Here is a 238,071-nt window from a genome sequence, read left to right on the forward strand (position 1 = left end):
GGGGTCTCAGTGTGATAAGGGTGCCAATTTTTAACCAAATTGAGAAGTTTATTTAAATAAAAGAGTGAAAAAAACATCTGAGTGAGGGCGATGGATTTTTTTCTTTTTTTTAGGGGGGTATATGCCTGTTTCACTTAGTCTACGCTAACGCCTGGAAAATGAGTGAATTAGGTTGCTTGAGCAGTAAAAGAGAAAAAAAACAAAACTGTAATTCATTAAGAGAATGCCAATAAAAATGTATCTCAGTGAAGATGATTCTTCTAGTAATTGTTCAACAGCAAGGAAAAACAGCTAAGATCGCACAAACATCAAACTAGATTGGTTATTTCGTTTTTCTTTTAAATACGTTTAATCACTGAAATTCGAACTTGGAGTTCTATTTAATGTTTTTTTTCTTATTTACACTAAGTTTCTATCCATGTTTTTGTAAGATTTAATTTGGCACTTGTTATCATTTAGTTTTTTCATGTTTTTGCATAGATGTACTCCTTGAAATGATTTTAATTTCCTACTTCCTGGTTCGAATTGGATATGTTTAAGGGGATCAAGAGGATGACTATTAATTTGTTCCCAGATTTTGAAGTTTTAAACCGGAATTGATAAAGTCAGAGGCAAAAGACTGTATATAGTTGCAATTCTTCATCATGTAAGGTTGTAGGAGTAGATGTAATCAAACATTCCGTGGTAACGAACTGTAGTAAGGAGCGACCCAGCTCAATGGTAAACGAAACTCTAAAAATCGGAATTTTGATGCTAAAAGCACATAAAAAAATTGGATTTTCATGCTGATTTTAAATATACAAGTTTCATCAAATTTAGTCTTTGTCATCAAAAGGTACGAGCCTGAGAAAATTTACCTTATTTCGGAAAATAGGGGGAAACACCCCCTGAAAGTCATGGAATCCTAACGAAAATCACACCGTTGCATTCAGCGTATCAGGAAACCTTATAGCAAAAATTTCAAGGTCCCATCTACAAATACGTGGAATTTCGTATTTTTAGCCAGATGACAGATCACGGGTGCGTGTTTATTTGTTTTGTTTGTTTTTTTTCCAGGGGTGATCGTATTGACCAAGTGGTCCTAGAGTGTCGCAAGAGGGCTCGTTCTAAAGGAAATGAAAAGTTCTAGTGCCCTTTTGAAGTGACCAAAAAAATTGGAGGGCACCTAGGCCCCCTCACACACTAGTCAACGGATAAAATTTTGAGATAGTCATTTTGTTCCGCATAGTCGAAAACCATAATAACTATTTCTTTGAGGATAACTTACTCCCCCAGAGCCCTGGGTGAGGGGATGCAAGTTACAAACAGTGACTAGTGTTTACATATAGTAATGGTTATTGGGAAGTGTAAAGACGTTTTCAGGTGGATTTTTTTGGTTTGGGGGTTGGGGTTGAGGAGAGGGGCTATGTGGGAGGATCTTTACTTGGAGGAATATGTCATGGGAGAAGAGAAATTCAATGAAAAGGGTGCAGGATTTTCTCGCATTACTATAAAAAATAAACATGAAAAAGTTTTTTCTATTGAAAGTAAGGAGTAGCATTAAAACTTACGAATAGAGATTATTAAGCATATGAGGGGTTCTAAAAGTACTTTAGCATAAAGAGCGAGGTATTTAGGAGGAGATAAATACCTCGCTCTTTATGCTAAAGTATTTTTAGTAATTTCAACTATTTATTCAACGACCTTTCTGATTCAGGGGTCATTCTTAAATAATTCGGACAAAACTTAAAATTTGGTGTAAAAAGCAAGGTATTAACGAGGAGACAAACCCCTCATATACATAATAAAAGTTAAAATATAAATATATAATGTACATAATATAAAAGTTTGTTACGTAAGTCAATTCTTAAGTTACGTATATTTTTTACTAATAAACGTTCCTTAAAAATTAAAAGTTCTAGTTACCTTTTTAAGTAACCGAAAAATTGGAGGGCAACTACCCCTCCTTTCCCACACCTTATTTCTCAAAATCGTCTGATCAAAACTAAGAGAAAGCCTTTTAGCCAAAAAAAGAATTAATATACAAATTTCATTTTAATAATTTATGTGCGGAGAGCCAAAATCAAACATGCATTAATTCAAAAACGTTCAGAAATTAAATAAAAAAATTAGTTTTTCTTAACTGAAAGTAAGAAGCGACATTAAAGCTTAAAACGAACAGAAATTACTCAATGAAATGGGTTGTCCCCTCCGCAATCCCTCGCTCTTTGCGCTAAAGTTTGACTCTTTGCCACAATTCTACTTTTTAAAACAATTAAAAACTTTAGCGTAAAGAGCGAGGGATTCCGGAGGAGACAACCCATTTCATATACGGAGTAATTTCTGTTCGTGTTAAGTTTTAATGTCCGTCCTTACATTCAGTTAAAAAAAACTATTTTTTTTTTTATATTTAATCTAATAAAGAGCGATCCCCGACCTCTAGTAATCGAAAATTGAACAACTTTTTTCAAGAAAACGTTAGGAATATTAGCTGCTATTCAGATTCAAGAGCATAATGATTTGAAAGGATGGAAACAAATTATTGAGAATTAAAAAAAAGATTGTGAAACCGGTCAAACATGACTTCATTTCCCCTTTTTTACTCTTTTTTTCGCCACCACTGGTAGGATATCGGAAATTTATTGATATATGGCCAATGGCTGATTCGAAACCTAATGTGTACTTCATTTTTGTAAACTTGTCTTGGTAACGCTAGAGTAAAGCGTCATATGGCACCAGGAATTGCACTTCCTGGTGCCCTTCTCAAAGAAAAGAAGGCTCGGAAATTTAAAAAATACACTAGTTGAAAACCCTTGAATGGAAATGTTGGTTACAGTCAATACAGTTTTTGTATTGGAAGCAGAGAGCGAAATTGAAAATTTAAACGAACACAAATTGTTATTTTTCAGTCTACGAAACATGTATGTATAAAGCTAGTGCAAATGAACCGACTGATGCTGGTTCCCAATGTTTGTTACATAGGGCAAAATCAACAGTTTACTGAAAAATAAAATAAAAATCAGGATTGTTGTTTATAAAGCAGCTTGAAGTACTAGAAATATTTTTTTATTATGGTAAAAAAATTCTATGATGTTTGTATATGTTTTGAATTTGCTTAATTTGATACAACTTTGGCAAATTGAGCCCACTTAAATTAAAGACTCTTTTGGATTTTAAATGAAGATTACACGACTTCTTTGTCGGCAACTCGAAAGTGAAGTTGTATTGGTAATGTAATAAGTCGGACCTTTTTGTAAGTTTTCATCCCCCCCCCTTCTCTCTAAAAGAAAAAAAAAGACCGATTTGATTTTTTTCTGCTCATCAACCATTTTTTGCTCGTTTTCTTCAAAGATTCTTGCATTTTTTTTTACATGGTTCTTTCCATATAGCATTTAGCATGCCCTGACACTTTTTGCACCTATGCTCTTATTTTAAGCTTTTTATCGTAGATAATATGTTAAAACGATTAAGCTTTTGCATTCTTAATCCAACATAATTGCAAGTCTTTATCATGCATGGTTGTAGAAGTAGGTGTAACCTAAAAAAAGCGAGCCCCAACCCCATAGTAATCGTTTATGTTCGTAAAGTGACCCCCTCCCCGCAAAACTTCTAGAACCTTACCTCCTGATCTCCCTTAATACGTAGGAATTTATGTAGACAAACCAAGCAATCAGCGGTGTCAATTCACGGCAATTTAGGAGAGGGAGGGTTTTTCAAGATCTTGGGGGGCAGATTTGTAGTTTATCAATAAAAATACTGAAAAAAGGCGTTTTCAATAAGAATACCCCAAAAAAGATATCTTTCAAAATTTAGGGGGGGGGGAGGATGTGAAAAATCCCGGGTGAACATACCCCCCCCCAATTGATGTCGCTGCTCGTAACATAAACCCTGACGATGGTAGAATCCTCTCTGTTGTCGCGGAAAACCTTCTTAATGAGAAACATTGATTTTTGATATCGAAGCTGTATGAAATAAAGCTGATACAAGTAAATGAATTCTTTTTCTTGAAGCCTTGATATAAAGGAGTTAAGCTTTTTTTCTGATCGTTTTTCAAATAATCCCTGGAAATTATGCTCCCCTCCATGGAAAATTTCCTCTCACTCTAAAATTCCTCAAAGTAAAGTTCCTCCCACCTAAATCCTCCTCAGGAAAATTTCCCCTGACAATTCCATCCTGACTTAAGATTCCCCAGGAAAATGTCTTCTGAACGATTCCACCTCAAAAATTCTCCATTGCATGCTTTCGTTGGGAAAAGACTTTAATTTCTGACTATTTCTCAAACCATACCGAAAATCCATCCTCATTGGAAAATTTTCCTGGAAATTCCCACCCCCAGTGGAAAATTGTTCCCATGGAAATTCCTCTCAAGGAGAATTTTTCCCATGGAACACTCCCCCTCCCATCCATGAAAAAATCCTCCGGACAATTCTAACCCTGCTGACTATTTTCCTCGGAACATCCCTACATGTCAAATTTTGTCGGCTGGAACAAAGTAAGACAAAAAAAATCGCATAGGAATTCTGGCAAATTCCCCCAGCATAAAATTTCATCTGGAAAGCTCATCCCCGGAAATTTCCTTCCCCATCGAAAACTCTGATCGTGTAAAATCTCCCCCCCCCCAACAAAAATGTCTGTGTGTTTCCCAATAACAAATATTATAAATAAACAACGGGTAAATTTCGTAACTTACAGCCCTTTTCTCATGGGCTTTGGGGGGTCTTTTATCCCCAGAAACTTAGTTATTGGATCTTTCAACTATGCTTAACAAAATGGCTATGTCAGTATTTTGATCGGACAACTTTGGGGGAAAGGGGTGTGGAAGGGGGTTAGCTTTCCTACAATATCACTTAAAAAGGACACTAGAACTTTTGATTTTGAAACAAATAAGCTGTCTCTCGATCTTCTGCACTAGAAACTGTAGCTGCACTAGAACTGTAGAATAAAGAATCAAAAGATGTTAACTAATAAAGACACTATAAAAAAACATAGTTATGAAATAGTTATTTTTAATAAAACATTTAAAAAATTTTGGTAACTAAAAAAACGTACATTTGGTTTATTCCAGCATACGGTTAAGTTCAAAGACATTAAAGTCCGTTAATGTTTTACTTTCTTTTGATTTCTGTTATTAATTTTTTTTTAACTTTTCTTTTCATGTATTTACTGTGCAAAAGTAGAATACCAAACAAGCAATTATGCAGTCCCACATTAACTCTTTAATAGCTCTGTTTTAATTCCTCTGACTAGGAAATAAAAAAAAAAAAAACTGAGGTCACTTTTCTTGTCTGCAGTATTTCCGCTCCGTAAATTAGTTTTATGATTTTAGGTTTTAAAATGTGTTTTTGAATTTTGAAAATCTCTGCGCAAATGCAACAAATTGGTCTTCAAGCATGAAGCAAAAGACTCCGCATGGACATTATTTACTATCTCAGTATGCTCTGAGGAGTCTCCGAGGTTACCGGAAATGTGGCTGGGATTTTAGTTCTGGGATTCTAGTAACTAGTTAAATTCTTTCTGGATTTTCTTTTTTGTTCCTATTTACTTTGGTTTAAGAGGTAATATTCAAGTGAAGAGATTGTCCATCGTGAGAGAAAGATGTGGCAAGTTAATGTTCTTTGAAAATTTTCCCCCTGTATAAATCCAAAAGAAGAGACAGTATTATTTTGCTATCAGAGACCAAAGAAAAAAAAATACAATATACAGATAGAGCTAAGTTTCACCGAGAGATTTTGAGTTCCAGGTTTGAGCCTCCATAGTTATGTAGTAAATAAGAAAATACTTTAAAATTACCTTTACTATGATTGACCCCCTCCCCCAAGCAAAATGCTATGTATGGTATTAAGAAGAGCTATGCAAATAATTTTTCTCTTTCTGTAGTTGAGAAATTGTAACATAGATAAACTGATGCGATTTGAATTAATTGAGAAACCTTCATAGTTTATGTAGGAGATAGATCCTAAAATTTGTATTCTTCCATTGTACTTAAGTTTGTTGAAATGACGGCTATAAATGAATTCTAATGCAAAGATAAGGTGTTTTGCGACTAAACTATGCTAATTGCAGTGATGCAGTTGAAACGGGGTATTTAAAATATTGGTTGTAAATCATACCGTTTTTTAGAACAGGTATGGAATATCCAAATACTGTATTGTCTGTGGAACAGTGGAATATTCTAGTCTGACGTTTGCAATATTTAGTCCTATTTTACTGTGGCAAATTTATTTTAAATCAAAGAATAGAGTGTTTACCATAATTCTAATACTGAAGGATGCAGAAAGTCAAAAACAGGTTAAAAATAGTAGATTGCGGTCTCAGGTTCATCAAGTGCGTATGATCAAAGAAACCTATATGGACATCGTCATGCTCTGTGACTTACCTTATGACTACCTCACCTTCGGTTGTGACTTGAAATGCGTTAATTAAATCTTGCTGCTCAGTCCTTAAAAAAGACGGATACAAGCTGTATTTCAGAATTAGGTTTTGAGGCACGATTCGAATGTTAGGCATTGGAGGTTTCAAGCTTCCCAATGGTAACCATTCATGGATCTTAATCCTTAAGATGTTCAGCTTTTAGATTTAGTGTTAATTTAGTCTTCTTGTTTTACTGATTAACTTTCGGTTACCTCAATCTTTAGCAGTATTAAATAAAAAAAAACAAGTTTTCTTAACTGAAAGTAAGGAGCGACAGTAAAACTTAAACGAACAGGAATTACTCTGTGTATGAAAGGGGCTTTTCCTCCTCAAAACCACGCTCTTTACGCTGAGGTTTGACTCTTTCTCTTAACTCAACTTTTTAAAACAGTAAAAAAAACTTTAGCGTAAAGAGCTAAACAAGAGTTCTTAACAAGAGTTAAGAAAACTTGTTTTTTATTTAATTTCTGAACGTTTTTGAATTAATGCATGTTTTGATTTTGGCTCTCTACACATAAATAATTAAAATGAAATTTGCATACTAATGTTTTTTTGGCTAAATGGATTTCTCATAGTTTTAATCGGAAGATTTTGAGAAAATAAAGGAGCGGGGGAGAAGGCCTAGTTGCCCTCCAATTTGTTGATTACTTAAAAAGGCAACTAGAACTTTTAATTTTTTACGGACGTTTTCATTAGTAAAAAATATACGTAACTTACGAATTAACTTACGTAACGAACTTCTATATTCGTATGTTTTTATTACATATATGAGGGGGGTTCACCCTCTTGTCAATACCTCGCTCTTTACACTAAAGCTTGAATTTTGTCCCAATTACCGAAAAATGACCCCTGAATCACAAAGGCCCTACGATAAATGGTTGAAATTACTAAGAATACTTTTGCGCGAACACCGAGGTATTACGAGGAGGTGAACCCCTCATATGCGTAATAATATCTGTTCGTTTTAAGTTTTAATGCTGCTCCTTACTTTCAGTTGAAAAAAAAACTTTTCATATTTTTTTTTCATTGTTTTTTAAATAATGCTAGAAAATCCTGCGCCCCCTTCATTGAAATTTTCTTCCCCCATGACAAATTCCTCCATGAAAAGATTTTCCCACGTACCCCCCTCAAATTCTTCCCGCCCCTCAAACCAAAAAATCCTCCTGAAAACGTCTATACACTTCTCAATAACCATTACTATATGTAAACACTGGTCAAAGTTTGTAACTTTCAGCCCCTCCCACGGAGACTGTGGGGGAGAAAGTCGTCCTCAAAGACATAGTTATTAGGTTTTTCGACTTGGGTGAATAAAATGACTATCTCAGAATTTTGATTTGGTGACTTTGGGGAAAAATGAGCGTGGGAGGGTGCCTAGGTGCTCTCCAATTTTTTTGGTCACTTAAAAAGGGCACTAGAACTTTTAATTCCCGTTAGAATGAGTCCTCTTGCAACATTCAACATTCTAGGTCGATAAGATCACCCCTGGGAAAAAGAAAAAATAAAAAACAAATAAATACGCAACAGTGATCGGTCTTCTGGGAAATTACATAAAAAAAACTAGTTTTTTTAACTGAAAGTAAGGAGCGACATTAAAACTTAAAACGAACAGAAATTACTCCGTATATGAAATGGGTTGTCCCCTCCGCAATCCCTCGCTCTTTACGCTAAAGCTTTTAATTGTATTAAAAAGCAGAATTGTGGCGAAGAGTCAAACTTTAGCGTAAAGAGCGAGGGATTGCGGAGGGGACAACCCATTTCATATACGGAGTAATTTCTGTTCGTTTTAAGTTTTAATGTCGCTCCTTACTTTCAGTTAAAAAAACTAGTTTTTTTTATGTAATTTCTGAACGTTTTTGAATTAATGCATGTTTGATTTTGGCTCTCCACAAATAAATTATTAAAATGAAATTTGCATATTAATTCCTTTTTTGGCTAAATGGCTTTCTCTTAGTTTTGATCAGACGATTTTGAGAAATAAGGGATGGGAAAGGAGGCCTAGTTGCCATGCAATTTTTCGGTTACATAAAAAGGCAACTATAAATTTTTATTTTTAACGAATTTTTCTATTAGTAAAAAATATACGTAACTTAAGAATTATCTTACGTACCAAACTTTTATATTCTTTAATTTTTATTATGTATATGAGAGGGTTTGTACCCTCGTTAATACCTCGTTCTTTACACTAAATCGCAAGTTTTGTCCCAATTCTTTAAGAATGACCCCTGAATCAGAAAGGCCGTAGAATGAATAGTTGAAATTACTAAAAATACTATAGCATAAAGAGCGAGGTATTTATCTCCTCCTAAATACCTCGCTCTTTATGCTAAAGTATTTTTAGAACCCCTCACATGCGTAATAATCTCTGTTCGTTTTAAGTTTCAATGCTACTCTTTACTTTCAATTGAAAAAAAATTTTCCATGTTTATTTTTTCATTGTTTTTTTTATAGTAATTTTAGAAAATCCTGCGCCCTTTTCATTGAATTTCTGTTCCCCCATGACACATTTCTCCATGGAAAGATCCTCCCACATAGCCCCCTTCCCTCAACCCCACCCCCAAAACCAAAAAAAAATCCCCTGAAACCGACTGTACACTTCCCAATAACCATTATTATATGTAAACACTGGTCGAAGTTTGTAAGTTGCAGCCCCGCCCCCAGGGACTTTGGGGGAGTAAGTCATTCCCAAAGACATAGTTATTATGGTTTTTGACTATGCGGGACAAAATGGCTATCTCAAAATTTTGATCTGTTGACTTTGGAGAAAAAATGAGCGTGGGAGGGGGCCTAGGTGCCCTCCAATTTTTTTGGTCACTTAAAAAGGGCACTAGAACTTTTCATTTCCGTTAGAATGAGACCTCTTGCGACATTCTAGGACTACTTGGTCGATACGATGACCCCTGGGAAAAAAAAAAAAAAAAAAAAAAAAAAAACAAACAAATAAACACGCACCCGTGATTGTTCTTCTGGCAAAAAATACAAAATTCCACATTTTTGTAGATAGGAGCTTGAAACTTCTACAGTAGGGTTCTCTGATACGCTGAATCTGATGGTGTCATTTTCGTTAAGATCCTACGACTTTTAGGGGGTGTTTCACCCTATTTTCCTAAATAAGGCAAATTTTCTCAGGCTCGTAACTTTTGATGGGTAAGACTAAACTTGATGAAACTTATATATTTAAAATCAGCATTAAAATGCGATTCTTTTGATGTAGCTATTGATATCAAAATTCAATTTTTTAGAGTTTTGGTTACTATTGAGCCGGATCGCTCCTTACTACAGTTCGTTACCACGAACTGTTTGAAAATACGAAATTCCACATTTTTGTAGATAGGAGCTTAAAACTTCTACAGTGGGGTTCTCTGATACGCTGAATGCAACGGTGTGATTTCCTAATTCCCCCTATTTTATAAAATAAGGCAATTTTTTCAGGCTCGTAACTTTTGATGGGTAAGACTAAACTTGATGAAACTTATATATTGAAAATCGGCGTTAAAATGCGATTCTTTTGATGTAACTATTGGTATCAAAATTCCATTTTTTAGAGTTTCGGTTACTATTGAGCCGGGTCGCTCCTTACTATAGTTCGTAACCACGAACTGTTTGATAAGCTATGCTGTGGCCTGATGTTTACCGACATTGACCAACCTCAATCTTTACTAGTCAACATTCAACTTTCTATTGGACCATAAGTTCTTGGAGGCGGTTTATGTAGAAAAGAATAATCAATGTTGAAACATGATTTTGGCAAATATGTGATTAAACAAGCAATTATTTGGGTACTTTATTTTAAGTTTTATTTGTAAGCAATAAACAACAATCTGATCTGACCATAAATATCGAAGGGCTGAGGGTGGTTCCCCCCTTATATTTATTATATCTCTAAATATGATGTAAAAATGGAGAGAAATAAAATACTAAAAATAATTATTTTCAAATGAAAGTAAAGAAGGACTTTAAAACTTAAAATGGAAAGAAACTGTCCTAGGGGTAAGCTACCTGTTCATCATACCCCTTTCCTCTTTGCGTTGATTTTTTACTTTGTATCTCAATGCTTCTAGAATGAATGCCTTAAAAAACAAAATAAATTGTAATCGGTAGTTTAACTCTTTTTGTTTTATCTGGGTGTTTCAAGAATAGTAGGGCTCTTTTAGTAGCATTTGCTTTAAATAGTTACCTTATTCCTATCAATCGTTTTAAGGCAAAAGGTAAATAAAGTAAAAGGAATTACCACCTGGCTATGTTCTTTACAATCTAAAACACTCTCAAGAAATCAGTTGTCAAACTTTAGCATAGAGATTGGCAGGGCGGTTAAGGGTGACAGTCAAAATCCTTGTGGGTAGAATTGTTTTTGAAACTTTTAAATTTTAATCCTGACGTTTATTTTCATTTGAAGAAACTTGTTCTTTTAAATATTTACTTTACTTTAAAAGGAGTGTTTCAAATTCAGGTTGGGTTCATATTCTTTGCATACTGTTAAAGAAGGGAACAAAGTAAAGACAGACAGGAGCAGTTTTGTATTTAACTATTATCACTTCCTATTCTCATTGGTGTGTTAGAGGGCTTGTGAACTAGTAACGGTAGCTAAAAAATCTCTGTCAGTCTTCTATTTTAACTATCTTAGCCCTTCTCCAACCATTAGCTGTCATGTGGAATTGCCTCCCAGAACAGACTTTTCTCATTTAGTCGTCGTGACGCTAGGCTGTTGCATTATAAATTGATGTCTACTGTAACATCTCTGCCCCTCCCCCCGAAATAAATGAAAGCTTCATAAGCGAAAATAAATGAATGTTGAGACTTTAAACTTGGAATGGAGACTTCTTGGTAGGATGGGTAGGGGAGGAAGGGTGAGCAGGGAAGATAAGGGTTGGCTGGGAAGGTAAGGGTGGGTAGGGAGTAAACCCTCATAGGTTTTCTCCGGAGCGAAAGTGTTGTTTAGTTTATCTATGTTTTTGTGACTGTGAAAATGAAAAACTTAGTCTTCCCTTTTCAGTGTTTGTATTTAACTTGATCTATTTAGAGGATCAAATTTGCAAAGATCTTACTCTTCAAGGAACCGATCTTCAGAAATCACCATGTTCATTTACAGCTATATCTTTCATCTAAAAAAGCATTGCTATAACCACGGATTGTTTGAAAGAGACGGAGGCAAAATATTGGTATTAATTTTTTTTTAGAAAAACTTAATGATTTTAAGAAAAATGATTTTGTTTTTATTATCAAAATGAGATGATTTTTTGGAAACACAGGGAAAGATTTTTTTGTATAGATATTGGTTTTAATGTAAAATTGTGTCATGTAGGGATGAAAAGTTTTACTTTTCTGTCCTAAAAGATTTAGTAGAAACTAAAAAGAAAGAAAATAAACACTGTAAGAAAGCTTAAAAAATAGTTGTCTCTCCAAATGCAATAAAAAGTAAAAAACAAATGATTTCTTTCATGCGAAGTCTTTCATTTCTAGTCCTAAGAAATTTAACTTCTCTAGGTGGCAATAAAAAATTTCCTTTACTTTTTTTGTAAATTTTGAGATGCAAGCATATTCCAATGAGGAAGTTCTCTCTCATATAAGTGAAGAGCGTGTAGATTCGAAATTGTTTGTCACTGAATTTTGGAAGCTAATGTGAAAAATAAAGCTCATAGATGCCTCGTCCTGATAGCAATTTCAAGTCAAATTTTAGATGAGAATTTTTATCAATTTGATCAATGTTGCATCCTAACAAAAGCGAATGAAAAAATATACCTTCATCTTAGTTTTTCTCAATGAGACTATGCTAATAACAATCTACTGCAAACAAACAAACCGAGTTTTCTCAGATCATGCAGATCAAGAACGTGAGTGGGGTCGGGTATTTAACAAGTACCCGAAGTTGGTTTGCCTCAGTGCAACCGTTTTTGAAACTTTTAAAGGGAATGTCAAACCTTTTATTCTGAAAATTGATCATTCCCTAGCTTAATGACATCATTAACCAATTGGTCTGGGTTTCTTTCAGGGCTGTGGGTAGTTCTGCGGATGTTTTCGCCACTCTGGCCGATCGGAGAATGCCAGCCAGAAAAGTTTCAAAATTTGTTTCTGTACTAGGGCCCGATCGATATTATCGGGCCAATATGAGGGTCAGTGTCACTATCGGATATCGGGAAAAAATATTGATTTCCGGCTAATATTTTTTTTTGCATAACTAGTCCAGAAGAAGGCACCAGATTTCCTCAGGTAATTTTTGCTCACCCTTTCCTTGGCGGCGGAGCCCCCAGCTACGTCTGGCCTTGGTGGAGAGAGCAGCACAGGTGCTTCAAATGAGTTGAAAGTATATTTGCTATCAATACTTTTCAATACACACCCGGTGCAGCAATGTTATAAATGTATGGTGGCTTTAAGAACGTACATCCTCTACTAAAATAACTAAAAAAAATACAATAAACCATACATTTTCGTTTAATGAATGTTCACTTGCGTGGGTGAAACGTCAAAAATTCAGTTGGTTAAAACCATGATATCCAGTCAGTGGCGCAGCTAAGGAGAAGAGGGGATGTTTTAAGGTGGGGGTATTCCAGGGTGTCGCTGTCACATGTCAACACCTTGGCTTTTGGAATAATCTTGGAAATTTAGCTTGTGTGTCCGTATTTGTCAGCATACTGGACGATTTCGTCCATCATTCCTTAAACCCCACCTCCAAATTTAAAACTCTAGTTGCACCCCTTTATCCATTATGGCTACCATGGATTCGTTGATAAGAGATCATATCAAATGAATTTAAAGTTTTCGCATTAATATGTGAATGGTCCAAATTCAATGTCCCACTATTGAAATTGGGATTTTGAATAATCAATTTCAATAAATATCTTACGCTTCTTCAAGTCATGTTTCCGCGTATTTGTGTTTATGTAACTAAACCGGCTTATTTAATTAAATTTTTACGGTACTTGTTATTTACCAAGTGACATATAGCGATCGCAATTTCTGTCGGTCTGTCCGTCTGTCTGTCCCGGTTTGCTAGTTTGGGCACTTCCAGATCAGCTAGAACGATGAGATTCGGCAGGCGTATCAGGGACCAGACCATATTAAGTTGAAAATAGTCGTTTCCCCGATTCGACCATCTGGGGGGAGTGGGGGGCACGGTTAATTCGAAAAAAAATAGAAAAAATGATATATTTTTTACTTACAAATGGGAGACCGGATCTCAATGAAATTTGATATTAAAAAGGATATCGCGGCTCAGAGCTCTTATTTTAAATACCCGCCGGATCCGGTGACATTGGGGGAGCTGGAGGGGGCAATCCTTGAAAACGCTTAGAGTGGAGAGATCGAGATGAAACTTGGTGGAAAAAAATAAGCACAAGTCATAGATACTTGATTGACTTTGCCAGAACGGATCTGCTCTCTTTGGGAAAGTTGGGGGGGGGGTAAATTCGGAAAAGTTAGAAACATTAGGTGTTTTTAACTTACGAACGATTGACCAGATCTTGATGAAATTTGATATTAGAAGGACCTCTTGTCTCGGAGCTCTTATTTTAAATCCCTACTGGATCCGGTGACATTGGGGGAGCTGGAGGGGAAAGCGGAAACCTTGGAAAACCCTTAGGGTGCAGAGATCGGGATGAAACTTGGTGGGAAGAATAAGCTCATGTCCTAGATTCGTCATTGACTTAACCGGACCTGATCCGCTCTCTTGGGGGTGTTGGAGAGGATTTGCTAGTTTGGGCACTTCCAGATAAGCTAGGAAGATGAAATTTAGCAGGTATATCAGGGACCAGAGTAGATTAAATTAGAAATAGTCTCTTCCCCGATTCGACCTTCTAGGGGAGAGTGAGCGTACAAGATAGTTGAGAAGAATGTTATTTGCCGATAAAGCAAATGATTGTTTTTTTTAATTATGGGCTGTGGTCTAGGGGTATGATTTTCGCTTAGGGTGTGAGAGGTCTCGGGTTCGAATCCCAGACTACCCCAATTTTTACATGAACAAGATCTGCAACCAGATACTTGATCAATATAGCGATCACTGAAAGTTGGCAGGTGTATCAGAGACCCGACCAGATTAAATTAGGAATAGTTGCTTCGCTGATTTGACCATCTGGGGGGGGGGTGAGTGGAAGGATGGTTGATTCGGAAAAATTAGATAAAATGAGTTATTTTTAACTTACGAATGGGTTATCAGATCTTTGTGAAATATGATATTTAGAAGGATCTCGTGTCTCAGAGCTTTTATTTTAAATCCCAACTGGATCCGGTGACATTGGGGGGAGTTGGAGGTGAAACCAGAAATCTTTGAATACGCTTAGATTGGAGAGATCGTAATGAAACTTGGTGGGAAGAAGCTCTTTGCTCTTGGCTCATCCGACCTCGTCACAAATGCCATTTGAGCTCTTGGCTTTTGTTTTCTTATTTGTAACTTCCGCAATTATCCGCCATTTTGTTTGTGTGCTCAGAAGCTGCTGATCAGAAAAGGTAAAGAAAATCAAACAATTCTTGTAAATGGCCTAATTTTTGGAATTCACAGTGAAGTATTGAGGCTGTTCCTTGTTATGTAATAGACCAGGAAGAAACATGCGAGTATGAATATAGGCAGATAATAGGGGTTTAAACTTTGGGTAAGGTTTTTTTTCCTACAGGGGAATTTGTCGGCAAATTATATCGGTATTGTATCGATACGCTATCGATATTTCGGTATTGGGCCCCAAAAATCTGTATCGGTCGGACCCTAATCTATATAAACATTCTTTATTTGGCTTAAGCAAATTTGGTATATTTTTAACATCTCTTTGTTAAATTTAAGAACCAGCAAAACAACTTTAATTTCGTAATGTTGTAATACGGAAGTTTGTAGAGGCTACTTTAGATTTTGTGTAAGTCACGCAATGGTTTTCTACATGTGTATACAATGATTTGCACAGGCTCGTTGTTTGTCTACTTTTTGTAAGACGAAAAAACAGCAGCCCTCTTTCAAGATGAGGTTTCTGTGAAAATATCATATTTCATTATTGTGAATGATGGCCTGTGATCCTGTGAATGTTCTCAGTGGGGAATTGAGGCTGTATAAAGACACATCATAATTTCTAGTTATTAATATTGGTTTGTAAAAGCACAAGTGTTATGTTAGGCTTGTACATAGAGGCTATTCTGCAAACTAACTTGAGTTTCAGGATTTAAAATATACTGTTTTTTGTGGATCGCCTATAATTGAGGAGGTACTAAGGTGCGTAATATCTACGCTGTTTTCCCTCAAATGTCTAGCAAATTAATGGTATTCAACCTGCAGGTGCTAATTCAGATGCATAGCTTTTTCTTTTTTTTTATACCAAAAATGATTTAATTTTGACAGAAACACTCTCCAGACATAACATCATACGTTTAAGTATATTTAAAAATTGCATATTTTAAACAATTAACGATGTTTTGAAAATTGTTTTCATTTGAACCTTTCATTTGTTTGAACTGTCATTTCTGCACCTCGGACGTTCAAAATCATCTTTCCTTTTTAAAGAGTTTATCCTATTTTCTCGAATTCCCCCCACCTCCCAGGATAAGAATTTCTACGTATGTGTCGAGAGTATAGTTATTCGTATTTTACAGTAGGTTTACTGCCTTTCGAAAGATCCTCATAGAAAATCAGGAGAGAAAAATCAGGGATTTTTGAAGATGTTGGTGTCACAGAGACCTTAACCCCAATAAAACTACTTCTTTAATAAATGTCTTTTGCGTTCCACGGAAGGGAATTTCCAATCGTATCGTCAGAAAAAAAAATCAGTATTCGAAAATATGTTCATTCTTTAAGGAAAATCTCAAAGGAATCCCTCCGTACCTAACAGATTTCGTCTTTTTCCTCATTGTCTGAGTGAACCTTAAGCTAGTTAAAGAAAGAAATTTACTAGTTAGCAAGCTTATTTTCTCATCATGTATCGTTAGTGTTTAAGCTAGGCACAGCAAGCCTGAATAGTGCAAACCCATTAATTTCTTTACCCGCAGGATTATTTTGGGGACCCCTTGTAAAATATTAAGTTAAAAATCTTTGATTTTTAAAAATCGAGTCGGGCGAGAGATAATAGGCGTTTTATTAAAGATCTTGCCAAATCCTTGCCCCTCCCAAGCAGGTTTGTTTCGATTCGAGGCTAAAAATACACTTTTTCTGGTCTTTTGGCCAACTCTCTTGCAAAAATAAGAATTATATTGTTCTCCCCTCCCCCCTATTCTCGCTTTGCCTACTTATGATTTTCAGTTTCTTCTCACTGTCCATCGTTTCTTATAATCAAAATATCTTTGTATGAACTCCCGATTATTTTTTCAAAATATCTTTGTATGAACTGAAGGTCCATTTTTGTGCAGAGGGGGATATAAGGTTTTCTATGAGGGAGTTAAACGGGCCTTTGGGCATTTTGTCTCTTTGAGCCTAAAAATGTTCTTTTCGGGTTTTAAACATGATATCCCTTAGAAAAACGAATCTGATATGTTTATCTTCCAATTCGTGGTTGTGGCTATATGAACTTGTCTGCTTCATCTCGCTGTATGAGGTCTTTTGTGTTCGTTTTACTTTTCTGCATATCTGGTTCTGCGCGTAAAAGAGCAATCCGTTCGCGAGACTTTCTTATTATTATTTTTTGTAAGAAATGGAAGGAGTGGCGCACAGCTACCGTCTTCAGTGCAGTCCGTTTTATGATGTTTGTGATATCAATTTTTTTTTCATACTAGAAAACAGAAAAAAAATACTGATAGCTGTAATTGGTAGTGAGATTTACCGTTGAGAAATTCTATCCATTGAGTTTAAATCGTGTCTACTACGACGCTGTTTAATTCTTTTAATGCTAAAGAAGGCATCAAAAACTTAATGACATTTAACAGGTGCTTTGTATGTTTGCAAATCGTCCATCCTGCTTTTATGTGAATAATTCTCTGTTGTCATATATGATAGGAAATTTGTCTGGTTAGTTTTATTTGCAGGGCTTAACGATATAATCTTTCAAGCTAGTTTTGTGTTCTTAGACGCCAACCATTGATCGGAATAATTAAGGGATTTCGGTGGTAAGAAAGAGCTATTCTAGTATTCCTATCAGTTTGTTCTTTTTTCTAATTGCGTCTGAAACCTGTCAGTTTTTTTTTTACATTAACTAGACTTAAAAGATTTTTTTCTGCCAAGTTTTGTGGCTTGAGGGTACTGGCTATGGAAGTATAAAATTACTTGCTTTTCTCCAGGCTGCTTTCTAAAATATTGAATCAAAGAAGCATGGTCCTGCTGAAAAAAAAAAAAAAAAAAAAAAAACCTGTAGACGGTACCAGTTTCTACCTCCGACTATGTCACTGCAAGAGCGTCAATTGACGAACAGGTGGGAGGGAGAGCAAAATGTATTTTCAGAATGTGAAGGCAATTTTCCATGAAGGGGGCGCCGGATATCCCAGAATCTTAAAAAACGATCAGAAATCAAATAAAAAAAATATTTTCTCAACTGAAAATAAGGAGTAACGTTAAAACTTAAAACGAACAGAAGTTATTACGTATATGAGTGGGTTCGCCCTCTCGTCAAAACCTTGCTCTTTGCGCTAAAGTGTTTTTAGTACTTTCAAAAGAGCTATTTATTTTAATTAAACGGCCTCCGGGATTCAGGTGTCATTCTTGAAAAATTGGAACAAAGTTCGAACTTTAGAGTAAAGAGCGAGGTATTGACGAGGGGGCGAACACCCTCATATACACAATAATTTCTGTTTCATTTTAAGTTTCAATGCTGTTCCCTACTTTTAGTTGAAAAAAACGTTTTTTTATTTAATTCGAAAAAACACGGGGAAGTTGCAGTCCTGCTCCCTGGGGAAGCGGTTCCCAGAAGACCTTCTTTAAGATTCGATAAAATGATTTCTGGTGAGCGTTTTGTATGGCAAAAAAAGAGAAAATAATTATGAAGACTAGATGCACAAGGGTCGGCCCCTGCTGGTACCGCAATTCTTGCAAGAAAAAGAAAGAAAGAAAGGGAATTGCTACTTTGTTTTTTCTGTGTCTAGAGTTTCTGGTGTCAACGAAGACTCCACATTTTGCAGCGTTGATGAAGCCTTGTAACGAAGGCCGTACCCGTCTGTAAATGTTTCTGAAAGATGGAGCCATTTCTAAAGAATTTAGGTTTCACTAAGTTTTTAGAAGGTATAAGAAATTATATGATGAGGGTCGGAACCATATTTGGGCATGCCTTAAAAGTGGAGTTGGAGGGTCTTTCGGCACTTAGAGTCCAAGTTGGGTTTCTGAACATTAGCCGAGTCCATAAAAAAAAAACATAAAAAAACTCCATGGCTTTAACCATACAAGTAGCAAAGTATTTGTGGTCAAACCATCCTTCGGGAAAAGAATATCATTGTATTTCATTCTCATTTAACTTTTCATATATACTTGAGTCCATATTGAAGTGCGTATCGTATACTTTTTCAAAAACAGTTCTATAAAGGAGAAAAATATTTCAAGTGGATATTTTCCATCGGTCGCATTCACAGAGACATATTTGCCCAATAATAGGCTGGGGTGCTGGATATAATCGAACCAGAAATAGTTTAGTATATGTAACAAACATACTTTATTTAACTCATACCAAAAACAAGGAATACTAGATCTAAGTTGCATGGGGCAACCTGAGGTGTTACGACAACCTTTGTTCGGCTTCGCCGAGTAAAGTTTTTGGTTTTGTTTCCTCCCTTCGATTAAATGCTGAAGTTGTTAATCTGTAAGGATCTTAAAATAAATACAAGGTACACCAACTCGCAAAATTTGCAAACCCGTCATCTCAACTAACAAAGTTGCAAATTCTTCATCGCTGAAGGTGTTTGTAGCCTAACAGCCGATTATTACTTACAAGTCCCCTACATGTTGTACCACTGGAACCAAATTGTTCTTACCATCAATTACACCGGAAACAAATAATAGGAACACCGACTAACAAAAGTTGCGAACCCCTCATTACCGAAGATGATTATGAGCTAACACCGACTATTGCTTAAAACTCCGCTATATGTCTCACAATTGGTATTGGCCCATTTTTGGTGTCAGTGTGTACCTCACTACTTAAGTTGTCAACCCCTTTAAACTTTCAAACTGGTACATCTCATGAAGGAATTTTTCTACCAAAAAATTGATGACATATACTTTGATCAGCTCATCAAGAGCTATCGACTATCGTCGAAAAAAAAATCTATCCGTCTTAGTTCAAAAGCGACTTTTTTGCCGTAGGCCAAGTTCCTAATGTCATCACTTAGAAAGGAGCAAAGGATAAACTATAATTTATTTAGCAATGAAAGAATTCTTAAAGTTTAAGAGACACGTCTGACACCATTTCTCTACCGCAATACCAAGTGCGAAAAACCGAATGGTAAACTCAGCTGAAATCACGAACAGAAAAGGGTAGAAACAATACATGACAGCACTTTCGGACACATGGGAAAATGCCACTTTTTTGTTTCTGTAAATTTTTCTATTTATCTCTCAAAGAAGATATATTGACCGTGAGCTGGGTAACTGCCGCATATGTTTAACACTTATATTATCTTTATTTAAGAATTAACGACGCTTCTTGACTACTATGGTCCCTGCGTCGGCCCTGCAGTGCATTCCTGCAGCGTGATTCGATCTCTGGGTCCCGTATTACCAATTTGTTTCAAACACTTATAGATTTTAGTCGATTTTCAGTTTGAAAATGGCGCCTGCCTGTTTTGTCTGCTAGAATGGAGCTTTCCACTCGAAAGTAGAAACATGGTTAGATGAAACGAAAGCTTGACTGCATAACTTTATATAGTTCTCTCCCACATAGACTCTAAAACTTCACTTCACTCCACACACTATAGGCTCTGACTCAAGGACAAGCAAAAACCATCCTTTTTGGCCCCAGGCAAGAGTTCTTCGAAGCTTTCCAAAATGCAAAGTCATATTCACCAATCCGGCCTAAGGTCCATATTTTCCGTAAAAACCGCAGATGTTAGACCCTTAACACTTTCTAGGAATAAGCTGAAATCGGGGTGCTAGGAACAAAAAAGACAAAAAAAGACAAAACCAAAGTGTTGCTCTCACAACACAATTATTGAATTTTAGAGCACGCTTGTGAACTATTTTTATCATTTAAAACTTTGACCAAATAGATCGTACGTGTACTTATTTTTCTATAGAATAGAGAGTAATCTTCATTTCATATAGTACGAGTATTTTCATTGTCGTGTATTGCTTAAATGTGATTATTCCAATGGCCTCTCCAACCGCATGCTAGCCCTATTTTGTCAATGGATGTGTATAACGTTTTTGTTATCCCAGGAGAATTCTCCATGTTAGATTACTTTTTACTCTATGTAATACAAAGTAGCCTTCACTTTTCACATAGTAAAAGTTTTCTTTTTGTATTCACTACTACTTAACTGTGATTATTCCAATGACCTACCCAACCATATGCAAGCCCTATTGAGTATATGGATGTCTGTAACGTTTCTTGTTATCCCAGGAGAATTCTTCATATTGGATGGAAAGAACACTTTTTATTCTGTGAAATTGAAAGTAGCCTTCACTCCATGTAGTACAAGTTTTCTTTTTTCCCTGTATTGCCTATTGGATAAAAAAAGTTTTCTTCAGCTGAAAGTAAGAAGCAACATTAAAACGAGACAATACCCAGTTATCATCTCGTGATCCCCCACAGAAATATGCTGCTGGAGCAGCAATAATCACCTCAGTATCGGTTCGTCTCAACATGACGTCAAAGTGATTCCATTGGCTTACTACGTTAACAAGCTTTGCATGTTCTATTCCTCTGAGAGCCCCAATGACAGAGCCAGTTCAAGTCCTCACAGTCAAAAACGAATAGAAATTATTACGTATATGAGGGAGTTTGCCACCTCTTCAACACCTCGCACTTCACGCTAAAAATTGTTGTACTTCTATAAAAACTTCTTCTGTTATAATTAAACAAACCTTGTGTTTCAGGAGTCGTTCTTAAAGAATTGGGAAAACATTCAAACTTTAGCGTAAAGAGCAAGTTGTTCAGGAGGGGAAACCCCCCTTTTATACCTAATAATTTTGGTTCGTTTTTAAGTTTTAATGTTACTTCTTACTTTCAGTTCAAAAAACTTTAATTTCTGATTGTTTTTTTAAATAATGTTATTAAATCTAACTCCACATCCACCGAGAAATTCTTCGTCCCCAAGGATATTTCCTCTAGACAATTCAATCCTGGCAAAAATTCACCCCGGACAGTTACCCTTAACATCTCCACGGGTAAAATTGAGTCGTCAAAGAGATAGCAAGACAAAAGAAGAATTTCGTATAGGAACTCTAGCAAATTATCCCAGTGTGAAATTTCTTCTGAAAAATTCACCCTCTAGGAACTTCACTCCCTATGGAAATTTCTTTCCGTAGAAAATCCCCCCATCAGAAAATTCTCCCCCACCCGAAAGATGTAAGCGTATTTCCCAATAACAAATACTATACGTAAACAATGGGGAAATATTATAACTTGCCATTCCCCAGGGGCTGTGGGATGTCATTTTATCTCCAAAAGCGTTGTTATTCGGCCTTTCAACTGCGCTGAATAAAACGGCTATCTCAAAATTTTGATCAGACAATTTTGAGAAATAAAAGGGCGGAGAGGGGCCTAGTTGCCCTCCTGTCTTTTTGGTCACTTAAAAAGGCACTAGAACTTTTGATCTTCATTCGAGTAATTTCTCTCCCGATATTATAGGACCACTGGGTCAGCAAGATCACTCTGAAAGAAAAACAAATAAACATACATCCGTTATTTTTCTTCTAGCAAAAACTATAAATTCCATATTTTTACTGATAGGAGTTAGAAACCTCTACAGAAGGGTTTTCCGATACACAGATATTGATGTTGCGATTTTCATTAAGAATCTTTGGCTTTTAGGGGATGTTTCCTCTTTTTTTCGAAAATGAGGCAAATTCTTTCAGGCTTGTAGCCTTTGATGGGTAAGACTATATTTAATAAAACTTACATATTTGGAATCAACTTCATAAGCCAATTTTTTTTTATAATCTATTGGTATAAAAATTCTGTTTTTCAGAGTTTTGGTCAATATTGAGCCGGGTTGCTTCTTGCTTACAGTTTGTCATGACCCACAGCTTTGATACTAATATACAGTAATGAAAACTCGTACCTTGCCCATGAGAAGCTTTTGGTTGAGCTCTGAACTCGGCGTCTCCTCTAAGCCCGGGTTCCGACGCGTAGATCGTACTGCAACACCATAGGTGGGAACGCAATTTTGCTTCGTTGCATACGCAGCTTAGATACCAATATTGGTATCTAAGCTGTGCTGCCAGTTTCTTGTCTCCGGCCGCTAGCATCGCTACCGCGCACTTTGTCCCAAAAATAAGTCGAATTTTCATTACTGTATTGATATCTAAGCTGTGGTTATAACGGACTGTTTAAAATGTGATTACTCCAATGTCCTGCCCGACCTCATGCAAGCCTTGTTGTGTCTGCGGATGTGCAGTGCGTTTCTCGTTATCTCAGGAAATGTTTCCGTTTAGATTAAATGAACGCTTCATATTCCATTTAATAGAAAGTAGTCTTCACTTCATATAGCTGAAGTTTTCTTTTTACCCACTACCACTTAACTGTGATTATACACTAATACCCCACCTAATCATATTCTGTTATAGCAGGAGAATTCTCTTTTTAGATCATAGGAATGCTTCTTTTTCTGTGTAATAGAAAGTAGCCTTTACTCCCAATATTGCAAGTTTTTTTTCTAAATCTAACAAGACTCGGGAATTGCGAGAACAGCGGTCATGCAAACTCTTTTAGATTGCTTAAAGGGATTTTTAGGGCTTTTCAAGAGACGATTTCCACCAAAATGAAGGTATCTACTGGGATTTATCCATATAAGAATGACTTCGGAGATTCCAGATTGGAATGAATACTATCTGAGCCCAAGCTTGGGATCGCCAAATGTGAAGAATATCATTGATTCCTTTGACTGACTTCCAGGATCTGTAGTTTAAACTTTTTCGTTGTCTGAGTGACGAATTCCCTCTTTCTCAGTTGATGTTAAATTTATAAATTTAGCACATTTTTTACAAAATTATGCGAGAGAGAGAATTATGGTTTTTCTTTGTACGGGGAGAAAGGTCAAAACACGGAAAAAATTTATTTAATGCCTCTGTGCATTTTAGAACTGAGTAGTTCTCACTATAAGTTCTATCATTATCTTAGCTCTATGACTGTATACCTTGTTTCTACTGCCCTAGGAATGACGCATGGACGGATAATAATAAATAGACAAAGACATGACTATTAACAAATGAACTAACGTCATTTTATACAATCCTAGTAAAGGGGGGGGGGATTAATGCCAGAATTGCCTCTCACTCAATTGGACTATCTGTCTTGGCTTTTTCTACAATTAGCCATGACTTGATGCCCACAACTATTCCATTTTAATTCGAAAATCAACAAACTCGGTCTATTTCGGTGAGAGGCTTCTTATCTCTTTCGATGCCTGAGCCTTGACTAAGTTCGATGAGTCTACCCATAATATAAGTCTCTTCGGATTAATTTCCTAGGAAGGGAATTCTCCATACCCTCTATTACAGGTATGATGCTTAAGTACCCGAAACTAGTGATGCCCATGCAATGGCGGTGTGTATGTTATGAAGCTTCAGGGGCATTGTAACTGGGGATGAGATGAGAGGCTTTAAATTCTAGATAAACCCGTCCAGATTAGTAGGACCCTTCTGAAAATAATATAAAAAAAACTTCGTTTTCTTAAAGAGTTAAAGAGGCTGCGTCCCAAAGTCGGACCTTAAAACGTACAGGAATTAGAAGAGGCAGTTGGGGGGCTGCCGCCCCCAAACCCCCAGCTTTTAAAGACTCTTTTGTACAGGTTTTTTGTTTTTTTTGCTAACCCCCCGCTCTTGGCTTCGGAAAGGCCCTCTTTTAATTAAAAAATAATTGAAATGAATGAATAATGGAATAACTTCGAAAAATGTTAAACACACGAGGACAGGAGAACCATTGCGCCGAAACTAGTAATTAGTAACAATGAAGTCCCCCCACAAAAAAAACCTGTACAAAAGAGTCTTTAAAAGCTGGGGGTTTGGGGGCGGCAGCCTCCCAACTGCCTCTTCTAATTCCTGTACGTTTTAAGGTTCGACTTTGGGACGCAGCCTCTTTAACTCTTTAAGAAAACGAAGTTTTTTTTATATTATTTCTGTACGTTTTTCTACAATCCATGGTGGATGTAATTTAATAATTCCTGTACTCCTCGTAGAGGAATTAGGAGAGGAAGTTGGGTGGCTGCCGCCCCCCAACCCTCCCGCTTTTAAATCATTGTATAAAATAGAAAAAAAAATAGATAGAATGACCGATATGTTTCTTTTGCTCATAAGAAGCTAATATTCTGTTATCTCTCAAATGATAAGCTGTCCAGGTGTTATCAAAATTTTTTTGATGTTGTGAAAAAAAACCTCCCGTAAGGGACTTGAACCCTTGACCCGAGGATTAAAAGTCTCACGCTCTACCAACTGAGCTAATAACTTGCATGTGTGTGAATATAACTTCTCAATAGCTTTTAAAAATTTCAAATTAACATGGGCTCTTATGGAGAGAAATCTGTTAATTAAATAGCTAATGGGTGGTTTCTGGAAAACAGGGAAGGAGTTATCGGATCGAGCTGAAATTTCGCGGATAAGCTCCTGGGCCGTAGGGGACCTTAACTTGTGAATTTCAGCCCAATCGGACAACGTTAAAAGGGGTGGGGGGGGGGGTTGGAGGGTCGAAACTTTCGGGGGGTTAAGATTTTCCTACGAAACTTTCATGGGCACTTACTCGGAGAATTCCGCATCGAATGAGTCTTCGTACACCCAGATCCGATGTCGGATGTGACCTGTAGGCGTCTAGAAAAAAAAAGTAAATGAATTTTAAGTGGCTATGCGTGGTTTCTGGAAAACAGGGAAGGAGTTATCGGATCAAGCTGAAATTTCGCGGATAAGCTCCTGGGCCCTAGGGGACCTTAACTTGTGAATTTCAGCCCGATCGGACAACGTTAAAGGGGGGCTTGGGTTGACAGGTCGAAACTTTCGGCCAGATTTTCCCCATGAAGAAAAAGTTGGAGGGGGATGAAATTTTGCAGGTTTCTTAGTTGGAGCTCGGGCTACGAAATGCATCCCTCCCCATCCGTCTGCGACCACTGGAACCGAAGATCGCTTAACATTGTTGTGTGTCGCCTCTTTATAGAGGCACGAGTGTGCCTCCTTGAAATCCGTTAATTTAAATAGCTAATGGGTGGTTTCTGGAAAACAGGGAAGGAGTTATCGGATCAAGCTGAAATTTCGCGGATAAGCTCCTGGGCCGTAGGGGACCTTAACTTGTGAATTTCAGCCCGATCGGACAACGTTAAAAGGGGTGGGGGGGGGGGGGTTGGAGGGTCGAAACTTTCGGGGGGTTAAGATTTTCCTACGAAACTTTCATGGGCAGTTACTCGGAGAATTCCGCATCGAATGAGTCTTCGTTCACCCAGATCCGATGTCGGATGTGACCTGTAGGCGTCTAGAAAAAAAAAGTAAATGAATTTTAAGTGGCTATGCGTGGTTTCTGGAAAACAGGGAAGGAGTTATCGGATCAAGCTTAAATTTCGCGGATAAGCTCCTGGACCCTAGGGGACCTTAACTTGTGAATTTCAGCCCGATCGGACAACGTTAAAGGGGGGCTTGGGTTGACAGGTCGAAACTTTCGGCCAGATTTTCCCCATGAAGAAAAAGTTAGAGGGGGATGAAATTTTGCAGGTTTCTTAGTTGGAGCTCGGGCTACGAAATGCATCCCTCCCCATCCGTCTGCGACCACTGGAACCGAAGATCGCTTAACATTGTCGTGTGTCGCCTCTTTATAGAGGCACGAGTGTGCCTCCTTGATGTGATCCTCGCAAATTCAATGAAAGGTTTCTTGTCACAAGGGTAGATTGCATTAATCCTGGATAATATCGGTCCATCGTCTGGAGCAATGGCTCCCTACGATGTTTTTTTTTTAAACCTTATGAAGTTGCTACACTTTTTTCCTAAAAAGTGTTGCTTTTACTTTTATTGCTGAATGTAAACCAAAATTAAACGAAAAAGGAAAAAACAGAAGAAAGAATATTTCTTATCTCATTTTCCTTACGTTCTCCTAAAAATTCGTGAGAAGTTAAAAAAAAAATTGGTTGACTTTATATGCCAGAAGTGTAGTAACGTGTTTGAATTGATCGTTCTAAGTTGGGTGCAAATCACTCTTATCAAAACTCAAGTTTAATTGTTTAAGTCTCGTAGCAACTAGTAAAATCCATTTTTATGATTTTTTTTTACATTTCTTGAGGGGGTGGGGGTCAAACTTTTTAAGCATGGCCATTTCATTGTTTAAGAATAGAGGTGCACAAATTCTAGGCCATTAGGATGACTAGGAAGTTCTTCTGAGGAGTAATGTGTTGCTTAAATACGCGTGATGTAGGTTCAAATGTATATTGCAGTCAATTACCCGCTGGCCAAATATTTCTAGAGAGAGAGGGAATCCCTCAACTGCTCTAAAAGTGAATTTTTCTTGTCGCTTTTTTGTGGGTATTATTTAAGAGCTGAATAATCATGGCAACCATTTAAATTATTTGAAATCCCCTTTGTTCTTCCTCCTGAATTATATGGTTAAAAGTACATTTTTTTTTTCAAAGGATTATGGTACTGACTAAGCCCTGTGTGTTCACTGTTGTTCATACATTAAAAAAAGTCCATTTTAACAAGTTAGGAAACTCCGTAAGTGTCCGTATTTTGACGTATAAGACCGCTTTTTGGGCTGAAAAGCCCTGCATTTGAGAAATTGACCGCGACTGGTCTTTTAGGAAGGTTTGCTTGTGCAGTTTTAACTTGAGATGGATTAATGGCTGCAATGCACCTTTTTGTTCATTTTTTTTCCATCTATGCTTACTTTTATTTACTTAGATTTCAACCCATCCTAGCTCAGGTATTGATTTTAATGGCAAACCAATCTACTGTATTACTGCAAATAGCCTAATTCAAAATTGGTTGGATTAGATTAGTTTAGTAAAATTACAAATTTTATGATAAGTGAATATATGTAAAGAAATAAGATTTACTTGCACTTGGCGGCCTCAATTATAACACTTGCATAACCTTTAAATCAATAATACTGAGGGGAAAAAGTAAATAAAAATCAGGAAAATAGATAAACTATATTCTGGTTGAATAATATATAAACAAATAAATAACGCAAAAGAAATTACTTCCCTTCTCTAAATTTTGATTGATCGTTCGTTGATTTTTATGTCTTATTGTCTTGCGTCGCATGAAAGTTGTCCCACTATTGCGTGAAGATTGTTGCTGGATACTTTTTTTCGTTTTTTTTCTTTTGGTGCTGATTTTCACTCAAATGACCCTTTAAATTTTAGTTAAGAAAAATATTTCTCTCAGAACGATCTTTAGTTGTGAAGAGAACATATCTTTACGTTTGATAGAGCCTATTGAAAAAGCAGCACAATTAATGTGCTCTGTTCAACACGATCTAGGCAGCGAAATTAAGTTTTTGAAAAAAAAAATCTTGTATCTTTAAAACTAACTAAATAATCGTTAAAACTATAGAATCTGTAGAATCTATAGATTTTATAGAATCTATAGGATCTTTAAAACTAACTCCAGGTTGTCATTCTATTCAAGGCATTTCCCTGATTTATTTTTCTGTTATTTTTTTGTTTTCTGTCTTCTTCTTGTCTTTTCCTCTTTCTCTTTTTTCCTTTCTTCCTTCATCAGTTGAGTTTCTTCTGTATTGAGTAGCGTAATATGAATGTGGTTTTAATTAGCCGATGGCGATAACCTCGCTTGTCCTTCCAAGCTTATTGCCTTTCTTGGCAGGCAAATGGCGAATAGTGTTTGTTTTCTTTTTTAATAACTGTATATCTCATATCTCATTTAAAACTAACAAAAAAGAACGATTTTTAGCTTATCGTGATAGATAAATACATCGGGAATTTTCCGTCTGTAAAAGGATTGCCGTCGGGATTTCCGTTAGAGGGATTTCAGTCGGGATTGCAGGATATTGAGCTTTAAAGCTCAGTAAGAATACAAAAACTGATAGCAATAATTGAATGTGCCCTTTTGAACGCGGGCCCCCTATCATTGTGGAAAACTCTGACCCGTGAGTTGCAAACATGCCTTCGGCAATTGCACTTATTATTTCTCTAAATTAAATATGTTATTACCAATGAAAGGTGAGAAGGTGGGGTCCAAGGTTAATTTCATATGAAAAAAAAATAGTTTAATTTCTTATGTATTGATTTAATTTTGTCTAAAGGCAATACAGACAGTAGACAAGTGTACCCATTCTGGCGTGTAACCTTATATTAATTACATAAAAAAACTAGTTTTTTTAACTGAAAGTAAGGAGCGACATTAAAACTTAAAACGAACAGAAATTACTCCGTATATGAAATGGATTGTCCCCTCCGCAATCCCTCGCTCTTTACGCTAAAGCTTTTAATTGTTTTAAAAAGCCGAATTGTGGCAAAGAGTCAAACTTTAGCGTAAAGAGCAAAGGATTGCGGAGGGGACAATCCATTTCATATACGGAGTAATTTCTGTTCGTTTTAAGTTTTAATGTCGCTCCTTACTTTCAGTTGAAAAAACTAGTTTTTTTTATGTAATTTCTGAACGTTTTTGAATTAATGCATGTTTCATTTTGACTCTCCACACGTAAATTATTAAAATGAAATTTGCATATTAATTCCTATTTTGGCTAAATGGCTTTCTCTTAGTTTTGATCAGACGATTTTGAGAAATAAGGGATGGGGAAGGAGGCCTAGTTGCCATGCAATTTTTCGGTTACATAAAAAGGCAACTATTAATTTTAATTTTTAACGAATTTTTTTATTAGCAAAATATATACGTAACTTTAGAATTAACTTACGTAACAGACTTTTATATTCTTTAATTTTTATTATGTATATGAGGGGGTCTGTACCCTGGTTAATACCTCGTTCTTTACACTAAATCGTAAGTTTTGTCCCAATTCTTTAAGAATGACCCCTGAATCAGAAAGGCCGTAGAATAAATAGTTGAAATTACTAAAAATATTATAGCATAAAGAGCGAGGTATTTATCTCCTCCTAAATACCTCACTCTTTATGCTAAAGTATTTTTAAAGCCCCTCATATGCGTAATAATCTCTGTTCGTTTTAAGTTTCAATGCTACTCTTTTCTTTCAATTGAAAAAAACTTTTCCATGATTATTTTTTCATTGTTTTTTTTTTATAGTAATTTTAGAAAATCCTGCGCCCTTTTCATTGAATTTCTGTTCAACCATGATATATTTCTCCAAGGAACGATCCTCCCACATAGTCCCCTCCCCTCAACCCCACCCCCAAAACCAAAAAAAATCCCCTGAAAAAGACTGTACACTTCCCAATAACCATTATTATATGTAAACACTGGTCGAAGTTTGTAACTTGCAGCCCCTCCCCCAGGGACTGTGGCGGAGTAAGTCATTCCCAAAGACATAGTTATTAAGGTTTTTGACTATGCGGAACAAAATGGCTATCTCAAAATTTTGATCTGTCGACTTTGGAGAAAAATGAGCGTGGGAGGGGGCCTAGGTGCCCTCCAATTTTTTCGGTCACTTAAAAAGGGCACTAGAACTTTTCATTTCCGTTAGAATGAGCCCTCTTGCGACATTCTAGGACCACTTGGTCGATGTGATAACCCCTGGAAAAAAAACAAAAACAAATTAACACGCACCCGTGATTTGTCTTCTGGCAAAAAATACGAAAATCCACATTTTTGTAGATAGTGGTAATAGAGCTTGAAAATTTTGCTATAGGGTTCTCTGATACGCCGAATGCGATGGTGTGATTTTCGTTAAGATTCTGTGACTTTTAGGGGGTGTTTTTCCCTATTTTCTAAAATAAGGTAAATTTTTCAGGCTCGTAACTTTTGATGACAAAGACTAAATTTGATGAAACTTATATATTTAAAATCAGCATAAAAATCTGATTCTTTTGATGTATATTTTAGCATCAAAATTCCGTTTTTTAGAGTTTCGTTTACTATTGAGCCGGGTCGCTCCTTACTACAGTTCGTTACCACGAACTGTTTGATATGTTTATTAATATTATATTAATATTAATATTAATTTATTACTATAATATTAATATTATAATAAATTAATATATATTAATATTAATATTAATTATATTAATATTAATAATATTAATATGATATAATTAATATTATATTAATATTACCTTAATATGATATGTACTGCTAAAGGATGATTTGCATCCTTTTATTTATTCGTTATTATCAACATCGGTAAGCCTTGTGGCTTGTCAAGAAAAATGTTTTGTTTATTGTTATTAAAAAGTATGTGTAGAAAATTATTGCTATACTAAAAGTTTGTCGCAATGGTTGCCTTTACATTTCTTTCTTTTTTTCAAAATGCATTTAACATATTCAACATTTTTAGCTGTTACAATCACCTTGTGTGCCAAAAGGAACATTTGTTATAAAAAAAATATCGCTAAAAGCCATTTCTTATGCTTTTATTTTGAATCTGGGAAATATTTGGACATGACCCATCGAATTTATAATGAAAATTTGCTTTTTATGGACGTTAATAAGGATAAATTCATTAACCCTTTTTTTTCTTACATCCAGTGATATAGGACTTTTTCAGGATATGAAGTGTGCATGCGACAGATAAGCTATTTCGTTGTATGAATGTCATTAATTGTCAATACTGAAGCTGCTTTTTGATAGTGTTTATTATTTAGGACTTTTGTATCCTATCTGCATTTGGCTATAGTGCTTATGGTAAAGTGACGTGAGTGATATTGTAATTACGATTCAAAATGCAGCAGCAGCCCTTGTTGACATGGTTGCCACTGGCATCACTTGGCGCTCAGTACATTCCAGTGCAAGCGAGTGCTCCAATGCCTGATTTATCACGTGTTCAATATTTTTTACCTGAAAATAGTGCTTTATATGCAAACAATATGTTGTTACGTCTCCAGCTTGCAAACCAACTGGCAAGCTCCCCAGCTAATCGTTGTCTGCCCTTGCCGTTGAATTGTAAGGTAATACCCTGTTTCAGTTGCCTAGCTTTGTGTTTAAGACCTGAACTTGTGTTTTCCTTTGTGTCGACTGTCAGTAGTATTAGGCTGATGTTAAAGGCCGTTTCAGGGTAGGGATTAGGGCGGACCCCCCCCCCCCCGAAATCCGACTATTAAAAAGGTAATAAAAATGTGCAAAAACACATTTTTGATGCGTTAAAAAATTATAACACCCTTTCCCTCTTCCAAACGAAAACCCTGGATATGGCCCTGTTCAGGTTATACATACTTAATAGTTTCAGTGAAACATAGGGTGGCCTTAGCCGTAAGACTAAAATTATTTTCCTGCAGAGTTGACAGCCAATCTCTCCAGAGTTAACCGTTTCTAAAGCAATCATTTCCTTCAGCTATGCTCAAATTTTAGGCCCCCAGCCGACTAGTGAAAAGGGGTTGCTTTTCAAGCTCAAAATTCCACTCAGCTAGGAAATATCTGGGCCTACGAAAGAGAATAAAAAAACTACAACGTTGAAGCTCATGAGAACTATTGAATTTCAAAAATCCTTAGCTCGTCCTAGCTGACTGGTTAACGAGCTAGACTTCAGACCCTTTGTCCGTGAGGACAGGGGCTCGAGTCCTGGTGTCGCTGGTTATTTGGTTTGAACGCGGTCAGTGGTATAACTGTGCAAGCTCAGCCAGAGTTGAACCAGCTCTAAATGGATACCTGAAGAAATCTAGGGAAGGTAAACAAGAAGAGCTTGCGAAAGTACGGGATGGCTGCCCCCACCCCCTATCGCACTTCCTGGCTGAAGGGCCATGAAGCCGAGAGTATCGCCGGTAGGGATTGTAAAATCTAGTGCCGTGTTTTTCTATCGTTTTTTTTTTTGCATAATGGCAGTACCGGCAGACGTGTTTGTAGGCGGTTATACGCGGCCAATATCGAGAGGCATTATGATTTCAACTCTGTTGGGAGGCTTTCGATTTAGTTTATGGATCAATGTTGATTATTCTATTTCTTTTTTCTTTTTTCTTAATGCTTGGAATGCAAAATTAGAATAATTTTTTTTTTTTTTTAATGTTGTGTCGTTTTTGCCACGAGAGCCAAAAAAAGGGTTGAAAACTGAAGCTGTTCTTATGCTTTATTTAGAATTATTATGCTATTGAATTTGATTTGACGCATCATAGAACTGATGATTGACTCTCGGAGCCAGGTGCTCCCCTGCAGATGAACAGTGGTATAGTGTTCTAATAAAGGAAAAAAAATTGATTAAATTACACAAATAATAATTTGTGTGCGACGTCTGGTTTTTATGGCAGTTGGTATCTACCAAGTGACATATAGCGATCGCAAATTCTGTCGGTCGGTCTACTTGTCTTCTGTCCCGGTTTTGCTACTTTAGGCACTTCCAGGTAAACTAGGACGATGAAATTTGGCAGGCGTATCAGGAACCAAACTGTATTAAATTAGAAATTGTCATTTTTCCGATTCGACCATGTGGGGGGGGGGGGAGTGGGGGACGGTTAAATCGAAAAAATTAGAAAAATGAGGTATTTTTAACTTACGAACGGGTGATCGGATCTTAATGAAATTTGATGTTTGGAAGGATATCGTGTCTCACAGCTCTTATTTTAAATTTCGACTGGTTCTGGTGACATTGGTGGGATTTGGGGGGGGGGGTGGAGGAAACCTAAAATCTTGGAGAACGCTTAGAGTGGAGGGATCAGGATGAAACTTAGTGGGAAAATAAGCACAAGTTCTAGATACGTGATTAACATAACTGGAACGGATCCGCTCTCTTTGGGGGAGTTGGGGGGAGGGTTAATTCTGAAAAATTAGAAAAAAGGAGGTATTTTTAACTTACGAAGGAGTGATCGGATCTTAATGAAATTTGATATTTGGAAGGACATCGTGTCTCGGAGCTCTTATTTTAAATCCTGACCGGATCTGATGACAGGGGGGGGGCCTAAAATTTTGGAAAACGCTTAGAATGGTGGGATCGGGATGAAACGTGGCGGGAAAAATAAGCACAGATCCTAGATACGTGATTGACATAACTGGAACGGATCCGCTCTCTTTGGTGGAATTGGGGTGGGGGAGGGGTAATTCTGAAAAATTAGAAAGAATGAGGTATTTGTAACTTACGAAAGGGTGGTCAGATCTTAATAAAATTTACATTTAAAAGGATCTTGTGCTTTAGAGCTCTTACTCTAAATCCCGACCAGATCCGGTGACACTGGGGGGACTTGGAGGGGGGAACCGGAAATCTTGGAAAACGTGAAAATTCAGGTATCTTTGTCTTACGAATGGGTGATCGGATCTTAATGAAACTTAATATATAGAAATATTTCATGTCTCAGATGCTACATTTTCAACTCGAATCGGATCTGGGGGGGGGGTAGGGGTGGAAGGGGGAAAAGAGAAATTTTGGAAACTGGAAATCTTGGAAAACGCTTAGGCCTAGAGTGGAGAGATTGGGATGAAACCTGATGGGAAGAATAATCACAAGTTCTAGATACGTGATTGACGTAATTGGAATGAATCCGCCCTCTTTGAGGGAGTTCGGGGGGGGGATGCTAATTCGGAAAAATTAGAAAAATTGAGATATTTTTAACTTCAGCACGGTTGACCGGATCTTAACGAAATTTGACATTTAGAAGGAACTCATGTCGCAGAGCTCTTATTTTAAATCCCGACTAGATCTGGTGTCATTAGGGGGAGTTGGAAGGGGAAACCGGAAATCTTGGAAAAGGCTTAGAGTGGAGAGACCGGGATGAAACTTGGTGGGTAGAATATGCAAATGTCGTAGATAAATGATTGACGTAACCGGAATCGATCCGCTCTCTTTGGGGCACTTAGGGGGTCCAGTGCTTTGACGAGTTTGGTGTTTCTGGACGTGCTAGGACAATGAAAATTGGTAGGCGTGTCAGGGACTAGCACAAATTGACTTGATAAAGTCGTTTTCCCAGATTCAACCATCTGGGGGGCTGAAGGGAGAGGAAAAATTAGAAAAAATGAGGTTTTTTTTACTTACGAGTGGGTGATCGGATCTTAATGAATCCAGATATTTAAAAGGACCTCGTGCCTCAGAGCTCTTATCTTAAATCCCGACCGGCATTAAGCCTCTGATTTTCTTTTAAATCAATCTATTGATTCCTAGAATTTTGCTAGAGCTCCTTCCATATAAACTCTTGGCTCTTCCAGCCTCGTCACAAGTGCCGTATGAGCTCTTAGCTCTCGTTTCTTTATAGATTTCGTAGATTTAAGTTTTTCTATTGCATCTTAGCTCAGTTTAAGGTTTTATTGTGTCTGAACTTTCGACAAAATTTTTGAGCAGCTAGTCAACCTGTCACGCATATTGCTAATTGGTTTAAAGTTTAAAGAACTTTTAGGCTAAGGAAGTGTATTCTTTTGCCTCTCTTTCTCCGCGTGCAAAAATTCTGAGTACGGTCCTGTATCAATTGACCACGTTTAAACTGCAGGTTATTTTCTAACTTTGGGTCTTTCAAATGGGATATTTTTGTTTCTTTTCTTACTCAGAAATACATGGATTGAATCTTTGACGTTTCTAAGATGCGTCTTGAAGCCTTAGTAGAGTAAGACCCCTTTTCTACAAGATCGAATGATGTCTAGGCCACCAATTGCGTCATCTGACAAAGAACGGATACGCTCCTATTGCTTCAAATGCAATGATAACTTCTATCGTACCGACCAAACAACATATGACAGTGTAAAAGGAAATGTAGCTTTTATATGGCTCATAGTTTGCTCAGTAAAGAATTCAAACGTCAGTTAAGAGGAGGGGCGTTCTAGTGCATGTAACATCTCACGCAATGTTCCCACTTAATCTTCTTTAAACAAATTTTCATTAAAGATAAGAATACTGGGGGAATATCATGCCTCGCCCAAAGCAAACAGAGCAACTTCGTGCTTTGTTTCTGACAACGCAGTTAATTGGCTAAATATAAAGTCGAAATTATTGGATAACTGAAAATGAGTGAATGACTTATCATCGTCAACGTCACAATGTTACCTTAGTAAACTAATTTATGTCTCCCATGTATTGTATTACTGTATTGTTTTCATGTATTTTTTTTTTTTTGCTAAAAGTTAGGTACTATAAACTTGTAGGAGGGCTCACTCGATCGCAAGTTAAAATTTTTATTGACGGAACTAGTGAACGGGGGGAAACCTCCCACTCTTGCAATGCATCATTTGCCCCTTATGCCCCAACTTCCTGTTGTCCCTAAACCCAGCATGGCATCAAATCAGTATTTTAAGACATTTATTTTAATCAAAATTAGTGTAAGATCCGAGTATATGTCTATGGGGCTGACATAATGAGTCCAGTCCCAGGATTAAATGCGCTGAAGTGTGCAAACAGCCGAGATAAGAATATAAAAAATCTGTTATTTCATGAATTTTCACGAGGCCCGTTTGGTTTTCATTCGGTGAATTTGGTTGGTATTAAGTTTTGTTTCTTCATTTGTAGTACTTTTTGCTCATTCTAGGTGTAAGGTTTTATTTAAGCTTCTGCTCATTTATTATTTAATTATTATTATTTCTGCTCATTATCATTTATTATTTTATCATTTATTATCATTTATTATTTATCATTTTATCATTTATCATTATTATTTATTATCATTTATCATTACTTTATCATACATAATAATATATACATATCATAATAATATAATTTATAATAATATAGAATTATAATAATATAAATTTATCATAATAATATATACATATTATTTTATCATTTATCATTTATTTATTTATTTAAGCTTCTGCTCATTTATCTGCTTTATTTAAGTTTCTGCTCATTTAAAATTTCCTCTATATTTATCATGGAAAAACTTTTGTAGTCAATAAATTGAAATAGGAATAACATTTGCAGCGCTGCTGCTTGTGTTTTTTCTTCGTGGTCGTTGGTCTGTAGTTCAATAAGAGATAGAGAGGGAAGTATGGAGCTTCTACCGGCATGGGAATCGTGAAGCGAAAAAGAGAAGCTCTTCTGGAGTTTTAAAATTTACAGAATTTTTTAAGAAAAAATGAAAACAATTCTACGCCATCATCTAGTACAAACTGGAGGTAAAACCTGGATATGAAAGTATATTATTTGATGTCATGTAATGTCTGATTTCTCAAGACCTAAGATCAAATATTTTGCATCTCTTATACATTTCTGGAAGTAAACTTGAAACGTTCGATCTGTATATCCTTAACTCTGATTTTTTTAATGTACTTTTTTTTGGTCAAATTGTAATGAATGTGGAGGAGCTAGTTTTTTAAATTCTTTTCATCAGGCCATCTACCAGAAGGGGTGGTTAAATCCTAGCTAAACTTAGTAGAATATAAGGGTTTTTACCTGAGCTGATCTTCAAAGAGGGGAAGTCGTCTCCATTTTATCATCATGGAATCCTCCAGAGAACATTGGCTGAAATAAACATGTTGTGGTTTTGCTTCTTTGGGCCAGTAGCTAATCTTATTTTTTTGGGAAGCGGCGTGGGGGGTGGAATGGATTATTTTAATCCGGTTTGTTTGCAAATTTAGTTGTCCGATTTGAACACAATCGGGTACAAAGTGAAAGTTATATGCATGATATGTCTTTTCAGGGTCCAAACGAGATTCAGCCTTTGCAAAAATGGGGATAGGGCTTTCAATTCTTTTCGCCATGGCATCTCCCTGATTAGATTGTTAAATACCAGTCAAAGTTCATAAGAGGTTACTTTAATGTCTTAGTTTTGCTTTTAGGATAAGATATTAATTTAATATCTAAGAGGGGATATTACGGGGGGAGGACTTAAATTATAATTCTCAGGGTAAATGTCAAAATGAGGTACTGTATCTTGACCATTCGTTCTCAGAATTAATAGCTAATGTCCGAGATACCCCTTGCCAAAGATTAGGATCGATTTGACCTGTTGGAGAGGATTCTCATTTCTTGTCACAATCACGTTTACTAGAAGGGAAAGTCGTATCCCAGCCCAGCTTTGTGGGAACTAAGGGCTACGCTCGTAGTTTGTTCATCTTCTGAGTATATACTTGTTTTGTTTTATGTGAGAAGGGGTAAGGAGGAAAGTTGTCGAATTTATTTACTAGGTGGGCGGGCAGAATTCATTCAACAACACCTTGTTAACTACCACAGCTATGGTTTCGAGCGTCCCTGCTCGATTCAATCTATGTGATTTAAGGGCTATAGAAGGGCTATAGAAGGTTAAAAATTTTACTTAGGGATTTGAGCATCCCCTATTTCTATCTAATTCCGCCTTTGATAACTTATGCTTTTGAGTTTTGATTTTGCAACATTTAGGCTTTTAAAAAGGCTATTACAAGGGAAAGTAAATCCTTCAGTAATTTTGTAAATTTTTTAACCATGAATCAATCAAAAAAGAAAGGAAAGAATATGTGGAAAGTTTGCACCCCTATAGCATTTTAACGTTTCACTTAAAATGCTAAAGGCAACCGTGACTTAGCCAACTTGTCTTAACAGTAGAATTTATTAAGTATCATGGAAGTTTTGTTTTCTACCATAGCAACTAAAAGCAACTAACTGAAAATGTTATTTCATGCAACATTTTATATTCTTTAAAGTACTATCAGCTGACATTCATCTCATCAAATTTCAAAAAGCTTTTATTTTTTCAAAGACATCTTGATGGAACAGAAGTAATTGATTGAGTGTTATTGATATACCTTACATCTTTAATGAAGATGGAAAGACGTTTTTGAAGTTTTGAGACTTGTTGAGACAGGGTAAAGGAGAAAAAAAGTTTCGAAATATATCAGAACTTACATGGACTAGAATCCAGGCCATTCTAGTTCTGATACATTTCGAGACTACATTTTCTATAGGTCTAAGGGTTTCTATTTGTGACAGTCCTTGATAGTTAAAAAAATGTAAAATATATTTTAATTGACGCATTTAAGAAACTAATATAAATAGTTTTTTTTCATTTCTTTCTTTGCTTTTGTTTTGCATTCACATTGATGAACAGACAAGAAAGTACCATCGTTGTTGTTTTTTTTACTTCCCAGGAGTTTACAATTTGAATCTTAAATTTTTACTTCTGCATTAAAGCTATTATTTAGTGTTATTCACAGTATGTATTCCAGGTTGACTTGCCATGCTTTGGTGGTGAAAAAAGAAAACCATTGGATGACACTGACATCAGTCGAGAGACTAAGAAGGTAAGGACTGTGGTTTAAATGCTGCAAGCACCATATTTGAATAACTGTTTAAGTACAAAATCAAAGTACTGTGTTTTTTTTATTAACAGTTTTTGTGGGGTAGTTAGATGCCCGTGTATTTTGATAATATCCATAACTCTCAGCCAATCATTTATCTTTGCCTCTGAACATTATTTTGTGACGTTACGCAACGGGCGCCTTATGCCTGAAGCTCAGAATGTGTTTTGTATCATTATACACTCAGTAGATCAGACTCAACACAATAGCTTTGATTAAGCAAAGAGTAAGGTAAAGGCTGGATAAACTAAAACAGTGACGAATTTTGTATTTAGTTTCTGTAGGTCTACCCTCTTTGTCAGTAGTATGCCAAAGATGGTTTAACTGTAGCCCTATCCCTAGATTCCGTGGGAGCCCTATCCCGTTATCCGGACAACATTCAGCAACTGTTTGATACGTCTTGGAGAATATTTTCTAAGATATGCAGGTGTTAATTACGTAATTTTAGTCGAGGGCGACGCAATCTTGCGTAGCATACTAGACTCCAGGGGGCCAGTGGGGAACTCCGCTTGTAACTGAGCATGACATACACGTTGGTGCTACGTAATGGCGAGGGGGTACATGTGGGATGTGACGCAATATTGCACGTGGGTGTTACTTAATAGCGGTTCACATATCGGTGTTACATAATACTTTAAGAGATTTTTCTTCGGGATTTCTTTTTCTCAAGGCGTTTTCCTCTTTAAAGGTGTTCTTTTTCTTCAGGATTTCTTTTTCTTTCAAGGCATTTTCTTCTTTTTAAAGTTTCATTTTTCTTTCAGTATGCTTTTCCCAGGGAAGCTTTATATTCCAATAATTTTTGTCACCATTAGGATTCGAAAGGACATTTCCATGCAGTGGAACTATGCCTTGGACATCTGGACCAACAAGTCTTTCTAATATTTTGATTAGACTAAACATTCTAAATGATAACATATTGCAAGCAAGGAGAATCCCATGCTCGCACATATTAGAATGATTAAATTGATCGCGTGTTTCCAATCCTTTCCACATGAGAGCGAAACCGTCCCAATCCTATTGGCCTTTACTTCATTAGATACACCTGCCTATTACAATGCCGTTAATTTTCTAACGTGATCTAGATAGCTTGAGCTAATTAGGAGATGTTACATAGTATTGGTTTCAGATATTTCAGTACGTTTTGATTACATATCGAAGATTCATCCTGGAAAAAGTAATCTAAAAAATTAAGGCTATTATTGTACGTACAACATCTATTAATGAGAAAAAATCAAAAGCATTAATAAAACACAGGAAGAGCAGATAAAACTCAACACACGAAAAAGTAAAATGCGAAAAAGCTTATATAGAATAAAATATAGGCAAAAAGAACCATGAAATCACATAAAAAGCAGTTAAAACTCAGCAAATTGAAAAACAAAAAGTGAAAAAACATGATATAGGATAAAATATAAGCCAAAACAAGCGCAAATTAAAGAAAGGTGGGGGTCTTTGTAACCAATTCGAAAGGGGAAGGGCTGTTATTAGAGGTATATTCAAGCCATATTAAGGATTATTTCTGACAGGTCTTAATGAAAATGCCACGTTTCTTTGTGCCAAGACTATGCATATTCACGCCACTGTACCAATTTATGGCTAGGTTACCCAAGCAAGCATTCCACAGGGGGGGGGGGTCTGCTATTAGAGATAAATTTAAACCATATTAAGAGTTATTTATGAGAGGTCTTAATGAAAGTGCCACGTTTCTTTGAGACAAGACTATGCATATTCACGCCACCGTGACAATATATGGCTGAACCAACCCCATGTGAGCATTTCTAACGGAATCTCCTAACATCCAATTGCACCGAGGCCTAGAAACTATTTCCAATGGGACCCTTGCGAGTCATTTCAGCGGGGCCCCCGTAGCATTCAATTACAACAGGTGCCCCCTAACAACCAATTCCAGAGGGGGAGGTTTGTTATTAGAGATAAGTTTAAACCAAATTAAGAGTTATTTCCTAAAGGTTTTAATGGAAATGCTACGTTTCTTTGAACCATGGCTATGCATATTCATGCCACCGTGAAAATATGTGGTTAGCTCACCCTAGGAAGTAATTTCAGAGGGGATGGGTTGTTATTAGAGATAAATCTAAACCTTATTAAGAGTTATTTCTGAGAGATCATAATGAAAATGCCTCATTTCTTAGACTGGATCTTAGATTTCAGTCCCCCACTGCTGAAAAATTCTTTTAACACCCCCATCTTAACTTTAAGCTGTAGAACCTGTTAGTCCAAGCAATTTATGTCACCGTGTTACACTTTGGATGGTACACGGTCCCCCCACCACCCCTAAACGTGATGGTCTCCATGGTACCTCACGACGCTGTGACAATATGTGGCTCCCCCTGACAACCCTATGATACGTATTATCATTCACTAGACATCTTCCAGATATTTTCTTAATAAGAATATTCTTAAAGTCCATTGATCCGTGTTTTTGCAAGCCACCCTCCCCCCAAAATGATAGCCTCCATGGCAATTCATGCCACCTTGCCACACTATTACTGACCCTTTGGTACCCCTTTTTCACTTTTTAGACACTTTGCACATATTTTCATGTTAAAAACACGAACCAATACATTGGTTCGTGTTTTTTTGCAAGCCAATTCTCCGTGATACACCATGACATTTTACGGCACTGTTCCAGACCGTGACTGGCCCTTTGGCACGCTTTGGTACCCCTTCATCGTTCCTAAGGCTTTTTCAAATATTTTCAATATTTTTTCAACCCTCTCTGGAATTCCTTGCTTGGGTGGGCTAACCACATACTGTCATGGTGGCGTGAATATACACAACCATGTTTCAAGGAAACTGTAGCATTTCGATTAAACCCTCTCAGAAATAACTCTTAATTGGTTAAAATTTATCTCTAATAACAAACCTCCCCCTCTTGAGTTGGTTGCTAGGGGCTCCCTTTGGAATTGGATGTTAGGAGGCCCCACTGGAATTGCTCGCTATGGTCCTACTGGATTTGGTTTCTAGCCCCTCGGTAGAATTGGATGTTAGGGGATCCCGCTAGAAATGCTCGCTAAGGGGTGGGTCAGCCTCGTATTGTCACGGTGGGGCGAATGTGCATTGTCTTGGCTCAAAGAAACGTGGAATTTTCATTAAGACTTCTCAGAAGTAACTCTTAATTTGGTTTAAATTTGTTTTTAAAACAAACCTCCACTCTCTTTTGGAATTGGTTGCTAGGACCCCCGTTGGAATTGGATGTTACTGGCTCCGCTGGAATCGCTTGCTGGGATCCCATTTGGAATGGCTTTTAGGCCCGGGCGCGGGAATCACTCGCTAGAGGGTGGGTCAGCCACATTGTTGGCGTGAATATGCATAGTTTTGGCTCAAAGAAACGGGTATTTTCGTTAAGACCTCTCAGAATCAACTTTTAATATGGTTCAATTTTATCTCTAATAACAACCCTCCCCCTCTGGAATTGTTTGCTAGGCTGGGCTTGGCACATATTTTCACGGTGGGTTGAATATGCATAGTCTTGGCTCAAAGAAACAAGGCGTTTTTATTAAGGCCTCTGAGAAATAACTCTTAATATGCCTTAAATTTACTTGTAATAATAACCCTCCCCCTCTGGAATTGGTTGATTTGACCCATGCCTTTCTTTATTTTGTGCTAGTTTTTGCATAAATTTTATCCTATATCAAGGTTTTTCACGTTTTGTTTTTCCATTTGATGAGTATTAACTGTTTTCTGTGATTTCATGTTTTTGATTATGTTTTATCCTTTATAAGCTTGTTCTCTGTTTTTGTCCGTTTGTTGAGTTTTAACTGCTCTTTCTGTGTTTAATTAATGTTTTTGAATTTGTTTTTATTCACAGAAGCTATGTGTACAATAATTGTCTCAATTCTTAAGATTACTTTTTCCAGAATGAATCTTCAATTTATAATCATTTACGTAATGAAATATCTAAAACCAATGCTATGCAACATCAACTACTTAACTCAAACTGTCTAGATCATTTTAGAAAATTAATAGTATTGTAATAGGCAGGAGTATATAATGAAATGAAAATCAGTAGGATTGGGATTCTTGTGCTCTCATGTGGAAAGAACTGGAATCATGCGATCAATTTAACCATTCTGGTATGCTTGAACAGGGGATTATCCCTGCGTGCAATAGATTATCATGTTCAATGTACTAGGCCGAATCAAATATTAGAAAGACTTGTTGGTCCAGATGTCCAAGGCACAGTTGCGCTGGATGGAAATACCTTTCGAATCCTAATGGGGACAAAAATCATTAGAATATAAAGGTTCCCTGAGAATAACGTATTGAAAGGAAAATAAAATCTCAAAAAGAAAAAGAAACGCCTTGAAAGAAAAATAAAATCCCAAAGAAACAAAGTGCCGTGAAAGAAAAAAACGCCTTGAAAGAAGAAAAAACCTCTTGACAGAAAAAGAAATCCCTGAGAAAAAAATCTCTTCAAGCATGATGTAACACCGATGTGCTTACCATCATTACATAACATCCGACGTTTGTGCTGTAGTAACACCCCACATGTGTGCTGTCATTACGTAACACCCCCGGGTGTACCACCATTACGTAACACCATTACGTAACATTTCGTCACATCCCACATGTGCCCCCCGTCATTACGTAATACACGTGTGCTTCGTGCTTAGTTACAGGCGGGGCTCCCCAGGGGCCCCTTGAAGTCTAGCATGTCTCGCAAGATTGCGTCACCCTCAACTCCAATTCCGTAATTAACTCCTGCATCTCTTAGAAAACATTCCCTATGACGTAACAAACACATACTGGCTGTCGTCGGAATGACGGGGTAGGGCTCTCGTGGAATCCAAGGATAGGGCTTTCGTAGAATCCAGGATAGGCCTCCCATTAAAACCATTTTGTCCAACGGGAATCTGATTGAAACTTGATGGGGAAGTCTTTTTTGGAAGGGGGATAAGGGGTCTTCCAAATTTGTGTTGGAGCCAAGGGAGCAAAATATTTTTTCTGGTCTTTATAACTTTTTTTCTTTTCATGCGTGTGGCTCTACAGGCTCTACAGGCTCTCTATCTGGTTAGCTGCTTTTTTTCAAACAAGAACTTCGACCAAAAGCAGAAATTCCGAAATCCAAAACTTGCGTTGGTTAGCTAATACAGAAAATGTAAAAAGATGGAATCAAACCTATTGTTTTAGGCATTAAATGACCCCAAAGCCCCATTTTTGTTTCTTATTATGTAATCCACGCTAATCAGTAATAATTTTTTTCTCCAGGATACTATTCAAGATCTTCATTCGGACCGGGTATCTTTCGGGAGTGAGTTCCATTATTGGAAACAGTCATCAAGTGTGCATTTAACATAGTTTTTAGGGCAAACTCGAATCCCTTTTCCTCCAGGGCAAGCCCTTGTTCCTGATAACTTGAGCGTAAAGATTCGAGTATTGGCATTTGCATACTATATCTTTGCTTTTTCAAGCTTTTGCTAATCTTTGCTTTTCATTTTTTTGTGAGTGCTGACCTTACGACGTTTTGAAGGCATGAACTGTCTCAGAATCTCGAAATTCCCCGAAACTAAGTGCTTACCCTTAGAATAAAGTTATCCTTGCTAAGTATGCTAGATACGAAATAATTCTTTTCTTATCAGAAATAAAGGACTATTCCTGACATTCCAGGTAATTCATCGTGAGGTCTTATGCTTTGAAAGGCTAGGTGAAATGGATTATAAGACAGTATTTTTACTTGGGACAAAAAATAAAAAGCTTTTTTCAAGGCTTTTCAATTCGAAGCACTAGAGACAGAATTGATTGCATCTAGAGCTGCCTTAGATCAAAATCCAGCATAGAATAAGTGGAAGAAAATGGGAGGAATAAACAAAAGTCAACAGTCAAGTAAAACTTTTGGAAACTTCTTCGTTTGATTACTCTTAAAAATATGGAAGTTTTTGGATAATTTTAGGTTGGGTTCAACTGAATTCTAGACATCAGAACTTGTGTGCTGAATTGAGAAACTTTTTCTTAACAATTCTGAAAATAGTTCTAGGAAGCTTAGAATATTCTAGGCATTCCTAGTCGTCCTTAAGTCGTCTATCACAAAAGCTTTTCAACTCCGTATTATATATCTCCTAATTTATTTTTTATTGCACTGTTTCGTAAAATTTAAATAAGTCAACACTTCGCTTTATTTTCTTTCGTTTCGCAAAATATCTTCTACGTTTCATCCTAGATACTCGTATTTTAACATTGCTGGTTTCGCTGATCCCACAGAAAGTTTAACGTCGCTCGTCCTGATATTTCTTTAGAAAACTTTCATATGGCCTCAATATTTGGCTATTAAGGCTAAGCATTTCTTGGGCTCACGCACTAAGTCAGCTCTGTTTTTATGGCACTTGGTATTTACCAAGTGACATATAGCGATCGCAACTTCTGTCGGTCTGTCGGTCCCGGTTTTGCTAGTTTGGGCACTTCCAGATAAGCTAGGACGATGAAATTAGGCAGGCCTATCAGGGACCAGACTACATTAAATTAGAAATAATCGTTTCCTTTATTAGACCATCTGGGAGGGAGTTGGGTGGGTTAATTCGGAAAAATTAAAAAAAAGAGGTATTTTCAACTTACGAACGGCTGACAGGCTCTTAATCAAATTTGATATTTAGAAGAATATCATGGTCCAGAGCTCTTATTTTAGATCCTGACCGGATCAGGTGACATTGGGGGGAGTTGGAGGGGGAAACCAGAAATCTTGGAAAACGCTTAGAGTGGAGAGATCGGGATGAAACTGGGTCAGAAAAATAAGCACAAGTCCTAGGTACGTGATTGACATAACTGGAACAGATTCTCTCTGGAACAGGGAGTTGGGGGGGGGGGGTAATTCGGAAAAATTAGAAAAAATGAGGGATTTTTTTACTTACGAGCGAGTGATCGGATCTCGTACCTCAGAGCTCTTATTTTAAATTCCGACCGAATCCAGTGACATTATGGGGAGTTAGGGAGGGGGAAGCGGAAATATTTGAAAATGTTTAAAGTGGAGAGATCGTAATGAAACTTGGTGGGAAGAATAAGCACAAGTCCTAGGTACCTGATTGATATAACCGGACCGGATCTTCTCTCTTTGGGGGAGTTGGGTGGGACCTAATTCGGTAATTCGCAAAAATTAGAAAAATAGAAAAAATTAGGTATTTTTAATTTACGAACGGGTGATTGGATCCTAATGAAATTTGATATTTAGAAGGATCTTGTGTCTCAGAGCTCTTGTTTTAATTCCTAGAGGAGAGGTCGTGATGATACTTGGTGGGAAGAATAGGCACAACTTCTAGATACGTGATTGACATAACCAGACCGGATTGGCTCTCTTTTGACGAGTTGGGAGGGGGGTTTAATTAAAAAAAATTAAGAAATTTGGTATTTTAACTTACGAACGGGTGGTCAGATCGTAATGAAATTTGATATTTAGAAGGACCTCGTGCCTCAGAGCTCTTGTTTTAAATCCTGTCTGGATTTGGTAACATGAGGGGAGTTGGAGGGGGAAACTGGAAATCTTGGAAAACGCTTAGAGTGTCGAGATCGGGATGAAACTTGGTGGGAAGAATAGGCACAAGTCCTAGATACCTGATTGACATAACCAGACCGGATTGGCTCTCTTTGGGAGAGTTGGGGGGGGGGTAACTCAGAAAAGTTGAAAAATGAGGTATTTTTAACTCACGAACGGGTGATCAGATCTTAATGACATTTGATATTTAGAAGGACCTCGTCTCACAGAGCTCTTATTTTAGATCCCGACCATATCCGGTAACATTGGGAGAGTTAGAGGGGAAACCAGAAATCTTGGAAAACGTGAAAATTGAGGTAAGACAAAGTGCATCAAAATTATCCATATAAAAGGGATGGAACACAACCCTGCTTATCTCCTGATTTAATAAGAAACCAGCTGCTAACCTCATTCCCTACCTTAACCACAGCTGTTATATTCTCGTACATAGCACAAATCACTTTCAGTCTTACCCGTCAAAAGTTAAAAGCCTGTGAAATTTGCCTGATTTTTGAAAAAGGAGGAAACACCCCTAAAAGTCGTAGAATTTTTATGAAAATCACACCATAAAAGTTGAAAAATTTGAAAAAAAGTTGAGTTGAAAAATTCAACTCAACCACGTAAGGATCCTTGCCTCACAGAGGTCGGGGGAGCATGACGGTCCCAAGTCCGCAAATGAGGAGGGTTGGGCTGTGGGCTTGCAACCCACACCCGGGACCTTGAGGGGCAACCCTCAGGGGAAAAACAACTGCAACTGAAACGTCTACAACAGCCTCGGATCCATCACCTCCCCAGATAACGACCCCTGCATGCCCCCGGAACCGATTTTTGACTGCGAAACAGAATCTAAAGTTGGGTTTTTGGAACGTGAGAACGATGAACCAGTTATCCAAGACAGAGCAAGTTCTTAAAGAGATGAGACAATACCTCATCGATATACTCGTTCTCAGTGAAATAAGGTGGACTGGAAATGGATTAGAGAAGTTCAGTGATGGATATGTCATGGCATTTAGTGGTCACCCTTCCGTCCACCGCACTGGTGTAGGACTTCTGATGTCGCCACTTGCACAAAAAGCAATGACAAACTGGAACCCAGATAACGAACATATAATGACAGCTCGCTTCGTATCAAATCACACAAAAATGACCATCATCGCATGCTACGCTCCAACAAACGAAGCTGATGAAGAGTTGAGTTGTGAGAAAGAGTCAAAGTTTAGCGTAAAGAGCGAGGCGTTGTGGAGGGGACAACCCCGTTCATGTTCGGAATAATTTCTGTTCGTTCTAAGTTTTAATATCGCTCCTTACTTTCAGTTGAAAAAACTTGTTTTGTTTTTTTATTTAATACCATACAAGGATGATATTTTCGCTAAAGCTCTTTTATCAAAAGGGTCGAACGCTTGCTCATAATCCATAAAAATGAGGACTAAAGGCCCTCAGTTGAAGACCAAAGGTTAGTGAGGACCAAAGGTTGATAACTCAAGCTTTTCTCAATTCTTAACCTAAGAGTGAAAATCTGGTCAACATATCCTCAACCCTTTCTAAAACCGCACTGTTCTTCACTTATCACTTTGTCTACAGCATCAGTCAGTTTAAAAAGTATCATGTTTCTACTGAGTTTGCTACCTACGGAGACCAGGCTAATGCCTCGATAATTACCACACTCGCTCTTATCACCTTTCTAATTCAGTGGTTCAATTAAGGTTTTCCTAAAATGGCTAGGTAATTCCCCTTTTTCCTCATATTCATAATCTTTTTTCAACATTTAATCATTTTTCAATTAAAATCAAGTTGCCATCAAGCCATGGATCAATATGGGACAAAGCCAAGACAGAGAGTCGGAGTGATAGGTAAAGCTGGCATAAGCCTTTTTCTGGATTGTGGAAAAATGATGTCATTTTCGCTTGCTGATAGATCCATCCATCCTAGGGCGGAACTAAGCTAGAGAGCCATAGCACTAAGGGATGATCGAGATTTTTGGTTTGACTCGTGAAGAAGAATGTCGATTGGATTTGTATGTAAAGGGGGGGGGGGGGACTGAATTTGTATGGAAAAAGTTTTGCCAAAGTGCTCTAAAAAATAGTCGTTGGAAAAAAGGCCAGAAAATCCCATAGAATAAAAAAAAAACGTCCACCGATGTAGTTGTTTTGCAAACCTTCTCAAATCAAGTTTTATGGATGGGGAAAAAACCTGACATAATGTATCAATGCCAGAGACTAACTAACAATTCGGCGATGGTTAAAGAGACATTTGCTGTAAAGGTAAAAAAAAAAGGATGCAGCACTAGACCCTTAAAGTCCAAACTGGCGGTATTGATCTCCATTTCAGGGCGTTTCAGCCAGGAAGTGCAATGGGGGCTGGGGTCCAGTCATCCTGTGCTTTCGGACACCCTTCCTGCTTACCTTCTAAGGTTTCTCTAGGTTCCCATCTAGAGCTGGGTCGACTCCAGCTGAGCTTACAGAGTCACACCATTTACCCCGTGTCAAACCAAATAACTGGCCACACCAGGAATCGAACCCTCGCCCTTCGGAGAAAGGATTTCAAAGCCAGGGTGCCAGCCACTCTTCTGGGACAACATTAGACACTTGCTGTACACCTACAGCAAATACCGCACCTGACTGTGCTCAACTTATACGAAATTATTAAACCTAATTAATGGTAAAGCTTTTGATTTAAAGAGCAAAGGTGTAGGAATTCCTAATTGGTCACTTTGAAACCATGAAACAACGGAGTCTTGTTCAATAGTTCAGTAGTCCTGCATTTGTCGTATATGGAAATATGCTAGTTTTGAAAAAGGTTAGCAAGTTGTCAGTTTGAATATATTTTTAGTAGTTTTTGTACTGCTGTAGTCGACTTTGGTTGTTATACAGGGGTTTTCTGATCCCTCAAATATCTCAGAAACATAAAGAAAAAAAAATCGGGTTTTATCAATATGCAATAAAGTCTTTGACTGTCTCCCACGAACAGATTGTATTTCCGTATTCAATCTCGGTCTTCTACTTTTTATGGCACTTGGTATTAACCAAGTGACATATAGCAATCGCAAATTCTGTCGGTCTGTCTGTCTGTCGGGCTATTTTAGGCTATTAACTCTGAAAAATTTAAAAAATGAGGTATTTTAACTTACGAACGGGTGATCAGATCTCAATGAAATTTGATATTTAGAAGGATATCGCGTCTCAAAGCTCTTCTTTTAAATCCCAACCGGATCTGGTGACATTGGGGGAGTTTGGGAGGGCCTAAAATCATGGAAAACACTTAGATTTGAGGGGTCGAGATGAAACTTGGTGGGAAAAATAAACAGAAGTCTTAGATACGTGATTTACATAATTGGAACGGATCCACACCTTCGGATGGGGGGGGGGTATTCTGAAAAATCAGAATAAATGACGTATTTTTAACTTACGAAGGAGTGATGGAATCTTCATGGAACTTCATATTTAGAAGGACCTCGTAACTCAGATCTCTTATTTTAAATCTCAACCAGATCCAGCGATATTTGGGGAGGGGGGCAGTTGGGGGGACCGGAAATCTTAGAAAATACTTAAAGCGGAGAGATCAGGATGAAACAGGGTGGGAAAAATAAAAACCTGTCTAAGATACGTGAGTGACATAAACCGGACCGGATCTGCTCTCTTTTATAGAGTTGGGGGGGGGAGTAATTCGGAAAAATGAGGTATTTGTAACTTACGAAAGGGTGACCAGATCTTAATGAAATTTGATATTTAGAAGGATTTTGTGCTTTAAAGCTCTAATTTTAAATTCCGACCAGATCCTGTGACATTGGGGGGAGTTGGAGGGGAAACCAGAATTCTTGGAAAACGTAAAAATTGGGGTATCTTTATCCTATGAATAGGTGATCGGATCTTAATGAAATTTGATATTTGGAAGGAATTCATGTCTCAAAGGTCTTATTTAAAATCCCGACCAGATGTTTTGACATTGGGGGGGGGGGAGATGGAGGTGGAAATCTTAGAAAACACTTGCAATAGAGGAATTGGGATGAAGCTTGGTGGATAGAATAAGCAAATGTCCTTGATACGTGATTAACGTAATCGTACTGGATTCGCTCTCTTTGGGGGAGTTGGGGGGAGGCGTTCAGTGATTTGGCGAGTTTGGTGCTTCTGGACGTGCTAGGACGATGAAAATTGGTAGGCGTGTCAGGGAGCTGCACAAATTGACTTGATAATGTCTTTTTCCCAGATTCGACCATCTGCGGGGCTAAAGAGAGAGGACCAATTAGAAAAAAAATGAGGTATTTATAACTTACGATTCGGTGATCCGATCTTAATGAATTTTGATATTTAGAAGAACATTGTGACTCAGAGCTCTTATTTTAAATCCTGACCGGCATTAAGCCTCTGATTTTCTTTTAAATCAACCTATTAATTCTTAGAACCTTGTTAGAGCTCATACTATATGAGCTCTTGGCGCTTAGCTCTTCTTGCCTTGTCACAAGTGCCATATGAGCTCTTAGCTCTTGTTTAATTGGGGATCCGCCTTCATGTTTAAATCTTTTGAGTGTTTGTATCATATTCATTTGCGTCTGCTTCTTGGTACTCCTTAGCCAAATTTTGTAATCAATCTTGTAGTTATCTGAACCGCGCTTTCTCTCTCGTTTTTAGTATGTGCTTTTGCCTTGTTCTAATGTTTTAATTGAATCTCTGTTTTTCTTATTTATCCTTTGAAAAAACGTGAAAAAAGTTTTGAATCTCGACTAACTGCTTATACGAAAGAATCAAGCTTTTCCTTGACTTCGTTTATCTGGAAACTTCGCTCATTCAAGCTTTTTTTGTGAAGTTTCAAGCATTTGTCCTCTCTTATAAGTCAAGCCTTATTTCTTTCGTACTTAATTTGGTTTGACTTGGATTCTTTTAAAGTATTTCTAATGCAGCCAGTGGAGATAGTTTGTACTTCTCTAAAACCATACAACATCTTGATTTTTGAAAAGAGACACCATTTGACTTTGGTCACATTTCCTATCAGCTAGCTTAATCACAGCAAATGATGAACCCTCCACATGATGAGCCCTAGTCAAATGTTCCTGTTATATGTATTTATTCAATTTTTTTTTCATTTAAATCCTGTCAATCAAAAAACAAGGTAATTAAAAAAGGAAAAACACATAAAAGATAAAAAATTAACACTTCAAAATATGCTACAACTTCAACAGGTTACTGTGTCAGTGCCGATGACCAAAGATGGTTAACTGTCGATATACGGGAATTATGCAAAGAAACTTGCTTGTCCATGGCAATAATGTGGTCAACATTTTAAAATTTATTACAAGATAAGAATTGTAGTCCATATGGGAAATTTAGAGGATATTTTTGAAACGACAGAAAACTGAGCGAAGTTTTGACTTGTTTCACTTGTTCTAAATTGTATATAGTTTCCAAAAATTTGTAATATACTAATAAGCTAAGGCAATTAATAATAAGCTAATTAATAGTAAAAATAATAATTAATAATAAGCTAAGGCAAGGGAGCTGAAAAATTTCGAAAGAAGACGAGTATCTTAGAAGAAAAAGAAGAAATATAGAAAGAAGAGGTGAAAAGAGAGAGAAAGAAAGAGACTAAGAAGAGGCTCCTTCTTAGAAAGAAGAAGTGTATCTTATTCGTGAAGAAAGATACCTACGCTAGGCAGTTACCTGACCAAGAAGCAAGTTCCTGGCCCGACGTCCTTATGACTCTTTTTTCTAAGATGATTTTAGGGGAGCAGGTCAGATGAGTAGTAAAATATGCATTCCTTTCAGTATGTACTCTGTATCTCTAGCATATATGCTATACCTACCCACCTTAGTTCTGCCCTAGGATGGATGGTAGACTTTCATGAAGAAGTAAAAAGAGTCATTTTTTTTTTTTTACAAAAAAAATACAGAAAAAGTTATGCCAGCTTCGTCTCTCACAGGGACTATCTGTCTTGACTTTACTCTAATTAGCCGTTAGGAGATGTCGTGTAAGCTGTATCGATGAGCCAATTGTAAGACATATGATTGTAAGACCAATTGTAAGATCTATGAGCCGTTAGGAGATGTCGTGTAAGCTGTATCGATGAGCCAATTGTGAGACCAAGGTTAGTATTGTGATCAGCTGTTTTAATCTTGCTGTTCTCGAAAGAGATAACCACTGGTGGCACTTGCTTGCAGTTGAAGAAAACAATTTTAGTCTCTTAGGCATTTAATTTGAGGCCAAACTTCGCCTACTCAGATTGTAGTGATGTACAAATCTTGCTAATGTGCTGTATAGCACGAATCAAATTAAAATAACTGTCCCCTGTAGCCGATGAATGACAAATTAAGACGTAATGGATGAAAGACGTAGGAGCTCCATTTTTGAAGAATGAAGGAGAAACAACGGCAACCGTCAGCAAAAATATCAGGAGTGGGTGCGTTGTGAGAATTAGCGTAGAACACTTGATTTATGTCAGCTTTGGACAACGAGTGAACCATCAAACGAAATTAAAAGCGAGAATGCACATCTCGAAGGGATTTGGTTTAGAAACGGTTTGCCCTAAGTGTCGCGGCATTAACCTACATAGCAGTGGTAATCATACAGTCAAATGCCATAAAAGTTATGACCTGCTAGCATGAGACTTTCACCTGATGAGGATAGAAGAATCATCAGACGAGGTTGAAATCCGAATTGAAAGGGTGGAATACTTTTCGATTAAACGAAAATCGAACCTCATCAGGTTCGTTGAATTTGTTATTGCCTAATTAAGCCTGAAGCTTGCAAAATGCATTTGCTTTTCATTTAATTACAAATTATACTTACCACGCTAATTTCCAATTTGGTGTACATTCTGCAGGAGGATCATATATGCAGGTTGTTCGAACAGACAGATCTTTATAACAGTTTAACTACCCCAATTTTTCTTGCATTTTTACTCCAGCACTTATCACCTCCGTTACTCTTATTAATCAACTTTTGTTCCCTTATTTTTCAGGCCAAACTTGAAACCCGTGCATTAAAGGCCAAAAGACCTGGATTTTCCGATGAAAGATATAACGAAACAGATTATTACTTCGAAAACGGTAAGTCGTGAACCTTCACTTTGCAAATAGCTAGTGTCTACTCTTTTCGAATAGGATTTTTTAAATAGCAAGATTCTATGTTCTTTCAATTACTTAATGATTTGCCACTATTAGACAATTGTTAATTAGGCAATTATCAGCTGTGTGTGCAGTTAACGCATACACCAAACCTAGTCTGAATAAGCATTATAGTTACGTATGCTCTTAAGTTGAAGGGCAACCGTCACAGTACAAAACAAAAAAAAAGATTTTCAAAAACCAAAAGCAAAGTCACAACTGATTAAGAAAGTAGTAAAAAAGCAAAAAAAAGGTAAATTAATGGAACACAAGGCCCACTTAAAGAAATAGCTCCATAGTTGCCACTTGACCACTTTGGAGCTCTAAGCATGCTGATTGAAAATCTTCAAGTCATCCCAGTTGAAACGAGCAGCAACATTTCTGATGAGTAGTTAGTCAGTCCCTGACTTGGAACCAGCTCTTTCTGCACTGAATTCAAACCCAAAATTGGCTCGTAACTGCAGATTTTTTTGATATCGCATCTCTGATTACATTTAAGATTCTTGATAAAAAAAAAGAACCGGCAACCATGTGCATTTCTGCCGCTCGTTTGGGACATGTAAGTGTCATCAGGAAAGTCGTGACCAATTTTATCTATTGTTTAAAAAGTTTGTTTAATTTAAATATAAATAAGGAGATTGTTTCGACAAAACTGACTGAACAATTTATTTACAAACTGCTGTATAACAAACAACACGTACAACAACCGCCCAGGGAAGACAACAAAGCGTTCCCGATATAAAAAATTTGATAAAATGAAAAAAAAAATGTTGAAGTTTATTCATGAGGATCCTATTACTGTGAATTTTCTTCTAATTCTAGACAAATATGATGTCGGGTTCTTTTTTTTTAAGCTAGATTTTAAAGGCGAGCTAGGCACCTGAAATGAGAATAACTGGAGTAAACATAAATTTTGGTTTGAATCAACAAAACACTATGTGGGGACATTTTAACTTTGGCTTCTCCCCTTTGAAAGTCTGGAGCTAATCTTGATTTCTAAGCCATTGTGATAATCCTGCTTTGAGAGGGGCTTAATTGTGAGCCTTTGATGGCTCACAATGGCTCAGTTCAAAATGACTCAATTCTGAGCCATGAAATGTTTACATTCTTCGTCGTTCTTGCTGTTTTCCAAGTAAATTAGCCTTAAAAACATAGACACAAAAACAAAAAAGAAAACAAACTGCCTTCCGGGCTTCCACGCATTTCTCTATAAAACCTCATAACGCAATAATTAGGTGTCTTGAAGTAGACCTCAGAAAACCCAGTAACAGCGGCATTATCCCCTCGAAAAGAAGCATCCCATGCCCATCGTATGATCATGCCAATCATATGATATGGTACGAAAAAAAAAAATGAGAGGTACCGAAAGCGATTTGCAGGTAAAACCACCTTCGAAACTATTGTCTATTGATTACACACACACACACACACACACACACACACACACATATATATATATATATATATATATATATATATATATATATATATATATATATATATATATATATATATATATATATATATATATATATATATATATATTTATATATATAAAAATAAGTTGTCTGTCTGTGGATGGATGGATGGATGGATCAGGTGACGTCACCTGAAAAAACTGGATTAGGTGACGTCAAAACTGAAAAAACTAAAAAAAGGCAAAAACTACAAAAAAAACTAAAAACTAATAAAAAAAATAAAAAAGCTAAAAAACTAAAAAAAACTATAAAGGTAAAAACCAATAAAAAACTAAAAAAAAAACTGAAAAAACTAAAAAAAGGCAAAAACTACAAAAAAAAACTAAAAACTAATAAAAAAAGTAAAAAAGCTAAAAAACTAAAAAAACTAAAAAAAACTAAAAAAAGGTAAAAAACTAAAAAAAATAAAAAATAAAAAAAAACTAAAAAAAAGGAAAAAACTGAAAAATAAGCTAAAATAAAGGTAAAAACCAATAAAAAACTAAAAAAAAAAAAGGAAAAAACTAATAAATGACGACACTCAAAGAGAAAGCGACCAGGATAAAAGGAATGTTCGATTAGCAATCAACAAAGCACCGGGACACAGGGAGTATAAATGACGACCAGGACATAAGTAAAAAAAAAAAAAAACTATCTATATATATTAAAATAAGTTGTCTGTGGATCTGTGGATCGTGGATCAGGTGACGTCACCTGAAAAAACTGGATCAGGTGACGTCAAAACTGAAAAAACTAAAAAAAGGCAAAAACTACAAAAAAAACTAAAAACTAATAAAAAAAAATAAAAAAGCTAAAAAACTAAAAAAACTAAAAAAAGGCAAAAACTACAAAAAAAACTAAAAACTAATAAAAAAGCTAAAAAACTAAAAAAACTAAAAAAAGGCAAAAACTACAAAAAAACTAAAAACTAATAAAAAAAATAAAAAAGCTAAAAAACTAAAAAAACTAAAAAAACTAAAAAAAGGTAAAAAACTAAAAAAACTAAAAAAAAACTAAAAAAGGTAAAAACTAAAAGAACTAAAAAAGAAAAAAATAAATGACGACACTCAAAGAGAAAGCGACCAGGACAAAAGGAATGTTCGATTAGCAATCAACAAAGCACCGGGACACAGGGAGTATAAATGACGACCAGGACACAAGTAAAAAAAAAAATTAACAAAACTAAAAAGAAGGTAAAAACTACAAAAAAACTAAAAAGAAAAAAAAAACTAAAAACTAATAAAAAAACTAAAAAATCTAAAAATCTAAATAAACTAAAAAAGAAAAAAAAAGGAAAAAAATAAAGGAGAAAAACAAAACTAAAAAACGAATGTATATACAGACCGGTACACCGGGATACAAATGACGACCGGGACACAGGGAATATAAATAACAACCGGGACACAGGGACACAACTACAACGGGGACACCGGGGGAAACAGGGGGATATAAATGACGACCGGGACAAAAAAACTAAAAAGAAAAAAAAACTAAAAACTAATAAAAAAAACTAAAAAATCTAAAAATCTAAATAAGCTAAAAAAGAAAAAAAAGGAAAAAAATAAAGGAGAAAAACAAAACTAAAAAACGAATGTATATACAGACCGGGACACCGGGGACACAGGGAATATAAATGACGACCGGGACACAGGGACACAACTACAACGGGGACACCGGGGGAAACAGGGGGATGTAAATGACGACCGGGACACCGGGACAGGGAATGGTCGATTAGCAATCACCATCAACAAAGCTCAAGGGCAATCATTAGAATCATGAGGTATAGATCTGAATACAGATTGTTTTCCCATGGACCATTATATGTTGCATGTTCAAGAGTCGGTAAACCTGACAATCTATTTATATGCAAAGACAATGGGACAGCAAAGAATGTTGTATATTCGCAAGTTTTACGTAGTTAAAACCATATATATATATCTATCTATATTCACAGGTGGGACATAGGGACACAACTACAATGGCGCGTAACTATTATGGCGCGTAACGACTTACGCGCGCGGGGGGGCTTGGGGGGGGGGGCGCGAAGCGCCCCCACCAACTAGGTGTTGGGGTGGCGCGAAGCGCCACCCCAACAGCTAGTATATATATATATATATATATATATATATATATATATATATATATATATATATATATATATATATATATATATTAATACACACATAAATAGTTGGCCATATTATTGAAAAATTCATAGTTCTAAGGTTTTAGTACGAGACAGTTTGATTTCCTTTTTTTTTTTTTTTAATTATTAGTTTCGAATCCTAATGTTCAGCCAAAATCTGGCATTCCATCGTATGATGCCCGTAGGAAGCAATTACGTGGAAGGGATATCAATTGAGAACCCATACGTCAATTATTTTCTCATTTGTCAGTTATACTTCGCCCCTCAGTAGTTAATCTAAGGCCTTGGCAACTAATGTACTTAACTTCTTGATGTTGTCGACACCACTAAGGCTTGTTCTCTATCCCGCAAATTGCTTTCAACAAAACGATAAATGGATTAGGAATATTAACACTGTCTGTTTTTGAAAGACTTTCTATCTGCTAATTCCCATCGGAGTTCTTTGAATAAGAAAAATGGATTGATAGAATTGGAAATGGGAAAACAAAAGAGGAAAATAGGAACTTGACCCAAGGGAAATAAAAAGCAAATGAAAGGAAATCAGTCAAATTTGACTGAATCGTTTTCCCTTGATTGTTCGCCGGTTGTCATTGTGATGCAACAATGTTTAACTTTTCTATTTTTGAAACAGGTGAATCAGTGAAAATAATTGGTCATAATAATTTGTACTAGGAGAAAAAACGGATTGGTAGAATTGGAAAAAGGAAAACAAAAGTGGAAAATATTACCTTGACCCAAGGGAAATAAAAAGTAAATGGAAAGCAATCAATCAAATCTGACTGAATTGTTTTCCCTTGATTGTTTGCCATTTGTCAATTTGATACACCAATTTTTAACTTTTCTCTCACTGAAAATAATTGGTCATAATTATTTGTTCTATGAAAAAGATGGATTGGTAGAATCGTGACGAGAAAGAATAAAGAAAAGTAAAGAATCAGCCCAATCTCTAGGGAGCTTTATGACTGTATGACTTAAAAAGGGGTCAACCTCAAACAAATTGCTATACAAATGATTCTTTCACTACCCGAATCAAAACTATGTGCTGATTCCGAATCCGAAAAGTTTACTGCTCTAGCCCTTTCACAATTTCGAATTTTTGAGGTTGAATTTGGGGTTGAGGCAAAAATGTTGATTGAGTAAATACCAGCAAATGTAATTACGTGTGTCATTTCTAAGTTTTTTTTAGCTGATGGACTAAATGGTAAAAGTAAAAAGAATTGTTTTAGGCTTAAGTGAGGCTGGGGGGAAAGATTCTAGGAAAAGTGTGAAAAAAGAGGGTTCAACCTTAAACAAATTGCTATACAAATGATTCTTTCACTACCCGACCAAAAATAGGTGCTGATTCCGAATCCGAAAAGTTTAGTGCTCTAGCTCTTTCACAAATTTAATCTTTTGAGGTTGAATTTGGGGTTGAGACAGCATTATTTTTGAGGTTGAATTTGGAGTTGAGGCAAAAATGTTGATTAAATAAATACCAGCAAATGTGATTTTTTTGCTTTTTTTGCTGATGGACATGAAACTAAATGGTTAAGATGGTTGAAACAAAGGATTCTTTCACTACCCGACCAAAAATAGGTGCTGATTGCGAATCCGAAAAGTTTACTGCTCTAACTCTTTCACAAATTTTAATTTTTTAGGTTGAATTTGGGGTAGAGGCAAAAATGTTGATTAAATAAATAACAGCAAATGTGATTAGGTATGTCATTTCTACGGATTTTTTTTGCTGATGGACATGAAACTAAATGGTTAAAGTAAAAAGAATTGTTTTGGGCTTAAGTGAGGTTGGGGGCTATCTAACGATAGCTCTTTCACAAATTTGAATTTTTGAGGCTGAATATGGTGTTGAGGCAAACATGTTGATTAAATAAATACCAGCAAATGTGATTAGGTATGTCATTTCTACGCTTTTTTTTGCTGATGGACATGAAACTAAATGATAAAAGTAAAAAGAATTGTTTTTGGCTTAAGTGAGGTTTGGGGAAGGATTTTAGGAAAAGTGTGAAAAAAGGGAAATCAACCTTAAACAAATGGCTGTACAAATGATTCTTTCACTACCCGACCAAAAATAGGTGTTGATTCCGAGTCCGAAAAGTTTACTGTTCTAGCTCTTACACAAATTTGAATTTTTGAGGTTGAATTTGGGGTTTTGGCAAAAATGTTGATGAAATAAATACCAGCAAATGTGATTAGGTTTGTCATTTCTACGCTTGTTTTTTGCTGATGGACACGAAACTAAATGGTTAAAGTAAAAAGAATCGTTTTGGGCTTAAGTGAGGTTGGGGGAAAGATTCTAGGAAAGGGGTCAACCTTAAACAAGTTGCTGTACAAAGGATTCTTTCACTACCCGACCAAAAATAGGTGCCGATTCCGAGTCTGAAAAGTTTACTGCTCTAGCTCTTACACAAATTTGAATTTTTGAGGTTGAATTTGGGGTTGAGGCAAAAATGTTGATTAAATAAATACCAGCAAATGTGATTAGGTTTGTCATTTCTACGCTTTTTTTTTGCTGATGGACTCAAAACTAAATGGTTAAAGTAAAAAGAATCGTTTTGTGCTTCAGTGATGTTGGGAGAAAGATTCTAGGAAAGGGGTCAACCTTAAACAAATTGCTGTACAAAGGATTCTTTCACTACCCGACCAAAAATAGGTGCTGATTCCGAATCCGAAAAGTTTACTGCTCTAACTCTTTCACGAATTTGAATTTTTTGAGGCAAAAATGTTGATTAAATAAATACCAGCAAATGCGATTAGGTATGTCATTTCTACGCTTTTTTTTTGCTGATGGACATGAAATTAAATGGTTAAAGTAAAAAGAATTGTTTTGGACAAATGAGGTTGGGGGAAAGATTCTAGGAAAAGTATGAAAAAAGGGGGGTCAACCGGAAACAAATTGCTGTACAAATGATTCTTTCACTACCTGACCAAAAATAGGTGCTGATTTGGAATCCAAAAAGTTTGCCGCTCCAACTCTTCCACAAATTTGAATTTTTTTTTTTGTGGCTGAGACAAAACATCTAGACTGAGTAAATACCAGCAAATTGTCATTAGATATATCATTTCTATTGTCTTTTTTGCTGATGAAAATAAAACTAAATGCTCAAAATCATAAGAGTTTTTTGGGGCTTAAAGCTTTGAGAGAGAGGGAGGTTGGGGGAGAGATTCTAGAAAAACTGTGAAAAAGGGGTCAACTCCAAACAAATTGCTATTGAAATGGTTTTTTCACTACCCGAATAAAAAAATATATGCTGATTCCGAATCCGAAAAGTTTGCCCTCTAGCTCTTTCACAAATTTGAATTTTCTGAGGTTAAATATGAGGTTGAGGCAAAAAATTTTGATTGAGTAAAACCAGCAAATGTGATTATATATGTCATTTCTTCGCTTTTTTGCTGATGAAAGTCAAAATTATTGTTTAGGGCTTAAAGCTTTGACAGAGAGTAGTAGGAACTTCATAGGACTTTTAAGGAGGCCTATAGGGGATAAACCTGAAGTTTTCAACCCCTCAAAACGCTATTTAGCTCACCTGGGTTTAGACAATTGCGTACCTGTAACGGTATAGTACACCTACGTTATAGGGAATGTTTTCTAAGACAGCCATAAGAAGGTTTTTAAAGGCACACATAGGAAGTTTTTAAAGGCAACCGTAGGAAGGTTTTTAAAGGCAGCCATAGGAAGTTTTTAAAGGCAGCCATAGAAATTTTTAAAGGCAGTCATAGAATAGCCATAGTTTTTAAGGACAAACATAGGAAGGTTTTTAAAGAGCCCCTGCCAAATCAGGATTTCTTTGGCTGGTATACAATAGGAATTGTTTTCGCCGAGACATTTCAAGACGTTTCTTTAAGACATTTCAAGACGTTTCAAGACATTTTTGAAGTCGTTTCAAGACATTTTTCTTCAAGACATTTTTGAAGACGTTACTAGACATTTTAAGACGGTTTTTAGGACATTTTCCTACAAGACGTTTTTTAGGGTTACTTTGGTTGTTATGTAATAGGGAATGTTTAACTGTATTAAGGATGATGTGTTCTCATGTGATATGCTAGATGTCAGGGGCCCGTGGAGGAACTCCCGCTTGTAACTGTGGAGGACAAACACGTGGGGTGCTACATAATACTTTAAGAGGTTTCACTTTTCTTCTTTTTTTCCAGGGAACCTTTATATTTTCAAGATTTTTGTCCACATTAGGATTCGAAAGAGGTTTCCCCAAATGCTAGTGTTTGCTAGATACCTGGATTATGAAAGCCTTTCTAATATTTTCATTTGGGAAATAGATTCTACGAAATAACCTATTCCACGCACGGTGAATTCCCTGTCCCGCTTACTACAATCGATTAAATTGATCGTATCGTTTCCAAGCCTTTCCACATAAGGGCGCAAAAGCATCCCAAGGCAATTCATTTTTGCTCCATTAGATGCACCTGCCTATTGCAATGTTATTAATTTTTTAATGTAACCTGGACAGGTTAAGTTAGCTATTGAATCAGTGAGATGTTACATATTATTGGCTTTAGATATGTCATTGCGTAAATGATTACGTATTGAAGATTCATCCGGGAATAAGAAACGTAAGGAAACATGCTTTTGTACGTATAAAGTTTATGAAATCACAGAATCACATGAAATCACAGATAAAGCACTTTAAACTCAACAAGTGGAAAAAACAAAACGTGAAAAAGCTTATAAATGATAAAATATAATTAGAAACAACAGTGAATTAAAGAAATTTGAGGGGGATGGGTGACATATCGACTAATTCCAGGAGGTGGGGGTGGTGGGTTGTTATTAGAGGTAAATTTAAGCCATATTGAGCTATTTCATAGAAGTCTCAATGAAAATGCATCCTTTCTATTGCTTGATTAGCCACACCTGCAAGAAAAAGAGACAAATTTTTTGTTCGGATATTTCTGACAGGTTTTAATAAAAATGCCATGTTTCTTTGAGCCAATACTCTGCATTTTTCACGCTACTATGACAATATGCGGCTCACTCACCCCTGGCCACCAATCTCAAGGGGGGTTGTTATTAGAGATAAATTTAATCGATATTAAGAATTATTTCTAAGAAGTTTTAAAGGAAATGCCCCTTTTCTTTGAGCCAAGGCTATACATAGTTCACCTCAGCGTGGCAATATGTGTCTCGCCCACCCCCTAGCGAACAATTCTAGAGAGGAGGCTTGTTATAAGAGACAATTTCATCCATATTAAAAGTTGTTTCTGAGAGGTTTCAATGAAAAAACCTCATTTCTTTGAGCCAAGTAAAATGATCCTATTGAGCAATTTGAGTATAGGCATTCCTGGTTGACAAGCACACATTGGAATAATATTTTTCACCATATTTGACATAATCTCATTAGAGGTAAATTTGACCCACGTTAAGAGTTTCTTCTGAGAGATTTTAATGGCAATGCCTCATTTCTTTGACAGGGAGTTCCCTCTTCTGCAAAACTCTTAACACCTCCCACCTTAACTTTAAGCTGTAGAGGGTGTTAGTCCAAGGCAATTCACGTGACCATGGCAAACTGGATTATAAAAGACACCTTCTGGCACCCTCATTATTCCTAAAACATTTTCCAGATATTTTACTGTAAAAAATTATACTTCAAATCCATTAGATTGTTTTATGACAAGCCATGCCCAACGTGATACGCCATTTAAATTCACACAACCGTGCCACACTATGACTGGCCATCTGGCACTCTCTGGGACCTTTCATCATTCCTAAGATATTTTCCAGATATTTTCTCGGTAAATATCATACATCAAATCCATTGGTTTGTGTTTATGAAAGCCAACCGTCCATGATAGTCCATGTCATTTTACACTACCATGCCACACTATGACTGCCCATATGGCACCCCTGATCATTCTCAAGACATTTTTATATATTCTGTTTTTAATAAAGTGATATCCGATTCCGCTTCCGCTTCCCCCGCTTTTGACTCCCGCTCATGTTAAATGGCGCACCATCTAACCTAACCTACCGTGTGTAGGCTAGGTGGGTTAGGTTAGATTAACCTAGCCTAGTATATATATATATTATATATATATATATAAAAGTTGTCTGTCTGTGGATCAGGTGACGTCATGTTTCTGTGTTGACTGACGTCATGAAATTAGTTGTCGTCATTTTTGCTTTGACGGTGACATCATTCAAGATATTTAAGACATATGTTCACGTAGAAATCTATTAATGTTTAAGTTTACAATGACTGATGAACTTACCATGGCAAAAGCCGATGAAGATGCTCAAAAAGTCTATGCCAAAAAACTTGCTGCTGATAGAGAAAGTCAGAAAAGAAAGCGTGCCGAGGAACTACCAGAGCAACGCGAAAGCAGACTTGCTGCTAAAAGAGAAAGTGAAAAAAGAAGGCGTGCCGAGGAATCAAAAGAACAGCAAAGAAACAGGCTTGAGGCTGATAGAGAAAGAAAGAACAGAAAGCGTGCCGAGGAATCAAAAGAACAGCAAGGAAACAGGCTTGAGGCTGATAGAGAAAGAAAGAACAGAAAGCCTGCCGAGGAACTACCAGAGCAACGCGGAAGCAGACTTGCTGCTAAAAGAGAAAGTGAAAAAAGAAGGCGTGCCGAGGAATTACAAGAACAGCAAGAAATCAGGCTTGCTGCTGATAGAGAAAGTAAGAAAAGAAAGCGTGCCGAGGAATCACAAGAACAGCAAGGAATCAGGCTTGCTGCTGATAGAGAAAGTAAGAAAAGAAAGCGTGCCGAGGAATCAGAGCAACCTGAAAGTTATCGCCTGGCATTCAGGTACAACCCAGTCGATGATTATAGCTTGAGTAGATGTGTTCAAATCGGGACAATGTCTAAAATTTGTCCCTATTGCAAGGCCTTGAAATTCAATGGTGAAACAATGGGAATGTGTTGCGCCTCAGGAAAAGTTAAACTTCCTCTATTGGCTGCACCACCAGAGCCATTGAAGACTTTCCTTACTGGAACTACGTCAGAATCTAAGCGGTTTTTGTCAAAAATCAGAAAATACAACTCATGTTTCCAAATGACGTCGTTTGGAGCCCAAATCGAAAATCCAGATCAATTTATGTCTACTTTCAAAGTAAAAGGGCAAATTTATCATAGAGCAGGGTCCCTTCTGCCATTCTCAGGCGAGAATCATAAATTTTTACAATTGTACTTCATCAGTGATAGAAATTCTGAATTGAATGCACGTTGCGAAATTTCTCCCAACGTTGAAAGGACAATCGTTTCCCAATTGCAACATCTTTTCCACGAAAATAATAATTTAGTGCGTCTGTTCAAAACAGCCATCGATTTGATGCCTTCTGATACGCATAAAATTGTTATTTCCGCTGACAAAACGCCTCCTGGCCAACATGTGCGTAGATACAATGCTCCAACTATCGACGAAGTGGCAATCGTTCTCGAGATATTATTCTTCATAAGCGAAACGCTCAGTTGTTAAGAATTGCTGAAACTCATCGATGCTACGATGCCCTACAATATCCTATCATTTTTTGGGATGGAGCCGACGGCTATCACTTTAATATTAAATTGATGAATCCAGCCACTAACAAAGAAATGAATAATAAATGCAGTGCAATGCATTATTATTCCTATAGACTAATGATTCGGCAGGATGAAGAAAATTATATTTTAAAATGCCGTGAATTGTTTCACCAATTCGTCGGTGATATGTATGCTAACATTGAATCAGAACGTTTGCTATATATCCGCCTGAATCAGACCAAGCTCCGCTCTGAACAATACATTCATTTGCGAGATGCAGTTATAAATGACGGTAATACCACAAACGTTGGAAGATTAACAATTTTACCTTCGTCATATGCTGGCAGTCCCCGTCATATGCATGAATATGCTCAAGATGCTATTGCGTATGTTCGTCTCTATGGTCGTCCAGATTTATTTATTACATTTACATGTAATCAATCTTGGGACGAGATACTGCAGCTTTTACTTCAAGGACAATCGGCGGTTCATAGGCATGACATTACGGCCCGTGTCTTCCGGCAAAAGTTGAAATCACTGATAAACTAAATTGTAAAACTTGAAGTGTTTGGGTCAGTGCGATGCTGGATGTACTCAGTGGAATGGCAAAAACGAGGTTTGCCACACGCACATATACTAATCTGGCTACATAAAAAAATTACTTCGGCCACTAACAAAGAAATGAATAATAAATGCAGTGCAATGCATTATTATTCCTATAGACTAATGATTCGGCAGGATGAAGAAAATTATATTTTAAAATGCCGTGAATTGTTTCACCAATTCGTCGTTGATATGTATGCTAAAATTGAATCAGAACGTTTGCTATATATCCGCCTGAATCAGACCAAGCTCCGCTCTGAACAATACATTCATTTGCGAGATGCAGTTATAAATGACGGTAATACCACAAACGTTGGAAGATTAACAATTTTACCTTCGTCATATGCTGGCAGTCCCCGTCATATGCATGAATATGCTCAAGATGCTATTGCGTATGTTCGTCTCTATGGTCGTCCAGATTTATTTATTACATTTACATGTAATCAATCTTGGGACGAGATACTGCAGCTTTTACTTCAAGGACAATCGGCGGTTCATAGGCATGATATTACGGCCCGTGTCTTCCGGCAAAAGTTGAAATCACTGATAAACTACATTGTAAAACTTGAAGTGTTTGGGTCAGTGCGATGCTAGATGTACTCAGTGGAATGGCAAAAACGAGGTTTGCCACACGCACATATACTAATCTGGCTACATAAAAAAATTACTTCGAACGAAATTGATGATGTGATTTCCGCTGAAATACCTGATAAAAATGTCGATAAGGGGTTACATGATATTATTGTAAAAAATATGATACATGGACCTTGCGGTGCACTGAACGAAAATTCACCATGCATGGCCAAAGGAAGGTGCACAAAGCAATATCCTCGACTTTTAGTATCAAACACAATTACTGGCAATGATGGTTACCCACAATATAGAAGAAGATCTACTGAAGATGGCGGTAAAACAGCAATAATAAAGAAGCGTAACGGTACCACCATCGAAGTAGATAACCAGTGGGTTGTTCCATATTCCCCATTATTATCAAAAACATTTAATGCACACATAAACGTTGAATACTGTAACTCCGTAAAGGCAATCAAATACATATGTAAATACGTCAACAAAGGCAGTGACATGGCAGTTTTTGGCTTGCAGCCCGAAATCAAAGATTTCGATGAAATCGTACAATATCAGGCTGGAAGATACATAAGCAGTAATGAAGCTGTTTGGCTTGCCTGAAAAATTCTAATTTATGGGCACACGTAAAAACATTAAAATTAACTACAAATATGCGTGTCCGATTGCAAAACGATGACTCTGGTCAAACATTTTCAGATCAATTGCTGGCAATGGGAAACGGAAAGCTCCCAGTAGACTCAATATCAGGACGTATACAACTACCTGCTGATTTCTGTAATTTAGTGACGTCCAAAAATGAATTGATTGAAAAAGTATTTCCGAATATTCTAAAAAATTATAAAAATAATAAATGGCTAAGTGAAAGAGCGATTCTCGCACCCAAAAATATAGACGTCCACGAAATCAACAATATTGTTTTGACCAAGATTCGAGACCAGGCAGTCCTTTACAAGTCAGTCGACACAGTTTTGGAACCAAATGAAGCGGTTAATTATCCATCTGAATTTTTAAATTCCATAGATCTTTCAGGGTTTCCACCACACGTGCTACAACTAAAAATAGGCGTACCAATAATACTTTTAAGAAATATAAACCCACCAAAGCTTTGCAATGGCATTCGACTTGCCGTAAAAAAAACAATGGAAAACCTAATAGAGGCCACAATCTTGACAGGGCCTTTTGAGGGTGAGGCTGTTCTTATTCCTCGCATTCCCATGATTCCAACGGATCTGCCTTTTCAATTTAAAAGATTGCAATTCCCAATTCGATTAGCATTTGCAATCACCATTAACAAAGCTCAAGGTCAATCATTAGAAAAATGTGGTATAGATCTTAATACTGATTGTTTTTCCCATGGACAATTGTACGTTGCATGTTCGAGGGTACGTATATACGTACCCATACGTACCTTGTACGAGCTAGTATATATAAAAAAATAAGTTGTTTGTCTGTGTGTCTGTCTACTGACGTCATGTTTGTGTGTCGACTGACGTCATGTTTGTCGACTGACGAAATTACAGACCGGGACATCGAGACAAAAATGACGACTGGTACACCGGGACATAGGGAATATAAATGACGACCGGGACACTCAAAGAGAAAGCGACCGGGACACAAGGAATGTTCGATTAGCAATCACCATCAACAAAGCACCGGGACACAAATGACCGCGACACTCAAAGAGAAATTACAGACTGGGACACTGGGACACAAATGACGACCGGGACACAGGGAAACAACAACAACGGGGACACTGGGGGGCACGGGGGGATATATAAATGACGAAGTGTCATGAAGAAGAAACTAAAATATAACAAGTTACTCAGCGACATAAATCAATATACATTAAGTTTTTTGAAGAAATAATCTATATGCAATAAATTTCACGAACAAAAATCATCGTGCATTTTTTCACGATGAAAGCATACATGCAACTCACGAAAGAATAAATCAACTTAGAACAAGTTTCACGGAGAAGCTTATAAAAATTATTTAAGTTTCCCGAACAAAAAACAACACGGAAAAAGTTTCATGAACAAAACCCGAGGAGGAAACACGTGGAGGAAATCAATGTACAAGTTTCTTGAAGAGAAAATCAACATGCAACAAGTATCACGAAGAAGAAATAAAATATAACAAATTTCTAGAAAACATAAATCAAGATACATTAAGTCTCTTGAAGAAATAATCCACATGTAACAAAAAATAAATCAAAAATGAATCACGAACAAAAATGAGCATGTATCAAATTTCACGAAGGAAAAACAGCATACAATCAGTTTCACTAAGAAAAATATGAAGATAAATTGAGTTTCACTAGCAATAATTAACAAACAACTAGTTCCATGAAGATAACCGGTTTCACGACGAGAAAAATAAATATACATGTTTCACGAAGGGAGAAATCAATGTGCAAAAAGCTTCATGAAGAAGAAATACAAATATAACAACTTTCTCTAAGACATAAGTTATGATACATTAAGATTCTTTAAGAAATAATCTACATGCAACAAGTTTCATGAAAAAAAATCAGCATGCATCTTGTTCCTTGAGGAGGAAATTATTTACATGCAATAAGTTTCACGAAGAAAAAATATTATGACAAAGTATGTTCCGCGAAAGAGTAAATCAACATACAACAAGCTTCAAGAAAAAATATCAAGATAAGTTTCATGAACAAAACAGCAGCACACAACTAGTTCCACGAACAAAATTAGTTTTATGAGTAGAAAAATCAACGCAGAAGTTTCACAAAGAGAGAAAAACCGACTTGCAACTAGTTTCGCGAAGAAGAAATGAATATATAACGAATATATAAGTTTTTCGAAGACACATACAAATATATTAAGTTCTTTGAGGAAATAATCTGAAGAAAAATCAATGCACAATATTCACGAAGAGAAAATAAACGTGCAACTAGTTTCATGAAGAATAAATAAAAATATATCAAGTTTCTCGAAGACATAGATCAAGATGCATTAAGTTTCTTGAAGAAATGTTTCACCTGCAGCAAGTTTCACGAACGAAAATCTGCATGCATCATATTTCACGAAGAAAAAACCACATGCAATAAGCTTCTGTTACGGGGGGGGGGGGGTTAAATAGGAATTTTAGTTTAGTCTTAATATAATTTATGAGGGTGTTTACTTTGAGGGGATTGTTGCTATGAGGTACTTGGGACTTTTCTAGGTCTTGGTAGCTTAATGTTGATATGAGATATGGGAGCTAAATTGCTAACAGGATAAGAAAGTTCTGTAGATAATCCCCAGTAACCTGGGGGACAGAATCATCTCAGTGATGTTCAAGTCTCCTAAATAGTATAGATTCCTTTGGGACCGTGCCTGGAGACTAGAGGAACTGTACCTGATGCCCTAGTACATGGACAGAGATGATTAAAAATGGTACATATGAACGCCAGTACTCAACTGAATCCCTGGCTACGTGCATTGCATTAATATAACACTCAAACTGGATTTCTAAAACAAGGACTTGGCATAATACATGGGCAGGTGACCTCTACTACAAATGTCGCAATACGACTGGTATTTCCCAATCGTGAAGCATTAACCAGTTCTCCATTCCCAAGAGACATAAAAGAAGTATTTTCTTTTTTTTTAGTTCAAAGGTTCATATGAATCATTAATAGAGACTTGACTTTGGCTGGTTATTTCAAGAAAGAAGCTTTTCAGCTTTTGCTTGCCACAGCAAATATTCAACTTGTGATAAGGGTGTTGAATTTAACTTTAAAACTTATAGATGCTTTGAAGAGTCTTAATTTGAAATTTACTAAAGGGGTAAGAACGAGAAATTTGGTCCTGAATGTAAGAGTCTCTAAAGGGGTATGAATGAGAAATTTGGTCCTGTATTTAAGAATTTGTAAGGGGGTATGAATGAGAGATTTGGTCCTGAATTTTATAGAGGGGGGTGCTGGTCTATATGTTACACTTCACGAAGAATAATATCAGGGTAAATTAAGTTTCTCTAAGAAAAATATCAAGATAAATTAAGTTTCACGAACAAAAATCAGCAAGCAACAAGTTCCACGAGCCAAACGAGATTCACTTGGAGGAAAATCATTGTACAAGTTTTACGAAGAGAAAAATTACATGCAACAAGTTTCATTAAGAAGAAATAAACATATAACAAGTTTATCCAGGATATAAATTAAGATACAATAAGTTTCTCGAAGAAATAATCCACACGTAACAAGTTTCACGAACAAAAATCAGCATTGTTCATGTTTCGTATCCAACAAGTTTTGCGAACGAAAATATCATGATAAATTAAGTTTCACGAAAGAATAAAATAACATACAACAATTTTCACGAAGAAAATTATCAAGATAAATTCAGTTTCACGAACAAAAATCAGCACGCAACAAGTTCCACTAACAAAGCCGGTTTTATGAGGAGAAAATTCAATGTACACGTTTCACGAACAAAAAAATCAACATTTAACAAGTTTCATGAAGAAGAAACAAAAATATAACAAGTTTCTTGAAGACATAAATCAAGATGTATTAAGTTTTTTAAGAAATAATCCACATGGAACAAATTTCTTGAACAAAATTCAGCCTGCATCTTGTTTCACGAAGAAAAAAGGAACATGCAACAAGTTTCACGAAGAAAAATATTATGATAAATCAAGTTTTATGAAAGAATAAATCAACATACAACAAGTTTCAAGAAAAAATATCGAAAAGAATTAAGTTTCACGAATAAAAATCAGCACGTAACAAGTTACACAAATTAAACCAGTTTCACGAAGAGAAAAACCAATGTAAATGTTTCACGAAGAGAAAAATCAACATGCAACAAGTTTCATGAAGAATAAAAAAAAAGATATAACAAGTTTCTCCAAGGCATAAATCAAGATAGATTAAATCTCTTGAAGAAATTAGTCACCTGCAACAAGCTTCAGGAACAAAAAATCAGCATGCTTCATGTTTCAGGAAGAAAAAACCAACCTGCAACAAGTTTCACGAAGAAAAAACCAACATGCAACAAGTTTCACGAGCAAAAATCTGCAGGCAACAAGTTCCACGAACAAAACCGGCTTTACGAGGAAAAAAGAGAGAGAAAAATTAGCATGCAACACGTTTCATGAAGAAGAAATAATAATATAACAAGTTTTTCGAAGACACAAATCAAGATACATTAAGTTTTGACATTACGTGATGAACATGGTATAACCTCCAATATATTGACTTTAGTTGGGTATTCTGGAGTGACATAATGGGAAATTTTACATTATAATTCAAATTTTCAATTATAATGGAAGAACCGAGCGTGCTGAGCCGGGGAGACCCTCCAACAGATTGATTCTAGTTTGGCATTGTGGAGTGTTATGAGAGGTGTAGAATAAGTGGAAGATGGTTGCGTCGGTAATGAATTTGAGGAATTAGTGCTTGATTTTTTTCTTCTCACTCAATTGGACTATATGTCTTGGCTTTTTCTACAATTAGCCATGACTTGATGCCCACAAATATTCCATTTTAATTCAAAAATCTTCAAAATTTTAATTTTGACGTCAGTAATGACATTTTCTTTAAGACTTCTCAGAAATAATTCTTAATACGGATTGAGTTTATCTGTAATCACAGGCCTCCCCTCTGAAATTGATTGCTGGATGGGCGAGCCACATATTGTCATGATGGCGTGAAATGTGTATAATGTTGGCTCAAAGAAATGTGGCATTTTCATTAAAACCTCTCAGAAATAACCTAATGCAAAAATGTCTCTCTTTTTTTGCAGGTTTTTCTAATTGAGGAATAGAAACCATGCATTTTCATTTAGACCTCTCTGTAATAGCTCTTAATCTGGCTTAAATTTACCTCTAATAACAAGCCATCACTCCCATCCTCCTGGAATTGACTGATATACCCCAACCCCCCTCGCCTCTCTTTAATTAACGGGTTGTTTTTGCTTATGTTCTATCCTTTATAAGCCTTTTTCACGTTTTGTCATTTTCACTTGTTGAGTTTTGACGGTGTTTTCTGTGATTTCATTGTTTTTTTTTTTTCTTATATTTTATCTTTGTAAGTTTTTTCACGTTTTATTTTTCCATTTGTTGAGTTTTAACTGCTTTTTCTGTGATTTTTTGATTCTATAGCGCTTGGTTTATTAATAAAATGTGTATGTACAGAAACCTGTATCCCTTAGATTTCTTTTTCTAGGATGAATCTTCATTTGCGCAATGAAATATCTAAAGAAAATGCTATGTAGCATCTCGCTGATTCAATAGGTAACATAGCTTGTCTAGGTCACGTTAGAAAATTAATAACAGTAGGCAGGTGAATCTAATGGAGCAAAAATCAATAGCATTGGGATGCTTTTGCATTCTCATTTGGAAACATGCGATCAATTTAATTGTTCTCGTAAGCGAAACAGGGAATTCACCCTGCGAGGAATAGGTTATTTCGTAGAATAGATTTCCTGAATCAAAATTTTAGAAAGGCTTTCATAGTCCAGGTTTCTAGCGATTTCTAATATGGACAAAATTCTTAGAATATAAAGGTTCCCTGGAAAAAGGTATGAAAGCGAAATCTCTTAAATTATTATGTAACACCCCACATGTGTCTCCTCGACAGTTACAAGCGGGGTACTTGGCACGGGCCCCTGACATCTAGCATGTCACTTGAGAATGTGTCATCCTTAACACAGTTAAACATTCTCTATTACATTACAACCAAAGAAATCCTGAAAAATGTCTTATAGAAAAATGTCCTAAAACGTCTTGAAGAAACGTCTTGAAATGTCTTGAAGAAAACAGTCCTTATTTAATAACAATCAAAGAAATCCTGATTTAGCGGGGGCTCTTTAAAAAGCTTTCTACGTGTGTCCTTAAAAACTTTCGAATGGCCGCCTTTAAAAACTTCCAATGACTGCCTTTAAAAACTTCCTATGTGTGCCTTTAAAAACCTTCCTGTGGCTGCTTTAGAAAACATTCGCTATGACGTAGTTGTTCTATACCGTTATAGGTGTCTATTGCGTAAGACCCAGGTGTAGGTAATAGCGTCTTAAGGGGGTCGAAACTTCAGGTTTATCCCCTATGGGCGTCCTTAAAAGCATTATGGGGATACTACTAAGAATGAGTTTGGGGAAAGGTTCAGCGTACTGGTGTATATTAATTTTGGCATATGGAAAAGTATTTGCAGCCTCGCGCATTCGTAACAACCACCACTGGGTCCTGATAAAGTCCATTATGCCCGGGACCTCAATTTTGTGAAAGTGAGTAAGATTGAGGAGGAGGAGGGGAAGTTGAAACACCTTTTTAGCAGCAACAAAAAACCATTCTAACAAAGAGCTTCCCTCGGCAGATACTAAACTCTTTCTCCAAAACACAGATCAATATACTCAAATATAATGGAACCCAGAGATCAATTACATAAGGCAGATAAAAATCAAAGTAACACAGAGATTCATTGCATAGTGGCAAAGCTATTAAAAAATTGCGTCCTCTTCTTCGTTACCATCGTAAGATTTCCTGTACCAGCTGTTTCGCAGTTAGAACAGCTTGTTCCTTTACAATCGCCACAAGCCTAGGTACGTTTTAAGCAGTGCTTTTTGCAAGAATATCGCGGTGTCGAACAATCGCTCTTGCTCTTGCAATTACAGTGAAACACTGAGAGAAGGAAGGCGGTGCCGGCTATCTATCTGAATGCACAGGTCATACTCCTACGGATTCAGTCAACATTCAGCATTTTTCCACGCTTGTACTTGGAAGTATGCTCGAAGCAAATGATACTCACAAACATCGCTTGTTGCTGGGAGTGTTTTTCTCTCTACATACTTCCCAGAACTTCCAACTTTTTCGAGGAATTTCCTGCAGCGATCCTGCTCAAGACTTCTTTCATTTTCTGCAGCCTTAAATAAGATAAGCATGGCCTTCTCTCCAATTTTTCTAATGTCATCTTTTGTAGACGCTGAATCTAGGAATTGTTCGGTGATATCTTGGTTTTTCTTCTTTTTTGTGTGGTTCAGTGGTGTAGATTTTCCTATGCCATATATGCGCGAAATCGAATCGAATCCGAGAAAGGCACGGAGGAAAATAATTGGGTTACAAAGGGTGTCACCAAGTTTCAGTTTAGCTGCCAATATATCCCACAGACGGCCTCCAATTTTCTGTTACTTTGACTCGGAACTGAAAAATATCAGTTTACAGTCTCGCTTTGTGTGGTACAGTAAAAGGACTAGTAAAAGTCCGTGTCTTATCCTATTGAGACAGTAAGATGGCGCCCTGCTGACTCGACCGTAGTTATCATGATCAGCAGGTCAGCATCGGCTGGCTACTTGTACAATTTACATCCCGCATCATTAAGGTAGCCGGAGAGCATGCTGGTGATTACCTGCTGGTTTTCTGCGTTGCTAAAGAAATCATCTTTTTTTTTTACTAAACAAGGTATCTCCGGCTGAATGCTGATCTTAGGACAGAGTTTAGACCGGCTCCTCCTCCCATGCGTCACATCTTTAATTGAGGGTCCAGATAAATATCCTTCAATTGCTATGAAAGCGCAGCCATATCTTTGCTTCACACAGTCGAGGTATTTGGTGCAGATATCTGCATACGTGCTGCATTTCTCCCAAGGCAAACGATGTAGAAGGGCCCCATCATCTAGTACATGCTGAGGTTCATCCAAACTTTTAAGCAAGCCATCTGTCTTTGGTTGCAGACCTTCAACTTTGATTCATGTTTACTTTCCTGCCTCTCTTTTTTTGAGTCTGTCAGTCGGATTTCCTGCATGTTTTTAAAGGGAGGTTCTTGCCAGATGCAAAGCTGCACTAACATATTTTGTGGTATACAACAGTTGCTGCATGTAGATCCAAATTCGCTGTTAGATTTCGGCGGTGAACTTTCTCAGACCAGTGATCATTTCGCTTTTGACAAAGTCTCACCAGTTTCTCACCAAACTCTGTTATGCGTACGCGAAAGTTGTTTTCCTTCTTGTTAGTTTTCTAAAAAAAAACCACTCTGCTCGAACAAAATAAACATTCGGTTTTGAAATCGTATTATTCTATCAGGCGAATTGAACTCCTCTTCTGGGACTCATTTTGCTTGATTAAGAATTGTAAGTGCTAGTCAAAGGCCCTTGCATTTGTGTAAGAACCTCAGCATGACTTGTGACTCTGCATCTATCGTAAACCTTTACCAGCATCAGCTCGAGAGTAGAATTTTCTAACATTTCGTGGTAACGAACTGTAGCAAGGAGCGACCCGGCTCAATAGTAACCGAACTCTAAAAAACGGAATTTTGATACCAATAGCTATATCAAAAGAATCGTATTTTTATGCTAATTTTAAACAACGGAATTTGGATACCAATAGCTATATCAAAAGAATCGTATTTTTATGCTAATTTTAAACATATAAAGTTTAGTCTAGTCTTGCCCAAGTTTCATTAAGTTTAGTCTTACCCTTCAAAAGATGTGAACATGAGAAAATTTGCCTTATTTTAGAGAAATAGGGTAGATACCCCCTAAAAGCCATAGGATTTTAACGAAAATTCACATCTTCAGATTCAGCGTATCAGAGAACCCTACTGAAGAAGTTTTAAGCTCATATCTACAGAATATGGATTTTTTTTTTTGCCAGAAGACAGATCACGGATGCGTGTTTATTTGCTTTTTTTTTTGTTTTTTTGCAGTTTTTTTTTTTCAGGGGTGATCGTATCGATCCAGTGGTCCTAGAGTGTCTCGAGGGGGCCCATTTTTTCCCACGCTTTCCCAAGCTCGTATTTTCCCCAAAGTCACCGGATCAAAATTTTGAGATAGCCATTTTGTTCATCATAGTCAGAAAACCCAATAACTATGTCTTTGGGGACGATTTAATCTCCCAAAATCACCGAGTGAGGGGCTGCAAGTTACAAAACTTTGACCGTTGTTTACATGTAGTAGTGGTTATTGGGAAGTGTACAGACATTTTCAGAGGATTTTTTCGCTTTGGGGGGATTGGGTGGGTTGGGGGACGGGGTCATGCTGGAGGATCTTTCCTTGGAGGAATTTATCAGTAGGGAAGAGAATTTCTATGACGGGGGCGCATGATTTTCTAGCATTATTAAAAAAAAAACAATGAGAAAATAAATAAAAAGGTTTTTTTAACTGGAAGTAAGGAGCAGCATTAAAACTTAAAAGGAACAGAAATTTTTACGTATATAAGAGGGTTCGTCTCGATCGAAACTATGAGAAAGCCATTTGGCCAAAAGAAAAAACTAATATGCCAAATTTGTTTTAATTATTTAGTTGCTGTGAGCTAAAATCAAAACATGCATTAATTCAATAACGTTCAGAAATTAAATTTAAAAAAAAAACAGTTTTTTTTAACTGCAAGTAAGGAGCGACATTATAGCTTAAAATGAACAGAAATTATTCCATATGTTAAAGGGATTGTCCCCTCCTCAACACGTCGCTTTTTACGCTAATTTTTTTTTATTGTTTTAAAAAGTAGAGTTGTAAAAAAGAGTCCAACTTAAGCCTAAGGAGCATGGCATTGAGGAGGGGACAACCCCTTTGATATATGGAGTAATTTCTGTTCGTTTTAATTTTTATGTCGTTTCTTAATTGCAGTTAATTGCCTTCGAAACTCGTGTACGATGGCGATTTTCGAAAAATTCAGACTTCTATGTATCTCAGATTTGTCTCAGAGACTACCTCACCCTCTCCATCCTCAATCCAAGTTGCTGTAATGTTCTGATTTATTAGGGATTTTAAATCAAACCCCTGAACCACTTCCTAAATTCCGAATTGTCTTCTCAGGACTGCTTTCTTTACATTAAAAATTTCACCCTCACCCAAAAAAAAACTCAAATTTGCGGAAGAGCTAGAGCGTCAAACTTTTCGAATTTGGAATCAGCACATATTTTTTAGTCGGATTGCGAAAGAATCATTTGTATTGTAATTTAATTGAGGTCGACCCCTTTCATTTAAAATTTTCCTGGAACCTCTCCCCCAACCTCACTCTCTCTCAAAGCTTTAAGTCCAGAACAATTCTTTTGACTTTGAACATTTATTTTCATATTCATCGGCAAAAAAAGAAATGACATATCTAATCATATTTGCTGGCATTTACTCAATCAACATTTTTTGTCTCAACCTCAAATTCAACCTAAAAAAAACAACTCAAATTTGTGAAAAAGCTAGAGTGGTAAACTTATGGGTTCGGAATAAGCACATAGTTTTAAGTCGGATAGTGAAAGAACCATTTGTATAGTAATTTGTAGGTCAAACCACATTTTATTCAGATCTATACCTCATTATTCTAATGATTGCCCTTGAGCTTTGTTGATGATTATTGCTAATCGAACATTCCCTGTGTCCCCGTCGTCATTTATATATCCCCCTGTGCCCCCGGCATCCCCGTTGTAGTTGTGTCCCTGTGTCCCGGTCGTCATTTATATTCCCAGTATCCCGGTCGTCATTTGTGTCTCATTTTCCCAGTCTGTGATTTCTCTTTGAGCGTCCCGGTCGTCATTTATATTCCCTGTGTCCCGGTCGTCATTTGTGTCCCGGTGTCCCGGTCTGCAATTTATCTTTGAGTGTCCCGGTCTTCATTTATATCTCCCGGTCGTTATTTGTGTCCCAGTGTCCCAGTCTGTAATTTCTCTTTGATTGTCCCGGTCTTCATTTATATTCCCTGTGTCCCGGTTTTTAGTTTTCTTTTTCTCCTTTATTTTTCAGTTTTTTTCCTTTTTTTCTTTTTTTTTCTTTTTCAGTTTTTAGTTTTTTTATTAGTTTTTAGTTTTTTTCTTTTTAGTTTTTTTTTGTAGTTTTTAACTTTTTTTAGTTTTTTTCTTTTTTAGTTTTTTACATTTTTTTAGTTTTTTAGCTTTTTTAGTTTTTTTTTAGTATTTTCTTTTTAGTTTGTTTGTAGTTTTTACCTTTTTTAGTTTTTTTTTCTTCTTTTGTATTAATGCTAAAGCCAAGGTTCGAACCTGGAACCTCTCGGACCTAGAACCTGGAACATAACGCTTTACCAGCTCAGCTACTTCGGCTTGAATACATTCGTTTTTGAATTGGTATATGATGAAATAATTCAGACGTCATATGCGGACAGACAGACAGACACACAAACAAACAACTTATTTTTATATATGAATATAGGAACCATAGTGAACACGTATTCACAGTAACTTTGTGCTATATGTTTCATTTATTTATATTAACACATTCCTTTAACATCCGGCCAATTATGCACCTTTTTCTCCACTATTTTAATATCGCTTTATGGTTTATTTAAAAAATGTTTTTTCTGCCTTTTTAATTCAATGGAGTAACATAGTATAACTTTTGTTTTGCTTCAGCTCTTTGTCCCGAGTGTGTATTTTCCTAGGATTTCCCCTGTCTTTTTTTAGTTATGTCATTAACACACTTGACCGGGTGACCATTGTCTCTTAAGTAAAAAGTTTTGTATCATTATAATCTTGAGGACAAATCCTAAGAAGCCTATTCAACGAAACAAATTTACAACCTTCTTTATAGATGCTTGATTATGTAAGTTTAATGTCTATTTTGGGGTTTTTCTATTTTTATGGGCTTTTCTATAAATTGCAGAAATTAAGGAATTTTTCCTCTGATTATTTGAAGTTCAATAAATAATGAGGTTTTTACTCTTGAGTTGGGAAAAGAAAAAATGGGCTAAAACAATTTGGGAATTCCATGCTCTTTTCGTATTTTTTTTGTCCAGTAGATCCCCCTTGTCCCATGGACTTGCAGATGCAGATTTCAAACCGATTAGAATTTTCGTTTAGAAGTCTGTGCCACCAAATTTTTTGTGTATATTAAAATCCCCTTGGTCTAGTGACCTTCGGCTGTAAACTCAATCTGATCGGAGACGATCAGTTTTTTGGACCATTTTCAGAACCCCTAACATCTCGCTTTCAACAAAAATGTGTGGTTCCTTGGCCGAGGAAACGATTCATAAAAACTATTATTCGAAATTCCAGGAATAACCTATTGAATACCGAACTTCCATTAACTAAGCTCTTTAATTCCTTAAATGTCCCAAAATTTTCGATTATGCTTCGGCTGGATCATTTCAATAACCCCAACTATATTGTTCACTTTGAAGAGGTGATAGTTTTTCTGAGTATTAAGGATTTTAAACAATGGACAATATGGGCAATGGGAATAAAAATTGTATATATTCTCAGGTTTGATAATAAGCGGAGATACAGAAAACATTGTATTAATTCAATTTATGATAACAAGTTGAAAATTGGACCAATTATTGAGAAAAGCTGTAATAAATTTGATTTTGGTTACTTCCTAGACTGGACAGGGGTAACTGTTGTAGGTATGGTTTGTTGATTCTAGATTTTTCTTTTGATTTTTTTTCCCTTATTAATTTTTGGGAATTTTCGTCTATTTTTTCTTGCTGTTTCGTTAAGAACCCTCTGTTGATTGTACAGACGAAAAAGCCTTGTGTGTTTTTTCGTCTGGGAATTCACTTGCCATACCTTTTTTTATTTATCTATCCAGTATTCCAATATTATTGCCTTAGTGAGTTTTGGGGTATTCTTGTGGCACAAATTGCAGTGAAAACTTAAATATAAATCGGGATCATCTGGCCAAACTTAAAGTGTGTAGCCAGGACGTGGCTCCCAGAGAAATTATACCTGAGTCGGATATAATCTCTCTACAACTTGGCCAAGACATTCCTTCCCAATATAACCTTCTCATTTATAGATATAGCTATTGCGTATATGTCTTAGCGTTTTCCAAGATTATTAACCATTAGAACTGATTAGAACAGAAACTATCCACTTAAGGCCAACCCTGACAGCGAGTCCGAAAAATATTCTGCTTTGTTTTACGTGTCTGAGCATCACCGACACGGATAGCTTAAATCTGGCAAAGAAGTCCACTTGGAAGAACTCTTAGATTTTGTAACGAATAGTTTCTCTGGTAGATTAAGCCACTTGATACTTAAGGAAATGGTCTCTAAGAGATTGAAGGCTAAAAAGAAGTCGCACATTTTGTCTTGTGTCTTTTGCGTAATGACATAGTCCGCACAGATTGATGACCGCTTATCTACTATACTAAATCTTTCAAATGGGGAACTCTCTCTGGTCTATTTTTCCAGTAAAAGGTTCAAGCCGATTTATTTCCAATCGATTCTATTCAGTAACAATGGAAGGCTCATTTAGGAAGACACATTTAAAAAAGGGCCTTAGAGCGAAGATAATTCAAAGTCGTTACAGTGTATGATGGAGCAAGGAAACTGTTTGAAGTAATCTAAGGCAAATGGTTTTGTACCGTTTTATTCTGACGGGAAACTTTTCCTGAGGTACATGATAAGAATTTGGGTGATAAACATGAGATGAATGCAATAAAGCTGGTGCAGAGATTAGACGCGTTCTTTTTAGGGTAAATATTCCAATTTGATGAAGTTGTGTTTAATTGTACTCTATATGACTTTTGAATTTGAAAGGGGCTATAAGCCTGTCTATTGAGTGATTCTAAGCTTCCTAAATTGTGAACGAAATCAAGGTTATACAAATACGATAAATGGTTTTGGCAAATGGTTTTGAGCCGTTTTATTCTGACGGGAAACTGTTCCTGAGGTACATGATAAGAATTTGGGTGATAAACATGAGATGAATGCCGGCAATAAAGTTGGTACAGAGATTAGAAGCTTGCTTTTTTAGGGTAAATATTCCAAGCAGATGAAGTTGTGTTTAATTGTACTCTATATGGCTGTTGGATTTGAAAGCGGCTATAAGCACGTATATTGAGTGATTCTAAGCTTCCTAAATTGGGAAGGAAATCAAGGTCATACAAATATTTAGCAAAACCCTTCAACTCTGCCAAACAGAACTTGAACCACCCTTCTCACGCTGATGGATCTTGGCCTATATGTCTGATGGGACGTTTGGCAAGTTAAAACAGGCCTATGGAGAACCTTCTTTATTCCGAGCTCAAGTTTTTCGCTGGCATAAAGCACTTTTGGAGAGCAGATAAAATGTTGAAGATGAACAACGTTCAGGGAGGCCTTCAACTTCGTGAATCGACGAAAACATCGAATGTGTGAAAATTCTTCTGCGATCAAATCGTCGTTTAATTTTTTTATTTTTTTATTTATTTTTTTTACAAAACCATCATGGAAAACCTCAGAAAAGGGGTAATTCGTGCGAAACCAGACATTGCAGAGAAATGGTTCCTCCTGCATGACAACGCCCCATATCATACTGCCATCCCCGTACCAGAACTTTTTTACCTCAAGAGAAATTCCTGTGGTTCCTTATCCTCATTATTCGCCTGACCTTAGTCCCTGGAACTTCTTTCTTTTTCCTAAACTGAAAAATGTCGTCAAACACCGTCATTTTGGGAAATATGAAATCATCCAAAAGACTGCAACGGATAAGCTGAAGACCATAATGGTTTAAGACTTCCAGCGCTGCTACGAACAGTGGGAACAATCTCTTCATCGGTGTGTAACTGTCCAAGGGAACTACTTTGAAGGAGATAACATTGATGATTGGAAGAAATTAAACATTTTAAGTAAAAAATCAGTCTCATAACTTCTCCACCGCACCTCGTTTTGTCTACCTTCTTCAAAGTGAAAATTGAGTTGATTTTAATTTCCACGTAACTAGCCAAGTTCAGAGAAAGCGTGAAGCCAGTATTGTCAGTTCTTCGAGTCCAACTTACTTAGATGTTTCACTAGATTTTTTTTTCTATATAATTAAAACTATTAAACGAGGTCACTGTGACAGAAATTTATTTGTTTAAAATCAATATTTAATAAAACTAATGCATATAATATTTGTAAGTAATGTATGCAAGGATTTTGCTCAAACTGGTGAAGAGAATTGTTCTCATTTAAGTTTAATTTCTTAAGAGTATCGCTGCTCTGGTGTTTATAATTTCTTAATTTTTCAGGTTTACGTAAAGTATACCCGTACTATTTCACATTCACTACCTTTACCAAAGGACGGTGGGTGAATGAAAAGATACTTGATGTTTTTGCAAAGGAATTTCGTGCCCATCCACCTGAAGTTTACGTAAGTAAAATAATTCCTATCTATAATGTTTTATTCCTTGTCTTTTACTGGTTCGTGTAAGCTTCTATGTCTATAAGGAGGGGAGAGGTAGGGTTTTACCCGGTGTAGGGTTGTGACTTCTCCTTCTTCTAAAATTCAATATTTCAACGAAATTTCAATGAATATTTCAATATTTCAATATTCAATATTCAATTTGAATATTCAATATTTCAATGAATTTTCTTGTTATCACCATTGGCACATATACGTTATTTCTGTCAAATGACCAATGTTAAATTTCCAATTTTAGCCTAAGTAAAATTTCTCACTCCCTTAAATGCTAATATTTATTGTTAAGTTAAAAAAAATTATGCTCCCTGTTAAAAATTTTTCTACGGCTTGCAGCAAATTCAAGCATTCTTTCAATCGGTAATTTTGGGGGCAGTTGGTCTGTTGCTATTGATTCGTTGTTTAAAAACCAAATATGTCAAGTTATTTTTCTAAGTAAATCTAACAAAATCCCTGATTGAAGTAGTGACGCTATAGGCACTTTAAAGAAACCCATACCTACTACCCCTTTATTTCTTTAATGAATTAAGTTGAACGGTGACCCCCTCAAGACGCAGGTGCATGTTACCTCACAGGGAATGTTTTCCAAGAGATGCAGGTGTCAGTTAGGTCAGGGAATTTTTCCTAGGAGATGCAGGTGTCTGTTACGTAATAGGGAGGGTTTACTTTGGTTATTATGTAATAAGGTTTGTTTACTTTTGGTTGTTGCATAACAGGGCTTTGACTGCTACGTAACAAGGTTTGTTAGAGTCCACTAGTCAAGTAGGGAAGTTATTTTTCTAACACGTTTTTATTCAGGACATTTTTTCAAGATGTTTCAAGAAATCTCAAGACGTTTTTTAAAGACATTTCTCTTCAAGGCGTTTTTCTTCATGAATTCTTTAGTGCTTACGTAATAGGGGAATATTCACTTATGATAAGGATGACACATTCACACTTGATAGGTTTCTTCAGGCCACCGTGGGTGGTCTCCGCTTGTGACTGAGGAGGACACACACTTGGGTGTTACGGAATGACGGTGCACACGTGAGATGTTACATAATACTCTGAGTGATTTCATTTTCTCTCAATTTGATTTTCTCAGGGAATCTTTATATTCTAAAGATTTTTGCCCCCACTAGGATTCGAAAGGGCATTTCCTTCCAATGGAACTGCGCCCTAGACAGCTGGACAGTCAATCTGTTCCTATTATTTTGATTCAGTAAATAGATTCTACGAAATATCCAATTCCACACGCGGAGAAATCTCTTGTTTCCTTAGAATGATTTAGCTATTGATGAAGCGAGACTACCATTACGGCTAGAATATGCTGCACCTTCATAAATGATTAAAAGTTTTTCCTTTCCTCTTTACTGCATAGAATTATGCACTTATATTAAGGGGATTCTTGAATGAACATACATATGTGCATAGGCCATAAGATGCTTTAAATTGATTTTCCTCAGGAAAAGAAAAATCAACAAGCAACAAGTTTCACGGACAAAAAATCAACAAGCATTAAGTTCCGTGAACAAAACCGGTTTCAGGATGAAAAAACAATGTACAAGTTTCACGAAGAGAAAAATCAACATATAAGAAGTTTCACGAACAAAAATCAGCATGCAACAAGTTCCACGAAGAAAAAACAGCACGCAACAAGTTCCACAAAGAAAATCAGTTTCATGAGGAGAAGAACCAAAGTACAAGTTACACGAAGAGAAAAATAAACAACCAACAATTTTCACGAACAAAATTCAGCATGCAACATGTTCCATGAACAAAACCAGTTTCACGATGAGAAAAATCAATGTACAAGTTTCACGAAGAGAAAAATCAGAACATAACAAGTTTATGAACAAAACTACTTCCACGAACAAAAATCAGGAGGGAACCAGTTCCATGAAGGAAATCAGTTTCACGAGGACAAAAATCAATGTAAAAGTTTTAGGAAGAGAAAAATCAAGATGCAACAAGTTTCATGAACAAAACTCATCTTGCAACAAGTTCCATGCACAATAATCAGCACGTAACAAGTTCTATGGACAAAACAAGTTTCACGTGGGGAAAAATCAATGCACAAGTTTGACGAAGAGAAAAATGAGCACGCAACAAATTCAGTATGAGTGTTTATCCTTTTAATTTAATAATTATATTGATCGAAAACGTATAATAAACTAGCTGTTGTCAATGACCAGCCATAGATTACCACGGAAGCAGCTGCATAAAAAATCTTGGAACTGACGGAACTTGGAGCAGAATTGGCGGAATCGGAACAGTGGAATCGAACAGTGGAATCGAACAGTGGAATCGGGAACAAAAGGACCAGCAATGAAAAGAAGTCTTGTTCAAGAGATGTTTTATATTCTAATTGACGTGAATACCCTGGGACTATCACATTCTAACAATGGAATTCCAAGTTCTATTGTTCCAGCAAAACAATGTTCAAATTTAGATTTACAAGCTTATTTTTGTAGGAAGAAGGTTGAAAATGCCTTGAAGATGATGATGGATGCCACGAGGATATCAAGGGGGCCAGGCACATAATGTCAAGGTGGTGTGAAGTATTTTGAGGGTACCACGAAAGGTTTTGCCTACGAAAACATAAACCAATGAGGTTAAAGCATAAATTTTTGATCAAGAAATGCCTTAAAATGGTTTAAAAATGATGAGGGGTGCCAGAAGTCCCGTGTGACACAGTGGTGTGAAATGACATGGCGAATCACGGGAGGTTGGCTTGCAAAAAACGTACACCAATGGATTTAATGCATGATTTTTAACAAGGAAATATCCGGAAAAGGTTAATGAGGGGTGCCTGAGGGTTAGTAATATTATGGCATGGTTGCATGAATTGCCATAGAGGGCATCACCTTGGGGGATGGCTTGCAAACACACGAAACAAAACACTTTAAGAATAGTTTTATCGTGAAAATATCTGAAAAAGTCTTAGAAATGGTAATATGTATCATCGGGTGCCATGGGGTAGGAACATATTGCCACGGTGGCGTGAATCGCTTGGGCTAACTTGTTCTGCAGCTTAAAGTTTAGGTGGGAAGTGTTAAATGAATTTTTCGGCGGTGGTGTGACTGAAATCTAACACTCAGTCAAAAGAAATGAGAAGTTTTCATTAAGAACCTTCAGAAATAACTCCTAATAAGGTTTAAATCTATCTCTAATAACAACCCTCCCCCCTGGAATTGCTTGCTAGGGTCGGCTAACCGCATTTTGTCACAAATGGCGTGAATTGCATAGCCACAGCTCAAAGAAATTTAGTATTTCCATGAAAAGCCCTCAAAATATCTTAATGTGACTTAAATTTACCTCTAATGAGATTATATTAAATTTCAAGAGAAAATATTATCCAGATGTGCGCATGTCTGCCGTGGGTGAATAATCTTGGCTCAAAGAAACGTTGCATTTTCATTAAAAGCTCTCAGAAATAGCTCTTGATAGGACTTAAATTTACCTATAACGAGATTGTGACAAATTCGAAGAGAAAATATTATTCAAGTTTGCGCTTTTCAACCGGGGGTGCATAGTCTTGGCTCAAGGAAACGAGGCATTTTCATTAAAAGCTGTCAAAAATATCTTCATGTGGCTTAGATTTACCTGTAACGAGATTATTTGAACCTCGAAGAGAAAATATTACTGAAATAAGCGCTTGTCAACCGGTGGTGCATACTCTTGGCTCAAAGAAACGCAGCATTTTCATTAAAAGCTCTCAAAAATATCTTAATATGACTTAAATTTACCTCTAGCGACATTATGTAAGATTTGAGAAAATATTATTTGAATGTGCGCTTTTCAAACGGGGGTGCATAGTCCTGGGTCAAAGAAACGCGGCATTTTCATTAAAAGCTCTCAAAAATATCTTAATGTGGCTTAAATTTACCTTTAGCGAGATTATGTAAAATTTGAAGTGAAAATGTTATTCAAATGTGCGCTGGTCGACTGGGGGCTCATAGTCTTGCTCAAAGAAACAGCTTTATTAACAGCTCTCAAAATATTTTAAAGTGGCATAAAGTTACCCCTAACGAGATTATGTAAGATTAAAAAATTTTATTCATATTTGCGCATGTCAGCCAGGGGTAAATAGTCTTGGCTCAGAGAAACGCGGCATTATAATTAAAATCTCTCAGAAATAGCTCTTAATAGGACTTAAATTTACCTCTAATCAGATTATGTTAAATTTGAACAGAAAATATTATTCAAGTGGGCGCTTTTCAACTAGGGGTAAATAGTCTTGGCTCAAAGAAACGAGGCTTTTTCATTAAAAGCCCTCAAAAATATCTTAATGTTGCTACCTCTAATAACTAGCCCCCCTGGAATTGGTTGCTAGGACCCCCGTCTTTCTTTAATTTACGCTTGTTTTGCTTATATTTTATCCTATATGAGGTTTTTTCACGTTTTATTTTTTTTCGTTTGTGGAGTTTTAACTGCCTTTTCTGTGTTTTAATAATGCTTTGTAAACTTGTTTTTATTAATAAAATTTGTACGTACAAAAGTTTGTATCATTTAGATTTATCGATCCAGGATAAAACTTCAATATATTTCACCAATGCAATTTAAGCATCTTGTTGCCTATGCACATAGTTCTGCTCATTCAAGAATGCCCTTAAAATAAGGGTAAAATTCTGTGTAGTAAAGAGGAAAAGGAAAAACTTTTGATCATGTATGAAGGTGTAGCATATTCTAGCCATTATGGTACTCTCGCGTTTATTTGATCTCTAATAGTAATATTATCTGATAACACTTTCTAAAGCTTTACTTAACATGCAGGTGCATACCAAGTGTAAGCAATTTCTAGCAATTGATTTTCCCTCTGCATCTCAATTATTGCAGTAATAGGAAACATGTAATCAATAGCTGAATCATTCTAGTAAGCGGGACATGGGATTTCTCCGCGTGTGGAATTGGTTATTCTTAGAATCTATTTCCCTAATTAAAATAATAGGTAGAGATTTTTTATTCCAGCTGTCTAGGGCGCAGTTTCATTGGATGGAAATGCCCTTTCGAATCCTCATTGGGGAAAAAATCTTTAGAATGTAAAGGTTCCCTTACATAAACGCATTGAAAGAAAATGATATCTCTTAAAGCATTATGTGACCTCCCATGTGTACACCGTCATTACGTAACACCCACCTGTGTGTCCTCCTCAGTTACAAGTGGGTATCCCCCAAGGGGGCCAGAAGAAACAGTTCATGTGTGAACGCATCATCTTTAACATAAGAACGTAAGAACTAAAGAAATCATTAAGAAAAACGCCGTAAAGAAAAAATATCACACAAAACGTCTTGGAATGTCTTGAAACGTTTTGAAAAAATTTCTTGTAGCAAAATGTCTTAGAAAACGTCTTGGAATGTCTTGAAACGTCTTTAAGAACAATATCTTTAAAAAAAACTTCCCTGCTTGACTAGTGGACTCTAACAAACCCTATTATGTAACAGTCAAAGCCCTATCATGTAACAACCAAAAGTAAACAAACCCCATCACATAACAACCAAAAGTAAACAAACCCCATCACATAACAACCAAAAGTAAACAAACCCCATCACATAACAACCAAAGTAAATCCTCTCTATTATGTAACAAAAACCTGCATATCCTAGGAAACATTCCCTATGGCATGACAGACACTTGCATCTCTTAGAAAATATTCTCTATGACGTAACGTGCACCTGCGTCTTGAAGGGATCACCGTTCAACTTAAATGATTGAAGTAAGAAAGGAGTACTGGGTAAGGGTGCCTTTAGGTGCTTATGGTGTCACTACTGATAAAATGCACTTTATAACGCTTACATTGCCAAAATAGATACAATTTTTCCAATGGATAATTGGTATTTTTTGATCAAATACTATTAATTCATTTTCTTTTAAAAATGTATTCTGTTACTTGTTTAACAAGTGAATAGAGTAACCTAACTCCTTTTATCGTCTTCCTGCATGGTACTTCAGAAAAGTGGAGACTAACGCTAATTTATCTGCATAATTATCATTAATCTCCCTGATTTCGATTGGATTCATTTGGAATGGAATGACAGTTCTCTGAATTTAAGACTTTAAAGCTGTTGAGTGCGAGAAGAGCTTCCCAAAAGTTTAATTAATTCAAATTAAACTTTTTACGACTCAAGACCCCCCGCCCTCTGATGATTCATTTATTTTACGTGGCTTTTGTGGATTAGGCAGCTTGAAAAATTGACAAGGGAAAACTGTGACTTTATATTGGAAGATTAGAGTTTCCCCACATCGAAAAATCGTTGACAGAAAACGGCAGAAATTTATTACCACAGTATTTCTTAGAGGACGCTTCAGACTAAATCAGAAGGGAATTCCTATGTATACTTCATATATGCACATATATGGTTATGAAAAAAGTTCATCAAGAATTCCTGGTATCAAGGCAGTTTCTAAAAAGACGTTCATGAGGGTAGACAGAGTGCAGTAGAGAGAAGGTTAAATTGTAACAATAAGATAATTATTAAATATAAAGATAGTCATATTTATAAATTATAAAGATAAAATAAGATGATTTATAGGGATAATTATAAATTGCTATGTTATACATTATAAAGATATATTAGTCATTATAATTATAAATATATATTACATTTAATATCTATTTTAATATAATTGTATATCTATTATATTTGTATCTATAAATATCTTATATGATACAAAGATAATTATTTAATCTGTAGGCTATTTCAACTGATAATTAAGTATTATAGAAGACGTTTTATTCCTTCACAACCTTTTTTTATTAGGCCGTAACATCCCTTATTTTAAATTCTTCATTTTTTTTTATATCCATCTTCAGACCTAGTTTTGTCCTGGTTGGATTGTTTGAAGTGTTATCTGTTCTTTATCTTCTCACAGCCAATGGCAAAAATTTATGGTATTTTATAAAGATCTGTTGACAGATCCTGGCTCACTCCGATTTTTGTTTTGTGAAGCTTTTCAATTAGAAACAGGTGGTTAGATTGTAGGAGTTCAATAAACAATGTAAAGTAGGCTTGATCGTGCTAGGCTTCTTTTTCGATTTAGTTTTAGGGAGATACTGTATTGGAAATAAAACAGTGAAAGTGTCACTGATACTGCCTTGGAAGTAAATAGGGGTACTTTGTTAGGTAATAAATATAAGAACCAGATGAAAGTCGTTACAACCACTATTTGCTAAAATGTTTCTCTTAGAAGGAAGGAAGCGGGAGAGAGAGAGAAAAAAAAAAATCAATTTTCATACATTTTTGACCGAAGAGCTGGTTAATATAGCTTATGGCGGGTCTGTGCTGGTTACTGGGAGGGAAGAATGGGATTCCTCTGCTATGATATCCTCTGGACTGGAATATTCTCAGTCATGTTGACTGAGAATATTGATGACTGACAACACATGAATGAGTCATGTGTCCATGACTGAGCAATCCACATGGCCGGGGTTTGTATGTTAATCCCATCCGGTAACATACAGCTCCTTCGGCTGCGAATACTCTCAACCGCGTTGAAGACAGCATCGATAACTGCAGGATCTACATAGCTGGGGGGGGGGCTGTAGTGCATCTCCATTTTCCCTCATAATCAAACAGTTCGTGTTAACGAACTGTAGTAAGGAGCAACCTGAATCAATAGTAGCCGAAACTCTAAAAAACGGAGTTTCGATACCAATAGTTACATCAGAAGAATCGCATTTTAATGCTGATTTTAAATATATAAGTTTCATCAAGTTTAGTCTTACCTGTCAAAAGTTACGAGCCTGAGAAAATGTTTCTTATTTTAGAAAATAGGGGGGAACCTCCCCTAAAAGTCATAGAATATTAACGAAAATCACACCATCAGATTCAGCGTATCAGAGAACTCTACTTTAGAAGTTTCAAGCTTCTGTCAACAAAAATGTGGAATTTTACCAGAAGACAAATCACGGATGAGTGTTTATTTGTTTTTTCCCCAGGGGTGATCGTATCGACCCAGTTGTTCTAGATTTTCGCAAGAGGGCTCAATCCGATGGAAATTGAAAGTTATAGTGCCCTTTTTAAGTGACCAAAAAAATTGGAGGACGCCTAGTCTTCCTCCCACGCACATTTTTCCCGAAAGTCACCGGATCAAAATTTTGAGATAGCAATTCTGTTCAGCTTAGTCGGAAACCTAATAAATATGTCTTTGGGGATGACTTATCCCCCCAGTCCCCGGGGGAGGGGCTACAAGTTAAAACTTTGACCATTGTTTACATATAGCAATTGTTAGTTATGAGGTGTACAGACGTTTTCAGGGGGACTTTTTCGCGTTTGGATGGGGGTGGGTGGCGGGGAGGAGGTTACGTGGGAGGATTTTTTTCATGAGGGAAGAGAATTTCCATGAAGAGGGTGCAGGATTTTCTAGCATTATTAAAAAAAAAAAAACAATGAAAAAACGCCTCCTCAACGCCTCGCTCTTTACGCTAAAGTTTGACTCTTTCTCTCAACTCTATTCTATATATTCTATTCTTTCTCTTTTTTTATTGTTTTAAAAAGTAGACTTAAGAGTAAGAGTCAAACTTTAGCGTAAAGAGCCAGGCATTGATGAGGGAACAGCCCCTTTCATTTACGGTATAATTTCTGTTCGTTTTAAGTTTTAATATCGCTCCTTACTTGCAGGTTAAAAAGATTGTTTTTATTTAATGTCAAAAGGATCTAAAGTTTGCTGTATTTTTAGTTCCACTATTCTGATTTTCTTTGGCTCTCTTTTTGCTTTAGTCTATAATAAACTATAAGAGAATTGAATTATTTTTTACAAATATACACATTGCTTATGAATTTCTTAGCACTTTTTTTTATTCAAATCATCAATTTTTTCTTATTGACTCTACTAAGAAATTCCTACGTAAGAGTCTGCCGTAGCCCCTCAACTTTTATTCTTTTTTATAACTGGCCTCTGCCTATTTAGTGCATCATAAACATTTGCAACAGATATATATATATATATATATATATATATATATATATATATATATATATATATATATATATATATATATATATATATATATATATATATATATATATCATGAAAAGAGATATCACCAATGCAACAGCACAAACACAAAAAAAAAAGAGAGACAGAAGGAGAAAAGGAAGACTGTTTTCCTAAATTAGTGATTAATATAGACCAGCACTTGAATGAGGCCTTAACCCTACTCATCCATACAATCACATAGGCCAAACAGCATAGCCATACACAATCAACCATAAAGAAGAATCCATGGACAGGCAGTCATGTCGTCAATAAGTATAAGTCGTCATTTACCAAACAATAGAAAAAATAATAAAGACAAATAATTCAGAGGCAACAACCCAACACAAGGGCTCATCAGGAGAATACACTGGCCTATATAGGGTTTCGCCTCTTTAAATTCTCTACCCAGCCAAGTGTTGTGGCTACCACAGAATATCCATGGCATCCCCGTGTCAGGTATCACCCTCAAAATACATGCTTATGAAAGAAAAAAAAAACAAAAAAAACAGCAAATGTAAAACAACCAAGTAACACCAAAACAAGCTTATCCTGTTAATATATCCCTCTTTTTAGCAACAATAGGTAAACTAAATATAATAAATTTTACCAAATCACAAATATTAACACATTGCAAAAAACCTGAATGAACTAAAAAATTATAGAATTCATCTTTACCATGTGGCTAATTTTTAAAAAAATCCGCTCAATTAGAAACACAATTCAAAATAAATGGCGCTGCAACAACATTTCTCGAACCTCCGAAATTAGTTTAAAATTTCTCGAAGTATTTCTAGATAATTCTTTTGATATTTATTTAAAAGTTCGTTATAATGAAAACTAAATTTTTTAAATTGCCAAGTTAATTTATTTGCAGAAAAACCTCTTGATATCAATTTTTGGCTTAAGATTTTACATCTATTTTTAAAATCAATATAATTAATACAAATCCTTGCATAACGAAGTAACTGTGAGAAAAACGCTGAATATGTGATATTTGAGTGTGTATTACTTTCAGGGAATGGGGAAACTAATCACTTCAAAATCACTGGTTATGTAAGGTCTTGCGAAGCTTTAAATGATTTTTTTATTCTTTCCATAATTAGTTGGTCAAAAATATTGGGCCTACTTATGATATCAAGCTTTAAAGCCGTTCAGAAAGGATAATTCAGTTTTCATGAATGATTTTGAAACCTATTTTCTTCCCTAGGAAGATGTTTTTAGCTGCTATCTTTATCCCATCTCTATTCCTAAGACTTAAAATATTACATACGCTGATCTCAAACTTTTTTAACTTAGTAAACAGTCTGTAGTCTTAGCCCTAATTTTAAAAGAATCAAAGAAATTTTGTTAACAATGCAATTAGGCATAACTCCTTAATGAATAGCCACTGTGGTATGTAATCTGTTAATATTTGTACTATTAAATTCAATTGGTTTGTTCAGTCGACACAATCGAATATCATTCTGTACAGGCTCATATGCCGAGGAAGGAAGTTTCACTATCCAGTCCATACTTGTATGCAAGGGGAGGGGTGCCCATGCTCCCCTGGATATTTAAATTATTCCTGAATAGTAATTAATCCCATAAAGAAATTCCTGCTTTGCCCCTTCTCCCCTCCCCCCCTCTCCTTTTAAAAAAATATGATTTGCTAATTTTTTTGCGTCAGTAAAACACGAGATATTTTAACGTATGAAAACAAAGAAAGGGAATAAAAAATGAAAAGAGAAAAAACAAATAGGTGAAAAAACGAGGATTTTATCAGCCAGTAGCTAAATATGAAAAACAAGCAAATATTTCGACAAGGACCTCCGCCAAGTCGTCCTCAGTGCTCAAAGAAAACAAAGAAGAAAAAACCAGCAAAATCTAACCTTTATAAGTGAACTACACGAGAGGAAGACAGATACTGACTCAACCAACAAAAAACCAAGTTTAAATCAATGAAAGAGAAGTTACCAATTAGATTGAATAAGTATCCTTTGCCTTGCAACAGATTTCGCCTGTTTACAATTTAGGTTTTCATTAGATATGCGGACAGGTTGTCTTAAATTAGACTGAGCGGAAATATTCATAGAGTCTTTTAATATTAAATTATTATAAATTGGGCTTAAGGAAATATCTCCCGTGTCTCTATTTATAGCCAAATTTCTATTCATATGTTTTTTTTATCTCAATAGCCTCTTTAAAAGATTGCGGTAGATCATTTACAGTAGATATTAAAGTTGCCTCTTCAAAAAGAACCAAATGGGCAGGATTTTCGTATATATGCTGGGCCAGAGCTGAATCAAAGTTGTCATTTTTATTTTCAAATCTCAGGGACTTAAGTCCCTGAGATTGGAAAATAAAAAATGTTTTTTTTTTCTTTGTTTTCTTTGAGCACTGAGGACGACTTGGCGGAGGTCCTTGTCGAAATATTTGCTTGTTTTTCATATTTAACTACTGGCTGATAAAATCCTCGTTTTTTCACCTATTTGTTTTTTCTCTTTTCATTTTTTATTCCCTTTCTTTGTTTTCATACGTCATGCATAGCCAGTATGGTCTCAGAACGTATTTACGAGATATTTTATTCAGTTCGCTTTATTTTCAAGTTTAGTTTCTTGATTTTTTTCAGTTTTCTAAATGAGTTTTCATCACTCCAGATTAAAAACAAGTCATGTTTTTAAGTCATTGTGTTTTTAACTGAACGGTGATTTAAAATAAATCAAAAGGCATTGTGTTTATGGTTGCGAATAAGACACCTCAGCAATATATCGAGAACGACTGGGTGTATTAAGTTGAAACTTTTGGGCATACTGCTATTACTACTTCTGCTCTTACAATTTAAATAAATAAAAAGAGTGTAAATGTACCCAGGTTGTCAAAGAGTATAGATAGAATCTTTTGGGAATTATATGAAGTTTTAATTTTCAGGTCAGCTTCAGAAGCAAAAAAAATAAATTAAAAAATACTGTTTGTGTCAGGATTGTTGAGAAGTTTCTCCAAGACACAAATAACAACCCATACTGTGGATTCTTATAAGAAAATTGAAAAGATGTACAACAATATTTTTTCCATGGAAAAGACTATGTCAATAAAAAGTGAAAAGATGTTAATTTAAAAAAAATTAACACAAGACAAGTTTTTCAAAGCAAAGTAAAGAGCTCCATTAAGCTAAGAATGAGCAGAAATAAAGTCAAATAATCTTCTAAGCGTAAAACCACCACAAATCACTATCAATAAATAAATGAAACTCAAAACGAACTGAAATTATAATAAATAGCCGAGTCAAAGTCCAAATGAGCAAAAATTGACATGAGTAGAGCTGATAACCCCTATGCCTTCTCAAGACCAGAACACAATTTGCGCTTTACTGAAAACAAATACGTTCGAAATGTTTTTACCTTTCTGACATTCATAAATGAAAAATTATCATAACTTTTAGGAATGAATGTCAGTTTATGTTAGTTAAACTGACAATCCACGGTCATTTGTTTGTTTGTTTTTAAACTTTAGTTTTTATTTTTACTTAGAATTTTTTCAACTTTTTTCATGTCTTAAAATAACATAAAATACACTTATAACAAAAAGAAATCACTCATGATATTTTATAAATACCAAATGTAGATGATATAGATATCATGATAGATGATAGTCGTGATTTTTCCTGTTAGAAAAATATTGTTTGTAGTGATATTTTTCTTACCTAGAATTTTTGGAACTTAAGTTTTTTGGACTTCGATTTTTTTGGAATTCGAATTTTTAAGACTCTGAAATTTTGGACTCGGAATTCTTAGGCTATTAGCAGCTGGTCATGTCAAGTGCTGTTTTTTTTTCGAAAGGTTCCATATGATAATAGCTTTGTGATATTTATAAGAATTTTAGCCAAGTATTTCCAAATCTTGTGTAATATTACCAAGATCTTGTCCGATATTATCAAACATCTTGCATTACATTATCAAGCTCTCGCCGGGTATAACGATAATCCTCTATTGCAGTATCGAAACATTTCGTGGTATTATCAAAATAAACACATAAACACAGAAAGACAGACACAGGGACAAGCAAACAGTCTCTCAGACACACAGGCACAGAGAGAGATAGAGAGAGAGAGAGAGAGAGAGAGAGAGAGAGAGAGAGACATAAAAACACACAGAGTCAAACACACAGGCACACAAAGATAGATTCAGACTTACAAATAGACAAGCACAAACACTGGGACAAGCAAACACCCGCCCAGACACTCAGGCACAGAGATTGAGAGAGACAAAAGACATAATCACACAGAACACACAGATTCAGGCATACAAACAGACAAAGACAGACACTTGGACAAGTAAACACACGCCCAGACACACAGGCACAGAGTGGGAGAGACAAAAACACAGATTTAGACATACAAACAAACAAAGACAGACATTGGGGTAAGGAAATGACCGACCAGACACAGGCACAGAGAGTGAGAGAGACAAATACACATACAAACACACAGAATCATAAATACAAACAGACAAAGACAGACACTGTGACAAGCAAACATCCGCCTAGACACACAGGCACAGAGAGTGAGAGAGACAAAAATACATACAAAAATACAGATTCAGACATACAAACAGACAAAGACAGACACTTCGACAAGCAAACACCCGCCAAGACAAACAGGCATAGAGATTGAGAGAGACAAAAAAAAACACATACAAACACACCGATTCAGACACACAAACAGACAAAGATAGACACTGGGACAAACAATTACGCGCCCAGACACACAGGAACAGAGAGCGAGAGAGACAAAAAAATGTACAAACGCATAGATTTAGACATACAAACAGACAAAGACAGACACTGGGACAAGCAAACACCCGCCCGGGCGAACTGACACAAAGAGTGAGAGAGACAAAAACACTTACAAATACACAGATTCAAACATACCAACTGACAGCAGGGTTGCCACTCCAACAAAATAAATGGTACTAATCAGAACCACCAAAAAGTACTACTTTAGAAAAAAAGTACTACTTTCCAAAAAATTTTGCGCGTGTTGCGCGAAGCGCAACACGCGCATATTCGACCCGATATTTATCTCTTTGGTTTACCTCATAGCAAGATGATTTTTTTTGTGTCTGTGTTCGAGACCGGTTTATCTTGTCCACCTACAAACAGTCTTGGAAAGTATTTGCTTGGAAATGATAAGCTATTCAGCTAATAAGATTAAGATTTATTAATTGCTAAGCAGCCCGAGGGCCATGGCAACAAAAAATAAAAAGAAATGCATCACACGAAAATGCACATAAAAAAAAACAAAAAAAAAAAATTGCGCCAGTCGCATACTTGAATAAGGCGAGCCTAACATAAGGAGGGTTTTCGCGAGTTGGAAAGCAAAGTCGGAATCACTTTCCAGTGGTTTTCGCGCTGCTTCGAAAAGTTGCCGAGCTTTCCAAATCGGTTTTCGCGCGTTGGAAACCGAAGCAGCTTTCCGGGAAAGTGATTCCACGAGGTTAGTGGAAAGCTCCGCGGAAAGTTGAATTTTCGGCGGGAATTTCAAATTTGTTGAAAGAAAACAGTGCAAGTATCATTAATAAATAAATAAAAATGGCAAGCGGTATTGGGGTGACTTCGGTGGTATGTATGAGAATCAAAGAACCGTTAAGTAAACCATATTTATTCGAATTAGTTTGTAATTCAATATTTTCTCGGGGATATCAGCTTTCCATGTGTTTTCGCGATCAGTCCAGCGGGAAAGTGGAAAGTGATTCCAGGAATCGCTTTCCCACAGTTTTCGCGATGCGCTTCGCTCGCCGGAAAGTGATTCCGAGATCTCGCGAAAACCCTCCTATAGATAAGGATACACACGTTTTGGGCACTATCAGATTTACATATATCGAATTCTTCAGAACAGTGCCAAACAGTGGCACTTGCTGATAGTGCCAGTTGCAGAAAGGTTCGTTTCTTGTTCAGAGGGCTAGGACAATTGTGTAGCTGATAGTGCCCTAAAATTTAGATTGCAACATTTTTATTTCAGGTATGAAATTAACAAAATACAGAGATCTTTCAGTTATTTAAGTAACTAGTATAGAGATTGCATCATCGCTACACCATCATCACAGGAGCATAACATAAATATTTAACATTAGGAGGTATAGGACTTTCGACTTCGAGACTAAAATTATCGGCCTTTGTTAACCATTTTGAGCCAGTGAATTGCTGGAGCGTTAATCTGGCTTCTTTTTGTTGGTATAACAAAACTTTTGCAATAGATTTTTCTTTATAATGAGAGTTTGAAGGCTTCAAAGTTGTTAAGCGAAGACGGAGTTTCGTGTCCTATTGGTCAGAGAACCGTTGTTTGAAAACCTACCATAAGGAAGCACAAAATGTACGGAAAGTTTGAAGGCTTCAAGCTCCCCTTTCTGATGAAACTTTTCTACGAAGCTGTAATTCTACAATTAAAAAAGAGCAAGCAAACTGTTTCCAATCACTTACAGGCTCAGAATGGTTATCAAACACGGATAAATCAGTCACAAATTCGGAAGTCCTATACACAACAATATTAAATTACTTCATTTCTGCCTTTTTCGTTTTCTTCAGGTATTCTACAATCTCTCTACAATCACAGACAAATTAAGGTGCCACGAAACAAGACGTCCTACTTGGCTGATCAGGGCTTCCATTTCTTTGCGCTCCTGATCAGTTCTGCAGGAACATCCCATGTTTCTGGATTCGGAACTTCTCGTTTCACGTGCATCATATCAGAAATCGTTTCTGGCAGTAATCTATTTCGGAGTGGTGTCCGAATCAGCTTTAATGCCGAAAACTGACGTTCGGCCGAAGCGCTGCTGTGAGACAGAGACATAATACCCTTCATGAATATGGGTAGATCGGTAAAAGCGGGATCTCCAACTCCATCCTTGAGGGTGGATACCAAGTTCCAGAACTGCAGAACTGGCATTTTCCCTTCTTTCAAGTCTTTCTTCAGTAGTGGTAGCCTTCTCCACTCTCTGTTTAGGACTTCAACATTCACCAAACCACTGAAACAGTCCCTGAACATGCGGTAAAGAGGGATTATAGAAGGAATCGAACCAGACAACGCAGTTTCCGGTGACAGCCAGTCAAGCATTCGAAGCAAGGGGTCTTCACTGTTCACTCGTCGCTTTATTTCAGAACACAACTTGATGTAAAATGCAAGGCAATGCTTCTTTGCCGTAGTTAGCTGCCTCTCTTGAAGTTTACGACTGTCTATCTGATCAATTGCGAAGAGCTCGAACTCAGCTCCAAAATGCATTTCTGTCTCCATAGTTCTGAAGTTTCTGGGGTCTGAGAAATCTATTTCAATGACAGAACGAATGGCCAAAAGCTCATCTTTGATATAATTCCATGCCAGTTCGGTAAGAGTGTCCCCCACACTTCTTAAAAGCTTGTGAACTTTCACTTCTGTGCTCTGGAATTCGACATTCAACCGGTTCACAATAGGCAGAACATAGTTGAGAAACAGGTAGTAGAGTTTGACTTCAGGATCAGTCAGAGCTGCATAAAGTTTCACAGCCGTTTGATCACGACCTACAATCGCAGGTTCAGTGAAAAATAGTGTCAGGGCAGTCCACTGTTCCACCAGTCTCTGTGAGACGGCCTCGAATGCAAGCCAGCGAGTAGTGGACGGGTATAGCAGTGCATGCTCGGCTATTTCACAAAACTTTTGAAATTCTTTGAACTCGCGTAGACGTTTCGCGCTATTCGAAACGTAGGTGTATATGTCATTGCTGAATCTGACGATCTCTGTAGGCAATTTCTCACAAGCGGAAGCAGAGCACAGAGCAAAGCTGTGACAGATACACCCAAAAACAGCAAGCCATGGAATATCTCTCTTTATGAGGGCTGCAAGACCGTTGTTCCTCCCAAGCATCACACTTGCATTATCAGATGCAAAACCAATACACTTTTCAAGTGATATTTTCTTTTCGCTTAAAGTCTTGTAGATCAGGTTTTTCAGGCCTAGTGCTGTTGTATCCTCGACTTCTGGGATAGCCAGGAAATCTTCCTTGACTTCACCACACCTGTCAGTACTTTCGTCAGCCATTAGGGAATATACTGACTCTTGCAATCTTGAGCTAAGCTGGCTGATAGCATACGGGGCAATCACGTTTTTAATTAGCCCCGTTGTTTTTGTCCTTCCGCATGCAAGACGTTTCACTACTGACGAATCAGGTATGAACTTCTGCAGTAGTGCTGGTAAGCTATCCATCATGCTCATCTCTTTCGAGTTCGAGGCTACCCAGGCTGACATAGCCAACTCTAAAGCTGTCACCTCTCGGCTTATTATCTCTCTTTCTTTCGCTGCTCCGGACAAAACAAGGTCTTTGCCTTGTCCGTCAACGATAATCACTTGATTCTTCATCGAATCAACTTTAGACATGTGACTTGCAGTCACTGCATGTCTACGTAAATGAGATAGCCCCCCAGTAATTGTCCTTTCACAGAACCTGCACCAAGGTTTTGTTTTGTCTCTTGCATACCTTTGGAGCCAGCCCTGCAGGTCTTTTTCTTCCATCCATTTTGCACTGAATTTCTGTATTTTCCCAGACTTAGATGGTTTCTTTGTAGAGATTCTCCGTTTGGTTATGGTTACCAGTTCACAATTATCATCTTCACTTTCGTCTGTCATTTCTTCATGATCACTGGCTTCATCCCCAGTGTCATTACTTTCAGTATCTGATTCAGCAGAGTCACAATCTTCACTAACTGATTCACTGGTTCTATTCTGAGAGCTTTTAACCTCTCTAACTGGTTCACCTTCATTTCCTTGTATTGTACTGTCATTTTCTTGTGACTGGTCTGTTTTCTGACTAGAATTTCCTGGCACAACTATTCATATACTTTCTAATGTCCATTGTTCTGTAATGTATAAATTTCACTAAACACACTGGGAAAAGTGAATTTCTTTTGTAAAGTACATAGTATTTAGCAAAATCACAGACAGCAATAGGCTACGGCTTTGCTGGACAACCTGGACCCATTTAGGTCTAACGTCAATAACTGTCTTCACTTGTATTATTCTTAACTATAACTTGTGAATCCTAAATAATCCTAAATTAAGAATGTTTTTGCTTCTTTGTGCATTCCCTTAAAATTGCAAACTTGTTGAGCAGTATAATCAAGTGGTGGTATTATGACATGCTGAAACACACTTATTTTCCTTTTGACACACAATTGGCTTACTTTGCTTCTCTTGTAGTCTTTTAGTTATGTAAGCCACAAAATGAAATGTAACACATGAGAAACAACCAAGGTATACCTGGGGACTATATAATTACCCAGATTTCAGCTAGTTTGTTGTAATACTTGTAAACACTGGTGGGCGATAATAGGTTCCAGTGCACAATAACTGCCAAATATAACAGGATGTAAGATTTTATCGCTCCTGAATCTGCACAAAAGAGAATGTACATATGAACTAATGAACCAGAATGTACATATGAACTAAGAGTCCCCCATCAGGGGACAACAAGTATTCATAATAAAATAAAATTCATTGCTACTTTAACAATAAAAGTAGAACTGCCGGACTAGTCGGACTAGTTATTTGTCACCAGAACGGACTAGTTATTTGGACTAGTTATTTGTCATCAGAATGTACATATGAACTAAGAGTCCCCCATCAGGGGACAACAAGTATTCATAATAAAACAAAATTCATTGCTACTTAAACAAGAAAACTAGAACTGCCGGACTAGTCATGTATATTAACTATTTTTTTGGTTAGGACTAACCCCTTGGGTTCATTAAAAAATAATTTGGAACTAGCCCCATTGGGTGAGTCTACTCTCCCTACTGGATGGCACTAATTCACAGGTGGATTAGTTTACAGACTTTCTCCTTTCAAAACTAAAAGCTACTCTTCTTGAACTGATTTTCCTTCAGTGAAGTGAAGGCTTCACTTCACAGATTATAGAACTGGCTCTTGTCTTGCCTTTCTTTTAAAATGATATTTGTTGAGTTCAAGATCAGTTTTCAGCATTTTAACCCATGGCAAGATGTTGTATCCAGTGGGGCAAATTGAGTCTTCTGTCAGTTGAAATCTGGAATTCCTGGGGCAAATTTCTGACAGAGCTTCAATATCTATCTGACTTAGTTTGAGCCGTGTTACCAGTTCTGGCATCTTGTTGGTGATAACATCAATGTTTGCTGTCATAATGTTTACAAGTTTTTGGGTGTGTCTGGCCAACTTTTGGTTATAAACACTATTATTCTCACTTACAGTTGAAGTGGCTGGATTACAGCTGAGGTACGCAGAGCAGCTATTGAGGGATAATGTAGGGGCATGGGGACATAACTGTTAATTCACTATTTTTTACTTTCACAGAAGTTTGCTGTTACATTGTTATTATTACTCACATATGAACTATTTACAGGGGGGGGGGCTGAAATGGTAGGAGGTAGTGGCTATTTTTCCATGCTCAAGCAGCTTGCTATCAGAATTGCTTGTGTTTGCCCATTTTTGTGATTTTTCTTTTTTAATCACTAGGTCTGTTTCTCTGCATGCCAGTCTCTTCTTCATCTTTTCCAGCAGGGTTTTTCTGGTGTTGCAACCTTCGTTGAAACTGTTGCTCTAGAGTCGATTTGTGCTGGTAGGATGCATCCAGGATAAGCTGCTTTTCAGTAGAGCCGGCTACTACGAATAAGACTGGTGGGTGTTGCAGTGGTTGCCCAGCCGTGAGGGCTTAGGCTGGTAATCTCTTCACAGTGAAAATTTTGGTTGCTATTTTGTAGGTATCCTGGAAATATTTGGCAAGGAAGTCTTTGTCACTTGCTTGGATTGGAATTCTGTATCTTCTGATGTTGAGTTTTTATTGCTGCCTGTCTTGCTTGCTTCTGACTGTGTGGTGTAGGTGTTCATCTAGTCCATCTGGTACAAGCTCTGTCACTTGTGAAGTCATTGCCAAGTCAACAATCGCTTTTACCTTGCTAACATTGCATTTTGTGGCAAGTTCCTTGTGAATCTCTTGGAGGCCCTTGTTGTCAGTTGACATTATGCTAGCAGTATGTCAATATTTGGCAAGGAAGTCTTTGTCACTTGCTTGGATTGAAATCCTGTATCTGCTGATGTTGAGTTTTTATTGCTGCCTGTCTTGCTTGCTTCTGACTGTGTGGTGTAGGTGTTCATCTAGTCCATCTGGTACAAGCTCTGTCACTTGTGCAGTCATTGCCAAGTCAACAAGTGCTTCTACCTTGCTAACATTGCATTTTGTGGCAAGTTCCTTGTGAATCTCTTTGAGGCCCTTGTTGTCAGTTGACATTATGCTAGCAATGTCGTCATGTACTTCTTTTTTGAAAGATTCATGAAAGAATATAATTTGAGTTTATGCTATCAAGTATTTCTAGTATACCCTAGTGTTACCAACAGAACTTGAACAAAATTAATGGTTTTACTGCTACTGCTACTAACAACTCACCACAACACCAAGGCACCTGAGGCCAGCACAGCTGCACACTCTCCTCAATCCCAATCTATTCAAAGCCTTCCTCTTTTCCTCTTTATACCCTCCATTGAACTTCCAATCTCCCTTAAATCTTCTTTATAACATCCTCATATCCCACCTACAGACAACCTGCTTTCCATTTAGCCCTGGATGGTTGGCCAACAAGAACTATCTATGGCAATCTTTCATTACCAGAATGTGTCCTGGACAAGTCAACTTTTATCTCATTACAGCTCTTGCAAGTGGGATTGAACTGTATTTTTTAATGTTGATTGTTTGAAACATGGTTAGTCAGCTGGCTACCCAGAACAATCCATTGGCAATATCTGTGGAAAACATATTGCAAATTTTCATCTAGTTTTTGGAGTGCTTGTGCTTCAGAACCATATTTGATTACTGTCATCTCTTTAGCTTCCAAAATTCTAATGTTGGTTAACAAATTTATCTTCCTAACTTTTCAAACTTTTTTCAACTTAAAAAAAACACCCTGAGCCATGGGTAGTTTACTTTTAACGTAGTTAGTGCTCCCACTGTTTTTTCTAATAATACTGGCAAGGGAAGTGAAGCTGTTCACCTAATTAATCTTTTTACTACCCATTTTCACCTTTTTATCTTGTCATATTTCTAGCCTTAGTGACCTTGTCTTATTAACATTAATTTTTAAACCTATTCTAGCACACCAAACTTGCAAAACCTATTAAAGCTCATTCATTTTGCTCAAACATTCATTTAGGACGAATGTTTTTCCTTCCCAGTTGATTCCATGTTCTGAAATTGCCTTTCTTGTGCTCCTTAAGGCAAAGTCTATAAAATTGATCCATATTAAGGGGGATAAAACACAACCTTGCTTAACTCCCAATTTGATATTAAACAAGCTGCTAACCTCATTTCCTACCTTAACCACAGAAGTATTATTCTTGTACATAGCACTAATCACTTTAATATGTTTGTCTGGTATACTATACAAAGATAATACCTTCACTAAAGCTCTTCCATCAACAGAGTTGAATGCATGATCATAATCTATAAAACTGAAGACCAAAAAAGATAACTTCGAAGACCACAACTGAGGACCAAATGTGTTTGATAACTCAGGCTCTCCTCAATTATTAACCCAAGGTTGGAAGTTTGGTTGGTACATCCTCTACATTTTCTAAAACTGCACTGTTCTTCTCTTATCACTTGGTATATAAAAAATCTTAGTCTAAAAAGTATCATATTACTAAGTATTTGTTACCTACAGAGACCAGACTAATGTCTTGATAATTACCAAACTTACTCTTATCACTTTTCTTATGCAGTAGTTTATTTAGGATTTCTTAAAATTGCTAGGTACTTCCCCTTTTTCAAAAATCATTATTTAGTAAAAGTATTTTGTATAAACTTTGTATTTTGTATAAAAGAATTGATTGTACAAATTTTGTAGGGGGTTTATTGGATTCCTAGTTGGAAGTTGTAGTGCCAGCTTAACCTCATATTATCCTGCAATGCATTGGATAGAAATTTGGAGATGGCCATTTGTTGTTGTAGAAACTTTGAAAACAAATCATTTGATTGGAAATCAAAAGGGTTAGCACCCTTTTTAATACTCAAAAGTGATTAGAGGGAAATTAACCACCCTCTCTTGTCCACCATTTCTCTAAACACATCCAAATTTTGAGATAGTCATTTTGTTGAATGCAACTGAAAGGACTGGAATTTAAGTCTTTGAGGATGACCCCCCACAGTCCCCAGGACAAGGTAAGTTATGTTCTGGGGGCATAAAGGCTGATTGCATAAACTTTGGAGAGGGAAGGGGGGGTTGATTAGTAATCAAAAGTTGCACTGCCATTTTTAAGATTAAAACATAAAATCACAAAAAAAGGATAAAACAAGGACAATAAACAGCTATTTTTTTTAAATGTTTTTCATTGGGTTTATTCTGTCCTTGTTTCATCCTTTCTTCAAAATTTTATTTTTATCATGATTAGCCAGGGTGATATCCCCACCCCTGAAACTTTGTATTTTCCCGTAATGCATTTTGAGATGGCCAGATGTTGTTGTAGAAAATTTCAAGAATACTCATTCAATTGGAAAAGGAAAGGGCTACTGCCCTATTTATTAGGCAAAAGTGATTGGAGGATAACAAGTCTCCTTTCCCTGCATGCCATTCAATTCCAAAAACACATAAAATCGAAATTTTGAGATAACTATTTTGTTCTGTGTTGTTGAAAACTCTGTAAATTATGTCTTTGATAACTCCCATGCCTTCTCAAGATTAAATAAAAAAAAAACAAGTTTTTTGAAATGAAAATGATATTTTAACCCATCTAAGGGCTAGAACTATCTCATATGTGGAGTAGTAATACAGAATCCACATATATGGGTTAGTACAGTACCCAGTTTTGAACCAACTCAATAATAGGGGTTAGTTATAAACAAACAGTTAGCAACTTAGCTAATGTACATAACTGCGTTGGGCTGGGACGTTGCATAGCAGTTGGCCCTCACATTACAAATTTGTTTGGAAAATTTTACCTTAGTTGGTCACATTTGAAAATACATTCGAAATTCTTGCCTGTCAATCTGATAACTTGCAGTCGCGGATTTTAAAAATCCCTAGAAGGCTAGAAACAACGAAGTCGGCACGACTTTGAAAATCCCTTGCAGCGAAACGAAACGATTTCGACTTGACTTGAAAAATTACCGAAAAAGCGCCATTTTATGGACAAAAAAGTACTACTTTCACAAAAAAGTATTAAAAAAGTACTACTTTCACGTAAAGTATCCAAAAAGTACTACTTTGATCAAAAAGTACTAAAAGTAGTACTTTCGTACTACCCGTGGCAACCCTGACTGACAGAGACAGAGTTTTCAAGCTTTTATCTGCAAAAATGCGGGATCCTGTCTTTATGCCTGGAGAAAAATCACGGATGTGTTTCTTTTTTTTTTTTTTTTTCCCCAGGGGTGATAATATGGACCCAGTGCTCCTTGAATGTCGCGAAAAGGCTCATTTTAACGGAAATTAAAATTTATAGTGCCCTTTTTAAGTGACAAAAAATGGGAGTGCAACAACCCCCTCCCAAGCTTCACTTGTGACTTTCCCAAAGTCACAACATCAAGATTTTGAGATAGCCATTTTGTTCAGCATAGTCGAAAAATCTAATAACTATGTATTTGAGAACTTCTTAAACCCCCACAGTCCCCGGGGGAAGGGCTGCAAGTTTTGAACTTTGCCCATTGTTACATATAGTATTGGTTATTGGGAAGTACACTGACGTTCTGAGGGGGATTTTTTCTGGTGGTAGAGGGGTCGGGGGAAGAGGGTTGCGTGAGAGGATCTTTTAATGGAGGAATTTATCATGGGGGAAGAGAATTTCCATGAAGGGGCGCTGGATTTTGCAGCGTTATTTAAAAAAATAAGAAATTAAATAAACAAAAACACATTTTTTCAACTGAAAGTAAAAGCAACACTAAAACTTAAAATGAACAGACATTGTTACATATATGATGGGGTTCGTCCCTTCCTCAACACCTCACTCTTTACGCTAAAGTATTTTTGGTAATTTCAAAATAACTATTTATTCTGATTAAATGGCCTTTGTGATTCAGGGGTCATTCTTAAAGAATTGGAACAAAATTGAACTTTGATGTAAAGAGCGAGGTATTGAAAAAAGAAAACAAGTTTTTTTAACTGAAAGTAAGGAGCGGCATTAAAACTTAAAACCTACAGAAATTATTCCGTGTATGAAAGGGGCTATCTCCTCCTCGACTTCCCGCTCTTTCTCACAAAGTTTGACTCTTTCTCACAATTCTACTTTTTAAAACAATAAAAACTTTAGCGTAAAGAGCGGGGTGTTGAGGAGGGGACAGCCCCTTTCTTATACGGAATAATTTCTGTTCGTTTTAAGTTTTAATGTCGCTCCTTTCTTTAAGTTAAAAAAAATGTTTTTTTTTATTTGATCATCTCCTAAAATGAATATGTAGGTCATTCATCCAAATTGTTACATGGATAGTTACTGTTTACGCGGATGATATATTCCTCATATGTATTCCTAAAAAATTTAACCATATAATCGTCATGACCTGAATATATAGGTCAAAGGTTTATGATATAGTAACCGGTTTTGCTAATGAACTTATTTCAGTAATCGCTATGGCCCCACTACTATCAATATTCTTGTTTTTATACTTGACTTTTTTATTTTCAGTAAAGCGCTAGTTTTCTGTAATCCTTCAAAAATTAAGAAATACCACCAGTTGATTTATTTGCAACAGTTTTAGACATATGTTAGACAGGCTGGGAAGTAATAATTTTTGTTTTTTTAAGTTTCAACTTCGCTCTTTACTTCCCTCGGAAAAACTTTGTTTTTGCAAATTAATTCAAGTCCAACCGACGTACTGATCACTGTTAAAGCGGTCCCTTAGCCTGTAAAATTCAAAGGTTGCCCGAAATAAAAGGTCGTTACTGTTCCTTTCTTTCTACTCTTTTTTCCTTTAGAAGACAAAGACTATTTCGCTGTTTTTTGGTCCTGTTTATTCATGTTAATGATTTCTTTTCTGAAGAAAATGTATTATATTAAAAAAAAGATATTTGTTGGTGTGTCTTGTAATCCACCCAAAAGGGATGGAGATTATTTATTGAGTACGAATACTTGTGTCGTTCTTAGAATCTCGTTTTCGTTTTACTAAAATAAAGAACTGTGAATAGTTAGACATCAATATAGGTAGATGACTGAAAAGGCGCACCACGTTTAAATTACGTTTAAAATATGTATATCAAAAGTATTTTTTAGAAGCGAGAAATTTATTTTCCCCTTTTAGTCCATTTGTAAAATGTAGTTTTTCTTGTAAATTATTTATTTAACATCACTCTTACCGAATTTTTTTTTGCTTTTATGTGTCAGCAAGGTAACAAAGTACTGATCAGCTTTAGTTTATTAAATGTCATTAAACTCTGTCTAACTGTCAGTTTTATCGTGATGGATCCGTCCTATTCATCACGATGAAACTAACAATGTCAAATGGTCTGTTACAAACAATTGGAGATATGTGCTACTTTTAAGGGCTCACTGATGAATTTTTCGGTCGTGTCACGATAAAATGCTCTTTGATGCCGCATTTGTTAATGTGCCTCTTAACTTTTGGCCCATCAAAAAATAACAAGGTTATTAAGCATTTGGGCAACAATTTTCTCTTTATGGGCATGGATATTTTAAAAGTAATCATATTCACTGTTATAACATAGTAACAATTATAGAGTGTCAAATATATGTTTCGAATATATATTTATTAGATTTTATAAATTTTCTTAAGGATATATTTTCAAGATATTATCAAATCAACCAAATATGCATGATTTTAAGTTCTAAACAGTTTATAATAAAATATAATTCTAAAAACTTATAAACAGACAAGTAATAATTGTAAGTTCTTAATATGATTTTGCACACCAATAAGTCTAATGTGAACAATATAGTTGTATATGTAAATATGTTAATATTTACACTTTCACTGTTTTTCACTGGTTTAAAAAGTAGATTTGAGAGAAAGAATCAAACTTTAGCGCAAAGAGCGGGGCGTTGAGAAGGGAACAGCCCCTTTCATATACGGAGCAATTTCTGTTCGTTTTAATTTTTAATGTCGCTCCTTACTTTCAGTTAAAAAAAAACTTTTTTTGTTTAATATATTCAAAGAAGAAAAATCGTTAATAGATAGCACATAAAACACCGAAAACATCCAAAGGACAAACAAAAAGAAGAAACGTTGCTGATGTTGAAATCAGTTGATCAATCATCTGATGGAAAACATGTCCATGATCAACCATTCACTTGCTAAATCGATTAAATATTTAAGAAAGTTATGAATAAACAAAATAAACTACTGCTTGAATCATATCCTACATATTATCATTTATTTTTTTTTGAAGGAGTTTTATAAATATATTATTATGATAGTGTTTGAGCACGGCAAATATTTTGATTTATTGAGTCTGGAGGCTGTTAGATTAGCTAGAAAATATTGTTGATTGCTCAAATATTGGTTTTCGGCATTTTGGAGCATTAATCCCTATTACTTGAAAATTTAAGTATAATTTTCTGAGATCGAAACTCGATCAAGCCCTTTAATACACACTCACAAAGAAAAAAAGAAAAAAAACTACAAAAGCGACCCAATCACAAAGTTATGTCTGTTGGGAAGCTTTGACGTTATTTAATATTTTGACGTTATACGACGTAATAATATAAATGACGTTATACGATACGTTATATGACGTTACATAATTTGACGTTGTATAATACTTGGGTTTTCTCTTTTTGTTGTGTCGATACTTCTCCTTGCTTCTTCCATCGTATAAAAAAGTGCGTTATTATGATGCTCGTGCTGAAGAGCTATTCAAAATAGTTGCTTTGTCCATTTAATAGTAAATATATCAGTTTAAAGAGCATGATATCCTCATAATGAAGCAGAATAACAATTAACTCCTCATAGCGTAAGTTTTCCATTTATATTTCGTGCTAACATGTCATTTGTGAGCGGGAATTTTTCTTGCCATAATGACTATGTTGGTCCACAAATATAATACTAAGGGCTCTCATCGGTGAAGGTGTTTATTGTGACTACATGCTTCTGAGGCTGTTGATTACTGAACTTGTACTACGCTCTGCTTTGTATAAAGGATATTATTTACACTCTTTTATACACACTACAAATCTGAAACAAAAAGCAAATGCTATTGCATGAAAGGCCTAAATTTGAATAGTTAAGCCTACTAAATATTCTGCATGTATAGTTCACGATGAAATTATGTTCACTATTAAGTTTATTTTAATTAAAATGTATGTAACTGAATACAAATATTTTTTTAACCTTTTTGTATCTTTCCCTATCAATCATAATTTTAATGAAGGTACCTCATGTATATTCATAGCAATAAAAGTTATTAAATGCTTTATTTTAGTTGTAATTCTGCAAGAACAATAGTCAATCGTTGGACTAATTTTAAATTAGAAATAGTAAAGCTGAAAATAACGAGCTCCAATACAAGGCTTGTGAAATAGTCTCACTGTTGCCCTTAAATAAAATTATTTATATTATTAGCGTACTGTTGCATAAACAATGGTTTCATTAATACAAACATATCTGGTTTCAAGTATGGGTGGGCATTGGTATTTTTAAAATGTCTTAAATACACTTAACCTACTTTGATGCTGAATTCTTATAATACTTGGTCCTGTAGTACATTAAATTAAATCAGGGAAACAATGCTGAGTTGTAATCTTTAGAATAAAGCTTCATATTGATTTTAAAAGTAATAAATATATCCATAATTGCTTATAAAAGGTTGCTTCTCACCCCAAACAGTTTATTTATGAATATTTTATTAACTTAAAATCTACTGCTGAATAACTAAAAGCGACTTAGCGTAAAAGATGAGCCCAGAAGCGGACCTCCTGTGGGGTAATATGCATGCGTGATTATGGAAAATAAATACAAGAAGAAGAAAATAGAAAAAATAGAAAGGGGATTTCCCTTGTAAAACCAGTTATAATTCATTACTACCTAGTTTGTTTCTCCCTTTTTCAAAGCTAAGAACAGGCATCTTGTGGTAATAATGAATCCTGTACTCAGATAAGTTTTTTTTTTACCAAGCTGTGCAGAAAATAAGAAAGAAAAAAGAAGTTTTGTCTCCAGCTCTTCCTCCCTAATGAAGTTAATGAATGTCGTTCAAGCGTCAAAGAAGAGAAAATGAGATTTTATCTGCTGGGGTGGTAAGGACCATCAATTGTCACGTACCAGCTAAAAGATGAAATTTTCTGTGGGAAGTGTTGCAGCTGAAATCTTAAAAACGTGAGTTTTGGCAAACGAGGCCATTCTCACCAAAATGTTGGCATGATTCTATGTGTAATATGAATTTAATACTAAACTAAATACCAGACATGCTGCGGTTTGAGCTTAGTAACTGCAATGAATGTTCAGTTTGTGCCACTGCTATTGGATTTGGTTGGAATTATGCGTACAACATATACTTCCGTGAATAAAACAGACATATTTCATACACTAATCAGCAATCATAGAGTACAGTGATATATTACGGAAAGACCAAATTATATATATATGGATACGTCTGTTTTTTTTTGTCTTTTTTTACTCGAGCGCTTTATTAGTATTTGTATAGATGGTCATAAATGACAATACTTATTGCTATTAGGTGAGTTTTCCATTGAAGCCAACATGCTTTACCGCGATGAATATTCTTATGCTCGCTGATGAATGTAATCCCAAATTAGATTTTTTTTCAAATTTTTATAAATATGTGTTTTTTAAATCGTTTAGGTGTTTTTTCATGTTTACGTATGTTTTATTATCCAATTAAACTATTTCTAGTGCTAAAACATCTTTGATACTGTGTTAATGGATTTACTAGTCAAAAAAGTAGGGATTATTTTTTGACGGAAAAGTTCCTGTGCTGGTAAATTACTAGTTTGACTTCCCTGCCATATAGTGCGTCAGTAGATTTCTATATTGCCGGGGCTATAGGCCACATATATTTTGTAAATCCCCTGTTGATAGCAATATTTATATTTTAGGAGCGCTGTATCAAATCTGGGTCTCTGACAGTCAACTATAATAAAGTAGATACAGATTATCGACTAAGGCATAATGATTTACTGGCAAATCTTGTACACAGGTAAGGCTTGTTTCATTGAAAGGTTCAGATGTCCGTTTCTTTTTCATAATCTGTACTATTTGACTACGGATTATCAAAGTCTCATAAAAAAAAGAAGTCTTAGCTTCTGGCTTTTGTGAGATATCTCTGTTGAATTGTAGCAATAAATGGTACAAATTGGTAACGTCTAATGGGAGCAGGGAGTGTCTCAAAGCACTTAAGATTCCATACGGCCGTGTATGATCCTGCTGAGTTGATGGAATTCATACATAGTCTACTAAGTTGGCTGTATCGTGCATGCTAGACAAGCTGAGGGAATTAATTTAGAAAAGAAACTCTCGTCAGCAATTGTAGTTATTGTATCGGTTGTCCATGTACAATCGGAGCTTTGTAAGAGAAGAATATGTTATAGTCAGCCGCATCCATAAGAATAATCTATGGAATCCCTGTTCAGTTGTATGTGAATAAGCATCTGGTTGCACTTTTAGAGGTTTCCCATTGTAGCCGATTAGTTAGCGCTCCGGACTTGAAACCCTGAGGTCAGGGGTGTGATTCCTGGTGTCGCTGGCTATTTGGTTTAGGATGGGTGTCAATGGTGTGACTCTGTAAGCTCAGTCGGAGTCGACCCATAAGTTAAGTTTAGAGGTTTCGATTCCTATAGACATTGTCTCTTGCCCTGCTACATAATTCTTATACATGGATCATAGTTGTTGAAATACCTCACGTTTCCTTGGCACCAAATGAAAATGTTTTTTCACGTAGCAAAATTATTCCGTAACCTATGTAGACTTGAGCTCTTGTTAAAATTAAATTAAAAAACACAAGTTTTTTTTTAATGAAAGTAAGGAGCAACATTAAAACTTAAAACGAACAGAAATTACTCCGTATATGAAAGGGGCTTTTCCTCCTCAACGCCTCGCTCTTTACGCTAAAGTTTGACTCTTTCTCTTAACTCTATTTTTAAAACAGTAAGAAACTTTAGCGTAAAGAGTGGGGCGTTAAAGAGGAAAAGCCCCTTTCAGATACAGAGTAATTTCTGTTCGTTTTAAGTTTTAACGTTGCTCCTTACTTTCATTTTAAAAAAACTTGTTTTTCTTTATTTAATTTCTGGACATTTTTGAATTAACACATGTTTTGATCTTGGCTCTTCGCATATAAATAATTAAAACGAAATTTGCATATTAATTAATTGCAATTAATCGGAAGATTTTGAGAAATAAGGAGCGAGGGAGGAGGCCTAGTTATCCTCCAAGTTTTTGATTACTTAAAAAAGCAACTAGAATTTTTTATTTTTTACAAACGTTTTCATTGGTAAAAAATATACGTAACTTACGAATTAACTTACGTAACGAACTTCTATATTCGTCTGTTGTTATTGCGTATATGAGGGGGTTCAACCCTCGTCGATACCTCGCTCTTTACACTAAAGCTTAGATTTTGTCCCAATTCCCTAAGAATGACCTCTGAATCACAAAGGTCGTAGAATAAATAGTTGAAATTAGTAAAAATACTTTAGCGCGAAGAGTAAGGTATAACGAGGCTTTAAACCCCTCATATGCGTAAATAATTTTTGTTCGTTTTAAGTTGTAACGCTGCACCTTACTTTCAGTAGAAAAAGAACTTTTCATTTTTATTTTTTCATTGTTTTTTCAAATAATGCTAGAAAATCCTGCGCCCCCTTCATTGAAATTCTCTTCCCCCATGAGAGGTTTCTCCATGGAAATATCCTCCCACGTAAACCCCCCCCCACCCTCAACTCTCCCCTCTAAACCAAAAAAAAAATCTCCCTAAAAACGTCTGTACACTTCCCAGTAACCATTACTATATGTAAACACAGGTCAAAGTTCGTAACTTGCAGCCCCTCCCACGGGGACTGCGGGGGAGTAAGCTGTCCCTAAAGACATAGTTATTCCGGCTTTAGGTTTTCGGTAATTTTGATTTAATTTGTGTACCTTTTCTATCGACCTGACGTTTATTTTTGAGAGGTTTCAGGCGTTTTTTTTTTAATTCTAAAAATTATAGTAACTAAAAGTCGCTGTTCTGTTAAATCTGAGTAACAGTTAATATTTCTGAATCAGTGTTCATTGAAAATTTCTCACTGGACATTTTCTTAGAATTTGTGTTTATAAAAAATCTTTTAGGTTGTGGTTCATTCACAACTAGGTTGCTACTACTGCTGCAACCATAATGACAACGCTCATATTCCATGTTTCAAGCATGGCGATACCAAAGGACAGGTCGTAGCCCGAACAAATTGTTATAAAGAATTTAAACATTTTGGAACGTTTTTTATTCTTTTTTATCTTGCTTTCAAAAGCTACTTGAAATTAAAGCTAGTAAAATTAACCATTTGGGACCTGGGGAATGGCTGGTGGAAACTTACTTCTTGTACCCTCCGGAATCCTTAATCTTTAGTTATCCTTGGATGAGCAAAGGGACTTGCGGGTGGCAGAATTTTTTTTGGCTCTTTAAAATGTTGGATGTTTATATGCAAAAACCATTGGGGTCCTAGCCATAGCGGCATCACATAACCAAAATTTGTCACAGTGCTGTTAGAAGAAGATTCTTGTGGAAATGATGAGGTTAACTGTTTTGTTCGAATTGGATATTCAATGGAATTTTTGAAAGGCGTCTCCTGTAATAGAGTCATATAACTTTAAGATATATGTTGCCACTGATATTTTCTGAAAATCCAATATCTCGAATTAAATTTAGTTCTCAGAAATAATGAGTATCCTTCTAGTGACTTATCTACTGAAATTCTTATTTGCTGCATACTTTAGATATCCCAAGTTTTCTTGTCGCTATTGCTTTTAGAATGACAATAGAGCGAAAACTATCAAGGAAAGCATGTAAAACATCATTCCTTTCACATTAGTTAAAAAGAAAAATATTCACTTTCTAGGGTGTATCAAATAATTATGAGAAACCCGTTGTCAGCTGTGACTGGACAGAAAAGAAAGAATTGTGCCTTTCCAAGGTTTACTAGCCTACTCTATTGTTCTCATAAGATGTTATCCCAATTGTATATTTATTCCACCATTATTTACCGCAAAAATGTGTAAAAATCCAATGTTTTAATCAAAAAACAAAGAAAGCGTACATTAATTCAAGATCAACTGTATGCATGATGGTCAGTATAACAAAGCTCAATTCAGACTAGTACATCTCATATTTTCGCTCTTCAAATTTTAAGCGAGTTTGTTTCTGCTGAAGACAAAACGGGGTACTTGGAATTTTGGGATTTCCGATGCGATGTCTTGAAAAAACTGTCTTGAAATTCGTCCCTGTCTAAAACGCGCTTTTGAGGCAAAAGTTTTTCAGTTATTCAAAAATAGTCAAAAATCATTTGGCCCTCTGACTGTTCTGAAGAGTGAGTATTCCTAAGCCCCTATTCCATCTTTTTTCGCAGTTCCCGCGAGTTTTCTATAACTCGAGTACAACAAAATATTTTTGGGTACCAAACAATTAAGAGAAGCTCCATTAATGCTTCTGTGGGTGTTCATAAACCTCAAAAATGCAGTTATTTTTTTGAATTACATAATTTTTTATTGAATTATATAATATATTATATAAAAAATCCAAAGCTCATTTAACTACCCTGATTTTCTTTTGTACTTTGTGTTTCATAGTTGTTTTTTCCCCAATATTTCCGGGATTCTTTGCCATATTCTTGTCTACCAAGTTTTTGGCGCTTGCAATTTCTTGTCTCTCTTGTTTCCGATTCAGAATCGTGCCAACATTTGATAAATACATATAAAAACGAATATACTAACATTCAGGAAACTTGGAGTGATTTTATTAGATTGACCTAATTTATGGCCTTGAGTATGTTTATCTTAATTGAAATTTTAATACTTTCTGGCATGTTGATCGACACTTAAATGCAATGTTTCGACGCTGTCGAGACACTAAAAATGCTGAAAGGTTTTACTAAACCTAAAGATGATAAGCAAAAATTAGTTTTGTTGAAGACTTGAATATAATTTTGGGCCCTTGTGTTTAAAATTATTAGAGCTACACATTAATCTAAGTTTTAAAGGAGGGTTGTCATTGGCATTTCCCAAGAGCAAAACACTCGAGAAATTACATGTTTCGGCAAAAATTTTATATTTCCGGGTGGGGATAATTTGACTAGATATGTCTGTATAGTTCTGTTTTTTAGGGGTGGAGTTGCAAAAACGGCAAAATAAGGTGTTTGTCACAGGAATTATAAAGTTATGTGTAACTATGTGTTATGTATTATGTATAAAGAGTAAAGAGTTAGTGAACTTTAAGATTTAGGGGGACCTGGGCTCTGATCTCCTGTTTCATCATTTAAGAAATATTTGTTTTAATTAACTCGCCATCGAAATTTTGAAAAGTGTTAAGGTGTGAACCATTCATATTGTATATTTCTTGCTACTCAGTGTATCACGTTAGCGATAATTGTCAGGTACTGCCTTGAGGTGTGGTCAATTTGAAAAGTTGAGGAAAATGGGATAGATTTTCTTTAGTTGAATTGTTTAGAAACTCGCTTGAATTGAGTTCACATGAAACTAGAATCTGGGCGGAAAATATTACTCCCACTGTCTGGGGTTATAATCTAAGAAAGGTTAAAATAGTTAGGTCATGGTTTACGGATGGAGAAGGATATGTTGCCAAAAACTGTACTTTTTGGCAACTAACCCACTCGTACGTACCTTTGGCCATTGTTGAAGATTATTTTATTTGTCTGCTCGGTAATTTGCGCATTTTTAAGTTCTTTTATGGTATTTTGTATTTAAACTGATGTTGCTGCTTCAGAAAAATGAAGAGAGGCTCGGTGATCACCGTCGACCGAAACGGATAATTGTGTAGAGGCCTCGGGCAAGATTCAGAAGATTTGTCATATATGAATGGTGGCTTTTGAATGAGGTTGGTTGGGTAATTTTCTGAAGTCTGGTTGTATGCTGTATTGTATGTATAATTGTAAAAGCTGGTTGTAAGGTGTATTAGGGCCGTTACTATTTTTGATATACATGCTAATCGACTAATACCTAACCTAGAGAAGTTGGAATTCGTGGTTTTTGGGAGAAGTTTGAGAGCAGTGAAGCGTGTATCATTTAAAAGTATTAGTATTGGAACTTCTTCCATAAAAAGAATGGATGTATTTAGATATTTAGGTATCTATATTGACTCAACTCTGTCTTTTAAGGGGCACATTAATAAACTCGAGGCAACAGTGTCCAGGAATCTCGGTTGTTTGCGTAGAGTAAAGTTCCTGTTTCCTTACCAAATAATGAGAAAATTGTATTTTTCTTTAGTTGAATGCTATTTTCAATATTGCCCGACCGTTTGGATGTTGACATTCCATTCGCATTTACGAGGACTTCGAATTGTCCAAAACAAGTCAGAAAGAATCCTGGACCATTTTTTAACACACCCTAGGAAGACAAAAGAATTATCTGAAACTTTCCAATGACATAAAACTTTTGGTTGAAAATAAACATAGCCATATATCAAGAGCAAGGAATAATTTTCTTTTTTCTTTTATTAAAAATGAGAGATCAAAGCTAAGTTTAAGATATCAACTTCCTGAGATTGCCAATAAATATAAACTATTTGATTTAATAAGTGAGTCACCATCTTTCTATATATAAAAAGAAATTGAAAGAGATAGTTCTTTCTGCCTATAATACCGGGGACTGAATGTAAAGTGATTTATATATAAATTAGTTTACAAGTCCCATCCGTGTCCCCATGAGTCGATTTTCTTCGCTTCTCTCTCTCTCTCTCTCTCTCTCTCTCTCTCTCTCTCTCTCTCTCTCTCTCTCTCTCTTTCTCTTTCTCTATGTACTTCGTTTGAGTTATTGAGGTGTAATTTCTTTTTCTTTTTTTCTCTCTCTCTATTGTTAAAGGAGACAAAACGAGTTGCATCCCTGTCTCCTTTGTATAAGATTTATGTATATCGTTTCTTGTTTAATAGAGTCAAGTCAAGGTTATATATCAGGAATAATGTATTTGACGATTGAGACGCAAAAATATTAATTGATTACTCATTCTGTCTGCTTGTTAACTAAAAAGTCACTCTTTTCCTCTAATTTTCGGGAGTGATGGTGGCTTCAATCTTATTATAAGTAAGATTCTAACGTTGGGAATTATTTGGTTTAGCTATGTTCTAAATTGCTATTAGTAATTTTCATATTTTCTTGTGTAGGAATTCGTTGTTGTAAAATTTTGTACTGGCATGCTAATAAATTGAGAGGGAGTAGTCAATCCGGACTTGCCCCAGTTAAAGATAAGAACGGGGCAACAATTAGTAATAAGGAAAGAGTTCAAGTGAGATGGGCGGAACATTTTGAGAATGTGCTAAACCGAGATACAGTTGCAGGAAAAGATATAGATGAAAAAGAAAAAAATTGTGATACCTTGGGTGTCAAAGAAGATTTGTTTTGTGAGGAAGAATTTGCGACAGTACTAAAAGATTTAAGAAATAATAAGGCTCCAGGTGTTGATAGTGTGGTAAATGAATTTCTTAAATATGGTGGCTCTGAGGTTAGAAATAAGTTACTGAAGATTAAAATATGATTTTTGAAAAAGAGGAAGTACCTAACGATTTTAGGAATACCTTAATTAAACCAGTGTATAAAAAAGGTGATAATATTGAGTGCCGCAATTATTGACCTATTAGCCTGGTCTCTGTAGGTTGCAAATTACCTAGTAATATGATGCTTTTTAGACTGAGAGATGCTCCAGACAAAGTTTTAAGAGAAGAACAATGCAGTTTTGGAAAAGGTTGAGGAAAAATTTTGTCGGACAAATTTTCACTCTTAGGTTAATAATTGAGAAGTGTCTGAGTTATCAAATACCTTTGGTCCTCAGTTTTATAGATTATTAGCAAGCTTTCGATTCTGTCGATAGAAGAGCTTTAGCAATGGTCTTATCCTTATATGGTATACCAGACAAATACATTGAAGTGCTTAGTGCTATGTACGAGAATAATACTGCTGCAATCAAGGTAGGAAATGAGGTTAGCAGCTGGTTTTGTATTAAATCAGGAGTTATATAGATCGTTTTGATGGACTTTGTCTTAAGGATCACAGGAAAGGCAATGGGAGACCACGGAATCAAATGGTGAGGAAAAACTCTTCATTACTTAGATTATACTGATGATTTAGGCATATTAGATGAAAGTTTGAGCGAAATGAATTAACTTTTAGAGGTTTTGCGAGTTGAGGGTGCTAGAATAGGTTTGAAAATTAATGTTAAGAAGATTAAGTCACTAAGGCTAGGAATAGGTGAAGATGAAAAGGTGGCGAAAGGCTGGGTAACGAAAAGATTGATCGTATGGCCAGCTTCACTTACCTTGGTAGTATTGTTAGTAAAGACGGTGGGAGCTGTGAAGATGTTAAAGGTAGAATATTCAAGACTCAGGGTGTTTTTCCACAGTTAAAAAAAGTTTGGAAGAATAGGAAGATAAGTCTGCAAACCAAGATTAGAATACTGGAAGATACAGTGATAACAGTGGTCAAATATGCCTCTGAAGCATGGGCGCTTCGAAAAGAGGATGAAATATCTACTAGATGTTTCCCAGAGAAATTGCCTACGGATTGTTCTCGGTATCTGGCCGACTGACCGTATTTCAAACAGTAGGTTGTACGAAAAATGTGATTCAATTTCGCTTTCTACGGCTTTAGTGAAGGAAAGGTTGAGATGGCTAGGGCAAGTTCTGCGGACGAAGGATGACAGATTGCTGAAGATTGTCTTTTTTAGAGAACCGTGTAGGGCTAAATGGAAAACAGGTCGTCCTCGTTTGGGGTGGGAGGATGTCATAAAGAAAGATTAAAAGGAAATCAGAACTTCCTGGGAGGGTGTAAAGAGATTTGACTAGATTTGGATAGAGGAGGATCGTGCGTAGCTGTTTTGGCCTCAGGCGGCTTGGTGCTGCGGTGAGTTGTTAATAGTTTTAGTAATAGTATGGATTTGCCGTTGGTGGAAATCTTAGTAATTTCATTTGATGTTTTTCATAGTTGAAAATTCTCTATTTGCTTAGCTTACTCTTTCAATTCTCTTCCCTCCTTTCTCCCCTTTCTACTTGTAGTTCATATTATTCTCTGGAGCAGGTGAGACAACATTCGTTTTTTGGTGCTATTTTTGTGTCAATAAATTAAATTAAAGAAATGCGCAAAGGGTGGTTGAGCAAGAAACGTGCTGCTATCCCTACCCCCTCTTTCATTGCATCGGTAAATTCTCCGCTATGACTTCAATGTCGTGGGTCCTTTCTTCATGCATCTACACTAGGTTCCGAAGGTCCATTAGAATTAGAATTGCTCCTCATATTTTTTTTTGTGTGTGTGTGCTCCGTCCTTTCTTTTTGTAGACGGGTTTATAATTAAAATGAATCGAATAATGTTTTGTTTTTTCTATCAATTGGAAAATTCACTTGTTCTTGAAATAACACTCTTTTCTTAACAGTAAATAAAGGGAGCAACAGAACTTCGAAAATTGGAATAAAGGAGGGGAAAAACCTGGAAACGGTCTTGGTGCGTCTCATCTTGCAAAAGCAACGCCCTTATTTAAAAATCTTATGACTCAGACAAGGCCTTATCCAGGATTTAGTTCGAGAGGTGGGGGTAGGGGGTGTCAACACTCACCAGTGAATGCTCGAAATTACTCGTTCTCTGCTTGGATTCCATTAGCTTTCCAAGTCAACTTTTTCAATCTGGTGCGGGCTATGATGGTAAAAGTTAAAGTTAGGTTAGATTATGTTAGTTTAAGTTAGGTTAGTTTAAATTTGGTTCTAAATATCAAAAATGGGTTAAAGACCTAGCCTAAGCTACGCAACCTAACCTCACCTAGCCAAACCTAGTTTCTTCCAATCTAACCGAACATCAACAAATCTTGCGTTAAATTGAAAAAGTTGACTGGCTACGCTGATTAAATCCAAGGAGAAAAAAAAGGTATTTGGACATTCACGGTAACATGTATGTATATATATATATATATATATATATATATATATATATATATAATCGCCTTTTTTCTAGACACCATTAATGAACTAAGGAGCTTTAAGTTTTACTTTTATAAAAATGAATTAAAAGCTATTTCGACCTTCCAGTACTCAGCAGTCTAGAAACTTTCTGGAAGTGAAGATAAAAAGTTTAGTCAACAACTTGTAAATAGATTTTTGACAGTTGGGTGAAACTCTGCAGTCTCGGAGCTTGAGGACAAAATATGAGATATACTCAGCATTGACAGGTGAATATTTTGAAAAGGGAACTGTTGACGTTCTCGTGCAATGATTGAAAGCTGGTTCTCTGTTTCTAATTCCAATGCTATTTAATTTTAAGTTTGAAGATATAAATTACATTTATATTCACCACTGTGGATATTCGTATTTTTTTTTGCCAGAAGACCGATCTCGGGTTCGTGTTCATTTGTTGTTTTTTGTTTGTTTTGTTTGTTTTTCATGGATGATTGTATCGACCCAGTGGTCCTAGAATGTTGCAAGAGGGCTCATTGTAACGTGAATTAAAAGTTCTAGTACCCTTTTTAAATGACCAAAGAATGGAAGGCGCCTAGGCCCCCTCCCACGCGTATTTTTCCCCAAAGTCAGCGGATCAAAATTCTAAGCCATTTCATTCCCATAGTCGAAAAACCTAATAACTATGTCTTTGGGAACGACTCACTCCCCCACAGTCCCCGTGGGAGGGGCTGCAAGTTGCAAACTTTTGACCTGTGTTTGCATATAGTAATGGTTATTGGGAAGTGTACAGACGTTCTCAAGGGGATTTTTTTGGTTTGGTGGGGGGGGAGAAGTTGGGGGTTACGTGGGAGGATCTTCCCATGGAGTAATTTGTCATGGGAGAAGAGAATTCCAAGCATTATCTAAAAAACAATAAAGAAACAAATATGAAAAGTTTTCTCAACTGAAAGTAAGGAGCAGAATTAAAACTTAAAATGAACAGAAATTATTACGCATATGAGGGATTCACCTCCTCGTAATACACTGCTCTTTACGCTAAAGTGTTTTTAGTATTTTCAACTATTTATTCTACGGCCTTAGTGATTCAGGGGTCATTCTTAAGGAACTGGGACAAAATTTAAGCTTTAGTGTAAAGAGCGAGGTATTTACGAGGGGATGAACCCCCTCATATACGTAATAAAAACATACGAATATAGAAGTTCGTTACCTAAGTTAATTCGTAATTTACTTATATTTTTTACTAATGAGAACGTTCGTAAAAAATTAAAAGTTCTAATTGCCTTTTAAGTAATCAAAAAATTTGAGGGCAACTAGGCCTCCTCCTCCGCTCTTTTTTTTCAAAATATTCCGATTAAACCTATGAGAAAGCCATTTAGCCAAAAAAAATAATATGCAAATTTCGTTTTAATTATTTATGTGCGGAGACTTAAGATCAAAACATGCATTAATTCAAAAACGTCCAGAAATTAAATAAAAAAACAAGTTTTTTTAAATGTAAGTAATGAGCAACATTAAAACTTAAAACGAACAGAAATTACTCCGTATATGAAAGGGACTTTTCCTCCTCAACGCCCCGCTCTTTACGCTAAAGTTTCTTACTGTTTTAAAAATAGACTTAAGAGAAAGAGTCGAACTATAGCGTAAAGAGCCGGGCGTTGAGGAGGAAAAGCCCCTTTCATATACGGAGTAATTTCTGTTCGTTTTAAGTTTTAATTAATGTCGCTCCTTACTTTCAGTTAAAAAAAAGTTTTTTTTATTTATTTAATAACTTACTCAAGAGTAAGGTTTGATGCTTCGTCTCGAGGTCGCCTTGATTTCACAACTCCCCTGGAGACGAATATCCAACTAATGAGAATAAGCACATTTTTCATGTTTGACAAGGCCCGACTAGAAACCTTTTCATGTGTGAAATAAAGCTCCTTGTCGTAAGAAGAGTAATATTAGAAAACCGTCCGTCATTATTCTCCGTTGGCAATTAGTAATGCTTCGGTAATAGTAGGCATTAATCTCTGTTAACTTGAGCTAGATTTATTATATTTTTTCCTAATTATGGTTAGATTTTTTTGTTGCTTTAATTTATTTGTTCATTCTTTCATCTTTTTTTTAACCTTCTGTATTGGATGAAAGGTGTTAGAAACAACAATGTATGAGAAATGGTAGAAACAACAATGACTGTTAGAAACAACAATGTATGAATCAAGTGATGCCTAAAAGATGTTCATTCCACCAACTTATGTTTTGAGAGATTTAGAGGAACCAACTGTCCAATTTCTGTAGCTTGAAATTTTCCAAATAACAGATTAAAGTATAATTTAACTCGGACCAATTTGTGTCTTGGTAATTATTTGAGCTACGAATCATTGCATAAAAATACCAAAACTCTTGCTCCAAAATAATATTTTTGCTTTTATAAGTGAATCCTTATTGGAGAGTCTAATGTAGATGTCTTCTTTCTCGCAAAATTGATGTTTGAATATTTGTTACTCTACTTGCCTTGACTCTTTAAGGATAGAAACGCTCACTCACATTCTAGTTCTACCGGTTGTTTTTGGACTTTGTAAAAGGCATTTGCAAAAGAGAAGATGACTACAATGACTAAGGTGATGGGACTAAGATTCGTAAACTTAGAGATTGTCAGTAACCACTTCCGATAATTTTACTCTAAAAATGATTTTTAGGATTTCGGGAAGTCCGGGCCCGAGGACCTGTGGGTAAATCCCTGGTTCATTCTGTAAGATTTAACCATTTACTTCCGTGTAAGACCGCTAGATGGTAGTTTGTTTCTTCCTAATTAAATGAGTCAAATTTCTTTAGTGCACCAAAATCGTCTACAGACGTTAATTCGTTACTTTGAACGATCCGTGTTCGTTCTTCTGGACTTTTAGTCGTTCAGTGCAATTGTTCTTCTTTTCTTGGTTCTTAGGCATAGAGAAGATGATAAACTATGAACTTCGTATCAATATGATTGGAGCGGACGCTTAAAAAAAGGAGCTCTTTAGGCAGAACCAGGGTTTGCTTCATATATTTTCCTGAATACACGGCATTCACATGTATGCCTAGTTTGGCTTACATGTCTAGATGCGTGTAAAGTTCGTTAGTTGACTTCAACAATTTACAGTTAAACATCTATTCTAGAGTCAGGGACTCTCTGCCTGGGATTTCAACTATTACCAATCAGGAAGCTTCTTTTGTCACTATAGTCGATTCTCGATAATTAAACACTCAATAACCTTTTTCTCAATAATTTGAACTTACTTGCGGTTCCTTCAAAAGCACTGGATAAATTGAAAAAAAGTCGATGATTTGAATTTTTAACGAGAGCATCTTGCTTGGCAATACTCAATAAAAAATATATAAATTCTGCTGGATAGCATTGATAAAGGTAAGAGTATGAAAATGACAGTTTCGACCTATATAATTATGATGGATAAGGCCCGAAAAAATGTCAGTTCTACCACCCTATATACCTGCTTCAAAAAGTGTCTTTGCTTTGAAAACAGTAGACACCACACGGTGCTTAAGGTCGCGGACTTTAACAAGTTTCATCCCCCTATACATAGAGTGGAGACTTCTTCCAGACTCTGGTGAATTTACCTTTGAGGATATTGATCACGGAGATGCTGAAATCGCTGTCCATAGTGCTTGAACCGATGCAGTATTGTTGAGTTCTCAAGATGAGGACGAGAGGACAAAAAAGAAGAATGTCCTGTTCTTCCGGTTGCTCCGGTCACATTAAGCGAGGCAAGATTATCTATCAAAACCTAATGTTCCTTCGCTCTCCAAATGGAAACACGTGATAATTTATTTACAGCTCTCCTCACCATTGAAAATAAATTGGACAATAGAAGATGGAAGTCGCCCCATCAAAAAAGCAAAAAAAAACATGGGTTACTTTTCAAATTAATTTTTTTGCTCAAATAGTTTTTAACATACTCCATGTGCGTATATGACTAAGAAGTTAAATAAAGGTGTTTATATATATTTATGTAGGTATATGTGTCATGTATCTTCTGTAAAGCACTTATTTATTTGAAATTCTTCCTTGTTCATTCTTGATTATTTGAACTCCGAATATTTTGAATATCTCGGTAGTTTGAACTTTTCCTCTGCTCCATTGAATTTCAAATACCTAAGCAAGCGCATGGCGAGCCATACATCTTTAAACATGGAAGTCTTGCTGGACTTCCGTGTGAATGCCGCTTGAATGCTTGGAATGCATCTCTTGGTGAGAGAACTTCGGTTTTGAAAATTGAATCATTCATTGGGTCTGAGTTTGATTTTGTTTAAAAAATACAATACGTTGGTTTTAGTTAATGATTTGTAAAATAAAAAAAACTCCGCGAAGGCTACTTAAATTCTATGCCATTAAACTAAGTAAAAACATGAGACGTAGATAACTTCGAAGACCACACTGCCTTTCCATGACGAAAGTAAAACAGTTCAAAATAGGGATGATACCTTTTTATTGACAGTGAAATATAAAATTATTTAACTGGATATTTCGAACACATATACAGTGTTCATCATCAGCAGTAAAACTAAAAAAAAAACTTTTTTTTTTAGTTTTACTGCTGATGATGAACACTGTATATGTGTTCGAAATATCCAGTTAAATAATTTTGTATTTCACTGTCAATAAAAAGGTATCATCCCTATTTTGAACTGTTTTACTTAAACATGAGACTAGATGGTGTACGTAAATTCTACTCCATTTTCATCACTGTCCTATCTAGTGCCACTGTTCCGCTTCACCTCTAACTTTCTTCTCTTGTTGGGAAAATATCGAGTAAGGCAAACCTGGAATCAGTCATAGTTGCTACACTAGCTTTTATTAAATGCTAAATTCAGTCAAAAAGTGATTAATCAATCAATGTTACTGGGCCGTAAAGTTGATAAGTAAAGGGAATTACAAAAGAAATCTTTGATCTTGTTCACAGTGAAATTTAAAGCCTAGTGACTTTCAGTGATAGAAAAAGAATTATGGCTTTCGGAGACTTAGTAGCGAAGAATATTCATTATTCTCTGTACTGAAGAATCTATGCATAATGAAAGGCCCAATTTTTGAATTTAAGCTATCAATTGGACATTGATCATTGACTTCCCAAAACCATAAGGAAAATGATTTATGAGAACTCTATGGCTTGTTTATTCATAGTATGTTTGCTGATAACTGCCATCTACTGAATTTATGTTAGAACAAGAAACTCAGGTTTTGGTCTCACGCGCGAGAAAACCTAAGAAAACAAACTGACCGTAAAAAAAAGTGTCTATTCCTGAAAAGACATTTTAAAAAATCACTAAACTAATTTCCTATCCCAAGACTGATGAACTTGAGAAAATTATCAGGGTAAAATTCAAGAAGCCAAACGGATAAAGTCAATTTTTGATATTTTTGAAGTGACAAATAAATTGTGAACCATCGAGCAATTTAATGGTTATAATAAGGCAAGAGGATTAAGTCCATACTTAGTTTTGCTGAGAAGTATTCTTCATCTGAAGTATATTAGTAAATACCAATTTTTTTTTATTATTTTTTTTTTTGCTGCTGCTGTTGCCAAGGCCGTATCCAGAATTTTTGTTCCGAGTGGATTACATTTTTTGAAGCGAACCAAAACTTGCTTTCTATGCATTTTGTTACGTTTTTACGTCAAAAAAGCTTCGGGGTTTGGGTTGGTTCAAACGCTTTACCCCCCCCCCCCCTGGATACGGCCTTGATTGGTGTAAGCTGTAAATTTTCTTTTCAAATTCTTAAAGTGAATCTATTGGACTCTCAACGCTCCATATAGCTCAATTCAATTATAGTAAAACAAAAGTTCCATGATCCATAGCACGAGATACAAAAAAAAAGTAAAAAAAAAAAAAAAAAAACCAAGTGCGAAGACATCGGTGTCTCCGTCGACTCTCTGAATATCTTACTCAAGCTGAAGTTTTCTATTATTTAGAGCTTTAAAACAGTATTTCTTCATCATTCCTATATAGTTGAATATAACCATGAAACTGCCAAGAAAGGTCCAGAAATTCTGTGCAAAAGTATTTCCAACTGGGATTCAAGTATAGTCGTTGTCCAAGATCTGGCCTTGCAAATAAAACAGTTTATGGTAACGAACTGTAAGTAAGGATCATATGGGCTAATAGCAACAGAAACTTTAAAAACGGACTTTGGTTAACAATTAATACGTCAGAAGAATCGTCTTTTTCTGCTCATTCCAAATGAATAAAATTCATGAAGTTTAAATTTATCCATGAAAAGCTGCAAGCCTGAAAAAATTTGCCGGATTTTTGAAAGACAGGGACACACCATTAAAAGGCAAGTGGTCTTGATTAAAATCAGACGGGAGAATTTCTTCCGGAAATTTTCTTCCCCTTGGAACCCCCCCCCCCCCTCCCACGCGCAGGAAATCTCCCCTGGAATTTTTCGAACTCCTTTTTTTGGGTAAATTAAAAAAAGAGAATTCTCAGTCTTCAAAATTCTACTCCACAAGGGGTATATGCTGGTCAGTCTCACCCTTGCTCTTTTTTTTGATGATAAATTTATAGAAAAAGATGTTTCCTGAAATCTATTCTGGTAATTACGGATGAGCGTTTTCAAATGCTGAACACAGTCAAAGGGAAATTAATCAAGATGTTTTATTGAACCGGAAAGTTGATAAGTCAAGTGAATTACCAAAAAATTCTTTGAACTTATCCATGATGAAATTTAAAGTTTAGGGACTAACATTGACAGAAAAATAATGATTGCTTTTGGGGGTTCAATCTTAAGGAGCCTCTATAAAGATTATTTTTGTCTTTGTGCTGAAAACCAATATAAGATGAGATGTCAGTTTTTTAAGCTTGGATTATTAATTTTCAACACTAATTGGCTTCCTATGTGAAAAATTGAATAGCGGTTCAATTCATAATATTACGCCAAGGTGTATAATTTTCCTATTCTGTTTCATAAAATTACAAAACCCAACCGGGAAAAAAAAAATCTGAGTTAGTCAATTGATTTACCATAATCGAAATTTTATTTTATTAATATCACCATGCAACCATGAAACATGAATGGATAGCACAGATGGTAGACTACGTGCTTACAACTTGATTGGTACTGGTATGGGTACCCCCATACTAATTTTTTCCTAAGATAATGTTGAATCGGAATGCAGTCATATCTACGTCCCATTCTAGTTTATAATGAGGCACACATAACTTAAGTATGCTAGATTTTTTTTTTTTTTTTTTTTTTTTTTTTTTTTTTTTTTTTTTTTTTTTGATCGGGCTGGGTGCTGAGACACACTTCGTCAAATAGGCAAGTAATTATGGAAATATTATATTGATGAATCATAAAATATCAGGAAGAGGCCTTACAGACATTCCTCCGTACCAAACCATTTAGCACATTTATGTACGGAATAGCAGGGACACTCACAAAGGAGGGAAAGGGGAACTTGCCCCTCTGAAGGGCCAAAATATATGGCTCTTTCTCTTTTCGTTTAGTTTGACTCTTTCTCTTAACTCTACTTTTTAAAACAGTAAAAAACTTTAGCGTAAAGAGCGGGGCGTTGATGAGGAAGCATCCCCTTTCATATATGAAGTAATTTCTGTTCGTTTTAAGTTTTAATGTCGCTCCTTACTTTCAGTTAAAAAAAAAAACTTGTCCTTTTTATTTAATTTCTGAACGTTTTTGAATCAATGTTTTGATTTTGGCTCTCCACAGAGGAATAATGGAAACGAAATTTGCATATTTATTTATTTTTTCTGGCTAAATGGCTTTCTCATAATTTTGATTTAATGATTTTGAGAAAAAAAGAGCGGAGGAGGAACCCTAGTTGCCCTCCGATTTTTTGGTTAAGTAAAAAGGCAACTAGAACTTATAATTTTTTACGAATCTTTTTATTAGTAAAAGATATACGTAACTTGTAAATTAGCTTACGAAAAGAACTTTTGTATTCTCATGTTTTTAATACATATGTGAGGGGGTTCGTCCCCTCGTCAGTACCTCGCTCTTTACACTAAAGTTTAAATTTTGTCCCAATTCATTAAGAATTACCCCTGAATCACAAAAACCGTAGAATAAATAGTTGAAATTACTAAAAATACTGTAGCGTAAAGAGCGAGGTATTAGGAGGAGGTGAGCCCCTCATATTGGTAATAATTTCTGTTCGTTTTAAGTTTTAATGCTGCTCCTTACTTCCAGCTGAAAAAAAAAACTTTTTCATATTTATTTTTTCATTGTTTTTTTTTTAATAATGCTAGTAAATCCTGCGCTCCCTTCATGGAAATTTTCTTCCCCCATGGCAAATTCCTCGATGGAAAGCTCCCCCAGCATATCCCCTCTTCTCAACCCCTCCCCCAAACCAAAAAATCCTCCTGAAAACGCCTGTACAGTCCCAATAACCATTACTATATGTAAGCACTGGTCAAAGTTTGTAACTTGTAAACCATCCCACGGGGACTGTGGGGGAGTAAGTCGTCCTCAAAGACATAGTTACAAGGTTTTTCGATTACGCTGAATAAAATGGCTATCTCAGAATTTCGATCTGGTGACTTTGGGAAAATATTTAGCGTGGGAGGGGGCCTAGGTGCTCTCCAATTTTTTTGGTCACTTAAAAAGGGCACTAGAACTTTTCATTTCCGTTAGAATGAGCCCTCTCGCAACATTCTAGGACAACTGGGTCGATACGATCACCCCTGGGAAAAAAAAAACAAACAAACAAATAAACACGCATCCTTGATCTGCCTTCTGGCAAAAAACACAAAATTCCACATTTTCGTAGATAGGAGCTTGAAACTTCTACAGTAGGAAACTTCTACAGTAGGGTTCTCGGATACGCTGAATCTGATGGTGTGATTTTTGTTAAGATTCTATGACTTTTAGGGGCTGTTTCCCCCTATTTTCTAAAAGAACGCAAATTTTCTCAGGCTTACCCATCAAAAGAAACTTTTGATGGGTAAGACTAAACTTGATGAAACTTATATATTTAAAATCAGAATTAAAATGCGATTCTTTTGATGTAGCTATTGGTATCAAAATTCCATTCTTTAGAGTTTTGGTTACTATTTAGCTGGGTCGCTCCTTACTACAGTTCGTTACCACGAACTGTTTGATCAAGTAAGAAGTGTGGGAGATGTTATATTCTGTAAAAAAAAAAAAAAAATTAACGGATTTTTTGTAATGAAAGAACACAGTTAAATTGAACCTTAAGGAAAAAAAGCTGTCGCTTCTGGGCGTTTTCAACATATATCTATGAAATTATCACGGATGAGTTGACTCTTGGTATTCCATTGCATTTTGTAGAATTAGGCGAAACTAGGCTAAAACAAAAACCCACGCAAAAAATGGTTGTATGCATTTGGAGCCAAAAAATAGTGAAGTCACATTTAGACAGTAACAGACTACCTTATAAGGTTCTCAATATTCTTTCATCAGCCATGATATCGATAATTTGTAGCTTACAAATTAAATTCTCTTAAAAACCGAAACAAAAGAAGAAATACTATTCTAGTAATCGGAGACTCGCATATAAAGCCGGAGCATATAAAATTGACGGACTGGTTTGTAATAGCCAATAGCATAAAAATTAAAGTGTAAGAACACTATTTGGAGCGTGAGTCCTTTATTGAAAAACTTTTGATAAGTTGGTTTTAAGTGTAAGTTCTTTATTCGAATAAAGAACTTTTAACTCATCGTAAACTCCAGATATCTAGCTATTTCTGTCTATAGTGTGGAGAATCTTGACTAATGATGCCTATTTCTAAAACTAGATTATAGTCTATGAACTGCCCGTTTGAACCAAAATAAGAACATTTCAATGGGCTTGGCTCATTTTGCAGAAGTTACACCAAATTAAGTGAATCCGGGACATGAAACCGTTCCAAAATCTTTTATTTCTCTATATTAACGATTACCCCCAATTGCTTTATATTTCTACTATACTAAAATCTAATACAGTTTAGTGTTTTCAGTAAAGGTCAGTTTATTTGCGATAATTTCGTAGACGTAACCAAAGAGCGAAAAAGAAACTTTTCATGAAAGTTTCAACTTGGTCCCCCAGCCATAAAAAGCGAAACAGAGTTTAATTACCAAAACCACGCATACAATTATTGTACAAAATCATGAACTTGTACACAATTTCTATAATGAAGAACCCTCTCTTGCTTAAAAATGTCTACTATCTTGTTAAGGTCGTAGACCTGCTGGTATGGTACATTTTGTAAAATGGAGGTATCTATAGTGTAACGTAACGTCACGTGATTGTTTTCAGGTTTGTGATTGGCTGTGAGCTGTGAATGCTTACCTATTATATAAAATAATTTTTTTTTTGTTAGTTATACAACATTGCCCTCCTAAGCCTAGTCACGTGACTTCTGAAATCCTGGCAATGTACCTAAATCTACTCCAACGCGTGCTTCATTCATTATTCACGCTTTTTGCAACTACTTTTTTTTATTAGATTAAGTATCACTTTGTTCGTACCTCTGATCAAATAGGGATTATCTCTTTCCCATTTTCAGTCAATAATCCCTATTCCATAATGAAATTCCTCGCCATTCTTTGGATTGTATGATTTACCAACAGTTCCCCTACCTTTTGCATTGGATTATATTAAGGACAAATCAATAGATACAATGCTTTTATCAGCAAATCATGAAACCTAGGGTTTCCATCTAAGGAAGGGGATAGTCAGAACGCCTTGATTTTTATTAATTGAATCTTTAGGATATAAATTTATCTTTACTATCTTGCATCGGAAAAACGTACGTTGTTACTTCGTTAAGAAAATTATACTGCGTGTTTTTGATTACTTTAACGGTTTGAATCATTCTGATCGTCACGGTTGTTTCGTAGAGTAGATATCTGCCTCCTCATAGTAATTGTTATTCTCTAAATCTTGTAACTAAGAACCTAAAGTTCTAACTAATCTAAGTCTTCACAGCACCTGTTTTTTACGGTTGTTTTTTTTTTTTGTAATATATTAAAAATCATATTTGTGTTACTTGAAAATACCCGTGATGCCTAACAAAATGTTTTAAATCAAGAGTGTCATACCTTACAGGGGGAATGTGTACAGGATGTATGTAAGGGGGAGGAGGTACGTGTCCCAAAGCCTAGGTTTCCACGGATAACTAAAACATTCCGTTATCGTTAAGCTGGTGTAGGGATCTCTTATTTAATACCCACTTGCTACTTAGTGCGGTTTTGTTGATCAACGCTTAGTTCAAGGTTTGGTTGGAAGGTTGGCTGCTTCACTAGATAGAAGTTATATTGAGGCATGCATGGGGTAATGCTGGGGTTTTTTCAATTGAAATGTCCATCCTTGTCAATAAATGTCTTGAGGCTATCAATCCGCTGGGATTTTTCCCTTTCCCGTCAACCTTTCCCTTACCTTTCGTCAAACAAAATGCGGATCGGGGTTTTGTCTAAATGTTGTTGGAGATGTTCATATCAACAATAGTCTGGCCTTTGCATGAACAGGAAAAGACGAATTGGAGATCAACGTATTGGAAACGTTTTTTGTAGAAGTCTGTTGGAGACCTTCGACTCGGGCTATACTATGAAACTTCAACAATCCAGCTAATCTTCAAAATTCATTAAATATTCATTAACGAAAAATACTATTAACGCAAAACATTTTAGTTTTTAAGCTTTGTCCAGCTGGAATGGTAATTTTAACTTTCTGTGATGGGGCCATTCGCTCTGGGTTTCTGTACTAGTGGGTCAACTTTACACTTTACAGGGGCCTGCGGACGCCCTAGTTGTCCAAGGTCATCAGAGGCCTTTGCCGCATGGATAAGAACTTTGGCAAATGGATCTATTCGAACAAACAACGGAGATGTATTCTTATCACACAAGCAGGTATTAGGAGAGAAGGAAACTTGACTATTGGATGCTGTGATGATAATTATACACTGCAGGAACTACTTTCTTAGTATAGAAGGGTTCGAATGTGTCCTGTTGCGTCGCAATGTGTGGGAAGCTTATTGAGGTAGAAGCTCCGCTCGTTTTTAACAAGAAAATAGGGATAATAAGCACTTAAGCGAAGAAGATCTATGCATATCAAGTAATCTGGTGAAATTCGTCAGTTTGAGATATGGTCGTTGTCTACTGATAAAAACACTAGACCTCCATTTCTTTGGTCGAATGAGCCATTTCCAGATTCCTCATAACCACTGGTTCGACACAATCGCTCTTTAAAAAAAAAAAATAAAAAAAAATAAAAAAAAATAAAAAAACGGATGAAAACGCATTCTTATCCGTCGCTCTCACCGAAAATATGGAGCTTATATTCTGGAGTGAGGGCTCAAACCTTTTGAACTCATCAGACGTGCTGAATTTGGCGCTGTTATTTTCATCAGAGTGCCCATCGTTTCAGGGGTTAATTCTTCTTCTTTTTACATTATGCAAATATTTCTGATGCTTACAGCTTCTAGGCTTTAATTGTAAGGCTTAGTAAATCTCGTATGTTCGGAATCAGAATATAAAATAGATTATATGACTTAAATGTATATTACTCTTGATCCTTCGGCTTTAAAATTTCACTTACTATGAACAAGATGGTTCTTTAGATAACGTTCTAAAGAGGGAATGGGTCCATACCTGCTGTTGATGAAAGAATGTGTAGATAGTAAGGATTTTAATTTGGTTTTTCTATTGAATTTATTTAAAAAACTTTCCACAAAACAAGTTTTTGAAGAAAAGTAAAGAGCTCCATTAAGCCAAGAATGAGCAAAAATATTGTCAAATAATCTTCCAAGCATAAAACTACCATAAGTCCCTATCAATAAATAAATGAAATTCAGAACGAACAGAAGAATATAATAAATAGCCGAGTCAAACTCAAAGCGAGCAAAAATTAACATGAGCAGGGCTGATAACCCCCATGCCTCCTCAAGACCAGAACATAATTTGCGCTTTACTGAAAAAAAAAACAACAACAAACAAATGACCTTGGATTATCAGTTTAATTCACATATACTGATATTTATTTCTTCCTTAAAACAGTATATTTATTCCATACAAACAGTATTTTTTAATTTTATTATATAGGTTCTGAAGTTCAATCTGAAAAGTAAAACTTAAATATCACTTCCAAAAGATTCTATCTATGCTCTTTGACAACCTGGATATACTTACAATCTTTTTATTTATTTAAATTGTTAGAGCAGAAGCAGTTATAGTAGTATCCCCAAAAGTTTCAACTTATTACCCCCAGTTGTTCTCAATATATTGCTGAGGTATCTTATTGGCAGCCATTAACACAATTCCTTTTGATTTATTTTAAAGTAACATTTAGTTTAAAGCATGCATAATTTTCAAGGTCAATCTCATAATAGTGGGGGACTGAAATGCCTAATATTCCTAAAGACATTGTTGCTGGAACATTCTACCATGCTGAACAAAATGGCTGTCTCAAAATTTTGACTGGATACGTTTAAAAAATTAAGGGGCTTTTGAGAAGGGCTGCTTGCCTTCCAATCTCTTGCTACTCTTAAAAAGAGCACCAGAACTTAAATTTTGAATTGAGTTAGCTCCTTTAAAAGTTTCAATGATATTTCTAGTCATTATAGAGTGGTGCTGCCTATGATATTGCTTATATCCCTTTTGAAAATCTGCATGCCTACAGTTTTTTCCTTTAATTGAAACTCTTAAACGTTCCCTAAAAGTTTTATTTTAATACTCTCAGCGTCATTAGTTACATTAACTGTAGTGGTAGTACCAAAAGTATACATATAGTGCCTTCTGGCTAGTTCAAAATCCCCCACAACCTACTTTAAAGGTCTAAACTAATAATATAAGTTTTTTCTTCAGATATTGCTTTGTCACCTTTTTGAAAGTCCAAATGCTCATGTATATATATATATATATATATATATATATATATATATATATATATATATATATATATATATATATATATATATATATATATATATATATATATATATATATATATAGTTAGTTAGTTAGTTAGTTAGTTAAACATCCTCCAAATATTCCTTAAATGCTTCATCTTAGTACACTTAGCTTGCGCAGTAGCAGTAGCTGTTTGCAGCATTAGTTGCATTGTGGGCATTTCGCCTTTGTTTCTTCAACATCCCCTTCAACACACGCTGAAAGTTTCAGCTTAATACATACTATCAACCATTCCTGAAGCATTTCTGATGCATCCGCTTGACCACCTGTGTGACCATAGCGTGTTTCGATTTAGTTCTATATAGTTTCTATATATCCCAAATTTATCGCCTTAATATCCTTAGTTTTAATAGCAGTAGTAGTAGTAGCTATAGAATTAATTTTAGTAGCTTTAGTGGCAGTAGCAGTAATAGAGGCAGTAATAATAGTATGAGTAGAAGGAGAAGCATTAGGATGCAAATATTTTCTTTTGGTTAGTTCAACATCCCTCACACCAAGCCCTGTTAATTTCAACTTCACACACCTAACTGTTCCTATGATATTGCTGTTACACCCTTTTAATAACCTGCATACAGTTGGCCTGTTCTGATTCAGTTCATCTCCCCCCTCAAAATTTCTTGAAAATTTCTCCTTCATGCCCTTATGCATAGTTGTAATAGTAGTCACAGTGGTAGTATTGATATTACTAGTAATAGTACTGAATAGCGGTAGTACTACTAGCAGCAGTAGTACTAACCTTTTGCCTTTTGGTCAGTTGAACATCCCTCTCATCAAGTCCTGGAAGTTTCAGCTTAATACAATTAGCCATTGCTATGACATTGCTGATATGTCCTTTTAATAACTTTTATGATTATATACTTCTTGAAATTTTCATCTCATTGCTCTTAACCCTACAAATAGTTGCAATAGAAGTTGCAGTAGTAGTAGTAGTAGTAGTAACTTTAGCAGTAGCAGTAATATTCTGCAGTAGTGTCGACACATTGACTTTTGGTGAGATGATCTTCCCCTTTAAGTATTCTCTGAAAGTTTCAACTTAATACCCAAATCAACTCTTGAAATACGCTATTTTGACAATGTGCATGCTCGTAGCGTCTTTTGATTTAGTTTAAATATCTCCTTAATATTCTAAATGGAGTAGTGTTGTAGTAGTAGTGGTGGTAGTTGTAGTAGTATTGATAGCATGCAAATTTTGCCTTTTTGATCACCTCCCTTATCATTTCCTGAATTTTCCAAATTAATATACTCAGTTATCCCTGTGTTTTACCCCTTTGACAATCCGTGTACACATAACGTGTTTTGATTTACTTCCAGATTCCCCTGAAAATTCTCTGAAAGGCTCACCTGAATACCCTTCGTCGTTTTAGAAAGTAAAGTTCAAATATGCATACCTTTCTCAATAACATATACGAGCCCCCTCCGAAGTTTGTACGATCACCCTTTCCATATAAACTTTATGTACCCCTAGGGCACAACTTACAACACTTGCCCTGAGGGCTCTGGGGGTGGGGGGCTGTTATCCTAAAACATGGAATTTCTGGGCTTTTCAATTACATTGAACAAAATGGCTATCTCAAAATTTTGATTGGAAGTTTTTGGGGAAATGGTGGACGCTGGAGGGGGGGGGGGCTAGTTGCCATCCAATTGCTTTCGACTATTAAGAAGGGCTCTAGCTCTTTCAATTTCTGATCGAATGAGCTCTTTTTGAAGTTCCTACGACAACAAAGGGCCATCTCAAAATTTCTGTCAGATGCATTTTGGAAAAATACGAGGTGTGGGGGTGTATCCATCCTCCGATGACTCTGAATCTTAATAAGGGCACTAGAACTTTTGATTACCAATCCAGTGAACCCCCTCCAAACTTTGTACGATCACCCTTTCGATGTATATATTTATATGCCCTCAGGGGATATCTTACAACTCACCCTGAGGGCTTGGGGGGGGTGAAATCTTCAAAGACATAATTTTCGGACCTTTCAATTACGATGAACAAAATAGTTATCTAAGAGTTTTGATTGGATGTGTTTGGGGAAATGGTGGGCGAGGAACGAGGGGTTAGTTGCCCTCCAATCACTTTCGACTATTAAAAAGGGCACTAGCTCTTTCAATTTACAATTGAATGAGCTCTTTCGAAGTGCAAATGATCATGTCAAAATTTATGTAGATGCATTTTGGGAAAATACAAGGCGTGGGGGGGGGGTTATCCACCCTCCGATCACTGTATCTCAAAAAGGGCACTAGAACTTATGTTTACCAATCCAAAAAGCCCCCTCCGAAGTTTATACGATCACCCTTTCTATATATACCTCATATGCCCCCAGGGCATAACTTATAATCCTTGCCCCTGGGGCTCTGGGAGGTTGTCATCCTCAAAGACATAATTTCCAGATCTTTCATTTATCTTGAACAGAATGGCTATTTCAAAATTTTTATTAGATGAATTTGGGAAAATAGTGAGCGTGAGACGGGGGTTACTTGCCCTCCAATCACTTTCGACTATTAAAAAGAGCACTAGACCTTTCACTTTCCAATTGAATGAGCCTTTTTCGAAGTTTTTACGACAACAAATGGCCTTTTCAAAATTTCTATTAGGTACATTTCTGTCAGAAATGTCAAAATTTTTAAGTTGATTAAATAAAAAAAAACAAGGTTTTTTAAGTGAAAGTAAGGAGGAACATTAAAACTTAAAACGAACAGAAATTACTCCGTATATGAAAGAGGCTTTTCCTCCTCAACGCCCCGCTCTTTACGCTAAAGTTTGACTCTTTCTCTTAACTCTATTTTTAAAACAGTAAAAAACTTTAGCGTAAAGAGCGGGGCGTTGAGGAGGAAAAGCCCTTTCATATACGGAGTAATTTCTGTTCGTTTTAAGTTTTAACGTTGCTCCTTACTTTCATTTAAAAAAACTTGTTTTTTTTTATTTAATTTCTGGGCGTTTTTGAATTAATGCATGTTTTGATCTTGGCTCTCCGCACATAAATAATTAAAACGAAATTGGCATATTAATTAATTGCAATTAATCGGAATATTTTGAGAAAAACGGAGCGAGGGAGGAGGCCTAGTTGCCCTCCAAGTTTTTGATTACTTAAAAAAGCAATTAAAACTTTTAATTTTTTACAAACGTTTTCATTGGTAAAAAAAATACGTAACTTACGAACTAACTTACGTAATGACCTTCTATATTCGTATGTTTTTATTGCGTGTATGAGGGGGTTCAACCCTCGTCGATAACTCGCCCTTTACACTAAAGCTTAGATTTTGTCCCAATTCCTTAAGAATGACCTCTGAATCACAAAGCCCGTGGAACAAATAGTTAAAATTACTAAAATTACTTTAGCGTAAAGAGTGAGGTATAACGAGGAGGTAAACCCCTCATATGCGTTATAATTTTTGTTCGTTTTAAGTTTTAAGGCTGCTCCTTACTTTCAGTAGAAAAAAATTTTCATATTTATTTTTTTTTATTGTTTTTTCAAATAATGCTAGAAAATCCTGCGTCCCCTTCATTGAAATTCTCTTCCCCCATGAAAAGTTTCTCCATGGAAATATCCTCCCACGTACCCCCCCCCTCAACTCTCCCCCCTAAACCGAAAAAAATCCCCTGAAAACGTCTGTACACTTCCCAGTAACCATTACTATATGTAAACACAGGTCAAAGTTTGTAACTAGCAGCCTGCGGGGGAGTAAGTCGTCCCTAAAGACATAGTTATTAGGTTTTTCGACTATGGTGAATAAAATGTCTATCTCAGAATTTTTATCCGGTGACTTTTGGGAAAAAATGAGCGTGGGAGGGGGCCTAGGTGCCCTCCAATTTTTTTGGCTACTTAAAAAGGGCACTAGAACTTTCAATTTCCGTTAGAATGAACACCCTCGCGACATTCTAGGATCACTCAGTCGATACGATCACCCCTGGAAAAAAAAAATTAAAAAAAAAATAAACACGCATCCGTGATCTGTCTTCTGACAAAAAATGCGAAATTCCACATTTTTGTAGATAGGAGCTTGAAACTTCTACAATAAGGTTATCTGATACGCTGAATCTGATGTTGTGATTTTCGTTAAGGTTGTATGACTTTTAGGGGGTGTTTCCCCCCATTTTCTAAAATGAGGCAAATTTTATCAGGCTCGTAACTTTTGATGGGTATAACTGATCTTGATGAAACTTATATATTTAAAATCAGCATTAAAATGCGATTATTTTGATGTAGCTATTGGTATCAAAATTCCATTTTTTAGAGTTTCGGTTACTATTGAGCCGGGTCGCTCGTTACTACAGTTTGTTAGCACTAACTGTTTGATTTCAAAAATATAAGTTTGATCAAGTTTAGTCTTGGCCATCAAAAATTACAATCCTGAGAAAATTTGCCTTATTTTAGAAAATAGGGGGAAAATCCCCCTAAAAGCCATAGGATCTTAGAGAAAATCACACCATCGCATTTGCCGTATCAGAGAACCCCATTGTAGAAGTTTTTAGCTCCTATCTGCAAAAATGTTGATATTCGTATTTTTTGCCAGAAGACCGATCACGGGTACGTGTTTTTTTTTTTTTTTTTTTCAGGGTTAATCTTATCGACCCAGTGGTCCTAAAATGTTGCAAGAGGGCTCAATCTAATTGAACTAAAATTCTAGAGCCCTCTTTAAGTGATCAAAAAACTGGAGGGTACCTAGGCCCCCTCCCACGCTCATTTTCTCACCAAAGTCACAGGATCAAAATTCTGAGATAGCCATTTTATTCACCATACTCGAAAAACCTAATAACTTTGTCTTTGGGGATGACTTACTCCCCCACAGTCCCCGTGGGAGGGGCTACAAGATACAAACTTTGACCTGTGTTTGCATATAGTAATGGTTATTGGGAAGTGTACAGACGTTTTCAGGGGGATTTTTCTGGTTTGGGGGAGGGGGGAAGTTGAAGGGGGGTTACTTGGTAGGATATTTCCATGGAGGAATTTGTCATGGGGGAAGATAATTTCAATGAAGTTCAATGGGGCGCAGGACTCTCTAGCATTATTTAAAAAACGAAAAAATAAATATGAAAAGTTTTTTCTACTTGAAGTAAGGAGCAGCATTAAAACTTAAAACGAACAGAAATTATTACGCATATGTTGGGTTCATCTTCTCGTAATACCTCGCTCTTTACGCTAAAGTATTTTTAGTAATTTCAACTATTTATTCTACGGCCTTTCTGATTCAGGGGTCATTCTTAAGGAATTGGGAAAAAATTTATGCTTTAGTGTAAAGAGCGAGGTATTGACGAGGGGATGAACCCCCTCATATACGTAACAAAAACATACAAATATAGAAATTTGTTGCATAAGTTAATTCGTAAGTTACGTAGTTTTTTTTTACTAATGAAAACGTTCGTAAAATAATTAAAAGTTCTTGTTGCCTTTTTAAGTAATCAAAATTTGGAGGGAAACTAGGCTTCCTCCCTCGCTCCTTTTTTTTCTCAAAATCTTCCGATTAAAACTATGAGAAAGCCATTTAACCAAAAAATATTAATATGCAAATTTCGTTTTAATTATTTATGTGCAGAGAGCTAAAATCAAAACATGCATTAATTCAAAAACGTTCAGAAATTAAATAAAAAAACAAGTTTTTTTAACTGATAGTAAGGAACGACGCTAAAACTTAAAACGAAAAGAAATTACTCCGTATATGAAAGGAACTTTTCCTCCTCAATGCCGCGCTCTTTACGCTAAAGTTTTTTACTGTTTGAAAAGTATAGTTAAGAGAAAGAGTCAAACCTTAGCTTAAAGAGCGCGGCGTTGTGGAGGAAAAGCCCCTTTCATATATGGAGTAATTTCTGTTCATTTTAAGTTTTAGTGTCGCTCCTTACTTTCAGTTAAAAAAAACATGTTTTTTTATCTAAGCATAATCTATAGGCAGATAGGCAGCGCTATTGCGCTGCCTATGATCATAATTTTTTTTTTCAAGAAATAACCAACAATTTCTTGTTTCACGAAAAACTGCAGAAGCATGTTAACGTTTATTTCGAAAGAAATGTTTCAGCTTCAGAGAAATATGCAAACGTTAATTTTTGATTTATTCCACTCACCCTTGCTGCTGAAGGCTACTTCTAGAAATAAACCTTGGAGCAAAAAAAAAGAAACATTTTTTTTTAAGTTCTAGTGTGCTCAAAATATTCGATCCTCTTTCGTTCCCTAGGTACTTCTCTTCATTTCATTTCCTAACCATTTACCCGCCACATGTTTTTCCACAATCTAAATGTCTCCAAGCGGAAATGATGGGAACTGATTCGATTTATAGTTGACTTCAGATTTTGGCTCTTTCTTAGAAATCATCAATCTTTTTGAACTCTGGCGGCGCTCTAAATTTCATACCTTTTTTAATGGTACACTTGTCAAAATTGAAATCCGTACGAAATTACGAAGGACGTCGGAAATAGTTCCTTTCACACTAAATTCAAAACTTTGGGAGACTAATTGAACCAGATACTCAAGCATAGAGATATACCAACGGCATCCTGTGATTTTTTGTTTTTATAATTGCCATCTCCTCGCGTAGAGCGAAGGAAAGATTTTAAGCACTAATTCAAAACTGAACCAGGGCTCTTCTAGACCCGCCTTTTTTCCAATTTCATTTTACGGTTCCAGTTCGCATACTTAGCTCAAATGCTCCGACAAAACTACATGCACCGAAAACGGAATGGACTCGGAAAAGAAAATACGCGTGTAGGCTACACGAAACCTCAGGGTTGGAAAGTTTTGCTCAGCCAGAATAGAGACAATGTAATATAGCATGTAGATAAACTTCAAAACTAGTGACATACTTTAAGAGATTAAATATAAAAAAACAAGTTTATTCAGCTGAAAATAAGGAGCAACATTAAAACTTAAAACAAATAGAAACTATTATGTATATGAGGGGGTTCGCCCCCTCGTTAATACCTCGATTAATTAGATTAAAGGTCGTTTAATTAGAATAAATAGCTCTTTTGAAAGTACAAAAAAAATTAGTGTTAAGAGAGCGGTATTAAGGATGGGGCAAACCCCCTCATGTACGTAATAATTTCTGTTCGTTTTAAGTTTTAATATTGCTCCTTACTTTCAGCTGAAAAAAAATATTTTTTTTATTTAGTTTCTGATCGTTTTTTAATAATGCTGGGAAAGCCGGTGCCTCCTCCAAGGAAAATTCTCTTCCTCCATGAAACATTCCTCCATGAAAAGATCCTCCCACGTAACCAACCCCCTCCAAACTAATCCAACCAGAAAAAATCCCCTCTGAAAACCTTTGTATACTTCCCAATAACCAACACTATACGTAAACAATGGGCAAAATTTATAACTTGCAGCCTTTCCCCCGGGACCGTGGGGGATTAAGTCATCCTCAGAGACGTAATTTTTTTTTCACTAGGCAGAACAAAATGGATATCTCAAAGTTTTGATTTCGGTGACTTTGGGGAAAAACGATTGTGGGAGGGGGCCTAGTTGCCCTCCAATGTTTTGGTCGCTTAAAAATGGCACTAGAACTTTTAATTTTCGTTTGAATGAACCCTCTTGCGATATTCTAGAACCACTGTGTCGTTACGATCACCCCTAGAAAAAAACAACAACAAATAAACACGCATCCTTGATCTTTCTTTTGGCAAAAAATACGAAATTCCACATTTTTGCAGATAAGAGCTTGAAACTTCTACAGTGGGGTTCTCTGATAGGCTGAATTAGACAATGTGATTTAGTTGAGATTTTATGACTTTTAGGGGTATGTTTTCCTGAAAATAGGGCAAATTGTCTTAGGCTCTTAACTTTTGATGAAACTTGATGAAACTTATATTTTTTGAAATCAATACAAAATCCAATTTTTTCGATGTATCTATTGCTATCAAAACTCCTCTTTTTCGAGTTTCGGTTACTATTGAGCGGGGTCGGTCCTTACCTACAGTTCGTTACCACGAACTGTTTGATTCATTTCTCTCTCTCTCTCTCTCTCTCTCTCTCTCTCTCTCTCTCTCTCTCTCTCTCTCTCTCTCTCTCTCTCTCTCTCTCTCTCTCTCTCTCTCTCTCTCTCTCTCCTTTGATTTAATCTTTTTTTTATCTTTTTTAGACACGAAAGAGCTGTCGTAAGCGACCCAATCCAAATAGTTCATATGGATGATGATTTTGTTGTGGTTAATAAGCCCCCTTCAATTCCGGTGCGTATTTCTTTCTGATGATAATTGCTTCCTGCTTTTCCATTTATGCTTAAAATGTAATTAAAATATAGTTACGACTAAAGCTTTTAAATAAAACTGTGAACTCTGAAAACAAAACTTTTTTATACAAATACTAACAAAACGCTGAATGTTTCGGATTCACATCTGGAGGCCTTCATGGACGAGAAAAAAAAGTAAATGAAAAACCTAAAAATTACACATACTGAAAATAACATAAAACGATGAGAAAAACAATCAAATGTAACTATAGTTGTTGTAAAAGTGACAAGTGACAAAGCTGTCTAATGATAAATATTCCCCATATAACGCTATTTTGGAATAGTAATTGTCATACAGATTTTACTAAATTCTAATTTGTAGTTAAGAGAAGGAAATTCTGAGAATTTTGAAGAGGAGGCTAAAATCCCTAAAAAAGTATGGTAAATTTAAACAAATAGTACACCATAGAAATTGACACTGTCGTAGTCCTTAACTGAAGGTATACAATCCACCACCTTGAGCGAAGAGGTGAATCACATTTTTGATCTAGAAAAAATAATTTCCTCAAGGTGGTCATTTATAAAGTTAATCCTCCTGTTTCTGAGTTTTTAACATTTAGTTAATATCATCTTCTAGTGAAAGGGGGAATTGAATTATTAGTTGTATTTCAAGTCGGGTGCGGTTTCAACCTAAGTATGTAATTTCTGTGTTAGTGGAACATTTTTCTTTTCGAGGGTTTAGATAAGTAAAATGTAAAGAAAAAACATTTTGTATGGCTGAATGATATGGCTTAATTTTTGCTATACTAAAATACATTAATTTATGTTAGATTAAGTAAAAAAAAACAAGTTTTTTTTAACTGGAAGTAAGGAGCGACATTAAAACTTAAAACGAACAGAAATTATTCTGTATATGAAAGAGATTGTCCCCTCCCCAACGCCTCGCTCTTTACGCTAAAGTTTGACTCTTTCTCACAACTCTACTCTTTAAAACAATAAAAACTTTTAGTGTAAAGAGCGAGGCGTTGAGGAGGGGACGAGGGGACAACCCCTTTCATATACGGAATAATTTCTGTTCGTTTTAAGTTTTAATGTCGCTCCTTACTTTCAGTTAAAAAAAACTTGTTTTTTTATTTAATTTCTAAACGTTTTTTAATCAATCCATGTTTTGATTTTGGCGCACTGCACATGAATAAAAAAAAAGGTAAAGGATACAGCATTAGACTTTACAGTCCATACCGGCGGTGCTGATCTCCGTTTCTTGGCCCTTCAGCCAGGAAGTGCAATGGGGAGTTGGGGGCCAGCCATCCTGTGCTTTCGCACACCCTTCCTGTTTACCTTCCCAGATTTCTCCAGGTACCCATTTAGAGCTGGGTCGACTCTGGCTAAGCTTACAGAGTCACGCCACTGACCCCTGTCCCAAACTGAAGATTTGGGTAACTGGGATTCGAACCTGCGTCCTCTCAGAACGCTTTTGAATATTATTATTTATTTTTTTTTTTTAAGCTAAATGGCTTTCTCATTGTTTTCATTGGACGATTTTGATAAAAAAGGGGGTGGGGGAGGAGGCCTAGTTGCTCTCCAACTTTTGGTTACTTAAAAAGGCAATTAGAACTTGTATTTTTTTACGAACGTTTTTATTAGTAATAAATATATGTAATTTACAAATTAACTTACGTAACGATCTTCTATATTTGTATATTTTATTATGTATATGAGGGGGTTCGCCCCTCCTCAATACTTAGCTCTTTACCCTAAAGCTTCCAGCTTCCAGGTATTGTGGAGGAGACGAACCCCTTTATATGCGCAATAATTTATGTCCATTTTAGGTTATCCTTTGGCCCCTTCCCTCATGATAAATTCTTCCATAGAAAGATCCTCCCACGTAACTCCGACCCCCCCCCCTTCAACGTGAAAAAGTTCCCCCTGAAAACGTCTTTACACTTCCCAAAAACCACTACTATATGTAAACAAGGGCCAAACTTTGTAACTTCCAGCCCCTCCCCTGGGGACTGTGGGGGATTAAGTCGTTCTGAAAGGCATAATTAGTAGGTTTTTGACTATGCTGAACAAAATGGCTATCTCAAAATTTTGATCTGGTGACATTGGGAATTAAATGAGCGTGGGAGGGGGCCTAGGTACCCTCCAATTTTTTTGGTCACTTAAAAAGGGCACTTGAACTTTTAATTTCCGTTAGAATGAGCCCTCTCGTGACGTTCTAGGACTGAGGCGATACGATCACCCTGGAAAAAAAATAAACACGCATCCGTGATCTGTCTTCTGACAATTCTTTTGATATAACTATTGGTATCAAAATTCCATTTTTAGAGTCTCAGTTACTATTGAGCCGGGTCGCTCCTTGCTACAGTTTGTTACCACGAACTATTCCATAGTCTGTGAGCTTCTGGTACTGAAATTTCTGTTCTCTCGTTGTCGGCCAGTCCGCCTGTCTACGATCAAGCTATTACGCCTCTGCAAATGATAAGCAGATTAAGTCCTTCTTGAGGGATCATCTTCATGCTTTTACTTATTTTCTTCAAGCAGTATTGTCAATTGGTGGAGTGGCTCATTTGCTCCAACTAGATTTTCGCCCCTTCAGGTTTTGAAGAACCCCTGTTTCGGATATTTTCATTGGAAAATTTCTTTTTTGTTGTTTTCATTGGCAATTGCAAAAACATTAAAATTACCCCCCCCCCTCTTGCCTTTCTTACATTTCCATGAATTTTCGCAACTAGCTCTAAAATGCAAATTGCATACATCTGTGAATAATGTGCAGGTTCTTAACTCTCTTAATAAAACACATTGCTCTCACCAATAATAATTTTAAGTTCATTACTACTATAATGAGGAACATTTCGTATGAGGCACAAAGCTTTTGAGAATCCAATATAAGAATATGCCTTTCTGTGAGGTACAAATTCAGATTGAAATTCAGTTTACTGAAAAACGGTTTATCCACCCAAGTTCATAAAATTATCCACTTCCTCACTCATTCACAATGAGATTTTACTAATGCTGGGGTTTAACTAGCGCTAACTTGGACAATCAGAATTTTTCAGCCAATCAGAAAATTACATGAATAATCTGATTGCCTCACATTGGCGCTAGCCAAATGTCGGTATTAGCAAAATCTTGTTGGGAACGTGTTTCAAGCAAGGCAAGTACATTAAAGGGCTCTGACATTTATTGACATAAATAATAACAGTTGCAAAACTTTTCATGGATACAAACAGATGCTTTCCGAACTTTGCCAAAACATAGTGACGGCCTTCTGAACTGTTGGCTATCCCTCAAAATATAGCCGACGGATTTCCTCACAATTTATATGTAACGCAACTTTTTCCCTTTTTCTTTTCGTATGTCATGTTGCTATTGAAGGAAGCAAAACAAACTACTACGAATATATTAACAATCGCTTTTATGGTAATATTAACGTCTAGTGTTCTGCTACTCCAAAGAAATAATGTCTGCTTTCGAGGGAAGAAACAAAGTATCCTTGAAAGTTTGTTTTTACGAAAAGGAAAGTCTAAACTTTTGCCTCTTAGAACCAGAAGAATTTTATTCAAATTTCAATATTTTTGTCAAGCTCATTAATGTATTAACATGACTGTTTTATAGTAAAAAATATATATTTCTAATAAATACAGTAAAGAACAAGAGCTAAGAGCTCATATGGAACTTGTGACGAGGTCGGAAGAGCCCAGAGGTAAGATATCATATAGTATGAGCTCTAGCAAAATTCTAAGATTCAATAGATTGATTTAAAAGGAAAATCAGAGGCTTAATGCCGGTCGGGATTTAAAATAAGAGCTCTGAGATACGAGGTCCTTCTAAGTATAAAAATTCATTAAGATCCGATCACCCACTCGTAAGCAAAAATACTTCATTTTTTCTAATTTTTCCTCTCCCTTCAGCCCTCCAGATGGTCGAATCGGGGAAACGATTTTATCAGGTCAACCTGTGCAGGTCCCTGACACGCCTACCAATTTTCATCGTCCTAGCACGTCTAAAAGCACTGAAATTGCCAAAGCACTGGATCCCCCCTAACTCCCCCAAAGAGAGTGGATCCATTCTGGTTATGTCAATCACGTATCTAGGACATTTACTTATTCTAGCCACCACGTTTCATCCCGATCTCTCCACTCTAAGCGTTTTCCAAGATTTCCGGTTTACCCCTCCAACTCCCCCCAATGTCGCCAGATCTGGTCGGGATTTAAAATAAGAACTCTGAAACATGAGTTCCTTCTAAATATCAAATTTCATTAAGATCCGGTCATCCGTTCTTAAGTTAAAAATACCTCAATTTTTCTAGTTTTTCCGAATTAACATCCCCTCCAACTCTACCAAAGAAAGCGGATTCGGTCAGTTTATGTCAATCACGTATCAAGGACTTGAGCTCATTCTTTCCACCAAGTTTCATCCTGATTTGTCCTCTCTAAGCGTTTTCCAAGATTTCCGGTTCCCCTCTCCCAATGACACTGGATCTGGTCGGGATTTAAAAGAAGATCTGAGTTACGAGGCCCTTCTAAATATGGAATTTCATTAAGATCCGATCACTCCTTCGTAAGTTAAAAAGACCTAATTTGTTCTAATTTTTCCGTATTCACCCTCCTCCAACTCCCCCAAAGAGAGCGGATCCGATCCGGTTATGTCAATTCCTCCTCAACGCCCGGCTCTTTACGCTAAAGTTTGTCTTTTTCTCACAGCTCTACTTTTTAAAACAGTAAAAACATTTAGTGTAAAGAGCGGGGCATTGAAGAGGGGACAGCCCCTGTCATATACAGAATAATTTCTGTTTGTTTTAAGTTTTAATGTCACTTCTTACTTTCAATTAGAAAAACTTGTTTTTTTTATATTTAATTTCTGAACGTTTTTGAATTAATACAGGTTTTGATTTTGGCTCACCGTGCATAAGTAATTAAAATGAAATTTGCATATTAATTTTACTTTTTTGGCTAAATGACCTTCTCAAAGTTTTGATAGGACGATTTTGAGAAAAAAGGGTTGGGGGAGGGAGCCTAATTGCCCTCCAATTTTTTGGTTACTTAAAAAGACCACGAGAACTTTTAATTTTATTTATGAACGTTTTTATTGGTAATAATTGTAAGTAACTTACAAATTAACTTACGTAACGAACTTGTATATTCATATATTTTTATTACGCATATAGGGGGACTCGCCCCCTCGTCAATACCTCGCTCTTTACACTAGAATTCGAATTTTGTTCCAATTCTTTTAGAACGTCCCCTGAATCACAAAGGCCGTTTAATTAGAATAAATAGCTCTTTTGAAATTACTAGAAATACTTTAGTATAAAGAGCGAGGTATTGAGGAGGGGACGAACCATATACGTAATAATTTCTGTTTGTTTTAAGTTTTAATGTTGCATCTTACTTTAAGATAAAAAACTTGCTTTTTATTTAATTCCTTGTTGTTTTTTTAAATAACGCTGGAAAATCCAGCACCCCCTTCAGGGAAAATCTCTTCTCCCATGATAAATTCCTGCATTGAAAGATCCTCTCACGTAACCACCTCCCCCCTCCCATCACCACCAGAAAAAAATCACCACTGAAAACGTCAGTATACTTTCCAATAAATAACACTGTATGTAAACAATGGGCTAAGTTCATAACTGGCTGCCCTTCCCCCGAGGACTTCGGGGGATTGAGTCGTCCTCAAAGACATAATTGTTAGATTTTTCGACTATGCTGAACAAAATGGCTATCTTAAAATTTTGATCCGGTGACTTTGAGGAAAAATGAGCGTGGGAGGGGGATTAGTTGCCCTCTAGTTTATGGTCACTTAAAAGGGGCACTAGAACTATTTATTTCCTTTAAAATGAGCCCTCTCGAGACATTCTAGGACCACTGGGTCGATACGATCACCCCTGGGAAAAAAAATAAATAAACACGCATCCGTGATCTTTCTTCAGGCAAAAAATACAAAATTCCACATTTTTGCAAATAGGAACTTGAAACCTCTACTGTATGGTTCTCTGATACGCTGAATCTGATGGTGTTATACGTTATGATATTAAAATTCTGTGACTTAGGGGGTGTTTGCCCCTTTTTCTGAAAATAAGGCCAGTTTCCGCAGGCTCGTAGCCTTTGATGGCTAGGACCAAACTTGATGAAACTTAAATATTTAAAATCAGCATAAAAATTGCTTTTTCTGTGGCTTTTTTGTGTTCTGAATATTGATGTAAATTTTATATTATTCAGACTTCATGAATATCCTGTAGTTAGTTCTATTTAATTTTTTAAATGATTTTATTTTCAAGTTTGTTGACGCTAAAACTTTTCATGAAATAAAACACATTTCCTCTTTCTCGTTTGTCTTATTCGAATTTATTCATTGAATTTCCAGAGGCGATAAAACATTTCCATTATTCAAGAAAGTCGAAGAATAACTTTTCCAAAGCCTTTTAGCTGCACTTAAAAACGAATCTTTGGTTGCGATATTGGCCTTCAAACACTTGAGATTGTTCTAGATTATGCCAAAACGTTGTGTAGATCGGACAGGTAATTTGTCAGCTTTAATGTAGGGGTTCGGTTGTAAGGGGAGAAAATGAGCTAGTAAGGGACGGAGCCTCACAGATTTATCACGAAACCTTCCTTCTGGGTTCAGCCCCCTTTTCTATTTGCTTGCCAAATTACAGATGAGATTATGCTTGAGAATGGCCTCGAACAGAGTTGCCAACTCCACGTGATTCCTATCCAGGCAACATTTTCTAAAAGCTTTTTTTATGGCACTTGGTATTTACCAAGTGACATATAGCGATCACAACTTCTGTCGGTCTGTCGCGTCCCGGTTTTATTAGTTTGGGCACTTCCAGATAAGCTAGGACGACGAAGTTTTGCAGTCGTATCAGAAACCAGACCAGATTAAATTAAAAATATTTGTTTTCCCGATTCGACCATCTGGGGGGAGTGGGGGAACTATTAATTCGGAAAAATTAGAAAAAAGAGGTATTTCTAACTTACGAACGGGTGATCGGATCTTAGTGAAGTTTGATATTTAAAAATACCTCGTAACTCAGACTTTTTATTTTAAATCCCGACCGGATCCGGTATAATTGGGGGGAGTTTTGGGGGGACTGGAAATATTGGAAAACATTTTGAGTGGAGAGATCGGGATGAAACTTGGTGGGAAGCATAAGCACAAGTCCTAGATACGTGATTGAAATAACCGTATCGGATGTGCTCTCTTTGGGGGAGTTGGGGGGGACCTAATTTGGTAATTCGGAAAAATTAGAAAAAAAGAAGTATTTTTACCTTACAAACGGGTGATTGGATCCTACTGAAATTTGATATTGAGACCTCGTGTCTCAGAGCTCTTATTTTAAATCCTGACCGGATCCGGTGGCATTGGGGGGAGTTGGAGGAGCAAACCGGAAATCGAGGAAAACGCTTATAGTGGAGAGATCGTGATGATACTTGGTGGGAAGAATGAGAACAAGTCCTAGATATGTGATTTACATAATCAGACCGAATTGGCTCTCTTTGGGGGAGTTGGGAGGGGGGCTAATTCGGAAAAATTGAAAATTAGAAAAAAACTCAAATGAAATTTGATATTTAGAAGGACCTCGTCCCTCAGAGCTCTTAATTTAATTCCCGACCGGATCCGGTGACATTGGGGGGAGTTGGAGGAGGAAGCCGGAAATCTTGGAAAACTCGTCACAAGTGCCACATGAGCTCTTGGCTCTTGTTTTAGTTTTGGATGCACTATAATGTCTAATAGAAAAGAAAATTGAATAGAAGCTTCTGTTGCTGTTAAAACTCGCCGCAACACGCCATTGAACGATTCTCTCTGTCATGCTCATGTTCCCTGTAAAAAATTTTGGCATGTTATTATGCTTCAGTTTTATGGTGTTAATGTTTCAATGCAAGATAATTTTGCCATAGTTCTGTAGCTGACAATCACTTTTACCCATTCACTAAATTACCTTTTTCGGATTGAAAATGAACGTACTAAAGATACCAATACTGATAATCCTAAAGCTCCTTCGAAAACTGTGATTCTAAGAAAGATGAATGCGTTAATTATTATTATATAGTTTGAATATATTAATAATCCAAACAATAAAATAACATTTTTCAAAAGTAGGGAAATCTCCCTTTTCCTATGCAACCTCTGACCGTTCTTGAAAAAAGTGCCTTCTGTGTCGTCGAATCTCAACTAGTGAATTCAATGCTACAAGCAGATTTTCCTCTCGTTGATAGTTACAGTTGTAGGCTCGTTGCAAACATTAGCCATGGGTCTCTCAGGGAGCATAAATCCTAAAACTTACTTTTTCCACGTCTCAAATATTCAAAATAATGTTTTATAAGCATCATACCAGCCTAATGTGGAGCGGTCTTTCTCTCGCACCTTTACGGGCTGTTCTTATGTAGAACTATTTTAATAATTATGTCCTTCCAGTTTACATTTTCAAGTCATAGAAGCAGCGTGGTGTACACACTGAAGGGGGTTTAACCACTTCGTCCATAAAGAGTTTCGTTTGGCATGCCATAACCACCAAGTTTTGGGCAAAAATTATGTTTCTGGAATTCCTCAGAAAAACTCTGGCATATTTTCCTCATCTTTCACTACTGTCCACGTTCCTGCACCTTAATTAGTCAGCCGCATTTCTGTTGTAATGTATACCTAAGTTTTGATCTCGCTTGGATCCTTCTGGTCCTCCCTACATTCTAAAGTTGATTGACTATATCCTTTGCTCTACATATTCTAATCTCCAATTTTTTTCGTGCCACTACCAGCCTTTGTCACAACACTGCAAAACTGAAGTCATTAATGACGGTCATAAATGTTTATGAGCTCCTTACTTAGTCAGACCTTGGGTGCTTTTGTGCCATACCTGGCGTTTAGATGAGTTTCCCTGTGTACTTTTGTATCTAAAGCTAAAAACGCTGTGTTATGCTGTTTTTTTGTTTATTTTTTTACTAAATCACATCGTAATGTCAATTTGTGTTTTCTTAATGGATTCGGTCTTAATTTGTCTTTCAATCATTAGGCGTGTCAACTGACGGAATGAACTAATCAAGCTTCCGAATGAAAGGCAGGAATATTAATTAGCTAATGTAATTCGAGAAATATTTCCTGAAATCGTGAAAAAAGTTTTCTAAAATGTGTTTTATTATGTTGGTTAAGTAGTATACTAAGCTATAATAGTAAGCTGTTCTCTTTAACACTGACAACCAAAAATAAAAATTAAAATAAATAAAAAAAATGATGAAAAATCGTTTAGCTTGATTTCAGTACTTAGCTTGAAAGCAGTACTTACTGGTTATAACGACCACACTAAAGAAGTAAAGTTAGGTTAATCCTAATAAAATGTACCAAAACAGGATGAGAATATAATAATTTAGTAACAAAATTATGAAAACCACAACAGATAACTGTAGAAATCAGGCCTCTCAGAACGCATTAGATTGGAGGGATCGGGATGAAACTTGGTGGGAAAAATAAGCAGAAGTCTTACATACGTGATTTACATAATTGGAACGGATCCGCTCTATTGGGGGGGAGGGGGGTTAATTCTGAAAAATAAGAAAAAATTAAGTATTTTAACTTAAGAAGGAGTGATCGGATTTTCATGAAACTCCATATTTAGAAGAACCTCGTAACTCAGATCTCTTATTTTAAATCTCAACCGGATCAAGCGTAATTTGGGGGGGGGGGGCAGTTGGGTGGACCGGAAATTTTAGAAAATACTTAAAGCGGTGAGATCAGGATGAAACTGGATGGGAAGATTAGAAACCTGTCTAAGATACGTGACTGACATAATCGGACCGGATCTGCTCTCTTTGGTGAAATTGGGGGGGGGGGGGTAATTTGAAAATTGAGGTATTTGTAACTTACGAAAGGGTGACCAGATCTTAATAAAATTTGATATTTAGAAGGATCTTGTGCATTAAAGTTCTAATTTTAAATTCCGACAGATTCTGTGACATTGGGGGGAGTTGGAGGGGGAAACCGGAATTCTTGGAAAACGTGAAAATTGGGGTATTTTTATCTTACGAATAGATGATCGGATCTTAACGAAATTTGATTTTTAGAAGGAATTCATGTCTCAGAGCTCTTATTTCAAATCCCGACCAGATCTTTTGACATTGGGGGGAGTTGGAGGGGGAAATCTTGGAAAAACACTTGAAGTGGCGGAATCGGGATGAAGCTTGGTGGATAGAATAAACAAATGTCCTTGATACGTGATTGACAGAATCGTACTGAATTCGCTCTCTTTGGAGGAGCTGGGGGGAGGGGCTCAGTGATTTGGCGAGTTTGGTACTTCTGGACGTGCTAGGACGATGAAAATTGGTAGGCGTGTCAGGGAGCTGCACAATTTGACTTGATAAAGTCGTTTTCCCAGATTCGACCATCTGGGGGGCTAAAGGGAGAGGAAAAATTAGAAAAAATTAGGTATTTATTACTTACGAGTGGGTGATCGGATCTTAATGAATTTTGATATTTAGAAGGACATCGTGACTCAGAGCTCTTATTTTAAATCCTGACCGGCATTAAGCCTCTTATTTTCCTTTTCAAATCAATCTATTGATTCATAGAATTTTGTTAGAGCTCTTACCTTATGATCTCTTGGCTCCTAGCTCTTCTCGCCTCGTCACAAGTGCCATATGAGCTCTTAGCTCTTGTTTTTTTCTGGATTTTATTTCATCCCTTTCTTTTGACTTTTGTATGTAGTTCCTGTGCAGGGACGTAATTTTCTATGGGGCAGGGGGCAACTGCCCCTCCCGAACCTCGGTTTGCATCCCCCTTAGACCCCAGTTTCCCCCCAGCCATCTTTTGCCCCCACACCAGCTGAAATTTAGTTGTTTCTTTCCAAATTCCTGTCAAAACTAGCATAAACCTGCATAATTCAAGCGTCAAAGAGAAACAGATAAGTTTCTTTTTTAGTTTATATTTATTTTTATGGCACTATGAAGTACCTTTGTTACCAAATGGCTTATTTTTAGCGTTTACTGTCATTTCCACTTGACCTGGGAAAATTGGCTCCAACTTGCCCCCCCCCCAGGATTTTGATGATATTTCGCCACTGTTCCTGTGCTTCGTAAATAGGCATAGAGAGTTGGCACGTTATGCAAATTAGGCAAACACCTACGGATAATTTTTAATTGTGTAATTTTTGTTTTGTTCTGCCGTCTCGTCGTCAGTGTCTTGACATTTGTGTCATTGCAAAAAATTTAAGGTGTTGATGGTCCACAACAGTGCCGTCTACTTTTTAATTATGTTCTTTATTTAGTTGGCAAAATGTTTAAGTCCATCGCCTTTCAATTAATTTGGTCTTCTTTAAATTGTCTGTTGTATGCAAAAACTTGCGTAAGTGGTTTAATATCACTGCCATCCAGGGTTGCCACTTGTAGCACAAAAGTGATATTTGGTACTATTTCTATATGTGTGGCATGTTTTCAGGGTTGCCACCTGTAATATGAAAGTATTATTTTAGCATTATTTCAGTCAATGTTTTGAGTGTAGCACCTAAAATCGCTGTGTAGCACGCAAATTTGGGTAATTGTATCACTTCAGGAATGGTCGTGGTGGCAACCCTGCAGCCGTCACTGTTAAAGGAATCTAGTCAGTAAAAACATTTTTGTTGAAGATCTTGCCTTAACTTTGAAAACAAAACTTTAGTAGTTTTTATTAAGACAAAAGTGCTAACCAGTAACACATTGATTGAAGTTTGAAACACAAAATTTCTTGGAGGAAAATCAGTACTAATCAATTTTAATGAAATTTTACTTGCTTCTCATCACTACGATTCAGGTAACTAGCAGTATCGAATTGTTTTTGTTAAATAATATTAGCACTGAAAAAAAAAAGAAAAAAAGAGCACCAAGAGATTCACAGTGGGAATATATCATCTGGAAAAATTTAACAACCTTTGTACCCACAATTCAATTGTATGTACAGTGGGGTGCCCAAACAGTTTGACATTTGAATATTTTGTGACCTTTTTTGTGTCACCAGTTTCTTGATCATCGCCAAAAGTGCCGTTAAAAAAACTTTTTCATACAGTCTGGCGCTATCTCAAGTTATGACGAGAGGGGGAGAGGCTGTGATGCAATTAAATTTTATTAGAAGGATTAGAAAGAAAATCTTGCTCCAAGATTAGCAATTTTTATGTTTGTCTCCAGTTTAATTGCATCCCTGATCCCTGCCCTCAATGATGGATATAGCTGCACACGCTCCTCCTCCTCCCCCCAATTTGTTCAAAGCTTAACTCTGTACCCCTTCCTTCCATTTAGTTCAATTTCTTTTAAATCATTCCTTATCACCTCTTCCTATCCATTCAGGTACGATTTACTTTTTGCCCCCAGGTGGAAGGCCAAAAAGAACGGCATATTGCAATCCGTCATCCTTCTTCCATAAAACATACCCTAGCCGTCTTAACCTTTCTTTCATTGTTTCTGTCGATCATTATACCCCTAGAAAGTGCAATCGAACTATATTTTTAATTCATCTTACTGTTTGATATGCGATCAGTCAAACGAGTACCAAAACTAATCTTATGCTATTCTTTGGAAAACCATTAATATGTCCTCGACAGCCTGTTGAAGCACCCACGTTTTAGAGCCTTACTTGATCACTGTCAGGATCCTCCTGAGGCTCTTTGACGTTCGGTTGGGTATACATGATGGAAGTTGTTCCTGCTGATTAGGGAAGATTATGATTTCCGACAGCAGCTAAGATACCCGTCTCTGCCCTTATTTGTCATTGATAAATCTGACTACGCGCCCTTATCGCAGTGGAACTGATGGCTCTTATGCAACCAGGGTTCCACTTACCCAAAACGCATAGAGAGTATCGCAGGATTGGGGTCACTAAATCCTAAGAAACGTTCGAGAATCATGGTGACATCAAATATTGTGAGTGTAAGCTCTGCCATGGCATTTTATATGCGGTTCATCGAAGTCGATGGTGATTTCTTCTAAAAATGAGCGGGCCAATACCTTATCGAGAAGGCAATTCCTGAATATCGGATGCTGGAATCTATATTCAATAAAATGCCCGGTAATGCTAGCTTTCATTGCTGAAGAGCTTTACAAATATAAATTGAAAATTCTGTTTTGTCTTTGAAATACGATTGAACGGCCGTGATATTACGCAGGTTGATACCTCTGATAGCGAAAGGGACTCCCTGTATAACTGTGGATCTGTAGACGACTCTGTCCCTGCGAGTGTCGCATTTATCGTGTCGCTCAAAGCAACTGATTGCATCATTGACTATGAACCCATATCTGAACGTATTTTTATGCCAGATACAGAGGTCAGTTTGCTTATATCATTGTCATGTCAGTCTACACCCCGACAGGAGAAGCACCAGAGAAAGTAAAAGTGGGTATCTACGCTTCGTTGTCGATCGTCACACAGAGAATATCCTGGAAAGTTTTCATCATAGGCGGCGACTTCAATGCTAAAATTGATTGGAACTTGGGCTGTTCTGGGCTCTCTATTGGAACTTTTGGGTATGGCGAACGATACCCAAGCGGTGCAGTGCTGTCCACTTGCGGTGTGCAGAATAACCTTGCAGTCGCAAACACTTATTTCCAGCACAAACCCATACATATTATAGTATGTAGTTCGAGGAATGGACGAGTGAAAAATCCATTAAGAAAAAGTTTGCAAAGTAGTGGTGTTAATTGGGGTGGCATGTGCCCCATAGATGTTTTTGCCCCCTTCTCCCTTGATTTTGAAAAACACGCATTTAGAAACAGCATTTACATGCTTCGATGGCTTTTGCTATGGCTCAACTTCGATAAACACTGCAAAGTATTGACGCGTGTGAGGTCAACATGTGAGTATCTACATGGTGATCTCTGATAGCGCTGCCATGGTGGATATTTTTGGGTGTTTTTGCATTCCATGTTTTTTTTATTTTTGTTTATTTTTTTTTTTTTTTTAACTTGGACACTCTTTTACCTATGAAGGGTATCTTTTCTGAAAACTGACGGCTCTCAGGCAAAAAAAAAGTTTTTTTTTCTTCTTTTGTATCAAAGATAAAGATTAGGAACAAGAAAATTGGGTATTCCTTTATTAGTATTCTAATCAGAGATAATGCCCTTGTGTTGCCTATAGGAAAGAGCCATGAGCTTTTTTGGTAACTTCGTTTGATAGGCTTGATCGTAGACACTTAGGGTGGGGGGGGGGGCTCATTGGATCGGAAATTGAAAGTTCTACTTCTATTTTCATGGACTTTCAGTGATTGTTGGGTAAACAGCCCCCTCTCATGCTCGTTTTTGCGGCTCGATCCCCCAATAACCCCCTATAATTTCGGATAAAATTTTGAGATAACCATCTTTTATAGAATAGTCAAAAGATCTAATACATATGCCTCAAGGTATGACTTACCAGTCGAGCCCTTTGCACAAAGGCTGTAAATTGTGGAAAATGTCAGTTACCAGCTGGTAAGTTTTACAGTGGAATGAGACGGGTATGTTTGATCTCTGGTGTCTGTGTGGCTCAAAAATTTCGTAAATCGTTCTCCGGGCAAGGCCTAACACACTTTCTGATGAGATGTGGAGACTGTTGTAGGACCCAGAAGTAGGTCAGTTCGAAATTTACAGCCGCAAGTCCTAGGGTTAAGAGGAAGCTCTTGCAGATAAATAAAGGCTATGGGGGCGACAATTGTAAAAATATGGTTCCAAAAAAGGCCAAAAGACTTCTCATGGTCGTGAAACGTGCTTATGTATCCGGCTAAGGAACCCAAATGCAAAAGGGGAAATATTAGCTCTCGAAAACAGAACCGGACAAAAGCCAAAAACTTTTTTTTCGAACAGCTTGAGAGTTTCAATCATTAGTTTTTGGACCAAAGGATAACTATTGCATAATTTAAACACGGGACATGGTGGGATATCAGTTCGTCTGGAAATTGGGCTCAAAAAACAGAAACCTGTTTATTGTATGGCTTGAAACTTATAACTGCAAGTCCTCTAGCCATGGAGATCCAAATGCACAAGAACAAATTGATAAGAAAGCTGGGTTCTTGTTAAAACGGGACCCGAAAAGGGGGCAAGGACATTTTTTTATGGGAGCATTTTCTCCCTGAATGCAGGTTCTGAAAATGGTCCAAAAACTGTTTTTATCGATTAGCCTAAAAATTTAAGGATTGCTACCTGTCTAGAAGTCCCATACATTTTGTTTGAAGAGGGAGAATCTCAGGGGGTAAGTGGCAGACTTGTCAAAACATGAATAAAGGCATAATATTTAGAAATTATCGGAAAACATCGGGAGATTTTTAAACCGTTTGAGGTAAAGAGGTTGCAATTTAAATTAAAAAAACTTTCACATAATGATCTCCAACGAACTGTTCATGTAAAAAAATTTAATACCTGATTATCTCTCTCTTGTAAAATTATTAAAAATATCTGACATGTCCTATGGATTTTGGAAGTACTAGATATTCTATGAACCGAAAACACTTGGGAATCCACAATATAATCAAAGTCGCTCTCATTAATACTTGATTCCCAGGTAACCGACTTCCGATAAGCTAACTTGGTGGCATTGATGTAGAGTCGGTAACTTTTGTATAATAAGTAATTTTGAATGGATTTTCTGTTGTTGATTAAGCTTAGGAAATAACTTGTTTGATTGTAAAGTTTGTCTTAATATCCGTGTCACATTGGAGTCCCTTCTTCGGTAATCATATTCTTTCAAACCAGGAAGTATCCCAAGTTCTCCAATTTCACACTTCATTGTAAGGAACAGTAAATAAAGAGCTAAAGCCATATTCAGGGGATAGATTAGGGGGTTTGTCCCCCCCACTAGAAAAAACTTGTGCTCGGCTCGTAAAAACGTATAGAATAAACAATTTTTGATGGATTTCTTAAGTTTTTTTGTACTCCATCTCCGCCCCTCGAACCACAATCCTAGATCCTCCCCTCCTAAAGAGCAATCCTTTTCAATAGTAATCAAAACGGCTAATTGAAAAACTATTTCATCAGACAATTGATCTTTAATGTCAACTTTTTATACTGGTCCCAAAAATGCATAATTTATTTAATTAACCAAAAAATATTTTTATCTTGATGATAACGACATTATCTGAGAAACCCAAAACAGAGTTTTCAGGCTTCCTTCTACAAACAAGAGCTGAGAGCTCATATGGCACTTGTGACGAGGTCAGAAGAGCTAAGAGTCAAGAGCTCATATGGTATGAGCTCTAACAAAATTTTAAGAATCAACAGATTGATTTAAAAGGAAAATCAGAGGCTTAATGCCGGTTGGGATTTAAAATAACAGCTCTGAGTCACGATGTCCTTCTAAATATCAAAATTCATTAAGATCCGATCACCCACTTGTAAATTATAAATACCTCATTTTTCTAATTTTTCCTCTCCCTTTAGCCCCCCAGATGGTCGAATCTGGGAAAACGACTTTATCAAGTCAATTTGTGTAGCTCCCTGACACGCCTACCAGTTTTCATCGTCCTAGCACGTCCAGAAGCACCAAACTCGCCAAAGCACTGAACCCCTCCCCCCAACTCCCCCAAAGAGATCGAATCCAGTACGATTACATCAATCGCGTATCTACGACACTTATTCTATTCACCAAGCTTCATCCCAATTCCTCCACTCTAAGCGTTTTTCAAGATTTCCGATTTCCCCCTCCAACTCCCCCAGTGTCAACAGATCTTGTCGGGATTTGAAATAAGAGCTCTGAGACATGAATTCTTTCTAAATATCAAATTTCATTAAGATCCGGTCACCCATTCTTAATTTAAAAATATCTCATTTTTTCTAATTTTTCCAAATTAACACCCCCCAACTCCTACAAAGAGAACGGATCCGTTCCAATTATGTCAATCACATATCTAGAACTTGTACTTATTCTTCATCAAGTTTCATCCCAATCTCTCCACTCTAAGCGTTTTCCGAGATTTCTGTTTCCGTCCTCCAACCCCCTATGTCCCCGGATCCAATTCAGGTCGAAAATGGAGCATCTGAGACATAAGATCCTTCTATATATCAAGTTTCATTAAGATCCGATCACCTATTCCTAAGATAAAAATACCCCAATTTTCACGTTTTTCAAGAATTCTGTTTTCCCCCTCCAGCTCCTCCCAATGTCACAGGATCTGGTCGAAATTTAAAATAAGAGCTTTAAAGCACAAGATCCTTCTAAATATCAAATTTCATTGAGATCTGATCACCCGTTCGTAAGTTAGAAATACCTCATTTTTCCGAATAACTCCCCCCCCCCAACTGCACCAAAGAGAGCGGATCCGGTCCGGTCATGTCATGTCAGTCACGTATCATAGACTCGTTTTTATTCTTCCCATCCAGTTTCATCCTGTTCTCTCCGCTATATGTATTTTCACAGATTTGCGCCCCCCCCCAACTGCACCCCCAATGACGCTGGATCCGGATGATTTTTAAAATAAGAGATCTGAGGTACGGGGTCCTTCTAAATATGAAGCTTCATGAAGATCCGATCTCTCTTTCGTAAGTTAAAAGTACGTCATTTTTTATAATTCCCCCTACCCCAATTCCCCCAAATAGGGCGGATCCGTTCCAATTATGTCAATCACGTATCTAAGACTTGTGCTTATTTTTCCCTCCAAGTTTCATCCCGATCCCTCCACTCTAAGCGTTTTCCATAATTTTAGGTCTCCCCTAAACTCCCCCCAATGTCACCAGATCCGGTCGGGATGTAAAATAAGAGCTTTGAGACACGATATCCTTCTAAATATCAAATTTCATTGAGGTCCGATCACCCGTTTGTAAGTTAAAGATACCTCACTTTTTCTATTTTTTTCAGAATTAACCCTCCCCCCCCCCTATCTACCCCAAAGAGAGTGGATCCGTTCCGGTTATGTCAATCCATGTATCTAGGACCTGTGCTTGTTTTTCCCACCAAGTCCAAGATTTTAGGTTCCCCCCCCCCAAACTCCCCCCAATGTCACCAGATCCAGTCGGAATTTAAAATAAGAGCTTTGAGACACGATTTCGTTCTAAATATCAAATTTCATTGAGATCCGATCACCCGTTCGTAAGTTAAAAATACCTCATTTTTTCAATTTTTCAGAATTAACAACACCCCCCCCTCCAACTACCCCAAAGAGAGCGGATCCGTTCCGGTTATGTCAATCGTGTATCTAGGACTTGTGCTTATTTTTCCCACCAAGTTTCATCCCGATCCCTCCACTCTAAGCCTTTTCCAAGATTTTAGGTCCCCCCCCCCAACTCTCCCCCCCAATGTCACCAGATCCCGTCGGGATTTAAAATAAGAGCTCTGAGACACGATATCCTTCCAAACATCAAATTTCATTAAGATTTGATCAACTGTTCGTAATTTAAAAATACTTCATTTTTTCTATTTTTTTCCGAATCAACCGGCCCTCCACTCCCTCCCAGATGGTCAAATCGGGAAAACGACCATTTCCAATTTAATATGGTCCGGTCCCTGATACGCCTGCCAAATTTCATTGTCCTGGCTTACCTGGAAGTGCCTAAAGTAGCAAAACCGGGACCGACAGAATTTGCGATTGCTATATGTCACTTGGTTAATACCAAGTGTCATAAAAACAATATTTCGTATTTTCCAGACTTTATATATATATATATATATATATATATATATATATATATATATATATATATATATATATATATATATATATATCGAATCTTATATAATTACGAGTAGGCTCGTTCAACGAAAGTTATGACTTTTAGTGTTCTTTCAGTTAAAGTAAGGAGATCTATATTGGGGCCCTAATACGGCCCTTGAGGACATCATTTGCATATATACCCTAAACCTAATTGCATATACCATAAACCACCTGAGGCTCCAAAGAAACTAGATCTGATTACCTACTTGCATGAGAATGGTACAAGAGATACATCATTAGCATAATCAAGAATCTCATTTACACATACCTTTCTGGGCTTGATTAACAATATTAAACACAGTTTCATTTGATTTCAAATTGGACTAATAGAATTTACTCTATAATATTGAGCTTCACTTGACAGCATCTATAGCATAGGCATAGTATAACCGCTTGTATCATCATATTCATGGTAATGAGTGCTTACATAAACACTTCTTTTCGAAGGAATTTATGATCATCCATGTCCAAAATCCATGGATCCCAATGCCCCTTTCTCCATATTTTTGTCCCCACCACACCCCCATTTTTGGACATATCTTTTTAACTTGAATTTTTTTTTTTTACTTAGAAATTTTTTCAACTTTTTCTTAAATGTCTTAAAATGACATTAAATATTCTTATAGCAAAATAAATTCTCTTGTGATATTTTTTTAATACGAAATGAAGATGATATATATATTTTAGTCGTGATTTTTACTAGTCGTGATGTGTATATATATATATATATATATATATATATATATATATATATATATATATATATATATATATATATATATATATATATATATATATATATATATTTATATTTATATATATATATATATATTTATATATATATATATATATATATATATATATATATTTATATATATATATATATATATATATATATATATATATTTATATATATATATATATATATATATATATATATATATATATATTTATATATATATATATATATATATATATATATATATATATATATATATATATATATTTATATATATATTATATATATATATATATATATATATATATATATATATATATATATATATATATACATATATATATATATATATATATATATATATATATATATATATATATATATATATATATATATATATATATATATATATAAATATATATATATATATATATATATATATATATATATATATATATATATATATATATATATATATATATATTTATATATATGTATATATATATATATATATATATATATATATGTATATATATATATATATATATATATATATATATATATATATATATATATATATATATATATATATATGTTAGTCGTTATTTTTACTATTATAAAATAGTGTAATTCTTTTTATAATAATTTCTTTTTTTTGAATCAGTTTTTTGAACTTAGAAATTTTTTCAAGTTATTTTTTCATTTCTTAAAATGACATTATAAGCCATGATGTACTAGATATGGTATACTAGAGCCTGAAATAGGGGAATTAGGCTTTACAAAGGTCTGAAAGCGATGAATCGGATTCTTTTTAGAGTTAGAGACTTATGAATGGGAAATTGATTAGAATTCAGTCAGACACAGACACTACTACCAGCCCACAACTGGTATACTAGAGTCTGAAATAGGTGAATAAGGTTTTCTTTAATAACCTCAGGAGATTTTTGGTATATGCAATAAGGTTTAGGGTATATGCAAATGATGTTCTCACGGGCCTTATTAGATCCCTACTACCATCTATCCTTATCGAAGCGCCATTTTTGTGCATCATAAAACGTAATTTTACAAATTTTATTGACGGAACTGAACTAAGAAGCAATCTACAAAAATGAAAAGGTGTCTTATCAGTTTAAAATTAAATAAAAAACAAGCTTTTTAACTGAAAGTAAGGCGCGTCATTAAAATTTAAAACGAACAGTAATTATTCCGTATATTAAAGGGGCTGTCCCCTCCTCAACGCCTCGCTTTTTATGCTTAAATTTGACTCTTTGTCACCACTCCGAATATTAAAACAATAAACTTTAGCGTAAAGACTGAAGGTTGAGGAGGGGACAGCTGTTTTCATATATGGAATAATTACTGTTCGTTTTAAATTTCAATGTCGATCCTTACTTTCAATTAGAAAAAAACTGTTTTTTTTTTTTTTATTTAATTTCTGAACGTTTTAGCTCACCATGCATAAAAAATTAGCTCACCATGCATAAAAAATTTAAATAAAATTTGCATATTAATTTGGCAGATATACTCTGTTTATGAAGGGTCGCCTCCTCCTCAATACCTTGCTCGTTACGCTAAAGCTGTTACCACTTTTAAAAAAAGCTTCCTATACTAATTTAACGGCCCCCTTGTTTCAGTAGACGCTTATGGAAAATTGGGACAATCAGTTAAACTTTAGCGTAAAGAGCAAGGTATTGAGGAGGGGGCAACCCTTCATATATGAAATAATTTCTGTTCTTTTTTGAAATAATGCCGGTAAATCTTACTTACCCCTTTGTGAAATATACTTCTTCTCCTCGTGGAAAGCTCCTCCGTGGAAATTTCATCCACTGTAAAGTTCCTCCTCCCCTCAAATTCCCTCCAGATAGTTCCATCGTTGATGAGAATCCCCCTCCCTTTAAAATTGCTTGCGGACAATTCAGCCAGAAAAATTCTCCTTAGCATTCTTTGGTTTGAATAAGACTTTAATCTCTAATCAGTTCTGGAAATCAAAACACGGGAAAAAAAAGCCCTGGATAATTCCCTCGGAATATCTCCACATGAAAAAATTGGCAAATAGAATTTCGAAAAAAAAGAATTTTTTCAAAGAGAAAAAAAAGAATTTTGTAAAGTAATTCTGTCAAATCTCCCCAATGTAACATTTCCCCTGGAATATTCAACCCCCCAGAAATTTCCCTTCCCAAGGAAGATTCTCCTTATAGAAATCAACCCTAAGGACACCTCCCTCAAAAAAAAACTGTCTGTATGCTTCCCAACGACAAATTTTATAAGCAAAGAATGGGCGAATTTCATAACTTACAGGCCTCTCCCCACGGACTGTGGGGAGTCATTTTACATCTAAAAACATAATTATTTGATCTTTCAACTACACTGAACCAAATTGCTATCTCAAAATTTTGCTCAGATAACTTTGGAGAAAAAATGGGCGTGGAATGGGGCCCAGCTGCCCTCAAATCTTTTTGGTCACTTAAAAAGGGCAGTTGCCCACCCAATAATTTGGAAAAAATATAATTTGTTAAGTAGCTTTAAAACTGTCGCTTGTTCTAAGTGTCAAATTCGCTCTTTACTTTGGGCAGATAATTTTTTCTTTTTTATCCATTCTCGTTTTTAATACAAAGAAAACGGTGCTTTTACTTTCTATTAAATAAAAAAACAAGTTTTTTCAACTAAAAGTAAGGAGCGACATTAAAACTTAAAACGAACATAAATTATTCCGTATATGAAAGGAGTTGTCCCCTCCTCGACCCCTCGCTTTTGACGCCAAAGTTTGACTCTTTCTCACAACTCTACTTTTTAAAACAGTAAAAAACTTTAGCGTAAAGAGCCACGCGTCGAGGAGGGGACAACCCCTCTCACATACGGAACAATTTTTGTTCGTTTTAAGTTTTATTGTCGCTCCTTACTTTCAATTGAAAAAAAAATTGATTTTTTATTTAATTTCTGAACGTTTTTTAATTAATGCATGTTTTGATTTTGTCTCACCATACATGAATAATTAAAACGAAATTTGCATATTAATGTGTCGTTTTTTGACTAAATGTCTTTCTCATAGTTTTGATCGGACTATTTTGATAAGAAAAAAGAGTGGGGGAGGAGCCCTAGTTGCCCTCCAATTTTCGGCTACTTAAAAATGCAACTAGATTTTTTATTTTATTTTTTTACGAGCGCTTTTGTTAGTAATAAACATATGTACCTTACGAATTAACTAACTTAACGAATACTAACTTCTTTATTTGTGTATTTTTATTACGTATATGAGGTGGTTCGCCCCCTCGTCAACACCTCGCTTTTTACACTAAAGGTTGAATTTTGTGCCAAATCTTTAAGAATTACCCGCGAATCACGAAGGCCGTAGAATAAATAGTTGAAATTAATTAAAATACTTTAGCGCAAAGAGCAAGGAATTGTGGATGAGACGAACCCCATTATATACGTAATAGTTTTTGTTCGTTTTAAGTTTTAATGCTGCTCCATGCTTCCAGTTGAAAAAACTTTTTTTTTATTTATTTTCTAATTGTTTTGTTTAGATAATGCTAGAAAATCTTGCACCCACTTCATGGAACTTTTCTTCCCTCCATGGAAAGATCCTCCCATGTAACCCCCTCTATCAGACCCCCCCCCCCCCAATCGCGAAAAAGTCCCCTGAAGACGTCTTCACACTTCCCAATAACCATTACTATATGTAAACAATGGTCAAAGTTTGTAACTTGCAGCCCCTCTCCTGGGGACTGTGGGGGATTAAGTCGTCTCCAAAGACATAGTTACAAGGTTTGTCGACTATGCTGAACAAAATGGCTATCTCAAAATTTTGACCTGAAGACTATGGGAAAAATGAGCGTGGGAGGGGGCCTAGGTGCCCTTCAGTTTTTTTGTCACTTAAAAAGGGCATTAGAACTTTTAATTTCCGTTAGAATGAGCCCTCTCGCGACGCTCTAGGATCCCTGGGTCGATACGATCACCCCTAGAAAAAAAAAATAAACATGCATCCGTGATCCGGCTTCTGGCAAATAATGCAAAATTCCACATTTTTGTAGATAGGAGCTTGAAACTTTTACAGTATGGTTTTCTGATTCGCTGAATCTGATGGTGTGATTTTTGTTAAGATTCTGTGACGTTTAGGGGGTGTTTCTACCTATTTTCTAAAATAAGAAAAATTTCTCAGGGTCGTAACTTTTGATGGGTACGACTAAACTTGATGAAACTTATATATCTAAAATCAGCATTAAAATGCGATTCTTTTGATGTAACTATTGGTATTAAAATTTCGTTTTTTATAGTTTCGGTTACTATTGAGCCTTTTCGGTTTACTATCGCTCCTTTCTACAGTTCGTTATGACAAACTGTTTGAAAATCTATCAGCGCAAGATTAGACTGTCTTTGTTTAAAACTTTCAACAGTGGAAATGAATACACCCTCTAAATCTGCAAATAGGATAGAACCGGAACCATTGAAGCATAAGAAGGTAGATATGGAGTGAATAAAATTTCCTGAATGAAAAAGAAATCATTGAAAAAAAAATAAGATTTAGTGGGTTTTTTTATAATTATATTAGTATAACAACTAGATTGGTCAAATCGGTTGTAGTTTGGTCATGGAATTTGGTAGAGGGGGTCCGCTCCAGGAACCATTTAATTGTTTTAATTTATATTTCCAATATTTAATTGAAGCTCTGTTTCTCTCTTTTGTCACTGAAATGCCTAATAAGCACTGATAACGTCCTATTCCTTACGTTCCTGATTCACATGCTAACCCGTAAATGTAGAACTGGCTCTATGTATTATACTTTCTTGCTATTTTTGTTTTTTAAATATTTCTTTTAACCAGCTCCAAAAAAAAGAGTTGACATAATTGAGCTAATAATTATGACTAAAATTAGTCGCATTTTACACAGTGCCAGCGCTACTTGTGTGACATCTACGTTTATCTCTGCATCAGCATGCTTTACGAAATGTCTGATTAGAATATAATAAGTAAATTTAAACAAAATATGTATATTCTTCTCATAATTTAGAAATTTTGTGTGCATGTATATGCGGTACCAACCAATTCTCTTTTTCTGATGTTATCAGTTTTCGCATGCAACACTAGGAGACCGAGCTTTGCTTCTGAAGGGAATTATAGACATAAAATGATATTCAGTGCAACCCCCCATACCCTTATTTAAAACAAGAAAATCTTCTGTGTAATTTGTATAAAATTCGTTTTTTTTAAACAAAGATACATAAGGGAAGGTAATTTTCAAATTCTGGAAGTCAAATTTTCCCTTCCAATTGGCGTCTCTGGCAATTTTTAATTAATTTAAGGTTTCTGCCGCAATGATGTGTCAGGGATTGTTTAGATTTTCTGGATAGTCTTTGTCAAACAAAGCCCAACGGATAAGTTAACAATTCTAACTTTATTTTTCGAATGCTTTCAAATTTGAATTAAGGATATGTACTGTAGCAGTAGTGCTGAATCTGGTTGAAAAAAAAACGAATGTACGACATTTACCTTCGCCCACCCGAAAGCCTATTTACGCTATTCTGCTGCAGTATATCCACTGCAGCAGCTCATTGCTGACAATTTTAGTAAAAACCAAGCACCAGCACTTATATGTATGATTGATTAATTTGTGTTTTTTATTTATAATGTATTGCGTAATGTTTTTAAATTCACCGAATAGCGTGTTTGTTAAATAGTTACTTTTCTTCACTACCGATTGAATAGCACCTATCTCAGTAGCACCCCCTCTTCCCTCCAGTAAATACTGTAGCTGCGTCCCTGTTCTTCATTGAAACATTGTACAACATGGATAAAAACTGAACTGGACTAGATAGGCGTTGCACAAAAAAAAATCAACTTTTACAAAAATAAACCATTCTTCTTCATGCGCCAAAATTCTGACGTTTTTTAATTGTTTATCGCCTTACTAAGGCTGTCACGTTTCTATGAATTCCTCTTAGCTTTAATCTTTTTTATATCTTTTTATTAAAAAAGGGTCAAATTTGAATCGTTTATTCTTTTTCTTATGACTTCAATGCGATCTGTAAAACACTTTAAAATCTTAGCTTTAATATGGCAGCGGTATTCTCAGTGAACACACTCGCAAACTCTTCAGTTTACATATATTTAGATAAATTAATAAGTGGGTGTGGTAGATAGATCTAATAAATTTCCATCCCCAAAATTGGCTGCTCATAAAGATACGTACTTTATGCTTAGCGCAGCAGTATGGGCGTGGCCCATTTTATTGACGGAAAATGGGCGAGGCTGTTATCAGTCGTGAAAATCATCGTCCCTTAGGGTTAGACTACAAGGGGGAATAGAATCATGTCTCCGTCACTTCATTTTGAGTACCAAAATTACTCTAGTCCTTTATTTTTGGAGCTTCCGGGATCCCACCGTCATATAAATTGACTCTCAATTAGACAGTGTTTTTTTCATATTAGGAGAATTATATCTCTACCTGAATTACTGACTTGTCGAAACATTCAGATGGCAAGTATGAAATTTGTAACACGTCCTTGTTTTATAAATAGCTACTAATTCTCAAAGCAGGCCATATCTAAACTTATATTTCGTAGGAGAGTTAAATACGGCAATAAGACTGTTAACTTTGTAGATTATTATTAATGGAAACAAAAGATAAATGTGATTGTTCAATAAGATAAGATAAGATAAGATTTATTCATCACGAAACACACAAACAATGTTACATTTTACTATTTCCCCAAAGGCTCTTTGGCCTGTAAAAAAGGGGAAAATGAACGAGCCTCTTACTCAGAGAAGAAAAAAAATAATCACTTACTCACAGAGAGAAGAGCAAAAAGGAGAAGAGAGGAAAGTATAAATAAAATGAAAAACTATAGAAAACAAAACTAAATAGACTAATAGATTGAACAGACTAAATTAATTAAGTAGATCTGTAGATAAAATAGACTCCAATGAAATAATCAGGAAATATATATGCATACATACACGCATATACACACATAAAAAGAGATAAAATAATTTCTAAGAAGCCAATGAATTTTTAATAATTTTTTTGAGCAAACCGAATGAGTGGCACCTTCGAGCTGATTCGGGCAACTTATTCCATACAATGTAACTCGCAATTAAAGGATTAAAGTCTGACCTTACACAAGGAGTAAAAGGAACTGGAATATGATTTTCGGTATTGCGAAGATTATAATTATTCTGATCAGAGGTGAAAGATGGCTGAACACTTAGGGGACGGGGGAGGTCACCATGAAGCTGAGAAAAAGTAAAACATGCACACGAAAGAATATACAGTGACTCGAGATCAAGTAATGGGATAACTCTTGAACGGTTAGTTTCCTTAATGAGGTTTCTAGCTTTATTATAAACCTTAGAAAGTGGTTTTAACAGTGAAGGAAAGGTTGACATCCATACTATTGGACAGTAGGAAACGTAAGATCGGATCAAGGAGTGAAAAAGGATTTCCAAAATTGATCCAGGGAAAATATGTTTGAGTTTCCTTAAAATACCGAGACTCCTGCATATCTTCATTTTAATCAAATCAATGTGACGCTTGAAAGACAAATTTTCATCAACAAGAATGCCCAAAAAACGAACATATCGATCTTTAGATCTGTGAATTATCCCATTTGGCTGATGAATTTCTGATAACTTGGGATAAATCTGAGAAACATGCGAAAATATCAAAAAATTTGATTTTGAATAATTTAGGGTAAGAAAATTAGCATCAAGCCATGAAATTACTCTCTCAAACAAGTATTCCAAGTTTAATCGAAGCTCGGATTCACAGTTCCCCGAAGTGCCGAGTGTGCTATCATCAGCAAAACAAACAAGGACATCAGAAGATGGTGAACTATAGCTGGCACTATGGGCAAGGGAAGGTTTAGGATGACAGAGTCTACAGCAATGAATAGGTTTCTGCTTTTTTACTGCGTAAAAAAGATCATTTATATAAATCAAAAATAGCACTGGCCCTAAAACTGATCCCTGAGGGACGCCAAAATTCACTTGTGATTGACAGAAATTAAATTGTGGATTGACAGAAATTAACCTATCATTCAAATAAGATTGAAACCAAGAAAATACATTACCCCTAATGCCAAAATGAGACATCTTCGATAGAAGAATTTCATGGGTTAAGGAAACGAATGCCTTGCGAATATCCAGGAATATAGCAGCCGGAATTAATCCCGAATCCAATTCAGAATGTATAAAATTCAAAAGGGTCATACAGGCATGCTCAGTGGAGTGCTTCATTCGGAAACCAAATTGAAAATCATGAAGAAACTCTAGATTTTAGAAATTTAAGCAGACGAGAAAGCATAGCCTTTTCGAAGATTTTACTAAATACTGATAAAATTGAAATTGGTCGATAATTTGCTGGATCATTTCTTGGTCCACCTTTATACAGAACAATAATCCGAGCACGCTTGAGAGGATCTGGAAAAACCCCATATTTAAATGAAAGATTAACAAGTTTTGTAAGAGGCACAACTATTGAACGAAGAATAGATTTAACTACCTTAGTAGGAATAGAATCTGGCCCAGATGAAGATGAGTCTTTCAAGCCATTAACAATTTTAGTAATTTCAATTTCTGTTACTGGCTCTAGAAACATAGACTTAACACAAAACAGCCCGAGGTAAGATCTAAAGTCCGACTTAGACCGAGAAAAAGTAGCTGTGGAAGCGATATTATTACCAATACTAGCGAAAAATGAAGTAAATGCTTCTTGGACATTAAGCTCACCCTCTACAGTCTCATCACCAATGACCAGACTCATAGGTAAAGAGCTATATTGAGAACCAGGTTTAAGCACAGAATTTATTACCTTCCAAGTTTTACGAATATCCTTATTACACGCAGCAAAATTATTTAGATAATAGAGAGATTTGGCTTTCCTACACAAGGAATTATATATATTCCGGTAAATCTTGAATTGACAAAGACGAATAGCACTCGTTGAAAGTGTAGCGCATTTATAATACTTATTTGTATAATATGTATATTATACTATTAATATGTATATATAATACATATTTTCGTTATTGTAAATATTTATTGTATCTGCCGCGTTCTTATAGAAATCAGAAGATTATCAGAAAGTTTTGTGCCACTGATATTATTTTCGTTTATAAAAAACTCTATGCTAGATTAAGTGCTGAGGCCTGTCAACGCTTGGGCCCTTACCACCCTTTGATTAGACTGTATTAATTGTATTGTTTGTGTTATTTCGTTTTTCTTTCCTTAATGTTTTTACTCCGCTTAATTTGTCAAAACAAGCGGGTAACAAATAAATTATTATTATTATTAATACCTCCAGAGATTATTTTTCCTTCTCCAGCTTTTCAGAAGTCCGGATGTCATCCATGGGTTTAGAGGAATAATCCTTTTAGACCTGCGATTAGAAGGTGGTACTTTACAACTGTTAAGAATAGCCTCTTTTATGGTTCCATAAAACGACTCAAATAAACAAGAAAAATCCTTGTTATTATCAAATAAGCTCCACGAATTTTTCGCTAATTTAGAACCAAGAAGAGATAACTCATTTTCACCAAACCTAATAGAATAGGAATTAAACACTTGAGCCCGGTTATTCCTTCCCCGATTAAAACTGAACCGAGAATATATGGGAAAATGATCGGAGATATCAGTAACTAAAATTGAGTTTTCAAAGAAGCTGTAACATTAGTTACTCGTGTGGGGATGGATGTAGTTGGTAGAGTTCCTGCGGCAACCATGGTTGAAAGAAAATCAACTGAAGCCGAAGAATTTGAATCCATCAAATTTATATTAAAGTCACCCATTATGATTAACTGACACGGACGTTTCAATATTAAGTCAAGTATTTCCTCAAGATTCCGAAGAAACAACGAAACCGCGCCACTAGGAGAACGATAAATATTGCCTATGATTAGATCAATACCATTAACTCTAATTTCTATAAATTGTGACTCAAAAATACCTTCAAAATTCCTTGATAAGTCATCCCGTAAGCAATAATGCAAATTACTAGATATATACATGGCAAGACCTCCTTTAGCCATCTTGCAGCGGTTTATATGTTCCATTTTGATGCCATGGATATCCAATAGCATTTCATTGCCAGAATCCAAAAATGTCTCGCACAAACCAACAACATCAGGCTGTCCATCCGAAACTATTTGTCTTAAATTATCTATTGACGAGGAAAGACCCTGAATGTTAAGCTGAAGTGCAGTCAGAGAATAATTTCCTTTGGTAACCTCCTCTCCCCCCCAATTCCGAAACATATTTACTATTACAAACAGGGTTTATATTAGTCAGGTTTTGATTAACCTGACCCACAGAATTATTCACAATACTAATTAGATCAAAAGGATTATTTTCAAGCTCGCAAAGGCGTCTTTCACGACTTAAAATATTGACAAAAGCAGGTTTTACTTGGAGTCCATTTAAATCACCAGATGAACAAAAAAGAAATCTTTACCTAAATCTATTACGAAAGAAAAACCTGTCAAAGGATTATAAACACATAAATAATTAATAGCACAGAAGGTACCATCGGGATGAACCATGAGCATGAAAAAAAAAATGAAGCGAAATAAAAAGAAACTGTAAAAAAGAATGACTTAGGAAAGGATACGCATCAAGAAAATATTAACCAGTCACATACTAATACATTCATGCAAATAATTTATTTTGCGTATACGAGTTTCACCAGGAACTTTGGCTAGAATTTGACCGTGATCAGACCAAACACTTCTTGGGCCAAAGGTGCTACGAGCCGCGTTTAATAGATCCCGACGCTTTTTAGTTAGGTTTTCTAAAACAAATACACCTGACTTTGCCAACTTACTTTTTGCTGCAAACACTTTACGAGCAGTATCTAAGCTTGAAAATTTTACTAGAACTGGGGCGATTTTCACATTCTCAGTTTGATTAGCAGGCATGCGGAATCGATTAATCTTTAAGAGGTCCATTTCTTTAAAATCTTGCAAGCCCATTATTTGTGTTATCACTCCATTAAGATTTTCTCTCAGTTCCACATTGGGGTTTGGTTTCACACCGTAGAAAATTAGGCTATCAAGTAAGGCATCCTGCTCTACTTGGTCAAACTTGTCTTCTAAGTTAGAGATTTTATTTTCAAGCAAGTTCACGGCATTATAAAGTTTTCGAAGGGTTATTTCAATTTTTTCAAATTTGGCATTATATTCAAGGGAAATCGAATTATAAACTTCGTTCACAATATCTTCACTTATAATTTCCGAAGCTCGGCGATCTTTCATTGTATTTGATACGACACGAGAAATATCATTCATTGGGTTAGACTTAGTGCTCATTAGTTCCTCTTGAGTTTCATTTATTATTTCTTTTAAATTTGATGCTGCTGCAGAAGTTGGAGTTAATGTTGCTAGGCTGGATTTTCCTTTAGTTTTAGCGGGTAGTGATAAGTAGGACTTACTTAGAGTCTTGAAAATATCAGGGGATAAGCGCTGCTCTTCAAAAGCCTTATTTACATCTTTATCTGTCCTCGCACAAGCTTCTTTAAAATGGTCATTCCAATTGCGGATGTGTGCTTCAGCTATATTATGCTCAGAGTGGGTGCCATAGCAAAAGACTAGATATCTACCTTGATTTTTCTGGTCTTTGGTGGTTTTAATAACTACTGATGGCCATAAGGGATATCCTTGAAATGAAGCTAGGACAAGATCAAACGGTTTATATTTTGCCATTTTACAATCTTCAGTCACAATGGGGGGGGGGTGAACACTACAGGTAACAAATTTCAAGAACAGAATGTTCCAATTTGCCGCCCCAAAAGTAATCACGTTTGTAATATGTGCTTGGTTATTCACGCAAAGCTCTAAAAATTTACTTTCGGGAAAAAAATGTACCTGACACCAAAACTCTCAGCGTTTGTCGCGCTTCGCGAAACACGAGCGTCTCCCTTCGAACGGTACACTTTGAAGGTGGTGAATAGGGTCCATCATTCCCATGGTAGTTTTAAAGATGAAACACACGAGTGTCTCTGTTTTGGACCGCACTTGATTTACCTGAATAAATTTTAGTGAAGTATTTACGGTTACAAAGCCATACTCACAATTGCATAGGCCTACCTTATGTATGAACTATTCCTGACCTGGTCGAAAGTAACATATAAGTAATTAGATGAGTATACCACTACATATTTAAGTATCGTCAATGGGTCAATGGGTCGAATATTATGTATACTTCAACAGGCCTACCTTAACGACGGAACTAAATGAGTCTGTTTAATTTGATGCCAACATTCTGAAACAAATAGTTGAAAAGGAGCATTTACGCAGAAACCATAGAGTCCCTTCAGATCGCAAAAGAAGAAAGAGAGAGGTCGCATGGCATCAATATTTTTACAAGTATAAACGGTGAGAATCCTAATCCCGGTTGTCGAGAAAAAATGCTGAATTTAGGAACAAATGTACTGAATTTGTACTTGTTCGGCAAAATTATACTAAAGTTCGACTTAAGACGTTCGACTTACACGTCGGAGGCTGCGGATAGGCTTTTTTTTCAGGGTTGATCTAAACCGATAGTCCTGAAAGATTGGAGGATGACTGATTCGAACAGAAATCCATAGTTCTAGGCCCCTTTTTAAGTGACCAAAAGGATTGGAGGGCAACCTATACGCCTTTTTCGCCCCAAAGACATCCAATAAATATTTCAGATAGTCATTTGATTCAGTATAGTTATAAGTTCCCTTTCTCTTTAAGCTAAAGTTAGACTTTTTGTATCAATTCCTTAAGGAAGACTGCTGAAACACAAGGAGTGGTGAATTTGAGTGAGAATTATCCTCGAAGAACTTTTAAAATTTTAGTGTAAAGAGCGAAGTATGAAGAAGGGGCAGCGCCCGTCACACACGTAATAGTTTCTATTTGTTTTAAGTTTCTCCTTACTTTGAGTTGAAAAACATGTTTTTTATCATTTAATTACAGTTCTAGCTTGCACAGTCTCATGCGTTAAAAAATGACATTTTCTAATATTTCTAAGCAATTAGAGGAAATAGAGCAAAATCATAGCAAACATTTTGTAGCATCTTCAAGAAGCTACGGCCTGATATTAAAAGCGGTATCTTCCGCCAATGAATACTTGAGTACTTTTAAATATAAATTTTCAGTTTTAACATGGGATTTTTGAGTTCCATCGGTTCACTTAATTACGGCTTTAAATGGGACGGGGGCTTTATTTCTCAGCTTTTCTTGACTGCCTTTCAAAAACATTCGATGAAGCTTATTACTGAGGTAAAAGTTTCTATCTCCTCAGTTTTACCAAAAATATTCTTTGCTTTTCTCTTTACTAAATGGAAAGACTTTTTTTTCTAATTGAAAGCAAAGAACAACGCTAAGACTCAAAACAAACAGAAACTGTTCTATATACGAGGAGATTGTCGTTCCTGGAAGTGCCCTGGTCTTTGCACTAAAGTTTGACTATTACTTTCCTGAAAGTGTTTTAAAATGTAGTTGATATGGACTATTGGCAATTGCCAGTGTTCTGTTTAACAATTGGCAACCATGATCCAACCTCTCCCCCATATTTTGAGTTTTTTCAATATTTTCACTGAAACGTGTTTTTTTATGTCTTCATTGTAGGACTGAAAAAAAGAAAAAAATATCCCAACTAGATTTAAAAAAGTAAATTTTTACCCCTCTCCCCCTACATTTCTGTAAATAGACAACACTGGCTAGATCATTCATTATTGAAGTATTGAGATAAGAAAATCAAACTTTGTCATAAAGAAAGGTGGGAGGTGTTTGGGGTGGGATAGCCTAATCATGTACCTAAGTAGAAATCTGAAAATCTGAGCCTATAAGGGTTTGTTAGGATTCAGATATCCCCCTTCCTCCCCTCCAAAAAAGAATCCATTTAACTTCATCCTAATGCTTAGTGGGCAATTACACAAGCCTGTTTAACCGTTCGAGTATATTCTATAGTTCTAGTTCTAAACTATTATGCTATCTCAAAATTGTCGCTCCACAATATTTTGACCCTATTCGTATAAAATTGTTGTTCTGCAAAAAAATTTGAAAAAACAGCGCTTTCGTATATCATGATCTTTTAGCTTAAAAGATACTGTAGAACTCTCAATTTCTGTTTGAATGAGCATTTATTTGGTATATTACGACCAATAATTCTATACGATAAAAATAAAATCAAATATAAAAAACAAGAACATCCACGACCATCATCCGTGGCAAAAACACGAAATTTTGAATGATATCCTTAATAATATCGTAAAACAAAATATGTACTATATTCATTTATCTATTTTTAGACTTTAAATGAACCTTTAACTAGCTTTTTATAATGAATGGTGATTCTAATAGAGCTAACTCGGCTATAATTTAATTTTAGCGGAGTTTTGGTTCAAGCCATGGCTCTAGAGCTGTTTTGGTTGATTTCTAGGGCCAGTATCCCTCAACCCTCATCTTGGCCCATGTTTCAAATCACAACCGGCCTTAATAATAATGATTAATTTTAACCAACATTTGAAAAACAGCTACTAGTCCTGACAATTGACTTTTCATATTACCAACTATCCCATGGCTGCTTGTTGTATGTTTAGAAGCATGGCAACAGCAGTTGATAGCGTGCTCTTGATAAAATGAAATTATAAAAAAAAATAAAGGTATGTGTTCAGTAAGATGTTTTTGCACGGGATTTTCCATTCTGGCCATTTTCTGTATGTTTTTATTCCTTGAATTCGCTGAATTAATCTTTTTTTTAGGTCCATCCATGCGGCCGCTATAGGCATAATACTGTGGTTTTCATACTAGCGAAGGAGCACGGTTTGAAGAATCTTCGAACTGTCCATCGTCTGGATAGATTAACTTCAGGTCTCTTGATTTTTGGACGGACAGCTGGTAAAACTCGAGAGTTAGAACAGCAGATAAGAACTCGACAAGTTTCTAAAGAATATGTTTGTAGAGTTGAAGGAAAGTTTCCAGAGTGAGTAATTTATGTTTTTATTGTTGCTTTTTTTCTGTCAAGGTTTGTGGCTCTGGATTATATGTATGTATTGATTTTTTTTTTTTTTTTTTTTTTAATATCTTATAGTTCATTCTGAAGCGGTCAGCAAGATATATTCTGGCATAATGCAATCCCAGACTTCAGCAGTCTGACCATTTGTCTTGAAAACAGCACTTTTCCATTGCCCCTTTGAATTATTTGATCATATATTTTGATAAAATACTCCTCTAAGCAAATTTTCTTGTTCGAACATGTCGATAAAAAAATAATATTCTTTAAAAAGCTGTTACCTTACACGTCCTGGTCTGCTACTTTAAGTAACTTTCGAATCCTTTCGAAAGACGATTAATTAGCAAGACGATTAATTAAGAAGACAATTTAATGTAAACTATGCTCTACAAAGGCTCTTGCAAATTATCAATCCTCGATCCTCCCCTCTCTACGGGTAAACTCCATCTAAATATTGACTTGAATAACCTCTCGTTGGGAGTTTGAAAATGTGAGCTAATGCAATCTTCAAATCCTTGCTTTTGATTCAGGTTTCCTGTTCTACCTCTCTTTCTTCTGACTCTGTCAGTTGGATATCCTGTTTGTTTCAGAGGGAAGTTCTTGTCAGATGCGAAGTTGCAGTAACATGTTTTGTGGTACACGACGTCTGCTGTATGTAGGTTCAAATTCGCTGCTAGAATCCGGTCATGAACTTTCTCAGGCCGGTAGTCATTTCACTTTTGACAAAGGGGCATTAGTGTCTCACCAAACTCTGTTCTAAGAATGCGAAAGCGGTTTTCCTTCTTGAGAGTTTTCTCAAAAATGACCCTGCTCGAACAGACTGAGCAATCGGTTTTGAAGTCGCATTGTTCCGGACTTGAACTCCTCCTCTGGGAGGGCTAAGAATCGCCAATACTCTTTGCATTTGTTTCAGAACTTCAGCATGACTTGTGAAGACAGTGCCGTCACATCGGTTGGCGTGAGTTTGTTTTCACTTTTTACTTGATTCGTTCATTCTTCTCGGTTCTACTTCAATTACAACAACTTTCTCGTCCGTTTCGGGCATTTCTTTCTTTCAGATAAAAAAAAAATCATAATTCTAGATCAGATAGAACAGAAATCTGAGAATAGACAAACTTGAATTAAAATTGGTTGGAAGTTTCTTCAGAGAAAAGGGCGAAATAGCAAATATTAAGTATTTGACACACGAAATCTCTTTCTGCTCCGGGATAATTATTTTGCATCAGTTCAAAGCAGAATATTCAGATTATGAATCCGAGGCGTGACGATAAATAAAAGTTAAAATAGGGATAAAATCCTTTTAATAGACAGTGATAAATTTCACAAACAGTAATAGATATTCCAAAGAAGTTTATAAATATTTAAACACCCATAAAAACATGCAAATGTTATCAACCAACAGCTTTTCTTCTATTTTATCATATATATATATATATATATATATATATATATATATATATATATATATATATATATATATATATATATATATATATATATATATATATATATATATATATATATATATATATATATATATATATATATATATAAATATATAATATATATATATATATAAGCTTTTTTTTATGTTCTGATATATGTATGGATATGAAATCCCTTAACCACTTTATGAATTCGGATTGTCTATTCAGGACGGTATCCTTTCACTCTTAACCTTAAAAAAATGAAATAGGGAAAGAACTAGAGTGACAAACTTTTCTGATTTGTAATCAGTACATATTTTAGTCGGGTAGAGAAAGAATCTATGGTATAGTAATTTCTTTGAAGGCAAACCACATTTTACTAGGCTAGTAAGCCTGAAGGGAACTTCTCGATGTTGCAGAAAATAGACCCAACCACTATAGGGAGAAAGCAGTCGAAGTGTCAAAAAGCAACTTATTGAAGTTCGAAATTCCTTTTGTTCGAAATTCCTATTAGTAATATCGTTAAGGATTTTAATGATGGCTCTCGATCCCTTATAGCAAAATTCTCAAAAAGACGTCTTTTGTCAGCAAATTCCATCCATTTATTAAAATAATCTTCATCTAGATTATTGATGTCAGTCGAAGAACCTAAAGAGCCTCGGGAACATCACAATAGATAAAGGAAAATGGATGTTACCTTAAAATTTAATAACGTTTCTAAAATTCAGGCAGATTCTCACTTGACTAAGAGTTGATCCAGCTGCAAATGTGATTTTTCATTGGGCCAGCCTTAAGGTCCACTGAATTACTGAAGTAATTAGCCCCAGCATTTCGAGTGAGCATTGTTGGCGATTCTGTTAGGCATGATTTATTATCTCAAATGACATACTGGCTTTCCTGACGAAGAACTGCATTGGAAGTCGGGCAATTTCGGTTCAAGTTAAGATCATCCTTAATTTGCTTACAGGAATGCCTAAAAGTTGAAATAATGAAATTCCACCGAAGTTGGCTTGGAAAATTGTCCTTGTTCAGAACGTTGGATCTTGCATAATAAAAGAAAAGCAGAAAGTTTAAAATCGGGTCTCAAGGAGCCAAGAAAAACTCTCTCCTTTATTTTCAGTGCCCGACAGGAAAAACTCTGGTATCCTCCAGACGAGACTTCTGCAAGAAGGTTCACCTGCCCCCTCTAAAATCTCTAGATTCTTACGATTGTTCCTTTTTTGTATCTTTTATATAATTTGCCTTTGGTTTGGGTCCGAAAAAAAAATTCTTCGTCTCAGAATTCAAACTTCTACAAGTTGAAATAAAGTTATCAATCTGAAAATGAACACCAAAACTAAGATTTTAGCCATTTTTTCAGCATTGGCCTTTCTCAATATATTCAGTAATATCTACTCTTGACAACCATTTGGAAATATCAAATATACCTTCGAGGTGTAGGAGGGGGTATTTTACAACTTTTTTAAAGAAGGGGTCTGAATGTACTCCAGTTTTGAGTATCTAAATGTGTTTTTTTCAAGAAGAGTAGTTGTGTTCCTGAGAGGAATCAATGATGTTCTCTACTATAATATCTCTCTTTACGAAGGTAGTCGGTAATCTGACAACAAAACTTACCAATAAATAAAGTTCAATTTTGATTCGAGTAGTTTTACCTTGACAGAATCTGAATATATTTTATTGTTATGAATTAGTCTTTAGAGACGCAAAAGAAGTCTAGACTTAAGTTCCCTAATGAAGTTTCTTTATTATGAACGTTTTATGTGTTTTTTTACGGTTTCAGTCTCAGGAACGAATTGGGCTGGTTTTTCTTTAGGGGAGTGAGGAAAATAGATTTTCTGTTATATATTAATTTTAAAATATTATAAAATTTTCTTTAAAATTTTTCATCTGTAATGATATAGCATAAGTTAGGATTCAATATAAGAGCCAGAAATTAAAATAATTATGGCTCACAACCCCTATGCCTCCTCAAGACCAGAACATAATCTGTACTTTACTGAAAAAATACAAATTAATGTGCAAAACATTTAAATTTTTTCAGTAAAGTGCAAATTAAGTTCTGGCCTTGAAAAGTCATTGGGGTCGTGAGCCCTAATCATGTCAATTCTGCTCTTTTTGGGTTTCGTTTATTTATTGATGCTGATTTGTGATAGCTTTACGCTTGGTAGATTATTTGATTCTATTTTTGCTCATTTTTAGTTTAATAGAGTTCTTTACTTTTCCTTGAAAAATTTATTTTGTGGAAAAAGTTTTTTTTAATTAATTTCTCTTCGTTTTATTGACTATGTTTATATTGACATATGAACAGAATTGGAAAGCTGATTGCCGTCCAATCACTTTTGACTTTAAAAATGGCACTCGAACTTCTAATTTCCAATCAAATTAGCTTCTTTTTTTTTAATATCAACGATATTACTAGTTACAATAGAGTAGCACTGCTTACGATATTGTTTATGTGCCCTTTTAAGAACGGCATGCTTATAGTTTTTTTGTTTAATGAAATTTCCCCTAAGCGTTCCCTAAAGGTTTCAACTTAATGCCCTTAGTGTCGTTAGTTACAGTAACCGTAAAAGTAGTATCAAAAGTATATACATAGTGGCTTCTGGCTAGTTCAAAATCCGCCACAACTTGCCCTGAAAGGTCTAACTTAATAATGTAAACCGTTATTGTGACATTGTTTTCTTACCCTTTTCACAATCTATATGATCATAGTTTGTTTTGATTTAGTTCCACATCTAACTAAATGTTCCTTGAAACCTTCACCTTAACACCCTTAGCTTGTGTATTAGCAATAGTTGTAGTAGCAGTAGTAGCATTAGCAGCAGTATACACATATCACCCTTGGGTTTTTTCAACATCCCCTTCAACAGCATTAGTGTTGCATTAGTAGTAGTAGTAGCAGTAACAGTAGAATCAGCAGTATTAATAGGGGTAGCAGCATGTACATCTTGCCCTTTGATCAGTTGAACATTCCATTCATGATACCCCGGAAGTTTCACCTTAACACGGTAAGCTGTTTCAAAAATAGTGCCGAATTGTGCTTTTGACCCCTTTTTGACGCCCTTTTCATCTTAACACTCTAAGCCTTACTAGTTGTTGCAATTGAAGTAGTAATTGGAGTAATTTAGTAGCAGTAATTGTAAATGTAGCAGTGGTAGCAATGTTAGTAGTGACATGCATATATTACCCTTTTGTCAATTGATCTTCCCCTTTAAGTATTCTCTGAAAGTTCCAATGTAATACTCAAATCCATTCTTAAGATACACCCTTTTGACAATCTGCATGCACATAGTGTGTTTGATTTAGTTCAAACTCCCCCTCAATCTTCTGTGAATTTTCAACTTCATACGCTTAGCTATACACTAGTATCGTAATAGTAGTGGTAGTAGTCGGAACAGTAGTTGTAGTAATAGTGTATTATTATTAGTAATAACAACAGTAGTAGCAGCAGTATTAATAGCAGTAGTAGCAGGTATATTTTGTCTTTTGGTCAACTGAATATCCCACTCATAATACCCCTATAGCCGTTCTAAAAATATTGCTGATATGCCCGTATCAGCAATCTGTATGAACATTATATGCTTTGATTTAGTTCAACGTTTCCCCTCAATGTTTCTTCACATGTTTATTTCAATATCCTCAGCCATAGTAGTACCCGCTAAAGAAGTAGTAGTTTTGGAGATAGTAGTGGTAGTAGTAGTTGTGGTTGCAGTAAAAGCAGTAGTAGTAGCGTGCAGATATTGACATCCCCAAACTTATAATCACTGAACCTTTCAACAATACTGAAAAATAGATTTCTCAAAACTTTATTTGGATGTTCGTTTTTGAAAAAGGATGAGCGAGGGGGGGGGGGTTGCGTTGCTCTCAAATCACGTTGTTCTCTTAAAAAGGCCCTATAACTTCTAATTTCAAATAAAATGAGCCCCATCTGAAGTTTATACGATAACCTTAAAAACCTTCCATAAAAACCTTATATAATTCAATAAAAATCTTTTATGTCCCCAGAACATAATTTAAATCCCCAGCCTCAGGGCTCTGGGGGGTTTTGTCAACCAGAAAAGCATTGTTATATGTTTTTTTTTAATATTTTGTTTTAAAATGGATATCTCGCGAATTCAAGCAGATGCGTTTCAGGGAAAGAGGGTTAGTTAGAGAAGGGGCTAGTTCACCCCCGTCACTTTTGAATCTTAACTCTTGTCCCCAGACTCTGGCGGTTTGTAACAACCCCAAAAGCCTTGCTATATGATCTTTAGACCTTTTTTTTTAATAAAATAGCTATCTCAAAAGTTCTATTGTCTGCATTTTTGGAAAACACAACTTGTGTGTGTGTGTGTGTGCGGGGGGGGTATCTGTTCACTTTTACTCTTAAAAAGGGCACTAAAACTTCTGATTACCTTTCCAATGAGACCCCTCTGAAGTGTATACGACTACCCTTTCTATAAAATCTTGTATCCTCCCTGGGCATAACTTATAATCCTTGCCCTGAGGGCTGCGGGGAGGCTGTCATCCTCAAAGACATAATCTCCGGACCTTTTAACTGCACTTAACAAAATTTCCATTTAAAAATGTTTATTGAATGTGTTTGGGGAAATGATGGGTGTGGAGGGGACTGGTTTCTCTCTAATCCCTTTGATTCTTAAAAAGGGCACTATAACTTCCGATTTCAAAAAAATCCTTATATGCCCCAAGGGCCCAACTTACAACCCTTGCCCCAGGACTTTGGGGGTTTTTACCAACACTAGATGCATTGTTAAATGTTCTGTGGACCATTTCGAACAAAATGACTCTCTCATAATTTCAAACAGATGCGTTTGTGAAAAGAGGGGTAGTCGGGGGGGACTAAGGGTCTCCATCACGTTTGATTCTTAAAAGGGAACTAGAACTTCCTATTTTCAACCAAATGAGACTCCTCTAAAGTTTATACAACCATGCCTTCCATAAAAACCTTAAATGTCCCCGGAGCATAACTTACAACCCTTTCCCCCAGGCTCTGGGGGTTTGTTGCAACCCCGAAAGCCTTGTTATATGATACTTGGACTATTTATAATAAAATTGCTATTTCAAAATGTCAATTGGATGCAGGCCCTTCGATCACTGTTGCTCTTAAGAAAGGCACTATAACTTCTGATTACCAACCCAATAAGCCCCCTCTTAAGCTTATACGATCACCCTTTCTATGAAAATCTTATATATCCCCAGGGCATAATTTACAACTTACCCATGCCCTGAGGGCTCTGGGGGGGTTCATCCTCAAAGAGATAATTTCCAGACCTTTCAACTACACTGAGCAAAATGGATATCTCAGAATTTGACTGGATGTGTTTGGGGAAATGATCGGCATGGGGAGAGGCAACCCTCCAACCACCTTTGACTATTAAAAAGAGCACTAGCCCTTTGAATTTCAAATCAAATGAGCCCTTTTCGAAGTTTCTACGACAACTCTTTCCATACAAAGTGCCCTGGTCTAGAATAAAAAAAAAATATTACACACTGTGCCAACATCGTTCTTTACCTTGGCAGTGCTATTGCGCTGCCTATGATAAAGGTGTTTTATTCAGACAATATGTTTCATTAGCATAAAATATGCCGAGAGGATGACCCAGAAAAATATACTAAGTCAATATGCTGTCTTTGAAGCTTCCGTCAGGTGAACACATGTAAAATTTTAAATGACATATTTGAATGTCACAAGAGGGGGGGGGCTACAGGATTTTAGAAATACCTAAGGGGGGTATCAGGATTTTAGAAATGCCGAGGTAGGGCATGTCCCAAAATTGGCTGGGAACCACTGCTGTAAAGCCTTCTACCCATTGGTCGTACTCGGGGACACCTATTTACCCCAACGAAGGTACGGGAAATGGCTTTACTTGGACAAAAATACTTAAAACTAAGTTTCGTTAAAAATGAAGTTTTTCCTTAAAGACAGGTATTTTTGAAAGAAAAGTTGTTAATATATTAATACCGACCGGAGCCTACTTCGCCTATTTGGTGAATAAACTGAGTAATAAACAACAATAAAGCTGAAAATCAACAAGTCGTCTAGACGACTAATCTTTTGTAATTTGATTTTTTGTACTAAGTTTTTTTCAGCTGAAAGTAAAGAGCAAGATTAAAGCTTAAAACGAACTAAGTGCAGTTTATATATGAGAGGGGCTGCCCCTTCCTCAACCCTCGCTCTTTACGCTAAAATATAAAATTGTTTAAAAAAAACATCTTATTCAAAATCAACGGCCTTTGTGTTTGAGTATATTTCCTAGAGAATCAGGACAAGTCAAACTTTAGTGTAAAGAGCAAGGGTTGGGGAAGGGGAAGCCCACCTCATATACAGAGTAATGTCTGTTCGTTTTAGGTTCTAATGTTGCTCCTTAGTTTCAGTTGGAAAAAAAATGTTTTTTTTTATTTAATTTCTTACTCTTTGTTAAATCATGGAAAATTCCTATGGAAACTTTCCTCTCCACTTAAAATCCTCCACGTTAAAAATCCCCCCTCCCTGCAGAAAATTACCCTGAAAATTTTCCGCGTGTTTCCCAATAACAAATACTATATTTGAGCAATATTGGCAACGATCATCCATGGGGAAAAAACTCATAAACACGCACCTGTGACCTTTCTTCTGCCAAAAAATACAAAATTGTCCATTTTTGTAGATAGGAGCTTGAAACCTCTATGGTGAGTTCTCTGATATGCTGAATCTGGTGGTGTGATTTTCGTTATGATTGCTTGACTTTTTGGGAATGTTTTCCCCCTTTTTCGGAAATCAGCCATAGTTTCTTAGGTTTATAGATTTTGATGGGTAACATTAGACTTGATGAAATTTATATGCTTGGAATCAGCATAAAAAGCCAATTCTTTTGATGTATCCATTGTTATAAAAATTCCTTTTTTAGAGCTTCGGTTACTAGTCAGCCGAGTAACTGCTTATGACTGCTCATATATCTAGCTTACTGTCATTCTTTGTTCATTCTCAAAAACCGCCTGCAGCCAACACAGTTACCCACGCTCCGCCTTCATCCCACTCTATTCAAAGCCTCTCTCTTTACACCCAGCCAGGAAGTTCCCATTATCCTGAAATCTTTCTTTATGATATCCTCTAATCCCCACCATGGACGATCTGATTTCAGTTTAGCCCCAAGACGGTAGGCCAAAAAGAACAATCTTTAGCAATCTGTCATCCTTCATCCGCCGATTGTTGAAGTGTTTGATAGACCAATTCCTTTTTCAATGAAAGTTCGATAAGAAATGAGTACCTTTATTAATCACACGCCATTTTATGAAATTAAATCAGAAATAGTCAGGGATATAGATGATGTTTATTGTTGCTGGTGTCACTTTAAATTGTTGTCCAATGATCTGCGATTGAAAACTTAAATATTTGTATTTATCAACATTCAAAGACAGACCACAATTCCAAAATATCATAGAAATACGTTACACAGATAATGCCAAAATGACCTGGTCGGGCTTATCACTAACAGGTTGTCCGCGTACGCAATATAAAACACATCATATAAACTGATAAGGAAATATTTGGACAGAACATTTTAAGAATGTGCTAAACCGGGATTGAGTTACAGGAAAAGATATAGAATAGAATGAAAAATTTCGTGATACCTTGGATTTGTAGGAAGATTATTTTGTAAGGAAGAATTAGTGACATTACTAAAAGGATTAAAAAATAATAAGGCTCCATGTGCTGACAGTGAGGTAAATGAGTTTCTTAAATATGGTGGCTATGAGGTTAGAAATAAATTACTGAAGAGTATGAAGGTACTTGTATGATAAACCCCCTACCGCTCAAGCTGTTCATTCATTGACGCATTATAGAGCCGTTTTTTTTTTTCGTTACTTTCTTTAAGCTTAGCATGAGACAAGACAAAGAGAAGTGACAGAATAGATGGAAAATATATAATTTGGGCTATATATTTGTACGTTGGGGGAGGGGGGTAAAACATTTGGACAGTGTGAAGTTAGAAAACAATTCTTACTGCATAATATGCAGAATAATTGTACCTAACACATTAGGCGTGTAGACCCACTATAATTTACCCCCCCCCCCCTAATGTGCAAATATATAGCCCAAATTTGTTTCTAAAGTATTATATTTTTATCTTACTTTGGTATATTTCATTAGGATTGAGCGTCAGAGAAATATATTAGAAGAATATTATGCAGGGAGTATATCATACAAGTAGCCTACCCCTATGAGTTTTGAAAAAGGGGAAGTACAGGAGATATAGAGGAAAATGAAAGAAGTTTGTAATACCTTGGATGTGTAGGAAGATTTATTTTGTGAGGAAGGACTAGTGACAATACTAAAAGGAATCAAAAATGATCAGGCTTCAGATACTGATAGAGTGGCAAATGAGTTTATAGAATATAATGGCTATGAGGTTAGAAATAATTTACTGGAGATCATGATTTTTGAAAAAGGGGAAGTTCCTAGCGAGTTTAGGAAAACCCTTATCAAACCCCTGCATAAGAAAGGGGATGAGAGCGAGTGCGGTAGATATAGAGGCGTTAGCCTGGTTTCTGTAGGTAGCAAATTGCTTAGTATGATGATACTTTATGGACTTAAAGATGATGTAGACAAATTTTTAAAAGAAGAACAATGTGCTTTAGGAAGGGAAGAGGATGTGACGACGAAATGTTCACTCTTAGGTTAATAATTGGGAAGTGCCTGAGTCATCAAATACCTTTGGTTATCTTTGAGCAAGTGGTCGATTCAGCTGATAGAAGAGCTTATCCTTTTATTGTACAAATACAATAAAGTGATTAGTGATATGTAAGAGAATAACACTGCCGCGGTTAAGGTAGGGAATGAGATGAGTAGCTTGCTTCACATTTAATAAGAAATTGAGGAATGTTTTCTTCTATCCCCATTTATATGGATTATTTTGTTGGACTTTGTCTTAAGGAGCACAGGAAAGACAATGGGAGAACATGGAATCAAATGGTGAAGAAATACTTCCCGGGACGTAGACTGTACTGACGATTTAAGCATAATTGATAAAAGTGTGAGTGAAATGAATGAGCTTTTAGAGGTTTTGCGAGTTCGGTGGGCCAGAATAGGTTCGAAAATTAATGTTAAGACGACTTAAGTACCTAAGGCTATGAATAATTGAAGATGAAAAGGTGACGCCGGGTAACGAGGAAATCGATCAAGTGGAGAGCTTCATTTACCTCGGTGGTATTATTGGTAAAGACTGTGGATGTTAAAAGTAGAATAGCCAAGGCTCAGGGTGTTTTTTCACAGATAAAAAAAGTTTGGAAGAATTGAAAGATAAGTCTGTGAATCAAGATTTGAATATTGGAAGCTACAGTGATGACAGGGGTAAAATATGGTCCTGAAGAACGGGCACTCCAAAAAACGGAGGAAGATTATATAGATGTTCTCGAGAGAATTTTCTACGGATTGTTTTGAGTACCCGGCTGACTGACTGTATTTCAAACATCAGGCTGGATGAAAAGTGTGATGCAATCCCACTTTCTAGGGCTATAATAAGAGAAAGGTTGAGATGGCTAGGGCACGTTCTGCGGATGAAGGATGACAGATTGCCAAAGATTGTTCTTTTTGGCCTACTGTCTTGGGGCTAAACTGAAATCAGATCGTCCATGGTGGAGATTAGAGGATATGGTAAAGAAAGATTTAAGGGTAATGGCAACTTCCTGGTTGGGTGTAAAGAGGAAGAAGATTGGGATGAAGGTGGAGCATGCGTAGCTGTGTTGGCTGCTGACGGTTTTTGTCCTGCGGTCAGTTGTTAGCAGCAGTAGTAGAAGACTTTCAATTTCTTTCTTAGATTTTGTAGAGAACAAATTATTTTCTACTCACCAATCACAAAATACTAACGGAAAGATTAAAAAGAATGACAGTAAGCTAGATATATGAGCAAGTGCGTATCCAGGGAGGTAGGGGGTTCGAACCCCCCCCCCCCCAAAGAAAAAAATGCTTGTTTTTTTACTCGTAAAAACTTAAAAAAGTGAATATAAACAAATATTTATGTATATTTGGAAGTTTGTTCTGCCCCCCGCCCGCGAACAAAAATCTTTTTGTAAATCCCTGCCCCCAAATAAAAATCCTTTTGCAACCCCTCCCCCGACAAAAACCGGATACGGTCCTGTATAGAAGAGCCTAGTATTTCTTTAAAATTCTTAAAAATCACACTTGTGACTTAAATTTAACATTTCCCAATGGGGATGAAATTCAGTAACAAAATAATTGTTTCACGGTATATCGAGCGAAACCTATAATCCCAGATAAGTTTAATATAATGTTATTATTTGTATATTCCCACGCTGCTAATGAGAAAATCTAGTTCGTCTAGTTGAGGTAGAGAGAACAAAATTTAAAAATGTTGCCACGTAACATAATTGGATATCCGCTTCGATTTAGAACCGCTTAGTAAAAGTTAATTATCCTACAATTACTGTTTGGTTCGATTTCTTATTAGATTATTTTGTTAACTTGGCTATTGAGCAGTGGCGTCGTTGAGGGGAGGGGGTAAGGGGGCAGTTTCCCCCCTAATAATTTGCTTTAAAAGCTTTTTAAAATAATTAAGCTTTTAAAGCTCTTAAATAATTAAGCTTTAAAACTGTTGCTCGTTTTAAGTATCAAATTTGCTCTTTACTTTAAGTGGATTTTTTTTAAACTAATCCATGCTCATTTTTAACATAAGGAAAACGAGAAAAATAGGGGTCCATTACACTTTATAATATGTTCCAAATTAATATTTTTCCAAAATATACTGTCTTTGAAACCTTATCATCAAGTACAAATGCGAGCCTGATTAATGGCAAAATTGAAAAATTTTCTATGCTCCCTGTTTTGCCACATTTGTTCAGGTCAAATTTTTCCCTGATATTTAAGATGCTTTTACTTCCTAAGATCTATCAGTTGCAGATTAGATTCTCTTGTTTTAAAACTTTCAAAATTGGAAATGAATACACGCTCTACATCTGAAAATAGGACAAAAAGGGAATTATTGAAGAATAAGAAGGTAGATATACAGTGAATAGAATTTCTAGTAGGAAAAGAAAATAATTGAAAAAGAAAATAATAGTTATGGCTTTTTATAATGATATTCGTACTATAGCTAAATAGGTCAAATTGGTTGTAGTTTGATCATATAATTCGGTAGAGGGGGTTCCATTCCAGAAATCATTTAATTGTTTTAATTTTTATTTCCAGTATTTAATATAAACTCGAAGTCCCTTATTTGTCATTGAATTGCCTAATAAGTACTGATAACATTATATTCCATACGTTTCGGATTCACATAGAAACCCATAAATGTAGAACTGCCTCTATGTATAATAACATGCTGACTTCTTGCTATTTTCGCTTTTCTAATTATATCTTTTAATTAGCTCCAAGAAAAGAATTGACATAAACGTGCTAAGAATTATGACTGAAATTAGTCACATTTCATACAAGGCCAGCGCTACTTCAAGGCCTACTCTGCATCAGCAGGCTGTATTAGATGTCTGCTGAGAATAGAATAAAGTGAATTTAAACAAAATATGTATATTTTTCTCGCAATTTAGAAATTTTGTGTGCATGTATAAACGGTACCAACCCATGTTCATCCTTAATCCATTTTTTATTATTATCAGTTTTAGCATGTAGCACTAGGAGACCAAGCTTTGCTTGTAATAGGAGACCGAGGGTTGCTTGTGAAGGGAATTATAGACATAAAAACGATATTCAGTGTAAACCCCTCCAGAAGTGTGTACCCCCATACCCTAATTTGCACAAGAAAATTTTTTACGCAATTCTTATAGAATTCTTTTTTTTACAAAGATACAAAGGGGAAGGTAATTTTCAAACTCTAGGACTCAATTTTCCCTTCCAATTGGTATCCCTGGCAAATTTTAATTAGTTTAAGGTTTCTGCCGCAATGATGCCAAGTAAATTCAAATTTACTGGATATTCTTTGTCAGACAATGCCCTATGGATAAGTCAATAATTCTAACTATTTTTTCAATACTTTCAAATTTGGAATACAGTCCCTTTAGAAGAGGTAAACAACTAAATATTTAGTGTCATACAAAGGCTAAATGTTACCTGTTACTTTGTTACCTTGGAGAAAATAATTTGTAGCTCCCTGTCATTTGGATCTTTTGCACTTGTTTTGCCTTTAGCGAGGGGGGCAGATATCTCACTACGAACTGTACATCTAGGAACGCCATGTGTATCGCACAGTTCCGCCATGAGTGGTGGCACAGTCCCCAAAACGCTTGGCTTAGTTATGCTATGTTTGGCACGCGCCACCTGGTGTACACGATTTCTGAAAGACAGTGGCCCCTCGGGTTTTTGGAGAGATAACGTTTCGTCGATCCGGCTTTCTAATATTTATCTTAAAAATATCTGTATATTTTTGATCTTCCTTATATTGATTCTGGATTATGGGAACGGGACGTGTTTGGTTGTTTTTCGTAATTAGATATATTGACGTATCAACTGCAGGAGAATCCCCCGAGTCTAATATGTTACCTAGCAACTTAATTATTTTTTCAAGTGAAAGAGATTGTCAAATCCCACTGTTCTATTCTCACATTTCAACCTGTGAAAATTTATAACCCAATTTTAACTGAAATATTTCAGTACACAATGTAAAAGACAGAATAAAACTATTGCGATCAAAGATGCTTCCAAAACTAACGAAAAAGCCTTTAGGGATATTGCAACTCACAGATGAATAAAGGAAGCGGGAAAAGCTGAGTTTGGGGAAACAATTCTCCCATTGAAAATTCTTATTGAAGAATCTATGACATTGAATGTACTTAGTGTTGGGGATTTTTCAATTGTACGTATATTTTTACATCGTTATCAACAAGTTTGAACTCGGTATTATCATTTTCGTATAAAAGTGAATACTTAAGGGACAGACGGCGTTTTTCCAGCTAAAAACGGCCACATTTATTCAATGAGGGTGTATTTTACGGAAGCTTTAGAACTAGGATTTATTTTTATGTTAACATTGGTTTTTTGTTTGTATAGGCTGACTTTTAAGTCTTAAGAATTTTTTCGGTATGCGGGAATATTTTAAGAATAAGATTCCCGTAGCGACTTGCTATATTGGATTGTTATAATATTTTAGTAATTTACTATATTCTAATATTCTATTTTTGTTTTTTTTGTTTTTTACTATTGCCCCCTCCCCCAATAATAAATCCTGGGATGGATGCCCGTGGATCAAGGGGGGGTCGAATGTAGGCTTTTTAAATTTAATTCTGTTTGGCTGTGTCACTTGTTAATTTTTCAATACTGGCACAACTTAACGATTGAGACTTCGCTGCTGGGCTCTATACAGCAAATGGGTATATGCATGGGTATAAATGGGTATGGGTGTACAGCACACTAGAATCGAAAGCACGAGAGACATCATGAGGCGCAAGGACGAGAAACTCGCCACTATTCTCTATATCCATTTGAAAGTTGGCGATTGTTTAATGCACATTTTCCCGACCGTAGCCTTCCTTAAATCCTAACTGGTTGTCCGGAGTTGAACAAGCCTTATTTACGTCCTTAAGCAATTTACATAGAACAGAAGAAACTGTTATAGGCCTTTAATAACAACATTGCTGGCTATCTTTATCTTTTTTCGGAACAGGAGTCAATGTACCAACACGAAAAGAATTGGGGACAATACCAGAATTAAAAATGATTTGTTAAAAGAAATATAGAGGCTGCAGCAGCTTATCACTTGCATGTAATAATGAAAACCATATAATTGATCATAACTACGCGAGAAATTTATTCAAAGGTGAATGGTAGCACTATAAATATCATAGGCCGTACCTATGAAACCAATATCTCATTCAGTATCAACTTGACTATCCACTAGTAGTAATTAATAGCGGGTCACTGATATTGGGTCAGGTGGAGAAAATTCTCTGGTGAAATAGTTGATCCAGTCATTCTCACTTGGAAGCTCTGAAGAGACGCCTTTTGACTTTTTCCCCCGATGTAGCTCCAAATTTCATTTGGGTTAGTTGCGGGATGCTCTTTCCTGCAGTCAATAACCTCGGCTTTGTAATTGGTAAGACACTTAGCAAAATGACGTTTAGTATATAACCGTATCTCATTAACGGCTCCAGATTTTGACCGATCGCCATCATTCCATATTTGGTGCCAAAACTTTGAAGACTTACAACTTTGCTGTAAAGCCGGATTTATTGACCAGCCAGATATTTCTATACCCGAATGAACTTTACGTACAGGAACGGCACAATGCTCAGCACAACGCATTGTATTGTATGATTTTTCTACAGGAAATGTTCATTAGAACTTTTTTATCTGACTCGGTGGGTTCTGAGGATTGTTACAGCAGTTGGAAAGGGATCTTAATTTTGTCAAGTGTGGCATCAAGCTCTGCTTTATATACAACATTATTTATTTTCTTCCAGTTACATTTGAATTCTCACATCTATTTCTTTTCATCTTTTTCAAAGAGAACACTATCAATTACAAAAGAATTGGAGATTGGTAAATGATCCGATACCGATTTGCTAGATTCCATATGGCTTGAGCCATTCGCAGTCATACCGTTCTAGCATAGCATAAAATCAAGCCAATTCGTCGTTCCGGAGCTATGGAGATCCGTATACGAATTGTCATCTGGGACTACATACAGATTGGATAGAGCATACAGAAGTATTTAAGATCTTGAGTGATCTGGCACTGAGAGATCGCAGTTCACGTCCTCGGTGAGGATAACACGCTGAGATGTATAGGTACACTGCTGCAAAGATTTAGCAAGCTTTATTGTTGTACGGGAGAACTTTTCTTCGGAAGCCAAGTTCTTGTAATCAGTTGGTAAGTAGCAGCAACATACTATCAGATTTCCAACTTTTATGCCAAGGAAATACTCGTTCTTGACAAATGCTGATGCTGAAAGGTGAGAATTGATTAGTATCGACAGTCCGCCGGGAGGTTTTCCTCTGCCCGAATTCTTAGCTGGCACCGAGAAAAGGTGAGTTTTGTCATTCACTTTTAACAGAGAAAGGGAGTCCAGCTGAAAGGAAATGTTCTTGTAGACACAAAACGTCGTTGCAAGACATCAAGCTTTCAATCAGTGGGAGTTTATTGACTACACTGCCATTCAGCTTTCAGGAAGGCACTTTTAGCCCAGAGTTAATCTTGGCTTCATCCTGGCTTTGTGGCTACGGGGCACTTAACACTGTAGTACGGATAGCCTGTCTGCATACAGAGAGCATACTTCATTGCAGCATTGCAGGGTTTATTTGTTCGCATGATTGCCACTGCAACGGGAACAACGAATAGCGTTTTTACAGTCCTTAGCAGCGTGACCGTACTACTTCTATTTATGTATATCTATTGATATCTATATATACATACCTATTATCTACTATATCTACTACTATTATCTATATATCTACAATATATTTCTATATATATATATATATATATATATATATATATATATATATATATATATTTATATATCTCTATATATATATTTCGCAAGGCAGAGTTTGACAAATGAAAGTCTGGCAATACAGTGGGAGCTGCAGGGGTTTCCTCTACCACACCATTATCACTCTGTCCTTCTTCAACATCAGTATGTATAAGAGGGATGGAGCGTTGAGTGAAATCAATTCAAAGATAATTGATTATTAAAGAAAGTCCGATTTCCAACAACGACATCTACTAAGCTTCAAACTTTTGGTTTCCTTTCTTAAGGTTTTTGATTTGTTGTTATCCCTTGTTAAAATATATACAAATATTTTTCCATACTATATATTTTGTACAATGAAAAATAAATTGGATTTCCTTAAAGGATAAATTGAAAATGTAAAGGCATTATAATTCCAATTATTTATGAATTGAAAATTACTTACATAAAAAGCATTATCTTTAGATCGCTTGTTCATTTTATAAATTGTGATTCAAAACTGCTAGTGACCCCCCTATTCTCAAGCTGCTTTTATACACAAAAAATGTGTCAATTTAACAAGTATTTCAAGTCTCTCCCTGTGTCCTTTAAGTAGCACAAGCATATTATATACTCATCTAAGTATGTAAATTATGTAATCGTCGGCCCTGTTACAGGGATAGTTGCCGTTATGCAAATGATGGCCTCCTGGGCCCTGTTATAGTGACACTACTCTCATATACGTAATAATTTTTGTTCGTTTTGAGTTCTAATGCTGATCCTTACTTTCAGTTGAAAAACCTTGTTTTTTAATTTAATTCATCAAAAAAACAAGATTTAAACATTGAACGTAAGTAAAAGTCAGATTCAGAAATCAGAATTTCGTAAAAGTTCTCTTAATTTGAATTACTTTAGTCCTAATTGCGAAGACTCTTTAAACTGTCCTCGTCTTATCATTGCAAAGCTTATAGGAAATACGGTTAAAGCAAACTGAAAAATAAACTACTGGTTTATGAGACTTGATTGTTCCAGAAATTTATGTCGGGTTATTTCTGGCTTCTGAGAAAATAATTTCATGTTCCTCCTAGAAAAATACTATCGGATTTTTTTTTTTTTAGTTTTTGTCTTTCTCTCCCTTCTGAAATTCTGGGGACGTCGAACATCCTTTGTTGCTGTTTTCTAAAGACATCCTGGAACTCTGGATCCTATTTCTTTCCATAATTAGCCTTTTTCAGAAGATTCTATTATTAAGTTCTGACTCAACTCTATTGGAAGAATTTTCAACAATCAAAAACATTGATATCTCGTAATCCCTTTAGAGATCATTAATAGCTTTGATCCTAGGCTGTAGAAAATTTAATAAAGAAGTTAAGCTTTGCTAAGATATAAGGTTATGAGACCGAACCACCATAAGGCAAGCGTGAGGGAAAAGTTTCTATAGAGAAGAGCATATTCTTTTTGCTGATTAAATTAAAAAAAACTAGTTTTTCAACAGAAAATAAGGAGCAACATTAAAACTAAAAACGAATAGAAATTATTCCATATATGAAGGGGTTGCCCCCTTTCTCTGTACCTTGCTCTTCACGCTAAAGCCTTTACTACTTTAAAAAAAAGCTTCCTATTCTAATTAAACGACCCTTGTGTTTCAGGAGTCGTACTTAAAAAATTGGGATGAACTGTCAAACTTTAGCGTAAAGAGCAAGGTATTGAGGGGGAGGTCAACTCTTTCATATGCGGAATAATTTCCGTTCATTTTGAGTTTAACGTTGCTTCCTACTTTCAGTTGTAAAATTTGTTGTTGTTTTTTTATTTAATTTCTGATCGTTTACCAAATAATGCCGGTAAATCTGGCTCGCCCTCTATGAAAAATTCCCTCCTCTCGTAGGAAACTCCTTTGTGGAAAGTTCTTCCCTCCTAAAATACATCCTTTCCTCGTAGAATTCCTTCTGGACAATTCCGTCCTTTTTGAAATCCTTCTTCCTCCCCCCATAAAATTTCTTGCAGAAGATTCAGCTTGAAAAATTGTCCCTAGCATGCTTTCTTTTGAAAAAGACTTCAAGTCCTAATAGTTCTTAATTTGTAGACCTGTTGGAAAACCTACAGTTGAAAAAGTGGCCTAACTAGCTGATTTTCCGGAAGGGTCAAAATCTTATAAAATACTGATACACTTTTCTCATTCAGTAGGATACCAATCTTCCGATGTACCCTGTATTTTTGCTATACAACACTAGAAATTAAAAAAAAATTAACTCTAAGCGGTATATTACTTCTTGTAGCTGTCTTTAAATACCCATTATAGACAAGTAAATTAATGTAAAAATTAACATTTTGCTGCAAATGGTCTAAGTTCTTAGGAAACCGTAGTAGGGAACTGTAATTTTGCTTTATTTGCCGACAGATTTTCTTGCTTAGTGTGCCAAAATTTTCTCATGTGGCAATTGGCTGCTTTCCTGCTAGTTATTCCAGTGAGGTGAAAGAGGTCAAATATTTGGGTGGAGGTGAAATTTTCAAATGGTAGGCTACTGGAAGGTGCTTCTAATTTTGTGAAAAATCCTAAAATCAACCTTTGTTTTAAGAAAAGCATTATCTTCTGATGACGACTTGGATGTTCCAAGTAAAACTTCTTAGCTATCTCTCTGGGTATCCTACGGGGGGAAAGGATGCAAAGAAAGTATCAGGTGCAATTTCTGCAAAGTGTCAAAAGGTTAAGGGAGTCTCTGCTGTGACATTTATATGCCATCTTAAAAGGAAGCATACAGCTGATGTACACAAAAATAAAGTATATGCGGTTGGTGCAGTAAATAACGAACTAGTGTTGGGCGATCTTAGATATCGATATGGTTATATTGATATATAGGACCAAATATCGATATCGAAACCTAAATATCGATATTGTAAACGATATTATTTTGGCTTTTTCTAGTATCTTCTGGTGAAAATCCAGCCGAAAAGATCAAAGATAGAAAAATTTTTCCCAAATGGCCGAGAAAAAGAACGATGTATTCAATCCACTAACTCATGTATGCTGATACACAACATGTACAGCCGTATCCATAAGTTGATATAGCTTGTTCTCAAACTCTGTTTAGTGAGGTTAGACACTCAGATGTTGTTGAGAACCTCCGAAAGGCTTGGCTTAGATAAAATATCTCCTAAGCTTGTAAGTCATGCTCAGATCACACTTGTCACGATTACCTCATTCTACTTTTTTAGAAATTGTATATTACCCTTGATGATCGTCTCCAAGTTCAGAGTAAAATAGCAAGAGATATGGATTGGGCCTTAATAATCTGTATTAACAGATGTACGGACTGTACATAAAGGGAATAGGAGTTTTTTCTGGTATTATTTGAAAAAGATCAGAAATTAAATAAGATAACCAATTTTTCGACTAAAAGTAATGAGCAACATTAAAACAAACAGAAATTATCCCGTATATGGGGGTGGTTTCCCCTCCTTAGCACTTCACTCTCTACGCTAATTTTGACTTTTTGTCCTAATTATTTAAAAACAACTCGTGAAACACAAAAGCCGATTAATTAGAGGCAAGAGATTTTGAAATATAAAATGAAACATGGCTTGAAGAGAACAGTATTGAGGAGGGGTTACCCCCCTTATATACAGGAAAATTTATGTTCTTTTAAGTCTTAATGATGCTCCTTGCTTTCAGTTGACAAAAGAAATTATTTAATCACTGAAAGGATGAACCAATTCTCAGAGAAAAATATTGACATGTTGCTAATTTGATTAGCCAAAAATAGCCAGTAGCTTATTTTTCTTTATGCTGAGCCCGAGAAATTCCAAATGAGGGTTTTTTAACGTTTATTCATGTAATGGAAGCCTTTTTATTTTATTCAAACTTTGGAAAATGGTGCAAAATACTCTTTAATTGCAAAATTTGGTTATTAATTTTGCCAAATCCTAAAGTTAATCTGAGCAAAAAAAAACTTATGAAAAATATTGAAATCGATTATCGAACATAAAAACTAAAATTTATCAGCTTATCGATATACCGTTTAATCAAATCATTGCCCAACACTATAACGAACCCAAACCAACACAAAAAATTATGTAAAGTCAGGCTATTTTCCTAAAGAAAACTCCAGATAGCAAAGCAAGAAACATAGAGGGCAATGAATAAGAACAGCAGAAATACAACCCTTCTTTATTTCCAATCTATAAAAACAAGCTTCTCTGTTTAAGGACAAATTGGCACTTTCTGTATTTGATAAGCCATATATGAAACAGCTTATTAAAAACAGAACTGGTGTCCTTTGTTGCACTTTGACTTCTATGTTACTTTAAAATTTTCCTATGAAAAAACGTTATGGAGAGTGTCAATTCATGAAGATATACATGGGGTGCCAAATGTAATCTCGAAATTGGGGAAATTTTGTTGTTTTTCGATTGTACAATAAAGACACTTTATATAGGGATTTTTAAGCAAAATTCCAAAATAGAAACTTTTCAAAATCAAGATGGGAGAAATAACTAGGGGAGGGACAGCCAATCCCTCAACCCTCTCCCTTAAAATTGACGCCTTGGATCGTGATTTCTCGCCACTAACATATTCTTAAACTTAAATTGAATATGCAAATCAAGCTTAAAACGAACAAAAATTACTACAAACAAGATTTTGGCTACTGCCCTCTTCCCTAACTGTAAAAGTCCAAACCCTACTGCGTTATTTGCACTTTGCTGAAAACAAATTATATTAAAATATTGTCTTTTTTACTTACATCCACCAAAATAAATATAAAAATAAAAATTATTACAGAAATCATAATGTTTGCAGTAGCACACACCTGATAAAGAGCGAATCTCGCCCCATTGTGCCCAAAATTTGGAAAACGCGCCTTGAATAGATTTTTAAATGTAAAAGAATCGCCATTTAACGGCCAGAGATGGCAAAGAATAAATAAAGAATAAAAAATACACAGGAGACAAGTCGTTCTTAGCTGTACCAATGCTATCCCTTTGAATCTGATAAAATTACAAATCTGCACTTTGCTGTCGTGTGATGTCCTCTTGCAGGATTCCACGATTATTCATTTTGTACCATCAATTATGGGGACATATAATTTGTTGTTTTTTTTTTTCAAGGTAGTGGCTGAGTTTATCGTTCTATGGTTCTCAGACATGCTTAATGATAGTGTAACTTTAATTAAGGCACAGAGCTTAAGAAAATCTCTACATAATCCTGCAGAAACCTAGCTCTATGATCCTTCACGAGACGGAGTAATCGTGCTATAATTCTTACATCCATAATATATTCATCTGCATACATTCTCATCAACCGCTCAAAATTATCCCTACTAAACACCTCAATTTTCCAATCATTCAGTTCTTCACATTCACACATTAAGTGATATACACTTTCATTCAAAGCTCCACACATAGGACAAAAAATATGAACCTGTTTTTGACCTTTCCCTCCAATCAACTTTCTTCTTTGGCCCAGTGGCAAATTATCGCCCTTCATTTCACTTAATAACTTTATTTCCTTTTTATTCAAGCCCACCTTAAAAAATATAACTTAACCCCAAATCTCCTTCAACCGACAGTAAAGACTCAGTGAACAAAAGCAAGCGCTGGGCCTGCCATTCCTGTATTCCTGGTCCTGTAAAATCCTTTTAACTAATCTACTTACTTGGTCCCTTATACCCTCAAGCCCTAAATCATGTATAATAAGTGGTTGAAATTTAACTTCCTCCGTTGGGTGATGAGAACGGGCTTTATTCCTTAAGATATTTGTCTTGTGTATGTTATTTTTGTTAATAGAAATATGCCTTTCTTGCTTTTCAAATTCGATTCAGCTCTATATTCGATTCGATTCTAATATGGTTTATTCAATAAATCTTGAAATAAAAAAAGTGCTATGGTACACAACAAGTATATTTTAGAAAAAGTATTATTGTATAAGACGTCCATAATACTGTCTCAGTTCATTCCGTATTGATCGACTTTATTGTGCCCTTGTCAAGAAAAAGGGATAATTAAGCGTTGTCCATCCATGATTTGAACAATCTGGTTCTTCCCTAATGCATGTAACAGCCTGAATAATGACACCAATACTACTTTCTGGCGCCTTGTTTATTTTCTTCATTTATCTTCCTTTTCTCTGCTGCAGTAGCTTTTCTTGCGGAAAATTCTTGTACTTCCACTTTTTTTTTCCAAGAGGATGGACATCACTGTAAGAAGCTTCATAACAATGAAGTTATATATGCTACTTCTTCCCCTCAATGATTTGCGCAGTCAAAGGCGTCATTGAGCTTGCGTAATGTATTCCAATTTATACAAAAAAAAAGAAGCCATAAAAGAAAGTATGGTAAATTTGAGTAATTTAATCTCTTAGCTTGGCTTGAATGAATTAGGTAAACACCAGAAAGAACTAAACTGCTTTATTTTTCTCTGTCGATCAAACTGAGATGTCAGAGAAATAATAAAACATGCTTTTAATCCTTTTTTATGTATCTTGTTTCTGCCATGCCTGCTCATCTAAGAAACTTTTCGATGGTATGAGCGCTATTTCCGAGTTGATAGGTTCTCCTCGGTATTTTAGGGATAGTCGACTTTGTGAGCTAGTAAGGTCTATTTTGAGAATAGGTTTTGATGAGAAAATATCACTTCCGTTTGAATTGTATTTTTTATATGAATAGAATGAATTGAGAAAAGAGATTGCAATACAAAATGTCTCGTCAATCCGTGTAAACCTAACTCCGTACCCTCCCTGGAGACAGATATTCCCCTGTCCCTAGACATTGGAGAGATTCCAACTTTACTTCATATTCTGATAATTTTTCAGTTTTCGGTATTTTAGTCATTTTAAACCTTGGGAGACAAGAGATACCCGCTCTAATAATTTCTAGGTGTCGACAAACTAATTCACATTAAAAGAATTTTTAACTTTCTATCTATACTCTTATTTTCCATTATTGCTGAATAATGAAGGAGGGGGCAACCTATTTTGCATTCATTTGTCATTTATGATAGTTCAGCTAATTCGATTAACCATTTTTAGCGATGAGGTCATTTGTGAGGAGCCAATTCGTGTTGTGAGCTATAAAATAGGTGTCTGCAAAGTTGCACCTGATGGCAAAGATTGCAGAACAGATTTCAGAAGACTAAGCTACAATGGGTCAACGTCAGTCGTATTATGTAAGCCACTGACTGGACGAATGCATCAAATTCGAGTTCATCTCCAATATTTAGGTAAGTCTCAACCATAGGCCTACCTTTTTCCCAAATAATGACTTGGCAGAACAACTAGAAATAAAAAAATGCTTTTATGTTAATTCTTTTTTTTAATACAGCTCTTGGAGTACTTTTCAATATGATGGTACCATATTTCGGAAATTCTTATTTAAGCAAGTATCTTCAAGATGAAGGTAACTAGGTTATTGCGTTTTCAATGTTTCTTTTATTTACTGCTCCTAGAAGATCAGCGCCAATTTCAAATTCAAATTGGCATTCATGGATATATGTATTATTCTCAGCAAACTTCAAAATCTGTATTAATCTTCATTTTTGAACTTTCAAATGGCATGAAGAATATTAGATTACCAAAAAAGATGCTATTATTGGTCTACCTTCAGGATTTTGATAATTTAATATTGTTTTAACTTCAAATATCTTTTGAACGGGGTGGAGGTGGGGGGGGGGGGTTGTAACCAAGATTTGAAGGCTACTATCCGAATCCTTGGTTATTTAAAGTCCTGTGAAGCAGGCAAACATCTGTCAGTTTTGCTGTTGCCAAACTGTTAAAAGGTTGTTTTTTTTTCATTTTTGCCTTATTCTGTAAGGGATGTTGCAATAAAGTAATGGACTCTAAATGTCATAAAGACTGTTTTAACTATGTATAAATTGAACTTCATAAAGACTGTTTTAACTATGTATAAACTGTCAAAAGACATTTTTCAGTGAAGTGAATTTTCTGTGAAGTGTGTGAACGACTGCTTGTGTGAAGTGCAATAGCCATTTTTATGATCAGGGGGTTAGAGTAAGATCTGTAAAAGGTGGATTTTCTGGTAATTATTTTCCATTATTTAAAAAAGGTTCGTTATTCAATTACTTGAATATATTGGTTCCTATTGGATTATCTCGGAGGGAGGGGGTGGATATTCCATATATATCTCCTGTATGCAGAGTGTTTGATTCATTTAGTAAAGGCTTAGCTCATGACTACCTTTAGGGTCGAAAACTGATTTACTTTTGGATGCCAAAGGATTTTGTTTATTATTATTATTCTCGTTTTTTTTTTTTTTGTGTGTGTGTTTTTTTTTATCAGGGGTAATTGTTCATATCATGATAAAAGATAATATTGAGACATAATATGCATGATCATACCACCAAAACTCAAATTCTACTATGGGAAGATGTTTTGGTCTAGTTCAATGAGCGGAAAATTCTTTTCTAAAATAGTGCTTTTTATCTTTGGATAATAGTTCGTTTGCAGATAAAACAGTTTCTTGCCGAAGAAATGCAGCCTGATTTTGATCAAACTTTTAATTTATTCTTAATTTAATTCTAAAATGGAAATTATGGACATAGTAACTCTTAAAGAATATTTGTGTATTTTATACCTTATAGTCGAAGCTACATATTTTGATTTTCTCCTTGTTACTTCCATTTTACTTTGATATGTATTTATACGGTAAGGTTTAGTTTTTTCTAGAGTAGGCAGGAATGCAAAAGACAGTTGCCTCGTTTGTGTGATGAGGACAAATTATATTTTTACTAGCTGTTGGGGAGGTGCTTCGCGCCCCCCCCCCCAAGCCCCCCCGCGCGCGTAAGTTGTTACGCGCCATATTAGTTACGTGCCATTGTAGTTGTGTATATCCCCCTGTGCCCCCCGGCGTCCCCGTTGTAGTTGTGTCCCTGTGTCCCGGTCGTCATTTATATTCCCTGTGTCCCGGTCGTCATTTGTGTCCCGGTGTCCCAGTCTGTAATTTCTCTTTGAGTATCCCGGTCGTCATTTATATTCCCTGTGTCCCGGTGTCCCGGTCTGTAATTTCTCTTTGAGTGTCCCGGTCGTCATTTATATTCCCTGTGTCCCGGTCGTCGTTTGTGTTTCGGTGTCCCAGTCTGTAGTGTCATCTTATAATGACGTCATATACAAAGCCTTATATACTTATAATGACGTCATATGCAAACCCACAAACAAACAAACTTGCATACATACAGCTTATTTTTATAGATATAGATATAGTTTCTTTTTTATTTTTTAGTTCTTCTTTTTTTAGTTTTGCAGCTTTTTTAGTTTTTTTTAGCTTTTTTTTCTTTTTAGGTTTTTTCTTTTTTTTAGCTTTTTTCGCGCCATATTAGATATATATATATATATATATATATATATATATATATATATATATATATATATATATATATATATATATATATATATATATATATATAGATAGATATATATATATATATGTGTTTTTAACTACGTAAAACTTGCGATTATACAACACTAGCTGTTGGGGTGGCGCTTCGCGCCACCCCAACACCTAGTTGGTGGGGCGCTTCGCGCCCCCCCAAGCCCCCCCGCGCGCGTAAGTCGTTACACGCCATATTAGTTACGCGCCATTGTAGTTGTGTCCCTGTGTCCTAAATAGATTTATATATGTTTTTCAAACTACGTAAAAATTGCGAATATACAACATTCTTGGCTTTCCCACTACTGGGAGCTTTCCCTTTCCAATTGCCAGCAATTGATCTGAAAATGTTTGACCAGAGTCATCGTTACACAGACAGACAACTATATATATATATATATATATAGAATATATATATATATATATATATATATATATATATATATATATATATATATATATATATATATATATATTCTTTTTAGTTTTTTTGTAGTTTTTACCTTTTTTAGTTTTTTTCTTCTTTTGTATTAATGCTAAAGCCAAGGTTCAAACCTGGAGCCTCTCGGACCTAGAACCTGAAACATAACGCTTTACCAACTCAGCTACTTCGGCTTGAATACATTCGTTTTGAGCAGCTTCCTCGGGTGTTGCCATTGTAGGTTCTTCAGTCATTTTACAATTAGAAATTTCTCTTTCGACGGTCTTCTTACAATTAAAAATTTGTCTTTGAACGATATTCTTAAATACCTGTGTCCTGGTCGTCATTTATATTCCCTGTGTCCCGGTCGTCATTTGTGTCCCGGTATTCCAGTCTGTAATTTCTCTTTGAGTGTCCCGGTCGTTATTTATATTCCCTCTGTCCCGGTCGTCATTTGTGTCCCGGTCTGTAATTTCTCTTTGAGTGTTTTTTCTTTTTAGTATTTTTTAGTTTTTTACATTTTTTCTTTTTTCAGTTTTCTTTTTCTTCTTTGATATGTTTTGACTCTCGCTGTCCAGGTGGATCTTCATCTAACTGCGCGGTTTTGCGTTCTTTAGCCTCAAGCCTGTTTCCTTGCTGTTCTTTTGATTCCTCGGCACGCTTTCTTTTCTGACTTTCTCTATCAGCAGCAAGTTTTTTGGCATAGACTCTTTGAGCATCTTCATCGGCTTTTGCCAGTTCATCAGTCATTTTAAACTTAAACATTAATAGATTTCTACGTGAACATATATGTCTTAAATATCTTTAATGACGTCACCGTCATAGCAAAAATGACGACAACTAACTTCATGACGTCAATCGACACAGAAACATGACGTCACCTGATCCACAGACAGACAACTTATTTTTATATATATAGATTCTTCGCTGTCCCATTGTCTGTGCATATAAATAGATTGTCAGGTTTACCGAATCTTGAACATGCAACATATAATTGTCCATGGAAAAAACAATCCGTATTCAGATCTATACGTCATTATTCTAATGATTGCCCTTGAGCTTTGCTGATGGTGATTGTTAATCGAACTTTCCCTTTGTCCCGGTCGTCATTTATATATCCCCCCTGTGCCCCCTGGCGTCCCCGTTGTAGTTGTGTCCCTGTGTCCCGGTCGTTATTTATATTCCCCGTGTCCCGGTCGTTATTTGTGTCCCGGTGTCCCAGTCTCTAATTTCTCTTTGATTGTCCCGGTCGTCATTTATATTCCCTGTGTCCCGGTGTCCTGGTCGTCATTTTTGTCCCGGTGTCCCGGTCTGTAATTTCGTCAGTCGACAAACATGATGTCAGTCGACACACAAACATGACGTCAGTCAACACACAAACACAAACAAACAACTTATTTATATATATATAAAGATATGATGCTTGCTATCACACTATATTATTGTATTTGTGTCTAGATCCTGTTTTTTTTCTATCCATAGGGCGAGATGAATATACGTATATATATGAAATGATAAATGGTAGAATTTGAATTAGAGGGGGGAAAATGATCAATATAGTAACATTTTTTGGTAATACTATAATCGAGAAAATGAGACTTTTTCATTTGCAATAATTTTTTCTTGAGGTTCGCATTTTTTCAATTCGATAGATTGAAGAAGTTCCTTTATCTATGTTTTTGAATTAAGTTAAAAGTTTGATCAAAATCAGAACTCAATATTTCTCAGGACTGTAGAATTACATTAGCTATGTTTTGATGTCATACTTCTTTTCCAGCCTTCTTTTAATGTATTTAATTTACTTAATGTATAAAAAAAGAAAAAAAACGTATTTTTAACCACAAAAATAAAATAATGATTTTTTTTTTATAACCTAAAGAGTAATAAATCAATACTATTTTTCTGCTTTTCTGTAGACTTTGGATTTGTTTTATTTATTCCCTTATTACAGGAGCTGTGCTAAAAGACTACGTATTTGCCATAAATTATTGCCATCTCTATTTCAAATACCCCATAACATAGATATTTGCAGAGATGGCGTTATCTGCCTCCAATATTGTGCCTACCTTAGAAACTGTTTATGGATCACCCTGGTATGTACTACTACATACCAGTATCCTTTCACAGAGCGGAATAACCTCCCTGAAAATCAGTACGAAGGACTGTTCAAGTAAATGCCAAAATGTAAGCCTGCTAATTGCACTCTTAGACGTTCTGGACCCCCCCCCCAAAGGACATGACTCTAACGAGTTTATTAATATGACATGTAATTTATATGTGTTGACATTTAGTTTTGCAATATACGCTGCTTGGGGCTAGTTCAAAAAATTTATGAATACATCGTCTCAATATCACGTAATAACCAATCCATCATCTATACCATGCATATACATACAATACATCATATCATACCACTTCTCCATTTGATTCTCTTGAACAAACACGTTGTTAGTCTCTTCTCTGTTTTCAATAAGTTGTCCTAAGCTGTCCCTGCATCTTCGTCGGAGTTTATTTTAACAAGTGTTTTAATTTAGAGTGAATCGTGTTCCGGGGTCCTTGGGAGAACTTAGTTTGGGATGTGTTTAATTCAGGAAATATTATGTGTAACTTTTCAATGAAAGTTTCCTACTAAAATAGTGCAATAATCCCTTTAGCATTGTACACATTCTTCTGGGACTGATAAAAAGCATTTGATGTATTTTACTTTCTGTTCATTGTCACGAACAGTTTAATCGAGCAATGTGTCAAGTAAGCAGAAGATAAAAAAAGAAGCAAATAAATGTTGTGTGTCGCGTAGGATATATCCTTTATATTGCAGCATTTAGAGGGTGGCTATTGGCCATCGAAATATACATATATGAAGATTCTCATGAACAAGTCCTGAATGTGGACTTTAGCAGAAGAGAAACAATTAATAATATCTTGCGGCTAATTTTTTGTCAGAAAAAAAATTTGTTTGATTGTTGGTTCTTAAGTTTAGTGCGCGTGATGACCCCTGATTCCGGACAAGTCCCACAATGTGTGAAGCTCAATCTGTAAAATTCGATTAAATGAAACACAGACCAGGAAAAGTTATTTTTGATTGATATTTTTTTTCTCTTCTTGTTCTTTTTTCTTAGTCTGAAAAATCCCTCAATTATTAATAGTAGAATCCCTCAATAATTGAAACTCTTCGATAACTGAAATTAGATTGATTCACCACCGCCACCATCCCCCCCCCCGAACATTGGAAAGAAGAAGTTTTGATTCTTGTTTTTATTTCCAGACTTTTAGTGGGACTTACTATAACTTACTAACTTATAGTATCTGTAATCGCTTATTTAGGTTTAAAGCCATGATAAATAAATTTTAATATGCATAGAGAAAGACACACATACATACATATATATATATATATATATATATATATATATATATATATATATATATATATATATATGTGTGTATATAAAAAAGACAGTGTTTGATAGTATTCAAAGGATTCTTTATCCTTTATATTCCTTTGAATAAATGTAATTATTTGTATATTGTTGTTTTTTTACCTATAGGACTGCTGACGCAAATAAAGGATTCACTGGTTTTTATGTCATATAAGCTATTGCATTTGCTTTGCACTTCTAGAATGGGAAACTACTAATAGGTTTTCTCGTGGCAGACCAACTGTGAGAAAATTCCCAAGTGGTGATGCTTAGCGAACCTACAAAAAAAGGCAATCAAATGGTTTTTAGAGTTGTAAACAAATTTGAAAAAATACTGTAGCGTATTAGTTAGTTGAAAATCAATCAGTATGCAGAGCCATTGAAAAAGAGTCATCATATATATAAAATACAATTGTCTAAAAGTTCACGTTTGGTTCTATAAAAATCTCAGATATTTTGAAGTTTTATAATTGTTGGAATAAAAGTGTATTATGGGTAAGCGATATTTGTAACTGTACAAGTTGTAGTGCTTAGAACCAAGTAAGTTTTATTTACTTACATGCACTAGCTTACGGAAATTTTGTTCCCCTCGAGACTGGTTCTCCCCTCGGTCACCCTAGAAAAAGGAAAAATTAGCCTTTAAATTTATTGTTTTGTTTAGATCCTTCCCCCCCTTCTTTTTGGCTTAAACTCGTATGCACGTGTCGCAACTGGCTCTTATATTTATATATACTCGTCAAGCTGATACAATTATCTCCCCCTTAGATATAAAAACTACTTATTTGTCACCAAGTCAACTCATGGCCTTGACAAATTAACTATTGAATGCACTGCTGATCTCCTGGAACTTTACCGAAGCTTGATGATGATGATGATTTTTGTTAAGTGATTAAGCCTTTACAAGTATTTCACTGCTAAATGTCTACAAACTAACACTGCAAAGAAAGAAAAAGAAAAAAAACTAGAATAAATGAAACTAATAAATGCTACAATCAAAGGTAACAATCAGGTATAAATATCAAATATTAACATCAAACCAGTCTTCTAGTTGAATACAAAAATCTGTTCAAACATTTCCTTAATACTTTATCAGAAATTACTGAACTAGGACAAAATGGGAAATTAATTCCTAAAGAATGGAGTTCTAGTTCCATACCAAAACGTTGTAAGAAATAAAAAATAAACAAGTAAACAGGAAGTGGCTACTAGTTTTACTTTCACCACAAATGCACTCTCCCCTTCTAGATTTTCCAATTTTATTTAAGAAATAATTTAACCGACAATGTCCTGTTATAATTTGCGTTAGCTGGTGTGTAATATTCATTTTAGAAGCAGCTATTAAATGGTCTTTTGGTGGAAAGAATTGTATTAGCCATGAACTCACTCTATTAGTGAAACCTTGATAGCACTTTTCATAAAGAGCAATTTTCAGTTTACGTCTATCTAAGGGAAAGGGAGGTGAGCTATCATCTGATTGAACATCCGAAAAAAAACTTTTATAATCTCATCTGTGTATTCACTCTGTGACTTTGTCCTGCTGGATATTGGGATGACTGGTGTAGAAAGTTCTGGCCAGTATTCTGGTCTAACCTTTTTTGCATAGCGCATAATTGTTAATTCTTTAGCTCTCAAATCTATTGGTAAAACTCCTGCTAACGCTGTTAGTACGTCAGTTTGAGCGGTGCAAAAAGATTTTGTGATTAGAATTAGAGAAAGCCTTTGAACTGAGCCTAGCATTTGGACAATATATTTTTTGCTTATGCTGCAATCCATACCGGGACTGCATATAGAATCCTGCTTTCTATAACCGACAGGTACATATTTTTAAGAGCACGAGGTTTTAGCCCCAAGTACATTTAGCTGCACACATCAATTTTGTAGAATATTGTTTTGCAGGATTTATCCGGTTTCTAATATATTCCGTCCATAATAACTTCCTGTCTAAGGTAACTCCCAAATATTTAGCTTTTTCTTTTATTTCAATTACATTACCATTAAAAACAAGGTCAGGTTCAGGAAATATTCGTTTACTAGTGAAAATAACTGCTTCTGTTTTCTTTGTATCAAAAACTAATTTAATATTTCTCGCCCAACGATCAGAGATTCGAAAAATCTCAGATGTTGTAAACTCTAAATCACTTTTAGTCTTGCCCGCAATGATAACACATACGTCATCAGCATAAGCTTGTATGTGAGAATTATTGGGCAAATTTAAATCTAATAAATATTAATATTAATATTCCATAAAAATTGTGATAATATTCCACCTTGTGGACAGGATTTCTCAATACTTAAAGAAAACTCATTATTATATGATACAATTCTGTCCGATAGATAGCTATGCAACAACTTAACCATCCAAATTAGGCATCCGGAATATTTTAATTTATTCACAATGCCAGGGTGCCAAGCGATAAAAGAAATACGAAAGCCATCAAGATTGCTTTTGGACTATTTAAAGTCTGAAAAGTTGGGATTTTTGTCAAATCAAGAAAGAAACCTGATTGGAAAGTTGTGGAACTACTTAAAGAAGCTATAGAATTTTACTCTGTGAAAAAGTTTCTTCTGAACTTCGTTATGTCAAGAATGCAGTTTAGATCAAGTTATTTTGGACTTTATCTCTCTTTTAAACTTAAATTTGGTCAACAGTGAAGTAAGAAGGAAGGAACTCTCTTAGTTTGGGCAGCATCAAAATTATCCAAATTCGACTTGGATTTTATGGCACTTGATATTTACCAAGTGGCATATAACGATCGCAAATTATGTCGGTCTGTCTGTCCGTCTGTCCTGGTTTTGCTAGTTTAGGCACTTCCAGATAAGTTAGGACGATGAAATTTGGCAGGCGTATCAGGGACCAGACCAGATTAAATTAAAAATATTCATTTTCCCGATTAAACCATCTGGGGGGAGTGGGGGACTGTTAGTTCGGAAAAATTAGAAAAAATGAGGTATTTTTACTTACGAACGGGTGGTCGGATCTCAATGAAATTTGATATTTAGAAGGATATCATGTCTCGATGCTCTTATTTTAAATCCTGAGTTGGTCAGTGTTAAACAGATGTGATGCATGACATGGGTGTATTTTAAATTCCCATCTTTTCAAGACACCATTCTGGAGCGAATCTTTCCATTCTGTTAAAATATCAGTTACTTCAAATAGCCAATAATACAGTGGTGTCAATTCACGGAAATTTAGAAGAGGGCAAAATGTATTTTTACATCTAGAAGGGAGCAAATTGGTCCTCTTTTTTAATTTTTTTTGTGTAAATACCAAAAATAATTTTTTGAAATCTGGGGGAAGGGATTGCGGCTGGGAGATTGCCTACTTTGACCAATTTTTTCACTTTGGTTCGGATTTTGTTTATTTTTTAGTCCGGATGGGGAAGGCTGTGATTAGTTTTCCCTGAGCACCAGCTACCCTAGGAGCGGTTTTGGTAAATGCACTCCCCAGCCTCCCTACAGGAGCAAACATTCTGTAATTGTGCTAATAAAACTGGTCTGTTAAATTGACTAGTCGATGAAATGTAAGCTGACAGAGAAATTAGGATTATTTGGATAAGCAAGATTTGTGACAGTGAAATGCACTCTAAAAATCTCATTTAAATCATCCGTAGTTCATGTCAAGCACTAAATCTGAACATGAAGCTTATTCAGATTAGTAAACCTTTAGGTCTTGAAGGGTATTGATTTTATTGAAACCTATTTTCACCTAGAAAGTGTACACGTCTAGGCTGCAGGATCTCTACTTCCTTGTATGGAAAAGAAAGACCGCTTGTGGGAAAATTCTACTAAAAGTGCTGTCTTTTTACATTAGCTTAGCAGAGAAGTTGATTTTCAATAAATTTAATCTTACGTGTGTGTGTTTTTTTTTCAGTCGTTGGAAAAGGGCATCAGAAAATTTTAGATGCTTACGAAGTTTAGTGTATGTTAAAAACACATTGTTTTAGAAGAATTAGGCCCTCGGTTCTCGAATGAGAAAAAAAGATAATAAAATGTAAGGACCCATTTGCACCTGTGGGAACTTAAAGTTTCGAGCTTGTAACAGCAGTAAAATAGAACCCAGATCCTTAATTTTTACATTTTCATTTTGGTTATCGGAAGTTGCTCCGAAAGTAGATGCTCCAAAAGTAGCGGCAAGACGCTTTTGATGTCGGTTTGCAAATTGGGAACTTTATTTTAGAGTTACCAACTAGAAAAACTTTCACACGAGAAAAACTCACTGGAGTATCTATGATTTTAGATATTTTCTTGTATGAATATTTTCTAGTTTTCGGTTCATAAGCAAATAAGTGACATATTCTGAGACAGAATTCAACTTTATTTTTATTCGATAATTCAAATTAATTATGCACTTGAAGCTTGAAATAACTATAAGTGAAACGGCAATATTCTCATTTTTTTTTAAACTGAGATTAAAGCACTAATCCAAACTCGAATTAAGTAAAATAGAAAAGCCAGAATAGCTATAACTACTAGCCTACTTGATGATTTTGTTTTTAGTAATTACGTGATCGTCCAAACTACATTAAGAATGAAGCACGGATTTTATGAACTGGGACGGCAACCTATTTCTTAGAATCTAGTGAGCACCGACTTATTGTCTTCGAATTTTTTTTTCAGGAGAAATATATTTGTAGGCCTACTGGTCTCGTGAAGCATAAAATTCAATTGCCGTAACGTTAAATTAAATCCGTTTTTTTGGTGTACAATGAAAAATAAGAATGAAATGATGATTTTGAAATTAAGAATGATGATGTTTTAATGTCCCTTTGACTTTGCTTAATTGTTGTTATTGATTTTGCCTGGAAACAACACTGCTTGATTTTAAGTTGCTGAAGAGAGAGGGAGGGAGGGGGTATTGCTGCGTATAAATATTTTATTGTTCGTGAAATTACTATTGTTATGTTTTCCGTTTTTCTCTAGTGAGAAAATTGACTAAGCTGTGCTCAAACTAACGAATTTTAAATAAAACGTAATTACAGCCATAAGAAGTGGATTTTGACAAACAAATAAAAGCACTAAATTTTATCATAAATAGAAAAAGAAAGAAGAGAGGAAATAAAGGAAAATAGTATAATCGGCTGTATTAGCTCTAGAGCTCTAACAAACCAAAGATTTTTTTTTTTAGTTTGTTTTATGCATGTATTAAAACTGTCTATTTGTCATAAAATGAGGACTTTTTCTTTATCTTAGTCAGAGTTGTCGGCTGAAACTTTTTCTTCGAAACTTGCTTCTGGAGTCTTCTCCCATTGGAATTCACATTTCTTGCGGTAACTTCATTCTATGAAACGTTGAACCGTGTTGGATAATATTCTGACTTCTCATGTAGAGCAGTATTTATTAATTTATGAATAACCATGTTTGTCAATCATTCAATTTTAAAATGTTCTGTGTTTCAAGTGAATTCGTAGCTCTTCCTACCAATTTGGGTAGCTTAAGATTCTTGGAAATGTTTAAATTAGGTTTAGTGTATTGGATATTGGGCAATCCCAACGTAGTTGTAGATCTGCATTTTGGGGATGAAGTTGGGTTACAGTGAAATCCCTGGGTGAGAGTTCATATATTAGAGATAAATTTTCTCGCACTAAAACCTACGCAGACTATCAGTGAGCTGTTGTCACATATACTCACTATTCTGCTTGAAACAAATAGCCTTGTAAATTTGTGTTTGGGTAAGGGTCCGTATGTATATGTACATATATGTCGGATCTCTCTGAATTATATTTTTTTTTTATTATTACTACTACAAAATTTCTCTCCTCTCCTCTCAGCGATACCCAGATTTTTAAAATCCAAAACTAATAACTATACTTATGTACCGCCTACACTTAAAACAAACAGATTTACAAATATTCCATTAAAGTACTCCTTAAGTTTGAGCAGCTAAAAACCAAACAGATTTAATTCTGGGGTATTATATAACCAATTACCATTAACAAGCATCTTCCCCAACCATTTTTTTCAGGGCGCCCTTCTGTCATAGAGACTGGCCCCTTCCACACGGTGAAACCAAAATTACTAAAAATTAACAAAGGATGCTTTTCATTTAATTCAAAATCACTCTGTTTACCATGAAATCTCTTCCTTCAATTTACCCACAAATACCCTGAAACCCTCCGAATGAAAGACCTCATCTTTACATTGTTTGGCACGACAAAAGACTTAACAATTAGACAAGTTTTCTGATTTCAAGTTTTAAACAGTTAATTCAATTATTTTCATACGACACTTTCTAACTGCTAAAATAATTTTACTTACTTCGTTTAATTAATTATTTGGATACAAGTTTTCTTTAGGCCACCTCGTATTGAATATAACTAGGATACATTTTCTAAAGGAGAGACGAGGGGAAGGTGAAGGTAGAAACTAATATATAATCCCCAGGGTACTATTCAGGACCTTTTTAGGAGGGTTTTCCCGAAGCAGGGGGGGGGCCTACAAAAAAACTTAAAAACCCTCAAAATGCGAAATTTAAATTTAATATCTGTTGATCTTTTAGGAATATTTCTGGTCTACGCTGTTATTACGTATAGGAGGGGGGTTGGGCCTTCCTCATCTACCCTCCACGTCATGGTTGAGAAACTTCGGTGGGTGTGCATTACGTCAGAAATTGAGAGCTAGTCCTTTTTTTATAAGTCGAAAGTAATTGGGGACTAACCAGCCTCGGGGGAATATTTCCAGGGGGGTATTTTTCAAGTGGGGGTAAACGCCCGCTTCCCCCATAACCTAACAATCAGCTTTCTTCCTTTTCGTTCTGAAATTTTCCTAAGAATAGTCGTATGGAAAAGATTGTCGTAAAAGTTGCATAAGGTCTTCTTCGATTTGTTCTTTCAATTCTGGAATCATTTTCCGAGAGATGTTGTTAACTACGTTGCTAATATACATTTTATCCCGTCATGACAGTACTAGTCTAGTTGATTTATGTAGGGCAATTCAGGTTTTACAAGTTTGTAGAGAGAACAAACGTCTTTCAACTGTCTTGGCAAAGGCTCCTTCAGCTTCTAAAATTCAAAAGAAGAGAAATTACAATTCGTCGGTTCAGAAATCTCCTTGTGATGCTTGCAAATAGTCAAACCTAAGATTCCGTTAAAATAAGAATTAGCATGTATTCCTAGAATAGCTATAGGAGGTTAATCTGCTCTTGACGACTATGTTACTAATCTGTTTTTATTTTCTTAGCTCAGATTTTGATTCAAACCTGACTAAGTCTTGAAATGGGTAAAACGTAGAAATTTTTCATCAAACTTACACTCTTAAGGATTGAGTAATAGAAATCTCAAGGGCTGCCTAATTGAAAATCAAGCCATGAGGAAAAAAATAATCCATAACGGTTTGAGATGGAACCTTGGGAATAAATTGGATTTTACCGATGGGATTCTTTCCCCACCTGCTGTCTCTAACACCTAGGAGTCTTCTCTCATCTGTCAAAAAAGGGGGGTAAATAGCAAGGATTTTCAAATCGAAAGACTGTATTGTTGGTGCAAGGAAAGACTTTTACTTGGAAGATTATTCTAAGATTATATCGTGAGATTTAGTACACTCCTCAGAAGTTAGAAGCTAGAGACCAATAGAGCGAAGAAGTGAGAAGGTTATGACCTTTGCCTATTAGCTATACCGGTGATTTAAGCAACATCCGATCTCCCCCCCCCCTGAGAGATATAAAATAAGTTTTGTGTATGCATCCAACATGAATAATGATGAATGGTTTATCAAAATTATAGAATATAGCTCTGGAAAAATCAACATGTTCATAAGTTTTATTGATTTTCAAAGTTTTTTAATTCACTAAGCAAACATATTTCATATGTACAACTGCTCTCTCCCTTTTATTTTTCTCTATTTTTCTATCTTTCTTAGTCTATGTTTTCTATCGTTCTTAGTGTATTAGTCTATTATTTTTACATTTTCTAATGATTCTTCTGTTTGTGTGTTTTTTTTTCAAAATAATAATTAGTGACTTTCAAGTATCAATATTTTAATACTAATATTATCATAATTTCTCTCCTATAATACCTGTATAAGTCTCATATGTCACCTCTATCATATTTTTTTTTTCCAAAAACCTCGCTATCATCAAAATTTTTCGCATCTAAGCGTTTTTCTAATTTTTAAACCGTTTTTTTTCTGAATACTTACATTTGATTACTTGTTTTAGGTTATCCAATCGTCAACGATCCATTGTACAATCATACAGTTTTTGGACCAGAAAAGGGCAAAGGTGGTGTTCAAAATAAAAGCGATGATCAATTGATTGGTGACCTGATAAGCATACACAATGCAGAATCTGTCTTGGGTCTTGATGAGAGTGACATTGAATCGCCGCTCCTTCTACCTTCTGAAGACTTAGCAAAGAAAGGTAACTTACGGTTCTATTTGAAGAGGCAACTGAGCTGCTGTCTTTTTCGTCCAACTGGACCCTTGTGAAAAGGTGGTTCTTCTCGTCAAAGGGCTTTGCCCGTTTTTCAGTGGGAGCAGGTGCTTGGCTAAGAAATTTTCAATAGATATTGGAAATCTGAAAAGAGTAGATAACTCCGTTTCATAAATGAAAGGTTCGGTTGCCATTTGCATTAAACTAGTTTTGTGGGATATCAAATAATTAGGAAACGAGAGGTCAGCAAGATGAGGGAATAAACAATTAAAATTAATTATGGTGCTGTCTATGTACAGTACCCGTTTATTCACTGGTACTGGTATTTCTAGTTTTTTCTACTGTTGAATTCCTGTTATTTTTCAGATTTGTTAGGTCAATTCTTTACGTAAAAGAGAAAATAATTTAATCGGATTGACTCAAATAAATAAGAAAGGAAATAGGCAAATATGTGATTTTTTGTTTTATTTGACGCAAAACGAGGCTCCATGACTTTACAGTGCTTGAAAAAGCTTCGAAAAATGGTTTTTGCATGCTTTTATTTAACTTTATCTGTGGAGATTGAATTCTGTAGCCATTATTTCACACACTTCCCATGGTCTGATTGAACTAAAATGTTGTATACGATGACAAGAATTGGACCACCGATGCCAATATATGAATCAATTAACATTTATCATTTGATCCAATAATTTAAATTAATGGTCTGTTTCTAGCTACGCATTACATTGATGGCCTTGTGGCTGAATGATTACCTGCTATGTCTACCGCATGGGTTCCATTCTCAATCAAAAAATATAAAACTTTTGAACTAAAATGCTTGCCTGCTATACGAAAAAATTGAATTTTTTTATGCTAAAAGTGATAGGGTAGAGCACAAAAAAGAATTCGTTGGCACTTGCCCATAATCATGGTGATATGATCTTTATGTTCGCATTGAAGAAAACGTACGGCGAGCACCTCACATTTTTATTTTAGGTCTAAAAAATTATGTTTTCAAGATAGCACGAAAGAAAGTTTTTTTATTTATTTTAGTACGTTTGGAAATTAATTAGGCTGATTTTTTAGTATTTTACTTTTTGTATGATGAAGATTTCATATATGCGTAAGAAGCTGTTTTGTATTTCTTAAGCTGTGAACACTTTTCAGCATTATTTCAACCCTATCTGCAATCCTGTAATAATGCATTAGCATAACGAATATTAGCATATTAGCGAATTAGTGAATAACGCCTAAATTTCAGCAGTGACATCTTTGATTACGAAAAACAACAACAACAAAATTCAGCAAGTGGCCATTTAAGATTCAATTATCTGTCCCAGAGACTGTTTATTTCTTTCGTCAGAAAAGTTCATTTATTTATTGTCTTGGCTGAATCTTAAAAGTCTATTTGGTTCTTATGATTTTATTCTGATTATTATTCTTATTATGGGTGGACTAAAATAAACTGAGCCAAGGCTAAAGCTTCAAGGCTTTTACCCCCCCCCCCAAAAAAAAGAGATACATATATATATATATATATATATATATATATATATATATATATATATATATATATATATATATATATATATATATATATATATATATATATATATATATATATATATATATATATATATATATATATATATATATATATATATATATATATATAGCACCAATAGCTACCGGGCTAATAAACCGGTGGCTCAGGCGTCGTGTTTTAAGACAGGGTTGTCTTTAAATTTATTTCCCTTTTTGGGAAAGGCTTTTTAATAAGGATCCTTGGTAGCGTCAAGATGTCTTCCATCCCTTCTCCTCCCCCATCCCAAGAGCCCCCCCCCCGTTTTTTAATTGTTTAATATAGGTTTTTGATTGCTTAATATACAATGGTATTTAATATCAGGCTTTTTCTGACTTTATTTTTCGTTATAAGAGTTCTGGTCTTTTATGTTATAGAATTCTTTACTTAAAAAAAAAATAGAGAATAAAGGCTTGAGCACAATGTTGGAGAAGAAAAGATAAATCCATGATTTCTTGTTACCGGCAGGGAAGTTTCCAAAAAAAGCAATAATAAGGAGCTGAGGGAGCTTATTTGACGCTTGAAAAAGCTGTTGAAAATGAATCTCGTTTCAAACAGTTCGAGGTAACGAACTATAAGTAAGGAGCGACCTGGCTCAATAGTAATCGAAACTATAAAAAACGGAATTCTGACCTATAGATACATCAAAAGAATTGGGAGTCTTATGCTGACTTCAAATATATAAGTTTTATCAAGTTCTGTCTTACCCATCAAAAGATACGAGCCTGAGAATATCCGCCTTATTTTCGAAAAAAGGAGGAAACACCCCCTAAAAATCATAGAAGCTTATGAAAATGACGCCATCAGATTCAGCGCATCAGAGAAACCTACTGTAACAGGTTTAAAGCTCCTATCTGTAAAAATGTGGATTTTTTTTTTTTTTTTTGCCCAGAAAAAAGATCACGGGTGCGTGTTTTTTTTTTTTCTTCCTCTTCTTCTTCTTCTTCTTCCCAGGAGTAATCGTATTGACCCAGTGGTCCTAGGATATTGCGGGAGGGCTCATTCGAATGGAATTTAGAATTTCTAGTGCCCTTTTAAGTGACCAAAAATATGGAGGGCAACTAGGCCCCCTCCCACGCTCATTTTTTCCCAAAGTCATCCGATCAAAATTTTGAGAATGCCATTTTGTTTAGCATAGTCGAATGTCCAATAAATATGTCTTTGAGGATGAATTAATCCCCCCACAGCCCCTGGGGGAAGGGCTACAAGTTGTGAACTTTGCCGATTGTTTACATATAGTATTGATTATTAGTAAGTTTACAAACGTTTTCAGGGGGCATTTTTCTGTCTGGAAAAAACAAGTTTTTTCAACTGAAAGTAAGGAGTAACATTAAAACTTAAAATGAACGGAAATTATTACGTATATGAGGAGGTTTGCCACCTCGGCAATGCCTTGCTCTTTACTCTTAAAGTTTTTTTTAGTACTTTCAAAAGAGCTATTTATTCTAATTAAACCTTTTGTAATTCAGGGGTTATTCTTAAAGAATTTAAACAAAATATGAGCTTTAGCGTGAAGAGCGAGGTATTGACGAGGGGACGAACCCCCGCATATGCGTAATAATTCCCGTTTTCATGCTGCTCTTTACTTTCAGTCGAAAAAACTTTTTTTTATTTAAATCTTATTTTGAAGCAACTGTAAGTTTGGTTGGTTTGACCACTTTATATTCTTATAACAAAATAATTGATTAGAAATATGACCATTTCTATGAATGGAAGGGTTGAAGTCGATTTGATAAGTGAGGATACTTGACAATGTTTGTGATGTGTAAAACTATACTAAAAGCCTTTTGATACCCTAAGCTTTTGAATGATTCTGGTTTCGCTCCATCAAACGGCAATTTAGAATAATAATATTAATATCCCGAATCATCTTCTGCGATCTTTCAAGGAGGGAGTAGTAATTTGACCTACACTTACAATAAGACAAAAAATGATCAATATTTTTTTATACTATACTATTACTATACTATTATACTATACTATTTTTTATACTATACTATTATATATTATACTATACTATTATAGTATTTTTTATACTTTACTGTATATTTTATACTATACTATTTTTTATACAATATATATTAAGAAGCGGAAAAATTTTCCCATTTCTACAGTTGATCAGATCTTCAAAAGTAATATTGCGCAGTACAGTATAACGCCAGAGGGCTGCTTAGCTCCCTTTTTTTTCTTTTTTTTTTGCGAAAACCACATTGCATGGCTTAAAGCTCAATTAAACGGAACAAATCTGGCAATTTGAATATTTTTTTTTAAGAGCCAGATAGGAAATAACTATTTCTACTTGCAGTTCCCCACTAAAAAAAAAACAGATGTCCAACGAGTCTTTGGGTCTTGGGTATTAGGCATGCCTTGAAACTATTCGTAATGATTGTGATGAACGATTGAAGACAGTTTTCCCTGTTTAATCAATTTATTCAAACGATCAATTCCTGCTTATTAAACAATATTTACCTCTCTCCCTTTTATTTTTCTCTTTATTTTCCTTTTATATTATTTTTTCTTTTATTTTCATTTTATTTTATTTTTATTTTATTTTCATTTTATTTTCCTTTTATATTTTATTTTTTTCTCTTTATGTTCCTTTTATTTTCCTTTTATTTATGTTCATAAGATTTTAAAGCCCATAAGTAATCACAAGAAAATTTTTCACTATTTTACAAATTATACTTAGTTCCAATTTTTTTTTTATGTAAAAATCTAATGTTCCGAGTAAGCTTGCTTAAACAGTCATGAAAAATCCATGGAAGAAACTAATACGCACTAGCACCAAATCTATTGGCTACCAAAGAGTTGGACATCTTACATTATATACCTTTTGCATCTGACATTGACCCAAGATTTTAAGCCTTGAAACGGCGGCGACATCTCTCCCTTGCATTTCAAACAGTTCGTGGTAACGAACTGTAGTAAGGAGCGACCCGGCTTAATAGTAATCAAAACTCTAAAAAATGGAATTTTGATATCAATAGCTACATCAAAAGAATCGCGTTTTAATGCTGATTTTAAATATATTAATTTAATCAAGTTTAGTCTTACCCATCAAAAGTTGCGAGAAAATTTGCCTTCTTTTAGAAAATAGGGGAAAACAACCCCTGAAAGTCATAGAATCTTAACGAAAATCACACCAACAGATTCAGCGTGTCAGAGAGCCCTATTGTAGAAGTTTCAAGCTCCTATCTACAAATATTTTTTGCCAGAAGGCAGATCACGGATGCGTTTTTTTTTTTTTCAGGGGTGATCGTATCGACCCAGTGGTCCTAGAATCTTGTGAGAGGGCTCATTCTAACGGAAATGAAAAGTTCTATTGCCCTTTTTAAGTGACCAAAAAACTGGAGGGCACCTAGGCCCCCTCCCACGCTAATTATTTTCCCAAAGTCACCGGATAAAAATTCTGAGATAGCCATTTTATTCAGCGTAGTCAAAAAACCTTATAACTATGTCTTTGGGAACGACTTACTCCCCCAGAGTCCCCGTGGGAGGGGCTACAAGTTACAAACTTTGACCAGTGCTTACATATAATAATGGTTATTGGGAAGTGTACAGACGTTTTCAGGATGATTTTTTGGTTGGGGGAAGGGGTTGAGAAGATGGGGATATGTTGGGGGAACTTTTCTTGGAGGAATTTATCATGGGGGAAGAAAATTTCCATGAAGGGAGCGCAGAATTTTCTAGTTTATTTAAAAAAAAAACAATGAAAAAATAAATATGAAAAAGTCTTTTCAACTGAAAGTAAGGACCAGCATTAAAACTTAAAACGAACAGAAATTATTACGCATATGATGGCCCACCTCCTTCTAATACCTCGCTCTTTACGCTAAAGTATTTTTAGTAATTTCAACTATTTATTCTACGACTTTGGTGATCCAGGGGTCATTCTTAAGAAATTGGGACAAAATTTAAGCTTTAGTGTAAAGAGCCAGGTACTGACGAGGGGGTAAACCTCCTCATATACGTAATAAAAACATGAGTATACAGAACTTCGTTACGTAAGCCAATTTGTAAGTTACGTATATCTTTTACTAATAAATACATTCGTTAAAAATTAAAAATTCTAGTTGCCTTTTTCAGTAACCAAAAAATCGGAGGGCAACTAGGCCTCCTCCCCCACTCCTTTTTTCTCAAAATCATTCGATCAAAACTATGAGAAAGCCATTTAGCCAAAAAATATAAATATGCAAATTTCGTTTCAATTATTCATCTGCGGAGAGCCAAAATCAAAACATGCATTGATTCAAAAACGTTCAGAAATTAAATAAAAAAAACAAGTTTTTTTTAACGGAAAGTAAGGAGCAACATTAAAACTTAAAACGAACAGAAATTACTTCGTATATGAAAGGGGCTGCTTCCTCATCAACGCCCCGCTCTTTACGCTAAAGTTTTTTACTGTTTTAAAAAGTAGAGTTAAGAGAAAGAGTCAAACTTTAGCGTAAAGAGCGGAGCGTTGATGAGGAAGCAGCCCCTTTCATATACGAAGTAATTTCTGTTCGTTTTAAGTTTTAATGTTGCTCCTTACTTTCCGTTAAAAAAAAATTGTTTTTTTTTTATTTAATTAGTGGAAAGACTGGATCTAAAGGATAATTTTGGCGCGTTGGCAAGAGAAGCCAGTTAGTTAACAAATTCGTTTTTCTATAGTTGGAAAGCTGATATCTATGCTTTGGTGAAAACTTGCTGAGCCGGGAACAGAAATGAAAGTCGACCGGGACAAAATAGATTGACTACCACCATCTTTGCTTTGAAAGAAGGGATTGTCTGTTATGGCCGAGTCATGTCGTATTCACATCTGTCGATAAAAAAGAAATTCAAAAAAAAAATAAAAAAAAAACTAAGATTAATGGTTAACATGTATCTTTCCTTGATTTTAAATGTCACACTTATACCATAGAAGCGTAAAAATCAATTGGCAAGAAAGTGGTTTGAAAAGGTTTATTCTTTTTAATTTCAAAAATGCTGCCTCTACTTCACCATGCATGAATTGTACAGAGAATTGAACAGAGTTCAACTTGATGGATTACAAACGTGATGGATCATTGGCCCTGTAGTGAAAAGATGAGGAAGCATTGGCCCTGAGTGAAGTAGAGGCAGCAAAAATGCTGCCTCTACTTCACCATGCATAAATTTTTACAGAGAATTGAACAGTGTTCGACTTGATGGATTGCAAACGTGATGGATCATTGGCCCTGTAGTGAAAAGATGAGGAAGCATTGGCCCTGAGTGAAGTAGAGGCAGCAAAAATGCTGCCTCTACTTCACCATGCATGAATTGTACAGAGAATTGAACAGAGTTCAACTTGATGGATTACAAACGTGATGGATCATTGGCCCTGTAGTCGTCCTTAATTCGATTATATCCAGAAATATGACAATGATGTGGCTCGGACGTTATTGATACTCGCATTCATTACTTGTCTGTGAACGAGTCAGGTCTAAATCACGAAAATTACCTGTCCTCGTGTAAGTAAGATGCCAAACTAAAGACTGTTTTACCTTTTGGGGCCCCATTAAGTGGTTAAAATTGAATTTTCTCCGGGAATGATTATTAAACTATGAAAGAGCATAAGAAAAAGCGTCAAGTTATGTGTTCACTTTCATCCTAGGTAAATTATGTTGTAAACTGCAAATTTACCGAATTGCCTCGGTTGAAACAGATACCTTAATGTCTGGATACATGTAGATTTTTTCGGCGCTGATTTACCAAATCGGTGCCGAGTCGCAAAGAAAATGAAGCCGATTTGAGCTTGAAAAATTTTCTAGTTTTCGGTGTCGATTTACAAAAACGGCGCCAAGTTTCATTATGATCATCAAATAAAAGAAATCCTCAATCGTTTCCTTCTCTTCAGCAAAAAAATCAAAAGAACTATATAATAAAATATTATTGTAATAAAATCTAATAAAAAATAATAAATAAATATTAATAGTAAAAGAACTTCATAATTTAATCATGAAAGATTTCTCAATTTAACTAAAAAAAATTAATGAAATAAAATGAAAGTTCTTAAGCCGAACTAGCCAGACTTGACAATAAACAACAAAGAGAGATAAAACTCCACAAAAAAAACCTCAAACGAGACTGCAGCCAGTAGAGAGGAAAGACTAAAATAACGCGGTTATTTCGCCTGTATCCAAACTAGGCGTCCTCAGCACAAGATAAAAAGAAAAACACTAAACTAAAAACAAATAAAACCACCACCAATAATAATAAATAATTGTCGCTACTGATCCACGTAGGGAAAAGTAGCTATTAGAGTTACTTCAATGAGAACATCAAAGCAACTGAGGAAATATTATGAAAATTGAAACAGGCGAAATTATGAAAAATTGGATACAGGCGAAATATCCGCGTTATTTTAGTCTTTCCTCTCTGCTGGCCGCAGTCTCGTTTGTGTTTTTTTTTGGGGGGTTTTATCTCTCTTTGTTGTTTAATGAAATAAAAATTAAAAAGAACATTAATATTAATAATGGAAGAACTTAATGATAATTGATAATTAAAGAACTAAAAAGAAGTCGAGATCAATCATGCAACTATTGATAACCTGCAGTAATGGTGCCAGTAATGTTTAGTTTTGAAAATCTCCCACAAAGGGCATTGTTTTTGTGCTACTATCGTTTGCCCACTTAACTGATGAAATTGCCAACTGATGAATTGCCGTTAGCCAACCAACAGTTGGCTAATGCTGCCAGTAATGTTTAGTTTTGGAAATATCCCACAAAGGGCATTGTTTTTGCGCTACTATCGTTTGCCCACTTAACTGATGAAATTGTCAACTGATGAATTGCCATTAGCCAACCTGCAGTTGGCTAATGGTGCCAGTAATGTTTAGTTTTGAAAATATCCCACAAAGGGCATTGTTTTTGTGCTACTATCGTTTGCCCACTTAACTGATGAAATTGCCAACTGATGAATTGCCGTTAGCCAACCAGCAGTTGGCTAATGGTGCCAGTAATGTTTAGTTTTGAAAATCTCCCACAAAGGGCATTGTTTTTGTGCTACTATCGTTTGCCCACTTAACTGATGAAATTGCCAACTGATGAATTGCCGTTAGCCAACCTGCAGTTGGCTAATGGTGCCAGTAATGTTTAGTTTTGAAAATCTCCCGCAAAGGGCATTGTTTGCCCACTTAACTGCTGAAATCGGTGCCCGAAAAAGCTATGCGAGTCGGGTCTTTTACTCATAGTAAAACTGTATATAAATATAACGAGATTTAGTAAATCTCTAAAAATTTTATTCCTCACTTTGTTGACAACTAGATTGTGTGATGAGACAAAATTAAAACCAATCAATATGGGTGGTCGTTCTGTAAATACAGGCATGGACAACTGAGTTTGTTTTTCCTTCACTCTGTCTTTTCAAAGTCTTCTTTTAATAGAAATATTCGGATGTCAGCTACTAATGAGACAAAAGCAGACTGTCATTAAAAGTTAGTCCCCAGTTTGTTTTGAAATAAAAGACTTCTCGTGGGGTTAATTACCCATGAGGAAAAGGTGGAAAAAATATTTAAAACACAGGGTACCGATATGCTTCATTAAACTATCATCTAAAACTTGTTTGTTGTTTCTCCCCACTTTAATGTTGATTAGTGGCGTTGTATAATAATAGGACAGCAGAGGGAAGATCACCTTCAGTTCTAGTAATTTTATTTCTAAAGAAGAAAAGACTGTCACTGAAATGAATATTTCATTTTATTACTATTTCACATGTCGTGAATTCATATTTCTTACTTCGCCGCAAAAAGATTCTAGTAAATTATTATGAATTAGTTAATGAGTTTTTGTTTGAAATCACTGGAATTAGTTAAAAAACATGATAACTTTTGAACATTAGTAACAGGCGCGTACACAAAGAAAAAAATGAGGGGGTTGGATAATATAAAATTACTTATCTATTTCTGGTCCAGTTGCAATCATTTTTTATGCCTTGCTAAATTCGTTGCAAAGGGTCACGGTGGCGCAATTGATTTTAATTGCTCTTTTTATTTCTTTTTGGCTTATCCATTGAAAACTGTATTGTTTATTATTTTTTGACAGAATCCGACACAAACATTATTGTTTTTTACTTGCTATTTAATTAACTTGCCTATTTATTTCCAGTTTTTTTTTATAATCTTTAGGAAATAAACATTAAAATGGAATAACAATAAGGAAACTTCCCTTTTTTCTCGCATATGGATTCTTTCTTAAATTCAGGTTGGTTCTTGTCGCATTTGATTAGAGTAAGCCTTGTGTAAATGGATTCAAAGGAAATAGTAACCACCTAGGAGAGAACATAGAATAAAGTTCTTACTAGATTTGGGTGGAGGAAGAGCGTGCGTCCTTGTGTTGGCATGATGCTGTGATGAGTGTCAGTTGTAGTAGTAGCAATAGAGGGGTAAATATCCCTACATTTTTGGATTCCTGTTTAGCCTATAAGCTAAAGCTGCCCCTCCGGACCCTGCTCCTTCCAAAGGTTTAAAGGTATAGCAAAGGAGGCCTAGGAAAGTTTCCAAAAGAAAGGTTATTTTCAGCTATAGTATTCGGATCAAGCCCTTATAGCTATAGTATGCAGATTAACCCCTTAAGTGTTTTTCCAACTTAATGCTAATCTCGAGTTATAATTATTATTTTGTTTGCTATTTTTAAAGTAAGCGTATGATGCGTTATGATATAATCAATGCTGGAGCGGATTAGGCCATAGGTAGAAAAAAGAACAACAGAACCAAGACGTGAATATATATATATATATATATATATATATATATATATATATATATATATATATACACCGGAAAGTATAGAATATGTAATAATAGAACAACATATAGAGTAAAAGTATAGAACCATGTATTTAATATGTAAAACTAAATAAAAGAAAATAGACGGTTTACACGGAAAATCTAAGGAATTATTGGAAAATTTCGATTTATTTTTTTTTCAAGACTAACCTGCTTTTCTATGACGAACAAATTAAAGTTTAAGTAGGCATAAGCCCTTTTATTTTACAATGAAACAGATATAAGAAGTTCTGGATATGTCGATCACATATACAGTGACCGTTATAAGCAGATGAACTAAAGTGTTACAATTAAAACAAAAGATATTTATTCTAAAATAAATAGTTACTTCTGGGTCATTAATAGTTTCCGTTTCATCGGCTGAGAGGGTTCAATATCAGGGTTCATTTCAAGTCTTGAGTTGTAAACTATTCTCCTTAATATTACCTTAATTTAAGTGGAATTTTTCATGAATGTGGCACAATCTTCTTCATCATCCAATTGCAGAACTTTTTGTACCTGTCTCATTGTCTAATAAAAGGACTTATCCCTAGTTGAACTTTTATTTGTTCTTGTGATTTGAGGGGGGGGGGTGTAGCTAAGGATCACAAGCCAAGATTTTGTTCTTATATTCTTTAGTTGCTTTATTATAAAAGTTATTATTGGTTTTTAGTTTATCCTAAATTACCCTAAATTTTACGAATTATTTACACGTTTTCAACTACTCGGCTTTTGAAAAAAAAAAAAAAACTCAGTAAACAGTTCGTAGTAACGAACTATAGGAAGGAGCGATCTGGCTCAATAGTAAACGAAACTTTTAAAAATGGGATTTTGATACTAATGGATATATCAAAAGAATCGTATTTTATGCTGATTTAAAATATATAAGTTTCATCAAATTTAGTCTTACTTGTCATAAGTTAGGAGCCTGAGAAAATGTGCCTTATTTTGGAAAATAAGGGGAAACACCCCCTAAAAGTCATAGAATCTTAACGATTCTATGAGTTTTTCACTTAGTATTCTATTAGTTTTCTATTAGTAATTATATCGTATTAGTAATAGAATAATAGAATCGTATTAGTAATAACGATTCTATTAGTTTTTCACTGTTTTAAAAAGTAGATTTGAGAGAAAGAGTCAAACTTTAGCGCAAAGAGCGGGGCTTTGAGGAGGGAACAGCCCCTTTCATATACGGAGTAATTTCTGTTCGTTTTAAGTTTCAATGTCACTCCTTACTTTCAGTTAAAAAAACTTGTTTTTTTTTTCAATTTAATTCATTTAGACGCGTTGCTTCTTTAGGAATACTTCTAAATAGCAATTTTTTTCTCTCAGGACGTGTCATGAAAAACTTTTCATGACCAGCTATTAAATGTCAAAAGAACTTAAGACAAGACTTTTTCTAAATAAATTACTCATTTTTTCATAGTTGCTACGCGAAAGAAGCTTTGAAAATAATTGGCCCCTCAAGGATTGTTATTCAAAACACTTTCATTTATTAGGTACATTAGGGATTTACGGTGGGGATTATCTTTTGACATTAAAAGTCAATAAAGATCTTTAAAGTAGCAACGAGCAATACATTTTTCTTCTTCAAACCATAAATAATACGTGACAATGGCAATTTATTTCCTTTTTATTTCTTTCTTAATTAGTTTAAATTGCCATTCTCTTCATTTGTAAGGCAGTAGTGTTTTCTTTTTCTTTTTTTCGCTCTGAACCTCGTAAATCATTGTAAGGCTTCATGTAAAGAATGACAAGACTTAAAAATCACTTTTAGAGTTGAAACCAAGCAACTGGAGGGAGTTGGAACTAAACAAGAGAGAGGAACCAGAGACGCAGCTTGGGTTTTGAGTCTGGAGCAGGGGTTGATCTAGAGCAAAATTTTGGGTGAGGGCCCAACATGACAAGGGTGCCAATTAGCAAAATCGTGGGGGGCCAAAGTGACAAAGGTGCCAATAATTGACCAAATTGACGAATTTATTATAAAAAAACAAAAAAAAAGAAAAAATACAGGATAAGAAGGTGCCAGAAAAATCTTGGGGCGGTGGGGTGGGGTCTCCCGCCACCTTCTAGTTCCTCCAGAGGTTTGGAGGGGGTTTATAAAGAATGTACCGACAAAATCGTTCAATAAGCCAACAAATGCGGTAGCTAAATTAAACTAAAAACACAAGCTGAATCCCAAGGTGTGGGCATTGCACGCCTACACCTTGGAACTCCCCCTAGCTGTGCCCCTGAGAGCAACATGCTCCTTTTTTATAAAAAGATGGGAATTTGTTTTTGACATCTCTTCTTTTTATTTATTCGATCGTTCAATTTTATTTTCTGAACCTTTATTGGTACCTAGAACAGGATTAATTGTCTTCCTTTCTATTTTCTATTATTACTAAAAAGCTTTTCTATTTTTGGAAAGTCCACCCTGAGTCTTTCATTCCGTTGCTACAAGCTTGTCACAGCGCTAGGCCGCTTGTGATTGGCTCAAGGACGCCAGCAAAAATTTCCAGGGGGGGCAAGCACCAGAATAGCAGTGATGGGTGGGAGCACGGGAATATATTTTAGGATAAATTTTCTTAGGAATAAGTTAATTTTTGAATACAGTTAAAAAAAATCTTAAATAAAAAGAGCAAGCTAACTTTGCATCCAAAATGAAACGCAAGTCAGCAAATTTTGAACGGCGATGATTTTTGGGAAAGAGATCAATCCATTAATTCAATAAATTATTTTATTATTTTTAAGCATTAGTCTGAATCCACTATGTCTAATATCCAGAGTGAAAGAAAATTAGACTCAAACCGATAGAGGCTGTGATGGATTCAGCCATGTCGAAGATCAACAGTCTCACAGAATTTCCATCCATACGAACAATAATACCCTCTTTTTCTACCTAAAATTCTGCAGTAGAAATATTAGTAAGGACTTATCGAGAAACAAAATACTTTTCATCGCAAATTTTTTAAGTGTAATCAAATTTTGTCCAAAAAATTGTAATCCAACATATTAATTCTTAAGCAGAAAAATTTTAAACGTAGGGCAGCTCGTATCAATTTACAATTATTGATATGTATATTTAAGGGGGCAGGTACCCCAGATTACATCTTGGTTAAGTCTGGGCATGATGTGGAAAACATCAGAGCTTAAATTAAAAAAAAAAAATTAACTTAAATTAAGAACAGCTTTGAAACCTATTTGAACCCAAATTATTTTTTATATTAGGGGAGGGTATCTCCTCCTTAACTCCTTGCTTTTTACTATGACGTTAGACTTTTTGTCCAAATTCTGGAAGAAAATTTACTGAAATACAAGGGCAATTGAACTGGAAAAAGAAGGTTTTTCAAAGTACTAAAAGATTTAGCTTAACGAGCGGGGAGTTGAGGAGGGGGCAAACCCCCTTATATACAGAATAATTTTAATTCGCTTTAAGCTCAATGCTCTCTGTCTGGTTTTTGATGGGTAGCAAAGTTTAGAGACAAACATTTTTTCAAGGTAATGAGCAAAGTATGCGAATTAAAGTTAAGTAAATATAAAAATATTAAAACTAAAGTAATTATAAAAAAAATACACAAAATAATAGCTTACTTAAGAAAAATAAAATATGAATTCCTAGCATTCAGTTCTTTTGAGCTATACCGAAGTGTTGAACGGACATTATTGAACAATATTGATATTTTTTTAACTTACTTATCAAACACCGATATATTAAATGTTTTATGACTCAGTAATTATAAAAATTAAAGCATTTTCAAAATAGTTTGTTCAAAGTAAAATATTAAAACAAAGATTAAGAAAACCAAATGAGAATTTCTAGTTCTTGGATGTATATATATATATATATATATATATATATATATATATATATATATATATATATATATATATATATATATATATATATATATATATATATATATATATATACATATATATATATATGTTTTAGTTGGAATACTAAAGATTTATAGTATTCAAAGATATTGTATATATATATGCATATATATATATATATATATATATATATATATATATATATATATATATATATATATATATATATATATATATATATATATATACATATATATATATATATATATATGTTTTAGTTAGAATACTAAAGATTTATAGTATTCAAAGATATTGTATATATGCATATATATATATATATATATATATATATATATATATATATATATATATATATATATATATATATATATATATATATATATATGTTTTAGTTAGAATACTAAAGATTTATAGTATTCAAAGATATTGTATATATATGCATATATATATATATATATATATATATATATATATATATGTTTTATATATATATATATATATGATTTATAGTATTCAAAGATATTGTATATATATGCATATATATATATATATATATATATATATATATATATATATATATATATATATATATATATATATATATATATATATATATATATATATATATGTGTGTTTTAGTTAGAATACTAAAGATTTATAGTATTCAAAGATATTGTATATATATGCATATATATATATATATATATATATATATATATATATATATATATATATATATATATATATATATACATATATATATATATATATATATATATATATATATATATATATATATATATATATATATACATATATATATATATATATATATATATATATATATATATATATATATAATATATATATATATATATATATATATATATATATATAGTGCTAGGATTGATTTCACGCTGTTGGAGAGGTCTGTGGCTTTCATCTTCTGTTTTACTCGATTCCGGTGAAGAAGGTGAATATCTGTGGATATTATAGGGCTAGCGCTGCATGATATTTGCTCACGATTGTGATATATCGGACGAAATATTTTTAACAATTGTTGCACCAATAAATGATGTTGATAAGGACCTTTCAAGGCTAGGTAACGTAAACATAAGGCTAGGTTCGTAAACATAGTTTACGAAGCCGAAACTTGTTTCAGTTTTTCATGTTCTGATATAGGGTTTCCCTCTTTTTATTTGAAAATGTAGAATTAAAATATTTAATTACAAAAGATTTGACTGTAAACTTAATTACTGTATTTAATGTTCAGGTTAATGCTAAACATAAATGTTTAGTATCCCAACTAAACTAACTAAAAACTAGTATTCTAACTAAAACATAGTTACAATTTAACTTCGGCTCCAATACCACCCATGGGACCTTTAGCATGATCTGTTCCTGAAAATGACCTAGTTCCAGGACACCCATAATCTGATGTGTGATGAACAAGTGAACCAATCGTGTAGGTATTCTTGTAATGACTGGCAGCATCATCAGTCCAGTGATGTATAATGCTAGGTTGGAAATGATGTGCACGAAAATGGTTGACACAAATCTTGGTACAAGCTGCATCAGCATTCTTGTCATAGGTTAGGTCGTCACTTATGACTGCATAGCTCAAGTGTGCAAGACTCCCATTCAGACTACTGTAGAAGATAACACATGTGAAGATTGAAACAGAGGTATTAACCCAGTGAGCACTCATGATTTCATTGTGCTGCTTGATTGCATTGCTCTCAGCAAAGTCAGACTGTAAAACAATGTCGGCCCCTCTTGGAGTTTCTTTTACTTTCCTGAGCTCATAGTGCTGGCGATGCGCGTTATAGAGATGAATGGAAATTGTTTTGAGGTGTTCTTTGAGGCACATAAGAACTTCTTTAGCAGAGTCGTTCTTTAGCCAGATCTTTCTCTAACATAGAACATAAGTAAACTGTGCTTTCTCTTAAGAACGTGACTTGCACTCGACACTTCGAGTGTAAGTCATGTTTTTTCACCCTGTCATAATCAACCTCTCACACGGAAACCGCTGGTCTTACTGACAGTCTCGTTGCACATTCTAGATCGTGGAGGGATGCATCAGAGCCGGACAGGTTGGGACTTGATTCTGCTTTCATTTGTGTTGTGGGTGAAAACATTATGTGCTCAAATGTGACTTACCCTCGCAGTAAAAACGGGTAGCTTGAGATGAGTAGCCAAAAGCTTGTTTCATTAGATTGCGATTGTTGCATGAATAACAGTTAAGTCTTTTCTAATGATGACACTGATTTTAGATTTTTTCCAGAAGTAATTATAAGAGATATTTATCATATTGTCGGACCGGTTCGCGAGGGTAAGTCACGACATTTTTCTTTTGTTATATAAAAAGCTCAATTACCGCACTTTTTCTTCTATTATTTTAAAAGTTAACTTCACAACCAAACAATTTGGATTCTTACCTTTCCAATGATATATTCACATGTCAAAAATTATAACTTTTATAATTTATACCATGTGTCTGAAATACCGTGTTTTCACCCTCCAATATAATTCGTCGTCCGCTTGCTATTACCCGTTGATCTCAACTTTCTATTCGACATCTAGGACCACATGCATGGAATTGTTTACCTACGACTTTGAGAAACATGAATAATTTTCGTAAATTTCGGCGGGAATCAAAGCTATTTTGCCTTAATACCTATTGTTTTGATAGTTGAGTGGACCTCAAGTGGAGCCAAGATGTTGGTTTTGTTTTAGGCGATACTGGTCAAGTGGTTTTAGTTTCTTTTTGTTTTGTCTTTTTTGAAGTGTAATTCCGTATCGACCGAAATGCATGGTAATTGAATATTTTTTTTTCTTTTCTTTTTTTTTTCTTTTTCCTTTCTTTTCTTTTTTTATTTTCCTCTCCTTTTTCGTATTGTATTTATTTGTATGTGTACTGGGGTTGTGAGCCCAAACAAGGTTTGCGTCGGGGCATTTGCTTGTTTCCTTTTGTTTGCTTATAGTAATAAACCCATCTTTCTCTCTCAAGACTAATCTACCGTTTATATACATTTGTTCACAAAATAGTCTATATCCTTCCTACATTTTGTTTTTATTCTTTTTACAGATTCAGCCAAAACTGTGGGTCAGGTTGCACGGCCATCTGAAGTAGCCGAGGAATCCTTAAAACAAGACCAACTTACTACGCAATCTGAGCAAAAATTCGAACCGGAGTCACCATCATCAGTACAATCCACCTGCGATAAATCTCGGATTACATTTGACGAAAACTGTGCTGAATGCAAAATGAATTTCAAAGATCCTCAGCCAGAAGACTTGATAATGTACTTGCATGCTCTTAAATATTCAGGAAAAGATTGGAGCTTTAATACACCCTTGCCTAAATGGGCGGATGAAAATTGGAAGGAGGAGTAAAGAGGTTTCTGGAATCGGTGGACTGTGAAGTGTTATATCAAAAATTTTATGTAATAAGATGGTTCAGTGGAGCTGGAACTTTAAAGAAAATTGTTTACCCTGCAGCGGAGGCAAATAAATAGTATTTTTAGGGAGTGAAAAAAATTTCATATGGCAATTTCAATAAGAATTGCCCAGAAATTTGGCAATGAAGGATTCTCTCGGGGGGGCCCTGAATCCCCTTCCCCCATGCATGCGTCCCTGATATAGAACCCATCCCCTTTGTTATGAACTTGGTATAATATCAAGCCAGTCATAATGACAGGAGATGAAAGATAATTGAAAATGCTGGTAAATAATATTATTTTACTGGCCTTTTATTTACTAGCCCAAAAATGTTTTTTAACAGTTTTTTAACTAGTCCGTAAATGTTTGAAAATCAATTATGCAATCCAAGCAAGTGGTTCGTGCCAATTTTGATAGATGTAAGCCTCAGAAATTGCGCATCAGGCTTGGTAAAATAAAAAAAAACTTCCGGGAAATAAATTTAATTTGTGGATTCTCAGTTTCCGATTATAAATTATTACATCAATTCCATTAATATTTCTGATAGCGAAGTCTGTGTAATTAGCAAAATATCTTCACCTCGTAACATTGGCAGGATAGTTTTAGGACTCCCATTGGACCGCTAGTGGCTTCTTTTTTGCAACATTGAGACACAGGCATTCACTCATCATATTACGCATAACCTTTTGTAATATGTTTTTTGAAGAAACATAACCTATGATTGGCACAGTAAAAATATTAATATAAGTCCTGATTATTTTCTTGATTCTTGGAACCGCACAGGTGCTGGTATTTCAAGACTATTGTGTTAGAGATACATCTATGAATTATCAGCCCCTCCTTCGTTCTCTGTCATCACATTGCTATTTTGCCATCCTCATGCTAGAAAAGTTTTCTAAAATTGGAGACAGAAACGATATTCAGGCTGATATAATTCAAAGGATATTTTCTTATGATTGACCATATGCCAGGTGTCACCGCATTACAGATTCATTACTATTTTCTCCTTAAAAAAATTCTCTATTGAACTTTCCTTTTCCCTAAAAATCCGTTTCTCTTTTCCTCCCGTGTCATCGCCGGTTTTATTGCTTTCATCATTGATTCGTTTTGAGATAAAACTCTTTTTTTGTGTGTGTGTGTGTGTTGAAAATTTGCGTTGCGCTCAATTCTGCCTTTGGCACTTGCGCAATAAAAATATTATGTTATTAAACCTAGTGGTAACTTATGTCTTATGGGATCGTTTGATAAAATTTTATTCCAACAGTTTAGTTTGCAAAAATGGTAATGATATTGCACGAACCTGTTGTCATCCACTGCAGACAAAGAGACGATAATTAATATGGCTTATTTGTCCTGTTTTTCAGTATAAATAAGGCTAGATTAATTTCTCTTAGGGCACTTCTGCTGTGGAAATCCAGTAGACGTTTAGCAATATTTACTAAAACTTGGACTTATAGCCGATTCTCGCAAACTAAGCAATTTCTATGGATTGCCTCAATCCATGTTTGCTTGAAAGAAATCCTTCAAGAAATGTTTGCTTTGAAAGAAAATGGACTGCTCACCTGTGAAGCGTATTTCTGACGCTCTCTTCAACTTTAAGATTTTTTTGCATTCAAGCAAAAAAAAAAAAAGATATTCAGAGGTTTTTCTTTTTTATATTTCGTTTTCACCCACGTAAAAAGGTGGTAAATAGAGCTACTGATATTAATTTTTTTTTCTATCTTATCACGGATGCCTAAAAAACCTACCCTGTTAAAACAACCTTTCCTTAAAAACAGTCAAAAAAACTAAAACTAAATTTCCAGTTCCTCCAATCTCTTGTAAAATATAGACAATGTAATATAATACCTTTTGTGTTACTTTAGCCTACTTGGTTATTAATTTACACTTCACATAGCCCTAACAGTAATATAGTCCCTTAACACGGGTCATTGACATTGGTTGGTACTCTGAAGTCCAGTCCATCGTTAAAACCAGAGATCTAAAATAAAGACCCATTTTTTTCAAATAAAGGGCTTCAAGCTAGTGGGACCCTTTACCTTAAATATACGGAGAACAAAAATAAGTCTTGTCAATGGGCATTTTGAAGCTTGTGGTTTCCATGTTAAAAATTAAATTATTGAGGTAATTCAGAATTTTACGTATTGTATGTACATTTTGAAATCTCTGAGTGGTCCTTTCCAGTTTTTATGGCTTCTGGGTGGCAGCCTATATGGTAATCCAGCTAAGAGAACAAATAAGGATGGAATAATCTTCGCAGAAATTTGTGTTTCTGAAGTCAATTCGACCAAGCCCACTTTTGAAGTTTGCTTTGTAGTTTTGCGTCAAAGTGCTTAATGCTGGATGAATTTTAAAAGACAAATTTAAAAGAGAATGTTTTATTTCAAGAAAGATAACTTATTTTCTTTTTTCTGTAACCAAGCTAGGTTTAGACACATTAACTTTTGTTTCAAAAATAACATTTAAACTTCAGGTTGCAACAATTCAAACGATGGACTTTGCAATATTTAGTTTTTTATCGGCATTGCCATTTAGGGTTCCTGGGTACCTGAAGAAATCTGGGGAAGGTAAACAGGAAGGGTATGCGAAAGCACAGGATGGCTGGCCCCCAACCCCCCATTGCACTTCCTGGCTGAAGGGCCAAGAAACGTAGATCAGCACCGCCGGTACGGACTGTAAAGTCTAATGCCGTTAAAGTTACTGTTTAATACTGTTAAAGTGCTTAATGCTGGATGAATTTTAAAAGACAAATTTACAAGAGAATGTTTTATTTCAAGAAACATAACTCATTTTCTTTTTCCGTAACCAAGCTAGGTTTAGACACATTAACTTTTGTTTCAAAAGTAACATTTAAACTTCAGGTTGCAACAATTCAAACGATGGACTTTGCAATATTTAGTTTTCTATCGGCATTGCCATTTAGGGTTCCTGGGTACCTGAAGAAATCTGGGGAAGGTAAACAGGAAGGGTGTGTGAAAGCACAGGATGGCTGGCCCCCAACCCCCCATTGCACTTCCTGGCTGAAGGGCCAAGAAACGTAGATCAGCACCGCCGGTACGGACTGTAAAGTCTAATGCCGTATCCTTTACCATACACTCTATCAACATAGATAATGTAGACAAGTTTGCAAAGTACAGTGATCACCGACCGCATCAAGAACAAAAAGAAAAACTTAGCTTACCAGAGGTGTTGAAGAATCTTAATAGAAAAGATTAAAAGAAATCCATCCACGACTAAAAAGATTAGGAGATTAGCCCCGTCAAACATAATATGTTTTGTTTCTTAAATTTTAACTTTCCTATCTTAATTTTAATATTTTGTCTTCTGAATTATCACTTATTATTAACGCAACGATTTCGTTTTTATTATCAACTTTGCAAAGTACAGTGATCACCGAATGCATCAATAAAAAAAAGAAAAACTTAGCTAACCAGAAGTGTTGAATAATCTTAAGAGAAGACATTAAAAGAAATCCATCCACGACTACAAAGATTAGGAGAATAGCCCTGTCAAATAGAGTATGTTTCCGTTTCTTAGATTTTGACTTTCCTAACTTAATTTTAATATTTTGTCTTCTGAATTATCACTTATTGTTAACTTGACGATTTCATTTTAATGGTATTAGATTTTAACTCAAATTTTTATTCAGTGCACATACCTATTTAAACTAATGACATTACCGACTCTGACATATTTAATTGACATTAGAAACTATGCTGCCATCTAACAATTCTATGCAGTTTTGCTTATATCTTCGAGTGGTTCTTCCGACTTATTGTATTAAATGTAGATAAATTAGACCTGAGGATCGGTAAACTTAAAGTTGTGACTCGAATTCATTCTGTTTTATGCACTGGTACCTTTGATTTTGAAAAGGTTGGCCCTGGTCCCTAACACTGTAGGTGCTAGACTCAGAATCCTGTTTGCCAACTGACATTGAATAAGCACATTTAGTTTTTAGAAAGATTTATTAATCCCCTCCTACCTGGGCTTTAGGGATCATATTTTTCACGGAGGGCTACTTTTTGTATAATTTAAATATTTTGATTAAAATGCTTATCTTGAAACTTCAATCTGACGCCACATAAGACTTCAAACACGCAAGGAACAAAGACATGAATTAATTTTGCACATAGATCTATTTCAGTATGAGCCCAGGAGTCATTGCTACAAATAAAGAAATGACCAACACTAGAAAAACCCTAAAAAAAGGATAACATCAATATCATGCTAAAAAATTGTATCACGAAACAAAATGCAGCTTTCAAATTTACTTGAAAATCCTATAAAAAATATCTCCTTATAAACCATGGCTCTTCGTAGAAGCCAACCCAGCGGTCTTAAAATTTCTAGATCCCTGTTTGTTTAATTAATTTTTTAGTAAATTTAGTATTACCATTAGGCTTTTCCCTTGATATATGTAAATTACAAGCCTGCAGTTTATGCAAGTAGGAATAACATCAAATAAATTTCTGATTCTTATTAAAAATTATTTATGTTCAGCGAAAACCACAGGTGTGTTGTTTAAAATCTAGAAATAGAAAAAAAAAGTTCCGAATTGTGAGGATTGATTTCTATGCATTCCGACTTAATTCGCAGCAAATTAGGACCGAGTCATCTTTCCCAGAATAAATTTATAAAAACTAATTAGTTTCAAATTTGGTTTTTCCTTACTATTCATTTTGTAACTTCGAATAAAACTTTCTTCGATGCTATTTACCCGTATTAAAACAATTTATTTCCGCGCAAAAGTTAGATAATAGTAAGACCATACTCAGGAGCACCCTACAATGTGAAAAATTACATATGAAGGTTATTTAATGGCTATAAACTACAAAGAAGAGTGTCTATAGTTCAGCCCCCTCCCGCTTTAAAAAGCCCCCCCTCTAGCTTAAAAAAATAAGTTAAATTTTCGTTCCGTACAGTTTGCCTGATTGGAATTTCAAATTTCTGGATTCAACAGTTGAGGTGTTTCTTCAACCTACAAATAGCGGTAAATTTGCACTTATACATTCATATTTTGCATGAATTGTATATTTGACTAATATTGTCTCCGCTAAAAGTGATACTTGAAATTCGAGAAAGGTCTACCATCCATTCAATCTGCTAATTTATGTATAAATCTCTGTCATTTCACAGCTGTTTGACACTGTGAAATGTGAATATGTTTAAAATTTTGTTTAGGTTCTATAAGAAATAATTTACAATAAATTACATCTTAAAAAACTCATGTTCATCCTAATAACTTTTTAAACACATTGAACGGATTTAAGATGTCTATATATGTACAACCTCTTTAGGGAATATATAGATTGCATCAGATTGAATTGCTATGATCATATACTGTTGCTACTATTAACAATCTTTTCGAATATCTGCTTTTCTTTTTCTCGTAAAAGACATATGAGTTTCAAAGGTAATATAAAATGTGTTTATATTCAATTGTGCTAGATAATATAGCTTTTCTTCCAAATCTTTTCTTCTCTGGTAGGTTAGGGAATCGAAATCAGTGTTATGAGACGCAGGATATAATATAACGCGATTGTAAAAGCGAAAATTTTGAACTGATCCTGAGAGAAGTATAATGAGTATTTTAGCGAAATCATATACCCATATAGTCAATCTTTTCTGGACTTATTTCAGTCAAACGAGTCGGAACATCCTTAAAACTACTTTTTGGGCAAAGATTTCTGATGCTTCAAAAACAATTGCTGTACAACAAGAGCAAAGTGTTGAAGTTTTTTTTACTTTTTTTTTATCACAGCGACTAGATAACGAAAGATTTTTTTTAATTCTCATTTATTTTAAACAGTAAAAATAGCAATTCAATTAGGAACAAATACTTAGGAAAATAATACGGTAAAAGAATGGAGTTACTAGCTGGGTATTTGTTCCACTCTGAAAATAATCTAATTAAATCTTTGGCTAACGATGCGTAAAGGGTAGGGGTTTTGAGGGGTCTGGTAAACCGCTTATGTACAGAACAATTTCTGTTCCTTTTAACTATGTCACCGGGTCTGTTTGATAGAAACCGTAATTTTGTTGAAAAATCAGGTAAAAAGGAATCCTTTATCTAGAAATGAGCAATGATAGCATACTTGTTTTTGGAAGATGGGGATGGACCATCCTT

The 238,071-nt window shown here is 35.6% G+C and overlaps 1 protein-coding gene across 5 annotated transcripts; it reads left to right on the top strand.

The window, feature by feature from the left end:
• The first annotated feature begins 5,354 nt into the window (after positions 1-5,354).
• Positions 5,355-237,104, top strand: LOC136033886 (pseudouridylate synthase RPUSD2-like). 5 transcript variants are annotated; one of them, XM_065714871.1, is made up of 11 exons: positions 5,404-5,474; positions 31,135-31,437; positions 38,531-38,605; positions 53,092-53,179; positions 81,378-81,499; positions 110,520-110,620; positions 141,508-141,595; positions 175,681-175,901; positions 199,775-199,965; positions 214,123-214,323; positions 231,589-237,104. In XM_065714871.1, the coding sequence occupies exons 2-11, from the start codon at positions 31,213-31,215 to the stop codon at positions 231,894-231,896; spliced, it is 1,620 nt and encodes a 539-aa protein (XP_065570943.1). In that variant the 5' UTR covers positions 5,404-5,474; positions 31,135-31,212; the 3' UTR covers positions 231,897-237,104. The 5 variants fall into 5 exon arrangements, with proteins under 5 accessions (XP_065570945.1, XP_065570943.1, XP_065570942.1 ...); XM_065714870.1 differs by having other exon boundaries at positions 5,429-5,579; XM_065714872.1 differs by having other exon boundaries at positions 5,436-5,534.
• Positions 237,105-238,071: the final 967 nt, after the last annotated feature.

This window comes from Artemia franciscana, chromosome 12 (genome assembly GCF_032884065.1).
Source record: "Artemia franciscana chromosome 12, ASM3288406v1, whole genome shotgun sequence".
Lineage (NCBI taxonomy): Eukaryota > Metazoa > Arthropoda > Branchiopoda > Anostraca > Artemiidae > Artemia > Artemia franciscana.

Coding starts and splice junctions, on each gene's coding strand:
- LOC136033886 (XM_065714871.1), top strand. CDS start 31,213: ATGCAGCAGCAGCCCTTGTTGACATGGTTGCCACTGGCATCACTTGGC. Junction 81,500..110,519: donor CCCATCCACCTGAAGTTTAC/GTAAGTAAAATA, acceptor TTTATATTTTAG/GAGCGCTGTATCAAATCTGG. Junction 141,596..175,680: donor ATAAGCCCCCTTCAATTCCG/GTGCGTATTTCT, acceptor TCTTTTTTTTAG/GTCCATCCATGCGGCCGCTA.